Genomic DNA, 211,158 nt, shown 5'->3' on the forward strand with positions numbered 1-211,158 from the left:
ATCAGTGCATAAGACAACTGCTCTGTCTAATTGCAGACTACACAAAGCAACTAGGAATGCAGGCCTGATAGAGGTAGAAGGATTCATTGTGAAGACTCAAGGATAGTTGATCAGGGGGGTTTGGTAAACAAGCTGAGATGGTCAGGGGCGTACCATGAGCTATCCCCACAACCACATGATGCATAATTAATAATTTTATTGGTAATGAATGTAATATATGTGATCAATAACCGTTATGATTGGATTGTGTCCAGCCGGGATGGGCTGAGTAACTGTATATCTGTTGTGGATTTTCCTTTGTTCGGTGGAGAGGCATCTGGACAGCCCAGTGACCTGCACCCCGCTGGTGTAACTCAATAAGCTGTTTGACATTGGAGCAGACCTGAGTGTCGAATGATTCTTCTAGATTAATTCCCGCAAACATCCATTAATATTTATTATTAGACTACTGACTCCCACAGCTACTTTGACGACACTGCCTCCTGTAAGTACTCCATTCCATTCTCCCAGTTTCTCTGTCTCCGACGCATCTGCTCTGATGATGCAACCTTCCACAACAGCGCTTCTGATTTGTCTTCCTTTTTCCTCAACTGAGGATTCCCCCCCCCACTATGTTTGACAGGGCCCTCGACCGTGTCCGCCCCATTTCTGGCATCTCTACCCTCCCCTTCCCCTCCCTCCCAGAATCGCAACAGGGTTCCCCTAGTCCTCACTTTCCACCTCATCAACTTCCACATCCAAAGGATCATCCTCAGCCATTTCCGCCACCGCTAGTGTGATGCCACTACCAAGCACATCTTCCCCTCCCCTCCCCTGTCAGCATTCTGAAAGGTCTGCTCCCTCCATGACACCCTGGTCCACTCCTCCATCACCCCCAACAACTCATCCCTTTCCCATGGCACCTTCCCATGCAATTGCAGGAGGTGTAATACCTGCCCTTTTACCTCCTCTCTCCTCACCATCCAAGACCCCAAACACTCCTTCCGGTGTAGCAGCAATTTACTTGTACTTCTTTCAATTTAGTATACTTGTATTCACAGCTTACAATGTGGTTTCCTCTACACTGGGGAGACCACACACAGATCGGTTGACCGCTTTGCGGAACACCTCTCCTTGGTCTGCAAGCATGACACCGAGCTTCTGGTTGCTTGCCATTTTAATTCATCCCCCTGCTCTCATGCCCACATTTCTGTCCTTGGTTTGCTGCAGTGTTCCAGTGAACATCAACATAAGCTCGAGGAACAGCATCTCATCTTCCGATTAGGTACTCTACATTGTTCTGGCCTCAATATTGTATTAGAATTAGAATTAGAATTAGAACACTACAGCGCAGTACAGGCCCTTCGGCCCTCGATGTTGCGCCGACCTGTGAAACCATCTGACCTACACTATTCCATTTTCATCCATATGTCTATCCAATGACCACTTAAATGCCCTTAAAGTTGGCGAGTCTACTACTGTTGCAGGCAGGGCGTTCCATGCCCCTACTACTCTTTGAGTAAAGAAACTACCTCTGACATCTGTCCTATATCTATCACCCCTCAACTTAAAGCTATGTCCCCTCATGTTTGCCATCACCATCCGAGGATAAAGACTCTCACTATCCACCCTATCTAACCCTCTGATTATCTTATATGTCTCTATTAAGTCACCTCTCCTCCTCCTTCTCTCCAACGAAAACAACCTCAAGTCCCTCAGCCTTTCCTCATAAGACCTTCCCTCCATACCAGGCAACATCCTAGTAAATAAAAGCAAAATACTGCGGATGCTGGAAATCTGAAACAAAAACAAGAAATGCTGGATTCACTCAGCAGGTCTGGCAGCATCTGTGGAAAGAGAAGCAGAGTTAACGTTTCGGGTCAGTGACCCTTCTTCGGAACGGACAAATATTAGAAAAGTCACAGATTATAAACAAGTGTAGTGGGGGTTGGGCAAGAGATAACAAAGGAGAAGGTGCAGATTGGACCAGGCCACATAGCTGACCAAAAGGTCACGGAGCAAAGGCAAACAATATGTTAATGGTGTGTTGAAAGACAAAGCATTAGTACAGATTAGGTGTGAATATACTGAATATTGAACATCCGCAAGTGCAAACCTGAAGAAAAACAACCTGAAAAAAACAGTGGGTAAGCAAACTGAACAAACTAAGATGAAATGAAATAAATGCAAAAAAAGTTTGTAAAAAATGTAAAAAGGAATGCAAAAAAAAAGGAAGAAAAAATAACTAAAAATGACTAAAAATGAAAGTAAAGTGGGGGGCTGTCATGCTCTGAAATTATTGAACTCAATGTTCAGTCCGGCAGGCTGTAGTGTGCCTAATCGGTAGATGAGATGCTGTTCCTCGAGCTTGCGTTGATGTTCACTGGAACACTGCAGCAATCCCAGGACAGAGATGTGAGCATGAGAGCAGGGGGGAGTGTTGAAATGGCAAGCAACCGGAAGCTCAGGGTCCTGCTTGCGGACTGAGTGGAGATGTTCCGCAAAGCGGTCACCCAGTCTGCGCTTGGTCTCCCCAATGTAGAGGAGACCACACTGTGAGCAGCGGATACAGTATACTACATTGAAAGAAGTACAAGTAAATCGCTGCTTCACCTGAAAGGAGTGTTTGGGGCCTGGGATAGTGAGGAGAGAGGAGGTGTAATACCTGCCCATTTAACTCCTCTCTCCTCACTATCCCAGGCCCCAAACACTCCTTTCAGGTGAAGCAGCGATTTACTTGTACTTCTTTCAATGTAGTATACTGTATTCGCTGCTCAAAGTGTGGTCTCCTCTACATTGGGGAGACCAAGCGCAGACTGAGTGACCGCTTTGCGGAACATCTCCGCTCAGTCCGCAAGCAGGGCCCTGAGCTTCCGGTTGCTTGCCATTTCAACACTCCCCCCTGCTCTCATGCTCACATCTCTGTCCTGGGATTGCTGCAGTGTTCCAGTAAACATCAACGCAAGCTCGAGGAACAGCATCTCATCTACCGATTAGGCACACTACAGCCTGCCGGACTGAACATTGAGTTCAATAATTTCAGAGCATGACAGCCCCCCACTTTACTTTCATTTTTAGTCATTTTTAGTTATTTTTTCTTCCTTTTTTTTTTTGCATTCCTTTTTACATTTTTTACAATCTTTTTTTGCATTTATTTCATTTCATCTTAGTTTGTTCAGTTTGCTTACCCACTGTTTTTTTCAGGTTGTTTTTCTTCAGGTTTGCACTTGCTGATGTTCAATATTCAGTATATTCACACCTAATCTGTACTAATGCTTTGTCTTTCAACACACCATTAACATATTGTTTGCCTTTGCTCCGTGACCTTTTGGTCAGCTATGTGGCCTGGTCCAATCTGCACCTTCTCCTTTGTTATCTCTTGCCCAACCCCCACCTCACTTGTTTATAATCTGTGACTTTTCTAATATTTGTCAGTTCCGAAGAAGGGTCACTGACCCGACACGTTAACTCTGCTTCTCTTTCCACAGATGCTGCCAGACCTGCTGAGTGAATCCAGCATTTCTTGTTTTTGTAACATCCTAGTAAATCTCCTCTGCACCCTTTCCAAAGCTTCCACAGCCTTCCTATAATGCGGTGACCAGAACTGCATGCAATACTCCAGGTGCGGTCTCACCAGAGTTTTGTACAGCTGCAGCATGACCTCGTGGCTCCGAAACTCGATCCTCCTACTAATAAAAGCTAACACACCATATGCCTTCTTAACAGCCCTATTAACCTGAGTAGCAACCTTCAGGGATTTATGCAACTGGACACCAAGATCTCTCTGTTCATCCACACGACCAAGAATCTTCCCATTAGCCCAGTACTCCGCATTCCTGTTACTCCTTCCAAAGTGAATCACCTCGCACTTTTCCGCATTAAACTCCATTTGCCATCTCTCAGCCCAGCTCTGCAGCCTATCTATGTCCCTCTGTACCCTACAACATCCTTCGGCACTATCCACAACTCCACCGACCTTAGTGTCATCCGCAAATTTACTAACCCACCCTTCTACACCCTCTTCCAGGTAATTTATAAAAATGACAAACAGCAGTGGCCCCAAAACAGATCCTTGCGGTACACCACTAGTAACTAAACTCCAGGATGAACATTTGCCATCAACCACCACCCTCTGTCTTCTTTCAGCTAGCCAATTTCTGATCCAAAGCTCTAAATCACCTTCAACCCCATACTTCCGTATTTTCTGCAATAGCCTACCATGGGGAACCTTATCAAACGCCTTACTGAAATCCATATACACCACATCCACTGCTTTACCCTCATCCACCTGTTTGGTCACCTTCTCGAAAAACTCAATAAGGTTTGTGAGGCACGACCTACCCGTCACAAAACCGTGCTGACTATCGCTAATGAACTTATTCTTTTCAAGATGATTATAAATCCTGTCTCTTATAACCTTTTCCAACATTTTACCCACAACCGAAGTAAGGCTCACAGGTCTATAATTACCAGGGCTGTCTCTACTCCCCTTCTTGAACAAGGGGACACCATTTGCTATCCTCCAGTCTTCCGGCACTATTCCTGTTGACAATGACGACATAAAGATCAAGGACAAAGGCTCTGCAATCTCCTCCCTAGCTTCCCAGAGAATCCTAGGATAAATCCCATCTGGCCCAGGGGACTTATCTATTTTCACACTTTCCAAAATTGATAACACCTCCTCCTTGTGAACCTCAATCCCATCTAGCCTAGTAGCCTGAATCTCAGTATTCTCCTCGACAACATTTTCTTTCTCTACTGTAAATACTGACGCAAAATATTCATTTAACACTTCCCCTACCTCCTCTGATTCCACACACAACTTCCCACTACTATCCTTGATTGGCTCTAATCTAACTCTGATATACCTATGGAAAGCCTTAGGGTTTTCCCTGATCCTATCCGCCAATGACTTCTCGTGTCCTCTCCTTGCTCTTCTTAGCTCTCCCTTTAGATCCTTCCTGGCTAGCTTGTAACTCTCAAGCGCCCTAACTGAGCCTTCACGTCTCATCCTAACATAAGCCTTCTTCTTTCTCTTGACAAGCGCTTCAACTTCTTTCGTAAACCACGGCTCCCTCGCTTGACAACTTCCTCCCTGCCTCACAGGTACATACTTATCAAGGACACGCAGTAGCTGCTCCTTGAATAAGCTCCACATTTCGATTGTTCCCATCCCCTGCAGTTTCCTTCCCCATCCTACGCATCCTAAATCTTGCCTAATCGCATCATAATTTCCTTTCCCCCAGCTATAATTTTTGCCCTGCGGTATATACCTGTCCCTGCCCATCGCTAAGGTAAACCTAACCGAATTGTGATCACTATCACCAAAGTGCTCACCTACATCTAAATCTAACACCTGGCCGGGTTCATTACCCAGTACCAAATCCAATGTGGCATCGCCCATTGTGTTCAATAATTTCAGACCATGAGCCCCATTGTTTTTCATTATTAATTTTTATTTTTTATTTTTACATGTTTTCATTTTTAAAAGTTTTTTTTAACCATGTGCTCGTCTTAAACTTGTTTTTTATATTTTTGCTTTCGGACAGAGCTGTTCGTTATTCTGCCATTAGTACTCTCTCTGGACTCATGCTTTGTCTTTTACTACAATTATTTAGCTTGCATTCTGTTCCACGACATCTCTGTCATTTAATCTCTCCCCTCTCCGTCCTATCATAGACCTTCCACCATAGTATACCGAGGGGCTGAAACCTGTGTAAAAACGGTGCAAGCCTATTTTTCCTTTTTCCTGGTTCACTGACGTCAGACTTTGGAAAGTTTCAGGTGGATGGATGCTTTGCTGCAGACTTCTTTGGTTAAATTCAATAGCAGAAATCCTGTTACAATTGTTAAGGTAGGGAGATTCAAGGTCACTTTTCGTCTCTGCCTCTATGTAGTTTAAAGATGGTATTCTGCCAGGGTCCTTCTTCCTGCTGGGATGGGTCTCTCTTCCTTCTGGCTTCTGGAATTTTTATGATTTTCTGCACACAAAATGTCTCCTATTAAAACCTCCTTATCAGAGGCTTGGTTTCTGTCAGGTGACCCAAGTTTCTCTCCCATTATATTCTCATAAATGGTGTTTTCTGGTGTGGCCATTGTTAGACAATGGGTTTGGATGTTGCTCATCTCCAGGCCATCTTGATAAAGTGGTGTTTTTTCACACCCATTATCCGAGTTTGAGTCTGGAATCTCCATGTCTACCAAGTCATTGTAGCGCAACAGGTTGAAGAGGGGTAGCCATTAGCATTGGATGAGCCATTTACATTTCTAATGCTTTCTTCAACACTTGACCAGACATCATGATTTGTTCAGGGTTCCAGCAGTTACCATGTGTATTCGCAGTATAGGAGAGGTCACCTGTCCTCTTACTCCATCTTATTTTGCAGCAAAAGGCACCTTTTTTGAGTTCAATTCATCAGTTCATTTTATAGTTCATAATTTCTCCTTCAGGGAGCATGACAGTACTGAATTATTTAAATATAATTGCTTGTTCCTTCCTGCTTACAGCAGTTCTGCACATCTTGAATCCCTGGGACATCTACTCTGTGCACTAAGTGCTGATAGCACACTTGGTTTAGGTGAGTAAGAGAAATGCCTGCTAATTTGCCTTCCTCCAAGTGGAGAGGACCTCTATTTGGCATCTCTCCCTGCGATATGGCAGAAATCAAATTGCATTTGATCTGGAAGTCAGGTGAAAATCTCATGTCTTTCCACATACAGGATGCAGGACAGTGGAATACGGGTAAAATGCATCTGTTACTTTTTTCTCTCACTTGCTTCCACCTTTGCAGCTATCTTGTTTCCAGTAATTTCTTCTCCGTCCTGCTTTATCGTTGTTTATCGTTTATCTTTATCGTGTCTGCCTTGTCTTTCATCCTGTTTTCTTTGTCTATGCCCCTTTCTCATTGCCTAGTTTACCCATGTAGTTTCAGTGCTCAATAGGGTCAATTTTCTGGCTCTTGCCTGCAGGCGGTACCTTACCTTGGACCAGGATTTCATCAAGCTTGCTAGTAGATGAGTACACCAAACAGTAGCATCACAGAGTGGCAGAAGGAGTGCTTGGGGCCATAACCATCAATATCACCAATTTCCACTCCAGCCAGGTCTTTGTGGGAGATGCAGAATGGACAAGAAGCACTTTAGCAGTGGCGTGGGAGGCAATGGGATAAGACTATGAATTATTTCCTAGCAGCCAGGATTACATTGATGAAGGTCACCTAGCTGTGCTTTTCAGAATGAGCTGACATTGAAGAGTATAAATAATTAAATGAGAGAAAAATATAAATTGCAATACACTTTAAAAATTATAAAAAGTGAGGTTACTGCAGCTCCATCAACTTAATGCTCCATTTTGGAGGATTTTACTCATATATTCTATTTAATTCAGGGTGACTAATCCAGCAGGCTTAAGAGAAATCTGTGACAGTAGAGGTAAATTAAGCCCCTACTGTATAGTGAGAAAACAAGAATAAGATAATCTGGTACATCAAATATATCAGCCAGGTAACTGTTGTTTCTGGCAGGAGAGGTGAATGATATTCAAGTCCCTTCCTTTTAACCAATTACAGCAACAAAAACAAAATACTAAGCCCTTTCAACTTTTTTAGCCTCTTGCACTATGGGCTTTGGCTTTTCTCCTTCCTTTCTCAGTTTAAAAAAAAACTTATGTCTGTGCCTCTACCAGATTTTCATATATCTTGGGAAGATGCTGACTGAAGGGAGATGAGAGAGACTGCCCATGACATCAAGGCAGCATTTGACTGAGTGTGGCATCAAGATGCCCTGACAAAATTGAAGTCAATGGGAATCAGGGGAAAAACTCTCCACTGGTTAGAGCCATACCTAGCACAAACGAAGATGGTTGTGGTTGTTAGAGGCCAATCATCTCAGTCCTGCATTGCTGCAGGAGTTCCTCAGGGTAGTGTCCGAGGCCCAACCATCTTCAGCTGCTTCATGATAAGGTCAGAAGTGGGGATGTTTGCTGATGATTGCACAATGGTCAGTATCATTCACGACTCCTCAGATACTGAAGCAGTCCGTGTCCAGATGCAGCAAGAACTGGACAACCTTCAGGCTTGGGCTGATAAGTGGCAAGTAACATTCACACCACACAAGTGCCAGGAATGACCATCTCAAACAAGAGAGAATCTAACCATCACCCCTTGACATTCAATGGCATTACCACCGCTGAATTCCCCACCATTAACATCATTGGGGTTACCATTGATCAGAAACTGAACTGGACCAGCCATATAAATACTGTGGCTACAAGAGCAGGTCAGAGACTGGGAATTTTGAGGTGAGCAACTCATCTCCTGACTCCCCAAGGCTGTTCACCATCCACAAGGCACAAGTCAGGAGTGTTTTGGACTACTCTCCACTTGCCTGGATGGGTGCAGCTCCAACAACACTCAACAAGCTCGACACCATCCAGGACAAAGCAGCCTGTTTGATCAGCACCCCATCCACAAACTTAAACATTCACTCCCTCCACCACCAATGCACAGTGGCAGCAGAGTGTATCATATAAAAGATGCACTGCAGCAACTCACCAAGACTCCTTTGACAGCACCTCCCAAAACTGCGACCTCTACCACCAAGAAGGACAAGGGCAGTAGATGCATGGAAACACCACCAACTGCAAGTTCCCCTCCAAGCCATACACCATCCTGACTTGGAACTATATCGCCATTCCTTCACTGTCACTGGGTCAAAATTCTGGAACTTCCTTCCTTACAGCACTGTGGGAGTACCACATAAGATGGACTGCAGTGGTTCAAGAAGTTGCCCCACCACAACCTTCTCAAGGGCAATTAAGGATGGGCAACAAATGCAGGCTTTGCTTGCGATGCCCACATCGCATGAAAGAATTTTTAAAAGCCTACAAAACATAGCTGGACAGAAAATTCTGGCAGAAGAAATTGGACACTAAACACACCTAAGACCTAGTCGCCAATTTTACACACTTCCCACACTCATTCTTAGCATTGTCAACTCTGGCTGGATGTATTCGTGGAGGTTTCATAACATGACCTCCTGCATCCAACTGCCCTGCCTAGCCAAATACCTTTTTCTCTAACTTCAATATATTATAACTAATAAATGAGAGTGCTCAAAGAAATTGAAAAAAAAAATCATATAATTATTTTAATTCCACTATGATTTTGCACCCAGGTTTGCTCGCAGCAATGTCCGGGAGATTAATCTTAAATTTCTGGATACCCCAGGGCAATCCTGGATGGTCAGCAACCAAACCCATTCTGTGCCTACCCAACGGCCACAGTTTCCACTTGTAGGACATCCTGGTTTGTGTTATGGCACACAACACAGGAGTGTTGCTATTCACAAAATAAATCTTGCATTTCTTTTGTATCAAGAATCTGATAGTATTAGCACAGACCGAGAGACCTCAAGTGACCCTGGTCCTTAACAACCCAAAAGTATAACAGTGGTTCATTTGTAGACATAAATGGAAATATTTAGTGAGGTTCCACTCCAGGATGGAAAGATTCATTAGATTGGCAAATGAATTAGAGCTAGGGCGAGAAGACTACAGCCACAATTCTCCAATCCTTATTCCTATTTAGTGTGTGATGCCTGGCCATCAGAAGGAGAGCCAGCAGCGCCATGAAGGCACCTTCAGTGGGAGGGAAGCAGCTGCCATTGCAGCAAGGCAAGCAAAAGCAGAGCCATCAGTCTCCACAAAGAGGCTGCAAGAGCATGCCTGCTGCCTGGGGATAGAACCTCTTTGTGAATTACTGCCAGGAGGTGGGAACGTATTAGGAGACGACCCGAAATGCATCTTTCTAAATTTCCTCCCACCCCTGCCTACAACTGCCCCCGTGGGCCTGGGAAAATTCAGCCCATTGAATCTGAAACAGTAACAAATATTTTTCTTCCAGACTTCTTCCAGAAGGACAAATGTAAGAATTAGTTGCATCATAAACAACACAGTATATACAACAATGCAAATAATGCAGTTTGAGCAAAACGTATTTATTATTGCAGAATGTTTCATCCAAGCAAACATCTTTAAAAACAAGCTGAGGCTGTTAACAAGATAATTCCACTGAAGGTAAAAATTAAAAAAAAAATTAGAAGATATTTTAAACAAGATTATTATGGTAAACAGCTTCTTGTTTACAGGGTAATGAAATTGTAAACTTTAAAAAAAAACATTTGCAGTCTCATTACCAATATCAGACAAAGGGATTCTTGTTCCCCTACACTCCAATGAAAGTAACAGGTATTTTAGTACTGTGTTGTTTTTCCTTCATAGGATTGAGCCTGGTAGATCAGAGAGCTGGTGCATTTTGGCTGTGTGATAGTTAGAAAGCTGCCTCAGTGTTGCTTGATCAATAAAGTTGCCTTTGCTACTTAGGATACTGTTGACAGATTGTATAAAATCTCCCTCAGGTAACACCAAGTCTACCAAGAGAGTTCGATACCTTCTGGAATCCAGTGTAGAGGTTGCCCTCCAAGGACTGGAAACCTCCAGAAAGCTGCTCATCCAGATGTTAGGGAATTTGGGTGGTGATGTTCCAAAATTATAATTAGCCACATCTCCCTGGGTGAATATTTACTGTTCCATTCATTGATTAGAATATTTTCTTTTAATTTTCCTATGTGAAGGTCCATAATGTAGGAAAAATAAAAAAGGAGAGAAGGTGCGATGTAGTGATTAGGCAATGTCAAGCTTGGGTTTTCGAAGCTTCTGAAGCCACTGAACTGATTTCTTCCTGTCTCAACTCTATTTTTTTCTCTCCTTGTCCAGTCTCCTCCCCACTACATCCATGACTCTTTCAATGCCCTCTGACACTTTAACAATTTCCAATTTCGGGGCCCTAACTATCTCCTTCACCATGGGCGTCCAATCTCTCTACACCTCCACCCCCCACCAGGACGGTCTGACAGCTCTCCCCTTCTTTCATGAATGGCGACCCAACCAGATTCCATCCTCCACCACTCTCCTCCACCTGACTGAACTTTTCTCACATCGAACAACTTGTCCTCTAACTCCAATCACTTCATCCAAACAAAGGTGTTGCTATGGGTACCAGCATGGGTCCTAGCTATGTCTGCCTTTTTGTGGGATATGTGGAACATTCCTTGTTCCAGTCCTACTTGGGGCCCCCTCCCTCACCTCTTTTTCTGAGGCTTTGTTGACTCTATCGGTGTCATTTCCTGCTCTCACCCTGAATTGGAAATTTCATCAACTTTGCTTCCAATTTCCACCCTTCTCTCACCTTCACATGGTCCATCTCTAACTCCTCCCTTTTCTTCCTTGTCTTCTCTGTCTCCATTTATGGGAATAGACTATCAACGAATATTCACTATAAGTCCACTGACTCCCACAGCTACCTCGACTACACTTCCTCACACCCTACTTCCTGCAGGGACTCCATTTCATTCTCCCAGTTAGTCCATCGCTGTCATATCCGTTCTGAAGATGCAACCTTTCATACCAATGCTTCTGATATGTCTTCCTTTTTCCTCAACTGAGGATTCCCTCCCGCTGTGGTTGACAGGATCCTGAACCGTGTCCGTCCCATTTCCCACCCTTCTACTCTCACCCCCTTCCCTTCCCTCCCAGAACTATGATCGGGCTCCCTTTGTCCTCACCTTCCACCCCACCTGCCTCCATATTCAATGGATCATCCTCCACCATTTTGGCCACCTCCAGCGTGGAACAGTACCTCATCTTTTGATTAGCAACTTTACGTTCTCAGACTCAGCATTGAGTTCAACAATTTCAGGTTGTAGCATCTGCACCCATTTTGTTTCCTTTGCTTGGCTGGGTTTGGTTTTACTGTCACTTTTCCCACTTTTTGCTTTCAGACAGTATCTATTCATCATTCTGCTATTCACACCTCCTCTAGACACATCTTTTGTTTCTTTCCTTATCCCATTACCACTCCCTTTGGCCTTGCACCAACAACTGTTTGGTCATTTAATCTCTCCTGTCTTCCACCCTATCACGGACCTTCCCCTGTGTTCTTTTTCCCACATTCGCCCCTTTCACTTGCTTAAAATCTATTACATTTCTACTATTCCCAGTTCTGATGAAAGGTCATTGACCTGAAACATTGGCAGGGATTTTGTGTGGCCCCCGAGGCAGAGGCGGAGTCGGAGGCAGAGGGCACAGAGTATTGCAACAGATAGTGGGGGGGAGCAGGACGGAGGGCCCATCGTCAAGCAATCTCCCTGGGGGCACCAATTAAGAGCCTCACGGCCGCCACAGAGATATGAACAGCGATGGGAGGCAGATGCCACATAGGGAGGTTGCTGTGTAACATGAGGCCACCTCCCTGCAGGCATGGGGGGGGGGGGGGCGCTCTCCTCCGTGAACAATTTGTGGCCCATGGAGGACCCCCATCGGGAACAACTTTACTCCCCTGGCATCCCCCTCCTCCTGGACTGTGCAACCACCCCTAACACCCACACACCACCACCCGCCCCCCCCCCCCCCCCCCCCCAACCCCTTACTGGGTCCTTCCGGACTGGCCCTGGCAACCTGCCTCACCTGTCTCTGGTCTGGGTTCCAGCACTGAACCTATGTCCGAGGCCTCTGCAGTACCAGCAGTGGCCACCGCTTCTGGTGGCACTGCTGATACTGCTGAGCTGCTGGCCCTCTGATTGACCGGCAGCTCTTGGAGGCGGGATCCCTGTCTTTAAAGGAACGGGACCCTGGCTCCCAAAATAAAAGCAAAATACTGCAGATGCTGGAAATCTGAAATAAAAACAGAAAGTGCTGGAAATACTCAGCAGGCCAGGCAGCATCTGTAAAGAGAGAAGCAAAATTAATGTTTCACGTCTGTGATCTTTCATCAGAACTGGCAAAGGTAAGAAAAGTATTAGGTTTTCAGCAAGTGATGTGGGGGGTGGGGAAGAAAACAAAAGGCAAGGTGTGTGATAGGGCAGAGGGCAGGAGAGATTAAGTAACAAAGATGTCATGGGACAAAGGCAAAAGCATGTTAATGGTTGTTGTGAAAGACGAAACATTAGTCCAGAGAGAATGTTAATGGCAGAATAATGAGCAGCTCTGTCCAAAAGTACAACATGAAAAACAGGCACATGGTTAAAAAAAAATGCCAGTCATGCTCTAAATTGTTGAACTCAATGTTGAGTCCACAAGACTGTAGAGTGCATAATCGAAAGATGAGGTGCTGCTCCTCAAGCTTCCGTTGATGTTCACTGGAACACTGCAGCAGACCAAGGTCAGAAATGTGGGCATGAAGAGCAGGGGGTGTGTTGAAATTGCAAGCAACCGCAAGCAACCGGAAGCTCTGGGTCATGCTTTCGGACTGAGTGCAGGTGTTCCACAAAGCGGTTAACCAATCTACGTTTGGTCTCCCCATTGTAGAGGCGACCACGTTGTGAGCAGCAAATACAGTATACTAAATTGAAGGAACTACAATAAATCACTGCTTCACCTGGAAGGAGAGTTTGGAGCCTTAGATAGTGAGGAGAGAGGAGGTAAAGTGCAGGTATTACACCTCCTGTGATTGCATGGGAAGGTGCTGTGGGAAGGGAACGAGGTGTCAGGGGTGATAGAGGAGTGGATCAGGGTGTCGCGGAGGGAATGATCCCTTTGGAATGCTGACAGGTGAGGGGAAGGGAAGGTGTGTTTGGTGGTGGCATCACACTAGAGGTGGTGGAAATGGCGGAAGATGATCCTTTGGATGTGGAGGCTGGTGGGGTGGAAAGTGAAGACAAGGGGAACCCTGTCGCGGTTCTGGGAGGGTAGGTAAGGGGTGAGGGCAGAAGTGCTGGAAATGGGTCGGACACGGTTGAGGGCCCTGTCAACCATAGTGGGGGGAAAATCCTCAGTTGAGGAAAAGGAAGACATGTCAGAAGCGCTGTCGTGAAAGGTTGCATCATCAGAACAGATGCGCAGAGACGGAGAAACTGGGAGAATGGGATGTCCTTACAGGAAACAGGGTGTGAGGAAGTGTTGTCAACATGGCTGTGGTATTGGTGGGCTTAATATGAATATTAGTGGACAGCCTATCCCCAGAAATGGAGACGGAAAAGTCGAGGAAGGGAAGGGAAGTGTTGGAGATAGACCATGTAAAGGTGAGAGAAGGATGGAAATTGGAAGCTTTTCTAGTTCGGGGCGAGAGCAGGAAACGGCACTGATACAGTTATCAATGTATCAGAGAAAGAGGTGAGGGAGGGGGCCTGGACTGGACTGGAACAAGGAATGTTTGACATATCCCACAAAAAGACAGTCATAACTAGGACAAAACTTTGCTCCTGATACACTGATTTAAAAAGCCCAGTGGATCACATTGGGGTGAGGCACGAAAAGGCAGAGGCGGGGTGTCAGGAGCCCCACCTTGAGCACAAAATCCAGCCCCTTAACTCTGTTTCTCTCTCCACAGATGTTGCCTCACGTGCTGAGTATTTCCACCATTTTCTGTTTTTATTTCAAATTTCCAGAATTCGCAGTACTTTGCTTTTGGGTTAGTGTCATAACTAAGCTTATTGTAATTATTGCAACAATTAGTCAGTACGTCAGAGGAAGATGTGTGAAGGCTGTGTCAAGCTACCCATTTCAATTCAAATACAAATATTATGATGTTTTGGGATTATTTGAAAACTTTTCCACTGAATATATTTGAGAGATACTTTTGATGTTGGTTTCTTTTAAAGCATGGTCTATCAAGTTTAGAAAATAAGTCTGGGATGATAGCTAGTTAAGTAATTCCTAGCTTCTGTGAATGGCAAGAACAGGAAAAGAACCACTATGTAACAATACCAACTTGCATTTATATAGTGCTTTTAATGTAGTAAAATGCCCCGTACAATTCACAGGTGTATTATCAATGAAAGTTTGACACGGAGCTATATAAGGAGACACTGGACAAATGACCAAAAGCTTGGTCAGAAAAGTAGGTTTTAAGCAGCATCTTGAACAGGATTTTTAAAAAAAGATGCAGGAATGTATGGGAATCAACATACTATAACAATCTACTGGAGGATACCCTGAGTGAAGATATAGCATTTGACTGAAGATGCCGGAATCTGTGGAATTCTCCCGTACAAGATCTCGGGATCTGTGGGAATTCTTCCTTAAAAGGTGCCAGAATCTGTGGGAATTCTCCCTTAAAAGATGCTGGAATCTATTGGAATTCTCAGTTAAATCCTTGGATTTTGCCTACATGTCTAAGTGCTGCTACAGTAAATGCGGTGCTTGAACAAAACACAAGAGCATCTGGCCTGTTTACAGTGATTTTGGTTGTTACTGTATGCTGTTTCAGACTGCTGGAATGAACATACTTCTATTTATACTCAGTTTATGGGTGCATCAGCACTCTGTAGCAGTACAGAGTGTTAATCTATAAATTATTTTACTGATTTATTTTTCTTTCTTCAGTTGCCTCCCCTCCCCACCTGTCCTGAAGGCACTGACTCCTTAGTGGGAACCTTGACCAATTTTCTCTTCCTCACCCAGGTCACTGAGGTCAATTGAGATTAGATAATTCAATATGGATCCTCAATTAAACTTGGGCTGTTCCTAATCTGTAAGGTTTATTTCCATCCTGATGATTTTTTTTCCTTCATCCCAGCCCTTACCTGAACAATTGTTCAGTGGTTCTGACTAATTACTAAAATGTCATATTAATTTATGTTGAATAATATTCAGGCTGGTAGAAGTAGATTCATTAGTAATGTTCAGTATGGAATTAGATAAAAGTGAAAAAGAATTTTGAGGGCTATGGGGAAAGAATGCCTTATTGAATAGCTCTTCCAAAGAGTTGCACAGGCACAATGGGCTGAATGGCCACCTTCTGTGCTGTATGATTTGTTAAAAGTCTAAAATATATTCCGCATTATATATTATAGCCTGTGAAATCTGTTTCTAATATTATATCCATCAATTTTAATTAAATTTCTTACATGTACAGAATATATACTGATACAATTGTTCTCAATTCCTAGATTTGAGACCTTAGTCCATTACATTCTTGGTCCAGTACATTGTACCATCTGCCTGCGTCTCTTCCGCTGCTTTAGTAACCCTCTGTTCACAGCCAGACGAAAAGGCCTATTAGACTATCCCTACTGAGTGCTTGAGACCAAACCCTTCCCAACACGACGGGTGTGAGATGCTTGCTGATTACTTTGTGAGAATGTTTACCGATTACTGAGACAAGCTAACAGTTTCTTAAGATATATAGCCTTTGAAAATACACCATCAAAGCTGAGCTTATTAGCATCCTAATCACATTTGCAAATATACTTTAATTTACAACCCCAACTGTTAAAAATAACTTTTCCAAATCTTTTCTCCATTAAAAAAAGCAAAACATGTGATAAGCCCGTTTCACATCCTCAGAATGTCTGAAAGAACTTAGCAGTCAATGAATTATATTGAAGTTTAGTCACTGTTGTTATGTAGTCCAACATTTTTGATTGCTTCCATTAGAGAAATTTAGCAAATGCAACAATTATTTTTTATGTTTATTCTATGTTTTTGCCAATGTTAACTTTTCTCCCCTATCTGGCAGACAGTGAGGATGATACAAATCAACTGCAACAGGACATAGATAGGCAAAAAGAATGGGCAGACAAGTGACAGATGGAATTTAATACAGAGAAGTGTGAGGTGATGCACTTTAGCAAATGGGATAGGGAGAGACAATATAGACTAAATGGTACTGTTCTAAAGAGAGTACAGGACAGACGGACTTTGAGGTCCATGTGCCATAGATCTTTAAGGGTGGCAGGACATATTGAGAGAGTAGTTAGCAAAGCATATGGGAACTTGGGTTTCATAATTAGAGGTATTGAGTACAAAAGCAGTGAGGTGATGCTGAACCTTTATAAAGCTGTAGTTTGGCCACAACTAGAGTATTGCATCCAGTTCTGGTCACCACAATTTAGGAAGGATGTGAGGGTCCTTGAGAGGGTGCAGAGGAGATTTACCAGAATGGTTCCGGGAATGAGGGATTTTAGCTCCAAGGTTAGGTTGGAGAAAATGGGGTTATTTTCCTTAGAGCAAAGGAAATTGAGGGGAGATTTGATAGAGGTGTACAAGATTCTGGCAGGTTTAGATAAGGTAGACAAAGAAAAGCTGTTCCCATTAGCTGATAGTACAAGGAGTAAATACATAGATTTAAGGTTTGGGGCAAGAAAGGGGGATGTGAGGAAGAACTTTTTTATGCAGCGAGTGGAAATGACGTGGAACTCGTTGCCTACAATGGTGGTGCAAGCAGAGACGATAAATGATTTCAAAAGGAAATTGGTTGGGCACTTGAGGGAAATAAACTTGCAGAGCTACACGGATAGAATGGGGGAATAGGGCTGACAGGATTGCTCTGCAGAGAGCTGGTATGGACCCGATGGGCTGAATGGCCTCCATCTGTGTCGTTATAACTCTATGACTCCCTGACTCCTCCTTGGCCTCCCACAGAATCATGGACACTAATTTTTGTTCTACTGTATACAGAACACAAGAATTAGGAGCAGGAGTCGGCCATTCGCCCCCTCGAGCCTGCTCCGCCATTCGATAAGTTCATAGTTGATCTGATTGTGGCCTCAACTCCACTTTCCTGTCTGCTCCCTATAATCCTTGACTCCCTTGTCAATCAAAAATCTATCTAACTCTGTGACCCAGCTTCCATTGCTTTCTAGTGAAGAGACTTCCACAGACTAATGACCCTCTGAGAGAAAAAAATTTCTCGTCATCTCAGTCTTAAATGGGCGACCCTTAATTTGTAAACTGTGTCTCCTAGATCTAGACTCCCCCACAAAGGTGAACATCCTCTAGGCATCCACCCTGTTAAGTTCTCCCAGGATTTTATATGTTTCAATAAGATCACCTCTCATTCTTCCAAACTCCAATGGGTACAGGCCCAACCAGCTCAACCTTTCCTCATAAGATAACCCGTTCATCCCAGGAATCAGCCGTGAACCTTCTCTGAACTGCTTCTAATGCAATTATATCCTTCCCGAAATAAGGAGACCAAAATTGTACACAGCACTCTAGATGCAGTCTAACTAAGGCTATGTACAGCTGTAGCAACACTTACCTACTTTTTATACTTGATTCCCCTTACAATAAACACCCTCATTCCATTTGCCTTCCTAATCACTTGCTGTACCTGCTTACCAACTTATTGTGATTCACGAACCAGGACACCCACATCCCTCTGTACTGTAGAGTTCTGCAGTCTCTCTCCATTCAAATAATATACTACTTTTCTATTCTTCCTACCAAAATGGACAAGTTCACATTTCCCACATTATACTCCATCTGCCCAATTTTTGCCCACTCACAACCTATCTAATTCCCTTTGTAGACTCTTTATTTCCTCTTGACAGCTGACTTTCCTAGCTATCTTGTGTCATCAGCAAATTTAGCTACCCTACATTCGGTCCCTTCATCCAAGTCATTGATATAGATTGTAAATAGTTGAGGCCCCAGCACTGATCCCTGTTGCACTCCACTAGTAACAGCTTGCCAACCAAAAAATGACCCATTTATCTCTACTGTCTGCTTCCTGTTAGCTAACCAATCCTCTATCCATGCTAATATGTTATCCACTACACCATGAGCTCTTATTTTGTGTAGTAACCTTTGATGTGGCACTTTATCAAATGCCTTTTGGAAATCCAAGTATACCACATCTACAGGTTCCCCTTTATTTACCTTGCTTTCTACTTCCTCAAAGCACGCCAATAAGTTAGTCAAACACGATTTCCTTTTCACAAAACCATGTTGGCTCTGCCTGATTGTATTATGATTTTCTAAATATCCTGCTCTTACCTCCTTAATAATTGATTCTAGCATTTTTAACAGATGTTAGGCTAACCGGCCTATAGTTTGCTGCTTTCTGTCTCTCTCCTTTCCAGAATAGAGGTGTTATATTTGTACTGGAAAACACTTCAGTTAAGCAACAACTGTGTGGCAGCAATTTTAGTCTGGATAATTTTGGTTCAAATAACTGGGTTACAAAGAGTTAAACAAATACCTTCCTCAGAAACAACGTATGTGGAAAAAGATGTGTAGACAAAGGGCTCTCAGCTTTCTTGTAACTAAACCATTAAGATAAGGTGTGAAAAATCTGCTTAAAATACACAGTGAGTACAAATAGGATTGACATTTTAGATTAGTTTCAAAATTCAGTTAAAGCATAGCAACTGTGGTGGCATCAGCAAAACCGCTGTCAAGATAATTGCCATGGTAGTGTGGGAACTTTGAGAAGACCCATTTTTAGGGGCTGTAAGGGGGGGAGGGGGTTTACCTAAAGCTGACTTTTGAGTGACATACACCAACAGACTGATAAATGTGTCTTGACCGAGGTGAAAGGCAACAGCAATAGGTCACAAGGTTAGATAACTCTAAGCCCATCACTGAGCAGTGAAGAGATTTCATACCTCACATAAGGAATTTTTAACCCGTCAGTTTACTGAGATAGGAGGGAAACTGAAGAGACATACCAGGGGAAAAATACTGCTAATTAGTGATTAAAAATAAAAAGCAGATCCTGTTCGAAGATAAAAAGAAATTAAGGTAATGATCAGAAAAAGTGCCATGACTTTAATACCTGATTCTCCACCGAGGGCTCTCGGTAAGCAAGGTTCCACATCTACAGCTTCATCTCTCCAAGTTTAACCTATAATATATTAATTTATTGACCTTTATTATTATTAATTCATATGTGTCTCTGGTAAGGCCAACATTTATTGTCCATTCCTGATTGCCCTTGACACAGTGGTGGTAAGCCACTTAACAAGCCATTTGAGAAGGCAGTTAAGAGTCACTCAGATTATTATGGGTCTGGAGTCACCATATAGGCCAGACAAGGTAAGGACAGCAGATTTCCTCCCCTATAGGACATCAGTAAACCAGATGGCTTTTTACAGCAAATGGGTCAGAATTACTAATGCTGGTTTCCTTACTTCAGATTTTATTTAATTGAATTTAACTTCCCCAGCCATCATGGTGGGATTCAAACTCATGTCTCTGGATCATTATGGCAGACCTCTGGATTACTAGTCCAGTAACATAACCACTATGCTACCGTACCCAATAAGCAATTAAATTGATCATTTACTTAACTTCCAAGCAAATATGGCACTATAGATGCAACTATATAATATAAATTCATCAAAATCATTCATTAACCATTTTGCCTCTAATTTATCATTGTACGTTGTGCATAAGTTCAAATCTAAATATTCACCTGATGTTGAAGTTGTGCCCTTACTAGACACCATTAGGATGAAAATAGCTTGTAGAAAATCAGTATACAGATGCATTCAAATAAAAGTTTGAACATAGGCAAGAGAAATTTCATTCTTATTTGGAAACAGATGATTGTTGACAGATGGTTGAGGGACAATTGTTCAGGAAAAAGAAACTATTCCGTGCTCTTTTAACTTGTGTCAGAGGATCTTTAATGTTCACCTGAACAGGCAGATTGGGTCTTGTCCAAAGGATAACACCTCCAACAATGCTTCAGTAATACATTGAAGTGTTAAACCAGATTATATCTTCAAGTCCTGGAGTGGAGTTTGAACCTACAACCTTCTGTCTCATAGGCGAGTATGCTACAAGCTGAGTCAAGTTGACATTATACAGGGCACTGAACCCTTATACATTTACGTCATATATAGGAACTAATGCAGGATTCTACCATACACTCTCGATAGCTCTGAAAAATGGAAAAACCCTTCACTGGAAGAGCATATTACTCAGGTTAAAACTACCAATTTGAATTTATTGTATGGTGTAAATTTTTTCAGGAACAAGAATAATTCAACAGATTAAAAGTAACAATAGTACTCATCAATGCCTAAAACTATTTTTGAGACGAAACAAGAAAGCCCTTCTAGAAATTTAACATCCTTTGATAACTTTACACGGAGCACCTTAGCGTTCCACTTTGTCACAATGCCATGAACATGCGACTCAACCTCGTGAATTAAAGCAAGACCTCCTTTATCTTTCACCTGGGAGACCTTTAAATACAGAGCTGTCAATCAAGCCACATTTTGAAGACGCAGGAGCTGCCTCTCAGATGTCTGATTTGAAGCAGCTTCCCACAAAGAACAAAGAACAAATAACAGTACAGCACAGGAACAGGCCATTCGGCCCTCCAAGCCTGTGCCGATCTTGATGCCTGCCGAAACTAACACCTTCTGCATTTCCGGGGCCCATATCCCTCTATTCCCTTCCTATTCATATATTTGTCAAGATGTCTCTTAAACGTCACTATCGTATCTGCTTCCACCACCTCCCCTGGCAGCAAGTTCCAGGCATTCACCGCCCTCTGTGTAAAAAACTTGCCTCGCACATCCCCTCTAAAATTTGCCCCTCGCACCTTAAACCTATGTCCCCTAGTAACTGACTCTTCCACCCTGGGAAAAAGCTTCTGACTATCCACTCTGTCCAAGCCGCTCATAACTTTGTCAACCTCTATCATGTCGCCCCTCCACCTCCGTCGTTCCAATGAAAACAATCCGAGTTTTTCCAACCTCTCCTCATAGCTAATGCCCTCCAGACCAGGCAACATCCTGGTAAACCTCCTCTGTACCCTCTCCAAAGCCTCCACGTCCTTCTGGTAGTGTGGCGACCAGAATTGCACGCAATATTCTAAGTGTGGCCTAACTAAGGTTCTGTACAGCTGCAACATGACTTGCCAATTTTTATACTCTATGCCCCGACCGATGAAGGCAAGCATGCCGTATGCCTTCTTGACTACCTTATCCACCTGCCTTGCCACTTTCAGTGACCTGTGGACCTGTACGCCCAGATCTCTCTGCCTGTCAATACTCCTAAGGGTTCTGCCATTTACTGTATACCTCCCACCTGCATTAGACCTTCCAAAATGCATTACCTCACATTTGTCTGGATTAAACTCCATCTGTCATTTCTCCGCCCAAGTCTCCAACCGATCTATATCCTGCTGTATCCTCTGACAATCCTCATCATTATCCGCAACTCCACCAACCTTTGTGTCGTCCGCAAACTTACTAATCAGACCAGCTACATTTTCCTCCAAATCATTTATATATACTACAAACAGCAAAGTCCCAGCACTGATCCCTGCGGAACACCACTAGTCACATCCCTCCATTCAGAAAAACACCCATCCACTGTTACCCTCTGTCTTCTGTGACTGAGCCAGTTCTGTATCCATCTTGCCAGCTCACCTCTGATCCCGTGTGACTTCACCTTTTGCACCAGTCTGCCATGCGGGACCTTGTCAAAGGCTTTACTAAAGTCCATATAGACAACATCCCCCGCCCTTCCTTCATCAATTATCTTCGTCACTTACTCAAAAAACTCAATCAAATTAGTAAGACACGACCTCCCCTTCACAAAACCATGCGGTCTCTTGCTAATAAGTTCGTTTGTTTCCAAATGGGAGTAAGTACTGTCCTGAAGAATCCTCTCTAATAGTTTCCCTACCACTGACGTAAGGCTCACCGGCCTATAATTTCCTGGATTATCCTTACCACCCTTCTTCAACAAAGGAACAACATTGGCTATTCTCCAGTCCTCTGGGACCTCACCTGCAGCCAATGAGGATGCAAAGATTTCTGTCAAGGCCCCAACAATTTCTTCCCTTGCCTCCCTCAGTATTATAGGGTAGATCCCATCAGGCCCTGGGGACTTATCTACCTTATCTACACTTCAAGAACAAAGCTAATCTGCCTCAATGGATGAGAATATTGCTATTGGAACAACCTCTGGTATGCCAGCCATAATAGATAGCAGATTAGTTATGGCGATAAAATTGCAACATTATCTGAAGAAATAATCAAACTTATTTTTAACCTGATGAGGGACAGTTTACAGACAATGATATAAACCAAGGTGGGACATCTCTTTGAATATCAATCTCTACTCCAGACAGGCAGGTGTCAATTACATTACATATAGGCCCTCACATCAAGAATAATACTTAATAGATGCAGCAACATTCATGATTTCCCAGTGATGTACAATGTAGAAATGGTTAGATCTTGAAAATGAACAGATCTGGCTCCATCATGTGATATTAGTGCATTTATTTGACATTCTTCTGCTACTTAACCTAGGTATAACCCCATTTATTTTAACTAGTCTTTATTAAAATGGTGGGCAGAAGGATGCCATTTGATTATGTTAAGCATTTTTCCACTGATATTGTCAGCAGTCGTTTCTAAGATCAGATTTTCATAATAGTGTGTAATTTTATCAAGTTGCTGGAGACACATGTTCAATTGATTAGATGAACTGACTTGTTACATGTCATGGATCTGCAGCCCATGACAGCTGGATTTTCTTTTTACAATTTACAATGTTGTTAAAGGAAATGCATTCAATCTTAAGTACAACCTAAGGAAACTTTTATCACATACTTGGACAGTACATATACGATTGTGTCTTGGGCTTGTAAACAAAGTGTAATTAAGTGATGCGACAGTGTTAAAGCAATGAGCGACTGATTCCATATTTGCAAAACAATGGCAGGTGTGGAGTGACAGCACAAGCAGCCTCTTGAGAGGTGAGGTTTGCTTGTAACATATGATACCTTAGAGTTTTTCTTCTGGGTTCTGTAGTAAGGGAACTAACAATGCCTTTCATTTCAATGGTTTAAACTATCTTAAGTTTGATCTAAAAGGATGATATCCATTTTCCGTGGTGTTTTAATCATTGTTGTATTCTTTCAGTTAACACTATTATTAGAGAAAAGACCTATGGTGCTTTAATCCTTCTATCTGATTTTGATAGAACAACCTCAATGAGCATTCCCCCCCACCTCCTCATTTATAGTCAGTCTTCAGAGGCCTTTGGGCTCTGATGCAAAATAGGAGAGTCAGTTCTAACATGCATTAGAAGAGTGTAAATGCAGAGACATAAACCCCACACTTAATTTGCTGAAGCAGAAGCTGTATATTCCAGTGATAGATTCATAGTCCCACATTTCCTCTGCAAATTGGGTTACTTGAATGCAACTGGTGACAGAATGTGAATGCACCTTAGAAGTAATGTCAGATTGGCCCATTGGTCACAAATAATAACAACAATTTATATTTAAATAATGCCTTTAACATAATAAAACTCCCAAGGCATTTCACAGGAGCATTGTAAGACAAAACTTGACCATGAGCCACGTAAGGAGATATTCGGTCAGATGACCAAAAGCTTGGTAAAAGAGATAGATTTTAAGGAGTGTCTTAAAGGAGGAAAGTGAGGTAGAGAGGGTTATATGAGTGGCACATTGGTAAACATTTGTGGGTGCCTTAAAAATTGTATGACACGATTAGTTAGGGAGCTTCCTGCTTCAAAGAAAGAAAGGGCCTCTTCATTACTGTCACTGCGTGGCCAATGGATAGATATTTTAACCTTAGTAAATAGATGGTGTTCTACAGAAGTGCATTGGAAACATGTTAAACATTCAATAATATTGAGTCTGTAATACATGATGATGCTCCACAACAGTGATTTACGAGTGTACTTGTTCAATACCAGTTGTTATGTACACTGGACTTTGTAACATGATCATGTCTTAAAAGTTGTGATTTTTAAAAGTTCAAGATGGAATCTAGAAGGACAGGTAACCTCACCTACACTCTGCAAAAGGTTACCAGGACAACAGAGAACACAGATTAAAGACAGACTCCTGAAAAACAGATTCTGCAGGGCTAACACCTAAAGACCAACAACAAAGTGATTCCTGACAACGCTGGCGGCCACTGACGTCATCAGGCTGCGCTGCGGTGCACACATGAGCAGATGGTCTCCTGTTCTCTGCGCATGCGCTGCGTTCCGGCTTGTCAGGACTGGTTAGCGCATGCGCCGGTGACGTCATCGCGTGACGTGTGTGTCTTCGGGCAACGCGCCTGGTCGGCCTCTGCGCGTGTGCTTTATGCAACACCAACATGTATTCATGCATGCTTCAACCTTCGGATATTCATGCAGGCGTCAAGCTTCGGCGCGAGTTTCTGAAAGTGGAAGGAGGAGAGGTTTTGTCGGGCATTTTCTCGCATTTTCTCGCAATTATTTAGTCGTTTTGGAGATTTCAGTCTGCTTCATTTTTATTAGAAAGAGGAGATTGCTCCAAGGTAAGTTGCTCTGAAAACATTTCCATTGTCTGGGGCACTACATGTGCTCCAGTCCCTGTTGTAAGTTGCTCTGAAAACATTTCCATTGTCTGGGGCACTGCATGTGCTCCAGTCCACTGCACTGCACTAAAATCCTTTCCATTGTCTGGGGCTGTGTGCAGGCAGTGCATGTGCTCCAGTCCCTATTGTAAGTTGCTCTGTTCCTGCACCCATCAAAGCAGTGCACATGGACACACAGCCACCTGCTCCTGCACCCATCAGAGCAGTGCACATGGACACACAGCCACCTGCTCCTGCACCCATCAGAGCAGTGCACATGGACACACAGCCACCTGTTTCCCCATCTGCCCTTGAAACAACCATGCAGAGCCTTGTGAGGCTCTGCAATTGCCAGCTGCTGCCTGTCAAGCAGAGAGGGCGTCCAAAGGGGTCAAGCACTTGGGGAACATTCAGCAAGAAGAGACTGAGCACTAAAAGAAACAAGCATGCCGTGTCCAGTGGTAGCACAAATGTGAATGCTCTTGCTGCGTACACAACTGGTGAGGTGGGAGTGCAGCCACACCGTTATCCATCCTCAATGTTGCTTTTAGGCAAAGGTCGATAAGAGCGAAAGAAATGGAAGGTGATGCTGATAGTAGTAGGCAGGATTAAATGGGAGCGTATGGGAAGGCACAGGAGTAGCATAACTACTAGCAGGTAACAGCTGGGCTAAATGGCCTGCTTTATGTTCATAGTCCAGAAGAAATGTGCTTCTTTTTCCAGCACCCTCACATCATCCATGTTTTCCCTGAGAGCAGCATTGAACCATCATGAGATAGGGGCAGTTACATCATCCTGACTCCTACAGCTAAGGTGGGTACTAAGTGATTCATTGGTGATGTTATCAGTACATGCCTTTACTGCAGAACATAAAGCATGCTCAACAGTAATTTCATTGGAGGGAGGGAAGCTCTGACACTCATGTTCTTTCCTGATTTCTTTTCATGTAAAACATGCCCTTGAGAAAACAATCCTTGAGAAAACAATCCTTGAGACTTAAGGACGGCATTCAAGCAATGGAGGCAGTGCAGGAGAGGATGCAAGGATGTGCTGATTCATGGTGGGTAATAAGTGCTTTTTGATGCTATTTTCCCAGCTTTGCAACTACACTTCAGATATTCAACTGTGGTGTGAGGGGGAAGGGGTGGGTAGGGGGTGTAGGGGTGGGTAGAGGGGGGTGGGGGGTGGGGGTGGTAGAGGGGGGTAGGGGGTAGAGGGGGGTAGAGGGGGGTGGGAGGTAGAGGGGGTTGGGGGAGAGGGGGTAGAGAGGGGGGAGGTAGGGGGTGGGAGGTAGAGAGGGGGTGGGGGGGTGTAGTGGGAGGGAGTTAAATTCAGAAGTGCCTGAAGAGGGGGATGCAAAAGGCAGGGACCAGACAGCTGCAATGCTTGAAGTACAGTTGACAAGTAGGGGAGAAAGTGGCTGGATGGGGGATCTGCGGCTGGATGGAGGGGGCCGGAAGCAAGAGGCCCTAGAGAGCCGCGGGGAGTGAGCGGCCAAAGACCTTGCTGTTGCCGGGTGCGGGGAATGGCCGGTACGTCATTTGCTGTTGCAAGTTTATGGCGCATGCGCAGAAAAACGCGCTCCTCCTCCCTCCCCCATCCCCCCCCTCGCTGCTCTCTCTGGCCACTCCGCTCCTTGCCCCTCGCCAGCCCGCTCCGTTCCACCCCCCCCAACCCCCGGCCCGCTCCGCTCAACCGCCAGGCCCGCTCCACTCCCCCCGCCCCCTGGCCCGCTCCGCTCCGCTCCCCCCACTACCCGGCCCGCTCCACCCCCTTTGCCAGCCCGCTCCGCTCCCCCCCCTCCCCGGCCCGCTCCACTCCCCACCCCCACGGCCCCAGCCCCGGCCCACTCGCTCTCTCACTCCGGCCATTGTGTGCTGCCATATGTTTGTTAGGTTGCCTCCGTGTGATTATTTGAGCAGCGCCATCTTTAGTCCTGGCACCTGCCTGAAGTCGCAGACTGTGACATTTTAGTGGCACATGCTGCATTTGTACATGTGCCACAGCAGCCCCACCTAGTGGTAGCGTTGTCAGCAAATGCAGCCATTGGAAAATGGGACTAGAATAGTTAGGTGCTTGATGGCCGGCATAGACATGATGGGCCGAAGGGCCTGTTTCTGTGCTGTATAAATCTATGACTCTATGACTGACTTCTGAGTCCAGATAAATTTAACAGACTTTCTGAAGGTAAATAGGCTGCAAGTAGGGAACTGATCGGGGTGCAGCCTCAAGGTAAGCTATGAGAGAAAACACCCAGCAGTGGCAGCCAGAGAGAGAGAGAGAGAGAAAGCAGCTGCTCTGTGAGGATATGCAGTGAATCACAGAATCACAGAACTGTTACAGTGCAGAAGGAGGCCATTCAGCAGATCGTGTCAGCACTGGCTCTCAGAAAGAGAGATTCACTCAGTTCCATTCCCTTGTCTTCTCCCCATAACCCTGCATATTCTTCCTTTTCATATAACAGTCTAATTCCCTTTTGAATGCTTCAATTGAACCTACCTCCACCACACTCTCAGGCAGCGCATTCCAGACCTTAACCACTCATGTCACTTTTGCTTCTCTTACCAAATAGTTTAAATCTGTGCCCTCTCGTTCTCAATCCTTTCATGAGTGGGAACAGTTTCTCTCTATCTACTCTGTCCAGACTCTTCATGATTTTGAATACCTCTATCAAATCACCTCTCAGCCTTCTCTTCAAAGAAAACAGTCCTAACTTCTCCAATCTATCTTCATAACTGAAGTTCTTCATCCCTGGAACCATTCTCATGAATCTTTTCTGTACTCTCTCCAATGCCCTCATGTCTTTCTAAAGTGCAGCGCCCAAAACTGGTACAATACTCCAGCTGTGTCCGAACTAGTGTCTTATACAAGTTCAACATAACCTCCTTACTCTTGTACTCTATGCCCCTATTAATAAAACCCAGAATACTGTATGCTTTATTAACCGCACTCTCAACCTGTCCTCCCACCTTCAATGACTTATGCACATATACCTCCAGGTCCCTCTGCTCCTGCACCCCCTTTAGAATTGTACCCTTTATTTTATATTATCTCTCCATGTTCTTCCTACCAAAATGAATCACTTCACATTTCTCTGCTTTGAATTTCATCTGCCACCTGTCTGCCCATTCCACCAACTTGTCTGTGTCCTTTTGGAGTTCTACACTAAAAGGCTGTGAAAACATGAATCTGTTTTGAGAGTCGAAGCTTGCGGAGAAGTAAAGGACCCACATGATCACCAGAAATCACATTATTCATGGATGTCCTGGTCGGAAGTGCTCGGAGAAGTGAGCGAAGGAAATATTGATTTTTGAAAAGTCTGGGAGATTCAAACCATTGCAACTGGGAGGAGTTTGGGACTTTTAACTGCAAAGGATTTCATCATCAAAAAGGACTGTATAACGTATAAGTGTGGTGTGAGGTTTTCAGGCGTTTAAATAAGTAAAGAAAATACCTTTTATTTGTAATTTGGGGTATCAGTTACTTAAAGTACAATTTAGTTAAATTGGTCTGAGGGTTCATATCTCATATTTTTCACATTTACGATCTCTTTGAGGTCGTAACAAATTGCACAAAAATGTATAGTGTGTCACAATAGGTGCCAATGCACAACTATACTTCACCCTAAAGGGAGATCAAACCAAGGCGGGTTAATGAAGTTAATATATAGATCAGCCTAAATGAGACTCAAGCGGCTGAATGACCTACCCCAGTCAGAAGTGTTATGTCGGGGCATAGAGTATAAAAAGTCGGGACATAGAGAATAAACATTGGCAAGTCATGCTGCAGCTGTACAGAACTTTAGTTAGGCCACATTTAGAATATTGCCTGCAATTCTGGTCGCCACACTACCAGAAGGACGTGGAGGCTTTGGAGAGGGTACAGAAGAGGTTTACCAGGATGTTGCCTGGTCTGGAGGGCATTATCTATGAAGAGAGGTTGGATAAACTTGGATTGTTTTCACTGGAACGACTGAGGTGGAGGGGCGACATGATAGAGGTTGACAAAGTTATGAGCGGCATGGACAGAGTGGATAGTCAGAAGCTTTTTCCCAGGGTGGAAGAGTCAGTTACTGGGGGACATAGGTTTAAAGTGCGAGGGGCAAAGTTTAGAGGGGATGTGCGAGGCAAGTTCTTTACACAGAGGGTGGTGAGTGCCTGGAACTTGCTGGTGGTGGAAGCAGGTACGATAGTGACTTTTAAGAGCATCTTGACAAATACATGAATAGGATGGGAATAGAGGGATACGGTCCCCGGAAGTGCAGAAGGTATTAGTTTCGGCAGGCATCAAGATCGGCGCAGGCTTGGAGGGCCGAATGGCCTGTTCCTGTGCTGTACTGTTCTTTGTTCTTTTTCAGAACATCATGCTATATTGAAAGCTTTTTCTTGTAAATGATGTGCGAATAAGAGTCGATTATATCCTCAACAATTGTAATTGATCAGTCAATAAGTAAAATAAGGATATAGCCACATTTAAAAGAGCATGCAAAACACCAATTAGATTGGGCTAGTTCATATGCATCCAAATAGGTGATGGTTATAGAATAAATCATAAATTTCATAATATTTATACTTTTAAAACATAATTTTGTTATTTAGACAGTGAATGTGTTTGAAGAGCTTAAACCAGATTGGGCAAAGAGGCTAATAACTTGTTGAAGTGAACAGAGTTGTACGGACAAACAAATAAAAATTAATTGCATCAGAATGCATATGGTCTGCAGGTCGAGAGTTTGACTTTTATAAAGGCGCTCTGCCATGACTGATAAACCAAGCTCAAAGGAACAGGCTCTTCACGTTATCAGGACCCTTTATTAATGAAGTGGGACCATATTAGTAATGCATGCAACTGACCTGCTCACATTTATTAACAGCTGAATTGTCGATGCCAAAAGTCATTTGTGAGATGAGGCAATTAGCATAACATTGCCCTTGAGTACTTGCTGTGTCAAGGGTACAGACAGTTTGCCCTTCCCACATACCCACAGCAGAATTTCTTTCAAAAGGTACACCTCTCTTTATGGCAACCATTTGTAGTGAGTGATGCAGAAGATATATTCACTTTGCCTAATAAGACCACAGGTCTCTCTAGGGCTTGAAGATGAAAATCACCTTCAGATTATTCTCCTGGGAAACAACATTTACAAAATGTGGTTGAAAGAAACTTTTGGCTAACATCACTGTAATCGTCTCCTTTATTTTTCAAATGCACAATAAACTACATTTATTTATATTTATAGCTGATCCTGGTTTTATGAACATAAGCTCTAATGTTATGACATTCTGCCATCAATGCAGATTTTCATTGTGGGCATGCCAATGGGGCACAATTAGCAACAAGTTGGGTTTTGTGACTAGCACTTCTAGTGGGCCAAGCCACGCCATTAGAAAGGCCAAACTGAATTTCCAAGGGACATTTATTCAAATATGGTTCCACACTGAATTCCAAAAGGTTTGCCTGAGCTGTGCCCCAGAGTTCCCCTTGCTCAAGTAAGTTGGATGGACAGGCCTCGTCTGTTTTACTTACCTTCTTAAAGCTAGTTTGTTGAGATTTTCAGCCTTGAAAGTTGTGTTTTTTTGTATGACCTTGCATTTCAGTTGTGGTGTGATGCATTTTGTCCTTAAAATTAATTATTTGTCTCTCCTGTTTACAAATTTTGCAAATACCTTTGCTTTACTCCAAGACTGCTGCAGTTTTTTCCGCTGTGGCTGATACAACTCTTTTCAACTTGCAGCTAGTAACAAAACTAGCTGAGAATTGGAATTCCTTTAGATGTTCCCATTGTGTCACTTGATTTAGGAACAAAGGAAAAGAGGCCATTCAGCCCCTTGAGCCTGTTCCAGCATTCTATTAGATCATGGCTGATCTGTACCTCATCTCCATTTAGTTGAGGAGGACAATTTCACAAGAGAGCATCATATTCAAGGTCTTCAGTGTGCTACCTACATTCATGCACCTTATATTTCAGCTTTCAAAGGACCAAGGCTTTCTTTGTAATTGGTGGAAATGGTTGTACAGCAACAAAAGTGTGCTGTGCAGAAAAACTGTCCCGCACTGCAAAAGAAAACCTCTCGTTTAAAGAAGCTAGAGATTGAATTTGACAAATTAACTTCATGAGATAAACCTTCCTCATCAGTGTGCTTTGCTCAGAGCCATGCTTGCCAACAGTACATATTGAGGAGTTAAGCAGGCAACCTCCATGAATTTCCAACACTTTTAATTTTAATGGATGAAAAATCATAGGGGGCAACCATCTGAATCTGAATTACCAATGTGTATTCCTGTGTCCGAAGCTCTGCAATGGAAGAAATGAAGACAAAAATGTACCCCCATGTGTCGAGTGCTCCCCTAACATGTTTCTTCTGTCCAACATCAAGTACTGCCTCCAGAGGCTAGCCCATACTTCCTGTGAACCAAAATGCGATTCAATGTATGAAGTAGTCCACAACGTAGCATTCCCTGGGTGACAAATAACCAGTTCATCATCAATGCATATACTGGAAATAGCAATCTCGTCCAGAAATGCATGGCATAACAATGGAGAGTGAAAGCCAATTGCTACCATAATATATGAAATAAAGTGTAAAATTTATTTAGGCATACATAGAGACATCTCCTGCTTTGCCATTGTATTGACCTTGGCATATACTGAGCTACAGTGAAAGTTCCTCCCTTCATCTTTCTCCCATACTAAACTTTAGTAACAAATTCTTCACCCAAATTATAATTCAACATCCAGCTGTAATGAAATTGATTTAAGAATCAGTGACAGGGTTGTGAGCAGTGGAGGACATGTACCGTGTCCCTAACACTGTCAGATGTGGCACTTCGGATTCAAGTAATTAAAAGAAGCTTGATTCACCTCTCAGAGAGTGATAAATATATACCCTGATCAGATGAAGGGATATGCCGAGTAATTTGTTCCAATCTTTAATACGCACACTCTTCCCTCCCCACTTTGCCTAATACAAATGAGACCAAACAATGAAGGCGTGATTTAATTTGCTAGGCATATAAAACTCTGTATTATATATGTATATTAATCAGTTTACTGGAATGATTATTTTTATCTGTCAGATGTAAAGACATCTAGTGGAGTAGAATTCTTGATTTACATTTTATGCAGTAGGCAACGACAGAGCATAATGGAACATATTGAAATGAAATGGGAGGAAGTCACTTTCTTAACTTTCACCCAGTTGAGAATTGAACTTGAGCTTGTCTTACTTCCGTTTTTTCTTAAAAAGTAACATTAATAAAGCAAATTCTTTTAGATTGGTAAATCAAGCAAAATCTTAAAAGTGTCTTTTTACAATTTATCGAAATTTCTGTAAAATTCTAAAGGAAATCTTTTTGAATGCATTACTGATGTTGCTGCACACAGCGATCAGAGATTTCTATCCCTCAATTCAATTACTAAGGGTCTTGTGGTTTTCATTGAAAATATTTTCCCCTTGTTTCTTTCGACAACATTGTCTCTCTCCAGAGTGGTCGCTTGTGCTGTGATATAGTTCCTTGGGCACTTGATAGCCCTCAGTTATCTTGTCAAGGAGCCATTCTTCGCATGTGCAACTAGTTATTGAGTATTAATATACGACTCAACCATGGGAAATTACTGCCAAGCTCACTCCTGTCCTCATCCGTCATCCAGAAATGTATACTTTCCAGTAGATGCCACAGGATACTGACAAGGATTGGGAAGCCTGTCAGTCTTTTCCTTCCTTAGCATAGGGACCCAGAGGTTAATTGCAGCACCTTCATCGCTGCCTCAGATGAAATTAGCTGGCTCAACACAGAATTTGGAATATTTTATGATGTTCCTATAGACTCATATAGAAATCAATTTAAAATGCAACATTTCAGAATTTCAATACAGTAGCTTATTCATAAACCAGCTCTCTTGCTTGATTTACTTATCCTTGTCATACCCACATGCCAGAATTGAGATGTCAAACTGAGGTCCTGTCTACGTATTGTGCTGATCCAAGTAAACATTGAGGATTCCATGGCACTATTCAAGGAAGAGCAGAAACCCAACTGGTCTCATGGCCAACATTCTGCGTCAATCAAAACTACCTAAAAAGGTTATGGGTTCGAGCTCCACTCCAGGGGGTGAGCACATAAACTGGGACTGACACTTCAGTGTAGTACTGAGGTACATTGTCGGTGGTTCTGCCTTTCAGATGAAATATTAAACCACCTGTTTCTGCTGTTCAGGTGGAAGTAAAAGATCCCTCATTTTTCACTAAAGAGCAGGGAGTTTTTCTTGTGTCCTAACCAGCATTTATCTCTCAATCAACAGCATCAAAAACAGATCAGCTAGTTGTTTGTGAGACCCTCTGGTATGAAACGTAACAGTTGTTGACTGTGTAACAACACTTCAAAAGTAATTCGTTGGCTTTGAAGCACCGCGGGATGCCCTGAAGGTTAAAAGTAATGACATAAATGCAAGTCTTTATTTTCTTAAACTGCTGAGGAGCACAAGATCATATAATTGTTACAGAGGAGGGCCGTTCAGCACAGCTTGCCTTTCTATGGAAGTCAATGGAAGAGAAGGTTGAGCGGGATACATAACGGGTGCAAAAATCACCTTTGCCCATTTTACACTGTCATTCAGTTAAAACCATGTGCAGCGTTCTTTCAATAGCACAGACTTCTGCCTTCTTGGGCCAGCTAAGACTGGGGTTAAACTGCACTGACTGCAAACTCAAATTGGTGTAAGGCAGCCATCTGCAGGGATTCTCACACTTTAGTGGCTCACAAGCATCCTGAATTATAATGGTACCTTTGCACAGATGTGCATCCAATGGCCAATTAACCTGATGGGAACAATAGCATAGTGGTAATATTCTTGGATTAGTAATCCAGAGGCCTGGACTAATGCTCCAGGGACACAAGTTCAAATCCCACTAGGGCAGCTGGTGGAATTTAAATTCAATTAACTAATAAATAATGGTCATCATAAAAAATACTGGATTGTCATAAAAACCCATCTGATTCACTAATGTCCTTCAGGGAAGGACATCTACTGTCCTTACCTGCTCTGGCCTATATGTGACTCCAGAACCACAGCAATGTGGTTTACATTTAACAGCCCTCTGAAATGGCCTAGCAAACCACTCAGTTGTATCAAACCGCTACAGAAAAGACAGACCCCCCCAGCATTGATCTAGGCCCCGAAAACAACAAAGGCATACCCTGCACAGTTGACTCTGCAAAGCCCTCCTCATTTATATCTGGGAACTTGTGTCAAAATTGGGTGGGCTGTTCCACAGACTAGATAAGCAATAGCCTGACATAGTCATACTATCCGAATCATACCTTACAGCCAATGACCCAGACTCCTCCATCACCATCCCTGAGTATGTCCTGTCACACTGGCAGTGGTATACATTGACTCCAGACCCCATGAAGTCTCATGGCATCAGGTCAATGTGACGGAAATCACACATGCCAAATAGATAAATATTAAGTTCATCATATGAAACTCTGCTTGAGAACTTTTTACTGGACATTACAAATAACTTTTAAAAAAGCAGAACAGAACAACTAAAAATGACCATGCGCATTTGCATTTGAGAAAACAAAAGCTGGCTGAGAGACAGAGAAAAATTATCCAGTCTAGCTAGAACAAAGGGGATGCTCCCTGATTCAATTAGCGAGATTGGTTTCGTCAAAAGTGGTGATCAAAAGACGTTGACACCTTTTGACTTTGAAAGAGCCAACCCCACCCACCCACCTATGAAGGACTCTGAAGTTCAAACAACCCTCCAGAAACTGCTGTTTCAAACAAAGAGATGGTCACATGACATACCTGCTAGTGTAACACTGAGGTTTTTGAATTGTGCCTCGGAAAGGAAAGAGACTGGAACTGAACTCCAAGAAAAAACATCTTTATCTCTGTCTCGCTCTCCAGCAAAATCCCAAGGAAACTATGGTGGCAGCTACTAATCCTCAAGACTACAGAACTTTACAGGCGACCACCAAGAAGACAGATAAAACCTCTCTTCAGCCTGCTAGAAACAGAGAAGCAAGCCTGAAATTGTGCACATGGCCCCAGCGAGGACGCCAAGACTAACTTCAATTAAGGACATTACAACCCAGTATTTGAATTCCATTTATTACAAACTTTACTTCAACCTCCCAACTATTTCTTCCCCTCTGTATCTTTGGGTAGCAAGGGCACAGAATGTGTGTGTGTATGTGTGTGTGTGTGTTTCTGTCATATGCATGTGAGCATGGATGTGTCGCGTATTTTAGTAATGTTAACTGTATTAGAGTGATCAGGTTAATAAACTTACATCTTTCTTGTTTAAACCAAAGTAAACCTGTCTGATTGGTTCATTTGTAATTATATTCGAGGAACAGTGAGCAAGGGCTCACTGAGGTGGTAAGCTAAACTCACTGTGTTTAAAAAGATAAACTCTGTTACCGCCAAACCAGAGAAGCTGCCTGAGACCCCTTCCACACCTGTTTGTAACATCAAACATGGGTAAGGAAAGCTCCTGCCGATTACTATCTATCACCCTCTCTCAGCTGATGAGTCAGTACTCCTCCATGTAGAACAACACTTGAATGAAACACTGGGGGTAGCAGGGCACAGAACGTACTCTGGATAGGGGACTTCAGTGTCCATCGCCACGAGTGGCTCGGTAGCACCACCACTGACTGAGCTGGCTGAGTCCTGAAGGACATAGCTGTCAGACTGGGCCTGCGGCAGGTGGTGAGAGAACCGACAAGAGGGAAAATCCTACTTGACCTCGTCCTCAGCAATCTACCCGTCACAGATACATCTGTCCATGACAGTATTGGTAGGAGTGAGCACCGCACAGTCCTTGTGGAGATGAAGTCCCGTCTTCACATTGAAGATACGCTCCATCATGTTGTGCGGCACAGAACAGATCTAGGGGCTCAAAACTGATCATTCATGAGGTACTGTGGGTATAGACAGCAGAAGAATTATATTTAACCACAATCTCATAGCCCAGCATATCCTTCACTCTACCATTACCAAGAAGCCAGGGGATCAACCCTCATTCAATGAAGAGTACAGGAGGGCATGCCAGGTGGAGCACCAGGCATACCTAAAAATGAGGTGCCAAACTGGTGAATCTACAGCACACGACTACATGTATGCTATACAACTGAAGCAACGAGCAATCCTAAAGCAATCCCAAAACCAATTCATCAGACCAAAACTCTGCAGTCCTGCCACATCCTGTCATGAATGATGGTGGACAATTAAACAACTAACCAGAGGATGAGGCTCCACAAACATCCCCATCCTCAATGATGGGGGAGTCCAGCACATCAATGCAAAAGACAAGGCTGAAGCATTTGCATCCATATTCAACCAGAAGTGCTGAGTGGATGATCCATCTCTGCCTCCTCCTGAGGTCTCCAGCATCACAGATGTCAGTCTTCAGCCAATTCGATTCACTCCATGTGATTATCAAGAAATGGCTGAAGACACTGGATACAGCAAAGGCGATGGGCACTGACAACATTCCGGCTGTAGTACTGAAAACTTGTGTTCCAGAACTAGCTGCTCCCCAGTACAGCTACAATACTGGCATCTATCCGACACTGTGGAAAATTGCCCAGTTATGTCCTGATCACAAAAAACAGGACAGATCCAATTACTGCCTCATAAGTCTACTCTCAATCATCAGCAAAGTGATGGAAGGTATCATTGACAGCGCTATCAAATGGCACTTACTCTAATAACCTGCTCACTGATGCTCAGTTTGGGTTCCACCAGGGGCACTCTTCTCCAGCCCTCATTGCAGCCTTGGTCCAAGCATGGATCAAACAGCTGAATTCTAGAGGTGAAGTGAGAGTGGTTGCCTTTGGCATCACGCAGCATTTGAGCAAGTGTGACATCAAGAAGCCCTGGCAAAATTGAAGTCAATGGGAATCAGGGGGAAAACTCTCCATTGGTGGAAGTCAAACCCAACACAAAAGAATATGGTTGAAGTTGTTGGAGGCCAATCAGCCCCAAGTCATCTCTGCAGATGTTCCTCAGGGTAGTGGCCTAGGCCCAACCATCTTCAGCTGCTTCATCAATGATCTTCCCTCCATTATAAGGTCCAAGGAGGGATGTTTGCTGATGAGTGCAGTGTTCAGTACCATTCACAACTCCTCAGATAATGAAGCAGTCCATGCCCACATGCAGCAAGACCTGGACAACATTCAGGTTTGGACCGATAAGTGGCAAGCAACATTCGTACCACACAAGTGCCAGACAATGACCATCTCCAACAAGAGAGAATCTAACCATCTCCCCTTGATTTTAATGGTATTGCCATCCCTGAATCTCCCACTATCAACATCCTGGGGTTACCATTGATCAGAATCTTAACTGGACCAGCCATATAAATGCTGTGGCTTCAAGAGCACGTCAGAGGCTGGGAATTCTGCAGTGAGGAACTCACCTTCTGACTGCCCAAAGTCTACATCTACAAGGCTCAAATCAGAAATGTGATGGAATATGCTCCATTTGCCTGAATTAGTGCAACACTCAAGAAGCTCAACAGCATCCAGGATAAAGCAGCCTACTTGATCGGCACCCCATCCACCACTTTAAACATTCACTCCCTCCACCACAGATGCAAAGTGACAGCAGTGTGTACCATCTACTAGATGTACTGCAGCAACTTGCCAGGCCTCGCTCGACAGCACCCTCCAAACCTGCAACCTCTACCACCTAGAAGGACAAGGACAGCAGAGCAGTGGGAACACCACCACCTGCAAATTCCCCTTCAAGCCACACAGCATCCTAACTTGGAACTATATGGCTGTTCCTTCACTGTTGCTGGGTCAAAAACCTGAAACTCCCTTCCTAACATGGACTGCAACAGTTCAAGAAGGTGGCTCACCACTACCTTCTCAAGGGCAATTAGGGATGGGCAACAAATACTGGCCTTGCCAGCAATGCTCACATCCCATGAAAGAATAAAAAAAGTATAACTGCTTGAATACAAGTGTACATTATAGCAATTGACCAACAGGTTAAGCGCATCATGAATGTTTGAACACACTAATATCAGGGAGTGATTTGAGCATGGATGATTTACATTGCTGGTATCTAAGGTATTTTATGGATATCTTAACCACTGTGCCAGAACTAGGTAACTGTACATGGAGTGCATTCTGTGGTATGCTTTCATTTTATCTTGTCTTTTCAGAGGGCTGACATCATTTCAAGCCATACAATCTAATCTGTGTCCCTCTTCAAGTGACAAACTGCATAGGGCAGAGTGCTGCTACTTATTAAGTACTGCAAGTCTGTAAATTGCCACAACCTACTGACCAGCCAATTGTCCATGGTGTACGAAGGTTCATTCATTCACAATCTGTGCTGGAATCAATGGACTGGAGTAGCTGACAGTCTAATTTATGATATGTGCTGATGTGACTTTGCCAGGTTCTTAAACAGACAGATTGGATTGCTTGCTGTTTGAATAGCAACCTTTAGCAAACTGACAAACTGGAGCTTTTCTGAGGAAGCAGGGCCATAATAGCAGCCTGTGGTAAAACAATACAATAGATACTCTTACAGCACAATCAATCAAATCTCTATGAGCATTTAATGAGGAAAATGTGTTCATGTAGCGTGCATTACACAGTTAAGCAAATATAATGAAAATAAAGTAACTCTCCCACACCTTAAAAACCACTGGCATATCAAATTACGTAGGATTACATAGAGTTTTCAGCACAGAAACAGGCTAATCGGCCCAACTGCTGTATGCTGATGTTTATGCTTCACACCTTGTTGAGTCTAACCCTGTCTGCCACCTTTGCAAACCTCTGCATAATGTCACAGAATAGCAAATTATGAAAGGGTGTCCACTCTGGCCACCAGGAAATTGGAAATGAATACAGAAATGCATAGCTGAATTCCTTCATCAGATACCATGCAGTCAGACAGTATCAGCCCTACCATAGGATGACTAAAACAGAGGTGAGAGTACAAAAATAACGAGAGGTCATAAATTCTGGGAACCAATTCTCATGCATGATTGCATACAGATCCCAGATATACAAAGGAAATAAACCACTACTGTATATCACTTTCTTTTTAAAGTGCTGATGCCCCAATCCCACCTGGCAGATAAACGTGATAAGCTTTCTATTGTCAAGCCAAAATTAAGTGGTTCTGTGCAGTTACAGAATGATAACAAACCCAGGTAGTTCTCTGTTCATGTCTTCCATTATTTTCCTGAAGTACTATTTGGCAGGGGAGTGCATTTTTCACTGAAAAAACCCAGCCTGTGAGTCTTGTATAGACAGAATGCAGATTGTCTTCACTCGTTAAATAAAACTTGCCAGAAGGTTGAAGTACAGATCAATGTTGGAAGTTGAAATAAAAACAAATGTCCGCTGAAAATATAAAGCAGATGTGTCAGTATCTATAAAGAAAAAGGAACATTTTAATTGGCAGAAACCAGGTGATGGGAAGTTAAATGTCTGGGCAACTTACCCACTGGAAAAGTGCCTGGATCCTGTCGTTTCTAATTTTAATGGATGTGTCTGGACAGACAACTGGGCTCCCTGATCAAAGTCACCAAGGTTTTAATTTACATATGCAAATCAGGGCCCAAGAACTTCATTGGGCCTTAACAGCGATGGTAACTTCAGCCTGCATGTGGAAGCTGCCATGGCTTTTCTGCCAGGTAAAGTCCAGTGTGAATAGTATTGGAAATGTGAAGAGGCCATCTAAGTAATTGTTTTAGTTTCCTTTGTGGGCCAGAAGGAGCAGAACCGCCCCTCCAGGCCCCATAAGGAACGTTTAAGCCTTCACTGCTTTGGATCCCCCACCACCCCACTTTGCAACTGCAAGATACTCCTGAAACTCCTTACCCACACTTACCTGAGTGCCAGCAAGCGGCCAAAGTTTGCCTGCTTTTTCTGAGGCTTGCAGCCGCTTCCTAACCAGGTTAAAATTAGCGTGACCTCATACCACAGCAGGTGGGCGGGAAAATAACTGAAACCAGCCGTCTCCCAACGGGAACCCACTGCTATTGTAGGTCTTCAACTGCATTGAAAATTAAAAGATCAGAAAGCCCTTATATAGGAAACAACGATGGGAGGTAAACAGATTAAAACTATGACTCAGGGAAGGTAATGACATCACAAACAACCCATTTCATGGGTTTAATATCCTATAAATAGCTTTTGTTAAAAATCTGGAAACAAAGTACTTCTGAAAGAACTCATTCACCCTATCTAGCTCTTCCATCTAGAAGCCTATAATTTGCTACTGCCAATCACCATACCTATCTGCATCTTGAATAATTCCAAAGTCTTTACCTCCACTTTCTTGCCCAGGAGATCATTCAATATATCAGCTATTCAAGTGTCAGCCATGGTAGCACTCGTGCCTCTGAGAAAGAAGACCATAGATTCAAGCATCTCTCTTCAGACTTGACCAGGTAATCTGGGCTGACACTTTGATGCAGTATTGAGGGAGTAGGTGCCATCTTTCTAATGAGACTTTAATCCAAGTTCCCCATCTGCTCTCTCAGGTGAATGTAAAAGATCCCATGGCACTATTTCAAAGAAGAACAGAAGAGTTATCCCCAGTGGCCTGGCCAATATTTATGTCTCAATCAACATTACAAAAAAAGATTATCGGGCCATTATCACATTGCTGTTTGTGTGAGCTTGCTGTGCACAAATTGGCTGCCACATTTCTTACATTACAACACTGACTACACTTTAAAAAAGTACTTCATTGCCTGTAAAGTGCTTTGAGACCTCCTGTGTTCATGAAAGGTGCTGTATAAATGCAAAACCTTCTTTGTTTTTGTCCTGGGAATATTTATCCCTCAACTAATATTATCAAAACAGATAATTTGATAATTTATCACACTGCAGTTTGTGGGATGTTGCTGTTGTAAATTAGCTGCTACATTATCCTATAGTGCCTATATTCAAAAGTACTTAACTGGCTATAAACTGCTTTGGAACATGCTAGGATCACGAAAGGTGCTATATAAATGCATGTACTTTCCTCTGCTTAAAATAAGTATCACTCCCAGCTGCATGTGTGCACTTCTCAGAATCCAGAGTAACATTGGCCGAGATCTGGGGACAGATTGTTTGTCCTGTCATCCTGTTTGTCCATCCTGTCAGCCGGGCTTGGGAAAGACAGAGATAATATTCTTTAAACTCGGTATGGTAATTACAACTTTAAGGGCTTTATGCCTGTACTTGAGAAAGTTTTACAGATACAATTCATTCCAAGAATGACTGCAATTAATGCTAGGGAAATGTCTGACAATCTATTTGCTCTAGTTTTAAATTGGTCATAGATTTACTATTTTAAATGCATTGTTAAAAATTAACTTGCAACACACACAGTGCTGCGATGTTGTCAATCTGTCCCAATGAGATCATTGTTTGAACTTTGCTTGCAAATGGTGTGAGTTATCTTGTGAGACACTGTTAAAAATAACTTGCTTCTTTGTGTTCTGAAAAAGGGTCTCCAGCCAAAATATTAACTTGTCTTCACTTTTTGGATGCTGACAGATTTGCCAACGATTTCTGTTTTTGTTTCAGATGTCCGGGGTATTTTTCCTTTTATCTCTGATCTCTTTAAGTAGCTGTGATGCACTAAACTAATCTGACTGTTTAGTAGTGAAGCACAAAGAGTGATGTGTCTGGTGAAATTTTTGTACACTGCCAATATATCCTATTCATATAAGCCAGTAAGTGGTAATATAGCAAGTTATAGTGAAGGCCAGTGAAAAACTTACATTATTGCCGAAGAAAAAGCAGAAGTCCTTGGGGCTGGCAATAATAAGCTACATGTTTATTATGAAGCTGTAGAAAGCGCACAACATCTTTCCAAGTGTTAAATTAAAGGAGATTAAACAGTCTGCCCCCTTGTCAACCGGTCATAAGTACCAACGTAATTGATAACTTTCCCTCACTTGCCATATACAGTACCTCTTTATAAACTTAATTACTGCAATCCGTTACAGAAACATCCATACTTTCCTTACTTAAGATTCAAATTACAATGGTGAGCAAAGGAGAAGAGATATGATGAATTGTGGCATGTAGACCACCTTCTCATCACTATATGAATAACTGTGACATGGCATTTGCTCAGTAAACAGCTGAGATTGAAGTGTTTATGTTACTGACTGACAATCATAAAATTAGTAATACAAAATAATAAGATAAAATGATCCTTATGCAGAGTGCCAATTTAGCATTTACCTTTATTATGTAAAGCAATATTTCACCACATTTAATTTTAGTTCTTTAGTATTCTTTGAAGAATTGCATTTAATCAGAACAGCACATGAAAAACTATAGGCCATAAATTACACTGCACAATGCTTAATGCATTTCCTTAAAATTCCTCTCTCTGTTATCTCAGCAGAAATGTTAAGCTATTTCAAAGATTTTTGAACCAAACACCTTTGTATGTTCGTATCCCATGACACATTTTCTGGGCCCAAGTCACTGCTCCTGGTCGTACTGATTCATGATGAATGGGCCAGTAAAATTTCAGGCAGCCTTATTTTCAATATTGTTCATTAAACACCTGGAGCAGTTTGGTGATTATTTTGGGACATATTTTCCTGTTTGTGCATTGGATTGCCTGGTCACAGTGAATACTGGAAAATCAGGTGGGTACTGCCCATCTCCAGCCAAAGTTCTGCTGGAAGGTCAGGAGAACTCCATGGAATGATCAGGTCCATGAATGTATATTTCCTGGATTTTTTAAATAACAATTCGTTGGAGAGAAGGAGGAGGAGAGGTGACTTAATAGAGACATATAAGATAATCAGAGGGTTAGATAGGGTGGATAGTGAGAGTCTTTTTCCTCGGATGGTGATGGCAAACACGAGGGGACATAGCTTTAAGTTGAGGGGTGATAGATATAGGACAGATGTCAGAGGTAGTTTCTTTACTCAGAGAGTAGTAGGGGCGTGGAACACCCTGCCTGCAGCAGTAGTAGACTCGCCAACTTTAAGGGCATTTAAGTGGTCATTGGATAGACATATGGATGAAAATGGAATAGTGTAGGTCAGATGGTTTCACAGGTCGGCGCAACATCGAGGGCCGAAGGGCCTGTACTGCGCTGTAATGTTCTAATTCTAAAAAAAACAATTCTACACAATTATGTTGATGGATTTGACAGAACTCAATAATTGTAATACTACATGCATATCTTTATAATGCAATCAAAGTTTATAACTGGTCATTATGTTCAGGGTAATTTTAAAACTGGTACTTCTTAATAGTTATGCTGGCCAGAGTTTTACTACCAGGTCTGAATTACTCTCTGTTGTGGGACATGGGACCACCTGAATAGAGGACTACCTTAAGAGGCTGTAAGCGAAGGCCACCAGAGGAAGTGATATCCCACCACACATGACCAGGGAGTTGTGGGTGCAGCCCAACAGGGTAAGATGTGTGTAGATGTGTTCATTCAGTAGCTGTATTATATATATATATGTTATAATAAAAACTCACAAATTCTTTGGATATTAGTTGTAGTCCTGTGACTCTTACAATAGATCATATACCAAAGAGCAAGTAATAGCCAAGAAAAACAACTGTGTGCAGAGCTCTGCTCATCAGCATCCAAATGCTAGTTAAAGTGTAATGGCAAATAAACAGAATTGTCTGCTCTCTTATTGGTAAAAGATCAAAAATTAAACATTTTCTGTGTTGTCCAGTTTTCCAGCAGGTTGTATGAATCTCAAGTGACATAAGATTACCTCCTCAAAGAGATCTTTCACCACTTGACTAGATGCCACTTGAGTGACGTTGCACCAGAATTACATTGCACAACTTGCATTAGCACAAGGCCAAAACTATTCCACATTGACAGAAAATGTGGAAAATTATCATCTTAACATAAGAAAAGGAGTAGCGTTATGACATGGCCGCTCAAGACAAAACCCCCAATCAAAATATATGATTCTAATTGCGGTGGGAGCAACGCACTGTCAATTCAGTCCAGGGCAACCAAGATGCACCTTCACTTGGTAACTTCTGAAGCTGGCTGCCTTAAAGCAGTACTGATCATTTGCTGTCTTAATGATGCACCGCAATATTTCCTGAGAAAAAAACCAACAGGATCATGACACCTCTGCCCCTGGCAAAATGAAACGCCATTCCCGAAATGCATTTCATTACAATGTAAAAAATGGAAATTGAAAAACACTGACTTTTTTTTCGATATACAGGTATACAATTTTCTAAAATGTTAAGACTACAGCAACAGGTGCCATCAGAACATTTTCGGCTTTAAATTTTCCAAAGCTTGTCCCAATTAGCCCATTTCAAATTTCCAAACATAGTCTCTCGGTTGTTTGATGTTTTCCTTTCAAGTGTCCCTATTGTTCATAACCTCAGCCAGGTGAACTGCACAGCTAGGAGCACTGACCACTCTTGGGTTCACTATTCTCTGAGAAGTTTCTCGAGTACCTCTTAACCTATGTGGCATCACTTGATACTGGAAAACCCTGTCCAGTATAACAGAAGCTGACTTTTTCTTATCTTTGGGTGTCAAAGGAATTTGACAGTATCCCTCCAGCACATCTGTCTCTTTAAGACACATGGTGTTGCCCACTCTGTCCATACAGTCTTCTAAATGAGAATTTGAGTAGGAGTCTGCCTTCTTTACTGCCGTTACTTTTCTATAGTCTATACAAAATCGGGTTGACCCGTCAGGTTTAGGAACTAGAACTATTGGCGAACTCCAGCTACTTTGACTAGGTTTGATCAAATTGTTTTCCAGCCTGTACTGGATCTCTGCTTTCACTTGGACCTGTTATCTGGACTCAAGTGGTAAGGATGTTGTTTTAAAGGAACAGTTCCCCCTATATCCACATCATGTGTGGTTAAGGTTGTACATCCCAGCTTATCACTACAAACTCTTTGAAATGTTGTGAAAAGCTTGGTTAGGTCTTCACGCTGTTTTGCCTCTAAGTACAAATGCATTTTGTCTAATTTTCCTAGCCATTCTGTTTTTGCTAATCTGATAGTTTGAGATTCAATCTGAGAATTTCCTAGGCCTGCTTCTGCCTCATCCTCACTATCCTGTTTCTTCTCAACATTCCTGAATACCTGACATGCCTGTACTGGCTTATCCTCCTCCCTGCAGTAATATTGCTTTAACATATTGATGTGACACAACTGGTTCTTCTTCTGGAGATCAGGGGTGTCAATCAAGTAGTCTACCTTACCCACTCTTTTGATCATTTTACATGGGCCACTGAACTGTGCTTTTAATGGTTCTCCCTGTCATGGTAACAACATGAATACTTCATCCCCGGTTGAAAATCATGGGTTTTTGCATTCTTGTCTGCCAATTTTTTCATATTGGCTCGGGATGATTTAAAGGTGTTCCTGAGCTACACTGCAAGCTTTTGTGAGCCTTTCCCAGACATAAGTACATTGTCTAGTATCGAAGATTAATTCTTTTGTTCCAAGAATCTGTCTTTTAAAAGTTTTAGAGGACCTCTTACTTCATGTCCGTAAACCAATTCAAAAGGACTGAAGCCTGTAGACTCATTTGGTGAGTCTCTGGTGGCAAATAAAAGAAAGTCCAGTCCTTTATCCCAGTCATGTGGATATTCGTGCCAGTAAGTTGGCCATGTGAGCCGCATGGAAGATGGCAGGATCCCCAAAGACACATTGTACAGCGAGCTCGCCACTGGTATCAGACCCACCGGCCGTCCATGTCTCCGTTATAAAGACGTCTGCAAACGCGACATGAAATCGTGTGACATTGATCACAAGTCGTGGGAGTCAGTTGCCAGCATTCGCCAGAGCTGGCGGGCAGCCATAAAGACAGGGCTAAATTGTGGCGAGTCGAAGAGACTTAGTAGTTGGCAGGAAAAAAGACAGAGGCGCAAGGGGAGAGCCAACTGTGCAACAGCCCCAACAAACAAATTTCTCTGCAGCACCTGTGGAAGAGCCTGTCACTCCAGAATTGGCCTTTATAGCCACTCCAGGCGCTGCTTCACAAACCACTGACCACCTCCAGGCGCGTATCCATTGTCTCTCGAGATAAGGAGGCCCAAAAGAAAGAAAAAAAAAAGAAAGAAGTTCTAATCATCATTTTGTGAGTCTGGTAAAATCTCTCTAAAGCTCCCTGTGACTGTGGGTGATATGCTGAATATTTCAACTGTCTAATCCCCAAATTACCCATGACTTCTTGAAATATCCTAGACATGAAATTAGAAACTTGATCTGATTGAACTTCAAGTGGCATCCCATATCTCGTAAAGGATTGGGTTAACTTTTCTACTATTGCTCTAACAGTAATTGTCCTCAAAGGAATGGCCTCTGGAAATCGAGTAGCCATATCCATGACAGTATGTATTGATGCTCCGCTTTTGTTTTTGGAAAGGGTCCCAGTCTACTAATACCCTGCTAAATGGTTCCTCAATCACTGGTATGGAAACCAGTGGTGCCGTTTTTATGGTAGGTTGGTCTTCCCACCATTTGACAGCTATGGCATGCCCTACAAAATTGTCTCACATCCTTTGTACGACTTGGCCAGTAATAATGTTGGCTTGTGCGTGATTTGGTCTTCTGAATTCCCCTATGTCCTGCAAAAGGAATGTCGTGTGCTAACCTTAATAATCCTTGGCGATATTTAGGTGGTTCCACTGTCTGTTGAACAAATGTCCAGTCTTTGTCGGCAGGTCTGTGAGGTGATCACCATTTCCTCCTCAAAACCCTGTTTGTCATATAATAGCCTTCCGGAACTTCTTTCGCCTCAGCTTCTGACAGAGCCGTCTGTGCAATTCCATATATCTCTGGATCAGCTTGCTGTGCCGCAATGATAGATGATCTGTTACGCATCTCATTTGGATTATCTAAATCCCCAAATAAGGTTTCAGATACTTGGCTATCTATTTGTGGTGCCCCTTTTACCTCCGACAATGGATCCTGTTGAGCCATTGCTCGGGTGACTACACACGCAGGAAATATTCACGGAACTTGTTCCTGTAATTGCTCCATTTCCTTAATTTCACTTGGTTCTTCTGTAATTATAGGAGAAACTGATACTTTTGATCCAGCCAAATTATTTCCTAGGAGTAGATCAATTCCCTCTAATGGTAAACTGTGGACAACTCCTACAGTTACCATCCCAGATAGTAAGTCACTCTCTAGGCGTACTTTAAACAAAGATATGGGTATATACGCCCCTCCAATTCCATTAACTAAAACTTTAGTGTTCAAAGCACTCTCTGGTGGAAACATTATATCTTTCCCCAGCAAGAGGTTTGGGTTGCTCTTATATCCCTGAGTAAAATGATAGGTTTTCCTGCCTCACTTACAGGATATGGAGTTACTTTCCCCTTTGACAAAAATTCATTATAACTCTTGGGTATTTTATTCTTAACCTCTACACTCCTTTTAGTTTTAGTATCTGTTTTCACAGCTTTCGTTAAAGCTATAGCCTGGTCTGCTATAATCTCAGTCAGAGTCCTTTCCTCTGCATTAGCTTTGTGTACGCCAAAAAGTCCTATGGGTTTACCTCGCAATTTCCAGCACTCTGAACGAAGATGACCCATTTTGTGGCAATGATAACAATTTGGCTTGCGGACTTCACTTCTACCCTCAGTACCTTCCTTTCTGATCTGAGGCGGTGATCCTGGGGCATTCCCACTGTTCCTTCTTGTCCCCGGCTACTTGCCTTCCATTCACTCTCCCACTTTCTATCCTTCTAGGGTTTATGGGGGTGACGGACAAAAGATGTTAGATTATTCACAAGCTCAAAATCATCAGCAATTTCCGCTGCTTGCCTAATTTTCAAAACTTTCAGGTTATCTATATGATTTTTCACTACTGGAGTGGAGTTTTTAAACTCTTCTAAGAGAATCAATTCTCAAAGGTTCTCATGTGTGGTTTCTATCTTTAATGCCCATATCCAACGGTCAAAAGTAATTTGTTTCGCCCTCTCAAATTCTAAATATGTCTGCCCAGCCAATCTCTGTAAGTTCCTAAACTGACGGTAAGCTTCAGGGACTAACTCATAAGCAACGAGAATAGTCTTTTTTGTCATCTCATAATCTGCAGAAGCCTCTTCAGGAAGCATGGCATAAACTTCATGAGCTCTGCCTACCAGCCTGCTTTGCATAAGCAGTGTCCAACTTTCTTTCGGCCATCTCATCTGTTCAGCTATTTTTAAAAAAGATATGAAAAATGTCTCTACATCCCTTTCCCTGAACTTAAGAAGAGCTTGTTTAAATTTAAACAACTTTTCGCTGGGTCCTGAGCTGAATTCAGATTCTTCCTGACCCGAATTTTCCCTAGATTTATGACTACCTTTGTCTTAATTCCATCTCTTTTAACTTAAATTCTCACTCTTTCCCCCGTCTTCGAATTCAAGTTTTCTTATTGCTATTGCTGTGTCTTTTTCAGTTTCAAATTTTTTCATTTCTAACTGAATCCTAGCCAATACCACTGCATCACTCTCAGACCTACTACTTTCTTGTTCCTAATATTCCCCTTCATCTTCTTCCTCTTCTAATTCCAGATGTTGAGCTATTATGTCAATTATCTGTGCTTTTTTTGGCACCTGATTTCAATTCGAACCCCAATTTTGCTATCAATTCTTTTAATTTACTCTTAGTTAAAGTTATCAAGTCACTCAGGGAAACACTCTGCTTTCCCAAAAACTCTGCTGCAGCCACTAATGCCATTACAATAGTATAGACTGTACCTTATTATACAAGAGACCTGGTTCTTTTTATTTCGATGCAATTGGCGTTAGATTTAGATCCCAACAATCGAGTTTCCAATTGGTATGATCCCAAATGTGAGAGAGATTAATATGACGCCAGACGCAATTTAAATATGTTATCCCAGAGACAAGTAATTAATATGATCCCAAATGCGAGTCCTCCAAATTAGCCTGATTCTGATCCCAGACACGAGCCGCCTATTTAAAAATATGATTCGATCGTGAACAAGCCCCCAATTTAATATGTTATGACACGACCGCTCAAGACAAAGCCCCCAATCAAAATATACGATTCTGATTGTGGTGGGAGCACAGCACTGTCAATTCAGTCCTGTCAAAGAAAGCCATAGCCAAATTGAACAATCTGGTAGCCCCTGAATGAGGTGAACCAAACCAGGTATCTTTAGATATCGACAAATTAACTGTTTATTAGAAAAAAACTAAAATCTTAAACACTACTGAGATACACCAATATTTAAAAATAGAAATAACAGGAAAGTCTTTGTAGATTTACGCTTCCTGATGAACAGTCCTCTGACTCAAAGTCCACTCGCAATCTTCCAGGGTCCAATAAATCCGACGATAGGGATTCTGTAATTCAGTTCAACATTTGAAGCATCAAACTCTTCTTCTTTTCAGTGATGACCACAGCAGATCAACAATTCGCAACCACTTTCAAAAGAATCAATCTGGCTTAACTTTTAGAATTTTGAGAGGTAAAAAATAAACTGTCTAAATTCACTCCCTTCAGTTCAAATTGACTGAGAGATCTCTTTTTAGGTGCTAGCACGCAGCTGTCTGTCAGAACAGTCTGTCTCTCAACTGTCTCTGCAAAAGCCAGGCTCAAAAATTGAAATGCAACATTGTATGTCCTGTTCTCTGTCTCTGAATGGTTGTATCCAGGGCAACCAAGATGCACCTTCACTTGGTAACTTCTGAAGCTGGCTGCCTTAAAGCAGTACTGATCTTTTGCTGTCTTAAAGACGCACCACAATATTTCCCGAGAAAAAAACCCAGGATTTTGACTGTAGGCAGTGGCCATTCAGCCCCTTGAGACTGCTCTGCCATTCGATAAGACCATGGCCAATCTTCTACCTCAGCTTCTCTTTCCCATTCATTCCCCATATCCCTTGATTCCCTTCGAATCAGAAAATCTAGCAATCTCAGCCTTGAATATACTCAACAACTGGGGGTAGAGAATTCCAAAGATTCACAATCCTCTGAGTGACAAAATTTCTCCAACTAAGTATTTTTGAAGTGTAATCTCTGTTGTAATACAAGAAATGCAGCAGTCATTTTGTGCACAGTAAGGTCCCACACAAACAACAATTTGATAATGACCAGATAAAATCTCTTTTAATGATGTTGATTGGGGGATGTATATTAGCCAGTACACCAGAATGAATCACACTGCTGTTCTTCAAAATAGTGCCATAGGATCTTTTAATTGTACCTGAGAGGGCAGATGTCTCATCTGAAAGATGGCATATTTGACAATGCCACACTCCTTTAGTACTTCACTGGAGTTTGGATTTTATGACAGGTTTGAAGACACACACGGACATACAAAAATAAATTCATTATGTGCAGTGACAGACATTTCTACTGGACTCAATCTATAATAAAAGTGAATATATGTATCCTAATTTCTTTACTGTGTAAATAGATGAAATGATGTTATTGTGAAAGCATTTCAAACTAGTACTGAAGGAGTGAGCACCAACTTTGTAGTAGTCTGTTTAAAAGAAGCACTCATGGATCAATGCAAATCCTTACGTTTTGTCGCAGATCTGTTTATGAACTAATTCTATTAATTTCACTTCTGAAAAGTATTTCAGTTGAACTCCAGTAAGTTTAAGGAGGGTGAAATTCAACTTTGACAATAATGGAAAACGAGCAATAGCAAATTGGGCAACTGTAAAGTGGGCGTCAAATTCACTATTGCCCATTTTCCACTACCCCCCACCCCACCCTCCCAAGTCAATTTTCATCTCCATTGTCAATTAAAGGTGTTTATGGGAGTGGGGGTATTTTAACCTGACAATATTTTCATTCCAGATTAATGTAACAGACAAATTTTAGAAAGAACAGCAAAGGCAAAATTTATATGTAAAAATTAAAAAAGCAAAACTCAGAGCTCCCATCAGATTACTTTTTCCAGAGTTATTAGAACATGTAATCATAGGAAATAAGAAATTATTGGGTCAGTTTGGCTCAGTTGGTAATATTTTCACCTCTTAGTCAGGAGTTTGTGGATTCAAGTCCCATTCCAACTCTTGAGCACATAATCTAGACTGCACTTCTGTAGAATACACAAGTACTTCAGAAAAACACCAATAAACAATTAAACTCTCATATTAATGCATACCCAGCAACTGGATCCCTGGTGTATCGGTACACAAGTGATGCTACATTGACAAAAGTGCTGTCCCTTGGATGAGGTGTTAAACCAACATGTCACCTGCCTGTTCAGGTCATGGTTAAAGATCCCAAGACACTATTCAATCACAGAATCGTTACATTTCAGGAGGAAGCCTATTGGCCCATTGTGTCTGCACCGGGTCTCCGAAAGAGCAGCTCACAGTTCCTTTCTCCCCGTAACCCTGCACATTCTTCCTTTTCATATAACAGTCTAATTCCCTTTTGAATGCTTCAATTGAACCTCCACCATGCCCTCAGGCAGTTCATTCCAGACCTTCACCACTGGCTGCATGAAAATGTTTTCCCTCGTGTCACTTTTGCTTCTCTTAAAAGGAAGAGCAAGGAGGTCTAGTGTTCTTCACGATATTCCTTGTTCAACCAATTCACCAAAAATGAACAAATTAATTGGTGACTCATTTAATTGGTATTTGTTGGGTTGTGATATTCACATGATGGCTACCATGTTGGCACACATAACAACAATCATTGCACTTCAAGTCAACAATTCCGTATGAAACGCTTTGAGGCCTTGAGAAACCTGATAAGGAGCTATCCAAATGCAAATACTTTTTTCAACTCCTTCTGTCACGACAGCATCAGTGGAGAAAATCGCTATTATATCTTGCAACAGATGGGGATAGTTAAATTTAAATACTGTTTTAGTTAAATCAGATACACGTGATTATCTAGTTCCAGTCCTATTAACAGCTAAAATTGATGCTTGCACTTTCTATATTTTATTAATTCCTCTCCTGTTTCCTGTCATAACATTTTGAATTAAAGTTTGCTTTATTTATTGGATGTTACATTCTTTTTGAAATGCTGATACAGTTTAAATAATGGGGATGAAGTTACTTTTCGATAGTAGCACAGAACAGGCAGTAGTGAATTGGTGGCCTGGTTGATATCCCACTCACCTTTCTTTCCCATTAACTGCAAAGAAAATGAAAATCAGGCAGAGTGTAAAATAGGCTGTTGATTCGCTATCACTCATGATGTGATAATCAATGAAGACCAATTTCAATCCCAAGGTCTTCACTGCATAATGAACGATCTGAGCTGGAAATCTAGGCACTCCAAGGTAAACTAGAATTCCAAGTAGAGGAAAACTGCATACTTACACTGCTGTATCAGAACATTTACACTTTGCATTGGCACTGAAGTTTTAGTGTAAATAAGCATCAGGGTCTGACCTGACTCTATCCCAAAGTGTAGAGAGTGTATTTGGAGGGGATAGCTTCAGTTTGACATAACATGGAGCGTATATCCAGTGTGGTGTCAAACTTGGTATAAGCAGTCCTGCTGAGCATTTCCAACACTTTCTGTCTTTATTTCAAATTTCCAGCATCCGTAGTATTTTGCTTTTATTATATTGGTATAAGCAGTGCCCAGCTGGTCCTTTAGATCTCTTAGGGCTTAAATGTTTTGACAATAGAGATATTTCCATCACTACCGTCTAAATGTTCAAAATATTACTGTTTGGAGAGGAGATCTTCAGTGCTAATGCAATCTGAACATGCACGTTAGCAGAATCAAAGTTTCAGCCAGGCAATGTAAACAGGATACTGTCTGTCTAAAAATCTGAACTGCAGCTGCCGGTCTTAACCAGTGACTACTCACTAAACACACCCTGAAACTGGCTCTGACCCTGAATTCAAGTTGCACTTATAATAAAACTGCTGCGTTGTTGCATACTAAAACCCATGTTACAGTCAAAGTCTAAATGCAGTCCAAAGCACATTTTTTAGTGGGAAAACAAAAACTGAAAATAATCAATACATGAAGCAAATTACCACACAGTTAATCATTAGATTCATGATGAATAATTACGAGCCATGCAAAATATTTCACAATCATAAACCATTTTATGTATTATCTACCAGAATTATCTTTACAAAATCAAGTTAAATTTTGACATTTCCCATTTATTTGCAAAAAAAAGCATCAGAGCTGCCGTAACAAAATAATATCGCATTTATTATTGAAATAGTTTCTATATGGTTTTAGTTGGCCTAACCCTTTTCAATATAGAATATTTTACATTTAAATGTATATTGTCAATAATGTTAAATTCATTTTTGAATTGTCCTCTATATTTAATAAGAATCTACTGAAAAATGCAATCTTACTTTCGAGCGTGCAAGGAATTCCCCACCCCTTCCAGTTTCATTAATGAAGAGGCGGGTCTCAACTATCACTTTTCAAAGCCATTGAATAGGAATGAGTACAGACAGAGAGGAAAGTGCAGGAGTTGTCTGAAGACACTGGTATTTCCCAGTCAACACTAGCTAAGAACATTTCACCTCCTTCCGTGATCTGAGAAACAGATCCAATCGCCACCACACCTGATTCCAGAGTGGGGAAGAAGAAGGAATTCATAATGGGGGACCCCTCTAAAAGTAAGATTATATTGTTTAGTTTTCAAAACTAACCTTATTGTGCTAGAAAATGATTTAAAAAAGTGGATGCAGGAATCCAAATGAGTACAGCCTTCTTACACACAAAGAAACAGATTTTATGCTTTAGTTTGATTGATGTGAGAATCTTTAGTATTTCAGCTGTGGTCTTCAAGTAAGTTCTCATAATGAGAAGTACACAAGCTATTTGAAACTTCTTAACATCGATGAAATATGACCAACGTACTTGTTTTAGAAGCTTTTATTTGTATATTAATACTCACATTTCATGATACTGATAATGGTTATATCAGTCATTACTGTCACTGGTTTATCTCATGTTATGTGTATTTAGAGTCTTGAAACTATTCAAGACAAACTGCAATGCATTAATGAAGGATGTGTCCTTTTATAAATAGTATTGCTCTGCAAAACAATTACTGTACTATTCTGCTATTTAGGTCTACTTACAGTAAAAAATTTTACTTTGTATTGCATAAAGCAGAGGACATTAATCATTAGGTCCAGCAAATGAGATTGGGAAGTATAAGTATTTATTACTCTATCGCTATAGCACCTGTTTTTTTCCCTTCTGCAACTTTTGGTATCTATTTTGATGTACTATGTGATCTTTATAATCATTACGATTGTTTCAATTATATATTTTGATAGCACTGATTAATCATATTTTTGAGTATTCACCAAAAAAAATCAAATTACATTGTGTTGAAAGACACTATGTATAGGGTTGACAATGTGAAAGTTATTTGTGTTTAAAAGTCAAAAGCAGAGTCAATGGGCACATTTTATTTTAATTTTATAGAGGAAAATATTGAGGTAGAAATCTAGGTTAACACTGCTTTTGAGTACAGTTTGCAGAAATATAAATATATTTCTTTGAGACTGGAAGTTTAGAATGCTGGGATTTTAGAGCAATGACCAATGTACACACTTAAGATGTCCTGCCAAACCATTGATGAACAGAAGAACCCTAACTTAAGTTCTGGGAAGCCTGTTACTAAATTGGTTCAAATTACACCAATTAGAAATTAACCAAGGCTTGGGATGTAAGCCACACACCACGATATTAAAATTAAAATTCAACACTGGTAACCGGTAAGACAGAGACTTCATATTTTAGTCAAATGTATATTTATATGAGATGCCATTTGAGAACATACTGTTAAAATGAATAGTTCTGATATTAGTTTTGCATCAATTAAGTTATCTTTTTTTGTTCCTGAATCACTGATAATTTCAGAATTTTGTTAACATTTCTATCGCATGGTTTTGGAGTTCAGGTACTTCATTCACGAATACAAACAATAATTTACATTCCTTGTGTGCGGAAAACTGAATGACAGAATTTTAAGGAGTGAAGAAAAGTGAATGCCAAGCAGGTAGGAATGGGTGAACACAGGAAGCAAGTTAGGGAGTGAAGCCAAAAGCACAGTCAATGGGCACATTTTATTTTAATTTTTTGCATATAAAAATATTGAGGTAGAAATTTAGGTTAATACTGATTGAGTGCAGTTTGCACAAATCTAAATATATGTTTATGATGACGAGGGAAGTAAAGGACAAATGGTGCATCCTAAGCAGTACAATACATAATTATAGTTCATAGCTAGTAGCAGTCTCAATGACATACTGCTGTGTACTGATATATGCATTTTTCAGTGCATTTCATATAGTCAATGACAACTGAATTACCCTTCCTCACAGGCACATTCCACGCTCCTATTTGCATTCTAGTTAGCGACTGATTTGAGTGGGAGGAGCTGAATCTTTTATTACATTTATTTTTGGACTCAATAGATAAAGACTGCACTACAATCTTTTCAAGAGAGGCAATGCAATCATGAAACTAGACAGATGCATTTGATGCATTATGATTTACTTATGGGCCTTTTTGTTTTTCCTTTTGGTTCGCCTTTATTGAAGAATGGTCATAGAATGGTCATTTCATGTATTGTACAGGTGTCAAGTATGAAAGTTGCACTCAGCAGTGGTTTTATGCAGATGATGATTATTTCCATACATCACAAAAGCACAAAAAGAATCACTTACCTGACTTTAAAAAAACTGTGTGGCCTTGAGTTCATTATTGCCAATAGTGCCATTTAAAGGGAAAATGCACAAGGAGATTCATGCCCTGAAGTCAAATGGTTATGATGTATTCCATGTTGTGAATGGATAGTGTTTGATCAGAACAATGCAGTCTTAAACTGTGTGCCAAAACCTAGTCAATTGTGACTCTTTGGTAGCCTGAGTTAGAAGGTTGTGGGTTCAAGTCCCACTCAAGTGACTTGGGCACATAATCTAGTCAGACACTTCAATGCAGTAATAAGGGAGTGCTGGAGTGTTGGAGGTGTCATCTTTTGGATGAGAGATCAAACTGAGACCCCTTCTGCCCTATCAAGTGGCTGCTAGAGACTCCATGGAACAATGTGAAAAAGAGCAGTGGAGTTTGCCTGATGTTCTGGCCAATATTTATGCCTCAACCTACATCACTATAAAGCAGATTATCTGGTTGTTATCAGTTGCTGGTTGTGGGACCCTGCTGTGTGCAAATTGGCTGCATACTTTTCCCTACATTGCAATAGTCACTTCAAATAGTATTTAATTGGCTGTAAACCATTTCAAGACATCCTGGGTCATGGAAGATGCTTTATAAATACAAGTTTTTAAAACCTTTTTTTTCTCTTTAATGCTTGTTTGGTAAGTAGGGTAACATGGATACCTTCCAATATACTGTTCTCAATCAGTGTACCAAGTTCTACAGTGCTATAATTGTTAAAATCTGAGTTGATGTCAATCTTACAGCCAAAATGAAAGGCCGAACATACCTTACATCTTCCAAGCCCAATGTGACTGAAAACCATTTTTCCTTACACAGTTTATACAATATTTGTACCAGTACCATGTAGCGTATGAGTACATTTACATTTACTCATTGTAACAGAGTATATGATTGGGTACTTGATGAAGGGATAGTGTTATCAATCTGTGTAAATATGACTTAAAAGATATTACTTGTTTTCAAGACCAACAGGAATAATTGTGGAAAATAAGTTAACAATAACAGCAGATAATCCCCGGCATTGCTCACAGTGAGTTGCAGGTTTTATTTTGATAAAGTGCTGAAGAGGAATGAGTATCTGTTGCTACAGAAAGGTAGTGTTTACTTATTTGGTGAAGGTAGATAAAAAAATAATTTAATCTTGTCAGAGACCACAGTTACATTTTTAAAAATTCATTCATGGGATGTGGACATCACTGGCCAGGCCAGCATTTATTGCCCATCCCTAATTGCCCTTGAGAAGATGGTGGTGAGCTGCCTTCTTGAACCGCTGCAGTCCATGTGGGGTAGGTACACCCACAGTGCTAGCAGTTAGATACAACTGAGTGGCTTGCTAGGCCATTTCAGAGGGCATGTAAGAGTCAACCACATTGCTGTGGGTCTGGAGTCACATGTAGGCCAGACCAGGTAAGGACAGCAGATTTCCTTCCCTAAAGGATATTAGTGAACCAGATGGGTTTTTACAATAATCGACAATGGTTTCATGGCCATCATTAGACTAGCTTTTTAATTCCAGACATATTAATTGACTTCAAATTCCACCTTCTGCTGTGGTGGGATTTGAAGCAATATCCCCAGAGCAATACCCTGGGTCTCTGGGTTACTAGTCCAGTGACAATACCACTACGCCACCGCCTCCCCATAAATAAGTAAATCAGTGTCTGCATCAAGGAGGGTGGAGAAGGTAATGACTTTTCACTATGAAAATGGATGTTTGGCCCTCCACATCAGTAGCTTTTCTTTTGCTTTTAAATTTTTTTTAGTATGCATATGCCTCTCTCTCTTGCACCACTGAGCACAGGAATCAACTAATTTGGCTGCACAATTTTATTCAGCTATAAAAGTGGTTTTATCGAGGTCAGCTCATCACTGCCAGCTAGAATACCAAATGAGCAAAATATTTTAAAAGTAAGCATCTTCTGAAGAAACAAAAAGTCATAGATAATATGGTATAAGAGCATATATTTACCTGAATTGTATTACATAGGCTAAACCAAATAGAGCAGGTTACCTTTCTCACCAAATAACTTTTCTAAAAACAGGTTTAAAAATTAATATTTTGCATTTCAGTTCCTTCCACATTTCCTTAATGGCTATCAAATACAATTGATTGGAAATTCATCTTGTGTGGTACTGTAAAACAGGCGATAATGAATTGGCAGCCGGTTATATACTCCGCCTGATTGTCTTTTCCATATGAGTGAAGTATAAAATGAGCTGTCGATTCAGCATTGCCTGTTTTGTGCTTCCTCTCAAGACAACTTTTTGAGCAAATATAATATAAACTATAATCCCATTCAAAAATAGAACCTTACCTAAAGTATCAGATGGGCTGATTAAAAGCCTGCACCCCCTATGTGAATCAAGAAATATAAAACTGAAGAAAAGATTGAGCTAATTTTTCTTTTTCTTTTTATCAAACACCTCTGCAAGAGTACTTGGTGTTACTGGAAGGTTCTGTTTAATGCATGTATTTAAATGAACACCTTTTATTCAGCAATAAAAACAGAAGGTGCTGAAAATATTCAGCAGGTCAGGCAGCATCTGCGGAGAGAGAAACAGAGTTAACATTTCAGGTCTGTGACCTTTCATCAGAACTGGCAAAGGTTAGAAAAGAATTAGGTTTTAAGCAAGTGAAGGGGGGTGGGGTGGGTTGGTGGGAAGAGAACAAAAGGGAAGGCGTGTCCTAGGGCAGGGGCACAAGAAATTAAATAACAAAGCTGTCATGGGACAAAGACAAAGAGTGTGTTAATGCTTGTGTTGAAAGACAAAGCATTAGTCCAGAGAGACTGTTAATAGCGGAATAATGAGCAGCTCTGAATACATGAAAAACAGGCACATGGTTAAAAAATAAAACAAAATATTTTAAAAATGGCCAGTCATGCTCTGAAGTTATTGAACTCAATGTTCAGTCCGCAAGGCTGTAGAGTGCCTAATGGAAAGATCAGGTGCTGCTCCTCGAGCTTGCGTTGATGTTTGCTGGAGCACTGCAGCAGACCATGGACAGAAATGCGGGCATGAGAGCAGGGGTGTGTGTTGAAATGGCAAGCAACCAGAAGCTTGGGGTCATGCTTTCAGACTGAGTGGAGGTGTTCCGCAAAGCGGTCACCTGATCTGCATTTGGTCTCCACACTGTAGAGGTGACTGCATTGTGAGCAGTGAGTACAGTATACTAAATTGAAGGAAGTACAATATATCGCTGCTTCACCTGGAAGAGTGTTTGGGACCTGGGATGGTGAGGAGAGAGGAGATAAAAGGGCAGGTATTAGACCTCCTGCAATTGCATGGGAAGGGGACGAGGTGTCAGGGGTGATGGAGGAGTGGACCAGGGTGTTGCGGAGGGAATGATCCCTTTGGAATGCTGACAGCAGAGGAAGATATGTTTGGTTGTGGCATCACGCTGGAGGTGGCAGAAATGGCAGAGGACGATTCTTTGGATGTGAAAGGCTGGTGGGGTGGAAGGTGAGGACAAGGGGAACCCTGTCGCGGTTCTGGGAGGGAGGGGAAGGGATGAGGGCAGAAGTGCAGGAAATAGGTTCAACATGGTTGAGGGCCCTGTCAACCACAGTTGGGGGGGGCGGGGGTGGAATTCTTGGTTGAAAAAAAATGAAGACATGTCAGAAGCGCTGTTGTGGAAGGTTGCATCATCAGAACAGATGCATCAGAGATGGAGAAACTGGGAGAATGAGATGGAGTCCTTACAGCAAACAGGGAGTGTAATCAAGATAGCCGTGGGAGTCGCTCGGCTATAATGAATATTAGTAGACAGCCTATTGTTATGAAAGTGTCTCTGTGTTTTGTTAAATATATTTTTTGAGGATTCATTTTTGAAAGATTGAAGAAATGTTAAACTTTGGGGTTTTCAAAGGGGGTCATGTAAAGGCTACTTGACTTTGAAAAACAGTCCCTGGAAATATGTTTTTAAAAGGAGCACTGAGAGGTCTTGTAAGGAAAACAAGCCTTTCTGGGAAACTACCTAACTTCCAGCAACAACAAGCCTTTCCGGGAAACCACCTGACTTCCAACTCAATAAACAACAGAGGACTTTGGACACCTGGAGAAGTTGTTTACAAAGAAGTGACAGGTCAAGATTGATGGAGGTCAGCTGAAATTTCCTTGGAGCCAAGGCCACTCTTTTGTCTTCATTCCATCATTTTAAATTCAAATTCCTTTCCTTCTCTTTCTCTTTCCTTTTCCTCAAGTTCAAGTTTCTTCATTGTCAATTCTCTTTCAAGTTCAAGTTTTTTACCAATTCTTTTTCCTCCTTTTTCTGTTCAAGCTCAAACTGCCTCATCTGTAATTGAGTTTTAGTTAATTCAACTGCACTTACCTCTGGTTTGCTTTCTTCTTCTTCCAATTGCAAATGTTGTGATATTACTTCAATTACGTATGCTTTCGTAGCTCCTGGTTTTAACTCTAACACCAACAGTTCTGCCAAATCCTTTAGTTTAACCTTGGTTAAGTGTCTTAAATCACTCAGGGATACATTCTGCTTCCCCCAAAAAGTCGCAGCAACTGGGAGAGACATTCCGATAGAGGAAACTTTAATCTACTGCACAAGAAACCTGGTTCTTTTTATTTTTCCTTTTTCAATTATTATTACCCCACTTACAATTGTAAATTGTTGGTGTTGGGTTTATCCCAGACAAGCCCCCATTTATATGTTACCACCGAGGCAGAAGGAGTGCACTGTTTATTCTAGTTCCACTTCTCCATGGGTCACAACATATTTTTACATTTTTTCCCACTTATTGATGCAGTCAATCATAGGCTCTATTTTTATCTCAGAATAAAACACACCAACCAGGTATCTTTAATAAACAACAAAATTATCAGTGTATTATAAAAGTCTTAACCAGTAATGAAGTAATGCATAAACATACAGATTGAAATATTAAATTTCTCTTTTTACCTTAGCCCCCTCACACTCACACACACTGGAAAACTGGAAAAATAAAGGGATTTTTGTTTTTAGAACTCTATTACAGACAAAAAAACACTTGGGCTGAATACTTGCTCATTCTTGAAGAAACAGCAGATGAGATATGTTGTGTTCCAAAAACTGGCATACAGTCTGGTCTCCGAGTACACGTGGATGGGTCACTGGGATCTTTTAGAATAGTTCTTTTCAGGCGGCATTGAGAATTAATTTAGCAGGCTTTTCTTCAAAGACAGGAGACGAGATGAGTTGACACAGTGGACTTCTCATGGTCTTTTAGAGAGGTGCTGGAAAGTTGAGTTGGGTTGTGGTCTTCTCTCCTTCCTTGGGAATTCTCTTCTCTCCTTGGAAGTTCTCTCCCTTTTTATACAGTTCAACCACAACTCAAAAGCTAAACTGACAACAGGAAGTCAACCTTTTCTTTTGAAAAGATAGCCAAACAGATGAAGTAGCCAAAGGAAAGCTGGACATTGCTTACGCAAAGCAGGTTGATGGGCAGAGCTCATGAAACTTATGCCATGCTTTCTGAGGAGGCTTCTGCAGATTATGAGATGGCAAAAAAGACTATTCTCGCTGCTTATGAGTTAGTCCCTGAAGCTTACTGACAGAAATTTCGGAACCTCTGGAGATTGTCTGGGCAGACTAATATAGAATTTGAGAGGGTAAAGCAAATTAATGTTGGTCATTGGATACAGGCACTAAAGATGGAAGCCATGTATGAGAACCTTAGGGAACTAATTCTCCTGGAGAATTTAAAAATTGACTCCCTCCTTTAGTAAGAATGCATGAAGAGAACCAGAAGATTTCACTGGCCAGAGAGGCAGTTGAAATTGCTGATGATTATGAGCTTGTGTAGAAACCCAAACCCTTTGTCCATCATCCCAACAAACTCGAGAAGGATAGAAGGTGGGAGGGTGAAAGGAAGACAAGTAGCCGGGGACAAGAAGGAACAGCTGGGAACGTCCTAGAATCTCCTCCACAGGCCAGAAAGGAAGATGCTGAGGGTGGGAGTGAGGTCCACAAGCCTAAGTGTTATCATTGTCACACTATCCCCAGAGATGGAGACAGAGAAGTCGAGGAAAGGAAGGGAAGTGTCAGAAATAGACACTGTAAAGGTGAGAGATGGGTCGAAATTGGATGCAAAGTTGATGAAGTTTACCAGCTCAGGGCAAGAGCAGGAAGCAGCACCGATACAGTCATCAATGTACCGGGAAAAAGAGGTGAGGGAGGGGGCCTGAGTAGGACTGGAACAACCAATGTTCGACATATCCCACAAAATGACAGGCATAACTAGGACCCATGTGGGTACCCATAGCAACACCTTTTATTTGAATGAAGTGAGTGGAGTTGAAGGAGAAGTTGTTCAATGTAAGAGCAAGTTCAGCTCGGCGGAGGAGGGTGGTGGTGGATGGGAACTGGTCGGGCCTGTTCAAGGAAGAAGTGAAGAGCCCTCAGACCATCCTGGTGGGGGATGGAGGTGTAGAGAGATTGAACGTCCATAGTGAAGAGGTGGTTAGGGCCAGGAAACTGGAAATTGTCAAAATGATGTAGGGCATCCAAAGAGTCACAGATGTAGGTGGGAAGAGACTAGACCAGAGGAGAAAAGATAGAGTCAAGATAGGAAGAAATAAGTTCAGTGGGGCAGGAACAGGCTGAAACAATGGGTCTGCCGGGACAGTCCTGTTTGTGGATTTTGGGAAGGAGGTAAAAGCGGGCTGTCTGGGGTTGTGGAACTATGAGGTTGGAAGCTGTAGAGGGAAGATCTCCAAAGGAGATGAGGTCAGTGACAGTCCTGGTGACACTCTCTCTAGACTAATGCTTTGTCTTTCACCACAAGCATTAACACACTTTTTGCCTTTGTCCCATGACAGCTTTGTTATTTAATCTCTCCTGCCCTCTGTCCTATCACATAGCTTCTCTTTTATTCTCTTCCCCACCAACCCCCCCGCCGCCCCCCCCCCACTTCACTCTCTTAAAACCTAATTCTTTTCTAACCTTTGCCAGTTCTGATGAAATATCACAAACCTGAAACATTAACTCTGCTTCTCTCTCCACTGATGCTACCAGACCTGCTGAGTATTTCCAGTATTTTCTGTTTTTATTTCAGATTTCCAGCATCTGCAGTATTTTGCTTTTAGCTTTTATTCAGCATTTCTTTCCAAATGTGAGTGATGATACAGTCCTTCCAATATTGCTACTATTCATTTTTTTTTGCTGGTTGTTTTTGAATTCCCTTGCAGGAACATATAAATAAAATAAAAGTAGCTGCTGTACTCATTTAGAATATATTTTAGAATATTAATCATGAGCAGAGTGTTCCAGAATTCATGATACCCACTCTTGGCCCTCAAAGCTCCATACTGAGAGCAGTAAAGACAACAATTTACCCCAATGCTGTTAATGCATAGTGTTATGAGGGTTTGCATTTTTTGTTAAAACTTGAGAATCTATATTTTAATAACTGAAAAGGATCCCATGGATGCTGGAATTTTGAAGAAGCTGAACATTGAGTATTTTTCTTCAAAGGAAGATCAACAGAAGGTTGACCAGTAAACAACCCTTACTGGAAAGCACTGTTTGCAAGTAACTCAGCAGAGGGTTTGTGCTTGTGACTCTGAAAAGGATGTTTACAAGGGAATGACAAACCAAGATTTATGGCTGTCATATGATTTGCCTCTGGAAAGGTTTTTGTTTCATTTTCAAAACAGTTTAAAAAAGAGTCTGTGGGTGTTTGGCCAAGAACAGTAAGAAATTTGCTTCCTTACCTGCCAGGAGAAGACAGCTGACATCTCTCTCTCTCTCTCGTTAAAGAATTCCTGCATCAAGTTGTACAGTTGCCTGTTGTATTTGAAGAAATCCTGCATGTTTGCAGAAACCTTGCATCTTTGAAGGAAATTTGCATAGAATTTGTGAGAATTGAAAACTTTGTTGCATCTGTTTGAAGCCTTCTGTAGCTGCATCTCTTGAAAGTCTGCCCAGACTGTTCATCAACATCACCTGGAAAGAACTATTCTATGAAGATTCCTAGTGGCAGCCACCTATTCGCTTTTGGGACATCTCGCCAAAACAAAGGACTTCCATACCTTCTCTTCAGTCTAAGCTGTTTTTTAATTCCTTTTATTTCTTTGTAACAGCTGTAAATAAAAATCCTTGTTTTTCTCAGTTAACCGGTTATGTATGTGTGTGAGGGCTAGGATAAAAATAAGGGGCTTTAATATTTCAATTCGCGTGTATGTTTACTTCATTATTGGTTAAGACTTGGTTTATAATAAATGGATTGTTTTTTTGTTTATTAAAGAAACCTGGTTGGTGTGCTTTATTCTGGGGAGAAATAAAGTATCTGATTGACTGTTTCGGTAAGTGTGAAAATTTTAATATATTGTGTGACCTGTGAAGAAGTGGGACTGAATTAACAGTGCACTCCTCCCATCCTGGTCGTAACAATGGTGACCAAAATACATTTTTCCTCGCAACATTCAACACACTTTCGCTTGTGTTATAATACCTCGAGCATGCTCAGTGCATGTGCAATATTTTAAAATGATTAAAAACAAAACATGGATAATAGAACAGAGAGTTATAGATGACTAGAGGAGTTCGATGCAGTAATTCAATTTCAAGGTTTTTCTGACTTTCATAAATCATTTGATTGAAATATTGAAATATTGTCTTATAACTCACTGTCACCTATCTATCTGTCTAATTTAAGACAGAGATATGAAGGATGGGCCATGGGCAGCAGTGTGATATAATAAATATCCCTACAAGTGACGCTGACTCGATATTCAGAAGTAAAGATGCCATAGAATATTATGCCCAGCCTTGTGAGTGGAGAGATTTGTCATGTCAGGATGCTGGCCATGACATATTTTCTTATTATAACAGTCGTATGGACAAACTGTGGTGAAAATGAAATGATGCTTCTAAAGGTAAAACATCAGAATCACAAAACATTTTCCTGGATGACAACTCCAAAAGTTTTGATTGAGATTATTTTAATCTCAAGATGACAAGAAAGATAGAGACGAGGAAGTTTACTCAACTCATCTTAGCTCATCCATTCAAAAAGACTCGACAGCACCTTATCATGATGCCCAAACCATCTCAAATTGTTCTAGGGAAGTTGCCTGCACTACTGTTCTTGAAGCCCATTCCATATTTTGACATTTTTTATTTGAAGAGGAATCGTAGAATGGAATCATAGAATGATTATAGTGCAGAAAAAAGCCAATTTGGCCTGACAATTCTTTTTGATCAGGGAGTCAAGGGTCATTTGGGGCAGGCAGGAAAGTGGAGTTAAGGCCACAATCAAGTCAGCCATGATCTTATTGAATTGCGGAGCAGGCTTGAGGGGCCGAGTAGCACACCTCCTTCTATTTCTTATTTTCTTATGTCGATTCTGTGCCAGCTCTGTGAGAGCAACTCAGCTAGTACCACTCCCCCATCCTTTCCCCATAGCCCTGCAACTTTTTTCTCTTTAGGTGCTTATCCAATTCCCTTTTGAAAGGTATGATTGAATCTGCCTCCACATTATTCTCAGGCAGTGCATTCCAGATCTTAACCACTTGCTGCATAATTATGCTTTTCCTCTTGTCGCTTTTGGTTCTTTGCCAATCACCTTAAATCAATGTTCTCTGGTTCTTGAACCTTCCGCCAATAGGAACTGTTTGTTTTATCTATGCTGTCTAGACCCCTCATGATTTTGAACACCTCTATCAAATCTCCTCTCATCCTTTTCTTCTTAAGGAAAAACAACCCTAGCTTCTCCAATATATCTATAAAAGAACTTGGTGACTTTAGTCCTAAACTTCCCTTTTACTCATTTGACCTTATGACCCCTATCCTATTTTTAGGGTTTAGTTCAAAGCAATTATTCTAGATTTGCATTGCCTTAATGTTTGCTATTTTATATACCTCTATGAACTCATCTCTCTGTTGCCCTCTTTCAAGGCTGAGAAATCTAAATTTATCCATTTTTTTCTCATAACGTACTCCTCTGACGCTAGGGCTGGATTTTACTGTGGGCTTCGGAATCCTGACATCATGGCCGGAATTTTATGAGTCTGGCGTCTGGGTCATGGTGGTGTGGGGGCCCGGAAAACTCTTCCAGGAGAGGCCCGCCATGACCTCCGCACTGAAAAGGCCATGCCGCATTTTACCGGCAGCGGCGAGGCCTCGGTGCAGTCCCAGAGGGGCCTTCGTTTGTGTTGCTAAATCTATGCAAATAAATGTAAATAAACATACCTAGACCGGGCACCATTCTATGCCGATATTCCGGCCGGTGTTTGGATGTCCCATGCCTTCCGATCCCCATTTGGGGACTCAAGGTGAGACACTGGTGGGAAGGGGGGAGGAGTTTAATTTTCAGTCAGGGTTGGAACGGAGGAAACTTACTCCATTGGTTGGGGGGATGGTGGGAAGAGATTGAAGGGCAAAGATAATGAGGTTCGGGGTGGGGTGGGGGGATGTTTTGGTTGGGAGTTAGGCTCATTTTGGATGGGATAGGCCCAAAAACAGGGGATTCCCTGTTTCAAACACAAGTTTCAAATGAATGTCCCTTTAAAATTTCAATTGTTACTGCGTGGTGGCACCAGATGCCATTGCCGGCGAACGAGCGGCCGCCCCCTCTACATCATCAGGGGCGGCTGTTCCGCTGCCTCCATTTAAATGAGCCCTCTGCAAAATATTGCGGGGGCTCAGCGGCGGCTGCTGCATGTGGACAGACTGCCGACTTCAAAGCCCACCGCTGCAATTTGCGGCTGCTAATAAAATTCTGGCCCAGGACTGAATCAGGGATCCCAAGCCTGCACTTGCCGGCAGTGGGACCAGCTCAACAATATTTCTGGAGGCTGCCTCCTGGCTCGCCACTCATACAGAGGGCCAGCAGCTCTGAAGCCTCGGCAGCCCCACCGTGAGAGGTGACTGCAGCTGAGGCAACCCGGGGGGCATCCTCGCAGGGGAAATTTTAATTTAATATTCCAGATGGCTGAGGGGAAAGGCCCCTCGGGAAGAAGGGGAAAATGCCAATGGGCCAGAAAAATCGCCCCGTGTGGCTCCCCGCTGCTTTACCGCATCCCCCACCCTCCCCCACAGTCCGCCACCCGGAGCTGGTAAAATTCTGCCCTAGGGACCAAGTTTGGGCTTCTCTGAACTGAGTCCATTGTGTCTGGGTGACCCGAACTGGAGATAGTCCATGAAGCATGTTCTGACCAGAACACTATACAGATTGATCATGACTTCCTTTGACTCTACAGTTTTGGCTGTATAGTTCAGCATTCTATTTGCGTTGTTATTTACTGCTCCATCATGATCGGTACTTTGAGCGTCAGGTTTCCTAAACTATGTATATCCCTTTTTAATTTATCCTTAGCAACGTCATCCTTAATTATTTCAAAACTGTTCATGCGGTACTTAGGCCACCTATAATTTTCTTGCCAACCTGCATTTGATCTGTTTGCTTTCATATTTTGTCCAATTCATTTTTATAGTTCTCGAGTTTTCTCCACAGATTCAATTGCTCCTTCTAATTTGTCTATTATACCAGTTCACATGAAGTTTCTGTATCAAGTTATTAATCTCAATTAGAAAGTCCCATTGAAATCTTATTATGTGCTAAATATACTCTAATTATTTTCATTTGTAAAGAGACTGTAAAGAAGAAAGAACTTGCATTAATAAAGTTTCTTTCACATTCTCTTGATGCCCAACACTTCACTATGAATTACTTTTGAATGCAGCCACTGTTATTACTGCAGGTAAATATGGCTGTCAATTTACATACTCATGTTTTCCTTTGTGAACTACCCAAGTAGCCTCACTTGTGGAGGTATCCAACAGATTTCATGGCTAACCAGAGAAATTAGTAAATTCACCTCTGTACCAAGCCTGGATTTTACCAATTCCATACTGAGGGCTGAATTTTACTAGCCCTCTGGCATCGGGGATTGTGGCGTGGGGGCCTTCATTTCAATATGTTAATAAAGGTTAATGCATGCAAATAAACTTATCTGGTTCCATGCCGATCTTCTGACTGCCAGCTGGAACTCCCGTGCCTTTGGATATCCGCACGGACTTCCGAGGCGTGACACTGGTGGGGAGGGGGGAGCAGTGAGATCCCCCAGGGCAGGGGAGTGTGGTGAAAACTGGTTCAATTGGCTGAGGGGATGGTGGGAAGGCGTTGACGGGCAAGGAGTGTAAAGTTTGGGGTTGAAAGGTCGGGACCGACAAAAATGTTTTTTTGGGGGTGAGAGGGACATTAATATATTGTTTTAAATATTATATATTTAAATGAGGCCCCACACAAAATATCGTGGGGGCTCCGCGACGGCGGATCCCGTGAGCAGACTGCCAACTTCAAAGCGTGCTGCCCGATTTGCGGCGCGCTCATAAAATTCAGCCCTGACTGTCCAGCCACACTGTTGATTATTCATCCCAGGCTGATCATCACACCCACACGACTGCCCAATTCACAAATCACTGGGTGCCAATCATAGCAGTCACAATGATTGCCCAAATACTACTGACATTGACAACAATCATATCATCTATGTTGACTGTCCACTGTGCCACTCATATTGACTACCCTCCATACCATCCACATGTATTCCATCCATGACACCTACACTGATTGTAAACCATCACACTACCCTCGTTGACAGTTTATTATGCCACCCACCCTGTAATCTTTCAATACCCTTCACACCAACTGCTTTTCCTATCACCAATATTGACTCAGAGGTGAGAGTAGTTCTAGCCCCACTGTGGGATTGAGCACATCATCTAGTCTGACACACCAGTGAGGTTCTGAGGTAGTGATTCATTGTCAAAGATGTCTTTTGGATAAATTATCACATTGAGGCCCCACCTGTCTCTTTAGTTGGTTTAAAAAGATCTCTTGGCGTGATATGAAGAAAAGCAGGGGAATTCTCCCAGTGTCTGACCAACATTTATCCCTCAAGCAACACCACCAAAGCAGATTAACTAGTCATTTATCTCATTGCTGTTCATGGGACTTTGCTGTAAGTAAACTGGTTGCCACATTTGTCTAGATAGCAACAGTAACTATATCTCAAAAGTAATACATTTGCTGTGATTCACTCAGACTGTGAAAGGTCCTCTATTTTCATTTCTCTTTCTTTCCTTTCTTTTTTTCCATAACACTCACAGTGAGTACTTCTCACTGTACCCATATTAATTGCCCACTATACCACCCCACATACTTTTGACACTTTGAGGCCTGATTTATTTAAGATGACCAGAAAGACTGATCTCATTACAGTATTTTCTGAAATGTTGTATTGCAGGGGAAGATTCAGCGGCTGTATGTTTTGGCTGCAGTAAACAGATTACAGATCCATATATTCTGAGAGTCTATCCTGATCTGGAGTGGCATGCAGGCTGCCTCAAGTGCGTTGATTGTAACCAGTATCTTGACGAGAGCTGCACGTGCTTCCTGAGAGAAGGAAAAACTTACTGCAAGACTGACTATTTCAAGTGAGCAATAACATCCGTTATTTCCTTGTTATTATTGAAACCTTAATTAAATACTAGTCAACATCCCATGATGTTGCAAATGGAAGTTAAAATTAAGTTTAGTCTTCAGATGAAATAATGTTAGCAGACAGAGGATTATATCAGGCCATTTATGCTATCCTAATTTTAGAGCTTTGGGAATTTATGTCCAATTCCTTTTTCATTTGCATTTTCTCAAATTATTGACAAGCGGAGGAAAAATAGTCTCCTCACAGCTGTTAATAAGGCAGATATCCATTCACCAAAATCAGGAAGCTGGTGACAGTCTCTGACCTACAACTGTTTCTATTCTCAATTCACAGTTCAGTCCAAATATCAGTTTCCACTCTTCCCTTCTGGATTAACTCTCTGTCCAGAGGTAATCCCCTGACTGGGGGTGGGGGGGGGGGGGGCGGGGGGAACCCAGCTCTTAATTGCAAATTGCAATGAACATCACCTGCTCTCTATTAACACTAAATTAAGTCCTGGTTAATTAAAGGGACCAACATTTTCAATATAGTCAACACCTTCCTGAAGAAGATGAGAGGCTGAAGACTTACTTGCTTGGTCAATCCGTCCTGTAGGTTGTTCTATGTGCAACAGTAGACCCAGATCATTTTCTAATTTTCTGTGAGAAAGCAGCTGGCATTCACTTGCCATCTTCCTATAGTGACACAGTTGAGTCTGAAAACTTGTGGAAATGGGTGGGAGGGGGGAGGGGGTTGGGGTGTGCCAGGTGTCACAGGTACTCCTTGCAGTCTGACTCCAACTCATCATTGGGCAGACTTTAGGTAATGGTAAATCACTAAAATGTACAGACGTGGATTTATTGCTGCTGTTAGTTCATTACCATCTGTCTTGCACAAAAACTGCATCTGGAATGTTCCTCATGATGGCATTTGCATAATGTTAGCATTTTTTCAACAGATGCTGCTGGGAAATGGTTAACATTTAGGCTGCAACCTTTCCCAGTCATAAGGCAATGCAGAAATAACCTTTTCATATGAAATCATACTAATACATTCTTCCCGACATGGCTGGGTTGGCAGCATGTCATTAATAAGGCACATATGCTTCTATAGACTGACATATAGTGCTATTATCCTTAGATTTGGGTCTTTCAGCAGCCAACAATGGTACATTGTAAATTGCTGGTATATATTGATGCAGAATAACAGATTTTCGTGAGTGAATTACGGATGCATGCAGCATCAGTTTTTGGTCAGCTATTTAATTAGCTGGATACCCAAATTCAATAAGAAACCCTATGCGTGCCTGTAGTTAATACCAACCATCTGTTATTTTGTACAGTATGACCTCTTCATTTGAAACTACTGTAATTTCAGGCCGAGCTAACTATAGAGGTGAGGAGCCATGGCAAATGAGAAGCAAAGGGTGCATGACGTCCTAAGTGCAACGTCAGAACAATCATCTGGTATCGGAGGTGTTACAGGAAAATAAACTTCAGTTTACCATAAGAAATAACAGCTGATAATGAGTTGAAGTGCTGCACCATTGATGCCAGTACTGTGTAGGTACTATATAAGACTGCACACAATTGGCCCAACTTCACTCAGTAAATCTGAGGTCAGCTCATTTTCATAATTTACTGGCACAGTAGAAGCACCTGGGCCACATTGTCAGCAGGTCCTTGAAATGGGGCATTGTTGAGGTGTTGTGAGGGGGGATGGTTAACTTGGCAAGAGCACAAAGGGGTTCTGGGACAGGGCATAGAACCCAGGAGTGCCTTAATTCCTTCAAAAAGGCGCTGTTCATCTTGAATGCTGCTCAACAACTCCAGCTACATTATGGGACAGCCGGCTTATTTAGATACATTTAGATCTAACAAGCTTAGCGCACAGCTTGCAGGCAGGCTACCAGCCTGATGGATTGCAGTACACTGAGAAACTCAGGCATTTTACAGGCTGCAGGTAACATATTCTACCAGTTATATTTCTTTCTTCTGTTTCCAATCTTTATTCTTCTCCCCAGAGGCACTGGCTCTTACTGCAGCACAGTTCCATGTACATCAGTAGCTTTCCAATATCAGTTTCAAGTGGTCATGTTTGAACCAGCACAGTGATTGTTAGCAGGCTATTCACCAAACCCAAGCCTGAGTTCAACAACACTCATACTGCTGCTTTTTCCCCCTTTCTCACCTTAGGTTCATTAAAGCCAATTGTAGGGTTTGAAGCTTCATTGAACATATTTTGGAGCTGAGTTAGTTGGTCTGAGACAATGGCCAGAATTTTACGGTGGGCAGACGGAGCCATCCGCAGACCGAAATGTCGATAGCGATCCTGCCTCCGCCGGGCCTGGAGATCCAGACCGGATTTTACAGTCCACAGGCCCTAAATTGGTCTTGGCCGGGACTTCCACTTCATTGAGGCAGGAAGTCCCGCCTAATGGAGCTGCTGACCAATCAGCGGGCCGGCAGCTCTTAGTTCCATCAGCACCACCGGGAGCGGTGGCCACTGCTGGGACTGCAACCCAGCTGAAGAATGAAGATGATGGGGAGCACCGAAAAATGGGTAAGTTTTTGGAGCCTCTGTCGGGGCAATTGCTTGGGCTCCGGCGAGGCCAGGGCGCGGGGCACGTTGGGCGCTGGGGGCAGTTGAGGCTTCAGGTGCGGCCCTTCGTCGGGCACAAGCCTTCCGATCAGGATGGCCCTTGGCGCCACCCCTGGCCAGGCCGTCAGAAGGCCGCCTACTTTTATCAGTCGGTTTTTCTGCAGCCTTAGCCGCCCACCTGCCAACTGTATAAGCTCCGTGGCGGTGGGCGGAGACCCTTAAGTGGCCATTAATTGGCCACTTATGGGCCTTGATTGGCCTGGGGCAGGCCGTTCCTCACTGCTGCTGCCACACATAAATTGACAGCGGAGGCGGGAGTGGGTTGGGAAGGGCCCCCCGAACCTCCCACTCCATTTTACGCATGCTCCCCCACCACACTACTCTTTTTGGGGGGGGGCGCAAAATTTCGGCCAATGGGCTGGATATCGTGGTTGGTGGCAAAGCAACGGCACTTGTCGCTGACCTTGATGAAAACAGCCACCACATATCTAGTCATTTCTGTGACATGGATTTCCCCTTTTCTGCTGTCGGCTTGAATCAGGCTCAAGGTCAAGAGTATCTCCAGGCATCCAGCAGCAGTACTGTCGTCAAGCAAGGTAAGTAGCCAATCACATTGAACTATTCTCACAGACAGCAAACCAGGTGGTAAAAGCCACTGAATCCCTTCATTTTGAACAATGGGTAGGCGGTGGCGTAGTGGTATTATCACTGGACTGGTAACCCAGAGACCCAGGGTATTCCTCTGGGGACATGGCTTTGAATCCCACCACAGCAGAAGGTGGAATTTCAATTTAATTAATAAATCTGGAATTAAAACTAGTCTAATGATGCCCATGAAACCATTGTCGATTGTTGTAAAAACCCATCTGGTTCACTAATGTCCTTTAGGGAAGGAAATCTGCTGTCCTTACCTGGTCTGGCCTACATGTGACTCCAGACCCACAGCAATGTGGTTAACTCTTACATGCCCTCTGAAATGGCCTAGCAAGCCACTCAGTTGTACCTAACCGCTACAAAGTCAATAAAAAGGAATGAAATCGGACGGACCACCCGGCATCGACCTAGGCACCGGAAACGACAACGGCAAACCCAGCCCTGTCAACCCTGCAAAGTCCTCCTTACGAACATCTGGGGGCTTGTGCCAAAGTTGGGAGAGCTGTCCCACAGACTAGTCAAGCAACAGCCTGACATAGTCATTCTCACGGAATCATACCTTACAGACAATGTCCCAGACACTGCCATCACCATCCTCGGGTACGTCCTGTCCCACTGGCAGGTCAGACCCAGCAGAGGTGGTGGCACAGTGGTATACAGTAGGGAGGGAGTTGCCCTGGGAGCCCTCAACATCGACTCCGGACCCCATGAAGTCTCATGGCATCAGGTAAAACATGGGCAAGGTAACCTCCTACTGATTACCACCTACCGCCCTCCCTCAGCTGATGACTCAGTACTCCTCCATGATGAACACCACTTGGAGGAAGCTCTGAGGGTGGCAAGGGCACAAAATGTACTCTGGGTGGGGGACTTCAATGTCCATCACCAAGAGTGTCTCGGTAGCACCACTACTGACCGAGCTGGCCGAGGCCGAAAGGACATGGCGGCTAGACTGGGTCTGCGGCAGGTGGTGGGGGAACCAACACGAGGGAAGAACATACTCGACCTCGTCCTCACCAATCTGCCTGCCGCAGATGCATCTGTCCATGATAGTATTTGTGGGTGTGACCACCGCACAGTCCTTGTGGAGACGAAGTCCCGCCTTCACATTGAGGATACCGTCCATCGTGTTGTGTGGCACTATCACCGTGCTGAATGGGATAGATTTCGAACAGATCTAGCAATGCAAAACTGGGCATCCATGAGGCGCTGTGGGCCATCAGCAGCAGCAGAATTGTACTCAACCACAATCTGTAACCTCATGGCCTGGCATATCCCCCACTCTACCATTACCATCAAGCCAAGAGACCAACCCTGGTTCAATGAAGAGTGCAAGAGGGCATGCCAGGAGCAGCACCAGGCATACCTCAAAATGAGGTGTCAACCTGGTGAAGCTACAACCCAGGACTACTTGCATGCCAAACTGCGTAAGCAGCATGCGATAGACAGAGCTAAGCGATCCCATAACCAACGGATCAGATCTAAGCTCTGCAGTCCTGCCACATCCAGCCGAGAATGGTGGTGGACAATTAAACAACTAACTGGAGGAGGTGGCTCCACAAATATCCCCATCCTCAATGATGGGGGAGCCCAACACATCAGTGCGAAAGATAAGGCTGAAGCATTTGCAACAATCTTCAGCCAGAAGTGCCGAGTTGATGATCCATCTCGGCCTCCTCCTGAAGTCCGCAGCATCACAGATGCCAGACTTCAGCCAATTCGATTCACTCCACGTGATATCAAGAAACGGCTGAAGGCACTGGATGTTGCAAAAGCTACGGGCCCTGATAAAGTTAAGGGGCGGCACAGTGGCGCAGTGGTTAGCACCGCAGCCTCACAGCTCCAGGGACCCGGGTTCGATTCTGGGTACTGCCTGTGTGGAGTTTTCAAGGTCTCTCTTTGACAGCGTTGGTTTTCGTCGGGTGCTCCGGTTTCCTCCCACAGCCAAAGACTTGCAGGTGATAGGTAAATTGGCCGTTGTAAATTGCCCCTCGTGTAGGTAGGTGGTAGGGAATATGGGATTACTGTAGGGTTAGTATAAATGGGTGGCTCTTGGTCGGCACAGACTCGGTGGGCCGAAGGGCCTGTTTCAGTGCTGTATCTCTAAATAAAATAAAAATAAAATAAAATATTCCGGCAATAGTACTGAAGACCTGTGCTCCAGAACTTGCCGCGCCCCTAGCCAAGCTGTTCCAGTACAGCTACAACACTGGCATCTACCCTGCAATCCTGCAATGTGGAAAATTGCCCAGGTATGTCCTGTACACAAAAAGCAGGACAAATCCAACCCGGCCAACTACCGCCCCATTAGCCTACTCTCAATCATCAGTAAAGTGATGGAAGGTGTCATCAACAGTGCCATCAAGCGGCATTTGCTTAGCAATAACCTGCTCAGTGACACTCAGTTTGGGTTCCTCCAGGGCCACTCAGCTCCTGACCTCTATACAGCCTTGGTTCAAACATGGACAAAAGAGCTGAACTCAAGAGGTGAGGTGAGAGTGACTGCCCTTGACATCAAGGCAGCATTTGACCGAGTATGGCATCAAGGAGCCCTCACAAAACTGAGGTCAATGGGAATCAGGGGGAAAACCCTCCGCTGGCTGGAGTCATACCTAGCACAAAGGAAGATGGTTGTGGTTGTTGGAGGTCAATCATCTGAGCTCCAGGACATCACTGCAGGAGTTCCTCAGGGTAGTGTCCTGGGCCCAACCATCTTCAGCTGCTTCATCAATCACCTTCCTTCAATCATAAGGGGATGTTCGCTGATGATTGCACAATGTTCAGCACCATTCGTGACTCCTCAGATACTGAAGCAGTCCATGTAGAAATGCAGCAAGACCTGGACAATATCCAGGCTTGGGCTGATAAGTGGCAAGTAACATTCGTGCCACACAAGTGCCAGGCAATGACCATCTCCAACAAGAGAGAATCTAACCATCTCCCCTTGACATTCAACGGCATTACCATCGCTGAATCCCCCACTATCAACATCCTAGTGGCTACCATTGACCAGAAACTGAACTGGAGTAGCCATATAAATACCGTGGCTACAAGAGCAGGTCAGAGGCTAGGAATCCTGAGGCGAGTAACTCACCTCCTGACTCCCTAAAGCCTGTCCACCATCTACAAGGCACAAGTCAGGAGTGTGATGGAATACTCCCCACTTGCCTGGATGGGTGCAGCTCCAACAACACTCAAGAAGCTCGACACCATCCAGGACATATCAGCCCGCTTGATTGGCACCCCATCTACAAACATTCACTCCCTCCACCACCAACGCACAGTGGCAGCAGTGTGTACTATCTACAAGATGCACTGCAGCAATGCACCAAGGCTCCTCAGACAGCACCTTCCAAACCCGCGACCTCTACCAACTAGAAGGACAAGGGCAGCAAATACATGGGAACACCACCACCTGCAAGTTCCCCTCCAAGTCACACACCATCCTGACTTGGAACTATATCGCCGTTCCTTCACTGTCGCTGGGTCAAAATCCTGGAATTCCCTTCCTAACAGCACTGTGGGTGTACCTACCCCACATGGACTGCAGCGGTTCAAGAAGGCAGCTCACCACCACCTTCTCAAGGGCAATTAGGGATGGGCAATAAATGCTGGCCTGGCCAGCGACGCCCACATCCCATGAATGAATTTTAAAAAAGTTAAATTTTACCGGTAGCAAAATAAAGGTTTGGAACATACAGATGGGATTAAGGTTGAAGCTAAATTATCATAAATTTAAAATTGTTTTAAAAAATGGTATTTATTATAATTGAGAAATATAACATTCAACAAATACAAAATTGTTTTTTTTTCAGGGCCAGTGAGGCTGTTTAGCAATAAATGTGAACTTAGTATGCCATCAAAAAACCCAGTTATCCCTCATTCAACAAAGTGTAAATTTTTCAAGAGTTTTTACAGGCAGTCTAAGACCATAAGAATGGAAATTCTCGTCAGTTCAGTGATTTTTAATTGATTGTAATCTCAGGACCTCAACAGTGCATCCTGTGGAGAAATGTAGAATCACTGACAACAACCTCTGGATTTCCGTGCTTAACTGCGCACGTGTGGACTCCAGAGGTTGCTGTCAGTTTCAGAGGACCAATGATGGCGAATGCTGATAATTTTACTATCATTACTACCATAAAATCCCAACCAAGATACTTCAATAATTTTCTTCAGTCTGAAGTAATGTAGCTTTAAGATGTTCTACACAACAGCATTATGATCCTCATATTTTTCTGCTGTTCCTTAGAAAATTTTCTGTCAGATGTGCTCAATGTCAGACTGGATTGTTATCTTCAGACTTGGTTCTCAGAGCTAGAGGGCTCATCTATCACCAACAATGCTTCTGTTGTGTAGCCTGCAATCGGCGGCTCCTGCCTGGGGATGAGTGCAGATTGCGATTAGACGGGCCCTACTGTATTGAGGATGGCTGGCTTCCAGATCCCAGCTTAACTCAAGAGGATCCTTTGAGTTCTATGTCGGACAATGGCAGCTCGTATCTATCAGGTCAGTTGATGTTCGTGCACACATTGCATCACATAATCCCAAGGGTAGAAAGGTAATAATGGTAAATGATATGTGTGCTTGTCTGGTGCCTTGTCAATTCCACAGCACAATATTGGCAGCCTCATTTGTGCCAAGTCTACATAACAGAAATATTTCAAGTAGAAAGTTTCCTGTAAAATGCACAGGCTGCCTCTTTTACTCTGTTAGGCCAATTCCACAGCACCTTCAACAGCACAACTGGTTGCACTTCATGTTGTAAAAAGGCACTGGGCAAAGCCACTGTATTTCCCTCGGAGAGGATGCTGGATGCTATCTCTTGAGACGATTCCTTACTGCTCTGGGATTCCTTGCTGCTCTGCACTGAGTCATCCTTTGTATCATCACCAAAGTGTGATGGCAGTAATGTAGTGTCAAGGGGATATCGGAGAGGTTGGATGTATGGGAAATAGTAATGTGATACCAGTGTAACAAGAGGTGCTCTTCAAAGGCTGGTGTTTTTAGCACAGAGTAAAAAGTCTTATCTTACATCAGTGCAATCTTATGGATATGCTGATATTTGACACAGTGAAAATCTCCCTCTGATTCAATTTTCTTTTGTTGTGGAACATTTTGTTTCTCATTAGAGAAATTCAAGGCCTGCCAGTCAACACTGCGAGCTCCAAAACACTCTGATAAGATAACCCGTGTGCGGACCGTGCTGAATGAGCAGCAGTTGCTCACATTACGGACCTGTTACGCTGCAAACCCCCGACCGGATGCACTTATGAAGCAACAGCTCATAGAGATGACAGGACTCAACTCCAGGGTCATCAGGGTCTGGTTTCAGAATAAACGGTGCAAGGACAAAAAGAAGAGTATACTGCAGAAACATACAGACCAGTGCAACAGGAACAAAGCAGTAAGTGCACATTATGTGTGTGTGACAATAGTATTCGCATTTATATTCTTTTATTCTACTCCACTTTTTTCCACTACTCTTCTTACTCAGGCATAGTTTCACCCATGGAAGTTATCTTCCATTAGTTAATCCAATAGACATTTTTCACATGAGTCTTGACTGGATGCTGGCGCAGAATCGATGGGCCAAGTGGCCTCTTTCTGTGCTGTAAACCTTCTATGATTCTATGTGTGCGTCAGTAGGCATTTTGACCATGGAGGGTATCATAGCCAAGATCAACCTATTGTTTCTTGATACCCACATACACAGACTTTCAGCACTAGTTCCTGACAGCAATCAGGAGTAGAAACCTTGGGTAGTTTACCCCTCTCTAATCTGAGCACTGAGGCCAGCTGTAGCACTCCTATCCCTGTCTTGAACGATATTTTAACACAGCAGACCAGGGATCCCACTAGGAGCCTCCTGGTTCAAATGGATCAGTCGCTTACTGTGTATACTGAGTAGGCCACGGGGTCGGGGTGGGGGAGAGGGGGGGGGGGGGGGGGGGGGTTGGTGGAAGCCTACTACTGTATTCTTAACTATCAGCATGTTGAAAATCTTCCCTTAATTGTAACGCATTGAATTTTATAATTGGAAAATGGAGCATTCAAGAAAAAAGGTGAAGCTTTTTAATTTTTGTTTTTAAAATATTCTATAGGATAAAGATTATATAGGACATCACAGCCAAGTCTGGCATGGTTTTCAGCCAGCATCCCTGCATGTATTCTTCTAGCAGGGGTCACTGGATAGTATTCACCCTAGGGAACCCTTAATCACATTCCTTCTCCCTAGAATGGAGATGCTGGAGCCTGACTGTTGTTCTAGCTAACTCAGTACAGACCAGACAAACATAGGACCTTCCAGGAGAACAGTTACTCAGAATCATAGAATCATAGAATTGTTATAGTGCAGAAGGAGGCCATTTGGCCCATCGTGTCTGCACCGGCTCTCTGAATGAGCCATTTAGTGCCATTCCCCAGCCTTCTCCCCATAACCCTGCACATTCTTCTTTTTCAGATAACAATCTAATTCCCTTTAGAATGCCTCGTTTGAACCTCCCTCCACCACGCTCTCAGGCAGTGTATTCCAGATCCTAACCACTTGCTGCGTGAAGATGTTCCTCATGTCGTTTTTTACTTCTTTTGCCAATCACTTTAAATCTGTGCTCTCTCGTTCTTGATCCATTCACGAGTGGGAACAGTTTTTCCATATCCATTCTGTTCAGACCCCTCATGATTTTGAATACCTCTATCAATTCTCCTCTCAGCCTTCTCTTCTCCAAGGAAAACAGTACCAACTTCTCCAATAAAAACAGAAAGTGCTGGAAATACTCAGCAGGTCAGGCAGCATCTGCAGAGAGAGAAGCAGAGTTAATGTTTCAGGTCTGTGACCTTGAAAAGTTTCATATCATCCACAAATTTTGAAATTGTGCCATGTACACCATAGTCTAGGTCATGAATATACATTAGGAAGAGCAAGGGTCCTATCACTGACCCCTGGAGAACTCCATTACAAACCTTCCTCCAGCCCGAAAAGCATCCATTAACCACTACTCTCTGTTTCCTGTCACTCAGTAAATTTCGTATCCATGTTGCTACTGTCCCTTTTATTCCATGAGCCATAATTTAGTTCATAAGTCTGTTGTGTGGCTTCACATCAAATGCCTCCTGGAAGTCCTTGTACACCACATTAACAGCATTGCCCTCATCAACTCTCTCTGAGCCATTACATCGGAATTTACAATCGGGATAAAGGTGCATTTCTGCTGTTCTGATATCATAGTGCCATTATGAAACTAAAGTGATGAGCATTCCATATAGTCACTGATGACAAATTTGGTAGCAAATATAAAATGTCTGCTGAGTGTGAATTATTGACCAGACATACTTAAGAAAATAGCAGGACTTGATGTAAATTGGCCACATTGTTGCTTTGTCCCCGATAAGCAGTTTCCAAAATAGCAGCTTGTCACTTCTGGAAAGAAAGGAGTGGCAGACAAAACATAATGGGAGTATGCAACCAATTTGTAAGTTCATAAAATCTTTATTAAATTGAAATGTATAATAGACACAGCTTAAATAAACAAAATTATCCCATACCTATTGTGGAAACAGAAATATCCATTCCACTTACTCGGGAACTTATTTTTGACTTGGTCTCCCACAAGTTCTGGGATCTCCCTCAGTTCTGAAATCAATTGAAACTCCTTTGTTCTGCATTGTGTGTTCACTACTTAACACCACAGGCAGCATTTCCCCTCCAGAGGCAAACAAAAAAGAGGTTGGGACCATTTCTGTGTCCGGAACCCATCCACGGTGGGTGGTGAACAGGCGGGGGAATAGCACTAGATGAATTGTTCATCTAGAGAGCCGGTGCAGACGCAATGGCTGAATGGCCTCCTTCTGTGCTGTAACAATTCTGTGATTGTGATTTTCATGGGGTTAGCTCCTTAATTGGCCTAGAGACAGGCTTGATGTCCAATTAAGGACAGTGGGCAGGCTGTTAAAGCTGGAGGGCCAATCAGAGACCTTCCAGCCTAAAAGGAACAGCAGGCTGCAACAAAGGGTAAGTAAGGGAGAGGGCACTTCAAAATGGAGGTTCCTTCTCTCCAACTTTTTTAAACTTAAATTATTATAGGATCTTATACCTAGGCCACCACTGTGGGATGCAGGAGGCGGATTCTCCTCTACTGGTGGGCTGCGATCGGGAGGCTGCCTGTAGGCAGTTAAACTCCTTCAATGAGCCTCAAAAGACTCTTAGCGAGTTGTGGTGGATACCCACTGCGTGCACCCACATCTGGCCTCTGCAAAAATGGCCCATGGCCGGGATGGAGTGAGGGAACCGGCATGCTGACCGGCAGGGCTATTTTTAGCGCCCGCCTGCCTCCGATCCTGGCTCTGGTGGGGGATAAAAATCCAGCTTCATAACATCAGCTGTGCAGCTTTAACTCACTAGAAAAGTACTTTATTTTTCACAATTGCTTGCAACTCTTAAGTATGTTTACCAAATGTAGTGTAGTATGTAGTTGCATGTTATTAATGGAACACGAGATGACCCCCTTGTGGGAGTAAGGACGTCGCAGCAATTACACTTCTCTTCTTTTCCTTTATTGTCCTTTGTCGGAATGTTCCAGAGTGTCTTAAAATAAAAGTAGTTAGTTATTACCACATCAATTAGAGTGTTTCTAAGAACATGTAGTAAATGCAAAGCTTTAAAGTTCTTATCCTCTTCAAATGAGGCATCACTAACATTGTTTTCCCAAGAAAACTATCTTGCTGTTTTTGATTTTTCAACAGGATATCCAGGGGTTGGTTGGGACTCTGATGATAGCTACGAGTCCACTACTGCAGAAAGTGGATTTGCAGTGCAGCCCTGTTGAAGTACAGAGATACCAGCCACCATGGGAAGACCTTAGTTTTACACTGCAGGTAGGCGCAACCACCCTCCGGGCACATTTCCACCACCCACCTGCCCCCAACAACTGGAAAATCAGGCTCTTTGGCCACAAATGGTTGGGTGCTTCAGGATTATTTACCCTCTGCAAGCCCAGCCAGGTCCTTCTCAGCCAGGGGACTGTTCTTCTCATAGTGTATACTGGATTCCAGAGATAAACTAGATCCTGACTGAGCCAGGTAAATGCGAACTCCCTGTGTGGGAGATCCCCATCCCTGGTTCTGTGCCCCCAACCCCACCCCAATGGCACTTGCCTTGAAAGGGATGGTTGGAGGTTCTGCCCCTCACAAGGAACTTTGGAAAATCCTCGAAAGAGCGGAGACCTGGCTGAACCCCACAGATTTTTGAGACCAAGAATACCTCGGATCCTGAATTGTGCCCCCTCTCCCTTTTCTGTAAAGGTAATCACCCTGCACATTCTACAATATTTTCTGCAGGAAGGAGGCAGTGTAATCTTTGTGCACATTTAAGGTTTTTTTTTATTTTGAAGAGATTTATTGTGTTAAAAAAAGCATGATTTTTCTTTCCACAGACAGGCTTTTCTGGAGGAAGATCCCATTCCGTTTGCAGTAGTAGTGAGGTCTCATCTCTTAGTTCTCAACTCTCTGACATACCAAACAGTGAAGAATCGCAACCGTCAGATCTCTGACTTTGTCTGTTTCCTGCTATTTATCAACCCATCTCTGGAAAGCCAACTGAATGGATTTCAAACCTGAACTTTGGTGTAAGATGAATGGATGTTCATGCTACTCTTGGTAGATTAAAAATAATTGAAGGTGGTGAAAAAAGCAAAATCTTTGTCTGATAGCACTATAAAATGTAAAGATAAACCTCATCCCATTCAAAAATTAAAATGAGGCCAATGCGACATTCTAAGCTAACTTGTCCCATGCAGAGAAATAGCTAGACTAATATTACATATTATTCTAACCCGGTCATGTTTCCCACGTCTCCAGTTTTTGTGTACACTTATTACACCCTTTTGTCTGCAGGTTTGCATTATTTCCATCCTTCTTGTCCAATTGCAGTAATTATAATAGGCAGCATTCTATGAATGAAACATAGATTAATTGGATGGAACAAATAGTTTTAACAAAATAATGTTAAAGAAACAAGTCAAATGACTAAGCAATGTAAACTGTAACTATCATTTTGCTGCAGCATTGATAAATGCCCTGCTAAGAATAGTTCAGTGAGTTAACCTTACATTGGAAACTGAGTATTATGCCTGGCTGGATTTTGTGCATTCTCCATAAATTGTTTCAGATAATTACACAAAAATGAATCTATCCATCAAATTTTGAGTGGAATTTTATTCCTACTTTTTGAAACAATTTTACTAAAGCCATAAAATCAAATCACTCATCAAAGAAAGTAGGAAAACAATTAAAGCTCAATTCGTTTTTGAGTTGTAGCAATAAACATATCTAGAGTGTGGCACTGCAACAATACATCAGCCTAACCTGCTGCGCTGTTGCACTGGTCCCAAGAGTTTAAACATTTCTCATATCTGTTTCTATTGCATGGCTGCATTGCTGTGACATACAGTAACTACATTCATTGATCTGCAATGTCTTTACAGTTATCAGATCACAAAATTAATTGGCTGCACAAAACAAATCATGCAAAGAAAAGTTGCAGTTTAATAATAGATTATCTTTTTAGATGGTACATAAATATAAGTTGTTGTTGTAGAGATTAGCGCTTTCCGTGGCTTCCTTATGTTGATCATCTGTGAGAGAAAGCACTGAAGTTTGAAAGCTTTGCACCAGACCTCAAGCTATCAGTGTTCGAGAGAATCTATGTGATAAATAAGTCACTGAAGAATACAAAGAATAAGTTTCCTTCTCGTTCAGAGAAAATTTTAAAAAATTAGAATAAGTACCCCAGTATTATTTTCAATTATAATCAATAACTATATTAGTTTCAACTCTCTTTAGAGACATTTTCCATCGTTGTCTGTATAGTATTCAGTTTTTTGTTTCAGTCGCATTATGCACAAGGGACATTATCCAACATAAAATTCCTTTCAATACAGAGGTAATAATTCTGCTTCTGTGCTCCTAGCACATGTCAGAAACACAAATCGTGAAGTTGTGTACTCCTACAGTGCACAATTTTTCATCCATTAAAAGGAATGGTCAGAAAATCATAAGCTGGCAATCTGCAATTTTGCAGTTTACATTTCTGGCTTGTACCAGAGCGCAGAAGGAGAACTTTTACCTCACAGGCATTAATCTGTTCAAAATAAAATTAAAATAAATGAGTTGATAACTGTTAAGAGTAAAGTGTTTCTGTGAAAAAGGGTTAACCTGACAGCACCAGAAGAAATGAAATCCTAAAGTGTCTTTACTACACCTAGTTAAAATGAACAGGTTAATGACTTTGTTAAGATAGGTTCCGGAAAGTGCCGGAAATGCTCAGGTCAGGCAGCATCTTTGGAGATAGGAACAGAGTTAACATTTCATGTCTGTGACCTTTCATCAGAAAGGTGGTGAAAGGTCACAGACCTGAAACGTTGATGTTGTTTCTTTCCCCACAGATGCTGCCAGACCTGCTGAGCATTTCCGGCACTTTCTGTTCCCATTTCAGAGTTCTGCAGTATTTTGCTCTTAAAATAGATACCAAATGGATTTTACATGAGTTTGTTAACCACTGTGATACCAGAAGATGTTATTCCCTATTTATAGAATGTTTCCACAATAGCATTTATTTTAAAATCTTTGTTTAATTATGGTTCTTGGATATTTATTTATTTATTTATTCCCAACTGTTTCTTATTTGAATAATCTTTTGCTGCAAACAAGGGCATAAAATATTTCCTTTAAGTCCTTTAAACAGAACATAGTAGTTCAAAATCAGAATTCTTTCACAAAACATTGCAGTATGCATCAGTGATTGTGAGCGACTCAGAGATGTATTGTAGTCTGCGAATTGTGCGTCATCAAAGTGTGGAATATTAGTGCAGAGATCTGGAACATTTTTCTACTTTTTACACCTAAAGTCAATATGGAGTATACCAGAAATAAAAACAAGAAATGCTGGAAATATTCAGCAGGTCTGGCAGCATCTGTGGAGAAAGAAGCAGAGTTAATGTTTCAGGTCAGTGACCCTTCTTCAGAACTGGTAAATATTAGAAATGTCAAAGGTTATAAGCAAGTAAAGTGGGGGTGGGGCAAGGGATAACAAAGGAGACGGGGTAGATAGGACAAAGTCACAGAATAGCTGACCAGAAGGTCATGGAGCAAAGGCAAACAATATGTTAATGGTGTGTTGAAAGACACAACATTAGTACAGATAGGGTGTTAACGGACTGAAAATTGAACAGCAGCAAGTACAAACATGAAAAAAGTGGGTAAGCAAACTGAACAAACTAAGATGAAATAAAATAAACACACAAAAAAAACAAAAATAAAAACGAAAAAATAACTAAAAATACAAGTAAAATGGGGGGCCCGTCATGCTCTGAAATTATTGAACTCAATGTTCAGTCTGGCAGGCTGTAGTGTGCCTAATCGGTAAATGAGATGCTGTTCCTTGAGCTTGTGTTGATGTTCACTAGAACACTGAAACAAGCCTAGAACAGAGATGTGAGCATGAGAGTGGGGGGAGTGTTGAAATGGCAAGCAACTGGAAGCTCGGGGTCCTGCCTGCGGTCTGAGCGGAGGTGTTCCACAAAGTGGTCACCCAGTCTGTGCTTGGTCTCCCCAATATAGAGGAGACCACATTGTGAGCAGCAAATACAGTATACTACATTGAAAGAAGTACAAGTAAATCGCTGCTTCACCTGAAAGGAGTGTTTGGGGCCTGGGATAGTGAGGAGAGAGGAAGTAAATGGGCAGGTATTACACCTCCTGCGATTGCAGGGGAAGGTGCCATGGGAAGGGGACGAGGTGGTGGGGTAATGGAGGAGTGGACCAGGAGGGAACAATCCCTTCGGAATGCTGACAGGGCAAGTGAGGGAAAGATGCGTTTGGTAGTGGCATCATGCTGGAGGTGGAGGAAATGGCGGAGGATGATCCTTTGGATATGGAGGCTGAATGGGTGGAAAGTGAGGACAAGGAGAACCCTTTCGCGGTTCTGGGAGGGAGGGGAAGGGGTGAGGGTAGAGGTGCGGTAAATGGGCTGGACATGGTTGAGGGCCCTGTCAACCACAGTGGGGGGGAATCCTCGGTTGAGGAAAAAGGAAGACATATCAGATGCGCTATCATGGAAGGTAGCATCATCAGAGCAGATGCATCAGAGATGAAGAAACTGGGAGAATGGAATGGAGTCCTTACAGGAGCCAGGGTGTGAAGAAGTGTTGTTGAGGTAGCTGTGGGAGTCAGTGGGCTTATAATGGATATTAGTAGACAACCTATCCCCAGACATGATGACAGAGAAGTCGAGGAAGGGAAAGGAAGTGTCGGAGATGGACCGTGTAAAGGTGAGAGAAGGGTGGAAATTAGAAGCAAAGTTGATAAAGTTTTCCAGTTCGGGGCGGAAGCAGGAAATGGCACCGATACAGTCATCAATGTATTGGAAAAAGTGTTGGGCGAGGGGGCCTGAGTAGGACTGGAACAAAGAATGTTCGACATATTCCACAAAAAGACAGGTATAACTCAGACCCATGCGGGTACCCATAGCAACACCTTTTACTTGAAGGAAGTGAGTGGAGTTGAAGGAGAAGTTGTTCAATGTGAGAAAAAGTTCAGCCAGGCAGAGGATGGTGGTGGTGGATGGGGACTGGTTGGGCCTCTGTTCAAGGAAGAAGTGGAGAGCCCTCAAACTGTCCTGGTGGGGGATGCAGGTGTAGAGAGATTGGATGTCCATAGTGAAGAGGAGGCGGTTGGGGCCAGGAAACTGGAAATTGTCAAAATGACGTAGGGCGTCAGAAGAATCATGGATGTAGGTGGGAAGAGACTGGACCAGCGGAAAAAAGATAGAGTCAAGATAGGAAGAAATAAGTTCAGTGGGGCAGGAGCAGGCTGACACAATGGGTTTGCCAGGACTGTCCTGTTTGTGGATTTTGGGAAGGAGGTAGAAGCGGGCTGAACGGGGTTGTGGGACTATGAGGTTGGAAGCTGTAGAGGGAAGATCTCCAGAGGAGATAAGGTCAGTGAAAGTCCTGTGAACAGTAGCTTGATGTTCGGTGGTGGGGTCATTGTCCAGAGGGAAGTAGGGAGAAGTGTCTGTGAGTTGGCCCTGAGCCTCTGCCCCAAACACTCCTTTCAGGTGAAGCAGCGATTTACTTGTACCTCTTTCAATGTAGTATACTGTATGCGCTGCTCACAATGTGGTCTCCTCTACTTTGGGGAAACCAAATGCAGACTGGGTGACCACTTTGTGGAACACCTCCGCTCAGTTCACAAGCAGGACCCCGAGCTTCCAGTTGCTTGCCATTTCAACACTCCCCCTGCTCCCATGCTCACATCTCTGTCCTGGGCTTGCTGCAGTGTTCCAGTGAACATCAATGCAAGGTTGAGGAACCGCATCTCATTTACCGATTAGGCACACTACAGCCTGCCGGACTGAACATTGCATTTAATAATTTCAGAGCATGGCGGGCCCCCCATTTTACTTTTATTTTTAGTTTTTTTTTCTTTTTTCTTTTTTTAATTTTTTTTGTGCTTATTTTTTTTGTGTGTTTATTTTATTTCATCTTAGTTTGTTCAGTTTGCTCACCCACTGTTTTTTTTTCATGTTTGTACTTGCTGCTGTTCAATTTTCAGTCCGTTAACACCCTATCTGTACTAATGCTTTGCCTTTCAACACAGCATTAACATATTGTTTTCCTTTGCTCCATGACCTTATGGTCAGCTATTCTGTGATCTTGTCCTATCTACACCTTCTCCTTTGTTATCTCTTGCCCCACCCCGGCTTTACTTGCTTATAACCTTTGACATTTCTAATATTTGCCAGTTCTGAAGAAGGGTCACTGACCTGAAACGTTAATTCTGCTTCTTTCTCCACAGATGCTGCCAGACCTGCTGAGTATTTCCAGCATTTTTTGTTTCGATTTCAGATTTCCAGCATCTGCAGTATTTTGATTTTATTATGGAGTATACCAGATCAGCATTGCTAATAGAAGATAATACAAGGTGTTATTCACTTTAATTCACAGAATATAACTAATATTTCACAAGTGTGCAATGTCTTTGTTGGGCACAACAATAATAAAGTTTTAAACACTCTGAAGACATAATCAAGATGATACTTACTGGTGAAACAATCTGTGTATTGTTCCATCGTGTTTTCTAAGATAACCTCTTGATTGAATGGCAATGTGCAGTGAGTTCTGTTAAAAGATCAAAAAAGTAGAACAGTTACCATTTTAAGTAACTATCAAGAGTTCTGACTGCCTACACATCTGAAATAAAATTATTGATAAGCAGTGTTAATTGTTAATTGATACATAGTACAGGCCTGTTTCTATAATGATGTCATCATGATATGGCTTTGTGTGTTTTTATTTTAATCACACAATTGCATTGATAACATTGTATTGATATGTAGTCTATAATGAATTATCTTGTAACTAGTTACAGCATAAATATCAGCTAATGTGCATGAATATGAATATTTTATGAAAGTATTGAGTATGTGCTAGACTGCCCAGCAAACAAGGGCAGTTGCCATCTTAGTAGGTGTTACAGTTGGTATGTTGAACCCTGGAGTCTGCTCCAGCTGAATTCTTTTCACACATTGGGCTGGATTTTACATTGGGCGGACGGGAGCTGGCCACTGATGTAAAAGTCGGTGGCGAAACCACTTCTGCCCGGCCCAGGGAACTGACCCGCATTTTACGGGTCCCCAGGCTTTCATTGTTCCGAGGCGGGACTTCCATCCGCTTGAGGGAGGAAGTCCCGCCTCATTGAGCTGCCGGCCAATCATCAGGTCGGCAGCTCTTAGTCCCAGCAGCACCACCGGGAGCAGTGGTCACTGCTGGGACTGCAGCCCAGCTGTGGACGTGGAGCTAGGAGTACAAGTAAGTTAGGGTTTGCCTCGCCGGGCTAATCGGTCGCACCCTGGCAAGGCAATGATGGTCTTTTGGCAGGGAAGGGGGGGGGGGGGGGGTGTGTCTCAGGTCCTGGGGGTGGTTGGGGAAGCAGTGGCAGCCCTCAATCGGGCACCCTGTTCCCCTTTGTCCAGGCCCCCCGGTGCACTGAGACCATCAGGTTTCACTGGGCGGCCTTTCACGTCTCCCGGATATCCGCTTGTCATGAGTAAAATTCCCGTGGAGGCGGGCGAAGGCCCTTAAGTGGCCACTTAAGGGCCTTGATTGGCCTGGGGGTGGGCGGCCCGTCTCTCGCCCCCTCCCCCCCCCCCCCCACTGGCCAACGTAAAGTGGGGCAGAGGCAGGAGCAGGTCGGGGAGGCCTCCCGAAGCCTCCTACTTAATTTTACGCCACTCCACCCACCCCACCACCATCCGGCTCGCTGTGGTGGCGTAAAATTCTGGCCATTGACTACAAATAACTGTAGGTTTGACCCAGTCCATTTACCATTACAAAATCATTTTGTGTAGGTTCACTAAGAATCACTAATTCATTTGCTATGCCTTGAGCTACAAAATATTAACAAAATCTCTGGCTGTCTAATGTGTGAGCAAGTGTTGTTTATTGTGAGCTAGTGACTAACTAGGCATTTGCTCCCTGGCCATGTGATGTTGAATGCACCACCACTATATCCTAGAAATGTTGCTAGGCTGATTAGGTCAAAGAGAATGTTCATATCAAATGTAGCAGTAAGTATACATCCAATGTCCCCCACTATATGAAAGCAAAGAGTTACTTATCCATATTCCTGTTGGTGTAGATAAATTTTCACACTGTTTTCAGCGAGATTGGGTTTGGCTCCAGGACTTCAGTTTCACAAAAACCTACATTTTGTGACTTCCAAAAATTTCAGAGAGACTCAAATTCTCCTAATGTACTTTTCTACTGTCCGAGATCTCTATGTCCCTTCAATTCTGGCCTCTTGCACATCCTCAATTTTCATCACTTCACCATTGGCTCCCATGGCTTCAGCTGCCTGGGTCCTAATCTCTCGAATTCCCTCCCTAAACCTCTCCATGTCTCTACCTCTCTCTCCTCCTTTAAGATGTTTCTTAAAACCTACCTCTTTGACCAAGCTTTTGGTCATCTACATTTGGTTTCTTGCATTACAACACTTCTGAAGTACTTCATTGGCAGTAAAGCACTTTGAGACATCTGGTGGTGCTAAATAAATACAAGCCTTTCTTTCATTTCTTTACCTGTCATAATATCTCCTTATGTGGCTCAGTTTCGTTTGTTTGATAACACTTTTGTGGGACATGAGACAACATTAAAGGCAAATTATTGCCATTAATATAGTTACTTCAATTTTAATAATTGTTCTCTGTAAAAGTGTGGTACAATAGGTATCATTACTATTACCTTTTACCCTATATCCAGGCAACAACTTAGATGAAGCCTGGGAACACCTGCTTCTCCAATGGTAATTTTCAGGATGTAATACATCCCTGATACACCAGTAGTTTATGTGGACTGACCTTTAAATATCTCCTAACTGAATGGGCCATCTTGTTAATGCAGGGCCTGTAATGGGACCTCTTCTCCTGCTGGCATTTTGCATTCTTACAAAAAGTGCTAGAACACTAGAATATGCAGTCTGAGCATGCTTGATCATTTCGTGTGACTCTTGAAGTTTCCTGCAGTCCTGTATAAGGTAGATAGATTATACAATCCTACAATTGCTAATTACCAATCAGAAAAATACAAAAGGAAACCAGTCTCTTGCAATAGAAGAGGAAATGGAGTGCCAGCTATAGCTTTTGTTATTAAAGTCAGTTGGTTGCAAAGACATACAAGAGCTTAAAATCATATTGGGGGTGAATTTCCTCAATACCTTTTGGTATAGTTTCAGTGCATAACAAGGGCAAGTAAATTTTTATGGCTGTAAAATTGGAAATAGAATAAATGATGTACATTTGTGGAATATGCTCTATTATGCATATATATTTAAACAACATGGAACAGTTCTCCAACAAGACAGATTCCAAAATATTCTACAAGAACTTCAAAAGAAACATTTTTGTGGATTTCTACTAAAGTACCAAAGGACTGCAAGGCACATTTACATCAAGTAAAGCAGGAAGATCTAACTAATGTTTGTTATCATTATCACCAGGGAGGTGGTGGCATTGTGGTAATATCACTGGACTAGTAATCTGGGGACATGGGTTTGAATCCCACCAGGGCAGATGGTGAAATTTGAATTCAATTAATAAACCTGGAATTAAAATCTAGTCCCATGGTGACCATGTAACCATTGGTATACCAGATGGGTTTTTACAACAATGTCCTTTTCCTTTAGGGAAGGAAATCTGCCATTCTTACCTGGTCTGGCCTACATGTGATTCCAGAACCATCGCAATGTGGTTGACTCTTAAAATTGCCCTCTGAAATGGCTGAGCGTGCTACTCAGTTCAAGGGAAATTAGGGATGGGCAATAAATGCTGGCCAAGCCAGTGCCACCCACATCCCACAAAACAAATTTAAAAAAATCATGTAGTCAAATATTTCATTACCTATGAATGTTTACTGATTGTGTATTGAAGACCGAGTCAGGCAGAATATGTCCTTTAGGCAGAGGGCAGGAAGCAAATCTATTACTATGGACAACAGGGCCTGGAATGTCTGGAGTATGTTCCCAGGATAACAGATAGTTAAGTTCTTCTCAAAAATATCAATAAAGGAAATGAGATCTGACCTGATTTAAAAAAAGAACAAAGGTGATTTTAAATAATTGAGAGGGTGAGAAGAAGTAACCATTTGATGAGCCAAGAACAAAAGCCATCAAAAAGGAGTTAAGTGGATTGCTGCGGGCCTATATGTTGATCAAGTTTGATAAAGCTGACGGTTGTCAGGAAGAACGTATCACAAAGAATCCAGAATCTGTTTCAGATGTGCAGCATAATATACCCTAGAAATTCTATCACTTGAGTCCAGGTCTTAGAAAACATCTCCTTGTAATGTGCCAGCGATTACAGTATCAACTGACACAGGCAACTTTAGATTAAGTGCTGTTTGAAGTCTGTAGTGACGTTTTTCACATTATTTACTGATTTTATCTTCCATCACAAGCCTATCTTTTTTTTAGTCACACACCTTAAAACTCAAGAGGTTTATCGTTTGCAGTTGACCAGATGGTTGGGGTGAAATCACAGAAGAAATGTCAACAAAACTGGATCAGACATATTCTCCCGACCGACAAGGAGACAAACCGAAGTCAAGAGGGTGTCTGTTCGCCAGTGTCAGGTAACCTGCACACAAAGAACTGACAGGAAGCTGTTGAAGCTTTTGTTGGATCCCGAGTTTTGAAAAACTGAATTAAATGGTGACTAAACAATTACTTTTAGAAATAAGAGGCTCCAGAAAGTTTGTCAGATACAGTTGCAGCTGCAGCTTTTTAGTGGGGTTGGTACTGCTGGAGGGGTGGGGACTATATGCAGAGGGAGGTTTTGCTTCTGTTTCTTTGTTCCTATAAATTTTTATGACACCATCAATGCTTCTCATTATAAAATTGGCTACCTCTGTAAATTATAAACAAGTTTCAATTCCACCTTTTCAACTTTATTACAGTAAATTAATAAGGGAGTAAAATAAAAAAAAATGATTTATGCTAGTCTAGTGGTGACCATGAAACCATTGTTGATTGTTGTAAAATCCCATCTGGTTCAATAATATCCTTTAGAGAAGGAATCTGCTGTCCTTTCTTGGTCTGGCCTACATGTGACTCCAGACCCACAACAATGTGGTTAACTCTTAAATGCTTCTGAAATGGCCTAGCAAGCCACTCAGTTGTATCAAACCACGACAAAGTCTAAGAAACGGAATGAAACCAGATGAACCACCTGGCATCGACCTAGGCACCGGAAACGACAATGGCAAACCCAGCCCTGTCAACCCTGCAAAGTCCTCCTTACTAACATCTGGGGGCTTGAGCCAAAATTGGGAAAGCTGTCCCACAGACTAGTCAAGCAACTTAGTCATATTCATGGAATCATATCTTGCAGACAATGTCCCAGACACCACCATCACCTTCCCTGGGTATGTCCTGTCCCACCGACAGGACAAACCCACCAGAGGTGGAAACACAGTAGTATACAATCGGGAGGGAGTTGCCCTGGGAGTCCTCAACATTGACTCTGCACCTCATGATGTCTCATGGCATCAGGCTAAACATGGGCAAGGAAACCTCCTGCTGATTACCACCTACCACCCTCCCTCAGCTGATGAATCAGGGCTTCACCATGTTGAACACCAACTGGAAGATGCACTGAGGATGGCAAAGGGACAGAATGTACTCTGGGTGGGGGACTGCAATGTCCATCACCAAGAGTGGCTCAGTAGCACCTAAAGGACATAGCTGCTAGACTGGGTCTACAGCAGGTGGTGAGGGAACCAAGAGGGAAATGCCTACTTGACCTCATCCTCATCAATCTACCTGTCACAATTGCATCTGTCCATGACAGTATTGGTAGGAGTGACCACTGCACAGTCCTTGTGGAGATGAAGCCCCATCTTCACATTGAGGATACCCTCCATCGTGTTGTGTGGCACTACCACAGTTCTAAATGGGATAGATTTCGAATAGATCTAGCAACTCAAAACTGGGCATCCACAAGGTGCTGTGGGCCATCAGCAGCAGCAGAATTGTATTCACCACAATTTGTAACCTCATGACCTGGCATTTCCCCTATTCTACCATTACCACCAAGCCCGGGAACCAACCCTGGCTCAATGAAGAGTATAGGAGGGCATGCCAGGAGCAGCACCAGGCATACCTAAAAATGAGGTGTCAGCCTGGTGAAGCGACAACACAGGACTACTTGCATGTCAAACATTGGAAGCAGTATGCAATAGACAGAGCTAAGAGATCCCACAACCAATGGATCAGATCAAAGCTCTGCAGTCTTGCCACATCCAGTCGTGAATGTTGGTGGACAATTGAACAACTGAAAGGAGGAGGTGGCTCCACCAATATCCCATCCTCAACAATGGGGGAGCCCAACACATCAGGGCAAAAGACAACACTGAGGCATTTGCATCCATCTTCAGCCAGAAGTGCCAAGTGGATGATCCATCTCGACGCCCTCCTGAGGTCCCCAGCATCACAGATGCCAGTCTTCAGCCAATCCGATTCACTCCACGTGATATCAAGAAACGGCTGAAGGCACTGGATACTCCAAAGGCGATGGGCCCTGACACATTCCGGCAATAGTACTGAAGACTTGTGCTCCAGAACTTGCCTCACCACTGGCTAAGCTGTTCCAGTACAGCTACAACACTGTCATCTACCTGGCAATGAGGAAAATTGCCCTGGTATGTCCTGTACACAAAAAGCAGGACAAATCCAACCCAGCCAATTACTTCCCCATCAGTATACTCTAATCATCAGTAAAGTGATGGAAGGTGTCATCGACAGTGCTATCAAGCGGCACTTGCTTAGCAATAACCTGCTCACTGACGCTCAGTTTGGGTTCCGCCAGGGCCACTCAGCTCCTGACCTCATTACAGCCTTGGTCCAAACATGGACAAAAGAGCTGAACTAAGAGGTGAGGTGAGAGTGACTGCCCTTGACATCAAGGTAGCATTTGACCGAGTATGGCATCAAGGAGCCCGAGCAAAACTGGAGTCAATGGGAATCGGAGAAAACTCTCCGCTGGTTGGAGTCATTCCTAGCACAAAGGAAGATGGTTGTGGTTTTTGGAGGTCAACCATCTCAATCCCAGGACATCACTGCAGGAGTTCCATAGGATAGTGTCCTAGGCCCAACCATCTTCAACTGCTTCATCAATGACCTTCCCTCCATCATAAGGTTGGAAGTGGGGATGTTCACTGATGATTGCACAATGGTTAGGACCATGCAACTCCTCAGATACTGAAGCAGCCCATGCCCATATGCAGTGAGACCTGGACAATATCGAGGCTTGGGCTGATAAGAGGCAAGTAACATTTGTGCCGCACAAGAGCCAGGCAATGACCATCTCAAATAAGAGAGAATCTAACCATCTTGCCTTGATGTTCAATGGCATTATGATCACTGAATCCCCCACTATCAACATCCTGGGTTCACCATTAACCAGAAACTAAACTGGACCAGCCACATTAATGCTGTGGCTACAAGAGCAGGTCAGAGGCTGGGAATTCTGTGGCGGGTAACTCACCTCCTATCTCCCCAATGCTTGTGCACCATCTACAAGGCACAAGTTGGGAATGTGATGGAATACTCTCCACTTGCCTGGATGGGTGCAGCTCCAACAACACTCAAGAAGCTTGACACCTTTCCAGGACAAAGCCGCCTGCTTGATTGGCACCCTATCCACCACCTTCAACATTCACTCCCTCCTTTACTGATGCACAGTGGCAGCAGTGTGCACCATATACAAGATGCACTGCAGCAACTCACCAAGGCTCCTTCGACAGCACCTTCCAAATCCGCAACCTCTAACACCTAGAAGGACAAGGGCAACAGATGCATGGGAACACCAGCACCTGCAAGCCACACACCATCCTGACTTGGAACTATAATCGCTGTTCCTTCACTGTTGCTGGGTCAAGATCTTGGAATTCCCTTCCTCACAGCACTGTTGGTGTACCTACACCCCAAGCACTGAAGCGCTTAAAGAAGGCAGCTCACCACCACCTTTTCATGGGCAATTAGGGATGGGCAATAAATGCTGGCCTAACCCATGATGCCCACAACCACGAACAAATTTAAAAAAATACAAGCCCTGACCCCAAGGAAAACCCTTCCCTAGTTACGCCCAAAAACCCGAAAAGGATAAAAGGTGGGTGGGCAATAGGAGCCCGAGCAGCCATGGGCGAGAAGGCAAAGCTGGACAAAGAGCTGGCCCTCCTCAGGCCAAAAAGGATGGTGCTGAGAGCAGGAGTGACGCCCAAAAACCTGTGTGTTTCCATTGTAATAACGCAGGTCACCTTTGAGCTGACTGCTGAAAGTTACAGGGAAAATCTGCAGCATCAATCAGGGCACACCAGACCAGTGCAGGAAAAGGGGCCCTGATGGAAAGCAAAGCAGACCAGGCTGTGGCTTTAACTGCGGCAGTAAGACCTAGTAAACCTACTGCTGTGAGTGCGGGAAAACGTAACAAAATCCCTGTAAGTTACCAGGATTTTGTGTCCCAAGGAAAAGTGACCCCATACCCCTTCAATGAGGCAAGCAAGCCCATAGGCAAACTTAGGGATACAGGAGCCACCCAATCCCTTCTGCTGGGAAAAGGTATGACCTTTCCCCCTGAGAGTGCATTGAATGCTAGAGTGCTAGTGAATGGTATGGAAGAGCGGTATATGCCTATACCTTTATATCGGGTACACCTAGAGTGCGACCTTGTTTCAGGACCATTAACCGTGAGGTTTGTCCCTGGTTTACCTGTGGATGGGTCGACCTGCTCCTGGGTAATGATATGGCGGGGGCAAAGGTGGCAGCTTCCCCAGTGGTTTCAGAGAAACTGAAGGAGGTCAGGCAGACAGGGCAGTTGCAGGAGAAGGTCCCCGGCCTTTTCCCTGACTGTGTGGTGACTAGGTCCATGGCCAAACAATCTCCATCAGAGGAGGCTGAACTGGCACTGCAGACAGATGACCCTACTATCTGGTTATCTGAAACCTTCTTGGGCAGTTAGAGGACCCAAAGGAAATGTTAAACATGTCTTGCTTGGTTGAGGCTCAGCAAGCCGACTCACTATTAAAAAAAGTTAGCACAGACTGCCCAAACCGAAGTCAAAGCAGAGGGATTCCTAGAGTGCTACAGGAAGATGGTTGTGGTTGTTGGAGGTCAATCATCTGAGCTCCAGGATATCACTGCAGGAGTTCCTCAGGATAGTGTCCTAGGACCAAACATCTTCAGCTGCTTCATCAATGACCTTCCTTCAATCATAAGGTTAGAAGTGGGGATGTTCACTGATGATTGCACAATGTTCAGCACCATTCGTGACTCCTCAGATACTGAAGCAGTCCGTGTAGAAATGCAGCAAGACCTGGACAATATCCAGGCTTGGGCTGATAAGTGGCAAGTAACATTCGCGCCACACAAGTGCCAGGCAATGACCATCTCCAACAAGAGAGAATCTAACCATCTCCCCTTGACATTCAACGGCATTACCATCGCTGAATTCCCCACTATCAACATCCTAGGGGCTATCATTGACCAGAAACTGAACTGGAGTAGCCATATAAATACCGTGGCTACAAGAGCAGGTCAGAGGCTAGGAATCCTGAGGCGAGTAACTCACCTCCTGACTCCCCAAAGCCTGTCCACCATCTACAAGGCACAAGTCAGGAGTGTGATGGAATACTCCCCAATGCCTGGATGGGTGCAGCTCCAACAACACTTAAGAAGCTCAACACCATCCAGAACAAAGCAGCCCGCTTGATAGGCACCCCATCTACAAACATTCACACCCTCCACCACCGATGCACAGTGGCAGCAGGGTGTACCATCTACAAGATGCACTGCAGCAATGCACCAAGGCTCCTTAGACAGCACCTTCCAAACCCACGACCTCTACCAACTAGAAGGACAAGGGCAGCACATACATGGGAACACCACCACCTGCAAGTTCCCCTCCAAGTCACACACCATCCAGACTTGGAACTATACCGCCGTTCCTTCACTGTCGCTGGGTCAAAATCCTGGAATTCCCTTCCTAACAGCACTGTGGGTGTACCTACCCCACGTGGACTGCAGCGGTTCAAGAAGGCAGCTCACCACCACCTTCTCAAGGGCAATTAGGGGATGGCAATAAAGGCTGGCCTGGCCAGCGACGCCCACATCCCATAAATGAACAAAAAAAAAAATTTAAAGAATGAGGTGCTGATGAGGAAATGCAGACCTCCTCACACACCTGCAGACAAAGAGTGGACAGTGCTTCAACAGATAGCGGTGCCGCCAAGGTACCATAAGGAAATATTATGAATAGCCCAATAGTCCAAAGGTTGGGCATGTCGGTGTACGAAAAACCCAAGCCCACATAAGACAGCATTTTGACTGACCAAAACTCTGCAGAGATATGGTGGAGTTCTGTAAAACTTGCCACATGTGCCAGGTTGTGGGGAAGCTCCAAACTGCATTAAAACCTGCACCCCTAGGGACTACCAGTATCTTCTCACCATTATGAATGCAGCTACCCGATTCCCAGAGGCCATTCCCCCAAGAACAATCTCTGCCAAGGTAGTGGGGGAGGGACTAACCCAATTCTTTACCCGATATGGGCTGCCTGCCAAGATCCAGACGGATCAGGGCACAAATATCATGTCTGGGATCTTTCAAAAAGTCACAGGTAATCTGGGCATAACCCAGTTAAAGTCTTCAGCCTACTACCCACAGTCAAAAGGGGTTTTGGAACGGTACCACCAGACCCTAAAGATAATGATCAGGGCACACTGCTACGAGTACTCCCATAACTGGGACAAAGGGCTGGGATGCCACCAGGGACTCACCCAATATATCATAGAGTCATACAGCACAGAAACAGCCGGCTTTAGTCCCTTTGAATTAGTTTATGGACACGAGGTGAGGGGTCCTCTTAAATTAATTAAAGAGAGGTTTTTGGGACACAGGGATGAGCCTTCCATGTTAGACTACATCTCCACGTTCCGGGAGTGGCTCATGATAGCCTGTGCAGTGGCTCAGAAGCACCTAAAAATCTCCCAGACAGCTATGAAAAGGCAGGCAGATAAATGTGCCAAGGCCAGAACATTTCAGCCCAGACATCATGTATTAGTACAACTCCCAATTCAGAATGAACCCCTAAAAGCATGGTTCAGTGGCTACAGACAAAGACTCGGGGAAGAAAGCCACCTACATCACTGCCTCCAAGAAAAACCTGAACCAGGTGGGGCCAGCTGCAAAATATTGCTACCAGCCAGAGACTTCGGAACCACAACTACAGCTGGAAAACAACTGACTTACCAGACACCACAGACTGTATTTTTTTTTTACTTGTTCTGAACTCTAATCCAACCTAAACTATATCTCATTACTGTGTAATCTATTTGCATGTGTGTGTGATTCTCATGTGTGTGTGTGCGAACGAACGTGTAGTGTAATTTATTATTATATCTAGATCGGGCTTAGATTTTTAAGGATAATAAACTCACCTCTTTCTTGTTTAAACTCAAGAAAACTTGTCCAATTGGTTCTTTTATGATCACAACAAAGGCAAAAGGTAAACACTCACTGAAGTAGTAAGCACAGCCAATGTTTAAAAGAAATAAACCCCGTTGCGGTTAAACAAAGGGAAAGGATAAGAGGGGAATCTTGCGACCCCTCTTCACCTGGCCATAACATTAGATTTAGCTATATCAAATGGTGTATAACGTGGGAAAATGTGAACTTGTCCACTTTGGCAGGAACAGTAGAAAAGCAAAATATTATTTAAATGGAGAAAGACTACAAAACACTGCGGTACAGAGGGACCTGTTACACGAATCACAAAAAGTTGAATGCAGGTGATTAGGAAGGAAAATGGAATGTTGTCATTTATTGCAAAGGGGATAGGACATAAAAGTTGGGAAGTTTTGCTACAGCTGTACAGGGCCTCGGTGAGACTGTGTACAGTTTTGGTCTCCTTAGTTAAGAAAGGATAAAATTGCATTAGAAGCAGTTCAGAGAAGATTCACTCGACTGATTCCTGGGATGAAGGAGTTATGAGGAAAGGTTGGCCCGGTGGGCCTATACCCAATGGAGTTTAGAAGAATGAGAGGTGATCTTATTGAACCATATAAGATCCTGAGGGGTCTTGATAAGGTGGATGCTGTAAGGATGTTTCCACTTGTGGGCGAGACTAGAACTAGGGGATACAGTTAAAAATAAAGGGTCTCCTATTTAAGATGGAGATGAGGGTTATTAGCTGTGAAATTCGCTTCTTCTGAGATAAGTGGAGGCTAGGTCATTGAATATATTCAAGACTGAGTTAGATTCTTGATAGACAAGGGAGTCAAGTATTATGAGGGGGCAGACAGGAAAGTGGAGTTGAAGCCACATTCAGATCAGCCATGATCTTATCAAATGGTGGGGCAGGCTCAAGGGACCGAACAGCCTACTCCTGCTCCAAATTCGTATGTTTGTAAATGAAATCTGACAGATACAGGAACATATCCTCGTTGCATCTAGATCTTCCTGGAATTTATTTTTTCATCTAAGGTCCATATGCCCACACATTATTAACATCATTTGTGAGCTGATGACTGGTTCCCCCAACACCTTCATTCTTATAAGGATAGTGAAGAGGACCCCCCTGCCGTGAGGATAATGGCTCTCCAAACAGAACCACAGCCATTAATAACTACTTTCTGTCTGCAGGAATGGAACCAATTTAACCCAAAAGCTGCTCGGCCATCCGACAAGAGTCAACTTTATTTAATACCCTTTTGGGGAACCTTATCAAAGGCTTTTTGAAGTCAAGATACACAGGCCGAGAAATTCAACTTCCACTCGAAACGGGTGCCATGTTGACATCGTAGCTGATTCGCCCACCCATGCTTGCCAGAGTGATGCCTGAACCAAAAAGCAGGTTCATTCATTTAAATGTAGCAAGCTGGGGGCACCAAATGGGCATCCCTCTATGACTTACCGGTTATGGGAGGACGAGCAATTGGTCAGCTCCTTCGGTCAGCCAGCTGGCAGGTCACGTCTGGGGTTGGAGGTGATCTGCAGTGAGTGTGCTAGAGTGCCCATGGAAAACATTACAGTTAAATAGAGGATGAATCGCTGAGCCTTTTTAAAAAACTATTCACTACTGCACATTTATAAATAAACAGTATTACTGAACATAGGAAATAAGAGTAGGCCATTTGGCCCCTTGAGCCTGCTCTGCCATTCAGCTAGATCATGGCTGATCTTTTACCTCAATGCCATTTTCCCGCATTATCCCCATATCCCTTGATACCTTTAGCATCTAGAAATCTATCGATCTCTGTCTTGAATATACTCAATGACTGAGCCTCCACAGCCCTATGGGGTAGTGAATTCCAAAAGATTCACCACCCTCTGAGTGAAGAAATTATACGTGGCTGTATCAATTATATCCTGCACATTAGTTCTTTTCTAGAAGACTCTGACTCTTCCTGGGGTATGGTTGCCTGGTGCTTGCAGCCCTGCACATTTTTGCTCAAATACCCATACTTCATGTGTAAACCAAGGCACTAAATGTTGACAGTCTATTCAACAGTGTCTCATCATTGCACAATCCTGGCCTCACCCTATATCATACATTTGCATCTTTCAACAAGAACTATTGCAACTACAACCATGACCTATCTCTGTCCTCCTAGGCTGACATTTCAGCCTAGTGGCTCAGTCTGCCATATTAGGTAAATGTAAAAGATCAAGAGCACAGGAGTTCTCCCCAGTATCCTGGTCAATATTTATCCCCCAATCAAGATCACTAAAATAGATTATCTGGTCATTAACCCATTGCTGTTTGTGGAATCTTGCTATGTGTAGAATTTGCTGCCGCGTTTCCTACAATACAATGGTAACTACATTTCAAAAGTATTTCATTGACTGTGAAGTGCTTAGGACATTATGAGGTTGTGAAAGACGCTAAATAAATGCAAATCCTTTCTCTATTGCTCCCCTACTTAGTTCAGTGCCAATAAGGCTGATGTAGCACTCCTATTACTGCCCTAGCTAAGATCAGTTCACTCAGCTCAGTCCAAGGCTCAAACCTAACAAATTCCTAGTCTGCATGCCTCATTATCATAAGGCAGATCATTTACTCCAGATATATAAACCATGACAGTTCTTTGACAAAAATGAAAGGTTCATCATTCACAAGTGCTGCAGGTATGTGTTATAACAATCTTGCAAATGTGAAATAAACCTTGAACATCTTTGCAGATTATATATTCAGTTTATTTCTGCCAGCTCACCTCTGCCAAAATCTTAAGTGCAACTTTCCTTGGGCAAGTCTTTAAATAAAGTTTAGAACAATATGCCCAGCTGAAGAGTACCAAGAATACATCAAATACATGTGTTATCACTTGTATCCTTGGGTGTCAACGGATCCATCCACAGAATAAATCGACCTTAAATCCCATTACCAATATAATGTATATGGTAAAGAACTCACCACTCATTAACAATCCTGGTGCAGGATTTTGTGTGGCCATCGAAGACAGAAATGGTGGCTTGAGAGAGAGGAGGGGCGGAGAATCACAACGCTGCGTCCATCCAGAAAGTTGGCGTTGTGACATCAGAAGCGGATTTTGTCAGTGGTGGGAGGCACAATGGTGGCACTGTTGCTGCAATGTGACGGGAACCTATTTTAAATTGCTGAAATGCTGATTTAAATGTATTTAAATATCATTAAAAGCGATTTAATGATCGATGAGTGATTCCATGAACACTCATGTGCCTCCGGATTCACGACCAGTGAAACCTGGCAGCACAAAGGCTAGAGGGCACATTGATGTAACAAGTAGGCAGCCTTGAGCACTGCTGCATTGGGTATGAGGGGGGTTTGGAGACCATTGTAGGAGTGTGTTACTGCAGGCTCTGCAAAGGGGGTCCGGGGTACTGGGGGCTCTGCAAGGGGGAGAAATGTGCATTTGGATGGGGGTGGGGGGTCAGTATGGGGTTGGCACACTGCTTGTGTGATGCATCTGCTTGCTCACATTGCTGGAACAGAGGGTGGCCATCATCAAGGTTGGGTTCTGGGGTCCATGAGTACTCCACTGACAGAATTGGAACATCCTCAGGTACCAAGGCAGGAGACCAGAAGGGTATAGCAATGCGCGAAGGAGGCAAGAGACAGTCTCACAATGACTCGTTCACAACCATCCTGGGGTCCACTCACAGAGAACGAAATAAAGGCTCACCCTAATGCCTGAACACATTGGCATGTTAATGAGGATTGTGGTCAGACTGGCATAGCCCTAAGGGTGAGGTTTACATCTCACAATTAAGGCAGAATGGTACATGGGTTTCAGACAATGAAACGTAATGATTTGAACAAAGAAGCTTTTAATTATTTAACACAAAATGTATATTCTATACCCGTGACATCCAAAGTGTGGCTATGTGCTCTTTTCAATCTGCATGCGGGTGCTCCTATGAGATATGATCCTGGAGGCAGCAGTTGTGCTGGAGGCAGGCTGCTGATCAGGCTGTCCTTTGGCTGTGATGACTTTGGCGAGCGTCCTCTAGCTGTCTGAGGCCTGAAAGGCCCCGGCTGCCTGGGGGTGTCCGGGACTGGTGCAGGACTTTCCTCAGGCAACGTGGCTGCTCAAGCTGGGCTCACTCGCGGAGGGGCTGAGGAGTCTGTTGCCACACTCAGAGTGCCCTGAGGGAAGTCCCCAGATCTGAATGGCAGCCTCTCCTCCTCCCCTTGAAGGCTCTCTTGTGCCTCCCTGCTCACCAGAGAAGGACCAAGAGCTGTAGAAGCATCTGGGCTCCTGTTTCTTCTCCTGCCTTGCCATGCTGCATTGAGCTCATGGCTATGGGGATGGCGTGCGAGTTTGCATGAATCTGTGGGATCTGGCTCTTCATGAGGGTCACCAACCTCTTGATGAAAGAAGCCATGTGCTCATTGGTTTGGGAAATGGCAGCAGTCATGGCATGAATGGACTCCTCCATCGTCTGGTTATGGCTGCGCATGACCTCTTGCATCTCCGCCAGAATTTGCCTATTCCTCTCTGCAACTCCAGCACGTCCTGTTCTGTCAACACCAGAGGCTCGTCATCATCCTGGGGCTCAGCATTGGCCTGGCCACCCACAGTCCACCGACTGCCAGAGACCATGGCTGTCTCAGCCTCCGCTAGCTGCTCGTGCACGCGTATGTGGTGCTCTCACCAGCTTGTGACCCTGATTCTAAAGCTGAGTGGTTACCCACTGAGGTGAAAGTATCTGCAAGAGTGGAGGGTGCAAGAACGTCATGGGACGGTGCATCCTCTGAGTGGACCTCCTCCTCAGAGTGGAGGACTGTCCCCCAGTGGTTGGAAACCCCTTCGAATGGCTACTTGCATGAGAGAATACAAACATATGTGAGTTAGGCAGTGCAGTTCTCCTGATGCCTGTCACAGGTTATGCGGGTCTCCAGCATTGATGCACACGGCAACGGGAGACAATCCTCACTCTCTCGCGTAGGGCCTCCAATCTCGCCGTCAGCTATTGAGCGGCCACCCTGGGTGTCTGCAAGATCCAAGTCCTCTTACTCAGCAAAGATAAGTGGACATAGATCTGGGAGTCCTCCACTTGTCTGGGCAATCTCCCTCCTATTATGGGCGCTCTTGTCCTGCAAGAGGAAGGATGGAGTTGGTAGATAAAGGCACAGAGATCAACATGACAGTTCAGCTCATCTCAGCCCCTCATCCCCTATTGGGGAATGTAATGCTGACACTCGCTGTTATGGGAGTTAAGGGGTTGGGGGTGGGGGTGAGCTATGAAGGAAACTGCCTGTGGCCGTGAGACAACCATGCATCTCTAAGAAGAGACAGAGCCCTAGCCACTCAGCCAGCGTTCCAGCGCTGCTATCCCTCTCCATGTCATGCAACCTCCCCTGTAGTGACATGCAATCCTCAACAAGGTGACTGGTATGGAGCAAAACGCAGTAAGTCATTGACCTTTTCCTGTACTGGACCCAGTTGCGCTGGGTGACTGCATGACTGCTAACCTCCTCTGCGATCTCCACCCAGGCTTGCTTGGTTAGGTGGGAGGACCACTTCTTGCCATCACAGGGCAAGAGAACCTCTCACCTTTTCTCTGCAGGGAGGCATCACTGAACTGCGAGGCCACCCTGTGTCTTTCTCGGTCATCGTCGTCTGCCCTCCTCAGAGGGTAGGGGGATACAGGACCCAGTCAGACGAAGTTGTAGGATGCACCAAGCTGACAATGTATCCAGGACAGGAGCTGGGCTGGCAGGTCTTTAAATATGGCTGCAGCACCTGCTCCTGAGTCATCTGAGGCCATAATCAATGACTCACCTCCTGCCACGCGATTGAGGGTAACCGGTGCCTCCCCTATGCAAAATGTACCTCTGCCGTGTAACTGCCCACGAGATGGACAGGAAGGGTGTCGTTTACCAGGCGGCGGGCTCATTAAATTCAACGTGCATACTTTCCTTAAAACATCATCTTTCAGCAGCTTAATTATGCCGAAATTCTCCTCCAGAGGGCAGTATTACACTAACCTATGAAAGTTCATGTTGGACTTTAATGGGGAAAATGACTGACCATAACGTCGCAGCACAGCAATTCTACAACCTCACTAAGGATATTTTCAGATCCATCTTGGCAGGGACAGAGTGACAGACACGCATGGTGGCTCCACCTGTTTTTCCAGTAGGAAAACGAATGAAGTTTCCCTAATAGACAGATTAGCTCCTGGAAACCATTTCTGGAACAAGATTTTTCCACAAAGCCTATGACTGGGCATGGAGGTGAGGACTGCAGTGCCAGCTGTATCTCCCACAATGGAGATACCTTTCGCAGTCCAAGTGAGTATTTGTCATGCATTTTCATTTTAAACTCAAATTCTTCTAACAACAAATGACCGGAGAGAGCAGTGGAAATGGAAAAGCACTGTTCATCATTACTCAGCATTTTCTGCACCAGTATTTCAAAACAGCTTTAAATAATACAAATACCTACAATTCAGCATGTATTTGACTTACACAGTGTGCTCAGCCCACATGCTAAGTTCTAGTTCACTCTCAGTCCCCCTGGCTGGTTCAAAAATGTAGGAATTTTATATTGCTAGATATTTGGGAGCATTCAGCTTGTCTAATTATCCATAACTGACCTCTGAGCTTTAATTGTAAATTAATGTTAATTGTAAATGTTCAATTGCAACGAATGAGTAAAAGGGGGAAAATATAAGACATGTAGTACAACACTGGGGTAGATCTTGACTTTGTATGATAGTGTAAAATGAGTGATAGTGAATGGGCAGTCCATGTTATGTCTCTCCCAATTCTTATTTATATTAAAGTGAGTGAAAATAACAATGAAGAGTGATGTAAAACAGGTTGCTGACTTGCTATCACCTATTCACACTATTGCACAAGGTCAAAGTCTACCCTATCTATAGAGTGTCATGCAGGCCCCCACCTGCCAAGAATGAGGCACATTAATTTTGCCACATGGACATTGAATTTCAAGTTGTTGCTGGGAACAAGAGAAGGCCTGTGACAAGAGGGTTGCCAGGCCCCTGGCTGGAAAGACATTTTTGCATATTAACAGACAATGTTTGGAACAAAGGAGCTATCCCCTGCTCCAATACAATCCACAAACAGACGTGGTTGGACCAGTTAGTCACCTGACTAACCTGCTTGGCAGTCTGGGTTTTTTCTGAATTGTAGAGTTTGAACCGAGAGCCTGCAGAAAGCAGAATGCTCCTGGACTGAAGCAGACCTCATCTCCAGCCTGTCTGCTCCCATCTCTTTCTCATAAGCCTTTGAATCCACTGAAGACATATAGAGAAAAGTCTGCTACAGCAAACAAGGTTTAAGAATACCAGGCCCCAAGGAAAGGCGAGATCTACCTACAATCAAGGACTCTACAGTGAGCTTGAAGATCCATTGGAAAAACTCTTCAGATATTGCCTCAAACTTTTCGACTTTATTGCTTCTGCTCTGTTCTGTCTCTATCTGCATGTATCGTGTATGCATGCTAGCGTGGGCGCGTCATGTATCCGTAGGCATCAACCGAATTAGAGTTTAAGTTTAATAAATTTCAATCTTTCTTCTTTAAACCTAAGAACACCTGTGTGTGTGTTGATTTCTTTGCCTTATAATTGGAAAGCGGTGAACAAGGATTCACCAAGAGGGAGCTAAAAACACGGTGTGTTTAAATTAAAACCTTGTTACAGTAAGACCAGGTGAAGGTTGAAAGGGAACCCTAGACCTCTTTCTCACCTGGTCGTAACAAAATTCTAAATTTTTTTTGTGCTTGAACACAAAAATCAAGGCCGACACTCCAGTGCAGTACTGAGGAAGCACTGCGCTGTTGGAGGTGGCATCTTGCGGATGAGATATTAAACTGAGGCCCATCTGCTTGTTCAAGTGGATGTAAAAGCTCCCATAGCACTATTTCATGGAAGAGTATGCGAGTTATCCCTGATACCCTGGCCAGTATTTATCCCTCAATCGACATACAAAAACAGATTATCTGTTCATTATTACATTGCTGTTTGTAGGAGTTTGCTCTGCGCATACTGGTTGCTGCGTTTCCTACATTAAAATAGTGACTACACTTCAAAGAGTACTTCATTGGCTGTAAAGCACTTGGAGATATCAGGTGGTTGTGAAAATTGCTATATAAATGTAAGTCTTTCTTTTCAGTTTTTCATGTGTCTGTCTGAGTGGCTCATGTGCAAGCTTTTCGATTGTTTTCAAAGTAGATATAATGAACCAATCAATTAGATACAAATGTAAAAGTATCAACTCTCTTTTTAGTTATTTGATTTTCACAGCAGAAGTACTAGACCAATCAGATATTGTGAAAAAGAAATTCAGCTGTCCTGTAAATGTACATGAGAAGTAAGCTCTCATTTACCTTTATATGACCGGCCAGCATATCCTATTGCCACCGTACGTGTCCTTCAGGTTTGCTCCATTCTTTTCCAGAAAGAGTACAATTCAACAGGTGACAGCTGTACCGTGACCAAGAAGCTGTCCAACATGTGTGACCTATTGAGTGAATGTTGGCAAGCTTTTTTATAATGGGCAGGCTTCCATTAAAACCCCAGCTGACAGCTAACTCAGCACAAGTCAATGTCATTTTTAATTGGAAAATAAACATAACCCAGACTTTAACAACAATCCAAATCAGAAACAAATTGTAGCCATTTTAAGCACATTTTTATCTTGTATAATGTAACATACATCAGTATTGTTATGACCTCAGTGAGACTGTTAATGTTAAAATACGAGATGAACCCCCAGACCAATTTAAAGAACAAGAAGATTTCACATTTTAGGACTTTTATTATAACAACTAAACTAAAAGAAATTCCCATTAATTAAATAGTACTGTATAAGTAGCTGATACCTCAGATTACAAAGAAAGGTGTTTTCTTTACTTATTAAAATACTTGAAAACCTCACACCATATTTATAAATTACACAGTCCTTTTTGATGGCAAAATCCTTTGTAGTTAAAGTCCCAAACTCCTCCCAGTAGCAATAGGTTGGATTTCCCAGATCTTTTGAAAAATCAATGTCCTCTCCGCTCACTTCTCCCAGCACTTCCGACCTGGACGTGTATGAATAAGACGATTCCTGGTGATCATGCTGGTCTTCTACTTCTCCGCAAGCTTCAACTTTCAAAACAGATTCAAGTCTTCGCAGCCTTTTGCTGTATCTGGCGTCCGAGAACAGGTGTCCCCTCTCTCTTTCCTCTCTCTCGAGGCCGCCACCACTGGTTGGCATTGGCAACCTTACAGCCTGCTCTGAGGCTGCAACCGCTGGGTTCCCTTCCTACAGCCTGCCTTACCTTCAAAAAATCTGTTAAATTTATCTGGACTCAAAAGCCAGTAGCTTATTGTCCTGTTTCAATATGCAAAGCCCAGAATTCTGGTTTCATAGAGTCATCTGGACCTTCCATTGTTCCCAGGTCTTAACAGCTGCTTGGTACATTTACATCTTTGGAATTACTGACTCCTTGTTTTCCAACTCGAAAGTCTGGGAGGGCGAAACCCATTGTTCTTCAGGTGTTACCACTGCAGTTACTGTTTTTTCAAAAAGAAGTTTTGATCTGTGTCCTCTGTTGTCCTCGTAACAAAGACTTCTGCCTTGTCCTTTCACAGAGTGGATGTGAGGTCACCTAACCTTCCGGACTCCATCTTAAAAACTTTGTAAAAATCACTATTTTTAAAACATAATCATGTTACAAAGTCCAGCATTGATAACATTAACACTGATATTAATAGAGTAAATTTAAAATAGCATTTTTCTTTTCAAAGCGTTTCATTGTGATTTCTAAAAGCAATAGGTTTTTCTTAACAAAACTGTCAGTTCTACTCACCTAAACTATTGGAGATGTATTCCATTATTAATTTTCTGAAAAAAAGTACAAATAGAGGTCTTTTCTTTTTCTTTGGCCTCCTTGTCTCGAGAGACAACGGGTAAGCACCTGGAGGTGGTCAGTGGTTTGTGGAGCAGCGCCTGGAGTGGCTATAAAGGCCAATATTAGAGTGACAGACTCTTCCACAGGTGCTGCAGAAAAATTTGTTTGTCGGGGCTGTTACACAGTTGGCTCTCCCCTTGCACTTCTGTCTTTTTTCCTGCCAACTGCTAAGTCTCTTCGACTCGCCACACTTTAGCCCCGCCTTTATGGCTGCCCGCCAGCTCTGGCGATCGCTGGCAACTGACTCCCATGACTTGTGATCAATGTCACAGGACTTCATGTCGCGTTTGCAGACGTCTTTAAAGCGGAGACATAATACAGGTACTATAACTGAAAACTATATTTAAATGTAATAATCTGTACACTCTTTATATGCTTGGCTAGCCCTCAATTATCTCTTTTTTCTTAATCATGTTTGTTTTTTCCTGCCTAATCTATCTTTTCTATACAGTTTTCTTGACTTTAGCATCTGTTTTAGGCCTTAAAATGATGTTAGTGGTGAGCACAGGTCAGAACATTGGGGCTATGATCTTGCAGTCCTATCTCTGCTACCTCAGTTGGTGGTAGTGAAGTTCATCAGGAGTGGAGGCTCACAAAATTACTCCCGATATCTTAATACTAAATTCCTTTCTCTATTTTAGCAAAGGAATTAACCCATTTATGTTAAACGGGTTACATTTTCATTAATATACTGGAGAAGAATTTCAGATGACCCTGATGTATAATTTCAAGGCCCAGTAGTTTTCAATTTTTTTTAATTTTATGGCTTGCAATTGATGTTACAGTAGCAAAGTTTTTCCCAACAACTTTATTACTTTATTTTTTAGGTTTGTTTCAATATCAACTCAAAAGGCTCGCTGTACCAGATAGACAATCATCTCCTTGAACCTGCCAGTAGTTTAGGACTTCATGGTGAATTTCCATGTAGTGCCTATCACATTATCAATCTCTACACTGGGAGGCCTTGTTTAAAATGGGACAGATATCAGAGGCAACATTTGATTTGGCAAACAACAATCCTATGTATTTTACCAGGCGAACAAACTTTGTCTGAGCTCATTGACACTTCCTTTCCCTTTCATATGTGTGGCAATAGAAGTGCTAAAATTATACCTTTGAAATAATTGAAAGGTCTTCATTTGAGAGACAGCAAAACTGTGGGCAGAATTTTCAAGGGCCTGCGGAGGCAGATCTGGAAGCAGGGGTTCCAAAAATGGGAGGGAAGTCCTGTGGGGCTGGCTCCATGCCATGTTCCCCACAGGCTTCTGCAGGAGATGAGATGACAGCGGGACTAGTTACCCGACCAACCGGAGTGGGTAGCCAGTTAAGTCCCTGGATTTGGATTTTCCAGCTGGTGTATGGGGTACTTGTCAAGCCTGGGGATTGTCTGTGAAATGGGGGCCAGGTAGATATTGGAGCCTGAAGCTCCATTCAATGGGGAAGGCTCTGCAACCACAGGCTGTTACTGTGGGGGCATTTTCCTTCTGTCTGATGGCCCTAACCCTTTTGGCCCTTCTTTTTTCCCCTATTTGTGGCCAGCAACCAGGAATGGAGGTGCCCTCACATTTCCCGACATACTTCAGCAGCAGCCACCTTTGATAGCGGAGAAGCTGATCTCTCAATGCTGGATGGCCTCCTATTGGCCCTCTAGACACAGGAGCCTGCCTGCCGTCCCTAATTGGACGTGGCTCCTGGAGGCAGCCACTTAATTAGCCACCTCCTCCAAAATCTCCCTTGTGGGCCCGCCACCAGCACTTACGGGTTTTCAAACCGCATTTCATCCCGACAGTGGGATCGGGAGCTGGAAAGTCCAGCCCATGCACTTCGATTCAGGTCAGTGGGCTCAGTTCTGCTAGTATGACACAAAAGAGTAATGTTTCTGACTTTCCACCCTAGCAGGGAATCTCATTTGTTGGGAGCACATATTGAAAATTTGGGTTTATACTGCATGATTTTACAACCATTAATTTGAACGGTCAGAAAATCATGCTAAGGAAGGAAGATATCAATTAATCTGAAAAAGCACTTCTTTTCCCTCAGAGGACAGCCTATTACCACAATTTCACATCTTGGAAACCAGGAATAATAAATTTTCTTCCCTGAATTTCCATCCAATGCAATGGCTGCAAGACAGGCCAGGACTGGGAACTAAATATACCAGGTCACAAGGTCAACAGGAAAGATATGAAAAATGGTAGAGGGGGAGGAGTAGTCTTAGTGATTCAGGGTGCAATCGCTTCAGTAATAAGAGAGGATATAATGAGAGTAAGCAGGCAATGGAGACTTTATGGGTAGAATTAAGAAATAGAAAAGGAATTAAGACAGTAGTTGGAGTTGTGTATAGACCTCCTGCTAGCAACGGTGAAGTGGTAGATTTCATAAGTGCAGAGATTAGTCAAACATGTAGCAAAGGCAGATTGGTTTTAATGGGGGATTTTAACTTTCTTATAGATTGGGGCAAGTGTCAGAAAGATAGTGAATTTCCTGAGTGTATCCGGGCTTGTTTCTGGCAGCAATATGTCTCAGAAACAACAAGGGAGCATGCCATATTAGATTTAGTGATGATCAGTGAGCCAGATTCAGTTAACACTAAATGGTGCATGAACATTTATCTAATAGAGATCATAATATGATTGAGTTCAATGGAATGTTTCAAAGGAAGAAACATGAAACAGCTCCTATGGGCCGGATTTTATTCTGGCGATGGAGGTCTTGGCGGCGGGGCAGGAGGCAAGGGGAGAACGCACTTCGGTCCTCCCTCGGACCCCCAGACAGCAGGCAGGCAATTAACTGCGTGCTGTCAGGGATGCCATCCCTTTGAGGGACTAGCTCCCGCCTCCAGATCTGCGGGCCAATTGGAAGGCCGGCAGCTCTGCAGTACCAAGAGAAGAAGATTGATGAGGACCCTGGGACAGATGAGTGGGGTCGCTGGAGCCAGTCAGGCAGGCCCCAGTGATGAGGTGGGGGGATGTTGGTGAGGGTGGGAGGGGTCTTCTGAGGGGGTGGCGGGTTCCTCCGCCTTCTACAAATTTGAAGTGGAGGCAGGAAGAGGCCCTAAAATGGCCACTGACCACTGTCCTTGGTCTTCGCCACCCTGGACAAAATGGCAGGGGGCCCAGGCAACCTGCCATTTGCTTTCCCCCCCACCTCCATGCCCACTTCCAATGGCAGAACAAAATCAATGGGAGGTATTCACAAAATAATTTAATGTGATATAGAACCAGTTTACAGGGCAAGAGCTCTACTTTCCAAGAAATGTCATTGGCGACTAAAGAGGAAAAAGACAACATAAAACTAAAAGAAAAAGCATACAAAAATGCAAAAGAAAGCACAGTTCCTGGCAAATGAGAAAGTTACAAAGAAAAGCAAAGGGTAATAAAGCAGATACCAAGAGTTACATAAAAGGGGAGTATGAAAAGAAACTTGCAAAAGATATCAAAATCATCAGAAAAAAATGTAAACATATATATTAAGAATCTGAAAAATGAAAAGAAAACATGCATAAACATACACAATTTGAGTTCAATGTTCTTGCTAAATTTCATTTTTTTCTTACATAATTATTCAACTTTGTTATGCAGTAATTTTAAGCATCTGATGTATAAATCCCAGTTGATTTGTAACTCTATTTTGAGTTCTGTGTGATGTTTGAAGAAAGAAGTTAACATACAACTTGTGTTCCCAAAATAAATCAGACCTCTTTATAATTACAGTACTGAATAGATTGGACCCCGCTGTATGTTATAATAAGATCATTCAAAAGCAGCAATTTCCAATCTCAGTATGTTACACTGCATTATTGTACGCCTGAGAGGTCCAGGATAACACTGGAAAATGTTGGCACAATGGAAGCATCATATGCCATTACATAGTTAGATGAATGATTTGTTAATTGTACAAATCCCATTACATGTACTGAGGAAACTTGCCAGGATCTCAGACTAGAGTCAATTATGCATGGATGAACCTTATATCGTACTAAAAGCAGTGATCATACAACAGGGAAGGGATACCTTTGACCACAATTTGAAAGGAATTGGGAAAGATTGAAGCCAGGCTGAACTGCTTTTGTTTATTTCGTACAATAATAAGAATGATAATTTTTTGTACAGAATAAATTATGAGTTGAGTTTACCAAGATGTAAACCACATAGAGGTCCTGGCATGAGTATCAATGCAGGTGATAAATTTTATACTTTAGGAACAATCAGAAAATAATGAAAATAACAAGCAGCATTTTAAGCAGATTGTGGGTGCCATCATAACATCACAGTTTATAATTACAATGGTTGTAAGTATATTGATTTCAATGGGTTGGTTTAGCTCTCTTGTTCACTGGGAGCAGGATGATTGCTACAGGGAGGGAAGTTTTCTAATTATCTGTTGTAAGTGAGTGAAGGAACACTAACTGAGTTGAAATAATCAATGCTCAGTAAAATTTTTTATACCCATATAAACAAAGGGTTAGGTGAAAATCATTCCTGAACTTTATCTTAGCATTATCCCCTTAACGCAGCAAAGAGGTTGGAAAGAGTCAGGATCTGAGCAGATAAGAACATGATCATTTTTAACTACCCACCCAGGTATGGTTAAAATTGACCCCTTTGTTTTTGATCACAAGTGAAGATCTTTACTATTTTTCAAGTAAAGGGAAAAAAATTGTTACGTGTATTTCAACAATCCAGTAGGCATGTACAGAGCTCCATTTTCCTGTTAAGAGAGTGAGAATGGAAATGGCAGTATATGTTGGGTGTATTGGCCATACTTCAGTCCATGTAACTTTTAACACTGCAAGTGCTGAGCAGAGGCATTAGTGACAGGAATGTTAGGATCTTAGTGAATAGTTTTACTGTTGCACGGTCACAGGGATTTTGACCTGAAATGAGGTCATGTAACTTGATGTTGGGTCCTGAATCAAGCAGCGTAAGAACTTGCAAAAACCATGGGCAGAATTTCTGGACCCCACTCAGGTTGAGAACAGAAGTGGTCAGGGTCCGAAAATACTGGAGCCGGTTCCCAACCCCATTCCCAGCGCCAGCCATTTTAGGGAAGATGGGCTCAGGGCCCGGCAGCCAATTAGGCTCATTAAGAGCTTTGTTAATGACAGCTAAAGGAGGCCAACTGGGATTTTCCAGTTGGCCTCCTGTTTCCCGACATGACGGGGCAGTTTAACTGCCTGGAGGCATGCACTGAGCTGCAATCCAGGGATGGCTAGTGTTTCAGACAAGCTTATAGGTCCTCCTTGCCTTGCAAGGGTGCAGATGCAGTCAAAGGCTGCCCTATCGAGGGTTTCCCCGAGCCCCCCTAACAGTGGTGGCCTGGCTTCTTTTATTTTTTTTTAATTTTTAAAAGATTTGGTGAGAAGGCACCTTCATGTTGAAGTACCCTCTCAGTTAATTACCCTTTACTGCAGGCTTCTGCTCCTCTCAAGCTGGAAGGCCTTTGATTGGCCCTCCAGCTTCGACAGCCCACCTGCTGCCCTTAATTGGAGGGGGACCTGTCTCCAAGCCAATTCAAGGGGCGCCCAGGTCAAAATCCCAAAGAGTGACTGCTTCACCCCGGGGGCAGCTACAGGATTGGGAAACAGTCTCAACTCGTGTTTCCCACCCTCGAAGTGAAAATTCAGCCTGATATCACAAGTGTAATGTGCCTAGGTGGCATTTTAAAAATATATATTTTTTGTGTTCACCAAAGTGTTTGTTCTGGGAATTGGAACTTGTCACTGGCGATTCAGATATCCAGTGTCAGAATCAAGCATTCCCAGGTCACATATAGATATCAAAGCCAGAAGCATAATTTGAACCCAACTCCGTGAAGCGAAAGGTCAGTGACTAAGAGGGAGATGGTGGCAGAGTGGTAATGTCACTTGAATAGTAATCCAGAGGCCCAGTCTAATGCCATGGGGACATGGGTTCAGATCCCACCATGGCAGCTGGTGGAATTTAAATTCAATCAATGAATAAAAATGGAATTGAAAGCTAGTCTCAGTAACGGTGGCATGAAACTATCATCGATTGTCGCAAAAACCCATCAGGTTCACTCATTCCCTGCAGGGAAGGAAATTTGCTGTCCTTACCTGGTCTGGTCTACATGTGACTCCAGACCCACAGCAATGTGGTTGACTCTTAACTGTCTTCTGAAATGGCCTAGCAAGCCAGTTGTCGGTTGTCGAGGGTAATTAGGGATGGGAAACAAATGCTGACCTTGCCAGTGATGCCCACATCCCATGAAAGAGTAAAAATAAACTTACTGCACCACCTAGTTTCGTTTTATTACTTTTAATAGAGTAGTTTTAATGCTAAGAGAAAGTGAATGCTCCAATCCATTCTTTCCTAACATTAAAATGAATTGTCAGGGGAACAGACCTCTATGTGTGCATCAAGCATATATGTGCAAGCTGTGCTGTTACTGTGAGTGTGAGTCAAACTCAGATCAGTGTACACCATGTCAAGATTCTGCTGACTGCGCAATGCTGTCAGATACCAGTTTCAGGTAATATAAATGAACTTACTTATGTTGCCTTGAAACCCACTAAACAAAGTTAGTAAAACATAGCTTGGGCAGCATTAACATTTACAGCCAATCATCCTAAAACAAGAATGAAGGTGAATAGGATCAGGCGACTGTTACCAAGGTAACTTCATGCCTACTTTGGCAATAATCTTAGTTGTGTAAAAACAGTTCAGTGCATTTTGTTTTAAAAGCTCAATTATAAATCTTCAATTAAATTGCACAATGCTCCATTTATACTTTTCAATTGCGTTCTAAATTCATAACTTTGCTCTAAGCAGGTTTAATGAGTCTTACAATGGTGGAACATTAATCCACTTTTTATGTGCATAGTCATGCTCTCACATTTACTGCAGTATTTCCAGAATTGATTCCTCTTTGTCTTTTTAGGTTCCAGTTTTGTGCTGCTGCCATACAAACGGTTACTTGCTATTTCTTTAAATTGTATGAATCCAAAATATTTATTTCTTATTCTTAAAATAACCCTATTATAAAAATGTTTTGGTGGCGTTTAAAAGATGTAAAAGCTTTATTAAAATAATGGTACATTGAAATTAATATAGCATGCCATGAAAAGTTTGGTTACAAGTTTGAACATTTGAGTCATCACAAGGCAAGGTCCCAACCTTAGCTGATTCATTGAAATGTGTTGAGCAGAGCTGACATTTATCTCACAAACAGCAACTGAAGGCTAATTGGTGGGTCTGTTACGCAGATTCTGAGCAGTTACCTCAACAGCAACATTAGGCAAGGGTTAGAAGTAAGTTTCTTGTCGACCCTTCCAGGGTCTCCTCTTCCTTCGATGTCTCATCCTTCTAAGTTCCCATCCTTCTCTGAAAAGGCCTTCATGGTCTCACTCTGCTTCCAACCTCCGCTGGCTCTACATTGAAGTTCACACCTACCACTCCTCTGCACTACTGTGTGCCCTTGCTCCAATCCACCATCAGTAGCAAAGTCTTCAGCCATCATGGTCTGCTCTCTAAAGCTCTCTGCCTAAACCTCTTCACCTGGCTTCATCTTTCCCCTTCTTTAAAAGGCTCCTCAAAACCAACTCTATGACCTCACTTTTGACCAGCGCCCCATCTCACGATTTCTGCTCGGTGTCCAAAACTTTTCTTCATTTCTGTGGAGTGCCACAGGTCATTTTGGTACATCAAAGTTACTAACCAAGTGTGAGTTGTTGTTGAATTTTCCATAGCAAGGGGAGGAAAAGGAAACAAGCAAGTACAAAAGTTATTATGTTAAAAATTATTTTTCCAAATGTGTCACTTGTTTATCCTGGTCAGGTTTTTGTGTCTGAGAACAATGCGGGTATAGTCACTAAATAAAATGGATTATAACAAGATCTAGATGGAGGAAAGTGCAATAAGGTCAAACATAGCATGACCCGTTGGAGGCAGTTCAGAGAAGGCTTACTAGACTAATACCTGAATTGGGCAGGTTGTCGTGAGGAAAGTTTGGACAGGCTAGGCTTGTATCCGCTGGAATTTATAAGAGTAAGAGGCGACTTATAAGGTCCTGAGGAGTCTTGACAGGGTGAATGTGGAAAGGATGTTTCCCCTTGTGGGAGAATCTAGAACTAGGGGTCACTGTTTAAAAATAAGGGGTCGCACATTTAAGACAGAGATGAGGAGAAATTTTTTTCTCTGAGGGTCATGAGTCTTTGGAATTCTCTTCCTCAAAAGGCAGTGGAAACAGAGTCTTTGAATATTTTTAAGGCAGAGGTAGATAGATTCTTGATAAGCAAGGGGGTGGAAGGTTATCGGGGGTAGGTGGAAATGTGGAGTAATCAGATCAGCCATGAACTTATTGAATGGCGGAGCAAGCTTGAGGGGCTGAGTGGCCTACTCCTGTTCTTAATTTGTATGTTCGTATGACCCTGGTGGGTGCGTAGAGGAGAAAAGCTGTGGCTCCAAGCAGAAAGCTAACCGTCCCATGATCCCAAGGATAAATTTGAATTTGTACATACAAGAGGCAGATTTTTTTAAATTTGTCATGGGATGTGAGTGTCGCTGGCAAGGCCAGCATTTATTGCCCATTTCTAATTGCCCTTAATAAGGTTTGTGGTGAGCTGCCTTCTTGAACTGCTGCACCCCATGTGATGTAGTTATACCCACAGTGCCGTTAGAGAGGGAGTTACAGGATTTTGACCCAGGCAACAAGAGATTTATGAACAAGAAAAACAGTGGGGTAAAAATTCATTTTGGGCAGTGATGCAAAACAGGTGGTATTGCATTGGCCACCCAATATTCAGTCCTACTGAAGTCCATCTAACGGAATATTGGATGCAATGTATAGAAGGCAACCAATACAATACCGCCCATTTTACACTACTACCTGGAGCAAATTTCTATGCAGTAAAGCTTTGCTGGCAGCATTATGTAACATAAGAAAGTTGTGCATAGATTATAACAAGAAAATAAGGTGTAATATCTATGTTTTCACTTCTTAAAACTGTGTCACATGTATAGGACATACTTGGGCAATTTTCCACATTGTCGGGTAGATGTCAACTACAACACTGGCAAAGTTATTCAACAGCATAATTACCTTTTTAATTAGGAGATTTATGTTCCTGCAATGCCAATCAATCTTTCCAGCCCTGAAATTGAATAATTTATACTGTGGGGTTTCAATCCTACAGGTTGTAAATTCTGTCAACATTTTTCTCTCTCTCTTAATACTTTTTCTCTCTTTCTATTTCTTTCTGTACCTGATTTGACTCTAATTCACCCGACTTCTCCAGTGTTCCTGTTTCTTTTCCAATCCTCAAATCACCTTGGTTATGGAGACAGACTATAGATCCCATTGTACACTAAGGAACCAGATGCCTCATTGCTCTGTTGCCCACCAGTTCGCACTGCCAACAATTTACAGGGCAAAGTATTTTTGAGCTGAAAGATTAAGAAAAAAATACAACAAAGGAGGCATGGGTCTGTGTGTCACAGTATAATTCTACAGTGAATTTTACAGTCGTTATTCAATGTAATTTTAGGTCAGCTTTTAACTGTCATATATACATTGCTTTTCATTTTATTGAATTAATTTTGGATGAGAAAATATTATACCTGGTACAACTGAATTATATAATTCTGACAGCTATACATAATACTGATGGAGATCCCATCTTGAAAGCCAGACATGTAGGCTTGCAGCTGCATCTTAATTTCCTGCTTTTTCTGCCAGTACTCAACTCTTCCAGAGAGCTGGCTCACACTGGAGTGCCCCTGGCTAAATTAATGCCTCAGGACAGGAAATACTGGCACTCTGGCAGGTGACAGCAGGAAGATCATACCTCTAATTTTTTGACAGTCTTAGGCTATTTCACTGAAGAATTTGATTCCTTAACTGTGCAGGAAGGTTCTCTTTGTTAACCCAACACCAGAACTGTTTATTTTTGCATCATTGGATTTTCGCCTTCTCTATTTTTGGGGGCGAAGAGGGAATTCAATTTGAATGCAAATCTAAATTCATTAGAATGTCTATATCTTTTTCATTATTTTGTGAATTCTTGGCTTTATCAAGGTGATTATGCTAGTGCTGAAAAATGAACACTTTTCAATATGGGCACTAAGTATGATCATCAAACATTCTCAGATTGGAAATAGTATGTTCCAATGTAGGGTAGAAATCTCTTTACTCTGATCCACTACTTTATCAGTGTGAAGTCACCATTTTCAGCATTGGTCATCCTCATGGCTTTTACGATTGCCAATTTATGTCAAATTGTGGGCAGTGTTATGCTATGGGTTTGCATCCATGAGAAAACTAATTTTCTGATAGGTCCTTTTCTTGCCTCTGGTCTCCAACCTCTCTCTCAATCACAACCTTTCTTATCTTTATTTTATTACTGTGATCTTTGGTTCCCTGAACTTTCTTATTCTTTATAAGCTCCAGAAAGCTATATACATTCTTTCCCACTTCCTTGCATCCTCACAGTGCTGAGTTCAGGACTCATTGCGCCATCTTCGTCTTTAATTCATTATTTCACATAACCTCAGAAGTGTGGGACTCATTACTTTCCCAGTCTGCCATTATTCCTAAAACCTGTTACTACTTTTTGACTGAACTTGTTTTATGCTTTTTAACCTTGGTGTTGTCTTGCCCTCTGGGCCTTCACCTAGATTTCCTTTTCTTTTAAAGAGAACAGGGTAAAGCTGGTCAAAACGTTGGATGACAGTAACTTATTAATATTCTAAGCATGAGAAGACCGTGAATTTATCTAATCCTTCCCGACCACGTGTCAGTTGTCTTACCATGACTCTGGAACTAATTGTACCGTATGCCCCTTTCCTAACAGGATTTCATTTCCTTTTTTAAAAAGTGCCATGCGTTTCTGCTCTACTCCCACTGGTAATGTTTTCTACAATTCAGTCATGCTTTTACTAAAATAATTGCCTGACGTTCCTAGTTTCTTTTAGCACCTTTAACTTTAAAGATGACAAATTGAATGGAAAAATATTTTGCAGTTTGTAAATGAATATTCAGAGAAAGCCACTTCTTGTGGTTGTTTTCAATATATTTTTGAATCTTACCATTAAACAGTGTGTGCTGATAACTTCAACCAGAAGATATTGGCATGTAACAGTTATTGAGCCTGACAGGATTAACAATAGTACATTCAGGGTTGTGAGCAGCACAGCTGGCCAGAAAGTCAACAAAAATGCACTTCATCACAGTCAAATAGAAAAAGGAGATGCATCAATGCAAATTGCATTTTCCATCTTTCAAAATGTGTAGTCATGCTTGAAATATTTGATCTGGAAATGAATGATTCCAGTCTTACACATATAATCGTGTAACATATGGAGTGCTGTGTTATAGATTTTTTTAAAAATTGTAGCTACAAATACATGTTGTATAACCTGGTTGCAGTTAGCTTAATTAAAACTTGCATTACAGTGCCTTTTTGATCAACCTTACAATTTTTGCATGTCTACATGTATGAGTAAAAAATCTAAGTTGCTATCAGAATCGTAGTTGCGTAATTGGGAATTTTGTCAGGGTAGGGGTGGAAGGAAAGAGTTGGAAGGAAAGGTTTTGAATATGGCCAGCTTATTTCAGCTTTGGAAAATCTGAACTTCATGCAATTGTATTTAACATCAATGTTCAGGTCTGAGCTGATACTAGAGTGCAGGGGAGTAAGAATCTCTGGAAGATGCATTCTCTGCTTCGGTTTTGAGTCAATTTGGATTTTGCCACCTGATTTCCTCCGTGCCTTGGATTTTCCTCTTGAATATTACTTTCATTAAAACCGTCTACAAGGTCAGAAAATAAATGAAAATTGGGTGGGGTGCCTCCCATTGAATCCCAAACCCTAGACAATGGCCACAAAATATAAATATTGGCAAGAAAATGGTATTTCATAGGGGCCCCATTTTCTTTAGTCATTGCCTCAACTTTACCTCCCAGGAACAACAACTTTAATCTGTAGTGCACCATTAATTTAATAAAATGTTCCAATGCTTCGTCAGGGTGTTTTTGGCAGGGCAAATTATAGGGCCTGTTTTCTCCTTTTTTCAGTTTGTGCTGCTCTTCTGCTAATCCAGTCCCTACCCATAAACATTCTTTGAAAGGGGGCAGTGTTCAGGAGGTATTGGCCCGGAATTTGAGATTGTAATGACGGCAACATTTTAAGCACTCATCATCATCATCAAAACTGACAGCAACTACATGTGCACATGTGTAGTTAAACATGGAAATCCAGAAGTTTCTGTTGGTGATACCCTGTTCCTCCACAGAGTGCACTGCTGCAGTCATAGCAGGTGCAATCAACACAGAATCAGTGAATTGTCCTAAATTTCAATTTTTTACACACTATTCTTGCTGCAAAAAAATATATATATTAAGCCATGTTTAATCAGGTGTAACTCAATGGTTAACAGCATACTAAGTCATAATTACTGCTGAACAACATCTCTGGTCCTGAAAAGTTAATTTTAGAAGTGTGGAGTCTCATTCCCTAATAAGAAAATTTGAAAATTGCATGTTTAAATTTTTTTTTTTATGTTTGCTTGTGATATTTAAGAATTTATTGCCCGTCCCTAATTGCCCTTCAGAAGGTGGTGGTGAGCTGCAGTCCTTGGGGTGTAAGTACACCAACAGTGCTGTTAGGAAATGAGTTCCAGGATTTTGACCCAGCTGTACAGCTCAAACTATATTTTGCTTGCTGTACAGCAATTAAAATGTGAATTATAATCCGTGCTATTTATTTTCTGCTTTGCTGCCTGTGAGAAGTCTTCAATCTGATTGGCTGATCAGCCTGTCTATTGCCTGCACTATGGCTGGATGCCACAGATGGCACCAAATTCAAAATTAAATTGGAATAGAGGAAATCCAGGTTCTAGAGCCCGCTAATTAATTGTGGGCAGCTTTTATGAGGTCAGTGGCGAGCAGTACCCCTTCGCCATGGACCACAAAATATGGCTCATAATTCATATTTCAGTTTTTGGCCTGTCCCGCCAAGCAGCTACAGCGAGTGCAATGCTGCAGCTGATAACATATCCCTCCCACACTGTGGTAGATTTCCACCAGAGGATGCATGTCGTGGTAGGAGCCCATCCTGGATATATGGTTTGCTGGGATAGAGTCCCAGCAAAATAGGACAGGACCACAGCAGGGTTTGCCTGGCAACTGGAAGTCTTACTGATGAGAGAAATTAAGGCTCACTAGTTTTCTGCAGGTGTGAAGCTGAAAGTGTTCACACCAATACTAAACTTCCAGTTTGAATGCATCATAAATGCCTTCCTTCACAATACCAATAACATTGCAATACTAGCACCACTGAAGACTTTTAGAGTCATTGTTTTGAGACTGGGTTAGATCATTCTTGTCATTCTCTAAGATATGGGATGAACATAAGCCAAAGGTAAGAAGTTTGAAGTACTCTCAGCCTCATTGTTAGCTAACATGAGTTGATAGCACAAAATTGCCAATTGTTCAGCAAAGATTGGCACTAAATTAACAATATCCACTGGCACAGTAGAAGGTGAAAGATGTAGCAGGGGCAAAAGGCATGGTACTTTACATTTGGCCTGTAGCATACATGACTTGCTAATGGTTGATGTTGTCATGCTAGGCCACCACTTGCCAAGAATGAGGCACATTGATTTTAACTTGTTACTGGAGTGAAGAAAGGACTCATTAAACAGATCAGCCGTGGCTGGAAAAGACATTTGCATATTAACAGGCAGTGATTGGAAGGACAAAGGACCATTCCCTGACACATTCAACCCACAATGGACCTTGATCACCAGGTACTGTGTGTAAGAGGAGCATTCCAAAGCCTGCTGTAATCCTGGGTTTTTCTGAATTGTACAAACATTTTGAACTCAAGAGTGTCTGTTTGCTCCTGGACTGAAGATCTCTCTCCTGTCTGCTCCCATCTCGTTCTCACAAGCCTCGGAGTCCACTGAAGACACATGAACCCCAAGAGAGAAAAGTCTCTTACTGCGAACAAGGTTTAAGAATACTGGGCCCCAACGAAAAGCAAGATCTACCTACAATTAAGGACTCTACAATGGGCTTGAAGAACCATAACAACAACTCTTCAGATATTGCTTCAAACCTTTCCACTTTATTTGTCTTCTGCTCTTTTCTGACTCTATTTTCATGTGTGTATCGCATATGTATGCTAGCATGGGGCACATTGTGTATCCGTAGGTGTTAACCAAATTAGAGTTTAAGTTTAAGTTTAATAAATTTCAACTTTTCTTCTTTAAACCTAAGAAAGCCTGTTCGTGCTGGTTTCTTTGCCTTATAATTGGAAAGTGGTGAAGAAGGATTGTTTAAAGTTAAACCCTGTTACGGTAAGACCAGGTGAAGGCTGAGAGAGACCCCGGACACCTTTCTCACCTGCTCGTAACAATGTTGACATAGTATGGGTAATTTTCATGATTCCACACTCCAAATAGGGAGCTGTGCTCGTGGGGAGTGTGATTCCGAGAAGTGGAGCTGTAGTATTATAGCCATATCTCTGACCTATGGGGTTGAGTTTCAACTTGCTGCCCAGACTTAAAACTGGCATTGTGGATCAATTTTCCATTTTAGAACCCACACAACTTTCATCTCCATTGAAATCAAGTTGAAACTTTATCGCATGGTCTCTGCAATCGTGGTTCCTTGCTGAGAGCATGGAATTACCCTTAATGTTGCACTCGTCAACAGTAACATTGCTAATCTTGGTTCACATCCATGTTAAACATAGATAATCGTCTGACTTTCTGAGTTGACCTACACATTGACTAGCTATATTATCAACTAGAGCAGGCCTTTAATTTCTAGCTCAAGTATCTTAGAAACAAATAATATTTTGAAAGCCCATACTCCATTTAGTAGTGTTGGGATATCCTCAGCGGTCCCTTGGTTGAACTAGAGAAATTTTGTATCAAAGCATGAGTCACAACTGTGACTTTCTTCCTTTTAATTTTACCAAGATCACAAATCAAGTATGCACCAATATCCCTGCAGTCATTTAGAAGTTATTCTCTCCGTACCTGTGACCTACTTTATAAATTTAGATTACAGTTGTACTGTGATGAATAATTGTCTGTGGAACAGCAGAAGCAAAGTGAAGCCAAAACTATAGAAAGACTTAAAACATAATGAAACACTGAATGATTGACACAGCATGCAAAAATAAATGCTTATACTTGACTAAATACTTTATAAATGTGCTAAAAGGTAATAGAAAGAAAAACGTTATCACAGCAAAGCCCTCTGCTGGAGGTCACCTACAGAAAATAGCATGCCAGTAATGACAAGGGAAATCAGTAGCTTGGAATGCCGTTTGATGACCTCTTCTGCCTGTCACATGCACTGGATTACATATTAACTCTTAACTTGCCCATAATATTCTGGGTATGGATGTGAAGACTGCTGCCAAACTAAACTAACGTCAAATATGCTAGAGGTATTTGCAGGGACATGTATGCACCTTTGAGATTGTGTGTTGAGCTGCATGAAATCGAAATCAAACTGTATTGAACAAGTGTGCGTGTGTGTCCCACCCACAGTGCACAACACCATTAATAACAGCCAGAGCACCAGCAGGTAGCAGCTTGGAATCAGTACTCATAGAATCATACAGCAAAGAAGGAGGCCATTCGGTCCATCATGTCTGTGCCAGCTCTTTTAAAGGAACATCCAATTACCCCCACTCTTCTGCTCTTTCCCCATAACTCTGCAATTTCTTTCCTCTTCAAATATATATCCAATCTCCTTTTGAAATCTGCAATTGATTCTGCTTCATCCATGAGAGCAGGGCACTTCGGCTCAGAACAGTTCGTTGCACAACAATATTTTCTTCATCTCCCCTCGATTCATTTGTCAATTAACTTAAATCTGTGACCCTCCTGTCAGTGCAAACAAGTTCTTTCAGAAACCTTTCAGAATTTTGAGCAGCTCTATTAAATCTCACATGTCTGTCCTGGGATTGCTGCAGTGTTCCAGTCAACATCAACGCAAGCTCGAGGAACAGCACCTCATTTACCGATTAGGCACACTACAGCCTGCTGGACTGAACATTGAGTTCAATAATTTCAATAATGTGACGGGCCCCCCTTTTCATTTTTAGTTATTTTTTCTTTTTTCTTCTTTATTTGTTTATTTTATTTTAGTTTGTTTCTACCGTGCCTCCCACTGTTTTTTTAATGTTTGTGCTTGGAGCCATGGCTGTTCATTTTACAGTCAATTCACACCCTCTCTGTACTAATGCACCACACCATTTTTTATACCATTTGCCTTTGTTCCATGACATCCTGGTCAGTTATTCTCTGTGACCTTGTCCTATCAACACCTTCTCTTTTGTTATCTCTTTCCCCACCCACGCTTTACTTGCTTAAAACCTTTTACATTTCTAATATTCGTCAGTTCTGAGGAAGGGTCACTGACCTGAAATGTTAACTCTGCTTCTCTCTCCACAGATGCTGCCAGACCTACTGAGTATTTCCAGCATTTCTTATTTTTCTTTCTATTAAATCTCCCCTTAACTTTCTCTGCTCAAAGGAGAACAATCCCAAGTTCTCAAATTTCTCAACATAACTGAAGACCCTCATTCCCAGTACCATTCTAGTAAGTTTCCTCTGCACCAACTCTAAGACCTTGGCATCCTAGCCAAAGTGTGTCCATCTATACGAACATACAGAAATAATTTTTTTTTATATATGTCCGTGCCTTAAGGATTTGTACCTTTAAAAGACACATGCACACTTTAGCAACAAAATAACACATTGGGCTGGAAATTCTGTGAAGCCACTCCACTGGTAACCTCTGCTTGACCGTCAACCCTCTCTCAGTTTCAAGGGTTTGCACAGCCAAGGTGAGCTGTCGGCACTTGCAAATGCTTAAACAGCATCCACCCCAATCCAGCCTTGTAAGGTGAAGTGGCTCACAGCCACTCTGCTCGAGCTGCCCCACACCCTTCCCAGCTGATACAAAAAATGGCTGCAAAGTCTTTGATTCCAAAAGGAGCCACTTTGCCTCAATACATAAAAGTAATCCATCCCAGAGGGGATTGTTTATCTAAGTCTAGGTAAGGTTTGAGTCCTTTCAAAAGGTCTTAAAAGGGTCACATGCCAAGTATTAGCTGGCAAGAATTTCACTGAGCCTTTAAAAACACTAGTTATTTCATTCTGGAGACTGACTCGGAACCTGAAATTTACAAAAAAAATCTATTGATCTCTAAATGACTTCAGCTCATTCACAAGCAAATACAATTACCTGGATGGCCATTGGGGATACTGGAGCAATGGCCTTAAAAGGCAGGTCACAATTATGCTTTGGGCCACAGATTAAGTATGGAAGATCAATTCCATAAAGGGGATTATTGAGGAATATGGTTGTGCTTGTTGGAGGCCAATCATCTCCGCACCAGGACATCGTGGCTGGAGTTTCTCAGGGTAGTGTCCTAGGCCCAACAATCTTTAGCTGCTTCATCAATGTCCTGCCCTCTATCATAGGTCAGAAGAAGGGGTTTTTCACTGATGACTGCACAGTATTCAGTACCATTCGCAACTTCTCAGATAATGAAGCAGTCTATGCCTGTATGCAGCAAGACCTAGACAATAACAATAGTTCGGCTTGGCCTGATAAGTGGCAAGTAACATTCGCACCACACAAGTGCCAGGCAATGACCATCTCCAATAAGTGAGAATCTAACCATTTCCCCTTGAGTTACAATCAGTGAATTCCCCCACCATCAACAATCTGCAGGGATTACCATTGACCAGAAACTTGACTAGACCATACTGTGGCTACAAGAACAGGTCAGAGGCTGGGAATTCTGTGGCAAGTAACTCACCTCCTGACTCACCAAAGCCTGTTCAACATCTACAAAGGAGAAGTTAGGAGTGTGATGGAATAATCTTCACTTATGTTAGAGGTAGTTTCTTTACTCAGAGAGTAGTAGGGGCGTGGAACGCCCTGCCTGCAACAGTAGTAGACTCGCCAACTTTAAGGGCATTTAAGTGGTCATTGGATAGACATATGGATGAAAATGGAATAATGTAGGTCAGATGGTTTCACAGGTCGGCGCAACATCGAGGGCCGAAGGGCCTGTACTGCGCTGTAATGTTCTAATTCTAATTCTTGCCTGGATGAGTGCAGCTCCAACAACATTCAAAGCAGCCTGCCTGATCAGTATCCCATCCACCATCTTAAACTTTCACTCTCACCACCACCAGCACACGTGGCAGTAGTTAAGTACTATCTGCAAGATGCACTGCAGTAACTCGCCAAGCCTCCCTCAACCAGCACCTTCCAAACCTGCGACCTCTACCACCTAGAAGAACAAGAGCAGCAGACGCATGGGAACACCACTACCTGCAAGTTCCCCTCCAAGCTGCACACCATTCTGACTTGGAACTGTATGGCCGTTCCTTCGTTGTCACTGGATCAAAATCCTTGAACTCACTTCCTAACAGCACTGTGGGTATATCTACATCCCAAGGACTACAGCGGTTTAAGAAGGTGGCTCACCACCACCTTCTCAAGGGCATTTAGGGATGGGCAACAAATGCTGGCTTTGCCAGCGATCCTCACATCCCATGAACGATTAAAAACATCATAAATAGCAGCACATAGAAAGGAAGATCTTGCCAGTGCCTTGTAAAAACTATTAGCATATATCTATTAATTTGGGGAAAAATGCGATAGCCCCAAAAGCAGGCGTTGAGATTGCAATGCGCGATTAACCTGTGCCCGTTGCTTCCGATGTAGGCAGCATGCCATCTTGATGGTTTCTGTGTGCAGCCAATGCTAAACGCATTGTTGAATGGGTATGTGCCTCAGCAGGGGCCCAAGTTTGTGCATGGCAAGCACCATTTAAAGCTAAGTGGCACTACTTAAAGCCAGCCTGCACCTCCTAAAGGGGAGGGCCATTCTGGCTGGAGCAGGTGCTGAAACCTTTTGTGGAACAGAATCTGAAAAAGAAGAGTGAGTTATGGCACAACAGGGGAGAAAGTGTGTTCCAATGTTCTCTGATGCTTCACTTGAGGCCTTGGTGGAGCAGGTGGAGAGGCGAAGAGATGTGATCTATCTACAGGGGGGCCAGAAGGCCCTCCAGACAAACTTTGCGGAGACAGTGGGACCAGATATCTGATAGTCAATGCCAGGAGTCAAGCCCTGAGGATATGAATGCAGTGCAGTTTAATGACTCATACAAGTGATCAATGCGAGTGCATGTATCTTCAAATGCCATATACACCAACCGTACCACTAGCCTCACACATTGCTCAATCCACCACATCATCACTCGCCTACCAACAATCTCAATCAATCACTACTCATATCGAATATTCATAGCTTTACCTCACCCTCAGCACTGCTGCAAACCCCATAACCATCTCTCTCAGCTTGCACGCAGGCCATTCAACCATGTCAAATCACCCAAATGCATTGCCCCATACTCACTGATGCACTTTTCTCTCTCTTGCAGAAGTTGGTGTTCAATTGGAGGCAGTAGCAACTTACTGGGGGTCAGGCCGAGCTGCATGTCCTTATTCCAATGGAGGAAATGGTGATCACCATTATTGAAACGGTTGTTGCTTAGGCCGTGGCCAGGGGCAGGGCTGAAAACATGAAAAATGGCAGCCTCCTCATACCTAATCTTCCTTCTCATATCCCACTTCCCCCTCATTCCACAATCTGACTTACAAGCTGCAGTTGGTGTCAGCATGCACCTCTTGCTTTCCTGCTCCCATCTGTCTGCACCAGAACCCTACCCTTGTGCCTTTCTCCTTTCAGAACTGCAACCAGGCCAGACAATGGAGGAGCAGCAAGAGGTGAAAGAGCAAGGAGAGTGATGAAGAAGAAACATCACTCGCTCTCACTGCAGCCACCAGCTTAGATATTGGCACTGCACGCAATTTAGATGATAGCTTAGAGGTGTGGTGAGACACCAGCCACAAGTGGCCTGCAGCAAGGAAAGGGGACAAGAGAAACACAGGTGCTAGCTCCCCAGAGGATGAGATCTGCTGCAGAGGACCAAGATGAGCACTTTGATGGGGCAGGCTGCAGAAGAAGGCTGATGGATATGCTCAGTGAAATGTTTGGTGCATTGAGAAGTATGCCAAAAAGCCTATATACAAAGAAGCATGGAGGAGGTCAACACCAACTTGTCACAGGGCTTAGCACAGAGCTTAGAGCCCATCCTTTCCAGCGTGGAAGTGGTGGCAAACTCTGGAAGCTAGTGGACAGCCGTTATGCAGTGTCTGAGGGCTGATGTCTCAGCTTTCACTGCAGCACAAGCAGAAGCTACCCAACATCTGGGTGCTACAGTGGAAGGTTGGGCTTCTGTAATACAAGGCCAGCTTGATGCCATACAAGCTCAGCTTGCTGCCATCATGGTTGCAAATACCAGTGTTCAAAGGGGCTTGAAGGGCATCCCACCAGTCCAGGAATCTGTCCTCCAACAGATTACTAGGATTGATGAGGAATCATCCTGGGGGAGTGGCAGTGGCTCTGTGAGGCGTGAACCCGTCGTCCTCTCTCAGGATGGCAGTGTTCATTGTCCCACCACTGTCACTCTGCCAGCGCCCTTTCCATTATCTGTCAGCCAGCAAGCTCAGACTGCTGCTGTCCATGCCAGGACAGTGCAACCAAAGCCAGGCCTGCAATGCCCAGAGCTGCTCGAGGTTTCCTCCAAGGCTATCTGCAGCCGTCCACCAGCCATTCTGCAGTCACTGGGGTGGCAATGAATAGGAGTACTAGGACAGACAAAGGCACATGGAGGCACTAAGGCAGTGCACAAGGATGATTAATTGACTTTGTATGCAATATGGCATGATTTGATTTATAAATTTAGTTTGGAATGCTTATTTTGTGTTGTGGCCAAGTGGGCACTGTGATGGTCAGTAACAGTGCGAAAATAAGGTGTGGGACTGTTGGTGAATAGGGAATTGGGTTTGACTTTATTGAAATCGCACTCAGATGAGTAAGACACCCTAGCAAGAAAGAAACCATCTAAGTTGCCTCCTCCTGCTTCCTCAGCTGGTTGCCATATAGGTAGTAGCAAGGACTGCACCTTTGTGATGGCGAGGTTGTGCAACATGCAGCAGATGACCATGAATCTTGACGTACACTCTGCCTCGTACTTTCAGAGCAGTCTAGGCAGTGGAAGCATTGTTTCAGCATGCCATTGGGCTACTGCATCACATTTCTTGTGGCAGCATGACTTTCTTTGTATGCACAGATTGCGCCTGAGAGTCATGAGCCAGATCATCAAAAGATGTCACCCAGTAGCCACCCTCTGGCTTGTCATGGTGGCTCAAATGCAGATGGCACAGCAGATCACTACAGAATGAAGATATAATGACTGCTGCCAGGATATCGGTCACTGATCTGCATGATACGCTGCCCATGGTCGCACGCCAACTACACATTGATTGAGTGGGAACCATTTTGTTTGGGGTACATCTCAGAATTGGCATGCAGCACCCGCAGTGACGTGTGTGCTGTCAATGGCACCCTGCATCATGGGGAACGCTGCATTTCATGGGAAGCTGCATACTTGCTCCACCTGCTTCTCTCTGAAATGAATTCAGCTCTCTAGGAATACAGAACACCAGTGACGTCCCTTACGTAACAATGGACAGCAAACAAGATGTTGCAAATAGCTCCTGCTCTCGCCTGGTAAGAGCCCGATGCATTAAAGTTTATGGCCATGGTCACCTTTACAGCCATGGGCAATGCTATCCTCACCCTGCTCTGAGGTTGCAGATCTCTTATTGAGTGCAGGCTCTGACACACTGTTCCTTGTGGATCAGGTAGGTGAACTGTTCCCTGAACACCCTGGGCAGATTGTGACCTGCTGCTGAAAGCCCTTCTCTCCCTCCTTCTCCCTCTTCCAGCAGTTTGTCCTGCTCTGTGTTAACTCTGCTTATTCTCTCTGTCATGCTGCTGCATACTACTGCACCCATGTTTGGGAGCAAGTGGTTTGTGCAGAATTCTTGCAGTCAGGACAAAGTTCTTCAGCGTGTAAAATCCCTGTAGATTTTAGCAATTTTACACCTGTGGATTTAATCTGTATGAAGTGGGTATATAAGATGTATATTAAGTAAATGGACGGCCGGTGGGTCTGATACCAGTGGCGAGCTCGCTGTACAATGTGTCTTTGGGGATCCTGCCATCTTCCATGCGGCTCACATGGCCAAGCCATCTCAAGCGCCGCTGACTCAGTAGTGTGTATAAGCTGAGGGTGTTGGCCGCTTCAAGGACTTCTGTGCCGGCCGTCCATGTCTCCGCTATAAAGACGTCTGCAAACGCAACATGAAATCGTGTGACATTGATCACAAGTCGTGGGAGTCAGTTGCCAGCATTCGCCAGAGCTGGCGGGCAACCATAAAGACAGGGCTAAATTGTGGCGAGTCGAGGAGACTTAGTAGTTGGCAGGAAAAAAGACAGAGGCGCAAGGGGAGAGCCAACTGTGCAACAGCCCCGACAAACAAATTTCTCTGCAGCACCTGTGGAAGAGCCTGTCACTCCAGAATTGGCCTTTATAGCCACTCCAGGCGCTGCTTCACAAACCACTGACCACCTCCAGGCGCGTATCCATTGTCTCTCGAGATAAGGAGGCCCAAAAGAAAGAATTAAGTAAATAATAAGTAGTGACATTACACATTATTTTCTTTGGAATTGTTTTCATCAATATTATATGAACACAACACTACAAAATAACATTTATTTTCAATCTTTTTAAACTAGAGACTTCTCAGAGATTATGTGCTTAGTGTTTTCAATCAATCTCAAAAGTTTAATTTAAATATCATCACACTCATAACTGTACATGATGAATTGTGTCAGGAAAAGAAAAATATTCTTAGAAATGGAGCTCCTGAGATTTGAAGCTTCTCATGTACAATGGTCATTTTTTGTGTCTTGAAGATCTATTTGGTAGAATTCTGCTAGTGTTGCTAGGTGGAAAATGCTGGGTTGACCTACATACTTCACAGAGCTTGGCAGGCCTGCAGTATATATGTTTATAAAATGCTCTCAATAGCAGAGCTTTGATAAATAGTTCAGTCACTGTATGCATAACAGTACTGGGTGGCACAGTGGCGCAGTGGTTAGCACCGCAGCCTCACAGCTCCAGCGACCCGGGTTCAATTCCGGGTACTGCCTGTGTGGAGTTTGCAAGTTCTCCCTGTGTCTGCGTGGGTTTCCTCCGGGTGCTCCGGTTTCCTCCCACATGCCAAAGACTTGCAGGTTGATAGGTAAATTGGCCATTAGAAATTGCCCCTAGTATAGGTAGGTGGTAGGGAAATATATAGGGATAGGTGGGGATGTGACAGGAATATGGGATTAGTGTAGGATTAGTGTAAACGGGTGGTTGATGGTCGGCACAGACTCGGTGGGCCGAAGGGCCTGTTTCAGTGCTGTATCTCTAAACTAAACTAAAGTACATAATAATCAGGAGCAACTATTATACTCCAATGCCCTAGCTGGTTTCATTAGGAATAGAACCTGTCCCTTTTTGCATTTTTAATAAACACTATTTGATCTCTGTTGCACACAACAGCATCGAAGCCAAGAACACTTCATGTCAAGAAAAGTGGGAAAGAACTGAATCAAGTCAGGTGAGAGGATAGGACGAAGATGGGGAAGAGGGAGGGATGTGAGGGGGAGGGCACATCAAGAGATGATGAGCCGGTGGAGAGGGAGTGAAGGTGAAAGGAAAGGAGAAAGTAGGGAAGAGGGGGGAATGGGAGAGAAGAGGTGGAGGCGATGGATGGGGAAATGAGGGAAGATGAGGCAGAAGAGCATCAGGAAGGGAAGGAAGTGGAAGGGCAGAGGAAATAAGAGAGGAAGGGATGGAAGAGAGGAGATGACAGGAAAGGTTGGGAGAGAATGGAGGGGTTCTAGTTTCCCTTTAATTCAGTTTTGATTTGTAATCTCTTACCTCACTGTTATTAGTTCTTAAGAATGGAGTTCCAAACATTGGCGCGATCAGAAGATGTGGAATGTCAAAGAAATCTTTGTCTAATTCTAATGAACGTGTCCCAAAATTTGGGAGTTCTATATTTCCAGCTTTTTTAGTTAACTTTTTAGAATGTATGTCCTGCTTTTAGTTGTATTATGAATTGTCAGACTCTTCTAAACTTTCTAGTGTTAATGAAAAGACTATTTGATTGAGTCACTGGTAATTTTTAAAAGCAGAGGTGATTTTCATCTGCATGCAGTGGGGACAGAGTGTGCACACCAGCTGTTGTTGTACATGGAAGGCTGAAATTTAACAGATATAGCATCTTATAGCACAAAAAGCAGTAGATGCTCACTCAATTAACTCAATTAATAATTTTAAATCTGAGATTGATAGCTTTTTGCTGGACAAGAGTAAAAAAGCATGTGGAGTCAAGGCAGTTGGAAGGAGTTAAGATACAGATCAGCCATGATCTTGTTGAATGGAGGAGCAGATTCAAGTGGCTGAATAATCTACTCCTGTTCCTATGTTCTTCTGCTACACTGCATGTATATCTATGGAAACCTCTATTTAGCTTGGAATTCCCCAGGGGGCTAACAACAACATACATTTATATAACGCCATTACCATAGAAACCATCCTAAAATGCTCTACAGGAGCATAATCAGACAAAAATTGACACCAAGTCATTAGATGGGTAAAGCTTGGATAAAGAGGTAGGTTTTAAAAAGGGTCTTGAAGGGGAAGAAATAGGTGGAGGAGTTTAGGGAGAGAGTTCCAGTGCATAGGGCCTAAACAGTTGAAGGCATGGCCACCAATTGTGGGGTAAAGGGAGTGGTGGGTGCACAAAGTTGGAGGTACTACGTTGAGTTCTTGGAGGGTTGTAGAGCTGGAGGCGGCTACATAAAAAGAGAGGGACACAGAGTTCTTAGAAATTTGTATGGCTGGAGGAGGCTATGTAGATGCAGAGAGACGAGGCCATGGAGGGATTTGAACATGAGGATGAGAATTTTAAAATCAAGTTGGTGAACTGTGGACCAATGTAGGTCAAGGAGCACATGGTGATGTGTGAGTGGAACTTGATGTGGATTAGACAATAGTAAAAATTATTTTGTTGTGCAGGAAAAGATTGGATACAATTGCGATGTAAATCTTGTGAACTCACCCAGCTAATGCTGTAGGGAATGGTGACATGGGAAGGACTACACGCACAAATGGTTTGTGCTAAAAGCTAATGTCCAAAGATCAGAAATGGTCTCTCTTTTTTCAGGCTCACAACCTGAGGAGATCCTTATGTTACCCTAAAACAAAGGGACAAAAATGGACTACAGAAAAGTCATTACATTTCTCTTTCTTTTTGTATGTACAGATGCTGAAAGAAAAATGCTGCAGAGAGACAAGGAATCAATACCAGAACATTCAACATCTGGCACTGCTTAAAGAAACTGACCCATTCCCACAAGAGAACTGTCACTTGTACTCCCCAGCCTTGACAGGCTAGGTGATACAGATACTCACAGGAAGGAATGGACATAGGGTCAATCAAATTCACAAGAAAGTCAGAGGAGGATGATTTGGAAGTGGAGCATGATGTACCTGATGACTTGCATGATGTCGGACCTTGCTTGTTGAGCATTGAAATAAAGATTTCTGGAGTCCTACCATGAACATGCAGAACATCAGACTCAATTGAAGGCATCATAAAGATTTGCAAAGGTGTACAATAGATGACCGGCATGAAAGCAGAATCCTGGAGCTGAATTTTGCATTGTGGGTTGGAACACCGATGTCTGGTCATATCCGGGTCCTGACCATGCACTGTGTTGGAAGCAGGCACCCGACAGTGATTTTGGCTGGATTGGCTAATTAGTGGCCAGAGGGCAATAGGAGTCCCTCCAGCATGGAGGAAGCTGCAACCTACAATTGCATAAGGGAGAGAGAGGGAAACCCCTCCACAGGACAGCATGCAGCCAGGTAGGTGGAGGTTGGGGGGTGGTGTTGGTGGGGGGAAGTGGTGGGAGTGGCCTTAAAGGTACATCGGAGTGTGGGTATCCAGTTTGCTGCTGGGAGGCTACCTCCATGCAGCTGCTGTATTCCTAATGCATGGACGGCCCGCAGGCCAACTGGAATTTTCCAGTCGGCCTCTGGTAATTGGCCTTAATTGACCTTTAAATTATCTAAACAAGCTGCCCACCATTTGCGGGCGGATAGCGTTCCGCCCCCAAACTGGCATCCAGCAAAATGGCTGGGGATGGGACGGTGCCAGCAAACTGGCATGCTGGCCGGTGGCACAAAATAACGTGCCCTCCCGAATCCCTTTGGGGGTGAAAATTCTGCCCTTGGAGTGAGGAAAGTTGCAGGAATTTCTGCACATGTCCCATAGAACAGAGCCCATCTGATGCTAAACTGCATTGATAAACTGAGGAATAAACTTCTATAGCTATGCAGCTTGGGGTTGGATATTTCTTGGAAGTCTAGGCTTCTTGCAGTGCAAAATTATGAGCCTGACTTCCCAGTTTGCCTGGCAATCTTCCTCCTCTTTAAACAAATAAATCTTAAAGGAAGAGCATCTTGCAGCCTTTCCGTGCATTATAAGGGAATAACCCAAACAAGAAAGTCTTGAAGGTGACTTCCAACTGAAGCAAGAAACATCAATTTAAAAGGGAAAAAAAAATGATTAAAGGAAAATCTAAATAATGAGTGAATTATCGAACAGTACATTGAAACATAGAAATTCATCTTTTAAGATTCCAGTATTCTTCAATTATTATGTTGCCCATTTTATGGTACCATTCAGCTAGACTGGCACAGATCATAGGGTGAAAATCAAAGAATTTAGGATGGATGATGTCACCCTGGCCAGAATCCATCATTTTACTGGCTACACCTTCCCTTACCTCTGGCAGAATTTAGGGCAGAACTCAAATGAAGTATAAAACTGGTTATATGGCTCTCCTCCTCAAATTCCAATTCCAATTCCACATCCTAGATGGATACACCAAGTTTTTTGTTCAACCAAACCATCAGAATTTCAGGGCCTGTTAGTTTTGTATTGCCAACCATTCACCTTTCACCTTAATCACTGATCTGTTTGTCTAACATTTTGCCGATAGGTCTGGCTCGAGTTTGACTGAAAGGTAAATTTAGCTTGCAAAAATCTAATTGATTATATATCTCAAGTAATCATTACACAGTGTAAAGTGACTGCAAGTAAACATTACCTAATTAATTTCCAAATTAATTGAAAAGAATACATGCAATAGTAATAAAAACAAGAAATACTGGAACCACTCAGCAGGTCTGGCAGCATCTGTGGAAAGAGAAGCAGAGTTAACGTTTCGAGTCAGTGACTCTTCTTTGGAACCCGTGCAATAGTAAATTTGCCAAAGTTTGCATATGTTGTGGAACATTGGTGGCAGGATAAGTAAGACCAAATGTTGAACCTCTGAGCTTGCACATCAATTTTCTGATGTCCATTTTTCCTATTGAAAAGTAGACCATGCTGTAAACTGGACTAACCCTCAGCTACATCATTAGAAGTGTGCAAATAAATTCCCTTGTCAGATTATTTTGACTTCAGGCAAGAGCTCTACCCTCAGAAATCTCCTCACTCTCAGAAAATTAATACAGCTATTTAAAACTGGCCTAGCCTGTTTGAAACCCCGATTTCAGCAGATTCATTTGGCTGAACAAATGGTAGCATATTGCATGTGGGCTCCATTTTGCTAAAGCAGAAATTTCAGCAAGACATACTGCCCGCAGTACTGGTTGTTAACTGTTGCATTCCTAATTGCAGCCAAGCAAGGAAGGAGAAGGGAATCACTTTGTCCTGAGGTGCATTTACAGCATTTTCTGTTATGTTTTATGACCCTTTTATACTATGATACTTATTGATACTATTGGCTAATCAGGGGACCAGAGTTCAAAAATCTCGTCTAGTGCAATGCTGTGATTGGAGAAGTGCAGACCTCATCATAAAGGAGATACTGTTGTTACTGTTTTTTTGTAGAAAGAACTTGGATGAAAAACATGATAGCAATATAGGAAACAAAGTGTGAAGCACAGAGCGCAGTTCTCAAAATCATGGCGTTGTACACTTCAATTATTTATCAAACATGGAGTAAAACTCCAGCGCATTAATAGACTACTTGGTTGATACCAAGGCAGGGCCAGTATTAGGGAAAATGGCGTCCTGAGCGAATTTGAATTTTGGGCCCCTTTCTTTGATTTTACATCTTCTTCTTCTTTGGCCTCCTTGTCTCGAGAGACAATGGATAAGCGCCTGGAGGTGGTCAGTGGTTTGTGAAGCAGCGCCTGGAATGGCTATAAAGGCCAATTCTAGAGTGACAGACTCTTCTACAGGTGCTGCAGATAAAATTGGTTGTCGGGGCTGTTACACAGTTGGCTCTCTCCTTGCGCTTCTGTCTTTTTTCCTGCCAACTGCTAAGTCTCTTCGACTCGCCACACTTTAGCCCCGCCTTTATGGTTGCCCGCCAGCTCTGGCGATCGCTGGCAACTGACTCCCACGACTTGTGATCAATGTCACAGGACTTCATGTCGCATTTGCAGACGTCTTTAAAGCGGAGCCATGGACGGCCGGTGGGTCTGGTACCAGTGACGAGCTCGCTGTACAATGTGTCCTTGGGGATCCTGCCATCTTCCATGCGGCTCACATGGCCAAGCCATCTCAAGCACCGCTGGCTTAGTAGGGTGTATATGCTGGGGATGTTGGCTGCCTCGAGGACTTCTGTGTTGGAGATACAGTCCTGCCACCTGATGCCAAGGAGTCTCCGGAGGCAGCGAAGATGGAATGAATTGAGACGTCGCTCTTGGCTGACGTACGTTGTCAAGGCCTCACTGCCGTAGAGCAAGCTACTGAGGACACAGGCTTGATACACTTGGACCTTTGTGTTATTAGCAAAAAGAAACAACACTTTTAAATGTTTAAAACCTCTTGCCTCCGTTACAAAGTCAATCCGTCAATAAGTTTGCATTCCTTAGGCAAATTTCTATGACTGATATTAAACAGAGTGACTGACTCTAATTACATATTTAAATATTCAAAAAAAACTTCTCTCTTGAAAGAGGCTCAGTAAACATCTGTGGACATTAAACACAGAGGTTCTTTTGTTTATTTTATGGATTAATTGATTTATTTAGAAGCCTGCCTGAACTCACCTGGCACCCACCACCAGCCTTGGTAACTGCGGGTCTACCTGACAATCTTCGTGCCGTTCTCAGTGTACATTCCCCAAGGTGAGACAGCCATTCTGTACTGCATGTGGCGGCCACACTCTGCTCCCTCCACCCAGCTTGCACCAAGCCCGCCTCCAGCCACCGCTCGTTCCTGATGAGAACACTGATAGTTCCAACCATGGTCGACAAAAAGGTGGCAGCAGGTTATTAACCCCTTGATCGGTAAGACCGATCATTCATTTTCAATCCCTAGAACAGTCCTCTTTGCTAATGCAATCAAGGGGCAGAATTTGCTCCCAATTCTTCGCTCTTTTGCCTTTCTGCTATCAAATAACGGTTACACACAAATCTGTTGCAAGCAACAACATGTCCAATGTATTGACTCCAGAGTACTTAAAACAGCCACAAAAAATGTCACCCAAGTGAACCACAAAGTGCAATTAATGACGCAGTGCCCTGGACTCACAATCGCTCCTACGGGGTGCTCCTCTGTAACTGGGGTAGAGACAGCCTGCTCACTTGTACCTGCATGCAGTTGAGATACCCATGGTGGTTATCCTCGTCATGGAGGTGCCAGTGGGGCACCTCCACAGACTGCAGCACAGCCTCTGTCACAGGGCCTTGCTGCATAGATGGTTCCGCAGTCAAAGGGGTCAAGGAGGCGGATGATGATGATGACGCCCTTTGAGGGTTGGCCCCCTCATCATAATCTGTGACTGCCTCAGTCCTTTCATGGTGTGCTTTATAATTAGAGGGAACCAACAGTTAGGGCGATACTGACATCCACTTTGTGCATCTTTGCATATTAATGCCACTGACTGGTCAATGCTACTGAAAGTGGTATACATTCTGTGCATGTCAGTGTGCCCTTCCTGCATCCACTCAGAGTGATGCCACATTTGGCTCTCCATGCAGTTGGCCATCCTCTCAATGGAGGAGCTCATGCACTCAAAAGCCTGAGACATAGCAGAACACGTGATGGGTGGACTCCTCCATTCTCAGCCCATGATTCTGCACTGCCTCAGGGAACTCTGACATGTGGGCATGCATCTCATGCTGTTGCTCCAGCTAGCGCCGCCTTGTCTGTGACTCCCGAGCTGTGCATGGCTGTGTCTGCCCTCCATCCTCAGAGGGGGTCTGCCTACAATTGCTTCTGCCCCCACCACCTCCTCCAAGGTGGATCTGGTGAGGATGTTTCCTCTTGTGGATGAGTCCAGAACTGGGGCGCACTCTTTTAAAATTAGGGGATGCCCTTTCAGGCTGGAGATGAGGAGAATTTTGTTTCCCTGAGTGTTGTGTGACTTTGGAACTCTGCCTCAGAAGATGGTGGAGGCAGGAACATACTGAATATTTTTAAGGTGGAGATAGATAGATTTGTGTTAGGCAAGGGAATTAAGGGGTATCAGGGGTAGATGGGAGTGTGGAATTTGAAACACAAACAGATCAGCCATGATCTTATTGAATGGCGGAGCAGGCTCGAAGGGCCAAATGTCCCATTTCTGCTCCTAATTCATATGTTCGTATTTCCTGCTCATTCAAGAAATGCAATTCACCCAGTGCCACCCATTCTAAGCTGGATTGAGGGCCCACTGAGGTGAGTGTATCAACGCCGATGGAGGGCGTGTCTGAACAATGTGACAGTGCAGGCTCTGGTGCTTCATCCTCCGTGGATGATGCAGATGATACCCCCTTTCCACAAGTGGCCCTGTGGGAGATACAAGTAGGTGGTCATGAGAACTCGCCTGCAATCAGAAGTGCTTCTGCAGAGCTGAAGCATGATATTACATTTGACGTATTTGATAGGCATTGACCGGGGAGGAGTGCACTCCATTCCCTTCACTAGGAGATTTTCAGATCATTTCACCTTTTCTTGGATTGGAATCCCACCTTTCCATTCCCTGCTCCTTGATGTGATGCCACCCTAGCCATTTCAAGGGCTACTTCCTCCATGGAAATATGGATAGCAAGTTGGGGCATTCCCTCTCTCTGGCCTTTTGTGCTTTTTTCTCTTGTAAGGTCAAGAGAGAGTTTAGACAATGCTGCCTCCCTCACCTCTTCCAGCAGAACAACAACATGAGATGTTACAATCTTCAGTGTTGCCTTCTCCCCAGTAGTGCTAAGGTTATGAGCCTTGCTCACAGCTCAGTAATGATCCTGGGCACACACCCTGCATTGCACTCTCTTTGCCAGACCCAAGGAGAGCATAGTAACGCTTGCGGCACTGTCCTCCTCAGAATGCTGCGGCAACTCACATCGTGTGCCACCTGCAGTCGTGTCTGCTTTGTCTGGCTGGCTGGCCTTCTCCTGCCGCTCTCAGGAAACAGAACACTTCTCCTCACTGCCACCACCTCCAAAAGGACCTCAAGGGTGCCATCTGAGAAATGTGGGGCTACCCTGATGGGGGTGCCTGACCTGGTGCTAGCTCACTGCTCTCCCCACTCTTCTCTTTCTGCATAATAATGGCTGCGGTGTGCACTTTAAATCGGGCGAGGTCAGTGCAATTCCCGCCTCCCCTAATTGGACTGCAATCTCGACTTCGGGCCAATTAGTGGCCTTTTCTTTCAAAATCGTGTCGAGCATCTAAAGCAGGCCTGGTGCAGGGTCGTGACCCAGGAATGCTCCCGATGTCAGGTCCCCAGAACAAAAAATCCAGCTCGTAGATTCATTTGATGGGAAAAACCATGAATTTTGGAAACCAGAAATAAAAAGTAGAAAATGCACAGCAGATCAGTCAGCTTCTGAATGAAAAAGATAGATGAACATTTTGGGTTTAAGTTTTGATGAAGGGTTACACCCAAAACATTAACCTGTTCTTCAATTTTAGATGTTGAAATAAATACAGTCGATTAATTTTAAAATATAATGTATCTGAGTTTCACAGCATGTAATCATCAACAAAGTTTTGTTCAAATGTTAGTTATGATATAATAATTTGCATTTTTAACTTAATTATTATGTCCAAATTGTCAGGTGGGCTTTATTGGCCCCACGAAACCAATCTAATCAATTATTAATAGAAACTAATGTTCATCTGCTATCCAGATCACTTAAGAGTTTTGATTATTCCATAAATATCACATTCTGAGTTCTGATAAATTATGAGTTCTGATTGGTCAGATCCAAGAGTTGCAATCTATAGCTAACACAAATGACAGCCATTAGTTCCACACCAAACAGAAAATTTGAGAAAGTTGAAATAACTTTAACCATTTAGTGTTGCATCTGAATGTTTAATTAATCGAAAGTGCATATTCTAACTGAAACTTCAACTATCTGGTCAACCTATCAAGTACAGGCTCCGAATCAAGCCTAGGCCTCAATTTATGGTCAGCCCAAGTCTCAGGTTTTTGTAGGCATCAGCATCTAAAAAGTCCAGGTAGATGTAATACAATATGAAAACAATTAATTTATTTTCAATTACAAAATATCTTTTTAACTTGCCTTTTCCTTAAAATTCACACATCGCTCAAAAGAATATTGTATTACAGCAGCACATTTGATGATACCTAAAGAAATATGAATTTTGTTGCAGAAGTGTGGAACACTAAGAACCAACAAGTGTCAAGTACAAGTAGACATACAGTACAGAGTCCAAGCTGAATGCTTCGGTCAAGAAATTAAAGGTGCAGATATATTGCCATTTTTGCATTTCCCTTTCACATGACTATTAACAGCTTGAGAGTTGGGTCCTACCTGACTCCAAAGGCAGAATGTGCAGGAGGCCAGCGCCAGAAAACTGGAGGGTGGGGTCTGGGATACAGTGCTAGAGGTAGGATGGGGCAAAGCCGTGAAGGGATTATAAATGTGAAACAAGGCTTTTATTTGGAAATACAGATGTAGGAATAACTATCAATCACCCCTAACACATCCATAATAGTGAACAGAAACATCTGTCTCTTCTGCCGTAGTGCACTAGTCTATTTGATCCAAATGCTGAACTGAAGCAAGATTAAAAACTGTATTAGAGGCTCAGTACTACTTCAGATAGTCACTGTTCACATTAGTAATTTTATCATGAGGTTGACATTTGTAGAGGACTCTCCATTTCATCTTATCTAGCCTGAGAGTACCATCAATCATCTGTTGCATAAGGGACCTTGTACTGTGCTTATCAGCCAGAGCTCATTCTCAGTGCTGCTGACCTGAATACTCTATAGTAGGATGGAGATAACAGTTCTTATTCAAGCATAAAATGTGTCATAGATCAGGCATTTAAATTGAACTAACTAGAATGGGAGGGAAATGAGATGAAAGTAATTTCATGAATGTTTAAAAGGTAAATTAGACAGCAATACCAAAGAAATCTACTTTGGGTTGGAAAAATTCACTGAAGTAGTAATTAAAAATCCCCAAACAAAAATAACATATGCAACTGAAGTAGCGTTTTATATTACATATATACTTTTAACAAAGTGCTTGGCATCATCCCTACTGTGCACTTCAGTGAATCTCCTATATATATATATATATATATATATATATAAAAATAGATCTTAAGGAAACATTGGCTTGGATGGTGGGGTTTGTTTCTTGTGGCCTGTCAACTGTAACAATGTACCATAGGAAGCTGTCCTAAATTGTTGCAGGTAAGTTTTGTTCAAAGTGCCAAACCAAATTATAATTGCCACCTTCAGGTTCTTGTTGCTTTGTATAATTCAGGTTCAAATGTTTTAAACAAAGTCATAAAGACTATATAAAGTAGGACAGAAACAAACAATGACTCTGAAATTACACTGTAGGATCCGGTGTATGAGCACATTTATTTTAAGCAGATTAATGTCTACCAAGAGATAAATGAACTTCAGATAAAACACATCAAGCATTGTACTCAAATATCCTACAGTATAATGTCAGAGCCAAATTTACGACTAGAATAAATTATTCTTATATATTAGCATAGCAAAATTTCCCAAAACACTTCAGAAGCTAGGGTTTGTGGGGCAGGGTTGGGAGGGCAGTGGTGGGAGGGTGGATTTCAGATGCTCGGCAGGAATGAAGACAATAATCAGGAGACATGATCTAAGGTGTGATCGATAAGTTAGGTTTTTAAAGAGTATATTGAAGGTGAAGAAAGATGTAACAAGGTAGAAAAATTTAGGACAAGAATTCCAGACATCAATGCCACAATAGCAAGGAGCAACGTAAGTGGCTCACCACTACCTTCTCAAGGACAATTAGGGCTCATAGATGAAATGGTGGTGGCCTCCTGGAGACAGTCCAGTGGGTGAGGGGTACCAGAGGCACATCCAGCAAAGCAGCCGAGCATGGATCCGTTGGGCTGCGTGGGCTACATCTGCGGCCACAGGCCATCCTGTGGAGGGGCTCCCCTTCTGTAATGATGGCCTAGCAGCTGTGGCCACAATATATTTTGTTCCACGTACAAAGCTTCAGAAGGCGCCTCCATCTTGAGGTGCCATAATAGTTGCCCACATATACCGGCAGTACCCAACTCTCCTTGTGGGGCTGCCAGCCAGCCAGAGCCTCGGGTGTCCCACTGGCCCTCTCGATTGCAGAGCCCGCCAGCTGTCCTTAATTGGACAAGCTCCCGGAGGTGGCCTCCTTATTGGTCACCTCAAATTTCCTCCAGGGTCCAGCCATGGCCATCTCCGGGTTTCTGACCCAGACTTTAGCTTGGCATCAGGCTCAGGACCCTGGAACAAAAATTCAGCTCTATATGTTCGCCATCCTATTTGACCCGGACTTGAGCTCTCCACCACCAAGACTGTCTATATCCTCCCCCGTAATATTGCCTGTTTCCGCCCCACCTTTTCTCATCAGCTGAAACCCAGATCCATGCCCTTGTTACCTCCAGACTCAACTATTTCAATGGTCTCCTGGCCAGCCTCCAACTTTCCATTCTCCATAAACTTGAGCTGATCCAAAACTCTGCTGCTCATATTGTAACTCGTACCACGTTCCGTTCACCCATCACCCCTGTGCTCGCTAACCTATATTGGCTCCCGGCCCAGCAATGTCTCGATTTAAAAATTCTCATCTTGTTTTCAAATCACTCCATGGCCTCACCCCTATTTTGGTTACCTGCTCCAGCCTTGCAACCCTCCAATATCTCTGCACTTCTTCAATTCTGGCCTCTTGTGCATACCTGATTTGCATCTCTCCACTACTGGCAGTCGTGCCTTCAGCTGCCTAGACCCTAAGCTCTGCAATTTCCTCCCTAAAACTCCATGTCTCACTACTTTTCTCCTCCTTTAAGTTGCTGCTTAAAACATACTTCTGTATGACCAAGCTTTTGGTCACCAGTCCGAATCTCTGTTTATGTGGCTCAATGTCAAATTTTGTGTGATAATACTCATGTGAAGGGCCTTAGAATGTTTTTAGTATGTTGATGGTGCTATTTAAATACAAGTTATTGGAATCTTATAACCTTTCTGTTCACTATAGTGCTGGGTACAACCCTTTCATTTACTGTAATGCGTGGTAAAACGTCTGCTCACTGTAATGCTGGGTACAACCTTGATCTTCACTATAATGTTAATTGGAGCCTTTCTGATCATTTGTAATGCTGGGCACAACTTTAGGAGTTCAATGATTTTCAGCAGAAGCCTTGGTGGGTGCTATGATTCTGTGACCATATCCAGGTCCGTGTCCTTTTTTACAAGATGGTTTTACTAATGATTGCTTTGATAGTGAACGGCACTATGAAATTACAGAACTAGACAACTGATTCCTCTACTAAACTGTATGATTGACTTTCAGAAATGCATAAGGTGTTGACTGGACATTCAGATTCAGAGAAAGGCAATATGACAGGAAATGTGACTGGATTTTCTAGCCTTCTAAGTAGATCATTGCTGCTTTCCCAATCACTTTGTCCATCATCTGCTTCTTGGGTATTCTGTGACTAAGAATTATGCCTCTGTTTCATATGCTTTTCCTTTTTTCTCCTAGTTTTCCTTTTCTATTGTCCTTTTACTGATTGGCTGCAAGTTTGGTTCTGTTTGATATGGAGAGGATTTATTACTTAAGCAACACAAGAATAACATAAGAAATAGAAAGAGAAAAAGCATTTTCTCCTATCAAATTTGCTCTTTTGAAGGTCTAATCTATCCAATGTCATGGATATAACTACAAAATAAGTAAAAAGATAGAATTGCCTGGAGACTCATGCATCCATGTTGCAGATCCCTTTTTACAATGCAAAATATTCCAGGATATTTTGGAGAGACTTAGGACATTAGTTAGTCTGCACCAAAATTTCTTGGAACTTTTCTACTGCACTGCTGCTATCCTGACTGAGAGTCTTTAAAGGCAATTAATATCACTCAGGCTCCATTAAAATCAATAATCATGATTTTCCTTGATGTACACCAATTTTTACGCCGTTGTCACTTATGCGCTGAAAAATATTGGCGCTGGTGGCCTGGCAGAGACATGATTTATGGCCTGGGGGAGTCCTAGCTGGAGTTTTTAGACAGGAGTCAAAGGGTCCAAAAGAGCAGCACTTGTATTCCCATCTGTTTTTAGGTGTAAATCCCAGCTGTGAGAGTGTGGCCGTGGCATAATGGCCCGAACCCAGTGATTTCACATAAAGACTTTAGGGCGTGACAATGAGAGGGGAGAAAAATCAGCCCTATTGACTCTTTGTTGGGGTAGAAATCCACAGGCATTGGTTGCTCCCTGGTACCTCACCCAACTGATCATTCTTCATATGTCTACCTAGAAAGGATGGCAAAAGCCTGTTCGATGTTGGGAGGCATAACAGCTGAGTCTAATCCTGTTCTGACCCAATATCCACACATGTGCATTTCCAGCAGCGGGTACTGGAAAGGGATCCGAAGCAAGATGCTTGGCTACATTTCCCCTGACTCAGTTACATCATAGTCAATTGTAGAATATTTACTGCAGCCTCTCAGAGCAATTTTGAAACCAATCCTGTTTAGTATACATACAAGAAAAGTTTAGTATACGTGGAATCCATGGTTGTAAAGCTTGTTTTTTTTAAACCCTGAGAGGTAAACTAGAAGCTGGAAAAAAATTCAGGTTTCTGGGGAAACTGACACTAGTTAGAACCAGATAAAAAGGAGACAGAGTCCTCCCCAGATCAGACAGACCAGGCAGATCAGGCAGGAGTGGAACGCCAGCAAGCAGAAAGTGAAGACTAAATACAGGAGCTATTTCTGTTACTTAAAGTAGCCGATGAACCAGACTCTGCCATACAATGCAGGTTGTCACTGAAGGACGCGAATAAAGGGAAGACTGGTAAATCCACACCATCAAGAATGTCGTGAGCAGAGCTGGAGGTGGTTCTGGAGAAGTGCGCCTTGTGGTGAAGATCGCAGCTGTGGAGTTCAGATTGAGAGGGAACTGCTGTCGGAAGAACAGCAGCTAAATCTTTGAAGAAAGGGGCTGAAAATCTACCTGAGGAACTTCAGAATTGTGAAGAACTGTATGACCGTAATTCTTGCCATATATGCTGGGTGAATTGCCCAGTGAAAATGTGAGACTCATCTCTGTTATATCTGATAGTTAATATATATATTCTAGACTGTGATCTCTCTGTTGCTTCATGTTTAATTTATGTTGGTTTTTGTTTGAGTGTTAAAGTAAAATTTATAAATGTGAGATCCTGTCTGATTGGTTTGGTTTCCTGAATTGGGGTCAATCAGTGGATACGATTCTTTTGTTTTGTTGGTAGTCTCCACAGGAATTATAACAGTACAAAATACAACCTTGAAACTGCAGTAATTACTGTAATAATATAGGAGTGCTCGGACGAATCCTCATAGAGTCATCGAGATATGCCCACAAAGGTGAAAAAAAGTCAAATCTTAGTCCATTTTCAAGCTCTAATGAAGTTTGCACTTAGTGGTATTTGTTGTATGATTGCGTTACGAGTGATGTCCCGCATGTGAGCAAAACCATGAAAAGCATGCAAACTGAGAAAAAAAAGTCCAATAGTGAAGTGAAAAAAAAGCACATGAAACCCCAAAGACAGCAGAGTCTCCATTAATGCAGCCACAGCTGAGAGAGAGAAAAAAACATTAAACCAGTCAAGCATGAACAACATAAAGAACCTCTACCACCCTCACGAGATTCTGTCAGTCCCTCGGTTCAAAATCGCCACTGATCTATTTATCGTGAATAGAGATGGCTTTATCTTAGTCACCGATTATTTCTCCAAATTTCCAATTGTCAGACAGGTAAAACACACTTCAAGTGCGGTTGTCGCAGACACATTGAGTGCCATATTCAGTCTGTCAGGACACCTGAAGAAATTATTTCTGACAATGGGCCAGATTATACGGGCAGACCTTTTAGGGACATGTGTACCAAATGGGGCATAAACCATGTGATGTCCTCATCACACTACCCTCGATCTAACAGTCTTGTCGAGCGAATGGTTCACACAGTTAAATTGCTTATCCTGAAGTGTAGGACAAGGAAACAAGATTTTCGTGTTGCCATGTTACACCTCAGAGCTACACCTATGGATATAGGCTTACCATCACCAGCAGAGATCGTGTTTGGCAGACATGTGAGATTATTCTTCCAAGTCATCATATGTCCAAATTCTCGATGATGCAGGAGACACTGCTTGAAAAACAAGGGAGAATTAAGATGGTACAAGACCAACATGCAAGGGCGGAACTACCTCAATACACGTGGGACAAAAGGTCAGGGTCATACACCCCAGAATGAGAACATAGTTACCTGAAAAGTATGCAGTGAGCCTAGCTCTTACGAGGTTACAACCTCTAACGGAGCAGTGTTGAGGAGGAAACGAAACCAATTAAGAGAAGTGTGCAATACTCTAATTGTGCACAGCGGACTCGAAAAAGCATGCTCTGACCATGAGGGTGCAATGGAACAACAGGACAACAACTAACACATTGACAACACGTATGCAAGCCAAAAACAGCCAATGGTGAAATCCACATTCCCAGAAGGTTATACCATAACAAGATCTGGAAGTGTTGTCAAACCACCAAAACGTCGTAAATTTCTCAATTCCTATCCTTATACTTGTAAATTTCATAGTCTCTATCCCTCTATAACTAATTTTATTATTCAATTTTATGTTTTTTTTTACTTGTAGCCCTTTCCTATCCTGAGTGGTGTGAAACAGGGCTGTGTTCTCGCACCCACACTTTTTGGGATTTTCTTCTCCCTGCTGCTTTCACATGCGTTCAAATCCTCTGAAGAAGGAATTTTCCTCCACACAAGATCAGGGGGCAGGTTGTTCAACCTTGCCCGTCTAAGAGCGAAGTCCAAAGTACGGAAAGTCCTCATCAGAGAACTCCTCTTTGCTGACGATGCTGCTTTAACATCTCACACTGAAGAATGCCTGCAGAGTCTCATCGACAGGTTTGCGTCTGCCTGCAATGAATTTGGCCTAACCATCAGCCTCAAGAAAACGAACATCATGGGGCAGGATGTCAGAAATGCTCCATCCATCAATATTGGCGACCACGCTCTGGAAGTGGTTCAAGAGTTCACCTACCTAGGCTCAACTATCACCAGTAACCTGTCTCTAGATGCAGAAATCAACAAGCGCATGGGTAAGGCTTCCACTGCTATGTTCAGACTGGCCAAGAGAGTGTGGGAAAATGGCGCACTGACACGGAACACAAAAGTCCGAGTGTATCAGGCCTGTGTCCTCAGTACCTTGCTCTACGGCAGCGAGGCCTGGACAACGTATGCCAGCCAAGAGCGACGTCTCAATTCATTCCATCTTCGCTGCCTTCGGAGAATACTTGGCATCAGGTGGCAGGACTATATCTCCAACACAGAAGTCCTTGAAGCGGCCAACATCCCCAGCTTATACACCCTACTGAGTCAGCGGCGCTTGAGATGGCTTGGCCATGTGAGCCGCATGGAAGATGGCAGGATCCCCAAAGACACATTGTACAGCGAGCTCGCCACTGGTATCAGACCCACCGGCCGTCCATGTCTCCGTTATAAAGACGTCTGCAAACGCGACATGAAATCGTGTGACATTGATCACAAGTCGTGGGAGTCAGTTGCCAGCATTCGCCAGAGCTGGCGGGCAGCCATAAAGACAGGGCTAAATTGTGGCGAGTCGAAGAGACTTAGTAGTTGGCAGGAAAAAAGACAGAGGCGCAAGGGGAGAGCCAACTGTGCAACAGCCCCAACAAACAAATTTCTCTGCAGCACCTGTGGAAGAGCCTGTTACTCCAGAATTGGCCTTTATAGCCACTCCAGGCGCTGCTTCACAAACCACTGACCACCTCCAGGCGCGTATCCATTGTCTCTCGAGATAAGGAGGCCCAAAGAAGCGTACGAGACTTATCTTTGGAAAGAAAGGGGATGTTATTTGATCGCTTTAAGAGTGATGTCTATTTAAGAACTCAGTATGCTAATGAGCTAAGTACCAGGATGTAGTCATGTGACTAGAAACCATTTTTCACTCTGCTTTGTAACATACTGGACAAAGGTTCTGTATATAGTTTGCTCTGTATTGTATATACTAGTTTAGCTGTTAATAAACCCTCTAGAGATCTTCAAGGTATAGACCTACTACCCAACGGGACCTGACGACATGCGTCGCGTTCGGGTCGCACTTCTGGGTCCGGCATTCGGGCTCGGGTCGGATCGGATTGGATCCGATCGGACATGCTCTATCACCACCTCAGTTAAGTGACTTTAATGTTAATTTACTTTTTGGACTTTAAAGGTGGTTTTGCTACGGTTATCTTAAGCTTGTACAGGTAAGGAACAAAGTGAAAAACGGAAAGTAAGTTAATTGATGGTTGGGTCGGGCGCGGGAAAAAAATGGAAGGACTCGGGTCGGTTTTGGATGGGGGTTCTGTCAGGCGCGGGTCGGGCCTCATTTCCAGACCCAAGCAGGCCTTTAGTTCAAGGAACTGGAATCCATGTAACTCATTGTGTTGCTTAAGATAACACAAAGAATCTCATGACAGTATTGTGGCCTCCAGAAAGCACACAAATTTCTTCATCATAAAATGCTGTTTGCTGTGCATTAGACGAATGGGTCTGTGGATCCACTCATGACCTACTGTCTCCATTATTGAGCTTCCATTTCAGCAGTGGATTCTTGCACAATTGATCCTCAGTACATGCACACACCCATAGCTCCACTTTTCTCAAATGCACTTGGTACCATCATAGATCAATGCTGCCAACTCACAATGTTGTAAAGAAGGTACTACTGTCAAATGGATACCTGGAAGTATAGAAAAGCATCAGAAGCTTTAATAAATTGTCATACTTCAGCAGTTGTGCACTACGTATTTCTTTGAATACCTGAACTGTTGGCATGAAAATCACACATTCCCACAGTGCACCTTCTATTCCTGTTTAATTATTTACATGACAATTGGGCAGCAAATCATTGTTGAAAAACATGATTTATAGGCACTTTGATGTTGCTCTTTGAAACAGCCGTTGCAGACTCGATGGGCCGAATCCCCCTCCTTCTGTGCTGTACTATTCCATGATTCTATGACGTCTTCAATAAGTGTTTCTCTCTCAGAATCTGAACTTGGTTTTAGGCTTCAAAACATGCACATATCTTCGACACGAGAAGAAATGAACCAACTGTATCTTGCCAAGTGGTGCTTCAATTTGCATTGCATTCGATGCAGCAATGTAGAAATGCAGCAAGAACTGGACAATATCCAGGCTTGGGCTGATAAGTAGCAAATAACATTCACGCAACACAAGTGCCAGGCAATGACCATCTCCAACAAGAGAGAATCTAACCATCTCCCCTTGACATTCAATGGCATTACCATCGCTGAATCCCCCACTATCAACATCCTAGGGGCTACCATTGACCAGAAACTGAACTGGAGTAGCCATATAAATACCGTGGCAACAAGAGCAGGTCCTGAGGTGAGTAACTCATCTCCTGACTCCCCAAAGCCTGACCACCATCTACAAGGCACAAGTCAGGAGTGTGATGGAATACTCTCCACTTCCCTGGATGGGTGCAGCTCCAACAACACTCAAGAAGCTCGACACCATCCAGGACAAAGCAGCCCATTTGATTGGCACCCCATCTACAAACATTCACTCCCTCCACCACAGACGCACAGTGGCAGCAGTGTGTACCATCTACAAGATGCACTGCATCAATGCACCAAGGCTCATTAGATAGCACCTTCCAAACCCACGACCTCTACCAACTAGAAGGACAAGGGCAGCAAATACATGGGAACACCACCACCTGCAAGTTCCCCTCCAAGTCACACACCATCCTGACTTGGAACTATATCGCCGTTCCTTCACTGTCGCTGGGTCAAAATCCTGCAACTCCGTTCCTAACAGCACTGTGGGTAGACCTACCCCAAATGGACTTCAGCAGTTCAAGAAGGCAGCTCACCACCACCTTCTCAAGGGCAATTAGGAATGGGCAATAAATGCTGGCCTGGCCAGTGACGCCCACATCCCATGAATGAATTTTTAAAAAAGCAGCATCTTTCTCTGCCACCAAACTTAGTGAAACCAGAACTATACAGCAACCTGATTCTAGCATTTCTTATTTAATACCCCAAGCTGTCAGAGGCTTCAACTCACATACTCAGATGCACTAGTAGTGTCATATCACCTTCTATTATCACCCAAAGGGCAAACAGTAAGACATCGCTTGTGAAATTACTAGGACTTCTGGAAAAGTTGTGTTAGACATTAGCAACTTTACCCGTGTTGATCATAGTAGGGTTCTTATCTGACATGCAGATAAACAAACTCATTTGATTTTCAAATTAAACCAGTGCTGCCTACACAGTGTGTCATTACTATAATTTTTTTCAAAGTGCACATCAGTAATATAATAATTAAAATTCCCTGCATTGCTTTTAGTATAATTGGATAATAGTATACTTTGTTAAGCATAATTTCCTTTATTTTTGACTCGTCAACATCACAACCACATGCAGGACTACTGCAAAAGAGGCTATGTACTGCATTTGGAATAATAATATACAAGTTGCTTAATTATTTGCAGAGGTAAAGGTTGAGCCATCCAAAGTTACAAAAAAGCCACATTACCTGATAATTTCTCTGTAAGATGTTTCTTTCATGTTATCTTCCAATATTTTTTTCTTTATAGGGCATTTCAAGTACATATGCTGTTTGGAAGTGATGGGACATTTAACTAACCAATTTACTACTATGCAAAATTTCGTCCAGTTGGAAGTGGTCAAAATCAAAAGGTGCCCTAAATGACCTGCTAGAAATGTCCAAGGATGCTGGGCAAGTACACAATTGGGCTTTGGTGTGATGCTTCCCAGAATAGTTTGTTGACATTCATTGTCTAGATACACACACTAAGAATGTCAACAAAGTACTTATGGCACTTGGATGAACTGCACCACGTGAGTCGCCAGCTTCAAGAAAATAGAAAATTGGGAGTTCCATGCAGAGATGAGATTTCAAAGGTCTTTGAATTGCTTTCTTGAATACTGCAGTTAAGTTTACCAAATAAACTTAGCTGAAAAAAGTGCTTTTATTTCATTCAAATATTTTTTTAAAATATATTCAGACTTAAAATCTGGCAGTGTTTTGAATTATTCTGCAAGTATTTTACTGTCAGATTTAAATCCTATTCTGTTTCAAGATAGTGCATGATTAGTTACTTTATGTCAATTCCATTGTCTGTAATTGACATGTCTGCATCTATTTGCATTCACTACAGGAAATTTTCTGATTACTGGCAATTCATGGCTCCCTCCTCCATGGCTGTAATCACATATAGCTAAGAAACCCCTCCACCAGTCTGGGCCCTCTCCCAGGCACTATTTCTCCTGCAAGGATAAGAGAGAGAGAGAGAGAGAGATAAGGCACTGCTGTCCTCTATGACCAATGACAGCTTCTCCTATTCATTAGAAGCTGCATGTTTCAGTGCTGGAAGCAGCATTATGACTCTGAACTATTCTGCAAGGTCAGTAAGTGCCCTGGGCTCATACTCCTTCCATGTTCAGGAGCAGCATGTGTCCTTTGGATCCTCAGCTGGTGTGTCTGCTTGAGGGTGAACACCCAGAGGCCTGTCTTGAAGGTTGGGGATGGCACTCACCTTGCCAGAGTGCATCAAATCATTAAACCTCTTCTGACATTAGATACAATTTCTGCACACCACACTTCTGCTGACTGTGTCAGCTATCTCCATTGAGGCCTGCTTGGTCTGGGTGAGTGGCCTCCTCCTCCTACCTCCCTCCAGAAGACGACCTCCCTCCTCTCTCTATGGCCTCCAGGAGGACCTGCAGTCTGCATCAGTGAATCAAGCGGCTGCTCTGCCCTGGGTTCCAGACCTTTGGCTCTCCCAGTTTCTCTGAATGTGTGATTACAAACAGATGGCATAGCACTGAAATGGAAGCCACAGTAATGGCTGCTATGGTTTGTTTAAACTTGGGCACACACTTGAGCAGTCCTGCCTCTGTTCCTGTCCTCGTGGCCACTAATTGGTCACCAAATCCGTCTCCAGGCCAATTAAAGGGGCACCCCTCTGAAACTCGGGGCGGTGACTGCTCACCCCTTGGGGGCGAGTTCGAGTCCTGGAATAAGTCCTGACATCAGTTTCCCGCCCCTGGGGGAAATTCCTGCCCTAAGTGTCAGCAGCTATTTCACTGTAGAGGGGCATCAATGTCCAACTAAATCCTATCCTGACCAAGCTGTACAGTCCACATGCTCTATCCAGCAGAAGATAGTGATAGCAATCTTTGTTCACTCGATTCCATGTTGACACAATAGTCCTGTTGTGTACTTACATCAATTCCTTTCTGCTTCTAATTACAGGTTGATATAGTAATCACATCCCACCCAATCTTGGTGCTGATACTAACTCTTCCTCTCCCAGACAGGTGAGAACAGCCTGCTGCTGGTTTCTCCACCTTGCAAACTGATGCAACATCTCCCTACCAGTCCTGCTGATTACTACAGTTACCACTCTCCTGTCCAGAAACTGACATCATTGAGCCAGCCATGGCTCACTTGGTCGCAATCTCACTTCTGACTCAGGTTTAGAGTTCAAGTCCCACTGCAGGATTGAGTTTGGACGCAAAAGATCCCACTATTTCCAAGAACTGCATGGGAGATATCCCTGGCAACTTGTCCACCAATATTTATCCATCAGCCAGCATCGTTTAAAAAAGTCACTGGTGATTATCACATTAGCAATGGTGATTAAGATCAGAGAATGTGGTGGAGGCAGGTACAATCCGAGCTTTCAGAAAGGGAATTGGATAAGCACTTGAAGAGAAAAAAATTCCAGAGGTAGAGGGAAAAGGGCGGGCAGGGGGGGGAGTGATACCTGCTGAATTGCTCTTGCAGACAGACGATGGGCCGAATGGCCTGCTACAGCACCGTGACCATTCTATATTTCCCACATTACAACAGGGACTGCATTTCAAACGGACTTCATTGGCTGCGAAGCGCTTTGGAACGTCCTGAGGTGGGGTGAGGCGCTATATAAATGCAAGTAAAAACAAGACATGCTGGAAATACTCAGCAGGTCGGGCAGCATCTGTGGAGAGAGAAGCAGAGTTAACGTTTCAGGTCAGTTCTAAGGATGCTGCCAGACCTGCTGAGTATTTCCAGCATGTCTTGTTTTTATTTCAGATTTCCAGCATCTGCAGTATTTTGCTTTTATTATATAAATGCAAGTGTTTGCTCGCTGCCCATCGCTGCTGCCTGCACTCCTCCTCCTGTCAATCACCATCTTCCTCGCGCACGTCGCTCACGTCCGTTCCCGGCGAGGACGCGCGGGGGCAGCTCGCACCGGCTCGGCGCCCACACAGCAGTCAGAGGACACGGCGGCGGGCGAAGGAAAGAGCGGAAAGAGGAGAAAGACAAGAGCCACTGGCTCTGACTGAAAAAAAAAATTAATAGCGGGAGCCGCAAACTCAAGGATGGGGACGACGAGCAATCTGGGCATCCTGATGCTGCTGGTTTACAGTGCGAGCGCTTACACAGGTAAAGGGCACCGAACTCCTCTTCGCGCTTTGTGTTCGTCCCCTTTTTAAATTAAAAAAAAATTAAAAACGTGAATTTTCCTCCCACCTTCACTTCAGCCGTTAGCCGGAGCGCCGCGTCGTCGTCTTTTTAATTTTAATTCAGATAAGGACGAGAGCGCTCGTCGTCTTCTCCCCTTTTCAGTAATCGAAGGGATTTAAACTGATTTATTTATATATATATATATATATATTTGTATGTGTTGGTGATCGGAGAGCCACCGCCGTTGCTCGGTTTGCATCGGAAGATATTTTGTTGACTGGCGCCGGTCAGTGCCGGATTAACTGGTCTGAACCTGTTTCTAAGGACGGCAACCGAGCGCCACCAAACGCCCTGCATTCCGTTCGCCTTTCGAAAATGGTGGGGTTTGTTTTTTGTTTAAAAACCTGGAGTCTCCTCAGCAACACCAACTTGCATTTATGTAACGCATTTAAGGTCTTTAAAATACTCTCAAGACACGATTACCCAGCAAGATTTGACACGTGGACTGGGACCTCAACATCTGTCGTTTTCTGAGCCAGATCGAATCACAGTCCTGCTCAATTGCCTTGTTCCGAGTAGGTTTTAATGTCTTCGTTTTGGATGTTAATTTTACAGTTGCCTTTTTTGTTGTGGCTATACCAAAGAAACCGTGGTTTCACCTGGAAGGTGATTTAAATGTTAGTGTATAAAGTTCTATAGAAACCAGAATTTGTAGGGACATTTTCTTGTTAAATTGTGACTCGGACACAAGAGCAATAACTCATCAGATCTATATGGACGTATTTCAGTAATGCAATCATCTTTGTAGAGACCAACAGTTTGAAAGATGATTGAGTAACAATGAGTGTGTGATAAGTTGACTCAGGAGCTAGTGTAAAAATGTCCTGAAACCGGAATTTACAGAGTAAACGCACAGGAAATCTTTCGTTCACTTGCTTCAGGGTGTTCAGCTGACGTTTCAATGGGCTGATGCAATTTGATTTTCCATGGTGATGAACATCAGTGTCATGATTCTTTTTTTAATTTAACATAATTACTGTTCTGTGTAGAGAAAGTTTCAGCACAGAATGTTCTGAGTTATAAATTGAAACTAGGTCAATAATAGCTTCAATGCAGCCAGCTTTACTTAGTAATCCTTTAGTCCGAAGGTCCACAGATGGTAAACAAGTATCAGAATCTGTACCTCGAGTAGGAGTAGTAGAGGTTTTGGTCGGGTCTTTCCTAGTGACTACTTACTCTGATTTTCCTAATTAGCGTTGGATGTAGAGAGCTCCAAGGACTGGTAAATAATTCTGATTTGGTTATAAAATGTTTTACCAGTGTTGAAAGAGGTAGTGGGAACAGATTATACCTCACGGACCCCAGAGAAATAAGTGTTCTATTTTTGTGTTGTGCTAGATGAGGTCAGTTCAGATAAACTTATTACTGGATGGGCTGTACTGATCCAGTTGTGAAAGACTGTTGCTTAAATTAAATGTGCAGAAATGAACATTTCATGAATAACCATGAAAAATCTATAACTTATATTTTGTGAATGCAATCTGCTGACATCACACATTACATCAGTTAGCTAGTGTTTATGGAGAGTTTTATCTTTTTGCAGCTGATGTGTTTGAGAAATAAAAGCTGATATGCCTATAAGACATATTGAACAATGGAACAGTGTTAGAAATTTTTATGGTGTTTAACTGTGCTTGTTAAACTTGACAGCTGAGAAAATGTCTTCATCAGTAGCTAAAGGACAAGTTACAGAAGGATATTTTTGTATTAGGCTCCATTTACTTGAGACTTTGACCCATGCATGCATGAGTTTGAGTCAGAAATACTGTCCGCAATCTCTAGTGCCCAATTTTCTTGAGATTTTAGGCCAAAAATGAGGCCATGCTACCAGGAATTACAGGCCTCGTATGTTTACAGATTTAAAACCTCAGATGCTCAGTTGTCTGTTGCCTCACCTATAGTGTGCACAGCATCCATATATAATATGGAAATGAATCACAAAAAGTTAGCATGGAGGTACAGCAAGTAATTAGGAAGATAAATGGAATGTTGGCATTTATTGCAAGAGGGCTGGAGTATAAAAGTAGGAAAGTCTTGACACAGCTGTACAGGGCCTTGGTGAGACCGCACCAAAAGTACTGTGTGCAGTTTTGGTCTCCTTACTTAAGGAGGGATATACTTGCATTGGAAGCAGTTCTGAGAAGATGCACTGGACTGATTCCTGGGATTAAGGGGTTGCCTTATGAGGAATGGTTGGGCCTGTACTCATTGGAGTTTAGAAGATTGAGCTGTTCTTATTGAAGCATATGAGATTCTGAGGAAGCTTGACAGGATAGATGCTGAGATGTTTCCTCTGGGGGAGGGAGGGAATCTAGAACTCACAAGCAGTTTTTTGAAAGAAAAAGGGCATTTCCCATTTAAGACGGAGATGAGCAGGAATTTTTTCTGAGTTTAGTTAATCTTTGGAATTCTGTTCCCATACAGCAGTGGAGGCTGGGTCATTGAATATATTCAAAGCTGTTAGACAGATTTTTGGTCGACAGGGAGTATTTTGGGGGGGGGGGGGCGCAAGAAAGTGGAGTTGAGGCCACAGTCCAATCAGCCGTGATCTTGTTGAATAGTGAAGCAGGCTGGAGGGGCCGAATGGCCTACTCCTGCTCCTATTTCTTATGTTAACCTCTGTGCATGGAGTTCTTGGATCATAGAAAACCTATTAAAACAGTGACATCTGAGGACCCGTGTCTACCTGGATATCTCAATAGCAACTGCCATTGAGTCTTACTGTCTGCTACAGGGGGGTTGCAGATGAGCACAACAAAGAGTCTTCAGTCGAAGAGAGAGTTACAACAACATGAAGATTTTGTGCCATCTCAACCTTGCAATCCATCACTGGAAGCTCAACTTTTGGTGCGTCTTCTGCAGGAGAATCTCCAACCTTCAATTGTCGAGAACAGGAGGCCATGTGCTAAGCTGTAACATTGTAAATAGTTAGCCAACTTCCTCTTTAATGGTGCACTGCAGTCCTTTAAGAGCTACTAACATTGCTGGATTTTTGCACCCCATTCAAGTATGCTATACGTCAAGCAGGTTACCATTGACTCAACTGAACTGGACTAGCCACATAAATACTGTGCCTATGAGAGCAAGTCAGAAGCTAGGAATTCTATGAGAACCACCTCACCTCCTGACTCCCCAAAGCCTGTCCACCATCTACAAGGCACAAGTCAGTAGTGTGGTGGAATACTCTCCACTTGCCTGGATGGGTGCAGCTCCAACAAGGCTCAAGAAGCTCGACACCATCCAGAACAAAGCAGCCCACTTGATTGACACCCCATTTACAAACATTCACTCCCTCCACACCGATGCACAGTGGCAGCAGTGTACATCTACAAGATGCATGACAGCAACAGACCAAGGTTCCTTCAGCAGCACCTTCCAAACCCACGGCCTACCACCTAGGAGGACAAAGGCAAGGGTTGCATGGGAACACCACGACCTGCAAGCCACACACCATTCTGACTTGGAACTATATCGACATTCCTTCACTGTTGCTGGGTCAAACTCCTGGAGCTCCCGTCCTAACAGCACTGTAGGTATACTTGCCTCACATGGACTGCAACGCTTCAGGAAGGCAGTTCACCGCCACCTTATCAAGGACAATTAGCATAGCCAGCGACGCCCACATCCCATGAGCAAAAAAATATATTTTAAAGCTTTTTGTGTCCCTAATAAAATCGGAATAAAACACTCCTTTTTATCTTATTGCATATGTGTGGCAATTCACCTGGTCTGTTTCTGTTTGAGATGAAAAGATGTAGCCTGCTTTGATGTAGACGCAAGCAGTTGACAAGCTAGTTCAGAACTTATAGCTGAAGTGTTTCACTGAGGATCTCATCCATTTTGTTTGATGCCATAGTTATTTACATATAAGTATCGAAAGCAGATTGTAGGTACTGTAGATATAATCTTTTCAAAGGGCCAAATGGTATACTGCACGTTAATATCTATACTGACAGAGAAAAATAAAAATATGGTAGGTTGTGAATCAAATACATTAGGAATGTATTTGAAAGAGAGGAAGAGCAATAGTATTAGGGGATTCTGTAGTCAGGGGAACAGATAGGCGCTACTGTGACCGTCAACGTGACTCCAGGATGGTGTGTTGCCTCCCTGGTGCCAGGGTCCGGGATGTCACTGAATGGCTGTAGGGCATCCTGAGGTGTGTGTGGGGGGGGGGGGGGGTGGTGGGTGATAAGGCAGAGGTCATGGTACATGTTGGTACCAATGACATAGGTAGAAAGAGGGATGAGGTCTTGCATCAAGAATTCAGGGAGTTAGGCAGCAGACTAAAAAGCAGGACCTCTCGGGTTGTAATCTCTGGATTACTCCCAGTGCCACGTGCTAGCGAGTATAGAAATAGGAGAATAGCATAGATGAATGCGTGGCTTAAGAGTTGGTGCAGGAGAGAGGGTTTTAGATTCCTGGACCACTGGGACCGTTTCTGGGGAAGATGGGACCTGTACAAGCGGGACGGTCTACATTTGAACCAGAGGGGGATTAACATCCTTGCTGGCGGGTTTGCTAGTGCTGTTGGGAGGAGTTTAAACTAATTTGGCAGGGGGAAGGGACGCAGACTCCTAGCAGAATAGGGATACAGCTAAACACAGGAAAGCAAACAAGTCAGAGGGAATACAACGGAAGTAAGTTTCAAGGGAGTAAGACCAGGATGGATGGCCTCTACTTTAATGCCAGGAGTATTACAGGTAAAACGGATGAGTTAAGGGCAAGGATTGAAACGTGGAATTGTGATATAGTAGTCATCACGGAGACATGGTTGAGGGAGGGGCAGGATTGGCAGCTCAATATCCCGGGATGTAGAACCTTCAGGCAAGACAGAGGAGGGGGTAAAAGAGGAGGGGGCATTGCAGTATTAGTTAAGGAGTCCGTTACTGCAGTAAGGAGAGATGATATCTTGGAGGGGGCATCAAATGAAGCTTTATGGGTAGAGTTTAGGAATAAAAAAGGGGCAGCCACATTGCTAGGTGTTTATTATCGACCCCCAGATAGTCAGCGGGAAATTGAGCAAATATGTGCGCAATTCGCAGAGGTGTATAAAAATAATAATAGGGTAATTTTATTAGGTGATTTCAACTTTCCCAACATTAATTGGGATAGTCATCGTGTTAAGGGCTTAGATGGAGTGGAGTTCTTAAAATGTATACAAGAGAACCTTTTAGTTCCATATGTAGAGGATCCAACAAGGGAGGGTGCAGTGCTCGACCTAATTCTGGGGAATGAAGCCGGACAGGTGGTTGATGTGTTGGTGGGGGAGCATTTTGGTGATAGCGACCACAACATGGTACAATTTAAGCTTGTTATGGAGAAAGAAATAGACAAGTTGCAAAAAAAGGTTTTTGATTGGGGGAGAGCGAATTTTAGTAAAATAAGGCAGGATCTGGCCAAGGTAGACTGGAAAGAGTTACTTGTCAGGAAATCTACAGAAGAGCAGTGGGGGGCTTTCAAAAAGGAAATGGGGAGGGTACAGGCCCAACATGTTCCCTTTAGGGTAATGGGTAGGAGCAACAAGCCCAGAGAACCATGGATAACCAGAAACATTCAGGGTACAATGAGTAGGAAAAGAGGTTTTTAGCAAATACAAGGAGAGCAAATCAACTGAAGCATTGGTGGAGTACAGAAAGTGTAGGATGGAGCTTAAGAAAACAATTAGGAGAGCAAAGAGGGGACATGAGAAAGCTCTGGCTGGTAAAAGTAGGGAAAATCCCAAGATATTCTACAAGTATATCAATGGGAAGAGGATAACCAGGGAAAGAGTAGGACCCATTAGGGACCATGGGGGAAATCTGTGGGTGGAGCCAGAGGCCATTGGTAGGGTGTTGAATGAATGCTTCACATCTGTATTCACCCAAGAGAATGAGGAAGTAGATTTGGAACGCAGAGAGACTGTGAGGTTCTTCAGTAAATTATCATAGGGAGTGACAAGGTATTGGAGGTTTTGGCAGGCTTAAAAGTGGACAAATCTCCAGGTCCGGACGATTTGTGTCGCAGGATGCTGTGGGAGGCGAGAGAGATTGCAGGGGCTCTGACCCAAATTTTAAATTCTTCTCTGGCCATGCGGGAGGTGCCAGAGGACTGGAGAACAACTAATGTGGTCCCACTATTTAAGAAAGGTTGTAGAGATAAGCCATGGAACTATAGACCAGTGAGTCTTACGTCCGTGGTAGGGAAACTATTGGAGAAAATTCTGAAGGAGAGAATCTATCTACACTAGGAGAGGCAAAATTTGATTAGGAATAGTCAGCATGGTTTTGTCAGAGAGATGTCATGCCTAACAAATTTGATTGAACTTTTTGAGCATGTGACCAGGTGCTTAGAAGAGGGTAGTGCAGTTGATGTAGTTTACATGGATTTCAGCAAAGCCTTTGACAAGGTCCCACATGGGAGACTTATCAAGAAAGCACGTGCACAGGGGATACAGGGTAACTTGACAAGGTGGATTCAAAATTGGCTTAGCTGTAGGAGACAGACGGCTATTTTAGTGACTGGAAGCCAGTGTCCAGTGGCGAACCACAGGGATCTGTGCTGGGTCCCCTATTTTTAGTCATCTAGGTCGTTTATTTAAATGACAATGTGGGGGGTAGGATCAGTAAGTTCGCGGATGACACAAAGATTAGCCGAGTGGTTAACCGTGAGATTGAGTGTCTTGGGTTACAGGAAGATATAGACGGGATGGTCAAATGGGCAGGAAAGTGGCAGATGGAATTTAACCCTGAAAAGTGTGAGGTGATACATTTTGGAAGGAGTAATGTGACATGGAAGTATTCAACGAATGGCCTGACACTGGGAAGTTCCGAGGAACAAAGGGACCTTGGCGTGTTTGTCCATAGATCTCTGAAGGCAGAAGGGCAGGTTAATAGGGTGGTGAAAAAGGCATATGGGACACTTGCCTTTATCAATTGTGGCATAGATTACAAAAGCAGGGAGGTCCTATTGGAGTTGTATAGAACTTTGGTAAGGCCACAGCTGGAGTACTGTGTGCAATTCTGGTCACCACATTATAGGAAGGATGTGATTGCACCGGAGGGGGTGCAGAGGCGATTCACCAGGATGGTACTTGGGATGGAACATTTAAGCTATGAAGAGAACACAAGTTTAAGGTGAGGGGCAGGAGGTTTAAGGGGGATTTGAGGAAGAACTTTTTTACCCAGAGGGTGGTGACAGTCTGGAATGCACTGCCCAGGAGGGTGGTAGAGGCAGGTTGCCTCACATCCTTTAAAAAGTACCTGGATGAGCACTTGGCACGTCATAACATTCAAGGCTGTGGGCCAAGTGCTGGCAAATGGGATTAGGTAGACAGGTCAGGTGTCTTTAATGCATCGGTGCAGACTCCATGGGCCGAAGGGCCTCTTCTGCACTGTATTATTCTGTGATTCTGTGTGTGAGAAAAGGCCTATCCAGAACATTGAGACCTCATTCTCCATTTTGAGTAAATTTGATTCGATTGCCACTTCACTGAAAAACCATTTACTTCTCAAATAATTAAACACATTCTTCATAGACTCTGGTAGCTTAGTCAATGAAGTTAAAATAGATAATGATAATTGCAAGCACTATTACAACTGTAGTGGAATGATGCAACATTTTTTTCTGTGACTTCCTCCATTCACTTTCACTGCATGGTTCATGCATAGTGTGATTGCCTGCGAGAATATCAACTGCATTTTGTTTGGCTGCTGAATGGTGTATTTGTTAGGTGTTCAAGGTCTAACTTCTGGATCAAAATCTCCTTTGATCTGGCCCTTGAATCCGTGACAAAGTTGGTTCCTAAGCGGTGGATTTTTAGCAACCAGGAACATTTTTTTACTGTTAGGCATCGGTCTTTACCAGTCCTTGCGTGAGTAGATTCAAAGATCAGAGGCTTTGAAGTGTTTACGTTTAGTATGGGTATTAAAGTGGAGTTGTTGGGGGTGAAATTTGTAATTTTTGTGTTCAGTGATATTGAATTTTGTTTATTGGGGCTTTTATTTCTATATAATATGTGGCCTACTCAATGATTTGAGCATTTGCAACCTGGCATTCAACTCAAAAAGTTATTTTGTATATGTAATTGAAAAATATGAAGTTCTTTACATTATCATTCCTAAGGTTTAGAGCAAATAACCTCTGGACTGTTTTCATGTTGAAACTTAAGTGACATTTAAGTTGTATCTTGGCATAGTGATAGTGCTATTGCATCTGATTCGGATAGTCATGGGCTAAAGGCGCATTTCAAGAGTTGAGCAATTGAATTGCAGAAAAGTGAAGGGTTTTAATATTTTTAAAATGTTTCCCTGTATCATCTTCCAGCATCACCCATTTTTCAAACTGCATTTTAAGCAAATGCTGTATGCAATAACTTCTGCAGTATTATATTTGGTAATGCACAGTCTGAAAGGGTAGTGGAAGCAGATTTAGTAGTAACTTTCAAATGGTAGTTGGGTAAATACTTGAAGTGGAGATAATTGCAGGACCATGAGGAAAGATGAAGCCAGTGGGACTAATTAGATTGTTCTTTCAAAGTGCTGACATGGGCTGAATGGCCTCCTTCTGTGCTATATGAATCTATGATGTAAATTTTGATGGTCAAATGAACTCCTGACAAAACATCAGAATGTGTTGGTACTGTGAAGCAACAGCTAGCGGAAAGTAATAAACCTGTTCTAGTTTCTCATACTATCCTATAACTCCTCCTCCTCCTCCTTCTCCTCACCACCCCCCCCCCCCCCCCAAAAAAAAGAATCTCTCTCAAAGAACAAAGAAAATTACAGCACAGGAACAGGCCCTTCGGCCCTCCAAGCCTGCGCCGATCCAGATCCTCTATCTAAACCTGTCGCCTATTTTCTAAGAGTCTGTATCTCTTTGCTTCCTGCCCATTCATGTATCTGTCTAGATACATCTTAAAAGACGCTATCGTGCCCGCGTCTACCACCTCCGCTGGCCACGCGTTCCAGGCACCCACCACCCTCTGCGTAAAGAACTTTCCACGCATATCCCCCCTAAACATTTCCCCTTTCACTTTGAACTCGTGTCCCCTTGTAATTGAATCCCCCACTCTGGGGAAAAAGCTTCTTGCTATCCACCCTGTCTATACCTCTCATGATTTTGTACACCTCAATCAGGTCCCCCCTCAACCTCCGTCTTTCTAATGAAAATAATCCTAATCTACTCAACCTCTCTTCATAGCTAGCGCCCTCCATACCAGGCAACATCCTGGTGAACCTCCTCTGCACCCTCTCCAAAGCATCTACATCCTTTTGGTAATGTGGCGACCAGAACTGCACGCAGTATTCCAAATGTGGCCGAACCAAAGTCTTATACAACTGTAACATGACCTGCCAACCCTTGTACTCAATACCCCGTCCGATGAAGGAAAGCATGCCGTATGCCTTCTTGACCACTCTATTGACCTTCAGGGAACAATGGACCTGAACACCCAAATCTCTCTGTACATCAATTTTCCCCAGGACTTTTCCATTTACTGTATAGTTCACTCTTGAATTGGATCTTCCAAAATGCATCACCTCGCATTTGCCCGGATTGAACTCCATCTGCCATTTCTCTGCCCAACTCTCCTATCTATCTATATTCTGCTGTATTCTCTGCCAGTCCCCTTCACTATCTGCTACTCCACCAATCTTAGTGTCGTCTGCAAACTTGCTAATCAGACCACCTATACTTTCCTCCAAATCATTTATGTATATCACAAACAACAGTGGTCCCAGCACGGATCCCTGTGGAACACCACTGGTCACACGTCTCCATTTTGAGAAACTCCCTTCCACTGCTACTCTCTGTCTCCTGTTGCCCAGCCAGTTCTTTATCCATCTAGCTAGTACACCCTGGACCCCAAGCGCCTTCACTTTCTCCATCAGCCTACCATGGGGAACCTTATCAAACGCCTTACTGAAGTCCATGTATATGACATCTACAGCCCTTCCCTCATCAATCAACTTTGTCACTTTCTCAAAGAATTCTATTAAGTTGGTAAGACATGACCTTCCCTGCACAAAACCATGTTGCCTATCACTGATAAGCCCATTTTCTTCCAAATGGGAATAGATCCTATCCCTCAGTATCTTCTCCAGCAGCTTCCCTACCACTGACGCTCTCGACATCATTTATCTCTGGCCTGGGTTGCTCCATGATCCTGGGCCTCAGCTGGGTGCCATTCCGGCAGCACCCACAGCCTCCGTGGTGGTGCTGCCGAGCGAAAGAGTTGTTGGCTTCTGATTGGCCGGCAGCTCTTGGTGGGTGGTACTTCCTATTTTTGGGGAAGGCCCATCGATGGCCTCAGGTGTCTGGTTCGTGATATGGTGGGCCTTTCCCAAAGGAGGCAATGCGGGTCTTTCGCCGGCTACTCAGCGGCAACAGAGTCTCCCATCACCTTCATAAAATTCTGCCCCGCCACCCCCCCATGCAATCGATTTGAAAAGAATCAAGAAAAAATGATAAAGATAGAAAACTCATTCGCAAAAAGGGTCTGGAGGATATAATGTGCAATTAAATTACTACATTTACCATTCAACCTGGTGCTTCAAAGAGGCCTTCCGCAGGACTTTGGGTAGTAAAACCTCCTTCCTTAGCTTCTGTACAGCAGTGCGATTTAAGTTTATAGTACATAAATTTAAATAACTGAACAAGCTGGTCTATTTAGTGAACAAATTGAATCGCATTTTCCCTCTGACTTGGCCTCCTAATATGTATCTATCTTCTACACACTATCTGGCTGCTCCCTGCACTGGATTGTGTTAAGTGTCAGTATGAGCAGATTCCTCAGTGGCGCTACTACGTGTGTCAGCTTAAGCTGATAAGTTGCAGTTTCAAGAAAGTTACACTGAGGAGTACTCAGACATTGAAAAGTGTGCGGAATGTGGAGATCAGAAGATCAACGATCATGCTCAGTGGAACTGAAATAAAACTACTTGGATACAGAGGATGGAAAATGGCAGAAATGGATTTACCATACAAATGGCAGTGACCACGAGGAAGACCACGAGGAAGGCCACAAACTAGTGGCACCTAGATGACTGAAAGACTGCTGCTACCACCTGGTGGTGAGATGTCAGATGACTTTCTGAATATGCAAGTCATTCACTTAATCTTCTTTTTCCTCATCCTGTTTGGGAGTCTCTTTGCCAGCCAGAGAGATTAATCATTTTGTAAGCTTACTTTAGGATTTGTTAGTAGCAGCCTAATCTGAATGTTGCTGTTTAGTGTCATTTAAACTTCTCAGCTAGAACTTTTTAAAAAAAAAATCCATCCTTTGCAGTACAATAATTCAATTGGATTTTGTTGTTGCTCTGCGTAGGATCGTAACACTTATGATGCTTTTGAGCATTATGTTGTACAGATCAATAGTCCAGAATCCAAAACAAAACTTAGCTTGTGAGTTTGTTGCAGACAAAATAATGGATTTTTAAAATGTTCTGCTTGGCCAAATACTCCATTTGTATAACACTGTGTGGTCTAAATACTGGAAAACCATAAACTTCGCAAAACAAGACAAACACTGATGGTATCTCTCCTAAAACTCTAATGGTAGCATGCTAATACAAACTGCATATAAATATACATGCATATGCCAAATATTGAGTGAGATGTTTCTGGAATCTGGATTATCACAAGCATAACTGTTAGCTTCTTTGCAATGCTGCTTCAGATTCACTTAAATTGAAATCCATCTGTTTTGTGTTTTACACTTGGTAACTTAAATCCTACATTACTGATGCGATAAAATATCCAGTGGAACATAGGAACAAGAGTAGGCCATTCAGCCCCTGGAGCCTGTTTTACCACTTTAATTAAAGTATGGCTGTACCTCATCTCCATTACTCCGTATCCCTAACACCTTTACCCCAACAGTGCTCAATAATCGTGAAATTTAGCCTGTTAGGCACATCTAGGCTTGGCTTGAAGCCGAAAGTATAATTCCAATAACCTTTTGGATAGTTGCTGTATTACATAAAATGAATTTAAAGGACTGTAACATAGAATTTGAATAAATTATTGTGATCTTGCTTGCGCCATATCCGTATGACAGGATTTCAGTATATCTCATTGCTGATTTCATTGCTTTCACACATGGCTGTACAAAGAGTGGAATCGAATGTGACCTTTATGGTTATTGTCGTAGTTGTTCCGTTGTCATTCGAATATTTGTAGGTGATTTGTTTTTAAGAACATTAACTAACTAGGTCTGCTGGATTGTTGGAATTCTTCAACCATGTCATTTACAACATATGGTATTGATATAGCCCTTATGAGCAAAGTGTTGCATAATCTTTTGGCAAAACCATTAAACATTTAAATAGTATCTATGGAGGCAGTAGTGGAGTTATAGGAAAGTTATTATTGCTTAGTTTCCTTGAGTACCCTTGAGTTTTGTTCATGTGTAGGGCCCAAGGTGACTTTCACAGCAGCAAAACAAAAGCTGGTGGACCAACAAGCAGCTCTAATTTGTGAGCAGTGAGAGTTGAGGCCAGTGTAAGAACATAGAGCATGTATTTATTTCTAATATTTTAGATGGTTTCTCTTGAAAGGACAACAGGTCAATATTTGAAGGAATATTGAAACTTATTACTGCAAATTTAGACTTTCAGTTAGCAATCTTTGGCTGGGAGAATAAATAGTATTTTGGTAACTGCATAAGGGACACTTGTCACACTTCTGTCACTCGTTAAGGCCATAATATTTAACCAGCTTTTTTCTTATTTGCATTTGGCTTATTCCACATGTATGATCTTGGTTCTACTGCTTTTCCCATACCTTTTGCAGCTTGGAACTGCATTATAAAAGCTTCTTCTCATGCTTTTATTTGTTTATAGCGTCGCTAACTAGGCCAGCATTTATTGCCGACCCCTAAATGCCTTTGAAGGTGATTTCTTCCACTTCACCCTTACAAGGATATATTTTCTGTGGGGTTGCTTAGGTTCTTTTTCCCCTAATGGTACAGAAAGTTGCTTAACCCTGAAGGCTCTTGTGAGATTCCTTTCCTCCCAGTGACATCCTTGACTTCAGTAACCTGCCCACGTTGTATCAGCCATATGCACTAGCACCTGCCATTTCTTCCTCTGATGCTTACTAATGCTTCCACCAGCTTTTCTTTTGAGGCTTTTTCTCTCTCTAAATTGAATTCCCACACCACCAGCAGATCCTGCTTCAGCCAGTACCCACGTTATGCTTCTGTCTTTCCAACACAACTTGTTATCTGATCTCAACTCGGCACTCTTGATCTTGTGACACAAACTCTCTAGCCCTCAACTTCCCTTGATAAATGACATTGTTCATGGGAAATTTTCAAAGATTGCCACGCAACAAATTTCCCTTATTTGAACATGGGTAAGAAAGTCAAACTGCAAATTCTCAAATCCCACAAAAGAATAATTAACTTAATCATCAAAATGAGCCACATTCTGGTTATTAGTTGATGTTTAACTTTCTGTTTTATCAATAAGTCATCTTTAATTTACAACTGATCAATTATTACTACAGCACACACCTCTTTCTACACCTACAACTAGATATCAGATGACAGCCCAGAACACAGCTAATTTATTCCATCATTCCAGTTCTGATGCATGGCTACTAGTTCATAACATCTTGCTTGGAAACTATACCTCCACTCTTGCAATCATAACTAGCCATCCACCCAACCATTGCACACCAAGATTAAACATTTGTTGCACACCCTGCATTACCTGTGAACAATTTCATAGATCTGCAGTTTTTTAAAATAATTTTTTGTTGCTGTATATTCCGTTCAGATTAGATTAGTACATGTGCTAAAATATAGATTATTTATGGCTTATGTATTTGGAGGGGGACAGAGTTTGAATCTTAAGGCATAAATTACAGGATAATAAAATCAAAATACTGCAGATGCTGGAAATCTGAAATAAAAACCAGAAATGCTGGAACCACTCAGCAGGTCTGGCAGCATCTGTGAAAAGAGAAGCAGAGTTAACGTTTCGGGTCAGTGACCCTTCTTTGGAACTGGAGTTCCAAACTCCAGTTCCGAAGAAGGGTCACTGACCCGAAACGTTAACTCTGCTTCTCTTTTCACAGATGCTGCCAGACCTGCTGAGTGGTTCCAGCATTTCTTGTTTTTAATTACAGGATGAGGCCATTATAGAATCTTTTTCCAAAATATTCCTTTAAAGTAATTCAAACCAGAATTTTCAGTGGCTGTAAAATTAAGCTGAGGCCAATACAAAACTTAAACTTTGTAAATATAGATCTTACAAAATAATGAACTGTTAACAAGTATAGAAAAAGCGCAACTCATTTTGTATTTTCTTTCCCACATGACTACTTAGATGTACTTTAAAAAAATATCTGCTTCTACTTCATTAAAAGCAAAATGCTGCGGATGCTGGAAATCTGAAATAAAAACAGGAAATGCTGGAAATTAGTTTGCCTTTAACAATATCTGTACTAATGCATTGTCTTTCAACACACCATTAACATATTGTTTGCCTTTGCTCCATGACCTTCTGGTCAGCTATTCTGTGGCCTTGTCCAATCTGCACCTTCTCCTTTTGTTATCTCTTGACCCACCCCCGCTTTACTTGCTTATAACCTTTGACATTTCTAATATTTGCCAGTTCCGAAGAAGGGTCACTGACCTGAAACGTTAACTCTGCTTCTCTCTCCACAGATGCTGCCAGACCTGTTTTTGCTTCTACTTCATGTATGCTTTCTAATATATGAATTTTTGAATAAGTGAGTAAGGTTGTTGCCTGTCCTATTGTGCTGCTCATTCCAAGGAAGTAATTGAATGATATCAGAAATTTCTACTTCTCCCTTTTGGAATAAAAAAGGTTTATGAAATTCACAACATTGTTTAAGTTATGAGCTCATTCATACTTCATATATTTTCAGTAACTACACTTCAAAAAGGAAAAACTATTTAATTGGCTGTAAAGCGCTTTGGGACGTCCTGAGGACATGAAAGGCGCTATATAAATGCAAGTTCTTTGCTTTCTACCTATTAACAGACAGAAAAAAATTCAAGAAATTTATGGAATGAGAAGTTAAATTTATTCTGTGCAGGGGTAAAATTTGTTTTTTGTGTAAGATTGTAAACTGCATTTATTCTTGATTTTAGTTAATATTTGTGTGTTAACATCCATTTTGTATTGTACAATGCTTTTGCTCAACTATTCTGCTTTTTTCTGCAAAGCCACAATTTTTTTAGTTTTATGAACTTAGTTTATTTTTTTGCCCTTCTCTTAAGTGGTATACAATATTTAACCTAAAGCAACTTCAATTTTTTCTGTCTCCAATTCTCATGCAGTAAAATCTTTTAACCTATGTTAAAGTATGCAGAACTGACCTCTGTTTAATTAGGCAAGCCAGTGATCTCTAGGAGAGACATGCTAAGTTCCTACTTAAGTTCCAGAATTTCAATCTTGGGCGGAAAATGCTATTTCACCTGTCCTCTTGCATGGAAACAAAACGTAGATTTACTATGTGGGTGCCTCCGAGTCTCACCTATATTGACAGGAGACCACTAATTATTAAGTAAAACATATGAATCAGCCCTTTTCACATAATGCAACTGCCCATTTTGACAATATCTGTCAACTTGTACGCAGAAAACCTTTGGGTAATGCCAAAGGACAGTTGAATAGACTTGCGTAGAACTTGTAGGGGCCTTTTCTTTAACATACTGTACATGATCTCTGTTTCAACAGCTACACATCATTCTTTGCAAGTGTTGATGTTCAGTGACATTTTCATTAGCTGTCCACTGAAACTCTACAGTTAGCAGTTTAATTACTGAATTTTTCCTTCTATCTTAAGTTAAATTAGTTGAGTGTCATTGCTGAGGGTCTTTTTGTTTAATCCTGTATCATGGATATGGATACCAATATGTCAGATAAGCCCAGTGACAACAGTGCATAGTTTGAGTGCTGAATACATGTGAGAGCTGCTGAAGCGAAAGAAATTGCAAGCTGACAGCATAATTTTGTAGTAAGAAATTTGGAAGCTAAGCTGCTAAACACTTATGTATTTGGGAGATTGGGATGGTGGTTTGTGTGAGCACTTCCCTTGTAATATTCCTTTAATACTGTTGAATGTTCACCAACTGAAACTTGTGGCTTAAATGTATTCAATTTTCTGTTCTGTTGCAAATGATCTTTTTGTTGCAGCTGGCTTTATAAAATCACCCCTGTCTGAAGTAAAACTAATGGAAGACAATGTAGAATTGAACTGTGAGGTAATTGGAAAACCCACCCCTGAAATTCAGTGGTGGGGCATAGAGGGCAATGATTCAGAAGTCATGTCGCAGCTCTACGATGGTGCGCGACAACGGCGAGTCAAAATCAACTCCAGCTATAACATTGATGCCAAGAGCTCCATCAAGATCATGAATCTAAGTATCGAGGACACTGGCATATATGAATGCAGAGCCAGTAATGATCCCTACCGTAATGATTTAAAAAAGAGCCCAAAAATCAAGTGGATACGATCACAAGCGACATTAATAGTCATTGAACGTGAGTGGCGGTTGCCAAGTTGAGTCAGAGATGTTTACCAGTAGCTTAGTCCAAGTGCCCCTGTTATGCATTTTGGTGCCCTAATTGTCATCCCTCCAAGAAAATCCTGGTACCTGCACTACTGTCCTGTGGTCAAAGCCATACCAAACCTTTTCTACCCTGGCAGTTCCCTGTTTTTATCCTATGACTTGTTGCAAGGTTGTGAGATTGTTTTCCCAATTTTTGGGTGTTGAAAGCAAGGTGATTTCAATTCAGATATGATGATTCCCACCAGAACAACTCTGAATATTGATGGGCAGCCAGCTGTCTAAGGTGATGAAGCATAATATTTTAGAACTGATCGACTTCATGCTTTATATTTTTTTATTTAGCCAATGTGTTTAAAGGGTTCTTTAGGTGTTTCCAAACAATTCTAGACCAAGTTCTGTAATAGGAAATGTTAGACATCTGGCTTACCATTTATCTTTCCAGCATCGAAAAATGTTGATTTCCTTTTTGTGATGTTGCAATCTCACACTTTGTTACTGGTCTTGTGTTTTACCTTTACAACCAGAAGGTGGCACCTGAAAGCTTTCTAGTACTTAGGAAGGCATTGTGTATCCTGTTTGTTCCTGCAAAGCCATGTACTTTCTCAATGAAGATTGTATTGGCTGCCATGTTCTCCCTAACTTCCATACACCAACTTTGTGAGTGTCAGACTCCTTTAGCCGCTCCTTGTCTTGGCCTATGCTGTAGTATCCTTGTGTTTTGCTGGCTGTGTTTTTGGCTAAGATATTACAGTGCAAACCTTTTTTAGTGGTGGGGGAGGAATCCAAATAGTAAGGACCATCGACCTCTCTGATGGGACTTCTTGGTTATAACATTTCCTTTATGACCAATGGATGAACTAGGCATTTGATGGCTGCTTTCATTTTAAAAGCAGCAACCAGTCTTAAGATAGTGATGTTGCTACCATGTTACCCGAGGATGCTTTGACAGTGCTAAAGACGCATGACTGACTTTCTTTCAAGGTTTTACAGAATGGTCTCTGTTTAAGTACTTTTTTTTAAACTAAATTGTTTTTTGCTGCACAAAGAGTGAAAGAAGTTTCACCAGACTACTTCAGATACGCCAAATGTTCTAATTTGTGTGGTTCAGACTTCATGGCAATGGGAAAATGGCTTTTATCTCAAGTTTTGAGAACAAAATCATTGGCACAGCTAGAATAGTTTGATTACTATGACGCTGTATTTAGATGTAGAACCAGTAGAATATAAAGTAAAAGTACAGACCACAATGAGATTTATTTATATATGATCTGAATTATTAAATTAGTGGATTAACATTCTGAACTGACCTTGTACTTTCTACTTTTGACTATTTTATGGAATAACATGAATGACCTTAACACACAATAAAAGGAGGAATGCTTATTTCTAATCATGAATTATAAGCCATATTATGGAGAAAATTAATTGGGAGTGACTACAATGTTTCCTGAAACTAAATGGCTGAGAAATTAGATAAACATTTAAATAGGTTTATTGGGGGTGGTGAAAAGGAAGAGGTTTGCATTTGGCTGCTGCGATGGGCTTTAGTAGTGTACATCATTTCCCACCCCGCCCCTGCAGTCCCCCCTCCCCCCCAGCCCCTTGAACTGATTAGTCAAAAGATGTCTCAACAAAGCAATCATGTGTTCATATTCTATAAAACTGTGTAATAATGTTTTATTTAATTAACAAAAAGCTTTCACTTGACTTGTTTGAATGCAGTTCACCAAATTACTTTTGAGGTTTATTGTTATCTGTCCTTTGCTTAAATGCATTCTTGCCAGGAAGGTTTTAATGTGGAAGTAAACATTGAGTACAGTATGGAAGCTTGAACACTGCTAATGTTTTCATGGTTACCCTGTCTCTGCATTCAATTTGTTTTCATTCAGGCCTGAAATTTTTTTTCCTTTATAACCAGACCCTATAATTATTGTGGATCCTCCCATCTTGGAGTCAGGGGAAGTTTTAGAGGAAACGATACTTCGCTGCAACCTGACAAATCCACCTTCTCCTATTGAGGGGCATGTGTGGAAAAAGGATGATGTGGAAATCCCAAACACCAGTGATGATGAGGCATCAACAGTTATGGAATACAAGTATGTATCAGTACTTTCACTGCCAGCACAGTTCTGCCAGCTTTTGACTTGAGTCCATTTTCAAAGTGAAAAATCAGTAACATTTTAGGTTTTTTTTCCGTCTCCTGGAGAATTGTTAATTAGGGTACTTTCCTTAAACTAGCTTGGCGCTGTTGCAGTGCTTTGCCCCATTACTGTTCTTATTTATCCTCCCTTTCTCTGCCCCTGCTCGCCACGCTGTAGGTGTCCAGAGTTTTATTCTATTGATGGAATAGAATGGGAAAAGTGTAAAACTAGGGGCCATTAATAGCTAGTCATTACAGAATTCAGAAGAAACCTCTTTTTACTCTGGTGAGAATATTGCTACCATGAGTAGTAGTTGAGGCGAATAACACAGATGCATTTTAAGGGGAAGCTAGGTAAGTAAATAAGGGATAAAGGAGTTGAAGGATGTTCTGATGGGGTTAGATGAAGTATAGTGGGAGGGGGCTCATGTGGAACATTAAACAAGGGCAGAGAGCAGTCAGGCCAAATGTGCAGTAAATTCTATGCAAAGGCCTATTGCTTATAACCCTCTACCCTGCACCTCATTAATTTTGAGAAGCAGTACAATGGGGCTGGGGGATTGAGTAGCACTGTTTAGTACTGCTGAAGATTTACAACAATATTTAGAATGTTACATATATGCCATGTTTACATGTACAGTATCTACATAAACAACAGTATTGGAAGGATTTTGCTGGAACACATGGGAATATTATTGTTCAACTTTTGTTTTCTCTGCTTAGCAGTTCTTTCAATGTGTGACTGCTTCTTGTTGCTGTAATTATTTTCAGTTAGCATTAGTTCAACTGGTGTAGTAAAAGGTAAGACTTGGGTCCGCTGGTAGTTTAAATTTGGACAGTGTCTTAAGGATTTTTGTCCCAGAGGAAAGTCCGATTTTATCACTGAAAGCTTTTTTTGTCATTGAAATATCAAATAATATAGAACAGCATGAACTGTACCAGCACAGTTCAGTATAATTTACTGCCAGAACCACTTCCGTTGAAAATTGAACTTGGAGGTGTAAAATGTACCTAAGCTTTGGTGCCAGGAGAGGAGTTTCCTTTGAATCTTTTTCTTTTCGTATTTCAATCCTTTTGTGCCACTTAACCAAAAAGATATTTTCATAGATCAAAATCTAGTATATTTATAAATACTAACATTGTAGAGATTCTTGCTTTCTTTAGCACTTGAATTGGTAATCATTGAAAGTCCCTGTTAATGCAATGATGTGCAGTTGGTCCAGTCTCCTCTTCTGGTTAGTATTTCTGTATGCTATTGCTGAAAGTTAGCTTGCATCTGTAACTTTGTCCTTCCTGGCAAAAGATTTATAGATATGTAAGACTGCAGCGGTTCCAAAAGGCAGCTCACCACCACCTTCTGAAAGTCAATTAGGGATGGGCAATAAATGATGGCTTAGACAATGACACCCACATCCCATGAACGAATAAGAAAAACAATTCTCTATCTTGATCATTTTTGTGTCTCCTGCTTTTTGCCTTCCATTCTTTTTTTTTTCTATTTCCATTTTTTTCCTGCATGCCCTCAATACTCTTGTTGTCTCTGTACCTCCTCTATCTTGTTACTTAATTCTTTTTCACACTCCCTTTCTATAAACCTATTGCCTATTTTCCTTCTGTTTATTTGTTGCATGAAGACCTTGGTTCAGACTTTGGCTTCTGAAAGCCTGAGCATTGGCACAAAACACAATATTTCCAGTTGGGGTGGGGAGCAGGCCAGCAGGCTTTTAGCTATCATATGATATTATACAGCCAATAGAATGTATGCAAACAGATAAACAATTTTGCAACACCTCCCAAACATTTGACCTCTCTCATGTAGAACAAGAAGGGAAGGGAGACACCTCCAAGTCACGCACTATCTGGACTTGGACATATATCCCTGTTCCTTCATAGTGGTAGGTCAAAATCCTGGATCTCCCTACCTAATAACACGGAGGGCCTTCACATTGGACTGCAGCAGTTCAAGAAGAATCACCACACCACCACCTCCAGGGCAAGTAGGGATTGGCAATTAATGCTGACTCTGCTAGCGATGCCCATAATCCCAAGACTGAATTTAAAAAAAATTCTAACTTTGCTTTTTTTTAAAAAAGTCTGCGATATTCCTAGAATGTTAATTATTTGGAAGATTGAAGTGATTTACTTTAAATTGACTCATGGGTGTGTATGTTTTCTCCTATATTTCCCTTATTCAATCTTAATTAATCTATAAGTGTATCTATATAAGGTAGTATTTAACGTGCTCTCTGAAAAGAGTAAAGTGGGGAGTCTGAAGACTAAAAGGTGATCTATTTCCTAAGCAATTGTGATCAATTTTAAATGATAGAAATTAAATATCCATTACTTTAATCGTGGATTGTAAACATTCATTTGCAGCAATAAAAAAGAGAAAAACAATTTTTGAGGAATGAGCTGGGTTGATTTTTTTTTTATGGGCTCAAATAAAATGTCTGGTATGTAGAAAAAAGTTTCTAAATTTTTTAATTTACAAAATTTTCTTCAAGTAAACTGTTTTGTTTACTCATTGAATTAATGGGTAATTCCAGTAATTAAAGACTGTAGATCTTTACATCACAGTGGTTAGGCCTAGAAACCAGGCCAAAGCTAAAGGTTAGAAACAACAGCTTCAGCATTGAGACCCGAGTGCAAATGGATAGAAAAGCAGGGCTTGTCATCACTTGGAAGTGAAAGGCTGAACGTTTGTTACAGGATGAAACAGGCAGTGGGAACATAGGTTGGGCTTCATTAACCATGAGGTCAATATTGCAGTAACTGATGTATAAATCTTGGCAGCTGCTTCCTACTTCAGAGGGTGATTTTCTTTCTTTCCTCTTCCCATCTTTCTCTCCCCACCCGGCCCAATCCCCCATCTCCAGCACTCTATACCCATTCTAGAAGCAATAAAGTCTGTAGTTCCCCCTTTCCATTCCAAACTCTGAGCTCTCTGGCTGTTTGCTTAGTGCCAACAGGAGCATTAATTCATCTTTTTATTCTGTAGCTTAGTAGAATGCTGGACCAATCAATTGCAAGTTCGCCTGCACTTTGGCATTGCTGTGGGCTAATGATGCTGGAGGATTTGTCATGTCCTTTGTTGGCTGTGGACATGCTTTTGCTAATCTAACCACTGTTGGCTGAGATAGATTGTCACAACAAGAGTTTCAGTTAATCTAGCTGTCCCATAACCTCTAATGCCTTACCAGTTTGAGATGCCAAGTGTATTTAAGCAAAAAGCCTACTTAAATTAGTGAAATACCAAAAAGCGGAGGTATGAATGGATTAAAAAAACATGCTGTTTATACACAAGATCCACAGGAAACTGATCCTTAATATTTTACTTAGTACAACGTAGGAGTTAAAGATTGATTAAAATCTCTAAAATAGACTTTGTCCCTTGCATTATTTCTTACTGAAGGAGTTGCATAATGAGTGCTATATGGCATCTCAGCAACTTAACAATATCTCTTTAAAATATGCAATATAGCTGTAGCCAAACCAAGATACCTTTTGAATTTCTGTTTCTGGTGTATGGCCATCTTAGGAAGAAGTCTGATGCCATATGGACTTTGTCAGTTATGACTGGCATGCAACCAATTTTTTAAAGTTTGAAAGTTTCCCCAGGTGTTCAGAGAACCACCTTTTACATTTTAATATTAAAGTGCTGGCAACAGAGTTGTCTCCTTTTAAGTGCATAAACATTTCACCCAGGAAATACATTATTCTTGGTGTATATACAAGATTGTTTGTGCTTTTTAGATGCAATACCTTCATCTGCATTGCTTTTCTTTCTTCAGACTGAATGCTGTTGATGCAAAACATTCAGGGGAGTACAGCTGCTATTATTTCACCTCACCTGCTGTCAACAATACCATCCACGTGAAAGGTACGGTATTTTTATATAAATTCTTTGATTGTAACGTGAATATGCTGAATCAAGGTACAAGTTCGAGTGCTGCCCAGTTGCCATTGTAGATGTGCAAATAATTATAAGAGGTGGTGATAAGAGGAGACATCTCGTCGTGCTTGGCAACATTGCTAATTCCTACCATGTTTTGTCTTCCACTGGCAATTGTGAAGCATCCAAAGCTTGCTTTGTTTCTCACTTTGTACCTGTTGACTGAAGGTGACAGCTCAACTTGGAGGGAGGGAGACAGGAGGTAACTGAATTGGAGAAAATTCTAAAAGGCGATTAAATAAAATGACAATCCATAGGCATGTAGCTAGTTTAGTTAATGTTATATATCTTGAGCCTGGTTTGTACTAATACAATTAAACCTGATGGAATGTACAAAGTTCCTAAACAGGAGAGTTCTGTGTTGTCTTTGCCAATATTTATCCCTTAATCAACCTCACTAAAACTGATTATCTGGTCATTCTCTCTCCCTCATTGCTGTTTGAGATGTTGCAAATTGGCTGCTGCAATTCCTACATTACAACAGTGATTACACTTCAGAAGTACTTTATTGGCTGTAAAGCACTTTTGAAAGTCCTGAGGTTGTGAAAGGTGCTATATAACCTCAAGTCATATGGCATAGAAGGCGGCCATTTGGCACTACAAGTCCATGCCAGCTCTCTACAGCAGTCCAATCAACCCCATTCCCCTGCGCTATCCATGTAGCCCTGCAGATTTATACCCCTCAAGTGCTCATCCAGTTTCCTTTTCAAATTATTTATTGTCTCCAGTTCCACCACCCTTGTAGACAGCGAGTTCCAAGTCGTTATCACTTACTACATGCAAAAATGTTGTTCCTCACATCCACCTCCCGCCCCCAAACCCCCACCGCATCTCTTGCCCAGAAGCTTAAAACTGTATTGCCTAGCCCCTGTACAATCAGCTAATGGGAATAGCTTTTCTTTGTCTATCTTATCTAAACCAGTCATAATTTTGTACACCTCTATCAAATCTCTCCTTTGCTCCCAAGAGAACAACCCCAGTTTCTCCAACCTAACCTTGTAGCTAAAATTGCTCATCCCTGGAACCATTCTGGTAAATCTCTGCACCCTCCCATCCTTCCTAATGTGTGGTGACCAGAACTAGCGCAATACTCTAGTTGTGGCCTATCCAGAGTTTTGTAAATGTTCAGAATTCAGAAATGTTCCCTGCTTTTGCACTCAGTACCTCTATGGATAAAGCCCAAAGTCCCATATGTTTTGCTAATTAGTCTCTCAATATGTCCTGCCACCTTCAAAGATCTATGCACCTACATCCTCGGGTCCCTCTGTCCTGCACATCTTGGAGCTGTGCCATTAAATCTATATTGCCTCTCCTATCCCGTCTGTCAAAATGCATCTACTCACACTTTATATTAAATTCTGTCTGCCCATTTAGCTAGCGTATCTATGTCCAGTTGCAGTTGATTGTCATCCTTTACTGTTTGCCACACCTCCAAGTTTATCATTGGCAAATTTTGAAATCCTACTGTGTATTCCAAGATCTAAGTCATTTTTATATATAGCCTTCACCATTTTTAAGCCACATTTCCGTTATTGCTGACACATTGTATTTCCACATGGCTATTTATTCACCAAGCTTTTTGCTTTTGCATACATTGTAAACTTGTCTTTGTATTCCTCATAGTCCTTCTTAGTCTGCTGCTATCTAACATGGTACCACTTCCTTCTCTAGTACGATCCAACAGTTACTCCTTTTATGCACCTCCTCTTTTCTACTTCTAATGCTGGTGCCATGACCCTGCCAATTTAGTTTAAACCCTCTGTAATCACACTAGTGGACCTCCCCATGAGGACATTTGGTCCCAGGCCTGTTGAGGTGCAATGCAGCCCTTTTGAATAGGTACTTCCTACCCCAGAACTGGTCCCAATGCTCTAAGAATATGAAGCCCTCCTGCATGCCTCAAGCCGCATTTATCCTCACTATCTTTCTATTTCTACTCGGATTAGCATGCGGCACTGGGACTAATCCAGAGATTACTACCTTCGAGGTGCTACTTTTTAACCTCTTCCCTAGCTCCTGAAAATCTAACTGTAGGACTTCAGTAGCTGAACCAACGTGTACAACTTCAGGCTCACTCCTTGCTTCCTGCAGAATATTTTGTACCCTCTCCATGATGCCTCCCTGGTGCTAGGACAAAAGACAACATGCCACGTGGGACTCACAATGATGGCTAAAGAAATGCTTGTCTGTTCCCCTGACTATGGAATCTCATATAACCGCTGCATTTCAGCTCTGCTGTTGCCTCCTGGTACAGTCCTTTGATGGTTGGTGCCATGGTCTGGACTGCATTCCCAAGCTTTTAACATTCCCAGCAATTTCCAATGCCATCTACTAGTTTGAGAGTAGCATACATTCCAAAGACTCCTGCTCTTCCTGCCTCTTTCTACTCTTCTGGATGGTCGCCCATCTGCTATCTTGAACTCTTGCCTGTAGGATGATCTCCTCCTGTAATGTACATACGATCCAGGAAACGCTCATCCTTCCTGATGCTCCACATTGACTTCAGCTGCCCTTGAGCTCGGAAATCCTGAACTTGAGCTTGAGCAGCTGGAGATACTTTCTGCACATGTGGTTCCCGAAGACATGAAGTGTCCTGCAATTCCCACATGGTGCAGGAATTGTCCATCCATGATCTAAAAAAATCTATATTCTCTTTTTAGGATCTAGTTAATGCCTTGTTTAAACTGTTAATTGTAATTAATGCCTCCGGATCTGCTTTGTGCTAATTTTTTGTTATTTAATAAAGTGCTGGAAATGCTCAGCAGAGAGAAACAGAGTTAACGTTTTCGTTCTGTTTCTCTCTCCACAGGTGCTGCCAGACCTGCTAAGTATTTCCAGCGCTTTGTTTTTATTTCCGATTTTCAGCATCCACAGTATTTTGCTGCTTTTTGTGCATTTAGTTACTGTTATACTGACCCTGTTGGAATTTTTAATTTCCCGGTTCCTAGTTTGAGCAAATGTCCATCTTTTAGGGAGTGAAGAGAGAAATATGGTACTACACAGTTAAGAATACTGTCCTGCGAAGCCTATTATATTTAGCTCTTAGCAATCAACTGAGAAAAGTATGATTTTAAAAAGTCTGTTCAAATTTGAGACTGTCATCCTATTTCCCTCTAGCAGAAGTAAGCTATAACTTTGAGCACAAATATAGTCAGGACTGATGACATTTGTCAATCCAGCTTATTGTTTATTCCCTTAACCTTTAGATTAACACACAATTGAACAAATCTGCAAATTGGAGAACATACCTCTGTGCTCTCTGGTTGATTGGGAACCACCAATTTAGGTTAGAGTCCATTCTACCTGGACTGTCACCATTTTATGGTCCAAAGTGCCTCTTACTTTGCAGTGTGTTGCAAGGCAGCTACTTGCTAGCCTTAAGGCATAGAGTGCCGCATTGCCACAGCATTGATCTCCATTTAAAATCTACAATTGTAGCCTTCAACTCCCAATTTCATTTTCTGTTGTACTTTGAATTATCTAGCTGTATATGATAGTTGTGCATTGGAGAACCCCAGAGAATGGTGGGGGTCTGGAACTCGCTGCCTGGAAAATAAACTTGGATATGCACTTGAGGTCATGAAACCTACAGGGCTTTGGGCCAAGAGCAGGAAGGTGTAATTAGTCTGGATAGCTCTTTTTCAACCAGTATGGATATGATGGGCTGAATGGCCTCCTCCTATGTTGTAAATCTTTGTTTCTAACTAATTACATCCTCTTAAGTTCCTCATTCTTTAATTATAGTTCAGCATCTGTATAGGAAGCTCCTTTGTAACTTAATTCTATTTCTGATGGAGCTTGCTCTTTGTAACATATTGAAGTAGATTTGTCCTCCTTGTGATCAGCTCCCCCTGATTGTACCGACTGGAATCCTAGTACATTGGACAGTCAGGCCTCTTTTAACAGATTGTGGGTGGAAAATGAGCAGAAATGGTAGTCTGCTGGCCAGCCTCAGGCCCAGAAAATGGTAGGTCGCTGGGGTGCTGGATAGGACAGTGCAGCAGCAGCTGAGGTTATTTTTGTGGAGTCCGAAGGAACTTGCCTTTAGATTCCTCTTCAGTGGGACCCTCAGCTGTCACCTGGTGGGGTGTGCAGAGCACGTGTGTGCAGGTCAGTCCTAAAATGGCTTCAGGATCATGTTGATATTATCTGACCCAATACCTAAATTGTCCACGTGTTTTCTTTACTGGCTGCCCTAGCCACCTATTCTGCTGGAAAAATGACAACAGTGGGAATGATGCATTAGGTTCTTCCTCTACCATGCAGTTTCTGCCAAGCTTCAATATCTCCTCCTCCACCCTGCCCCTTCCTCCACCTTCCTTCTGTTCCAACTCTAGCCTTGAGTCAACAGATGGTGAAGACACCAAAAATATGATTCAGAATGAGATCTTGCTTATGGTAGAATGGGGAAATCCATATGATCAAAATGACTGCTCAATGGCATGTCGATATCTTTTCCTATTTTGTTACATTTATATGTGGAGCCCAAATACATTCAAAAATAAGGAAGAGCGAGTTATTAGCATTTCTCTGTGGCAATAAAGTATTGCAGATTACAGTACCATGAAATATTCTAGTTCAAGAATCTAGGAATTTAATCTGGTACTGTACTTGTCACTATGGGTGCCTTGAGAAAAACTAGTTTTGATTTGCAAATAAGTAAATTTTTTTTTAAACTTAGCTGCACCTGGCGTGAACAGCGATAAGAAATCTGAACATGGAAATGAGGGAGATGTTGGAGTGCTGACATGCAAGAGCAGTGGGTATCCACCAGTTGAGAACTGGTCATGGTCCCGGAAGACTAAAGCTGGTTATGAGGTAAATGAGGACATAATTACATTACTGTTAATCATGGATGAATAAGATACTTCTACAGTTTTGATCTCAGCGTTCAATTTTTTTTCTTGCATCTTGTTTTGAAATGTTATTTACTACTTTTCCTGTAACGTTTTCTGCTGTGAAATACAGCATTTCCTTCCAGTGGATGGAGCACTTCTATCAACAATGAAGATATTTGTTTTATCTTCCTGTTGGAACAAGCATGAATGAAGTGCAGCCATTGCAAATGTTTTGAGTGTTTGTTTTGTTATTGTGATTCAGCTTGCTTTTAGATCACACTTTCAACTTTGTTTATATTTTATTTATTTATTTTTATTTATTTAGAGATACAGCACTGAAACAGGCCCTTCGGCCCACCGAGTCTGTGCCGACCAAGAAACACCCATTTATACTAACCCTACAGTAATCCCATATTCCCTACCACCTACCTACGCTAGGGGCAATTCACAATGGCCAATTTACCTATCACCTGCAAGTCTTTGGCGGTGAGAGGAAACCGGAGCACCCGCCGAAAACCCACGTGGTCACAGGGAGAACTTGCAAACTCCGCACAGGCAGTACCCAGAATTGAACCCGGGTCCCTGGAGCTGTGAGGCTGCGGTGCTAGCCACTGTGCCACCCAAAATGTTAGATTTGGATTCATGAGCACAATACAGCACTTTTCTTTCTAACATAATGGGAATCTCCAGTATATAGTTGAGGAAAATATGAGCAAATGTGTGTTTTTTCAATCAGTAGCTACTTTTTTTTTTGCTGACCATCAGTCTGAATTGACCAATATTTTTGGTTTGCTCCATCAAACAAGACAGTAATGGGGGAGCTGTTGGACTGCTGACATGTCAGCAATGGTTATCAAGCAGTTGAGAGCATGGCAGACTAAAACCAGTTATGAAGTAAATGGGGACACAAAGTAAACTTGAACATCAAGGATGTCTAATGCACATGGAAGCCCTTCAATAGAATTGAGAAAATTGTGAATGTTTGAGTACTTTTTGTGCTGCTTATGGATTTGAAATGAAGGGAACATTTGTTTCCAATTTAGTTCATTGTCAATGGAACCAAGAATTTTCACATCAAGAGTGCAGGAAATAAGACAGAGCTGCGTATCTATTCTCTGAATATTGAGGAAGATCAAGGAGATTACTTCTGCAATGCCACCAATGAGATTGGTGCAAAAGCGGAAACTATTCACCTTCGAGTTCGTGGCCGTTATGCTGCTCTCTGGCCCTTTTTGGGAATCGTTGCAGAGGTGATTGTGCTTGTTGCAATTATCTTCATTTATGAGAAAAGGAGAAAGCCCGATGAAATTTCAGATGGTAAGTTGCCAACAACTTTAATTACTTGTAGTGTATACAATGTAATGCTGACTCTTAGCAGGTTCAAGAATATTAAAATAACTTTGTCTTAACCAAAGTTGACCAAGAGAAGCCTACCTAGTCTCATTCATGGGCGGAATTTATAAACCGGCTGATATTGAGGATCTACTTGGAGCAGTTGTCAAGATTTTGAAGAGGTCCCTCAATCTACATAGAATTTATCTTGTCTCATTTTTCCAAATGTCATATACAGTTGGTGTTAGAGAATATGTAATGCAAGGAATATGCTTGGAATAAACCTATGATGTCTGAACGATTAAGAAGGAAAGCAATTTTAAAAAAACTGTTTGAGTTTAAGCTTTTGAACAAAAGGCTTATTTGCATTTACTTAAAGGGAACTGTGTTCTAAGGTACCAAAAGAAATGGAACATGATTTATTTTCCAGAGATAAGATCAAATCCAACAAAGCAGCCAGTAATTGTTAATGGCAACCAGAAAGGTGTATAGAACATCTTGGATTGTAGTGAATATGTTTTCTTAGAATTTAAAAATTGTTTATGTATTTGTTTTCTTTCATTTGACCTTTAGTGTTAATATAACTTTTCTTCCTTCATTGGTTCCTCATTTACCTGTCAACATGTTTAGTTTCTGCAATAATCTTACTTGCTTCCCCCTTCCCTCAGTTCTTCAGTGCCCTGTTTCAGTTAGTGGGGTGGCTTATGATGATGGGTAAAATAGCAAGACATGAAAAGACCTATTATCTGAGATAGTTGTAGGAGACCAGGGCCAGAACCAGAATAACTAAACGATGGGTGGAAAAACTGTTAAATGGAGCACTGAAAGGACTCTGGGTAAAATTTCCCCAGGGGTTCTCTGAACTGCAGAAGATTGATGGAAACCTCTCTACCCTGTTTCTTGTCCGAGTCCTGGAAAGAAATATCCTCAAAGATCTGATCTTCCACTGAGGTTGCAGTAGATGTTTGGGAGCATCCGTGGAAATTATTGGGGTCTCCCTATTTCTATGGAGCCGCCAGCAATACCCTGTATTTTCACAGCCCCTCTAACTTAGAACCATCCTCAACACTTCACAGAGGTGTCATCTAAAAAAACAAATGAAGAGCCAGAGAAGATGTAAGGACAGGTGACCATAAGCTAGGTCAAAGAGGTTGCTTTTAAGGAACATTTTAAAGGTTGGGGTAACAGCACACTTTAGGCAGGGAATTCCAGAAGGGCACTGTATTCCCCAAAAAAGGGAGCATTGCCATTGAATTGTGGACATAAATTCAGCCTTTTAACCTAATCTATAAATCATAGATACTCTTTGCATTACTCTTTTTATTGCAAAGTTTTGAACTTGCTATGCAAATAAACTATATATAAACTTCAGCAGTAATCAGCAAGTTCACTGCCTCCTTTTGGTTCTATTTTTAATCCTGAATGAGCTAAGTGATACATTTGTCATTTTTATTGTGTACATGCGCTGTGTCACTAATTTTTAAATGGACCAAAAGATTAGATTCTGTTTTGTGGGATTGAAGCATTTTGTGTTTTGAGCAATGCATTCGGTGATTCTTGTTGTTTGTTGATCAGTAACCCTTGCTAAAGTAAAAACAGAAAATTCTGGAAATGCACATCTGCTTAGTGAAAATCTGGAAGGGTTATACGCAAATCATTAACCTTTTACCTTTGTCAGATTAGGATACAAAAAACATTAATTTGTAGTTTTTCATAGAACCTGCCTGATGGATTGTATATTTCCAGCATTTTTTTTTAAATGGACAGTTGGTTTGCTTGTGGGAGTGATCTAATTCATGAAGCAGGACTTGGTATTGTACATCAGCCCCTGTTAATCCTCCATTTTGTATTCATTGCTCATACAGTTAAAGTAAAAGGCTGTATTTGGTCTTCAATGGGAACAGCTAGTTGTGATTATGTAGATGGGGTGATGGTATGTGCTTTGGTGTAAGCCACGACATGAAATATTTTCTTAATCTGAGTTTGATATCTAGTTTTTAAACTCTAACTGGTGTAGCCAAATCTCTTATAGGGAAGTTGGAGTTTTTGTCTTTGGTTGCCTGTTAAGAGTTTGCATGTAGATTTCCCCACAGTTCACCTGCCTCTCCACTTGCACATTATTTAGCCTCAGTGTATCAAGCCTGTGTCCTCAGTACCTTGCTCTATGGCAGCGAGGCGTGGACAACGTATGTCAGCCAAGAGCGACGTCTCAATTCATTCCATCTTCGCTGCCTCCGGAGAATACTTGGCATCAGGTGGCAGGACCACATCTCCAACACAGAAGTCCTCGAGGCGGCCAACATCCTCAGCTTATACACACTACTGAGTCAGCGGCGCTTGAGATGGCTTGGCCATGTGAGCCATGGAAGATGGCAGGATCCCCAAAGACACATTGTACAGCGAGCTCGCCACTGGTATCAGACCCACCGGCCGTCCATGTCTCCGCTTTAAAGACGTCTGCAAACGCGACATGAAATCCTGTGACATTGATCACAAGTCGTGGGAGTCAGTTGCCAGCGTTCGCCAGAGCTGGCGGGCAGCCATAAAGGAAGGGCTAAAGTGTGGCGTGTCGAAGAGACTTAGCAGTTGGCAGGAAAAAAGACAGAAGCGCAAGGGGAGAGCCAACTGTGTAACAGCCCCGACAAACAAATTTTTCTGCAGCACCTGTGGAAGAGCCTGTCACTCTAGAATTGGCCTTTATAGCCACTCCAGGCGCTGCTCCACACACCACTGACCACCTCCAGGTGCTTACCCATTGTCTCTCGAGATAAGGAGGCCAAAGAAGAAATACAAAGAATTCTGCTGATGTCCTGGCCAACATTTACACCTCAACTAGCATCATCGAAAGCAGATTGTCTGGTCAGTTATCTCATTTGCTGCTCATAGGACCAGAAGCAATATTGGCTGTGAAGAGTCTTTTGATGTCCTGAGTATGGGAAAAGCACCATATAAATACAGGTCTTAAATATGTCTTATATGGTGATTAGTTGATGGGCTTTTTGACCAAGAATACATCACAACTGAGCTCAATGTCCTCGCATAATATTCACATGCACACAGTTTCCAGGAAGTGTGTCTCAGTAACAATTAAGAATGAGAACTCTAACTTTTTTTATCTTCCACCCTAGCTCAAGCCAGAGTCACCAAACAAAAGTCCTCACAACTAGTGTTCCATTTAGGGCACCACAAATAAAATATAGTCTAAATCAAACTTTAAAAAGTCAGCAAAATAAGCATCACTGAAACAAAAGGTTATCTTCCCAACTAAATCAGGATTTTGTCATTGATGTCTGCAAGAACCCTTCTACCCTTTGATGTCCACTGGTCGCAGAAGTCATCAAGTATACATGCCACTGCATGCTGCCTCTTCAGGGCCTGGAAAAGACTGGAAGAGAGGGTGACTGTCACAACTTGTTTTTTATTTTTTCCTCCTGTCTCGTCAGTCTTGTGATGCATTGTAAATGGGCAGTTAAATTTTTCATTACTAAGCTGTTGCATTGTAGTATGTGTTTTATAGAAAAAGTAACTTTTTGCAAAGTTGTACATGGTTACAGTGGATATAGCATGTTGTTTGTGTTGAGTGAAAGTTTAAATTGGTAGCTGTGACAAAGGAACCTTACTACCTGTGGAGTTTTCAATTATTCAGACTGAACATAATGGCCCCAGTATTTGCGGGGAGGGTGTGGGGCGACTGCCAGCTGCTGGGAAGCCTGAGGTCTCTGCTGAGTTAACGTCTGGAACTCATTAGGCAGGAAACAGTACAAAAGTTCTATCAGCTGACCAGATTGGGAGGTTGGATGGCTGCCGTGTGGACAAGGCTGCAGCCGAGGAATAGAGAGGGAGGGGAGAGATTGTGTGGATTGGGGGTGGGGTATCTGCTGGTGAGTGGGCTACGAGGTGGGGTGGGGGTGGTGGTCAGTCAATCGTGGACTGTTAACTTGTTGGCTCGGGGTGTGGGGAGGACATGGGCTGAATGGCCCATCCCTGTCCCTATCAAGCCTGCTCTGCCATTCAATACAATTATGGCTGATCATTCACTTCAATACTTTTTTCCACATTATCCTCATATACCCTTATGTCATTTGTACTTAGAAATCTGACAGCTTCTGCTTTAAACATACTTGATGATTGAGCATCCACAACCCTCTGGGATGGAGAATTCCAAAGATTCACAACCCTCTGAGTAAAGAAATTTCTCCTCATCTTTGTACTAAGTGGCTTCCCCCTTATTTTGAAATTGTGTCCCCTGGTTCTAGACTCCCCAACCAGCAGAAACATCTTAGCTGCATCTACCCTGTCTATCCCTTTAAGTATTTTGTAGGCTTCAATGAGATCACCTCTCATTCTTCAAACCTAGCAAATACAGGCCCAGATACCCCAATCTCTCTTCATAGGACAATCCCGCCATCCCGGGAACAAGTCTGATGAACCTTCGTTGCACTCCCTCTATGGCAATAATATCCGTCCTAAGGTAAGGGGACCAATACTGTGCACACTACTCCAGCTGCGGTTTAACCAAGGTTGTATACAATTGAAGCAAGACTTCACTACTCCAGTACTCCAATTCTCTTGCGATTAAAGGCTAACATACCATTAGCTGCCTTACTTGCTTGCTGCACCTGCATGTTCGCTTTCATTGTCTTATTGACGAGGACACCCAGGTCCCTTTTTACATCTACACTTTCTAATCTCTTACCATTTAAGAAATACTCAATCACAGAATTGTTACAGTGCAGAAGGAGGCCCTTTGGTCCATCATGTCCGCACCAGCTCTCAAAGAGCAACTCCCTCAGTTCCATTCCCCTGCCTTCTCCCCATAACCCTGCACATTCTTCCTTTTTGAATGCTTCAGTTGAACCTGCCTCCACCACGTTCTCAGGCAAAGCATTCCAGACCTTAACACCACTCGCTACGTGAAAAAGTTTTTCCTCATGTCACCTTTGCTTCTCTTACCAAATACTTTAAATCTGTGCTGTCTAGTTCTCGATCCTTTCACGGTTGGGAACAGTGTCTCTCTATCTACCCTGCACATCTGTTTCTTCCACCAAAGTGCGTAACCTCAGATTTTTCCACATTATATTCCATCTGCCACGTTCTTGCCCACTCACTAAGTCTTTCCAAACCCCCTTGAAGCCGCTTTGCATCTTCCTCACAACACACATTCCCACCTAGTTCTGTGTCATCTGCAAACTTGGAAATACTATATTTAGTCCCCACATACAGATCATTGATTTATATTGTGAACAGCTGGTGCCCAAGCACTGATCCCTGCAGTGCCCCACTAGTCACAGCCTGCCAACGTGCGAATGACCCATTTATTCTTACTTTTCTGTTTTCTACCTGGTAATCAATCTTTAATCCATGCTTCCTATCCCATGTACTTTAATTTTGCTAACCAACCTGTGTGGAACTTTATCAAAGGCCTTCTGAAAATCCAAGAACACCACGTCCACCGACTCCCCTTTATCAATACTGTTAGTAACATCCTCAAAAAACTCCAACGGGTTCTTCAAACATGATTTCCCATTCATAATCCATGCTAAGCCCAATCAGATCATTATTAACCAAGTGTCCGTTTATCACATCCTTTAGAATAGATCCTGGCATTTTTCCAACGACTGATGTAAGGTTAACAGGTCTGTAATTCCCAGTTTTCTGTCCCTCCCTTCATAAATAATGGGGTAACATTTGCAACCTTCCAATCTGCAGGAGCTGCTCCAGAATCTATAGAATTTTGGAAGATGATCAACTCATCCATTATCTCCATAGCTAACTCTTTCAACACTGGGATGTAGAATATTAAGTCCTGGGGACTTATCAGCCTTCAGCCCCATTAATTTCTCCAATACAACCTTCTTACTAATAGTAATTTCCTTTGATTCCTCATTTCCCCCAATCCCTTGAATTCTGGGAGATTTCTTGTATTTTCCTCAGTGAAGACAGACACGAAGTAATAATTTAGCTTCTCTGCCATTTCTCTGTCCTCCGTTATAAATTCTGCCTGTAATGGACCCACATTTGTCTTAGCCAAATGTTTCCTTTTTACGTACCTGTAGAAGCTTTACAGTCCGTTTTTATATTTTTTGCTAGCTTACATTCATATTCTATTCTCCCTTTATCAGTTTATTTGTCTTCCTTTGCTGTATTCTAAAATCTTCCCATTCCTGCGGTTTACTATTTTTGGCAACTTTATAGGCCTTTTAATCTTATACGATCCTTAACTTCCTTTGTTATCCACGGTTGACTGCCTTTACTTTGGGGATTTTTGTGCCTTGAAGGAATGTATAGTTACTGTGAACTATGCAATATTTCTTTAAAGACTATCCATTGCCTATGTACTGTCACTGTCAAATTTATCCCGGTCAAAAAGAAGGACTTGATGAAAAGGATGAACCACCTATGGTTAACAAAGGTGGTCAAGGAGAGTATCCAATCAAAAACTAAGGCATACAAAGCGGCGAAAACTAGTGGTAGGCCAGAGGATTGGGAATTTTTTAGGAACCAGCAGCGGATGGTTAAACAGCTAATAAACAGGGAGAAAATTGATAATGAAAGTAAATTGGCAAGCAATGTAAAAACAAACAGCAAGAGCTTCTACAGGTATATAAAAAGAGAGTAGCTAAAGTGAGCATGGGACCCTTGGAGGATGCAACTGGAGAATTGATGGGGAACAGGGAAATGGCAGATAACTTAAACCAATATTTTGCATTGGTCTTCACGGTGGAGGACACTATAAACATCCCACAGATATCAAATAAGCAAGGAGCTAATGAGAGGAAAGATCTTGTAACAATCTCGATAATGAGGGACAAAGTATTTGACAAACTAATGGGACTAAAGGCAGATAAGCCACCAGGACCTGCATCCAAGGGTTTTAAAGGAAGTGGCTGCAGAGATAGTGGAGGCATTGGTTGAAATATTCCAGAACTCACTGGATTCCGGGAGGGTCCCAGTGGATTGGAAAACTACTAATGTGACGCCCCTGTTCAAGAAGGGAGGGAGACAAAAAGCAGGAAACTATAGGCCAGTCAGCCTAACGTCCGTCATTGGGAAAGTGCTAGAGTCAATTATTAAGGAAGAAATAGGACATTTAGAAAAGCTTAACACAATCAGACAGAGTCAACATGGTTTTGTGAAAGGGAAATCATGTTTAACAAATTTGCTGGAGTTCTTTGAGGATATAACAAGCAGAGTTGATGCAGGGGAACTGATAGATGTAGTGTATTTGGATTTCCAGAAGGCATTTGATAAGGTGCCACATAAAAGATTGTTGGACAAGATAGGAGCTGATGGTATTGGGGGTAATGTATTACAATGGATTGAGGATTGGTTAACACACAGAAGACAGAGAGTCAGGATTAATGGGTCTTTCTCAGGTTGGAAAGACGTAACTAGTGGAGAGCCACAAAGATCAGTCCTAGGGCCTCAATTATTTACTGTCTATATTAATGACTTGGAGGAGGGGGCAGAGTGTAATATATCCAAATTTGCTGACGATACAAAAATAGGTGGGAGGGCATGTTGTGCTGAGGACATAAGGAATCTGCAAGGGGATATAGATAGGTTGAGTGAGTGGGCAAAAACTTGGCAGATGGAGTTTAATGTAGGAAAATGTGAGGTCATGCACTTTGGTAGGAAGAATCAAAAGGCAGCCTATTATTTAAATAGAGAGAGACTCCAGAAAAGTGCAGCACAGAGGGGGATCTGGGTGTTCTTCTGCATGAAACACAAAAAAGTTAGCAAGCAGGTGCAGCAAGTAATTAAGGAAGCAAATTGAATTTTGGCCTTAATTTCTAGGGGGTTGGAGTTTAAAAATGGGGAAATCTTGTTAACAACTATACAGGGTGTTGGTGAGGCTGCACCTGGAGTATGGTGTACAGTTTTGGTCCCCTTATTTAAGAAAGGGTATACTGGCATTGGAGGCAGGTCAAAAAGAGATTCACTCGGCTGATTCCTGGGATGAAGGGGTTGACTTATCAAGAATGGCTAAACAGGTTAGGCCTTTATTCGTTAGAGTTTAGAAGAATGAGGGGTAATTAGAATTAGAACATTACAGCGCAGTACAGGCCCTTCGGCCCTCGATGTTGCGCCGACCTGTGAAACCATCTGACCTACACTATTCCATTTTCATCCATATGTCTATCCAATGACCACTTAAATGCCCTTAAAGTTGGCGAGTCTACTACTGTTGCAGGCAGGGCGTTCCATGCCCCTACTACTCTCTGAGTAAAGAAACTACCTCTGACATCTGTCCTATATCTATCACCCCTCAACTTAAAGCTATGTCCCCTCGTGTTTGCCATCACCATCCGAGGAAAAAGACTCTCACTATCCACCCTATCCAACCCTCTGATTATCTTATATGTCTCTATTAAGTCACCTCTCCTCCTCCTTCTCTCCAACGAAAACAACCTCAAGTCCCTCAGCCTTTCCTCATAAGACCTTCCCTCCATACCAGGCAACATCCTAGTAAATCTCCTCTGCACCCTTTCCAAAGCTTCCACATCCTATAATGCGGTGACCAGAACTGCACGCAATACTCCAGGTGCGGTCTCACCAGAGTTTTGTACAGCTGCAGCATGACCTCGTGGCTCCGAAACTCGATCCCCCTACTAATAAAAGCTAACACACCATATGCCTTCTTAACAGCCCTATTAGCCTGAGTAGCAACCTTCAGGGATTTATGCACCTGGACACCAAGATCTCTCTGTTCATCTACACTACCAAGAATCTTCCCATTAGCCCAGTACTCTGTATTCCTGTTACTCCTTCCAAAGTGAATCACCTCGCACTTTTCCGCGTTAAACTCCATTTGCCATCTCTCAGCCCAGCTCTGCAGCCTATCGATGTCCCTCTGTACACTACAACATCCTTCGGCACTATCCACAACTCCACCGACCTTAGTGTCATCCGCAAATTTACTAACCCACCCTTCTACACCCTCTTCCAGGTCATTTATAAAAATGACAAACAGCAGTGGCCCCAAAACAGATCCTTGCGGTACACCACTAGTAACTAAACTCCAGGATGAACATTTGCCATCAACCACCACCCTCTGTCTTCTTTCAGCTAGCCAATTTCTGATCCAAAGCTCTAAATCACCTTCAACCCCATACGTCCGTATTTTCTGCAATAGCCTACCGTGGGGAACCTTATCAAACGCCTTACTGAAATCCATATACACCACATCCACTGCTTTACCCTCATCCACCTGTTTGGTCACCTTCTCGAAAAACTCAATAAGGTTTGTGAGGCACGACCTACCCGTCACAAAACCGTGCTGACTATCGATAATGAACTTATTCTTTGCAAGATGATTATAAATCCTGTCTCTTATAACCTTTTCCAACATTTTACCCACAACCGAAGTAAGGCTCACAGGTCTATAATTACCAGGGCTGTCTCTACTCCCCTTCTTGAACAAGGGGACAACATTTGCTATCCTCCAGTCTTCCGGCACTATTCCTGTTGACAATGACGACATCAAGATCAAGGACAAAGGCTCTGCAATCTCCTCCCTAGCTTCCCAGAGAATCCTAGGATAAATCCCATCTGGCCCAGGGGACTTATCTATTTTCACACTTTCCAAAATTGATAACACCTCCTCCTTGTGAACCTCAATCCCATCTAGCCTAGTAGTCTGAATCTTAGTATTCTCCTCGACAACATTTTCTTTCTCTGCTGTAAATACTGACGCAAAATATTCATTTAACACTTCCCCTACCTCCTCTGATTCCACACACAACTTCCCACTACTATCCTTGATTGGCCCTAATCTAACTCTAGTCATTCTTTTATTCCTGATATACCTATAGAAAGCCTTAGGGTTTTCCCTGATCCTATCCGCCAATGACTTCTCGTGTCCTCTCCTTGCTCTTCTGAGCTCTCCCTTTAGATCCTTCCTGGCTAGCTTGTAACTCTCAAGCGCCCTAACTGAGCCTTCACGTCTCATCCTAACATAAGCCGCCGCCTTCCTCTTGACAAGCGCTTCAACTTCTTTAGTAAACCACGGCTCCCTCGCTCGACAACTTCCTCCCTGCCTCACAGGTACATACTTATCAAGGACACGCAGTAGCTGCTCCTTGAATAAGCTCCACATTTCGATTGTTCCCATCCCCTGCAGTTTCCTTCCCCATCCTACGCATCCTAAATCTTGCCTAATCGCATCAAAATTTCCTTTCCCCCAGCTATAATTTTTGCCCTGCGGTATATACCTGTCCCTGCCCATCACTAAGGTAAACCTAACCGAATTGTGGTCACTATCACCAAAGTGCTCACCTACATCTAAATCTAACACCTGGCCGGGTTCATTACCCAGTACCAAATCCAATGTGGCATCGCCCCTGGTTGGCCTGTCTACATACTGTGTCAGAAAACCCTCCTGCACACACTGGACAAAAACTGACCCATCTAAAGTACTCGAACTATAGTATTTCCAGTCGATATTTGGAAAGTTAAAGTCCCCCATAACAACTACCCTGTTACTCTCGCCCGTGTCGAGAATCATCTTCGCTATCCTTTCCTCTACATCTCTGGAACTATTTGGAGGTCTATAAAAGACTCCCAACAGGGTGACCTCACGTCTCCTGTTTCTAACCTCGGCCCATACTACCTCAGTAGACGAGTCCTCAAATGTCCTTTCTGTCGCTGTAATACTCCTTGATTAACAATGCCACACCCCCCCCTCTTTTACCATCTTCTCTTATTGAAGCGTACAAGATTCTGAGGGGGGCTTGACAGGGTTGATGTTGAGAAGATGTTTCCACTAGTGGGGGAATCTCAAACTAGGGGACATACTTACAGAATAAGGGGACACTCATTTAAAACTGAGATGCAAAGGAATTTCTTCTCTCAGGGTAGTGAATGTCTGGAATTCACTACCCCAGAGAGTTGTGGAGGCTAGATCATTGAAAGTATTTAAAGAGGAGGTAGATAGATTTTTGAAATATCTGGGTGTTAAGGGCTATGAGGAGCTGGCATGCAAGAGGAGTTGCGGTCTGGGGCAGATCAGCCATGATCTTATTGAATGGTGGGGCAGGCTTGAGGGACCGAATGACCTTCTGCTCATATTTCTTATGTTCTTATGCCGTACCTTTTAATGTATTTTCCCAATCCACCTCAGCCAATGTGCCCCTCATACCTTTATAATTTCCTTTGTTCAAATTTAACACCCTGGCTTCAGATTAAACTACCTCACTTTCAAACATAATGTAAAATTCTAACATATTATCATCACTAAAGGTTCTTTTACAACAAGATTATTAATTAGTCCTTTCTGATTACATAATATTAGATCTAAAATAGCCTGTTCTGTAGATAGTTCCTCAACATGCTGCTCTAGAAAACCATCCCTAACAGATTCCAGAAACCAGTCCTTCACAGCATTAGTGCTCATTAGATTTACCGAGCCTATATGCAGATTGATGGGGAACAAAGCACTCCTCCTCCTTGCCCACAAGAAGTGCTGGAAAAGCAGTAGTCCTCACTTCCCTTTAGTTGATGGATTTCCTGAGCCTGAAACCCAATCCGCGGCTGGTAAATCGAAAATAACTGCCAAAATCTGAGGCATAGAGCCTCATTAACATATTCTAATTACCAACCTGCCTCTGAAGTTGGTCACTCGCCGGACTCTCCCACCCCAACCCAGTTAAATCAGAAATGGGGATGGTCGTGGCAGGTTGGGGTTGGGTTTCCCAGTCTTAAGTATCTAATTTTTCCACAACCCCCCCCCCACTGCCGCCACTGTCCTGCCCATCCTGGGAGCTTAAAATTCCACCCCCTTCCCCCCCCCCCCCCCCAACCCCTACCATGATTGCAATGTTCATTCAAAAAGAGTACAGCCAGCTAGTCTAAAGCACAATGCTTCCCATAAGCAATAATAATGCTACTACACTTGAAAATTGGGTAAAGCAGGTTAGTTGAGCTCTGATTCCCATAAATCGGCACATCTTTATGATGCCACTAAAAAGGGACTTTTACACCAATTATCTGCATGGGCTACCTTGACCAAGTTTCATGTGTTCTGAAATACAGAGAACTGAGAAGTGCAGATGTGTTCTTTCTAATGTTTATAACAACGCATAGGACAATATTTCTCCATTTTTAAATTAAATGTTGAGCAGCATATGTCCAGAATTAAGAGAATACACTTTTCATTCCGTTCTGCATGCTTTATTTATGTCAAATAAGGTATCCCCTGCCGTTTTAGAAAATTAGGTGAGTGGGTGAAATTGATCGTCACCAAAAGCGCAAAACGTGCTCATAGCACATCAACAGCCTCTTTTACTCGGGCCATTGTTTTCTTCCCATAGTAAACAGTGGAACAGAAAATTGGATACTGTAAAACGGACTGGTGGTTGGCTATCAGCCTGCTTTGTGCTACTGGCAAAGACCTATTTCACCCCCAAGCTATTTGGTTACAGATTTACATACAGTATGATTGCCATGTAGCCATTGAAAACTTTATGGAGCGTTGATATTTTAAGGCTTCTGTTCACCAGCTTTCAGTATGCACAGTACAAGGTCTCTACTTAATTGAAGCAAAATGCTATTCCTTGATGAAAAATGTTTTCTTTCTCATTTGCTGCTGGTTCATATCCTGCGGTAAGTGGAATAAAATGCATGTCGGTCTGAAGCGACATACTCCATTACCTGAGCCGCTCAGAATTCAGGTTCCTGCCATCTCTGCACAATTGTGCTTTTCATTTGTTTAGCATTGTTACTGTAAATCGAATAAATTGCTGGTCATCGGACCCTAGTCTATTGCTTCTGTGGGATGCTGTAAAGCCATTTAATACGTTTAGCCATGTTTGTTTCTCAGCACGCTTCATTTTAAAATTAGTGTAGGATTAGTATAAATGGGTAGTTGATGGTTGGCACAGACTCGGTGGGCCGAAGGGCCTGTTTCAGTGCTGTATCTCTAATCTAATCTAATCTAATCCCATATTCCTACCAAACATCCCCACCTGTCCCTATATTTCCCTACCACCTACCTGTACTAGTGACAATTTATAATGGCCAATTTACCTATCAACCTGCAAGTCTTTTGGCTTGTGGGAGGAAACCGGAGCACCCGGAGAAAACCCACACAGACATAGGGAGAACTTACAAACTCCACACAGGCAGTACCCGGAATCGAACCCGGGTACCTGGAGCTGTGAGGCTGCGGTGCTAACCACTGCGCCACTGTGCCATGCTGTAAAGTCAAACATAAGGATACCTGTAAATTTTTTCACATCCTACATTATTTTACCCCATTAATCTTTCAGCATGCAGGTCACTGCATTAATGACAGTCAATGCACCGGCAGTCAGCTGCCATACCGAGACCTGTCGATGGCAAATGATTACCATTTTGTGAAGTTCGTGTTAAATACAGTTTTGAGGTGCTCTGAGGGCTTCAGTCATAGTCGTAACGGCACAGAAGGAGGCCATTCAGCCCATCGAGCCCATGCCAGTCCCATTGCCCTGCTCTATCCCTGTAGTCCTACAAGTTTATTTCCCTCAAGTACCTATCCAATTTCCCTCTGAAATCATTGCCTCTTTTTTCACCACCCTTGTAGGCAGTGACCTCCAGGTCATCACCACTCATTGCGTTTTAAAGAAGAAAATTTCCTCCCACCCTGCCACCCCATATCTCTTGCCCAAAGCCTGGATCTGTGTCCTCTAGTCCTTGTACAATCAGCCAATTGGAACAGTACCCCTTTGTGGCAGGTTTACATCGATTGACCAATCCTGTACACCTCCATCAGATCTCCCTTCAGTCTCCTTTGCTGCAAGGAGAACAATCTCAATTTCTCCAACCTAACTTTGTAGCTAACATCCCCCATCCCGGGAACCATTCTGGTAAATCTCCTCTGCACCTTCTCAAGGACCCTCTCATCCATCCTAAAGTGTGGTGACCAGAACTGGTGCGATAGCAGTTTCGCCTAACCAGAACTTTATAAAGGTTCAGCATAACTTCCCTATTTTGTACTGAATACCTTTGTTTATGAAGCCCAAGATCCCACATGCTTTGCTAACTGCTGTTTCAATATGTCCTGCCAACTTCAAAGATCTACGCATGGCACGGACCCCAGGACCCTCTGTCCCTGCATACTCTTTAGAACGGTGCATGATTTTGTGTTACTTGTCACTGCAGTGGAATAACCAGGTGATCTCTACTAGTCCTGGTAATATAAATAACTGCAACAGAATATAAATGTAAAGAAAATTTTGCTGACAGATCATTGTATGGATGGGAGGAAGTTTGGCATAAGCTATTGCTGCTACTACTACCGTTTTCACAGGAGTATCAGCAGGGAAAGGTAATAATGGAATCATGGAATGATACGGTTCAGAAGGAGGCCATTCAGGCCCTTGAGCTCATGCCTGCTGTTTGGTAAAGCTAATCAATTAATCCCACTCCCCTGCTCTTTCCAAGTTGCCCTGTAAATACTGTGTAAATTGTAGTCGTTTTTTTCTTCCCACCTCCGACTGACTTAACCGCTTCTGTGTGCCTTGTCAAAGGGGTCTGATAAAATAACTTTGCTTAATTGCTGGTTACTTTGGGTTTAAAACTATTGTGGCCAAACCGAATTCCTTTATGAATTAAAATTGCTGAGATATTTTGCTTGCTATAGAAGATGGTCTAACTCTGTGGCAAACACGTTTCTTTATAGTTATGCTTTTATGTGTAGCAAGGATCAATTTTGGCCAGTGACAGTGGTTTTTCGATTTACAGTACTGCCAAAATGAAAGCAAATGGGATTAGGCACAAGGTGCCTTCGCCTAATCCGAGTTAATTTTAGGTTTTGGCATTCACAAAATGTCTCAAAACTGAAACATTTGAAAATTGGTTTTAAAAAGATTCTTTTATGCTAAAATTGTAGTTCAAGCAAAAAAAACTTTTTTTTAATGAATATTATGATTGAAGGTTTGTGGAGAATTCCAAAACCTTGAGCCTTAACTTGTATCCCATATTTAGGGTGAACAATGCTAAACAGCTTGTCATTAGCACAAAACTGCTGCTGATCTGCAGCTCTACTCTCGAGCTCGTCTTTAGAGTTCTGCTTATTTTAGTGCTAATTTTAGGAGCAAGAAATCACTGCTTTTTTGCTTGCAGATTTAAGGTAGTAGGCTATGATTTCTGGTTCCCAAACCCAAGTGGCAAAACAAACAGCTGTGAGAATTCATCTGTTTTTAGGGAATACATCCATTATCACAGTAAACATGTTTGATGCCTGAAGTTAACTTCTTGAACTGTGCATTATGAAATTAAAGTGCAGTCTTGCTGTCAAGTTTGAGCAATTTAAAGATATCCTGCCAAGTAATTTCTAGGGAATCTGGCAAAACAAGTGATGAATGGCAGTATATGTATATCTGGTTTCAATGAAATGGTCTATCTCTCTGATATGCCACAGTATAATGACACTGGGCTCTTTCTGCGATTGTATTCTATCTTCCAATGTTAGCAATTCATTCTTTGGTTTTAGCAGCAGAAAACTGTTGTCGTGATGATCTGCCACTTTGTCATATTGAGGTACCTTTAATATGGCACAAAGATCTATAACTTTTCATGGTAACATTTGTTGCAAAGCTGAACCACTTAAATGGCTCATACTTTATTTTTTTAAGAAATTGAATAATGAAATGTCAGTGTGAAATCATTAAATATCTTAATTGTACCTTTACTAAAGCTTGTCTCCTTTTTTGTGTTTGCATGTGAATTTGATAATCAGATGACGAACAAGGATCTGCACCTTTGTAAGTTTACCCAAATAATTTCATGTTCAAAAATGTTTTCATGTATTAGCCATTGCAAGTAGCTTGTTACTAAATTTTAACAATTTTGTACCTTCTCCATAGGAAAAGCAATGCATCCATGAATCATCAGGATAAAAATGTCCGACAGCGAAACTCCAACTGATCTGATTTTTATCCTTCAGGAAAGGTCAGTAGCTATTTTAATTAAATGGTTCAATCTATGAAGTATTTCCTGTTTCAGAAAGTTCCAGTTGCTATATTATTTGAGTCATTGCCTTAATTTTAATGGTGGTTGCTATCTCTCGATTCTAGCCTAAAGCGACACTGCAGAATCAAAACTCTCACTTTTTTTTTTATATTAAACATTTTTGTTAATTGCATTTCAAGCATAACAAAGCAGATTGGCATCTACTGACTTAATCTGGTATTTGGTGAAATCTTTTAAGGGGAACACAACCATATAAATAGAAAAAGAAAGGAAATACTTGCATTTATATATTGCCTTACAAGGCCTCAGGATGTCCCAAAGCACTGTTATAGACCAGGATTTTTCTTTAGAAGCGCACTCACTGTTAAGAAACGTGGCAGCCAATTTGTGCACAGCCAGCAATGTGATAATGACCAGATAATCTATTTTTAGTGATATTGATTGGGGGATAAATATTAGCCAGGACAACGGGGATAACGCCTTTTTCTTCAGAATAATGCCATGGGATATTTTAGGTCCATCTGGGAGCAGAAAGCACCCAAAGAGCTGCATGATTTCATGTCGGAATTTGTTAACTATCTTATCTCCATTAGGCAACCCTTCACATGCACAGTTAACAAATCACCCCTTTACAATGGCAATTAAAACACGGCCCCAACTTGTTGCTTATGCGCCTTGCTGTCATTTTTACAGTTAAGTGACTATACTTCAACAAAAAAAAACTTCTGGCTATAAAGTGCTTGGGACATACTGAGGTTATGACCTGCAGAGGGAGGGCTGCATGCTAGCGATGATCTGATGGACTGTAATTGTGACTGAAGAGTCTGAAAGCTTTAATGTAGAGAAATTGTTTTAAAATTAGCTCTGCACTATGTAAGTCCCAAGATATAACACCTTCTTTCCATGAATTAATACTGCATTTTATATAATTCTTAGATTGTGTTTTTTCTATTAATTATAAGACTAAAGGCATTTATATTGAGCCACAGGGTGCTGGACTAAAAGCATTTATATTGAGCTACAGGGTGCCGAGACAAAATTTGCTTTTTTTTGTAAATGAAACACTTAACTACATTGGTTGCTCAAAAACAAGTGAGAATTTTGAACGAATCAAGAACACGCTTCTATCCCTTGAACATTTTGTATAGGTCTGCTGTTTCTGTGATACGTTATGCCATCTCAAGTTAGCATCTACCTTTTTAATTTCCACTTTTCTAAGGTCTTCAATATTGAAGATACAAGTAACATCCCAGTATTAGCTGTAAGTCAGGAAGTGGGAGGGAGGAGCTGAAGAAAATTACAATCACCAGGGAAGTGGTACTGAACAAATTGTTGGAGCTGCAGGCTGACAATCCCTGGGCCCTGATGGACTTCATCCTAGGGTGTTAAAAGAAATGGCTAGTGAGACATTTGATGCGTTAGTTTTAATTTTCCAAAATTCCCTAGATTTGGGGAAGGTTCCGTTAGATTGGAAAATAGCGAATGTAACTCCTTTATTCAAAAAGGGAGGCAGAAAGCAGAAAATTACAGGCCAATTAGCTTAACATCTGTCTTGGGGAAAATGCTAGAAGCTATTATTATGGCGGGCAGCCATAAAGACGGGGCTAAAATGTATCGAGTCGAAGAGACTTAGTAGTTGGCAGGAAAAAAGACAGAGGCGCAAGGGGAGAGCCAACTGTGCAACAGCCCCGACAAACAAATTTCTCTGCAGCACCTGTGGAAGAGCCTGTCACTCTAGAATTGGCCTTTATAGCCACTCCAGGCGCTTCTTCACAAACCACTGACCACCTCCAGGCGCGTATCCATTGTCTCTCGAGATAAGGAGGCCGAAGAAGAAGAAAGGTTATTGCAGAAAATAAAAGCTCATCGTGTAGGGGGTAACATATTTGCATGGATAGAAGATTGGCTGGCTAACAGGAAACATAGAGTAGGCATAAATGAGTCATTTTCTGGTTGGCAAGATGTAATGAGTGGTGTGTCGCAGGGATTGGTGCTGGGGCTTCAATTTTTTTACAATTTATATAAATGACTTGGATGAAGGGACCGATGGTATGGTTGCTAAATTTGCTGATGACGCAAAGATAGGTAGGAAAGTAAATTGTGAAGAGGACATAAGGGGGCTACAAAGGGATATAGATAGGTTAAGTGAGTGGGCAAATGGAGTATAATGTGGGGAAATGTGAAATTGTCCACTTTGGCAGGAAGAATTTTAAAAAAGCATATTATCTAAATGGTGAGAGATGCGGAGGGATCTGGGTGTCATAGTGCATGAATTGCAAAAAGTTAGTACACAGGTACAGCACGTAATTAGGAAAGCTAATAGGATGTTCTTGTTTATTGTGAGGAGAATTGAATTTGGGGCGGCGCAGTGGTTAGCACCGCAGCCTCACAGCTCCAGCGACCCGGGTTCGGTTCTGGGTACTGCCTGTGCGGAGTTTGCAAGTTCTCGCTGTGACCGCGTGGGTTTCCGCCGGGTGCTCCGGTTTCCTCCCACAGCCAAAGACTTGCAGGTTGATAAGTAAATTGACCATTGTAAATTGCCCCTAGTGTAGGTAGGTGGTAGGAGAATGGTGGGGATTTGGTAGGGAATGTGGGATTAATGTAGGATTAGCATAAATGGGTGGTTGTTGGTCGGCACAGACTCAGTGGGCCGAAGGGCCTGTTTCAGTGCTGTATCTCTCTGACTATGAAAAGTAGGGAGGTTATGCTTCAACTATACAGGGCATTGGTGAGACCACATCTGGAGTACTGTGTAAAGTACTGGTCTCATTTAAGGAAGGATGCAAATGCATTGGAGGCAGTACAGAGAAGGTTTACTAGACTAATACCTGGAATGGGTGGGCTGTCTTATGAGAAAAGATTGGTCAGGCTAGGCTTGCATCCGCTGGAATTTATAAGAGAAAGACGACTTGATTGAAACATATAAGATCCTGAGGGGCCTTGATAGGGTGGATGTGGAAAGGATGTTTTCCCCTTGTGGGAGAATCTAGAACTAAGAGTCACTGTTTAAAAATAAGGGGTTTCCCATTTAAACAGATGAGAAATTTTTTTCCCTGAGCGTCATGAGTCTTTGGAATTCCCATCCCCAAAAGGCAGTGGAAGCAGAGTCTTTGAATATTTTTAAGGCAGAGGTGGATAGATTCTTGATGAACAAAGGGGTGGAAGGTTATCAGGGGTAGGTGGACATGTGGAGTAATCAGTTCAGCCATGAACTTATTGAATGACACAGCAGGCTTGAGGGGCCGAGTGGCCTATTCCTGCTCCTAATTCGTATGTTCGTATGCAGGTTTTTCAGGTGAACGTCAATTTGAAACAGAAACCAAAGTGCAAAAAAGTGTTTTTAACAACCCCAAAAATCTGAATAACAGTGACCTGCTGAGCATTTCTAGCATTTTTTGTGCTTGTTTTTACTTCAGATTTCCATCATCTGTAGTGTTTTGCTAATCAAAGCAGTTTAGTCAAGATAACTTAAAAAAAAATTAAATGTCTTTTGTTCCCCAAGGAGGAGACCGAAACAACTTTAAGCAAGACTACAGAATGGACGGGTTTTGTAGTTGGCATGGAAAACGGCATCTTCAACACAATTAAAGTATTTGATCTATTCAGATCCTAAAGCATTCGGATCGCTGCAGAAAAAAATCTAACAATTTGACTGCTGGTGCCTTTCACTGTATAATGCCATTAGCACTAGCAGTCAATTGGTTAAAGGGACAGTATGTTATTCTGGACCTATCTCGCCTGTATAAACTGGACTCAAATGCTCCTGGTAAAGATTTGCTTTTTCTTAGCAGTTGGACTAAAATCTATTTATGTTCCATTATGTATAAATGATAGCTAATGTTTTGTCATTCTGTTTATATAAACTATAGATTACCATAATTATTTTGACAAGGCTGCAATTTGTGAATGCAAATGCTTCAACCTCCAATTTCTCATATGTAGACCAATAGGTGTGATGTCTCATTAATATAGTTTCGGTCCTGCATGCTTAAAGTTGTGTTGGCTTCTGCAGTACATAGTATGATGCTGGTGAATTGCTCTTAATATATTCAGGTTGTTCCCACTATTATTCTGATACATTACAAAAAAAAATTATTTTGGTACTCAAATTCAGTGTTTGGTGGAGTCTTCCATTAGCAAAGTTTACTATTTATGAATAGAGACCTACTTAAAGTGACTGGGTAATAATCTACTGCACACCCTTTTATCTTAAAGGTTGACGGTGAAACAAAATGGGGAATTTTAATTCTCTGTGCCAGGAATCTCAGTAGTATGGAAGTTAAAATCGAAGTGATAAACTTAACGCAGGTTTTAAGCCCCAGTGCCAATTTCCTGCCACTAGTTTAGTTGTCAGCTCAGGAGCTCTCCTGACTCAAGCAGAAGCCTCATGAATATGCTTAAATCAAGGCCCTATTGTGTAAATAGGGCTCAAATGCCATAGACATCGCTCAGTAGAACCTATCAGCCAAGAATTGCAGACCCTCAAAGGTAGGTGAAAAATTTATTTTTGTGCGGCCAGATTGTGAAAGATTGTCCGTGCTTCTGCCACCTTGGATTTGGATCACCAACCCTCCAGGTCTGCCTTGCATGAATCCAGCAAGCTATATTGGAACACCCATTTGTGGTGGGTAGCTTGCTGGCTCTTTTTAAATGAGGCCCCCAAGTTATGCTGGCAGTCACTCTTCCCCACCACCCTCCCCCCGCCCCCACTGCAAACTAAGAGGTCACTTCGTAGCTCTCTGTTTCACTGAGAAATCACTCATTAATGGGGGCTTGAAATAGTTAAACATACTTGAGTTGTTATTTGCAAGTGCTTTTTCTTTTTAACCATAAAATGGTTATCATCTTCCCCTCCTCAGTATTACTGGTAAGATTGTGTATACTCAATTGCCTTTTAGAATAAAGTATTTTCTTATTTTATACACTGCAATTCCCAGTAGACTACAGCTGAATATATTTATAGCACAGTGCATTGGTACTGTCCTGCTAGTGGTATTGTTGATGGAGCTTGGTTTGCTAATATTTCTGTTGTCCTTTTGTCCAGGAAAGAAAAGGCCCAATTAATATGATCATTTTATTGCTTGAGTTTTCCGTCTTTTTAACCTTCAACAAATGCTCCTCTGAAGGATCAGATTTGATCAGAGTTTGAAATAATTTGGCTGTAGTTACACTGTTAATTCTTGTTTTCTGTAATTTTCTTGAAAAATGATAGGCACAATACGATTATTGTCAGTTATACTTTTCAAATCCTCACGAGTGAGAAACGCTTAGACGTTTCTGATTTGGATTGTACAATTTTGTGTAGATGGGGGCTAGTTTCTCATATTTGGCCATCATACTGTACTAATGTTTTGGTTGTGTTAAGTGTGTTGCATTAACTTTTTGTGCTAAATCTGTGCTGAAGTATAATAATTCTTTAAAAATGAAACTTGATAACTTTTTCATGTTGTTACACCGCCTCAACAGTATGTGATACCAATGTCAGAATTCACATCAATAAAAATCCTTTTGATTTTGTCAATTTACTCTGTAAAATTGTGTTTTTTTTTTTCCCCAATTTCATGGAAGATCCTTTTTCCCATTTCAGATAAAGGTAATAGTAATGATTCTAATATAGTTAAGAACTATATTAGAACTATATAAGGGTGGCGCAGTGGTTAGCACCGCAGCCTCACAGCTCCAGCGACCTGGGTTCAATTCCGGGTACTGCCTGTGTGGAGTTTGCAAGTTCTCCCTGTGTCTGCGTGGGTTTCCTCCGGGTGATCCGGTTTCCTCCCACACGCCAAAAGACTTGCAGGTTGATAGGTAAATTGGCCATTAGAAATTGCCCCTAGTATTGGTAGGTGGTAGGGAAATATAGGGACAGGTGAGGATGTGGTAGGAATATGGGATTAGTGTAGGATTAGTATAAATGGGTGGTTGATGGTCGGCACAGACTCGGTGGGCCGAAGGGCCTGTTTCAGTGCTGTATCTCTAAACTAAACTAAACTAGTTATAAATGCATAAATATAGGGCCTTGATGACTCAGTGGATTGCTGTTCCTTTTCTTGAATTTAGATTTGAATCTATCCTGCATTATTAATATGAAAGACTCTGTTCTGTTACCTACATGAACAATGGATCATAATGCTATGTTAACTGACTGGGTTTTCTAAATTATACAGCTTGTTAATGATAGCTGAGTTAATTGTGCAGGCCACAGAACTATTCAGAAACCGAAGCTTGGCTGAATTTTCTTGATCTGTCTACTCAATCATTTGTTTTAATTTCTGTTGACCGGAGGGAACCCATTTCCGAAATTAGCAACCTCATACAATACTTTTTTTTTTTAAATGGTTTCATTGAGTGTAGCATTGCTTTCTCAGAATGTCAAAGGCTGTCAGCAAAAGTGACAGCTAGAAATGTGCCATGTTTGTTAACAACTTGCAACATAGACAACTAACCTGTAGAGCTATGTGGCAAATTTCTCCATATCTCTACTTGACATTTCTTTAGTCATAAGCCTGCACTTCATTAAGAACACTGTGGAATGTTTTACTAATGATGTGTAGGGTGAAATGAATGAAGAGGAAAATTAGATTCATATTTTAGATATAATCTTCATCTCTTGGTGTCTGTTTACCCATTAGACCAGAATGCTGTTTCATTTTGGATGCAAGTAAGCTTTTGTGTACAGTTTAATCCTTCATTACAATTTTTTCTTCTATTTGTATTCTATTAATTGCTAATGCATCCATTTCCATATGCCAGAAATTATCCAGTATAACAATTTTTATTTATGTAGCATTTTTTAACTTATCAAAGCATCCCAAGGTACTTCACAGGAGCATTATAAAACAAAATAATTAAAGTCCAGGCTAATACATTGGCCTGGAGTTGTAATTGTGGTTGTATTAACGGCAAAACTGTCGGCGCTCACTGTCCTTACTGACAGCAACTTCTGGCGCAAAGGCACAGTTAAACACAAATCCAGACGTTGCCTGCTCCTCCATGGATGTGCTGTTTTAATCTTCGCAGATGCAATCCACACAATCCGAATTGCTCTACTTACTAATCTTCATGTAAAATCCATTGAAAAATGTTAAGCCTTGTTGAATGAAGTGTAACTGATGTTTTAAATGGTGTACTAAGTCAGAATTACTGGTGAACAAACTCACTGGCCCTGGAAAAACTAATTTTACAAGTGTGGAATGCCATTCCCTCAGAACATTTAAATATTCTATTTTAAAATTAATTTATTTTACATTTGTTTGATATTTCAGCTTCTACCTTTAATATTATGTGTATGTCCCAATCTTTTACTCATCTTCCAGAAAGCAGAATAATGTGAAATATAATGTGCTTTTTTTTTTTACTACTTGGTTTGCTATCTGAGAATTCTTCAATCTGGCTGATCAGCCTGCCTTCCACCTGCACTGTTGCTGGACACCACAGATGGTGCCAAATTTAAAGTCATGATGTAATAGAGGAAATTGCACTCTGGAGCCTGCTAAATCTCTTTAGCAACTTTTTCAAGATCAGAGGGCACTATTCCTTCACTGTTGACTGCATAATCTGGCTCCTTGGGCTGAATTTAATCAGTACGGAGGCCGCTGTGACGGCGGTGGCCTTCCGACACGGAAGTGCCGCTGTACAGCCCCTGCGCTATTACGCGCCCGTGGGGGTTCATTTAAATGGAGAGGCGGAGCCGGAGCGGCAGCCAGAGCAACAGCGTCTGGCGCCAGTTTTAAAGGGCTTCAAGCCCTTTAGGAGCGATTTAAATATTTAAAGGTGCCGGTTTGATGATGGCAGTTTAATTTAACTTTGAATCCCATCTCCCAATCTCTTTTCCCCCCCCACAGAGTACTTAATATATAAATTGACATTTCCCCAAAAAATGCTACTTTTGAAATTGTGAACATTCTCCTCCACCCCCACCCCCCAACTTCATCTTTGACCCTCAACCCCTTCCCACCATCCCACAACCAATAGGAATAATAAGTTGATTTGCATTTTTATTTACCTCATTTCAATATTTTAATAAAGGCACTGCCGCCAAGGGGGGAGGGGGGGGCCACACGGAGGCCTCGCTGCCGCCACGAATATCCGGCGGGGCCTTCTCACGTCATGGTGAGTGGCAGTCCTGCAAGCATTTTATGGGCCTCCCCGCCACGACGTTGAGGGGCTGGTAAAATGCAGCCCCTTATCTTTCCCTTGTAATGCTGCACTCCTTTAGTCCACCAGCGGTCACTCTTTCATAAGCTGATAAATGTATGTGATTCTTATTGTCCTCCTGTTGTGTGGGGAGAGTGTGATGTCTGTCTGTCGTTAAATTTCAGCCATTTTTATTTATATCGCATAACACCAAATCAGCGGGGTTGAGCATTACTCAATGCGTTGCTTGATTCTGTATGGCACTTCCTGATCACAAATAAACCTAGTTATCTCCCTAATATAAAATAAAAACAAGAAATGCTGGAACAACTCAGCAGGTCTGGCAGCATCTGTGAAAAGGGTCAGTGACCCTTCTTCGGAACTGACAAATATTAGAAAAGTCACAGGTTATAAGGAAGTGAGGTGGGGCAAGAGATAACAAAGGAGAAGGTATAGATTGGACAAGGCCACATAGCTGACCAAAAAGTCACGGAGCAAAGGCAAACAATATGTTAATGGTATGTTGAAAGACAAAGCACTAGTTATCTCCCTGTTTGTTTTCTCTGCACTTCAGTTCTATCCTCCTATCTTTCCTTCCTTCATCTCTCCTCTTTTTGTATGGATCTCATCTTTCTCTTCAGTCAGTTTCTTCTCTAGATGGCTCGAAGTTTGCAATGGTAAAGTTAGTGAAACTGTTGCCGTCTTCCGTCCTCACTTCTTGGAAACTTCTGGAATCTGCACATCCCCAGTTAAACACTGAAATCCAGAAGCTGCTGTCAATCATTCTATGCTTCTCCATGTAGTATGCTGTTGCAATCCCCCCTCACCAGACTGCAATCAATTAGAAGTCAATGAACTAATGAAAATTTGACCTTTTTTTGTTAGTCTCATCATTTTAAAATCCCTTGGAAAAGTTTTACCTTGTTAAATGCCGGGCAATTGGGTTTTTAATGCCATAATTTCATAATCATTATATTTGTAGGATTTCGTTTCTCCATTATGATTTTAATAAATTCAGATATCTTTAAAGTTGATATTTCATCATCTACTTTAATCCCATGTGTATGTCCAAATCATTTATTTTTGCTCTCTGTAAATGATTTTTAAATAAAAGTGAATAATCGGTGCCTTTTACTTCCTGATTTGCTGTTTGAAATATGTGCTTCGTGGTATTGCTGTTGCTGGAAGGTTGGCGACCCCTCGACTGGGTGCCAGATTCAAAGTAAATTTGGGAAAGGGGAATCCAGCCACTGAGATTGCTGGATTTGTAGATCAGCCTTCTTCCCACCTAGCACAGTATCCAGGTGTTGTTTTCTCTGCAAAGGTCTCTTTAGGTCTGTCTTGTCCTTTCCACCCATCACTCGGAGCCAGGACAAAAGTGGCGGATCTTCGGGAGAGGATCAGTTAGCTGGTTTGTGAAGGAGTTCACGAGTCCAGTGATGAGAGCATTCACAAAGTCGATCCTCAAACTATTGATGTTTAAACAGTGATGGGATCGATATGGACATTAGTAGGAAACATTCTGCAAGTTGACCAAAATGCTCTTGATTAGTGGATTAATTCTAGTCTGGAAGCTCTGCCTACATGGAGGATGCAGGGTTTGAAAACCTGGCTTTTGGTTGAGTGTAATGGTTAAGGTAGAGCTTATAAGTATTCAAACTTGTGCTGAACTGCATTTTGAGGGCTGGACTGCCCTCAATGCAGCCCAGCCTCTACCAGTCATGGATGAGCTGGACATACAGCCAACCAAATCGGAACTCAGTGATGCCATTGATTCCCTAGCCAGCGGAAAAGCCCCTGGGAAGGACAGCATTACCCCTGAAATAATCAAGAGTGCCAAGCCTGCTATACTCTCAGCACTACATGAACTGCTATGCCTGTGCTGGGACGAGGGAGCAGTACCCCAGGACATGCGCGATGCCAACATCATCACCCTCTATAAAAACAAAGGTGACCGCGGTGACTGCAACAACTACCGTGGAATCTCCCTGCTCAGCATAGTGGGGAAAGTCTTTGCTCGAGTCGCTCTGAACAGGCTCCAGAAGCTGGCCGAGCGCGTCTACCCTGAGGCACAGTGTGGCTTTCGTGCAGAGAGATCGACTATTGACATGCTGTTCTCCCTTCGTCAGATACAGGAGAAATGCCGTGCACAACAGATGCCCCTCTACATTGCTTTCATTGATCTCACCAAAGCCTTTGACCTCGTCAGCAGACGTGGTCTCTTCAGACTACTAGAAAAGATCGGATGTCCACCAAAGCTACTAAGTATCATCACCTCATTCCATGACAATATGAAAGGCATAATTCAACATGGTGGCTCCTCATCAGAGCCCTTTCCTATCCTGAGTGGTGTGAAACAGGGCTGTGTTCTCGCACCCACACTTTTTGGGATTTTCTTCTCCCTGCTGCTTTCACATGCGTTCAAATCCTCTGAAGAAGGAATTTTCCTCCACACAAGATCAGGGGGCAGGTTGTTCAACCTTGCCCGTCTAAGAGCGAAGTCCAAAGTACGGAAAGTCCTCATCAGAGAACTCCTCTTTGCTGACGATGCTGCTTTAACATCTCACACTGAAGAATGCCTGCAGAGTCTCATCGACAGGTTTGCATCTGCCTGCAATGAATTTGGCCTAACCATCAGCCTCAAGAAAACGAACATCATGGGGCAGGATGTCAGAAATGCTCCATCCATCAATATTGGCGACCACGCTCTGGAAGTGGTTCAAGAGTTCACCTACCTAGGCTCAACTATCACCAGTAACCTGTCTCTAGATGCAGAAATCAACAAGCGCATGGGTAAGGCTTCCACTGCTATGTCCAGACTGGCCAAGAGAGTGTGGGAAAATGGCGCACTGACACGGAACACAAAAGTCCGAGTGTATCAGGCCTGTGTCCTCAGTACCTTGCTCTACGGCAGTGAGGCCTGGACAACGTATGCCAGCCAAGAGCGACGTCTCAATTCATTCCATCTTCGCTGCCTTCGGAGAATACTTGGCATCAGGTGGCAGGACTATATCTCCAACACAGAAGTCCTTGAAGCGGCCAACACCCCCAGCTTATACACACTACTGAGTCAGCGGCGCTTGAGATGGCTTGGCCATGTGAGCCGCATGGAAGATGGCAGGATCCCCAAAGACACATTGTACAGCGAGCTCGCCACTGGTATCAGACCCACCGGCCGTCCATGTCTCCGTTATAAAGACGTCTGCAAACGCGACATGAAATCGTGTGACATTGATCACAAGTCGTGGGAGTCAGTTGCCAGCATTCGCCAGAGCTGGCGGGCAGCCATAAAGACAGGGCTAAATTGTGGCGAGTCGAAGAGACTTAGTAGTTGGCAGGAAAAAAGACAGAGGTGCAAGGGGAGAGCCAACTGTGCAACAGCCCCAACAAACAAATTTCTCTGCAGCACCTGTGGAAGAGCCTGTCACTCCAGAATTGGCCTTTATAGCCACTCCAGGCGCTGCTTCACAAACCACTGACCACCTCCAGGCGCGTATCCATTGTCTCTCGAGATAAGGAGGCCCAAAAGAAAGAAATAAGTATTCAAACTTGTGCTGAACTGCATTTTGTTGAAGCTTCGAGTTCAGCTTCGCTTTTTCCCCACCCCCACCCCCAAATTGGCTTCAGTTGGACAACATAATGCTGTTGATATTCTCATCTTGCACTGTGATGCCAAAAACATTTCATATCAATGTAAATGTGTCGTTTACTTGCCCCGTTAAACGTATGGAAAACAAAACCATGTGACTTTATTCAAGTTCC

At 42.6% G+C, this 211,158-nt stretch overlaps 2 protein-coding genes and 1 long non-coding RNA gene across 4 annotated transcripts; 2 read left to right on the forward strand and 1 right to left on the reverse strand.

Moving 5' to 3' along the window:
* Positions 1-53,461: 53,461 nt before the first annotated feature.
* LOC137351613 (insulin gene enhancer protein ISL-1-like) lies at positions 53,462-83,744 on the forward strand. Its single transcript, XM_068016226.1, has 6 exons — positions 53,462-53,640; positions 68,963-69,152; positions 76,647-76,903; positions 77,527-77,801; positions 81,137-81,268; positions 81,826-83,744. Exons 1-6 carry the CDS (start codon positions 53,622-53,624, stop codon positions 81,940-81,942), a joined length of 990 nt encoding a protein of 329 aa, XP_067872327.1. The 5' UTR covers positions 53,462-53,621; the 3' UTR covers positions 81,943-83,744.
* Positions 81,775-155,398, reverse strand: LOC137351614 (uncharacterized). Of its 2 annotated transcripts, none has more exons than XR_010969523.1 (4): positions 154,529-155,398; positions 146,992-147,079; positions 87,494-87,570; positions 81,775-82,341 (listed from the first exon to the last, which is right to left on the reverse strand). It is a non-coding gene; the product is annotated as an uncharacterized lncRNA (long non-coding RNA). The 2 variants fall into 2 exon arrangements; XR_010969524.1 differs by lacking the exon at positions 81,775-82,341 and adding an exon at positions 82,592-83,093.
* bsg (basigin) lies at positions 154,180-204,784 on the forward strand. Its single transcript, XM_068016225.1, has 9 exons — positions 154,180-154,441; positions 170,674-171,021; positions 172,969-173,146; positions 176,982-177,070; positions 181,824-181,960; positions 183,024-183,297; positions 199,031-199,055; positions 199,158-199,242; positions 202,766-204,784. The coding sequence occupies exons 1-8, from the start codon at positions 154,378-154,380 to the stop codon at positions 199,216-199,218; spliced, it is 1,176 nt and encodes a 391-aa protein (XP_067872326.1). The 5' UTR covers positions 154,180-154,377; the 3' UTR covers positions 199,219-199,242; positions 202,766-204,784.
* Positions 204,785-211,158: the final 6,374 nt, after the last annotated feature.

Source organism: Heterodontus francisci, chromosome 36, assembly GCF_036365525.1.
Source record: "Heterodontus francisci isolate sHetFra1 chromosome 36, sHetFra1.hap1, whole genome shotgun sequence".
NCBI lineage: Eukaryota > Metazoa > Chordata > Chondrichthyes > Heterodontiformes > Heterodontidae > Heterodontus > Heterodontus francisci.

Excerpts from the sequence above, each read along its gene's own strand:
- bsg (XM_068016225.1), top strand. The coding sequence starts at position 154,378 with ATGGGGACGACGAGCAATCTGGGCATCCTGATGCTGCTGGTTTACAGT. Across the intron at positions 177,071-181,823 it reads CAATACCATCCACGTGAAAG|CTGCACCTGGCGTGAACAGC; the intron begins GTACGGTATTTT and ends TTTTAAACTTAG. Across the intron at positions 199,056-199,157 it reads GAACAAGGATCTGCACCTTT|GAAAAGCAATGCATCCATGA; the intron begins GTAAGTTTACCC and ends CCTTCTCCATAG.
- LOC137351613 (XM_068016226.1), top strand. Across the intron at positions 76,904-77,526 it reads TGGCAGCTCGTATCTATCAG|AGAAATTCAAGGCCTGCCAG; the intron begins GTCAGTTGATGT and ends GTTTCTCATTAG. Across the intron at positions 81,269-81,825 it reads ACCTTAGTTTTACACTGCAG|ACAGGCTTTTCTGGAGGAAG; the intron begins GTAGGCGCAACC and ends TTCTTTCCACAG.